This window comes from Oryctolagus cuniculus, chromosome 8 (assembly GCF_051225735.1).
Source record: "Oryctolagus cuniculus isolate XC-2025 breed Fujian yellow rabbit chromosome 8, ASM5122573v1, whole genome shotgun sequence".
NCBI lineage: Eukaryota > Metazoa > Chordata > Mammalia > Lagomorpha > Leporidae > Oryctolagus > Oryctolagus cuniculus.
In genome coordinates, this window is record NC_142874.1 from 52,562,955 (window position 1) to 52,851,312 (window position 288,358).

The window sequence follows — 288,358 nt, forward strand, 5'->3', positions numbered from 1 at the left end:
GAGCCCAGCCAATATGGGGAGAGCGAAATTCCCAATTCCAGCTCCAGCTCTCCTTTACTTTCCTATATCCCAATCAAAGGATTGATGCAATCCAAAAGGCATTGTGATAGTTACAGCCCAGAGGATCATGGTTTCTGAAGAACTGAGACCTAATCATAGGAATATAGAATATTTCTCCTACACCTTACCACCACTTCAGTAGAACTTGAGTGTAAATAACAGAAGATTATAGTGGAAAGAACTGCAAAGTGCAGACACTTACAAGGAATATTTAGGAAAATTCAAAGTCACAAGGGACACAAATATGGACAAAGGAGGAAATTTAGATGGACACCTAGAGCTGCAGTAGACGATAAACACAATCCAACTCCTAGCCAGATAAATATAAGACCTCTGATTAAATGCTTATCTAGTTCAGCTCCTTTTGCAAATTTTTGTTGGCTTTCAACAACAGTAGTAACAAGAACAATAATTGCAAAGCTTGCCAAAAAGGCCAAACCAACAGTGTGAAAAAACAAAGCAAGGATCAGAACCCGACTCCAGTATGAGAACTATCTTGGTGTTATAAATCTGGAAATGTATAATAACAATTTAATATGTTAAGGGCTCTGTCTTATTCTGTTTCCTGATGCTATAACAAAATACTTGAGGCTGCATAATATATAAAGAAAATAAACTTAATTAGTTCACTCTTGTGGATGCTGAAAGTACAAGAGCAAGTTGTCCCACCAGTTCGGCTATGGGTAAGAGTTTCATCATGCATGGCCTCAAATAATGGCAACACACAGGAAGAGATAGTGTCAAGACAGAAAGTCACAGAGACTCAATGGCCAGGCCTACTCTGTTGAAACAACTCACTCTCATTAGAACTAACTTACTCTAAAAGACTAACACCAATACCTTCCATGACAAATGCTCCCACAATCTAATAAATTTGCATGAGGCCCCACCTTTTAAAGATTCTATCACCTCTCAACATCACCACACTAGGGACCAAACTTCCAGCATATGAACCTTTGAGTGACAAACCACATCCAAACATAACCGGCTGTAGTAGGAAAAGTAGACAACTTCTGATAATGGATGAGTAATATAATCAGAATTGTGGAATTCCTGGAATCAAAATGAAACAGTACAAAGGAAAAGCAGTATAAAACAAAATGAAGTATTCCTTTGATGAAATTCCTTTCAGTAGACTTGATACAAAGAAATAATCAGTGATCTTGAAGATGTGGTAATAAAAACTTATCAAAATAAAAATAAGTAGGGGAATTGATAAAGATGGAACTAAACATAAAAGAGCTATGGGACAATTATAAAAATATTATTCATGTTAAAAATTGTAAAAACTGAGGCTCAAGTTGTTATGTAATGTATTAAGCCACTGCTTGGAATAGTAGTAACGCACGTCAGACTGTTGGTTTGAGTCCCAGCTGATCTCTTTCCAATCCAACTCTTTGCTTATATGCCTGGGAAAGCATTAGAAGATGGTCCTTGTACTTGAGCTCCTGCTATCACATGGAAGACCAGAATGAAGATCCTGGCTCCTGGCTTCTGCCTGTCCCAGCCTGACTGTTGCAGTCATTTAAGGGTGAACTAGCAGAGAGAAGATATCTGTCTGCCTCTCCTTCTCTCTCTAAGTCTGCCTTTCAAATAAATAAATCTTAAAAAAGAAAAGTGAAAATAGTGATAAGTTGGAGTTCATGGAACTTAAAAATTCTATTCCACGAAAGACACTGTTAATAAAATAAGATAAATCAGAAATCGGAGAAAATATTTGCAAAAACACATATCTAATAAAAGATTATAATAATAAAGTACTCTTAAAATCACATAATATAACTCAATTTAAAAATAGTCAAAAGATTTAAATATTCTCTTCCCAAAAAGGATATATAGATGACACAGCAGGTTACAAACATGCTTAATATCCTTTATCACTGGGGAACATAAAATTAAGACAATCATGAGATGGCATTGTATATGTATTAGATTACCTAAAGTCTAAAACATTGATAGGATCAAATGTTGACAAGGATGAAGAGCAGCAGGAACACTCAGTCATTGCTAAGATGCAGAGCAAGGATGTGGAGCTAGGATATGGAACAAAGATGCGGAACAACACAACTCTTACTCATTGCAACATTGCAAGACATTTTTACAGTATCTTGTCTATAAATCTAAACATGCTCTTACCATTCAATCTAGCAATCACACTTCTATGTAATTATTCAAATATGTTGAAAACGTAGGAACACATACAAAAAAAGCCTGCACAGGAATGCTTATAGTAGACATTTTCATAATTCCACAAAATTAGAAATAACCATGGTGAATGATAAAACAAATGAGGATACATTCATACAATGAAGTATTAGTACTAAAACTTAGCTATCTACACATAACAAAACATGGAAGAGCATTAAATCTGTAATGCTAAGTAAAATATCTGGAATTCTGAAAAAGGTAAAGGTGCAAATACAGTTAAGAGATCAGTTAATGCCAGGGATTCAGGAGGAATAAGAGAGTGATGAACAGAAGGAGGACAGGGCATTTTTAGGGCAATGAAATATTCTGTATGATACTATGATGTTAGGTATGTAACACTGCATTTGTATCGAAAAACCATAGAATTTTACATCACAAAAGAGGATGTTAATGTAAACTATGGACTTCAGTTAGTAACATCAGTATTGATTCTTCAATTTTAATGAATACACATTAATGCAAGGTATTAATAAAGGGATAACTGAGCCATGAGGTGAAAGTGGAGGGCAGTAGTGGGTATGTGGGACTCTGTATTTCTTCTGTAACCCCAAAAATTGCTCTAAACTAAGGCAATCTGTAGTTCTGGTTGCCTAAAACAAAAGGATAAGACCTGTAAGGAATTGTCCCCAACTCATGGGCCATTATTTTCATGCCATATTGGGTCCTGGTATAATTTCCCATTAGCATGCTATTTATTGGCCATTCTGATTAATCTGACCAACAGTGGCTAGAACAAAATATGCTTGTCTCACACAGCATTTAAGTAAGACTGCTGTTAGCAAAACTCCAAATATCAAGATGAAGTAAACACTAGCATTGATCTCAAACATACCCACTGCTTCATGTTTTCATCCCAGCCATCTGAAAAGATTTTATTAGCCATACACCTTGAAAGTCTAGGTGCTTTTTGACTTGTTTTATTGACTTTTCTACTTGGCCCAGGTGTATTTTGAAGTATTAGTAATTATACAAATTCTGTCTTGGCCTATAAGGAGGAAGTCTAGGGAAACTTTGTCATCCATAATTACCTTTGTGAATTGAGGCTTGTGCTTGTGAATTGAGGCTGACCTCAATCCCTTTGTGGTCTGAAGCAGTGCCATAGATTACTTCAACTAAAATCAGGAACATATATCATGCAACATCAAATCAAATGACTCCTGTGATAGGGAAAATTAACTCATCAGTTTTCCTTTTGGCAAGCTCCCACAAATAATCAAGGATAGTTTCATTTTTTGGCATCTCTGCAGTCATCTGAGAGGAAGTTGAGGTCTGGCTTCCATATACAGAATGCCATTTCAGGCGGCACATGTATTATCTAGAAAGAAAGTGTTAATTATAGTTGGGGGGCCCTTCAAGTGGGACATATGCAAGTTGAGGAGGTTGATAGGACCACCAATGTGGTCACTAGCTGACCAGTACAAGTTCAAATAATTGAGTTTAATCCTTGTTTTTGGAAGACCGCTTGAAGCAGTTGTTCGTGCACACCACCAGCTGGATAACATTTTTCTACCCCATAGAATAATAGGAAAGACAGTGGGAAGGGAAGGATATCCATGTGTGATGACAAGTGTTTTTGCATGGTGGGTGAAGGTTCAAGGACAGCTCCCTGGTGTTTCTGATATACTTTAATTTGAGGTTAAGGGGATTGGTAAGCAATGATCAGAGCTATCAGACAGGGGCTATAGATTCTGTAGTCCAACAACAGTTGCATTAGTTTGGTAGAGTTGCGACATAGCATTTGATTTCATGAAGAAAATTCCAGTAGTTCTGAAAGATAAGCCTCATACCATCATATTTCTAAGGCATACCATTCCCATGCTAATACTGTTACTTTGGCTCAGTCATCAAAACTACAGTGTCCAGTTTTGGTAGCTATAATTTCATATTTCTCCCACTCCCTGAATCATGCTATATTCTCACCCATATTTTCCATAGAGAAAGGTCAGGTAAAAAAAGAAGAAGACATCTTAATACAAATTTTAAAAGCCTACTATATTACTCATTTGGCCTTCATGAACATCACAGTAGAGAAATTTAAAAAGAAAGTGACTTAGACACTGGATCATTATATATTTTTTAAAGATTTATTTTTTTTTTATTTATTTGAAAGACAGGGTTACAGAGAGAGGTGGAGACAGAGAGAGAAGTCTTCCATCCGCTGGTTCACTCCCCAGATGTCACAACGGCTGGAGATGCGCTGATCTGAAGCCAGGAGCTAGGAGTTCTTCTGGGTCTCTCATGTGGGTGCAGGGGCCCAAGGACTTGGACCATCTTCTACAGCTTTCCCAGGCCATAGCAGAGAGCTGGATCGGAAGAGGAGCAGCTGGGACTAGAATCGGCTCCCATATGGGATGCTGGTGCTGCAGGCCAGGGCATTAACCCGCTGCACCAGAGTGCCAGCCCCTAGATCATAATCTTTATGATATAGGACATTGTCAATTCAACAATCCAGTGCAAGTAGGTGAGCAAGATTTAAGTCTGAATCTGCTAGGTTTCTTTTTCTTTTTCTTTTTCTTTTTTTTATATCTACCCAAATGACACAGCAATTGGGCTGGCATGGATTTTCTGTAAGGAAACTAAGGAAGTATTATATCCAAGAATTATCAGGGAAAAATATCAAATATTCAAAATGAATCTATATAATTCCCCAGCTGTTTCATCCTGATCATTACTCAGGAGGCAAATTAATGGGAATAATGCCCATCAAATAACATTGTTATTTTCCATTTTATGTTGTTTTTGTGACCAAAAATTAAACAGTTTTAATGAAAATGGTTCAGAAAGTCAAAAGCATGATGTAGGATAATTTCAATAGATGTAATGTTAGTATCAGAGTTGGCTGATCAGACCGAAAGGGCAATGCTAAATCTGAAAAATTTATCAGGAGTGAGGCACCACTGATAACCCCAAGAAAAAAGAGACTTAAACAGTAAATATCCAAGAAACAGAAGAAGAGACAATGTTCTCTGTGCTGTAGTTTCTGTCAGATAAACGGGTCAATTTTGGAAGAGTCATGAGTATGGTAGTGATACCTTTAAATAAAAAAAAATATGGTATGTTTGATTTTGTGCCAAGTTTCTGGAGGTGGATTTGTTATCACGAATTATAACGAATTCCTCTGAAAATATGGCAGTCCAGGTAGAGAAGCCTCCATTATTGGCCTGCGTTCATGCAAATTCATCAGAAAGCAAGCACTTACCATGGGTATCTACATATGTGAGTTAGAATTATCATTATCATAATTGTGATTTGTCTCTCAGTTCATGGCTCCCTAAAATTATGTTTTTAGCCTGCCAATATGTAGTTTTTCGATTAGTAGACCAAACCGCAAGGATAACAACAAAAGCTAAAGAGTAAATTAAAGTATAATGAAGTTCACTGATAGGAGTATTTGCCTCAGCTGTGATAGTAGCCTTGCATTCTGCTGCTAAGTAACCAAGACCACTTTTGGTCCCGCATAGCTGTTACTGGGGATGAAATATGGCTGCAAACTAGTCAACATCATTAGGTTTTGACTATAAGTGAACAAGAGAAAGATATTAACGGGAGTATTCATGAAACCAGAAAATCCAGTGGCTTTGCTTCAGGAAGCAAAGTGGTGCACAATGTTCTTCCTGATGAGACAACTACTATTTTTCTTGCAGTGTCAAGAAGTCATTTGCATTAGGCTAGCTACATTCTTAAATATACCATTTCCATTTAATGAACAAGGCTTTATATATCCTCTTTATCTTATCAATTATACAATACAACTTGAACGATTTTAAAATATGAAGATAGGGTAAAGACAACCACAAAGACTCTGTGAGTCACATGTTCATTTTTGAGAAAAACCTTAAAACTAGCTAATAGCTAGATGTAATTAGGAGTGGATGCATTCAAAATCCATGATTTATCCCTATGTGTTAGCATGTCAAAGTCTCCAATAAAAACATCATCAGACATAGAAACAGTTCAAAGGGGTTATTAGGGTTGTGGGCTGCCAAGGTATTAGTACTTTTGTCTACATCTGATTTTCTTGGTCGACAAAATTCCTGTTAGCAGCTATAGGATTAGAAAGCATGCTTATAAAATGTCAGTTCCTACTACACATTTGGATGTTGAAACAGTAATAATGGTATATTGAAGTGTTCTATAAGGCTCCACCCAAAGCTCCTGTTAGTTTTCTTTACACATTGAGAACTGTCCAAATTTCCTCATTTGAATTTGGGTATCTTCTACCACATGAGACTGGGTAGGATGGTGAATTCAATGTCAATGCCAAACAGAGCTGTAGCAATGTTGATGAATGTCGCTCCCCGACTCGTGGAGGAACAACACCGGACCCTGCACTGTTCTCTTTCCCCGGCCCTTCCCAGGTTAGCTGCCGGCCCCCGCCACCTCCACAGAGGGGTGGCACACCGCTGGCTGGCTCTCTCAGGGGTTGCTCAGATGTTCCTCCTGCATGTTATCTCTCTCCTCCTTTATAGTCCTCTTCCACCAATCCGTGCTCTGCTGCCCACATGCCGAGCACGCTGCTCTCCTCCAATCAGAGGCAGGATCAGCTCCTGCAGCTTGTTAGTTGAATTGGTGAGGCAGCTGTGTGGAAGTTGTTTACTCTCTCTCAGCACCATATGATGGGAGATCAGATGCATAGAATTAGTCTTAGCAGTTCCAGTAATTTAGTCTAGTCTTGGTTGCTCCCCACAGATGAATAGCATGGAGTAGAGACCCTAAAAATGTTTTCCTTCTTAAGACCTGAAAAAAAGAAGAGCACAATAAATCTAAAGCAAGCAGAAGGTAAAAAATAACAAATGGAGTAGAAATTAATTAAACAGAATAGAAAAGTGATAGATAATATCAAATACCAAAACTGTTTCTTAGAAAAGATTAGAAAACTCTTGACAAACCTTTTCCTATATTGACTAAGGATAAGAAATAAATTTAAACTACTGGAATAAGAAACTAAAGAGGATGTATTACTATCAAGCTTTCAGTGAACCTTTAGATGGTTTTTATATCTTGGCTGCTGTGAACAGTGCTGCAACAAATGTTGAAATATATATATATATATGAAATATATTTAAATAAAATAAGAAATATATATATTTCTTTCTTGAGTATAAACTAAAAGGAATTATTGGTATATCAAATAATAGTTCTACTTTAGTTTGTTTGAGGAACTTCCATAATGTCTTCCATTACAGCTGTACCAATTTCCATTCTCACCAACAGTGTCTAAGGCTTTCCATTTATCTATATCTTCACCAACATTTGTTATCACTTGTCTTTCTAATATTTGGTATCATAACATGTGTGATATTAATTTTCATTTCTCTGATGGTTAATGATGTTGAGCACCTTTTTAATACACATTTTGGCCATTTGTATGTCTTCTCTGAAAAAATTGTCTGTTCAAGGTCTTTGATCATTTTGTATTCAGGTTATTTAGTTACTGAGCTGTGGGAGTTCATGCCATTTGTGGCATTATATGTTTACCTGAAAGACATTATGGTGAGTGAAATAAGTCAGATACAGAAAAAAAAAAATACTGAATGGCTGTATGGTCTCATTTGTTAATGAAATTTTAAGAGTCAAATGCAGAGAGTTTCTGCTGTGTCCCAGGAAGCAGTGGAGGATGGCCCAGGTTCTTGGGCCCCTGCATTTGCATGGGAGACTAGGAGGAAGCACCTGGCTCCTGGCTTGGGATCGGTGCGGTGTGCCAGCCATAGCGGCCATTTCGGGGTGAACCAATGGAAAGAAGACTTTTCTTTCTGTCTCTCTCTCACTAACTCTGACTGTCCAAAAAAAAAAAAAAAAAAAAAAAACAAACAAACAAAAAAAACCACAAATGCAGAGAATGGAACAGCAGTTACCAATGGCAAGAAGGTGGGGAAATGGAAAGATGTTTATCAAATGGTACAGACCTAAGTTATATCTGATGAATACTACTAAATATCTAATGCACAAATGATGACTAATAGTTAACTGTAATACTTGCTGAAATTTGTTGCAAGCGTAGGTTTCAGATTCTGCCACCACACACACACAGAGAAGATAACTAAGACAGATGCATTCATTTACATTACAGTAGCAATCATTCACATGTGTGTGTATATATACCAAAACTTTATATTGCACATTGTCAATATAAATAGCTTATGCAAAAACACTCAAAAACAAGGAGTAAAAAGGAGCTTCTACAATTTTATTAAAGGGATCTCCACAAAAATCTACAACCAACATCCTATTTAGTGGTTAAAAAAAGTGGATGCTTTCCCACTAACATCAGGAAAAACACAGAGAGATCACCACTTGGGCCCCTGCACCCACATGGGAGACCAGGAAAAAGCACCTGGCTCCTGGCTTCAGATCAACGCAGCACCAGCCGTAGCGGCCATTTGGGGAGTGAACCAATGGAAGGAAGACCTTTCTCTCTGTCTCTCTCTCTCATTGTTTATAACTCTACCTGTCAAATAAATAAAAATAAAAAAGATTAAAAGAAATATGAAATTTAAATTCAAAAGCTAGAAAATAATAGTGAAATGAATTAGAGAAAAATTTACTAAATAAAAATAAATTCCATTTTTTCTAGCTTAGATGACTTTTAAAGTTGTTAAGGTGGCAATGATTCCCAAAATATTCTACAAATTCAATATATTACTTATAATAAAAATTTCAGTTGACCCTCCTTATAGATCTTAAAAAGCTGATCCTGAAACTCTACCAGAAGACAAATGACTTAAAATAGTCAAAGCAATCTTGAAAATAAGTAAGTTGGAGGAATCAAACTTCCCTGTTACAAAACTTAACTAAAAGTGACAGTAATCAATACAGTGTGGTACCAGAATAAGGTTAAACACTTAAATTAATTGGGTAGAACTGAGTCCAAAAAAATCTTGATAAGGCATCTGCGTTCAATTGATTTTTTTCAAAGTTATTTATTTATTTATTTAATTGTAAAGGCAGAGAGAGATTGCCTAGCCACCGGTTCACTCCCCAAATGCCTACTGCAGCCAGGACTGGAAGCTGAAATTCAAGCTGAAATGAAGCTGAAATTCCAAAAGCCAGAAATTCAATCCAGGTGTCCTGTGTGGATAGCAGGAACTCAACTACATGACCCTTCATCTGCTGCCTACTAGAGTATACATTAGCAGAAAGCTGTAAATGGGAGCAAAGCTGGGTCTCAAACCTTGGCATTCCCTTATGAGTTACAGGCATCCCACCTGGCATCTTAACCACAGCAAAAAAAGCCTGTTACTTGGACAAGTGATAATGGTTCTCAGATTATTCATTGGGGGGAATATAACTTTCTCCACAATTGATTTGGTGACAACCAGGTAGATACATGCAAAAATATATTAGTTCCTTACTTCACAGAACAAAAATGAACACAAAATGGAACAAAGACAAAGGATCTAATATTATAACTCTTAAAAGAAAACACAAAAGTTGTCGCTCCCCCTCTTCGCAGAGGAACGACACAGGACCCTGCGCTGTTCTTTCGTCTGCTCGGCCCTTCCCGGGTTTGCTGCTGGTCCTTCCCAAGTGGGCTGCCGATCCTTCCACCTCTGTGGAAGGGCAACTCCCCCTGCCACTTTCCCCACTTCCACGGGGGAGCGGCACACCGCCGGCCGGCTCTCTCGGGGGCTGCTCAGATGTTATCCGGATGTTCCTCTTAGATGTTCCTGGTGCATGTTGTCTCTCTCCTCCTTTATAGTCCTCTTCCACCAATCCCAACTCTGCTACCCACACGCCGAGTACGCTGCTCTCCTCCAATCAGGAGCAGGATCAGCTCCTGCAGGTTACTGGTCGAACTGGAGGCAGCTGTGTAGAAGTTGTTTACTCCTCTCCCAGCGCCATATTGTGGGAGAGCAGATGCATAGAATAAGTTTTAATTCCAGTAACTTAGTCTAGTCCGAGTTGCTCCCCACAAAAAGTATATCTGCACATTTTGGGGAGGGGATCTGGCTTATTTCACTAAGCATAATGGTCCCCAGTTGCCTCCATTTTGACTTGTAGTAACTAATATATAGCATACAAAACAAAACAAAAGTCTGGATGTATAAGAGTGAAATTGACATCTTATGATTTGATTATCATTTATAGTTCTTGGATATCTTCCTGTGGAACCGTGGTCTTTCTACTTTTGACTTGTTGAATACTATAGTTAGCAGAATATATAGCCTATAATTATAAAGTAAATTTGAAGTTTGTTATTGCAAAAATTAAAAGGTAAAATCAAGGAAGGAAGAGGAATGGATGGAAGTTTCCTTATGCTCTTTGACGTACATGAAATCTGTTCTATTTTTATTAATAAGAGATTCTTAAAAAGCAAATACTAAAAAGAAATAATCATTGTTTTTGTTTGCTGAGGATATCTCCACTGCAATAACAAAACAATTCACAAATCTAACAAGCTGAAAATAAAAAAGGAAATTGTCATATCTCAATACATTGAGGGAATCTTTCTAACATTCTGATGATTAAGCCAATATCATAGAGGGAAGAGAAGAAAGTAAACATAATTCTATTGCTTCATGACAATCAAAGGCCACCTAATCAACTGATTCAGTGTCTGTCCTATATTTGGTCTTCTTTTAATGTGAAATAATAAATGTCATGTTTGTTTAGGCCAAAGGAAGAGATTTGAAATGGACTCTTAGATAATAACAAATCCCGAGCAATAAGGCAAAAAATACATAAATTGGACTTCACTAATATTTTTAAAAATGTGTTCTTCAAAGAATACTAGCAAGAAAATAAAATAATCCCCAAATGAGGAAAAATATTACCAAATCACATATTTAATGAAAAGAGTTGTTTCTAGAATATATAAATAATTCTTAAAATTCAACAACAGGAAGACAAATAGCCTCATTTAAAAATGGGCAAATAGGGGCTGGTGCTGTGGTGTAGTGAGTAAAGCCGCTGCCTGCCATGCTGGCATCCCACGTGAGTGCCAGTTCACGTCCTGGCTGCTCCACTTCCAATCCAGCTCTCTTCTATGGCCTGGAAAAACAGAACAAGATGTCCCAAGTCCTTAGGCCCCCACCTAAGAAGCTCCTGGCTCCTGGCTTTGGATTGGCACAGCTCTGGCCATTGGGGCCATCTGGGGAGTGAACCAGCTGATGGAAGACTTCTCTCTCTCTCTTTCTCTCCTTCTCTCTCTGTGAAACTCTTTCAAATAAAATAAATAAATCTTTAAAAAAATAAAAAAGGGCAAATAGGCAAAGGATATGAATAGACATTTGTCTGAAGAAGATTCACAAGTGGCTAATAAATACATGAAAACCTATTCACTATAATTAGTCATCAGAGAATTGCATGTAAAAGTTACTGTTGCATCACTTTCTACACTAAGATGATCATAATAAAATAGTCAGATAATATATGTATCAAATGAATATGAGCGGTAGAACACTCAATGTAATAAGGTATGGCCAATTTGCAGAACAATATGAAAATTGCTTCAAATGAATAAAAAGAGTTACCATGTGCATTATTATCTTGGGGAATTCCAAAAATAAATGCCACAAACTAGGTGGTTTAAACAGCAGAAATGTACTATCTCACAGTTCTGGGAGCTAGAAGGCCAACTCAAACCTTTTTTATTGGTTCTGAAGTTTGTGAGTGAGACTCTCTTCCATGTTTCCTTCCAGGCCTCTGGTTGTCACACAGATTCCTTGGCTTATAGTGTTTTCCCTGTATCTTCATACAATCTTTCAGCCATGTATGTGTAAGTGTTCAAATGCCCCCTCTTCAAAGAGACACAGGTAGTATCAGTCAGTTTTTTGTTACTTTAATGAAATACTTGAGGCAGTTAACTTATAAAATCAAAGGTTTATTTAGCCCACGTTTTTGGATCAAAATCCAAACATCATTGTGCTGACTTTGTCTCTCTGGCAAGGGGACTATAATGGATGGAAGAGTGTGGACAAAGGAAGGATCACTTGGTGAAGCAGAAAGAGCGTGTGCATCCAAATGCAGGATTTTGAAACAACCCTCTTGTGAGAACTCAAGAAGTCACAAGAGACCAACTTCTGAGGGCTTATCCACAATGACCCAACAGCCTTCCCACCTCCTAAGGATCTACTACCTCCCAATAGCTCCATTCTAGGGACCATATGCATTTAAAGGATGAGCAACTTCCAAGTCATAGCACAAGTCATATTGGATTAGAACTCACTTTAATGATCTAATTAAATTGATCTAATTAAATTGATGATGCTGCTACATCTGAATCAGGTCATAATTCTGAAGTATTGGGGGTTAGAACTCTAAAGCATCTTTTTGGGGGAACATACAAATTTACCCATAATACCATAAAACCTGGCAATTTCCCAAACTCACAGTCATCAAAAAGTTCATGGAAAATGCACAATATTTAAAAAAATATGAGAGAAAAAAATCTGGAAAATTCCAAGATTGTAGAATAGGGAAAAGGTTTGCTGCTCTAGATTAGGGGAAAAATAAAAAAACAAAAAGTGTGGAGAAGTGCATTCTCAGGGGAGAGTTGGAGAGAAAAATGCAGTGCAGATTCTGCAGAAAGAGGAGGGATGCCGTGGATCTTTGTGGAAGGTACAGACATGCAGCAGCGAGTATGGGAACAGTGCATAAACCCAGCAGCTGAAAGCCAGACAGTGTGAGCTTTGGAGAGTCAGGTGAGATCAGCCTGTGCTGCTGCTGATATAGCAGGAGGGAGAGCCTAGAAGACTGCACTGTCTTTGAGTCAAGCTGGAGCCCTGAGGACAGGGAGCCCACTAAACTAGAAAAAAGGAAGGGGGCGTGTTTCTTTCTATTCCACCCAGAATGGCTGAGCAGGGGAGGGTGCCATTTTGGACATAAATAGATAACAGCTAAAGCAGCTCTTGTGTACTCCCAGCAACTGGTAGGGACAAGACACCATCTTGACAGCAGTAGAAGCCTCAGCAGCTCAGATGTGTGCATCCAGCAATGGACATAGAGAATGAGCCATTTGAGATTTGTACAGGCTGCTAAGGCTATTTTACATGCCTGGCAAGCAGCAGGGAGAAGGTGCAATTGTGAAATGAGTATGGGCTGTGGCTGATGGCTCTTGTACATGCATGTGATCCAGGAATGTTACCAGAGGGAAAAATCCAGGTTTCCCATTCATTTTGAGTCTGCCTGAAAGGATGACAGGGGTCTGTGCACCTACCTGTGACTATGAGGTGCCCCAGCCTCTCAACGTATCACTGGCTCTTTGCTCAAACCACCTAGTTGGAGCAACCACAGGTAGCTGGCTCTAGGAATGTCTTGTCCTCTACATGGTTGGGACAGGCTAGCAAGGTAGAATGGATCCTCTGCACCCTGTGATTGTGGGTTCTGAGACTATGAGAATTCTGTGACTTCATGAGAAGGAGCAGGGTTTGTCTGGGTCCCTGGGGAAACACTGTGCTGATCCCCATGCTCTGATTGCCTGAGGTAGGGCATTGCAGCGGGTTACGTGCTCACACTGAGGACTGCTCAGATCCTTTGTGCAGTTATGTGGCAGCATGGATGAGTATTGCACCCTCTGTGGGCTAACACCTGGGCATGGATCACCTTGGAAGAGAGGAGGTGAGGGTGATATTATGCCAACAGAGGTGATCATAAACCAGCTTTTGGTTAAGGAGATTTGCCACACGCAACTTTGGTGTCACCCTGCATACTTTTTTTTAAAGATTTATTTATTTATTTGAAAGTCAGAGTTACGCAGAGAGAGAAGGAGAGGCAAAGAGAGAGAGAGAGAGAGAAAGAGAAAGAGAGAGAGAGAGAGAGAAAGTAGGTCTTCCATCCACGGGTTCACTCCCCAGTTGGCCACAACAGCTGGAGCTGAGCTAATCCAAAGCCAGGAACCAGGAGCTTCTTCTGGGTCTCTCATGAGGGTGCAGGGGCCCCAGGACTTGGGCCATTTTCAGCTGCTTTCCCAGGCCACAGCAGAGAGCTGGATCAGAAGTGGAGTAGCCATGATACTAACCGATGCCCATATGCAATGCCAGCATGGCAAGTGGCAGCTTTATAACTGCTACTCTTCAGTGCCAGCTCCTCACCCTGCATACTTGCCCTACCCTGGAGCACTGACCACAGCTTCCTGGCCAGTCCCAGCACATGCCTATGGGTATTCAGTGAAAGAGCAAACATTCCACTGAGCCACAGAGAAATATTTCAGTGTAAATGCCAACAGAGGAATAAACTAAGAAGTATATCCTCAAAATCATAAAAATAAATTCAGAAATTGAAGAAGCAAGAATAAGAAAGACAACATTACACCCCTAAAAGAACACAACAACATTTCAATATTAGAATTTGAAGATGAAGAGATTGGTGAAATGCCTGATTTGGAATTCAAAAGATTAATCATAGGATTACTCAGAATCAATGAGAAGCACATTCATGAATTAAAGAAATTCAAACATGACATGCATGAAAAATTTTCCATTGAAATTGAGATTTAGAAGAGAAATCAAATGAAATATTAGAAATTAATAATTCAATATTTCAAATAAAAATGTAATGGAAAGTCTTAACAACAGATTGGTGAGGCAGAAGAAAGGATATCCAAGCTAGAAGACAATACTTTGGAAACATCAGACCAAAATAATAATAACAATAATAATAATAATAAAGTAATTATAAAAGTTAAAAATTTTTTTTGAGAGTAATGGGATAATATCAAATAACCCAACAAAAGCGTCTTAGAAGTTCCTGAAGATGTAGAAAGACAGAATGGAGTAGAAGGACTTTTTAGTGAAATAATTACAGAAAAATCCCCAAATTTGGAGAAAGGAAGAGACATCCAAGTAGAGGAAGCACACAGAACTTCTAACAGACATGACCAGAAAAGATCTTCACTACGACACATTGTAGTCAAACTTTCCATAGTAAAACATAGAGAATAGATTCTAAAGTGTGCATGATAGAAATGCCAGATTACTTTTAGAGGCTCTCCAATTAGACACAAAGCTGATTTCTCATCAGAAACTATAGGATAGAAGAGAATGGAGAGACACAGTCAATTTCTTAAGAGTAAAAAGCAGCCAATCCAGAATACTATATCCTGCAAAGCTTTCATTTATGAATGAAGGTGAAATAAGGATTTTCCATAACAGAAACTGAAAGAATTTGTCACCACTCATCCAGCCTTACAAAAGGTGCTTAAGCAGTGCTAAACACGGCAACACAGAAACAAATTTGTCACTGGAAAAAATGTGAAGGCAGAAAATCCACCAGAAAAAGTACAAAGGAAATCCAAAGTAAACAACAGGAATATTCATAGGGAAATGGTAAGGAAAATTCATTACTTATCAATAGTCATCTTAAATGTGATTGGTTTAAATCTTCAGTTAAGAAATACAAAATGGTTGAATGGAATTAAACAAGACAAATCTGGGCAAGATGGCAGAATAGGAAGGGAGCACACTGATAGTCCAGGGAGAGACAGTTTAATAAAAGTGGAGATACTGCAGGTTCAAGGAAGAGTAGGGGAGGAAACAGCAGAAGAAACTCTTCTGGAACTAGGGATTCACAGTGGACCTGCGTGGAGAGCGTGGGAGCCCACAGTTTAGGACACCAGCAGCAGACTCATCACACCAGCACTGGAACACAAGGTGAGCCGAACCTCAATAGCCCGAGACACCTGCAGGCAAGCGGAAAGAGGAGACTAGAGGGAAAGACCCCAGGGGGAAAAGTTCACCAGGCTAACTAGAAGAGAGAGAGAGAGAGAGAAAAAAAAAAGTGAGCGATACGGACACGGGTTTCTCTCTCTCCGCTCACCTCTCAAAGGCGAGCAAGACAAAGAGCAGGCGCCATCTTGGACATATGTCATAAGCAGAGCGACCTCAGGTCTGCACCGGCCCTGAGCCTAGCAGAAAAATTGACTCTGGGCGGGGTGAATTAACAGGAGATTAGGATCTAGTGAATTTGTGGTGCTACTGAACTGAGACTGTGAAAAAAGAGACGGTGGGGGGGAGAACTCACAGAATTCACGTGAGTACTCTCCAGAGACGCTACAATTCTGTAACTTTGGCAACCCAGTGGGAGACTGAAGGAGAATTTGAGCCCACACTGAGGGCAGAACAGATTCCCTGTGTGTTCCTTGGGAAAGAGCTTCCGATCTCTGGCTCCTGTGGGTATATCATTTGCCTGTTAACTACCTCCAACTTTGTTCAGCTGTGCAGAATTACTTCCATTTTGAATCAAAAAAAGAATGAAAGAGAGAGATCTACCCTGCCTAACCTGGGAGTGTCACCTTTGGCACACCAAACAGAGCTCTCAGGCCACACCCATCTCAAGCCTCTAAGGCTCCATCAAAAACAGACAGTCCACTTAATCTACAGTCATAGTATAATAAGAAAAAGCACCACAGTGAAGAAACCGAATATCTCCAATATGCCAAATAAGAAATGCAAAAACCGAGGTAATAAAAACAAGGAAGTCACTATGGCACACCCAAATGAAAAAGACACCCCAATTCAAGATTATGAAGATGATGAGATAGAAGAAATGCAAGAAGCAGATCTCAAAAAATTGATAAGAACATTAAGAAGTTCTCAAAAACAAATTCTTGAACTACACAAATCCTTAATGGACAAGATAGAAAATCTCTCTCATGAAAATGAAATATTAAGGAGGAATCAAAATGAAATGAAACAACTAGTAGAACAGGAAACTGTGATAGTGACGAGAAATCATAATGAAGTGAAGAATTCAATAGATCAAATGAAAAACACATTAGAGAGCCTTAAAAACAGAATGGGTGAAGCAGAAGAGAGAATATCAGACTTAGAAGACAGAGAACAGGAAAGTATACAGTCAAACCAAAGAAAAGAAGAGGAAATTAGAAATCTAAAACATATTGTCGGGAATCTTCAGGATACTATTAAAAAACCCAACATTCAGGTTCTAGGAGTTCCTGAAGGCATGGAGAGGGAGAAAGGATTAGAAGGCCTTTTAGTGAGATATTAGCAGAAAATTTCCCAGGTTTGGAGAAGGACAGAGAAATCCTAGTACAGGAAGCTCACAGAACCCCTAATAAACATGACCAAAAGAGATCCTCACCACGACACGTTGTAGTTAAACTCTCCACAGTGAAACATAAAGAAAAGATCCTAAAATGTGCAAGAGAGAAATGTCAGATTACTCTCAGAGGATCTCCAATCAGACTCACAGCTGACTTCTCATCAGAAACCCTACAAGCTAGGAGGGAATGGCGAGATATAGCCCAGGTACTAAGAGAGAAAAACTGTCAGCCCAGAATATTAAATCCTGCAAAGCTCTCATTTGTGAATGAAGGTGAAATAAAGACTAAACCCAACATTCAGGTTCTAGGAGTTCCTGAAGGCATGGAGAGGGAGAAAGGATTAGAAGGCCTTTTAGTGAGATATTAGCAGAAAATTTCCCAGGTTTGGAGAAGGACAGAGAAATCCTAGTACAGGAAGCTCACAGAACCCCTAATAAACATGACCAAAAGAGATCCTCACCACGACACGTTGTAGTTAAACTCTCCACAGTGAAACATAAAGAAAAGATCCTAAAATGTGCAAGAGAGAAATGTCAGATTACTCTCAGAGGATCTCCAATCAGACTCACAGCTGACTTCTCATCAGAAACCCTACAAGCTAGGAGGGAATGGCGAGATATAGCCCAGGTACTAAGAGAGAAAAACTGTCAGCCCAGAATATTAAATCCTGCAAAGCTCTCATTTGTGAATGAAGGTGAAATAAAGACTTTTCATAGCAAACAGAAATTGAAAGACTTTGTCGCCACTCGTCCAGTCCTGCAAAAGAGGCTTAAAGATGTGTTGCACACAGAAACACAGAAACACGGTCATCAATATGAAAGAAGGTAAAGGAAGGAAACCTCACAGCAAAAGATCACAGGGAATTCAAAGCATATATTAGAACTTATCTTTGTCAAATGGCAGGGCAAAGTTACCACTTATCATTAGTCACATTGAACATTAATGGCCTGAACTGTCCAGTTAAAAGACACCAATTGGCTGATTGGCTAAAGGAACAAAACCCATCTATTTGCTGCTTACAAGAAACACACCTTTCCAACAAAGATCCATACAGACTGAAAGTGAAAGGCTGGATAAAGATATACCATGTCAACAGAAATGAAAAAAGAGCAGGTATAGCCATTTTAATGTCAGACAACATAAACTTTACCACAAAAACTGTTCAGAGAGACAAAGAGGGACACTACATAATGATTAAGGGATCAATTCAACAGGAAGATATAACAATTATCAATGTATATGCACCTAATTACAGGGCACCGGTTTATTTAAAAGATTTGTTAAGGGACTTAAAGGGAGACTTAGACCCCAATACAGTAGTACTGGGGGACTTCAATACTCCACTCTCAGAAATAGACAGATCATCCAGACAGAAGATCAACAAGGATACAGTAGATTTAAACGACACTATAGCCCAAATGGATCTAACATATATCTACAGAACTTTCAATCCTACAGCTAAAGATTTTACATTCTTCTCAGCAGTACATGGAACCTTCTCTAGGATTGACCACATACTAGGCCACAAAGCAAGCCTCAGCAAATTCAAAAGAATTAGAATCATACCATGCAGCTTCTCAGACCATAAAGGAATGAAGTTGGAAATTAGCAACTCAGGAATCCCTAGAGCATATGCAAACACATGGAGATTGAACAACATGCTCCTGAATGAACAGTGGGTCATAGAAGAAATCAAAAGAGAAATCAAAAATTTTCTGGAAGTAAATGAGGATAACAGCACAACATACCAAAACTTATGGGACGCAGCAAAAGCAGTGTTAAGAGGAAAGTTTATATCAATAGGTGCCTACATCAAGAAATTGGAAAGGCACCAAATAGATGAGCTTTCAATTCACCTCAAGGATCTAGAAAATCTACAGCAAACCAGACCCAAGTCTAGTAGGAGAAGAGAAATAATTAAAATCAGAGAAGAAATCAACAGGATTGAATCCAAAAAAAAAACATTACAAAAAATCAGCCAAACGAGGAGCTGGTTTTTTGAAAAAATAAACAAAACTGACACCCCATTGGCCCAACTAACTAAAAAAAGAAGAGAAAAGACCCAAATCAATAAAATCAGAGATGAAAAAGGAAATGTAACAACAGACACCACAGAAATAAAAAGAATCATCAGAAATTACTACAAGGACTTGTATGCCAGCAAACAGGAAAATCTATCAGAAATGGATAGATTCCTGGACACATGCAACCTACCTAAATTGAACCAGGAAGACATAGAAAACCTAAACAGACCCATAACTGAGACAGAAATTGAAACAGTAATAAAGGGCCTCCCAACAAAGAAAAGCCCAGGACCAGATGGATTCACTGCTGAATTCTACCATCATTTAAAGAATAACTGACTCCAATTCTTCTCAAACTATTCAGAACAATTGAAAAAGAGGGAATCCTCCCAAATTCTTTCTATGAAGCCAGCATCACCTTAATTCCTAAGCCGGAAAAAGATGCAGCATTGAAAGAGAATTACAGACCAATATCCCTGATGAACATAGATGCAAAAATCCTCAATAAAATTCTGGCCAATAGAATGCAACAACACATCAGAAAGATCATCCACCCAGACCAAGTGGGATTTATCCCTGGTATGCAGGGATGGTTCAATGTGTGCAAAACAATCAATGTGATACACCACATTAACAGACTGCAGAAGAAAAACCATATGATTATCTCAATAGACGCAGAGAAAGCATTTGATAAAATACAACACCCTTTCATGATGAAAACTCTAAGCAAAATGGGTATGGAAGGAACATTCCTCAATACAATCAAAGCAATCTATGAAAAACCCATAGCCAGCATCCTATTGAATGGGGAAAAGCTGGAAGCATTTCCACTGAGATCTGGTACCAGACAGGGATGCCCACTCTCACCACTGCTATTCAATATAGTTATGGAACTTCTAGCCAGAGCTATTAGACAAGAAAAAGAAATTAAAGGGATACAAATTGGGAAGGAAGATCTCAAACTATCCCTCTTTGCAGATGATATGATTCTTTATTTAGGGGACCCAAAGAACTCTACTAAGAGACTATTGGAACTCATAGAAGATTTTGGCAAAGTAGCAGGGTATACAATCAATGCACAAAAATCAACAGCCTTTGTATTCACAGACAATGCCACGGCTGAGGAAGAACTTCATCAGTGCATGGAAAATTCTTTAAGATAGACCACATACTAAACCATAAAGCAAGTTTTAAGAAATTCATAAATTGAAATCGTACCACACATCTTTTCTGACCACAATGGAATAAAGCTTAAAATTAACAACTCAAGAATCTCTAGAACATTTGCAAACACATGGAGAGTGAACACCATGCTCCTGAATAAATTGCGTGTCATAGAAGTAAACAAAGGCGAATTTTAAAAAAATCTAAAAAAGATTGAAGACCACAATACAATAAAACAAATCACTGGGAAACAGTAAAAGCATTGTTAAGAGGGAAGTATATAGCAATTGGTGCCTACATCATGATATTGGATAGACACCATATAAATGAGCTATCAAAGCATCTCAAGGACCTAGGAAATCAACAAACCAAACACAAAATTTGCAGAAGGAATGAAATAATTAAAATTTGAGAAACAAAAAAAATTGAAACAAAGATGAATACAAAAGATCAATGAAATAAAGAGCTGTTTTTTGAAAGAATAAACCAAATTTGATATATCATTGGCCCAACCAGAATAAAAGAAGTAGAAGACCCAAATCAACAAAAGCATAGGTGAGAAAGGAACTGTAACAATAGATACCAATGAAGCAAAAAGAAGCATCATAAATTACTTCAAAGAGTTGTATGCCAATAAATCAGAAAATCTAGAGGAAATGGATGGATTCTTGGGCACATACAATTTACCAAAACTGAGTCTAAAATAAAAAAGGAAAACTAAACAGACCAAAAATCAAGATGAAGATTGAATCTGTAATAGAACCTCAAAACAAAGAAAAGCCCAGGACTGGGTGGCTTCACTGCTAAATAATACCAGACATTTGAAGAAGAACTAATTCCAATTCTTTTCAAGCTATTCAAAACAGTTTAAAGGGAGGGGATCCTCCCAAAATCAGAAAAAGATACAACAGAGAAAAAGAAATAATAACCAATATCCCTCATGAACATAGATGAAAAAACCTCAACAAAATACTAGCCAATTGAATCAACAAACAACATATCAGAAAGATCATTCACCTTGACCAAATGGGGTTTATCTGTGGTATGCAGGGATGGTTCAACATTCACAAATCAATAAATATGAGACATCCTTTTAACAAACTGAAGAACAAAAAACATATGATTATCTCAATATATGCAGAGAAAATATTCGATAAAATACAACATCCTTTCATGATGGACACCTTTAGAAAATTGGCTATAGAACGAACTTCCTCAACACAATTAAGGCAATTTCTGACCAACCCATGGCTAGCACCTTATTGCATGGGGAGGAGTTTGAAGTATTCCCATTAAGATCCAGAATCAGACCAGGATGCCCACTCTCTCCATTGCTATTCAATATAGTACTTGAAGTTTGGGCCAGAGATATTAAGCAAGAAAAAAAATCCCAAAGGGATATAAATTGGAAAAGAAGAAGGGAAATTATCCCTATTTGCAGATGACATGATTCTATATATAGGAGGACCAACAGACCCCACTAAGAGACTATTGAAACTCATAAAAGAGTTCAATAAAGTGGTAGGATATAAAATTAACACACAAAAATCAATAGCCTTTGTATGCACAGAAAATGCCATGGTTAAGAAGGAACTTATAAGATCAATCCCATTCACAATAGCTACAATAATATTAAATACTTTGAAATAAATTTACCAAGGATGTCAAAAATCTAATGAAATTTAAAAAAGCATTTAATAAAGAAATAAGATAATTCACAATACAATTGAAAAATCTTCTGTGTTAATGGATTAGAAGAATTAATATCCTCCAAATTCCATACTATTGAAAGCAATTTATAGATTCAATGCAATCCCAATCAAAATACCAATAACATTCTTTCAGTTCTGGAAAATATAATGCTAAAAATCATATGAAAGCACAAGAGATCCAAATAGCTAAAGAAAGCTTACACAACAAAACCAAAGCTGGAGGCATCACATTACCAGATTTCAAGACATACTACAGGGCACTTACAATCAAAACAGCCTTGACCTGGCAAAAGAGAAATAGATGTGTGGGGCTGGCATTTTGGCATAGCAGGTAAAGTTGTTGCCTGCAGTGCTGGCATCCCATATGGGCGCTGGTTCAAGGTCCGGCTGCTCCACTTCTGATCCAGCTCTCTGCTGTGGCCTGAGAAAGCATTGAAGATGGCCCAAGACCTTGGGACCCTGCACCTATGTGGGAGACTGGAAGAAGCTCCTGGTTCCTGGCTTAGGATTGGCGGATTGGTGCAGCTCCGGCCACTGCAGCCAACTGGGGAGTGAACCTGTGGATGGAAGACCTCAATCTCTCTCTCTCTCTATCTCTCTCTCTCTCTGCCTCTCTCTCTCTCTGCCTCTCCCTCTCTCTGACTTTCAAATAAATGAATAAATAAATCTTAAAAAAAAAAGATGTGTAAACCAATGGAACAGAACAGAAAATCCCAGAAATAAATCCACATGTCTAAAACTAACTTATCTTTGGCTCAAGAACTAAAATCAATTCTGGGTGAGATGACAGTCTCTTCAATAAATGGTGCTGGGAAAACTGGATTTCCATGTGCAGAAATATGAAACAAAACCTCTACCTTACACCTTACATAAAAATTCACTCAAAAGTTATCAAGGACTTAAATTTACTGCCCAATTTCTACATAACAGTGGAGAAATGCTGCAAGACATTGGCATACAAACAGACTTCTTGGATAAGACCCTAAAAGCACAGGCAATCAGAGCCAAAATTGATAAATGGGATTAAATAAAGCTGATAACCTGCTGTACTACAAAAGGAACACTCAGCAAAATGAAGAGGCCACTGATAGAATGGGAGAAAATATTTGCAAATAATGAATCAGATAAATAATTAATATCCAGAATCTATAAAGAGCTAGAAATCAACAACAAAAGGAACAATCCATTTAAGAAATGGGCAAAAGACTTTAACAGGCATTTTTCAAAAGAGGAAATTCAAATGGCCAACAAACACATGAAAAACTGCTCAAGATCGCTAGCCCTCAGGGAATTGCAAATCAAAACCACAATAAGGTTTTACCTCATTGCAGTTTGAATGGCTTCCATATAGATATCAACAAATAACAAATACTGGCAAGGATGTGGGGAAAAGGGTACCCTAACACACTGTTGGTGGGAATGTAAACTAGTGTAGCCATTATGAAAGTCAATATGGGCCGGCGCCGCGGCTCAGTAGGCTAATCCTCCACCTTGCGGTGCCGGCACACCGGGTTCTAGTACCGGTCGAGGCGCCAGATTCTGTCCCGGTTGCCCCTCTTCCAGGCCAGCTCTCTGCTGTGGCCAGGGAGTGCAGTGGAGGATGGCCCAGGTGCTTGGGCCCTGCACCCCATGGGAGACCAGGAGAAGCACCTGGCTCCTGGTTTCAGATCAGTGCAGTGTGCCGGCCTTGGCGGCCATTGGAGGGTGAACCAACAGCAAAGGAAGACCTTTCTCTCTTTCTCTCTCTCTCACTGTCCACTCTGCCTGTCAAAAAAAAAAAAAGTCAATATGGAGATACCTTAAAAATCTGAATATAGACCTATGATATGATCCAGCCATCCCACTACTGGGAATTTACCCAGAGGGAATGAAATCAGCTTTAGAAAGAATTATCTGTATCCCCATGTTTATTACAGCTTAATTAACAATAGCTAATATATGGAAACAACCCAGATGTCCATCAACTGATGGAATGGATAAATTATGGCATATATACACTGAATAAATGAAATGCTTTCTTTTGCAACAACATGTATGCAACTGGAAACCATTACACTTAGTGAAATAAGCCAGTCCCAAAAGACAAATATGATAAGTCCCAAAAGGCAAATATGATACGTTTTTCCTGATCTGTGATAACTAAGACCATACCTGAAAGGTAATGTATAACAGTAAAATTGACATTTTGAGATTAGATGATTGTTTAAAGCCATTGTCTAGATTATGGAAAATTGTTTTTTTTTTCCTTCATACTCTTTGTTGAGCTCTTTACTTAGTGTAGTGTTAATCTCTTTGAGTATAAAGTAAACTGAAAATAGATATTTATTAAAATTATAGTGGGAATAGGAGAGGGAGGAAGAAGAAAAGTGGGAGCACAGGCAGGAGGTAGGGTAGGGTGGTAAGTATCACTATGTTCCTGAATCTATATATATGAAATATCTGAAATTTGTATATACCTTAAAGAAGATTTTTTTTTAATTAAAAGCTTTTCATCTTTTTGCCTCAAAACTTACTGCTCTTAATATTACTTAATATTAACAATATTAATCAGAGAACATAATAGTTACCTTTTTAACACTTTCACATTCATTGATACATACTTTATGGTTACATATGTGGTCTGCTTTTATTGGTTGCCATTAAAATATTTCTTCATCATTTTATTTTTTAATTTCAGAATTAAGCCATCTCTTTGAAGAATTTCCCAGTGGTAAGCAAAGCAGAAGAATGCATCCTTGGTGGAATTCATGCCTTAACCCCGAAACCTTTAAGAGTATGTTACTTGGCAAGGATGAATCAAGGTTTCTGATGGAAATAAGATTTTGCTAATCAGCTGACTTTGACACAAGGGTAATATCCCAGTTTACCCAAATGTGCCCAATGTAATCACAAGGCTCCCAAAAATTGAAAGATAGAGACCTGATTTTAGCCCTCTCAGTGTTTTTTCAAAACTACAAGGTAATAAACTTATGGTGTTTTAGACCTCTAAATTTGTGATAATTTGTTAAGCAATAGTAGAAAATTAATGTAGTCCATTTATCTCATTTCTATATCTATACATACAATAGCCACTTATCCCCACTAAACTTGCTAAAAATATTTTTCACTTAAATTTTAATATTTTCATATGATAATCCTACTATTTGGTTCATCTCTTGCTGTACCTCTAGTGACTGTTTTTGATGGTTACTCATTAATTGTTGCTTCTTCAAATGTCCCACAATTTTGCTGAATACTGGACGTTGAGTAAATTAACACTAGAGTCACAATTTTCATCAATTGGAATTGATGAAAGTATAGGAATCGGCTGTCATCAGATTCCATTCACTACAGGCTTGAATTTATGCATGAGGACCCTCCTCCTGGAAGGAATTGAATCCTAGGTGCCTGCAGTGTTTGTTTCAATATTCTCGGACTGCTTACTCTCTGCCTTCACAAGACTGCACAAAAGTGCACAAAGGGTATGGTCCCTCTCCATTTTCCCAGTGCTCTTATAGCCTTTGAAGCCACTCCCTCAAAATTAGTATGAATTCCAGAGCATCCAGAGAATTGTGCTCAGTGTTGGTGCCTTGCTGCAACCTTCAGCAGGCTCCGTGTGCCATGCCCTTTCTTTGGGGAAAGGGAGACCATGTCTCTCCAGCTCTCTCCATGGCAATAGTTAGGCAAGAGAACCAACAGGCTTTGTCTCAACTCTATTTATCTGTATTTAGTCTTGTCATGAAGACTCAGTGAAGGCTTACAGAAAAGGGTTAGCAGATATGTAAGGCTCTCCTTGTAACTGGGGATTTTTGGCTTTAAAAACTGCCAACCAAGACCAAATTTAGACCTTCAAAGTTTATTAAGAATGTCCTTGTTTTATTTTTGCCTATGTCTATGGGAGCTTCTTTCTCCTTTCTCTGCTCTGCCGAGGATAAAATGAGCCAAAGATCTGTTTTTTCATAGGAGGAATTGATTTCTTTCCATATTTGATTCACTACTCTATTTTGCAATCTAAGATTTCAGATGGTTTAAATGATAAAGTTAAATTTTTCAGTTACCTAGCTCCTTCTCATTCTAATGCTGAGAATTATATTCTTACGGAATTTTCAGCATCCAAAACAGAAATAAAAAGGTTGCATTTAAATTTTAACTCATGCATTTAGGTCACATTTTTTTCTGTCAACATCCAGAACCAACCAGTTTCTATATGCTGCCAAAATATAAGAATTTTAGAATGATTTTAATTTTTCTTGCTCCACTGTTCATACTTCTCATGATATATCAAAAATATTAGAAAATATCTATGCCTCTGATTTTTTTTTAAACTTTTATTTAATGAATATAAATTTCCAAAGTACGACTTATGGATTACAATGGCTTCCCCCCCATACCGTCCCTCCCACCCACAACCCTCCCCTTTCCCACTCCCTCTCCCCTTCCATTCACATCAAGATTCATTTTTGATTATCTTAATATACAGAAGATCAGCATAGTATACATTAAGTATGGATTTCAACAGTTTGCTCCCACACAGAAACATAAAGTGAAAAATAATAGATGATTTTTTTAAATGATGATGAAATCAGAGCAGACCTATTGTCATGTTTAATCCCAGTGAGAGTCAAGTTGGGAATTGATCATTTCTTTTTTTTTTTTTTTTTTTTTTTTTTTTTTACAGAGGATCAGTTTAGTATGCATTAAGTAAGGATTTCAACAGTTTGCACCCCCATAGAAACACAAAGTGAAATATATTGTTTGAGTACTCGTTATAGCATTAAATCTCAATGCACAGCACATTAAGGATAGAGATCCTACATGAGGAGTAAGTGCACAGTGACTCCTGTTGTTGACTTTACCAATTGACACTCCTGTCTATGGCATCAGTAATCTCCCTATGCTCCAGTCATGAGTTTCCAAGGCTATGGAAGCCCTCTGAGTTCTCCAACTCTTATCTTGTTTAGACAAGGTCATAGTCAAAGTGGAGGTTCTCTCCTCCCTTCAGAGAAAGGTACCTCCTTCTTTGATGACCTGTTCTTTCCACTGGGATCTCACTCACAGAGACCTTTTGCCAGAGTGTCTTGGCTTTCCATGCCTGAAATACTCTCATGGGCTTTTCAGCCAGATCCGAATGCCTTTAGGGCTGATTCTGAGGCCAGAGTGCTATTTAGGACATCTGCCATTCTATGAGTCTGCTGAGTATCTCACTTCCCATGTTGGATCACTCTCCCCTTTATTTACTCCATCGGTTAGCGTTAGCAGGTACTAGACTTGTCTATGTGCTCCCTTTGACTCCCAGTCCCTCCACCATGACCAACTGTGAACTGAGATTGATCACCTGGAACAGTGAGATGGCATTGGTACATGCCACCTCGATGGGATTGAATTGGAATCCCCTGGTATGCTTCCAACTCCACCACTTGGGGCCAGTCAGCCTGAGCATGTCCCAAATTATACATCTCTTCCCTCTCCCATTCCCACTCCCATGTTCAACAGGGATCACATTTCAGTTAATTTTCAACACTTAAGAATAACTGTGCATCAATTACAGAACTAAACCAGTCATAGTAAATAGAACAGACAAAAAAAACTACTAAGAGGGATAATGTATTAAGTTGTTCATTAACAGTCAGGGCTATGCTGATCAAGCCGTTTCCCATAGTGTCCACCTCACTCCAACAGGTTTCCCTCTTGGTGTTCAGTCAGTAAAAGGGAACGCTGAAAATCAATTTCTTGCAGCTTGGCACTCATATGGTCAACAGTTCTTTGGGTATCACTATAAAGTTTACTAATTTACTAGATCTTTACACACTTGTATGTTTTATTTCTCTCTGGCTGACCTAGATTCATTTTTATTAAGACGCACCATTTAAAATTTTTGAGAAACTAAAATTTCTTTTTTTTTTTTGACAGGCAGAGTGGACAGTGAGAGAGAGAGACAGAGAGAAAGGTCTTCCTTTGCCGTTGGTTCACCCTCCAATGGCCGCCGCGGCCAGTGTGCTGCGGCCGGCGCACTGCGCTGATCCGATGGCAGGAGTCAGGTACTTATCCTGGTCTCCCATGGAGTGCAGGGCCCAAGCACTTGGGCCATCCTGCATTGCACTCCCTGGCCACAGCAGAGAGCTGGCCTGGAAGAGGGGCAACCAGGACAGAATCCGGTGCCCGGACCGGGAGTAGAACCCGGTGTGCTGGCGCCGCAAGGTGGAGGATTAGCCTAGTGAGCCGCGGTGCCGGCCAAGACACTAAAATTTCTTGGAATATTTTCAAAAATATCATTTTTGCTGTTTATATAATTTTAGATTTATTATTTTTCCAGAGGTTTTAAAAATATAACCAGAGAAAAAAAGTGCAATGAAAAGGAGTTAAACAATGTTCCCTTTGGTGCATAAATTTTTAAAATTCATGAATTTTTATAGTACACATTTTCATAGTATTTTTGAAGGATTTTCACATAAGTATACAATTTAAAAACACATTGAAAAAACACCAAACAATTTTTAAGTACTAATAAATATTGAACTCTCAAGTTACTTTTACCATCTTGATGTCATTGAAGACAATTATTTTCTTTAATGAGCATTTAATAACGTTTTTATATATGCCTGAGGTACTACACAAACAGCACTGGAGATTGCAAAATGAAGGGATAATACATACCTTGAATTTGTTTGCAAGTACATGGGTGATTTTAATATACTGTCACAAATGTTTTTATAGAGAATATTCAGGATGCAATTTGGAGTAGAAGATACAACAAAATTCCACTAACCTAACATCTTAGGAAATGACTCAATAACTGAGTCTGGAGAAAATATACTCAGTTTTTGAAAAGATGGAGAAATTCATAGAGAGTGGAATTATAAGTTCAAAGATCCGTATGCACAACAGAACATAACGTTCTAGAAAATGCAACTATTGCATTTGGAAGAAATTTTAGTTCCAGTGCCTCTGGTGGTTCAACCTTTATAGGATGACCAAATCATTCGTATAAATGTATGTGTATAAAGGTATGCATATGTATATGTATAGGTACCTGTACGTATACGTGTGTTTATGTGGGTAATAAGGTGTGCTCTGCTAGAAATCATTTTGAAATAGTGAAATAGCTAAAAAATTGGGAACATTAAGACATATTTGTGAGCCCAGTTCAGCAATGGGCCATGAATTTTGCATTTTCTAAAAGTTGTATATGATAAACCTGTAACACTGCGTCAGAAACTTGCAGCTTAGTCATGGGAAGATGGACAGATAGGACAGCTTCTTTGAACTTTAATGACTTCATCTAAGTCACTTCTAGATCTAAACTTCTAAGGATAAATTTATTAAAATAATAAAATCTAAACCTGAAGTTATATTATGTCATGGGGTTACAGGCAGCATCCAAAAATAATAAATATGAACATCAAACCTCACAGCATATTCACCACACTTTCTATAATATTGAGATGACATTTATTTTACTTTACCTGCTACTACACTGTTTTTGTGTCCATCTTATATGGCCAGAAACTAATTTTTCTCATCTTGATAAATCCCACAGCATGTCATCAGCATGACTCATAAAAGATAATCCCAGATAATGGTCAGAGAGATTTTTAAATGGCAAGAGGGAAAAATTTAATTTCTTAGAGACAAAATTGCTTGCCTCTTTAAAAATTCAATTTGAGGAAATATCCTCTTAGTTAATATAACTAAACCAAAACAAAAGTAGCAAGCAAGCAAACAATCATCCAGAAAGAGCAAAAATTGGTTTGCTTTTCTCTTACTCAAATGTGCTAAAATTGGGAAAACATTGATGATGTCTGTCACACAGTTATTATACACCCTAATACTTTCTCTGATTTATGTTATCTTTTGCCATTGAAATAATTCCTCTGCAATTAATGATACTGCAGGGGCATGATTCTTTCCTATGTACCTGTAGGTGAGTTTTCTCTGTGTTTCCATATTGCTTTCCTCATAATGCTATCATGAGCCTAGTTATGTGCAATTGTAGTTGACTCTTTACATATATGTCTCTGCCCTGGGATCATGGACTTTTCTAGGGTAGAAATACATTTTATTCATTTTCATAGATAGGATTTTACCCAGTGCTTGATAAATAGGTTGTAAAATTATTAGTAATCAAAAATAAGTGAAGTTTTCACATCAGATTAAACTACAGATCATTCTTCTCTGGGGTGCCTAGAAATAATAGTGGCATTGTTTCTGGGGGAATCAGTGAGCAGCTGGAACAATCAAGTCATTTCTTAACTTTGAATGGTAAATAGGACATTTGAGTCCTAACTAAAATAATAATTTTAAGGACTCTGCTCAGACCTCAATCATCATTTTAAATTCCTCCTGATCCTTCTTAATACATTGATAAACTGAAGTTCAGCATCTACCTTTTATAAAAAGGCAGAAGACTTTAGCCCAGCCAACATCCAAATGTAATAAAATGAGACCCTGAATGACAAATGCTTTGCTTACTTATTTGCATATTCCTCACTCAAAAAGTCCTAAGCAAAATAGAATGGGTGCATTTTTTATGCCACTAAATTTTGTGGTAATTTGTTATGGCATCAAAGTTTATAGTTAATGATAACATACTTGATAGGAATTATAGGAATTAACCAGCTAATATTTCATTTAGGAGCTCATAAGACCTGGTTATTAGTGAACTAAAAGTTGAATTCTCTTTTTCATTTGTCTCGATCTTAAATAATTTCCTAGACTTTTCTTCATATTTGAATACTCCAGTTGTTTTCATTATAGTATCTATGTGGCAGAACCTTTGCATTAGTGTTTATTGTCATGTAACAATTTATTGTAAATTTAGCAAAAACACATAGTTTTTAGCTCAGTTCCTATGGGTTAGGAGTCCTACTTGAATGCTTGAATCCTTGGGGACTCTCTGAACTAAAAACAGGATCTTGGCTGGGCTCAGTTCTTTGGAAGATTCAGGGAAAATCCACTTGCAAGGCAATTCAGGTTGTTAGCAGAATTTGTTCTTTGTGGCTGTAGCACTGGGGTCCCCCTTTCTTGCTGGATGTTGATTTGGACAATCACATCTCCTAGAAACTCCTTGTTTTCCTTTGTGCCACGTCCCCTTCTTCAGAACACAGCAAATACTTCTTTAAACCCAATAGAAATAGTCTCTGCTCTCTCAAAGCTCTGACTCATTATGTCTCTGACTTCTACACCCAGATGCTGGCTCCTGGGATTAGTCTAGGTCCACCAAGATAATAGCCCTTTCTTAAAGTCAACTGTTCTATCTAATATTATTTTGCTATACAAATAAAATACAATGTATTTACAGGATAGGTTATACAAGTATGTGTGCAAGGCCCAGGGAAATAGCTCATAATTCTCATCACAACTTATCTTTGAACAGCAATTTGGCTAAGTATAAAATTCTATTTACAAAATTATTTTAATTCAATATCTTTGAAGTATTATTACATTATCTTCTTATTTCCATTGTTACTGCTGAGAAACTTGATGCAAGTCTGATTATATTTTTGTAGTTGATGTTTTCTTGAAGCATTTATAATTTATCTTTAATTTCTTCAGTGTCACTCTGCTGTACAGAGGTTTGGAATTTTCCTGGTTTCCTGTTTGATATTTCTTCTATTTCTTCATGAATGCTTTCAAACAGAATCACTCATCTTTAAATTTTTGAAAATGATTTCTGTTATCTGTATGATTAAGTCTTCCTTATATTTTTTTCTTCTTCTGTGAAACCTATTGTTTAATAAGTTTGATTACCATTCCTATCCTACAACTTTTAATTTTCTGTTTATTATTTTGCAGTGTTTTCTGGGATAATTTCTTGATTCAGTGTTCAATACATTTTTTAACTATTACCTATATGAGTGTATATGCAGTACATTTTGGCCTTTATTTCAATAATTTCACACATTTTCACTTAAAAAGTAATTGTGAAGTTTTGTGTCATATTTAATGTCTCCTTTTTAACATTTTTATTAATATAAAGGAGACAAATTTCCTGTATTCCATAGGTACTATTGTAAGGAAACAAACATTTTCCTTCCTCTTTCTCTCCCTCACACAATCCCCCTCCTTCCTTCCATTTTTTAAATTTTTGCAAAAGTTCAATTTCAGTTTACCCTATAATCACAGGCCTAATGCAGCACTAACCATAATATTCATGTCCCTTGTGGAATTTTTCAATATTATCAAGAATTTAGTTAATATATTCCAACATTTCTACTTCATATCTACTGTCCAGTTTGTTTTCTTCTTCAAAGCTGTTGTACTTCTCAGGTATTCATTTGTTTTCGCTGTGACCTCACAGTATGTAGGTGTGTTTGTGTATGTATGTATGTTCTACTACCTTGGTAACATAATTGGGTGGTTCCCTGATATGAGCCCTGGTCTATGTCCTTATCAAAGTTTTAAGGAAAACGGAGGGTGTGTTCTCAGGGCAGGGAAGACTCACACAACATGCATCAAAGAACTCAAATCCTTCTTGGCCTCTTTCATTTTTTTTCCCCAAAAGTTAACAGTCCTATTTTTCAATCATTTGGAAAAAGTATTCATAACCCCTATCCCTTTTTTAAACCTCCATCTCTGAGTTCCCATAGAGAGAACAGAGGGACCTACCGCATGTTAATTATTTCTGCACCTGTTTAGGCTCATATTTTAAAGAGTGATTGCTAGTTTTCTTACTATTCATATGCAAACTAGAAACCAACTCAGTGTGATTCATAACACTACCCTTAAAATTTTGTTGAAGGTAATAGTAACTAAATGAACATGTATTGATATTTTTAATGAATCTTGATGTAAATGGAAGGGGAGAGGGAGTGGGAAAGGGGAGGGTTGTGGGTGGGAGGGACGGTATGGGGGGAAGACATTGTAATCCATAAATCGTACTTTGGAAATTTATATTCATTAAATAAAAGTTAAAAAAAGTCATATTATTCTTCAAGATACTCCAAATTGTTCATGTTAGTAATTTTATTTTCGTAATAAGAATTTTATTAAGGTATTGGTAATATTTTTAATATCTGTGGGTGATACTACTGTGTTAATAGTGTACTCCTACCTGCAAAAAACAGAGTTCCCATCTAAAACTGTTTTAGGCACAGGATGTTTATTATCTAACATATGTTTGATATCCTGAAGCAAGAGTGTCTGGGTTTGTTGGAGTATAGCAATGTCATTATCCTGTCTGCTTGGGTCACTATGAAAAAGGACCAAAAACTAGGTGGCTTATAAACAGCAAAATTTATTTATTATAGTTCTGAGGGTTGGAAGTACAAAATCAGGGGGCCAGTCTGACTATGTTCTTGTGACAGCCCTTTCTGTGTACCAGACTCTCATGTATTCTCACATGCAGAATGACCATTGGTTTCAACTATGGATCCTCATTTAAAGAGTGCCATCCATGAAGTCTCCCCCCTTATAATCCAATTACCTCTCAAAGCCCCAAATCCAGATATTATCACATTTGGATTAGGGCTTCGACAAATGAAACTGGAGGTGGGGGGACAAACACATATTCATTCTGTGATAGTCATCAAAGACTAACAAGTCTTTCTACCTTTGCACTTGCCATGCTCAGGAATTTAGTTGAATTGCATCCTCAACCTTCCATGCATTTTCACAGTTTCAGGGTGGATCTTGTGCCTCAAGATACTACATGCCCAACAGCAATACCCAGACACACACAGTGTTAAAGTTATCCACATGCATTTCCATTTGTCAGGGAAGAGACTCCCAGGACTCCCCCATGGAAGGGTTTGCTGGCCATGATTCAGTAACATCCTCATGTGCAAATTTCAAGATAAGATAGAAAATAATAGATACCCTATTCACTATTTTGGTAAGCAGGTTCTTCTAGCCAACATGTGGAGAGAAAATTAGAGTACGATGAAGAAGATTATTGATTTGTAACCAATAGTGTTTACCAAGCAAAGAAATAGCAATATGATGAAGCATTACTAGCTTCATTTGTGAGATGGAAAATCAAGACTCAGAACAAAATAATATACAATTGCTGCTGAAGAGTTAAAATTGTATATGTACGGGTGTCAAAAGTTAAGCTTAAGCTTACAGGTTTAAACCTTCCTGGTACAGCTGTGAAAATAAGACAGAGTAAAGTAGCACCTTGACAGTAGGGACTCCATTTTGGAGCACTTGAGACTGCATTCTGGGAAAGCAACCCCCCCACCGTGAGACTCTGGTCTGAAACTATGATCTCAAATAGTCGGACAATAGCAGTGCACTACATCACCCTTGGCAACGCACAAAAACCCCCTAGCATGCTTGCTCAAGCTTAAAAGTAGAAAGGTTGCACCTGGGTTACCTGAGCTAATAATGAAGATATGATTTGTCTATGTCTTAAGATCATAATTGCTGATTGTAAGATTTTAGCAACCGCTTAGCAAGAGTGTATTCTCTCCCTCCTCCCGATTTTGCAGTTTTTGCCTTTGTAAACCCTATGCTGTAGTTCCTCACTGCTCCTCTGTCCTTGTCAGAGGGCCCCAACATGTTGGATCAATAAATTTAACCCTTTGCTGGTTGCATGAGAGAAAAAGTCTCTTGGAGTCGTTCCTTGGGCGGCGGGCTTTTTTTAGACCCTAACAGTTGCCACTGAGCAAAATATCAGGCTGGGTAACTCCTATGGGCTCCAACTGTCATTCATTACATTGGTGAGACTGTAGAGATGGATACATCTTTGCATGTCAAGCTCCTACTAATAGTGCACCCCAAAATGATATATTAACAAACTATTTACTTATTTATAACTTAATATGTACTTTTCACATGAACCAAAGTAGCAGTGTTTTTAAGATCCATGCATTCTTTTCTCTGTAAGTAGGCTTAAGAAGGAGAAGCAATCTTAACCAGAAGATTGTTTTATGAGAATAGAATCAATAAAGAGTAGTTTAAAAACCAAATGATTAGAAACAACTCAATATTGAGACCAGGTAACTTAAAGCAGTTAACTAAGATTTCTTCCTCTTTGGGTGCTTCTTGAATGGGCAAAAATTGTGTTTAACTCTCATTCTGGTCGTTTTTTTTTTTTAATTGGGTTTCTACTCCCTCCAACTCCCATAATCAGGCCTCTGCAGAAACATCTTTAAATTTATACATGCTACCAGTAAACAAGCAAACAACATTCTCTTGTCTAAAGAGTGACATATTTTCAGATAACCTCAAGATCTTTGAGTTTGTAGTCGAGTTACCAGGGGATGATGTTATTTCTGTGTCTGTGGTGATGAATGTGCACCCTAGTTTAGCCTCCAGTTTGTGAAAACAAATATAGATATTCTTAAATCTCTTTTTCCTGCTGAAATTTTTGCTAATTGTGTCTTCTACAACTGGCTTTCTCTCTTTGTTTTTGTTTCTCACTTCATTATGAGTGCACAGCATGCTTAAAGAAAATAAAATAACTATTAAACTTTAACTATTTTTGTCTAGAAAAAATGCAATAAGATCTTTATTCTAGTAAACTTTTCTAAAAGTATCCTCTCTACTCTGTTTATTTTAAATACATGCTCTTATTTCAGAAAAAAACTAGATAAAAAGTTTATATTATTATGTATATAGTTATTTTAAATAGACATTTGTAGCTATTTTCAAGTAAGATGAAAGTTTTTTCTTTTTTTGTAATACATTTCTACTTAAACTGATAATTGTATTTCTTTAAACATTTAAATATTATAATAGAAAATTAACTCTAAATATGTTCATTAAAATAAATTCATATTTGTGTTGAAAATGCATGCTTTTTACCTTTGAAAACACTCACCTGATAGTTACACATGAAAAACATCATACACATTTGTTGGCATGATTTGTTGAAGTGAACCCTTTACTGAAATTCTCTAAAAATTACCTCAAAACACCATTTTACTTAGTGGTCCAAAATGTCATGAATTAGATCACCATGAAAAATTACTAGAAAATACTATGCCCCATTGCTTTCCCCACTGACAACAGAAGCCCAGGGGTGTGTCTCCTTCCTGTAGGCAACAAGATTCCGTTAGTTTGGAGGAATGCACAACATGCTTAAAAGAAGAAAGAAAGCTTAGTGACATCTATAACATCGTTAGACTAAAAAGTTTTGACACTTTGATCTTAAGAATTATTTTATTTATCAATAAACTTGTATAGCAGTGAAAACTTTACAAAGGTATAAATTATATGATTACAAATTCCCTTAACAGATTTTATGACGTTTGTTTTTCTCTATAACTGACCTCAATTTTTGTCTATAAGGCACTCTTGCTTTGTTTTTAAATGTTTGTGTCCCCTGTAAAATTCATGTTGAAACTTAACCCACAATACAACCATATTAAGATGTGTGGCCTTTAAAGGGTAGTTAGACCATGAAGTTGTACCTTCATGGATGGGATCAATGCCTTATCAAAGGGCTATAGGTAATTTACTAGGCCTGCTTGCCCTACTGCCTTATGTCATGTGAAGACACTGAACAATTCACCCTCCAAGAAGCACAGACCAAACCTTCATCAGATGCTAAATTTGCCAGCACCTTGATTTAAGTTTCTCAACTTCCAGGACAGTGGGAAATAATGTTCTCTATTTGTAAATTACCCAATTTATGGTGTTTTGCAAGAGTAGCACAAATGGACTATGCTACCCATGAAACTGGGTGGAGGATTTAGAGTGGTGGCGCAGATAAGCAATCCAGCCTCAGATCCTAAACTTCCACCAGCACAAAAATTTAAGCAAAATTTTGAGATACTATTCAGGTTTTGTTATGCCTGCACCTTGTCCCATGTTTGCACATGGGAGTTCAGTATCCCCTCGTGGGTTGACAGGTGAGTAGGTGAATTAGGTGCCAGCTTTAACAGTGTGCAGCATACTCATACATCCCTTGGTCTTTTCAGAATTCCTCCATAATGTCCTCTTCTTGGCCACTATATTTTCTGTTTACCTCTCATTTTAAAGTTTGTGACTACAGATCTTGTACTCTGCTCTTTGACTTTGGCTGCCTATATTAGGAATTGACCATCTCTCTCTTGCTGACTGGGACTCTTGCAGTTCTCATGGTGCCATCCACACCCTCAAAGGCCTGCTATTTAGTTCTATTTGTTCCTGATTAAGCACCACTTGCTTTGCTCTAGGATCAAGGCCTTTCACTGTACTACTACAATGTGTATATCTGGCAAACTGCTAACCAGCCTCTTGAGAAGCCTGTCAAATCCCTCCATGAGTCCTTTAACAATCCTCAAACATGACACTGAATCAAAGGGGAGCCTCTGGAACATAACCTCAAAGCCTCCCACTACCTAAGTACACTTCTGCACATGGATCAGTTATCATGCTCTGGATTAAGGTGTAGCACAACTCCAAGTCAGCTTCCTCTAGAGTATGATAGAAGGGACAGGAGACATCCTTTTAATTTTCTGGTTATTTTTGAAACCACTCTCAACCTCAAGGCTTGACAGGGGAATTCAGAAAGAAATGAGTTTTCCTCCTTTTTCCTAATTGCCTTCTTCCTGTATCTCTTTGGAAACAAAAGTGATTAGCCTCTATTTTGTTACCTCTTGGTCGGTATTTTTGCATGTTGCTAATCATAATATAGAGCATGCCACGATTTAGACTAAATGACTAAAATGAATTTAAATAGAAACATAAATATCAAATTAAATTTAAATAGAAATTTAAATATAAAAATGCATTTTCCAATGGAAGGGTACATGAGTGATACTTCTTTCACATGGGTGGTATGTGTGTATGTATAGTATTTGTAAGGAAAATGCATTTTACTATGATTTGGAGTTGAAAAACTTTGAAAGTCATGACTTTAGATGAAACTTCCTTCCTTCCTAATTTAAAAGTCAGAGACTATGTCAAAGTGGCAGCTTAATCCACCTGTTCCAAGCTGAATCAGAAGCCAGGTGTTGTGGTGCAGTGAACTAAGCTGCTTCCTTCAATGTTGGCATCCCATATTGGACCAGTGGTTCCAGCCCCAGCAGCCAATCCAGCTCCCTAACTAGTATGCCTGGGAAAGCAGCAGAGGACGGTCCAAGTACCTGAAGCCCTGCCACTCATGGGAGATGCAGATGGAGCTCTAGGCTCCTCTCCTTGCTTCAGACTGGATCAGCCTTGGCCAGTACAGCCATTTTAGGAGTGAACCAATGGATGGAAAATTTCTGTCTCTCTGTCCTTCTCTTGTCTCTCTGTCTCTCTCTGTTTCTCACTGTGTGTGTGTGTGTGTGTGTGTGTGTGTGTGTTTGTGTGACCTCCTTGCTTCAAATAGATCGGTTTTCTTTTTTGGAGACTGCATCCAAAGCATCCTGATGTGTGATGTAGGCATCCCAAGTGGGAACTTAACCTGCTTTGAAAGTTTAATAGAAATAATGGAATTTATCAAAAAGCCAGCCCTCTTTCCACAAAACCTGGCTGTGAACAACTAATTCCTTGTTAAAGAAGTTAGGTGCTAGTGTGACAATGCCTTCTACTTTGCCAGGTCAGTCCTGAATGTTTTCTCTTGCATAGACGTCCCAATTCTGCTTAACATTCTTCTCAAAATTTTCCTGTTTTTAGCAAAGTATTATTGTCAACCACGGCATCAGAATAATCCAGGATGAGTTTGGTGCAGATTCTGCCGTGGTCTTCTGTGGAAGTGAGTGATATATGCATTCAGGGAGTGGAGTTCTTACTTTAACTGTGACTGATGACCAGCAAGAGCCAGCCTCTCTCTTCTCAACATTCTTCAGATATGATGTAACAAAAATAATTTCATTATTTGAAACATTTGTATTAGCAATAATTGTATATATATACATATACATATATATAGTGTGATACCTCAATACATATATATGATGTGTATTAAAACAGACTAATCCTGGCTGGCGCTGCAGCTCAATAGGCTAATCCTCCGCTTGCGGCGCCGGCACACGGGGTTCTAGTCCCGGTCAGGGTGCCAGATTCTGTCCCGGTTGCTCCTCTTCCAGTTCAGCTCTCTGCTGTGACCCAGGAGTGCTGTGGAGGATGGACCAAGTCTTGGGGCCCTGCACCCGCATGGGAGACCAGGAGAAGTACCTGGCTCCTGGTTTCAGATCGGTGCAGTGCGCTGGCCACAGCAGCCATTGAGGGGTGAACCAATGGAAAAAGGAAAACCTTTCTCTGTCTCTCTCACTGTCTACTCTGCCTGTCCAAAAAAAAAAAAAAAAAAACCAGACTAATCAACATTTGTTCCTTTTTGACATTATTTTATGTTTGAAGGCTTGAACTTCTTCTATTTGTTCAAACAATATATGCTAGATTGTTGTGAAATGTAGTCTCTCCACTAAGCTGTGGATCGCTGGGAACTTTTTCTTTTGATCTAACTTTGATATGGTCCCGAGATTCCAAATTCCCACTATCACCCCTTACCTCTCTCAGCCTCCATTGTTAAATTTTTTTATTCCACATATGAAGCAGAACATGTGGCATTTGTATGTAGCTTTTTTTCATTAAACATTATGTATGTTAATTTTGTTGCAAATACAGTATTTTGTCAAACTTCGTTTTAAATGATTGTCAAAAAAATTGAAGGAATTATATACTATTCTAGGTTTAATTATTTTGTGACTATTTTAAAATTTACTTTATATGAGGGAGTTTGAACATTTTTCCTTTGATCACTATGTATAGCCCTTGCCTATTTTCCTACTGGACTGTGATATTTTTACTCTTTATTTGTTGAACTCTTTGTTTAGTGAAGCCAATAAACTTTTGGCTGTTAATATAAATTAAAATATTTTATCTCAAAATATAATAACATATTGAAAAAGAGATGTCCTCCAGTTCCATCCATTTTGCTGCAAATTACAAGATTTCATTCTTTTCATGGCTGAATAATACAACATTGCATGTTAATATACTACATTTTTTTAATCCATCCACCTGGTGATGGACACTTTGCTTGATTCCATATTTTGGAAAAGGTGTCAAGAACATACATTAGAGAAATGGTAGGGTTTTTTTTTTTTTTCAGTAAATGATGCTGGTTAAAATTGATACACATATAGAAGGCAAATAGGTCCCTGTCCCCAAATACAAAATGAACTCAAGATAGATTGAAAACTGAAATGTAAGACCTGAAGCTATGAAACTGCTAGTAGGGGTTGGCATTGTGGCATAGTGGGTGAAGCCTGCAAAGCCGGCAACCTACTTGGGTGCTGGTTCAAGTCCCAGTTACTTCACTTTCAATTCAGTCCCCTAACCGGTCTTGGAAAAGCAGCAGAAGATTGCCCAAGAGCTTGGGCCCCTGCTACCCATGTAGGACACTTGGAAGAAGCTCCTTGCTCCTGGCTTTGGTCTGGCCTACCCCTGGGCCTTTGCAGCCTTTGGGAGTGAATCAACAAATGGATGATGTCTCCCTCTGTCTCTCTTTCTCTCTCTGTAACTCTGCCTTTTAAATAAAATAAATAAATCTTTGAAAATTTTTATTTGAAAGGCAGAATCACACACACACACACAGAGAGAGAGAGAGAGAGAATGAGAGAGAGAGAGTCTTCCATCTGCTGGTTCACTTCTCAAATAGCCAAAAGGACCATGGTTGGGCCAGGCCAAAGCCAGGAGCCGGGAGATTCTTTTGGGTCTCCTATTAGGTTGGCAAAGGCTCAAGCACCTGGGCCATCTTACACTGCTTTCTCAGGCCATTAGCAGGGAGTTGGATTGGCAGTGGAGCATCTAGAACATAAGCCAGCACCCATAAGAGATACTGGTGTTGCAGGTGGTGGCTTATCAAAATTGCAGCTCTTGAGAAATACATTTTTTATTTGCCGCCTTATTGCTATTTTATATGTTATTAGTTGATGTTCTCTCTATGTACATGATCTTTCATTTTGCTTTTAATAACTTGACAGATTTAAGTGCCAACAGATAATGTGTCCTTGATTTCTGCCTTAGCAAATATTCTTAGTATCCTTTGTTTAAGGAAACATTAATTCTGTCCTGAATAGAACTGGTATTGCAGTCCCACTGTCAGATTTGAACTGGATTGAAAAGAACCCCTTGCCTCCAAGTATCTACCTTTCCATTTATACAGTGTTCAATTATCCCATTATTACAATTTGAGTCTTGAATATGTTTGGAATTTTTATAAAAATGGAAGGAATTTCTAATTGTCTTTCCTTTACAGGTGAGTTAAGTGCAAACCCAGAAAGGTTAGCCACTTTCTCAAGCTTATACATATCAATTCTAATACCTTCACTATTATAGATAAGAAAATGAAAACCCAGAGATGTGAAGTTACTATCCTTGATATGAACTGTGAAATCAGACAATAAGATCTGCTACTTCAAATAAAATTTGTACCCAGGTTTAGAAGTAAAGTATTATGGGGATGTATTTTCTACATAGTTAACTGATGGCATTTTTCTTTCTCCATTAAGTCATACTCACTGGAAGCTTTAAACTTCCAAAGCCAAGTACAAGATTTATTTGCCTTTTTAACTAATTAATTTATTTGAGGATCAGTGTAATGGAGGGGGAAGAGAAGAGGGAGGGAGATTTCTTATGGCTGGGACTGGGCAGGGCAGTTAGGAGCCCAGAACTCCACCTGGAGTCTCCCAAACTGGTGGCAGACTCAAACACTTGTACCATCTTTTGTAATTTTCCCAGGTGCATTGCAGGGAGCCAAATTGGAAGTCAAGCAGCCAAGACTTGAATTGTTGCTCATAAGGGATGTTGGTGTCACAGGCAGTGGCTGAACCCACTGGACCACAGTGCTGGTTCCACACAGTGTATCCCTTAACAAAGAATTCAATAGTCAGCCTTGAGATTAAAGATGAATTTCTCAGTCTCTATAACAAGGGAATAGTCAGACAAGCCAGATGTAGCCAAAAAGAAAAGGATTTCCTAAATTCTTTTATTTCACTTTCTCGTAGATAAAGAACCTTGATTGGTGGACTTGATTATACAATATTATTCAATGGAGATGCCATTAAGATCATAAGAGGAAGGAGACAGAGAGAGGTCCTTAGAGCCCTGGTTAGTGATTGAGGAATAGGCAGAGGAAGGAGGAGGGAAAGTCAAATACTAAGGCTCTGATTTGCCCTTAGTCAAGTCCAAACATGGTGGATTTCATCAGCGTTACTTTGCCTCTCGTTATATGCATCCCATGTTGCCATGTACGTTTTCAATGCCTGTGCTCCATGGGCAGGGGACTTCCCTTGCCCACCCTTTGACTCTGGACTCAACCACTGACTCAAATTGTCTAAAAGGTATTTATCAATCATGACTGAGAAGTAATTATCAGCGAATCAGTTCTGAGCCTACACATTAAGAGTCCTTCATGCCTCTGCTGTTCTTTGAGCTTCTACCATCACCAGGAAACCATGCCAGGCTAGCCTGTGGGAAGTCAGCAGACAAGTGGAACATAACTGAGTCGATTTGAACCTGTCAAAGCAACCTAAATCTATGAATATCCAATTCTGCACACATGTGAATAAGCACAACATAGATCAATGACGCTAACTGGCTGACCCTCTGCTGACTCCACACATGTGAGCAACAAACACATGTGCATACTTAAGGACATGTACGGAGCACAAAAGTCAACACCATTACAGAAACAAGCTATAAAGCAGAATCAACAATGAGTGAGGTAGACCTTGATGAAGATGATGTTATTTTTATGGAAAAGGCCTGAGATAATCACATTAAGTGCTGACAAAAAAAAGTGGTGATAAAAATTGGGAGAAAACTGAAAAAGGATAATTCAATATAAAGATAGCAGGCATCCCTTAAGGAAAGAATCCAACAAATGAAGCATGGACCATACCTAAGATTAAACACATGAAAAAGTTCTCAAAGTGAAGATAAACAGGATTCCACAGATAGAAAAAACTCAATGGGGAGATATCTGCTAATTAGACTACAAAGATTCAGAATGAAACAAATGAATTTTAATGAAGCCAGGAAGATAAAATAAAATTATTGAAAAAATAGTAAGAAGATAGAGGCAAACAGAAAAGAATTTCCACAAAATCTCAATGTAATATATTCCCACACATATGATCTGCACACAAATAAGTCTCCTGTGATGTGGTTATGGAGCTCCATCTAAGACCACCACTCCAATCAAGCACTGGGTTTCCTGCTCCCCCACTAGGTAAAAACATATCAGTCAGCCATGATCTAATCCCTCTCATGTATCATCAATTTTTTTGTCTTCTCCTGGTGTTTTCTACAATGTATAAAAATAATGAATTTGCATCCAATAACAATATCAACAACAGGTATGTTAACTAAATAACATTAGCAACAACGAAATAGCAAATACATTGGTATTTATCTTTTATATTACTATTCCAATTCATTCCTTTATTCAGTGAAAAAAACATAAAAACTGCACATTATGTACAGGTTCATTAATTTATTTCCTTCCATTCTTTCCTTTTTCTTATATTTATTTTATTGGGATATGTATTTCATTTAGAATATTCACAGATATTTTGTGGAGTTCAATAAGTTTTGGTAAAGGTATATATATTCATGTAACCCTCATTCAAATTAAAATATAGAATATTTATATCACCCAAAAACGTTTTCTCATATTCCTTGCTTCCTTTTAGTAAATCTCCCTCCAAACTGAGGGAACCATTGTTTGGACTTGTATTATCCCAATTTAGTACTTCCTTTTAGAGTTCAATTAAAATAGGCCATTTGAGTATAAAGTCATTAATTTTTTATACATCCCCATGTTGATATCATTTATTTCAAGATTTGAAGTATTATAAATAAAAACTCCAAGGAAACTGTGTTTACATTTTCTTGTGAATTTTTTTTATTTCTCTTCTCTACTTATAAGTAGAATTGATGGCTGACAGGACATAAGCATTTGTACCTTTAAAAGAAACTTCCGAATTGCTTCCTACAGAGGTTGAACTATTTGTTCTCCCATTAGTCACATATACTACTTGGCAATTATTTTGTCCTCACCAACGCTTGACCTGGTCAGTCTTTTACCATTTGTTTGTTTCATTGCCTTAGTGAATTGGTTAGAAAAGAAAATCTTTCTAATATTGAATAAAGTGAACTCCTTGCCCTTTTCCTGAAATGAAAGTAAAATTATTCAATATGTCATAATTAAGTATGATTCTATCTGTATGAGTATTTATTGATATTCTTTGTAAAACTGAGAAATCTGTTTTCTTAGCTTGTAGAGATTTTAATCATAATTGAGTTTTTGAAATATTTTTTCTGCATTTATTGAGATAATCATTTGCCTTTTTTCCTTTTGTTCTGTTAATGTGGTGATGAATTACTGTGATTATTGTTTGAATGTTACATTAAAAACACACATTTTTTAGATAGCCCCTCAACCAACATTTACTATCTGCATATTGATACAATATAGTGTATCAACCACCATTCTGTTTTGCACAGATTTAAATGACTATCCTCAAAAAAGATATTTAATCTCTTCAAGGAATAATAGAAAAATACTTGAACTATAAATTTATAGTAATAGGTTGTCATAAATCAAGCAAGTTTGCATTGTTTCACTTGAGATAAGTCAATGAATCTCTTTACATTTCTTCTTTTTGTCTATAAATTGAGCAATTAAGCCAAATTTTCAGTTAGTGATCATTCTGATCTTTTAATCTTTGAATTCCACAAGAAGTTGAACTAATTTTTTGTGTATTAAACCACAATAGTTTGTTTCTTGTGGATTGGCCAAGTGTAGTTGCTTTTTCCTAGCTGATCCTCAAAGAACCTCCTGTGGTATTATTAGAATCATTTATTAAACATTTCTGCCTAATGAATTTTCACCTGGTTATGTGAAATTATGTGAAAAGGAATTTATCCTTTATAGTCCCATTTGACACTTCTAATTACTTTTTACTCTATAGGATATTCTTCCTGAATGATTTGTTTGTTAGAAATTAGTGAAACACATTGAGTCAGACTACAAATTACTATAATATATCAAATCAATCTAGACCTTTTTGGGAAGCAATCTATTTATTTAATAGAGAATGTTCCTGACTTTGTACCTACGTAATTCATAGCTTTACTCCAAAAGCTGAGAGGTATTGACAGTTCATATGTGAACACAGATACTTTTTATTTAGGTTTTGAAATTTTGCTTAAGAGGTAGAGAAAGGATATATACCTTATATGCAATAAGCACACACACAGACACTCACACTTGATAATTGATTAATGAACTCTTGAAAGAAAAACCTGCATAAAAGTAAATACCCTGAGACATTTGAAAAAAACTGTTGAATTATTCAGTCTTTTATTCCCAAAAGATTCATTTATTTATTCATTCAACACTTTCAGTAAAGTCAATAAACAAAATAGTCAAGAGTCTCTAACATTCTGAGCAAGAATATATAGAATTTATTATATGGACAATAAACAGTAAATAAATAAAAATGTGGTGGCAGAGGAGAGGAGGTACACGTCAGATGAAAAGCAGATGGGGTAGGATATATTGAGAAGATATATCCTATTTTCTCAAAGTCTGAGCAAAGTCAAACTGCATCCTGGTGAAGGGTTTAGGCCTTAGCTAGATTATTTCAGGCAAGAGGAGGGAGTTGCCACATACTGAGAGGTAAGAATATGCCGACTGTACCCAAGAATAGATATGAAGTCAGAGTACTTGGAGCAGAGATAGGATGTGGGAGCACTAGCATGAGATGTGGTAAGCAATGTTGGGCAGGAAGCACCTCAGGCATTCACAGTAGAGGATGTAGAGCCTAGGCCTGGTTTATTACTCAGTGTTCTTCTGGGAAACAGAAGCAGTAAATTATCTGTTTAGTGAGGGATCTAGCTCACGGGATATTGAAGGCTGAGATGTCCCATAATCAGATGTCTTCAAGCTGGAGAAGCAGGACAGCTGGTGGTGTAATTCAGTGCATACAAAAAGGCCTGAATGTTGGCCAGGGGAGACAGTGGTGCAAGTGTCTGTTCAAGCACAAAGACCCAAGAACCAGGATGAGTGATGGCTGAGGGCAAACAACAGGTGCCTCCTTCTTTCACCTGCTTTGCTGTATTCAGGCCCTTACTGCATTGGATGACATCCATCCACACTAGTGAGGACAGATCTTCCTTACTCAGCCTAGTGATTTCAAGTGCTAATCTCTGCTGGAAAGACCCAAGTAAATCTGGGAATAATGTGTTATTAGTGATCTGGGCACCCCTTAGCCCAGTCCAGTTAACCCATAAAATAAACCATTATGTACAGTTTTCAATACACCAGTAAAATGGAATGATAAGTATTTTTAAAATATCTTTCCTCTTTCTATGTTGGGAATGGATGATAGAAAAGCAAGAGTAGAAGCCCAGAGACTTGTTAAGAATCTAGCGAAGCAAACCAGCTAAGAAAGGAAGATGGCTTTGATCAGAATGCGTGAAGAAGGGGTAAGAAATTTTGAATATATATTTTTAAGCTCAAGTCAAGAATTGAAAAAGATATAAGCCAAGAATAAATCCAAGAGGCCAGCATTGTGGCACAATGAGTTAAGCCATAACTTATTAAACCAGCATCCTATGTGAGTACCATTTCCAGTCCCAAATGCTCCACTTCCAATCCAGGTACCTGCTAATGTGCCTGGGAAATCAGCAGAAGATGGCCCAAATTCTTGGTCCTCTGACATCTACATGGACAACCTGGGTGGAGTTCCTGGCTCCTGGCTTCAGCCTGGCCCTGTTGCACCCATTGTGGCCATTTGGGGAGATAACCGGCAGATGGAAGATCTGTTTCTATCTCTCAACTCTGTTTTTCAAATAAATAAATATACATCTTTAAAAATATATGATATATGTAGCTATGTGATGTATATTATATATGTATCTATATATGTATATCAATTATATATGTATCTATATGAATACTTGGATATATACATATACAGATATATATATAATAGATATATTTAGATAAATACATCTGTATGATATAGCATATACATATATTTATATGCATATATCTATGTCTTCATAAAGATACATATATAATATGTTATATATATACATATATATGTGTGTGTGTATATATATCATACATATCTATAGTCTTCTGGCCCTAACAAGTAGGATGGTATTTTTATGATATAAAATAGAGAATACTGTGAATGATTCAGGTTTGTGGGAACGGGGAGAAAACTTTCATTTCACATATGTTGAGATGACCATTGGATATCAAAGTGAAAATGTTAAGTACTTGTTACACGTGTGTATTCGAAATTCAGAAGAGGACAATGTGATGGAGATATGATTTTGTTTAATCATTGGCATAGAGGTAGTCTATTTAATCTGGATAGTCGCTGAAAGAAGAAAGCAAGGACTGACTGACATGCAGCACCCCAAACGTAGAAGTGTGGATAAGTAACAGACTTAAGAAAGAGATTGAGAAGGAGTGATTCAGAAAAAAAACTAAGATATGTTAAGCTAGAATTAACAGTAATTGAGAGTTAATTAGAATTAAGAGTAAGAAAATCTTTCCAGGAAAAGGGTGTGCACAAGTGAGTCAGATCCTACTGAAGGAACAATAAGAAGAAAACAGAATTGACCATTCAGTTTAGTGATGTGGAAGTCACTGGTGACTTAGCTTTGGTTCCCTAGCTGCAGAACCTAATTGAGAATTTGAGAGTAAGAGGCTTATGAAAGAATTACAGGATATATCATCAGTGGATTGGAAAGGCAACCTATGAATATTTATTATTATCCAAAAATGACAACTGAAGCTTAATCCTACCAGAAAACTCTGAGAAACAGCATTTTACAAAGCTCTAAAATAGTTACTCAAGGAGTAAGGGAGTCATGGTATTTTATACACCCAAGAATTTAGTTGACACTCCTGAGAGAGGGTAGAGGTAATGTTAATTACCAGATGTTTCTGACTCCCCTTCATTCAAGTGTGATTCCTGATGACCAAGGAACAGCTCTCAGTGATGCTGACCCTGACAGTTTTCATGTTGAGCTAGAGTACGAAGGTTGTTTAAAATCTGAAGAAGACAGGTGAGTTCTACATCATCTCTGACCAAGAGCACACTTGGTGAATGGGTGATTACTACAAAAGCAAAATTGGAGTGAGTTTGAGAGTGGAAGAAGAGAGATTGATGACATCAGGACAAACAAGTCACTACTGAAAAAGGGGCAAAGTAGCTTACAGCTATGGTGTTGTTGAGAGCAAGTTTAAAAAGTGATAGCGATTGTAATGTTTTAACTGATGGCATTGTCCAGGCAGACAGCAAGAAACTGAGGCTCTGAAGGAGAGTGAGAGAATTACAGGAGTGATGCTTTGAGTAAAACAGGGTGGTTTCTGACCCACAAATGCAGGAATTAGCTTTGGATAAAGGCCGATTGGAAGATCAACATGGAGAGTACAAGTATTTAGAGGGAAGTCCTTGGGTAGAGGAAGTCTGCAGAGTTCCTCTGATTGCCTTACTTTTCTTAGTGAAACAGAGCAAAGTATCAAGTGACAGCAAAAATTTGAAGTTTAAAAAGAAACGAGAAAGTCTAAAATACTTCTTGTTGATTAAGGACCCATTTGAGATTAATGGTCTGAGCTGTAAGGACAGATGAGTCAGCATGATTATGTGTTTATTTATTTCTTATAGCCTTGATCACCTGCCAGAACAAATACACAAATGCAAAAGTTAAAGGCAGTGATGTCCTTGGGTTATGTCATAGCAAAGAGAACTTTAAAAGCTTGAAATGTCCATGATTCAGAATGTTAGACAAGGAAGTCAGGAAATGACACAAGTGTGACAACTTTTCTTTTTTTTCTAGCATACATACAAATCACAGATTAGAGGTTATATGCAAAACCCATTCTGTGTTTTCATTCCATCCATAAAAAGTGATTTCAAGGTTGCTTTTTCATAACAGTCTCAGCATTCTTCCTTGCTTTCCTGAAAACTTTCTCCTTTAAAGAATTAACACTCAGGTGTGGAAATCTGGAAACTTCTTATGTACTGATTGAATTCTATTCAGTTATACACTACTAGAATAATCAAAGATTTTAATTTGTTTCATTTTTCACAGAAAGCTTTTATTTAAGGTATAAAAACTTCATGCATTTCATATATACAAATTTAGGAACATAGTGATTCTTCCCTTCCTTCCCTCCCTCAATGTGCACTCCCACGCTTTTTCCTCCTACCTCTCTTATTCCCATTCTTATTTTTTACTAAGATCTATTTTCAATTAACTTTATAAACATGAGATTATCCTTCACTAACTGAGTTCAATAAATAGTATGAAAAAATGTTTCTCAACAGTCAAGACAAGCACTTTTCAAAGTCATCGCATTTCAAAGTGCCAATGTCACTTCTATAGATAACCTTTGTGGTGCTCTATTTGTTACTACAGATGAGGGAGAACATATGGTATTTCTTCTTTTGGGACTGGCTTATTTCACTATGTATAATGTTTTACAGTTCCATCCATTTTATTGCAAATCATAGGCTTTCAATTTTTTTACTGCTGTATAATACTCCAGGGTATACATATTCCATAATTTCTTTATTCGGTGTTCAGTTGACAGGCATTTAGGTTGATTCCATATCTTAGCCAATGTGAATTGAACTGCAATAAACATGGGGGTACAGATAAACACTTTCATATGCTGATTTCACTTCCTTTGGATAAATTCCCATGAGTAGGATGGTGGGGTCATATGGTAAATCAATATTCAGATTTCTGAAGTATCTCCACACTGTCTTCAACACTAGCTGTACCACTTTACATTCTCACCAATAGTGGATTAGGATACCTTTTCCTCCACATCCCTGCCAGCATTTGTTGTTTGTTGATTTCTGTATGAGAGTCATTCTAACAGAGGAGAGAGGAAACCTCATTGTGGTTTTGCTTTGCATTTCCCTGATGGCTAGGATCCTGATCATGTTTTATGTGTCTGTTGGCTATTTGGATTTCTTCTTGAAAACTACCTGTTCAAGCTCTTTGCTCATTTCTTAACTGGATTTTTTGTTTTGTTGTTGTTGAATTTTTTGCACTCTTGATATATTCAGGATATTAAACCTTTATCAGATACATAGTTTGCAAATAATTTCTCTCATTCTGTTGGTTGCCTCTTTACTTTCCTGAGTGTTCCTTGGCAGTGTAGAAGCTTTTCAATTTGATGGAATCCCAATTTTTGAATTTTGGCTTTGATTGTCTGTGCTTCTGGGGTCTTTTCCCAGAGCTCTTTGCCTATGCCAATGTCTTGCAGGGTTTCTCCTATGTTTTCTAATAATTTGATGGTATCAGGACATAGATCTTTGATCCACTTTCAGTGGATTTTTGTGTAGGGTGTAAGGAAGGGGTCTAGTTTCATACTTCTGCACATGGAGATCTAGTTTTCCCAGCACCATTTTTTTAAAGGACTGTCCTTACTGCAGGGATTGATTTTAGCTCTTTTGTCAAAGATAAATTGGTTTCAGATGCGTGAACTTATTTTTGGAGTTTCTATTCTGTTCCATTGGTCTACACGTCTGTTTTTGTGTCAGTACCAGGCTGTTTTGATTATTACAGCCCTGTATTTCTGGAAATCTGATATTGTGATGCCTCTGGCTTTGTTTTGTTGTATAATATTACTTTAGATATTTGGGGTCTCCCGTGTTTCCATATGAATTTTGAAGAATGTTCTTGGTATTTTGATTGATATTGCATTGAATCTGTAAATTGCTTTCAGTATTATAGACATTTTAATAATATTGGTCTTCCAATCCATGAACATAGAAGATTTTTCCCTTTTATGCAGATTCTTTTATTTTTTTCTTTAATATTTTATAATTTTCATCACAGAGATCTTTGATGTCCTTGATTACATTTATTCCAAGGTATGCACTTTTTTGTAGCTATTGTGAATGGGATTGATCTTAGAAGCTTTTTTTCAGCCATGGCATTGTCTGGGTATACAAAGGCTGTTGGTTTTTGTATGCTGATTTTACATCCAGCCACTTTACCAAACTGTTCTATGAGTTCCAATAGTCTCTCACTGGAATCTTTTAAATCCCCTATTTATACAAACATTTCATTTACAAATAAGGATTTTTTGAGTTCCTCCTTCCCACTTTATATCCCTTTGATTTCTTTCCCTTGTCTAATGGTTCTGGCTAAAACTTCCAGGACTGGATTGGAAGAGGAGTAGCCTGGACTAGAACTGGTGCCCATATGGGATGCCAGTTCCACACGTAGAGGCTTAACCCACCTTGCCACAGTGCTGGCCCCTTGTTCTGCTATTTATATAAGCTAATAAATAATTTTTGATGGACTTATGGATGTCCAATTAACTAAAGCTGAGTAGACTAAATTACTAGAAACAATTAGTCTCATTTGCAAATTTAGAAAATTACATTTTCTAAAATATTTAGACTGTAGGTACAATTTTAATATGGTTGATATTGTTAAAGCATTTAAAAATTTTCCCGACAACTCAAAATCAAAGCCCAGGCAAAATAAACCAGTCCTTGGGTTTATAACAGTCTTGCAAACATGGTAAAGATATGAAGAAAATGCATCTCCATTTTACATTTCTACAAATCTAATCAAATTTGCAGGTATGTTTTTAGTTTAAAAGCACAATTACAGGAGTCAGCATTGTAGTCTAGCTGGTAAATCTGCAGCCTGCAACATAAGTGTATTATTTGTTCTATATGGGCTTTGGTTTGATTCTTGGCTGCCCCACTTCCAATCTAGCTTCCTGCTAATGGCCTAGGAAAAATAGTGGAATATAATCCAAGTACTTTGGCCCCTGCCACCCACATGGGAGACCTGGATGTAGCTCCCAGTGTCACCCTGGCCCAACTCTGGTGTTGTGGCCATCTAGGAAATTAACCAGCAGATGGAAGATCTCTCTCTCTCTCTCTCTCTCTGGTTCTCCGTCTTTCTCTGTTACTGTGACTTTAAAATAAATAAATCTTTTAAAAATATAAATAAGAAAGTATAACTCCAGAATTCCTGATGTATTTTAATCTATGCTCAGATCCTTTAATACATGAGTCTATAAAGTATCATAAATATATTAAAAAACAAATATACTCAACTGCCCCAATAATTTTAAAAACTTTTCTCCAGAACTTCAGCTCAAAATAATTTTTTGATTGTGGGTTAATATGTTTTGTAATTTCTGTACTTAATTTCAGGGAAAGTGAGATTGACAATTTGTGATAACAATGTGGTCACTTAATGGCCAGAGCCCAAGGGCCCTATATATACAGAGTGATCGTGTGACATTCATGTTGGTATGCTTAGTGCTTTAAATTCAATATTTGGCCAGGAGCTTTAAATCCATACTTGCATTCAATTCCATCACTCAATTTGCATAAAGTCTGTGACCTGAATGAAATTTCGCTTAACTTCCTTTAACTAATGTAATTACTGCTGGATTGAATTCTACAATCTCTCAAGCTTTACAGCTGTGTTTAACTCGAGATGTTAAGTTGTAATAATGTTTTTAAATTGTCTTTCTCAGTCCATACATTTCTTTTTCTCAGATATAGAATCCTCAGTATCTCTTATAACTTGGTCTGATAGTTCAAATACACTTTTGTTATTTAAATATCAAAGATCAACTCTGAATATGTATCAGAGAAATAACTCTGTAAACTTCATTCTTATAATTTTAAAACAATTATATTTTTATCATGGAGATGTATTTAACAAAATGTATGATTCTAACCATTTGTAAGTGTATAATTCGGTGTTACCATCACAACTACACATTTCCAGAAATGGTTCATCATCTCAAGCAGAAACTTTGTGCCCATTAAAAAATAACTCCTAGGACAGTTGCTTGGCCAGCAGTACCATATCATAGAGTTCAAGGCCCAGCTCTAGGTCCAATTCCAGCTTTCCGCTAATGTGAGTCCGGGGAGGCAGCAAGTGATGGCTCAAGTACTTGGATTTCTGTCGCCTACATGGGAGATCTGGTTGAGATCCAGGCTCTTGGCTTTGACCTGGCCCTGGCTGCTGCAAGCATTTGTGGAATGAATTGGTACAAGGGAGATCTTTGTCCATTTTTGTGTCTTTCTGCCTTTCAAATAAATAAAAACAATTAGAAATAATTGCCTGTTTCCCCCTTTCTTGGCCCTTGTTAACTTCTATTCTACTTTTTTTTTTCTATGAATTTGTCTATTTTAGGTCACTCATATAAGTAGAAGCAAACAATTCTTATCCTTTTGTCTGGCTTATCTCACTTAATATTTTTTCTCCAGTGTTCATCCATATCATAATGTTATTAATTTTTTAAGCTGAATGATATTGCTTCATGTGTATATATTACATTTTGTTTACCGATTCATCTGTTAATGGACATTTGGGTTGCTTCTACTTTTTGCTCATTGGGATTAATGTTACTATGGAAATTGATATATACCTATATTTCTGTTAAGTGTCTGCTTTTAATTTTTTAAGTATACTTTAAAGTGGAATTTTTGGATCACATGATAATTCTACATTTATTTCTTCAAGGATCTACCATACTCTTTTCCACAGTGCCTGTGCCAGCTTACATTTCTTTCAGCAGTATGCAAGGGTGCCAACTATTCCACATTGCTACCAACTTATTATTTTATGTTTTTCTGAGTTTTATTTCTTTGTTCCTAATGTGAAGTGGTATCTCACTTGGTTTTAATTTGCATTACCATAATGACTACTGAAGCTGAACAGATTTGCATTTGCTTTGACAAATCTTTTTGACATAAAGCTGAGCATCATGGGTGGAAGAGCATGGAAGGTGAATTTAGAGACATTAGGTTAGAATTCCAAATAAAACAATTGCTGCTATATGAACCAGAATAATTTGTTTAAATGCTTTGATCATAAGTGTTTTCATTTAGAAAGTGAGGGAAATAATACTTACTTGTGTGTTTCAGGTGCACACTCAAATGATGCTTGTTATTAAAAATAATATTATAAAATAATAAGCTCCCAGTTTCTGACTTTGGCCGTGGTGCAGTTTCAGCCAATGTGGGCATTTAGAGAGGAAATCAGTGAGATTAACATTTTCTCAGTATCTCTACTGAGCTCCGTTTAGGATTACACTTTATGTAAAATAATAAGTTTAATCAAGATTTGATATCTGGATACTAGATATACTAATACAATTACAGATTAGGTTCTAGTTTTTCTGATCATGAAGAAATTTTCTATTTCTCAAGTTATTTCATGTCACATTAAAGAAAAAAATTAGAAAGACTTATTGAATCAATAAGATGAATAATCTAAGCTTCAGTTTTAATGCATAAAATTTAAAGTGGCATAAAATTTATTTAATGTCTTTTTTTCAAATATCCATTTCCTCCCTTACTCCATCCCAAAACCCTTTTGTAGGTTAAGTTCTCAGTTAAACAACAGAAGAAATTCTAGATTTCTTGTAACAAAGAAGCTTGAATCAACTAATACATCCTAAGCTACCGGCAGACCTTTTTCAGTAACAGACACAAGATTGATGTTTTATTTGTTTAATAGAGAGAGAGAATTAGGTCTGGTAGTGCTGTCTGGGCACAATGATAGATCTAACTCTCCTATCTAAATGAGAACCATTATTTTGAATAAATCCTTGTCCTATGTCAAAGAAAATGGAGACCAAGACCCTATAATATAGATGAAAGGAAGGAAAGACACAGACTGCCCACTCCCTTTCAGACAAGAATCTGTCACAAATGAAGGCAGAGTTGATTAAAACATCCATTTGCTGACTTGCTGCCAAGCTGTATCACTTGTAGATAAAGCGGATGGTCCAAGAGGTAATCCTGCCTGCTGTCATCAGTCACGTATCACTGCTTCGCCTTGGGAATTAAGAACTCCCCTTTTGCAGAAGCAATTGATGACTATACAAAGGTTCATGTTGAGTCTTTTAAAACAAGAAAGCATTAGAAACATTAAGATTTTGTACTCATAACACACTGAGCACACAACTTTCCCTACACTATTCCTTGAAGGGATTAAGAAGAGCTTTTCAGCTTTTCTGGTAGGTGACTATCCCTATGACTCTGGAGAAAAATGGCTGAGTTTTCATGGCTCCCATTGAAATGCTTAAGTTAATGATTATAGTAATCTTTTCCTGAGCCTCCAGAATGGAAGCGCAAAAAATAGACACAAACATTTTTTACAAAAATGGCTCAGATGTGGGATTGGATCCTCATTCTAATTAATATCTGTATGTGGCCTGGGGCAAGATACTTAATCTCAATGAGCTTAAATGTTCTCATTACTAAGATGTGAATAATAATAACAGTGTTATAGGATTGCTGGTAACACAAATACACCAGTGTCGGTGATCATATCTAGCACAGTACCAGACTGGCAGATATTTTAATAAGTGTACTATTGTATTTGTTATCATTATTAATTATAAGCTTTCGACAATGTATGACTCAGCTCTCCAATTTATATATAAGCTCCTCAAGAGGAAAACGAATCATACCTTCTTTTTCTTCTGTATTGATATAGGGCACTGCATATACTTATCAACAGGACATGCCTTCTTTGCTAATTATAAAAGCACAGAGCCACTGTCTGCATAGTAAGTAAAGACGCTGCCTGCAGTGCTGGCATCCCATATCTGTACCGGTTTGTGTCTCAGCTGTTCTACTTCCAGTCTAGCTCTCTGCTAATGGCCTGGAGAAAGCAGCAGAAAATGGCTCAAATGTTTGGACCCTGCACCCATGTGCGAGACCCAGATGAAGCTCCTGGAACTTCGTTTCAGGCTGGCCCAGCCCTGACTGTTGTGCTCACTTGAAGAGTGAACCAGCTGATGAAAATCTCACCCCCCTGCTCGGTGTGTGTTGTGTGTGTGTGTGTGTGTCTCCCCATTTCTCTGTAACTCTTTCAAATAAATAAGTTTTAGAAAATATGCATTTACCTTAGATGATTTAGTTCGTGTTTAGAGTATAAAGAAAAGATGTTTTAATTTCCTGTATTACAGCACCATAAAGACAGTCACTTGTGACTCATTTTGACACATTTCCTACTAGTCCTTTGCTCCATGTATGCTTTTAAAAGTTGGACTCATACCGTATTTAGAGATCTGTGGCCTGTCTCTTCCTTTACATGATAAACATTTCTCTGATAAGTATTTTTCAAAAATGTGAATTCTAAATGCTGCATAGTAGGTTATCAACTGAATATTCAGACTTTATTTTAAGACACCCCTACTTTTGCATTTTTCCAAGTTTCTTATTAAAAATAATAATTCAGTAAACAATGTCATACAAAAATTTTTGTATAAACATTTTATTCCTCTTGAAAAGTTCTTGTGACTAATAATAAAAGAACAGAAGAGAACATATTATCAAGGCTCATTCCTCCCTTTCTTTTAATTAAGGCCATTTTATGATTCTAATAATTATAAATGAGTCATTATGTTATCATAAATATCATTATTCATATGGAAATTATGTGACACTTTTTTAAGATTTATTTATTTATTTATTTATTTATTGGAAAGGCAGAGTTACAGAGAGGCAGAGGCAGAGAGAGAGGTCTTCTATCCTCTGGTTTTACTTCCTAAATGGCCACAACGGCCAAAGCTGTGGTGATCTGAAGCCAGGAGTCTGCAGGGGGCCCAAGGACTTGGGTCATCTTCTACTGCTTTCTCAGGCCATAGCAGAGAGCTGGTTTGGAAGTGGAGCAGCCAGGACTTGAACCAGTGCCCATATGGAATGCCGGTACTGCAGGTGGTAGCTTTACACGCCACAGTGCCTGCCCCAAGTATCACTCTCATTTAGCATTGTGTTTCCAAGGCCTTGCACATATTAGGTGCTAAATAAATATTTGAAAATTTGAGTTAGCTTGAATTACCTTAAAACCTTAGGACTATTGAAATCTTGGGATTGGGAATTGTAGGATGTTTAGCAGTATCCCTAGTTTCTGTCTATTTCATGGCAGTAGCACTCTCCAAATTTTGACAATCAACACTGTGCCTAAGGTTTGCACAATGGCCAGAGAGGGGAGAAAAGTTGCCTTCCATACATACTGTTGAGAAACTCTGCTTTATATTAAATTAAATTCAAAAGCTCCAGCAATTTCACTACATATGAATACATTCTTTAGCTTTTTATTCACATTTTTGTCTATTTATTTAGCCATGCCTAATATTCTTTAAACATATTAACACTGTTTTGGCATTTTTGTACCATGTGTTACTTTTAATTACTTAAAGCGTCAGGCTTCTATCTCTGACAATGAAAAGGATTTATAGCATACTCTTTAGTGATTCCATAGTATTCCATTATGTGGTTGAATCAACTTTTCTATAACCAAAGTCCTATTATATATATTCTGGTTGTTCTGAATTTCTTTACTATTATATATACTAAGTAGGTTAAATAAAACTAATTATTCACACATACACACACATCATATATATGTACACACACACACACACACATTCACACACACATCTATAAATAGCCACCCAGGAGTGAATGTTTTGGCACATTGGTTAAGAAACCACCTCAGGTAGCCTTATCCCATATCAGATTGCCAGGGTTCAAGTCCTAGCTCTGATGCTGTTTCTAGCTTCATGCTAATATGCACCCACAGTTGGTGGCTCAAGTATTTGGGTTCCTGTCACCCATGTTGTAGATATGAACTGAGTCTGGGCTCCTGACTCTGGCCTGCTCCAGCTGCAACTGTTATGGGAATTTGGTAAATGCACCACAAGATGGAGGATCTAATTCCTTTCTCTCTCTCTCTCTCTTTCAAATAAGTAAAAATAAATATGAAAAATAAATACTTATTCAGTTTCTTCTTAAGCTAAATTCCCAAAGGCAGGAGATATTGTCAAGTTTTTTTTTTTTTTCAGAAAGATTGCACCAATTTATAGGTGAAGATTATATTTGCAAATATATAAATTGTACAAATTTTTTGTTTTACTAATTTTATTTGTCAATGTGTAGATTTCCCAACATCCTTATTAAACCTGGTATTACCAATGTTTTTCTTTTACTTAAATTCAAGTGTTTTTATGAAAAAAAATTTTTACTTAAATTTATATTTCCTTGATCACTAATGGAGCTGTGTACCTTTTCAAATATTTGAGGAGAATTAGTATGTATTATTTTGTTTTTTTTTTAATTTTTTAAAAATTTATTTGATAGGTAGAGTTATATACAGTGAGAGAGAGAGACAGAGAGAAAGGTCTTCCTTCCGTTGGTTCACTCCCCAAATGGCCACCATGGCTGGCGCTGCACCCATCCGAGACCAGGAGCCAGGTGCTTCTCCAGGTCTCCCATAGGGTGCAGGGCCCAAGCACTTGCGCTATCCTCCGCTGCCCTCCCGTGCCACAGCAGAGAGCTGGACTGGAAGAGGAGCAACCGGGACTAGAACCTGGCGCCCATATGGGATGCCGGCACTGTAGGCAGAGGATTAACCAAGTAAGCAACAGAGCTGGCCCCAATATGTATTATTTTGTTAACCACTATGTCTTACCCTTTGCCAGTTTTATTTTTGGGGGGTACTAATTTCCTTTCTTAAGTGGTGGTAGGAATTTTTCTTTTGTAAGAGTAAAATAAAATAGATGAAAGAGTAGTAAAGTTGTCAGCTGACAAAGACAATAGAAAATTAGGAAAGTTTAATATAATAGGGAGTGGATGCTTGGTACAGTGGTTACAACCCTACTTGGGAGAACCACATTCCTTATCAGAGTACCTATGTTCAAATCACAGCTCCACTTCTGATCCTAGTTTCCTGCTAATGCATACTCCAGGAGGCAACAAGTGATATTTCCAGTAGTCGGGTGCCTGCCCACAGTTTGGAAACCTAAATTGAGTTTATAGCCCATGCCTTTAGCTTAACACAGACCAAGTTACCGCATGTATTTGGAGAATGAACTATGAACTAGAAGACATGATTTCTCTCTCTCTCTCTCTCTCTCTCTCTCTCTCAATATTTCTGTACTTTTCAAAATACATAAAAAATAAAAACTGTTCAATAAGATAAAATATAGATGAGGTGCATGTTTAACCTAGGTTTATAGCCTTTAAAATAAAATAAAATATAGATAGGGAGCAGGTGTTCAACTTAGCAGTTATGAAGCCCACATCCCACATTGGAGTACCAGAGTTTGATTCTCAGCTCCGACTCCTGATTACAGTTTGTGACAGAGCAGACCCTGGGAGGCAACACTGATGGCTGAAGTCATTGGATTCTTACCATTCACCTGGTGATCCTGGATTGAGCCCCCAGCTTCTGACTTTGGCCCTGGCGCAGTTTCAGCCACTGTGGGCATTTAGAGAGGAAATCAGTGAGATCAACATTTTCTCAGTATCTCTACTGAGCTCCGTTTAGGATTACACTTCATGTAATTTGCTACTTTATTATCATTCAAAATATGATCATTTTGAAATCCAAGGTTTCCTTTATATCTATACAGGAGTCCTGGCCAGAAAAAAGTGTATTTTTTGTTTTTTTTTTAATAGCTTAATTTTTTGAAAAGTTTTCTAGTTTTAAAAAAAATTTCCTACAACTATGAACTAAATAATATCTTTCTTAAACACATGAAATTTGTCCTATCTGCTCCTTATACAGGTGGCTAAATCGTTGGCTGAACAGACAGAGCAGACGACTGTTTCTTATTCCCCAGGTGCAAAGGCGTGACTCAAGATGCTGATAAAGATGAGTTAGAGTTAGGCAGAAATCTACTCCAAGGAAATTAGGTACTATTATAAATTAGAAAAGCTCTTTGACAAAGGCCTTATTTCTTTTAGGGGCAATAAATGCTACTGATTTACCTTATTTGTGCATTATTCAATATAATATTTTCATATAGCATCAAAATGCCAGTTAAGTTGTGGTTTCATTTTGAGACCGATCAGTCAGTGCTTTTGATATAAATAAATGAATCATGTAAATGATTATGTAATTAGTTATTTTTGAAGCTAGGAATCATTACAACCTTTCAAACTCAAAATAAATAAGCTATTGAAGCATCTTACCAGATAGCATAAATTGCAGTGGCTGAAAAAGCACATATAACAGCAGAGAGACTAACAAAGCCTTATTGGGTTTACAATGTTGATTACCTACTGGATAAAATGTTGGTGAAATAAATCATGGCACTACCACTGTCCAAGGACACATTAAAGACTTTGCTTCAAACATGAAGACTGAGTTCACATCCTACCTATAGTGTTGCACTTTGGGCTTGCAAATTGACAAATCTACAGACTTGGCTAGATTTACTCTGTGCTTGTATTCATCTTGGATTAGTCCCAATTAATTCCAGAAGATCTTTTATCTGAGTGATTGATGATAGCTACAAATAGTGACAAGATATTCCATGTGTTTATATCAATCACCTCCTCTTCAATTGTGGATGAGAGAGGATTCCCCACCCTAGGGTCATGGAGATGACCAAACCTGCAGTACCCAGCACTGGACAGATTGACAGCAGCGTATAGGGAAGAAGATGAACAATCTGGGGCTGTAGAAGGCATATTTTGCTCTATCCAGAATGTGAGGTGGCCCCTGATGGCATTGGCTTGCTTAAATAATCCTGTAGATTTGCAGGAGCGGACAGCTATTAAGGATGAGCGGGAGTTGTGTGCTTTTGATTTGATAAAGAGGCTTCCCGGTTAGGCGCCTTATCTCTGGGAGCAGAGTGGGAAAAGGGAGTTGCAGTTAGGCTATTGGTTAAGCACGAGACCAGTAATCGTCGCTGCAGCCTTCACTTCCACGGGCTCACAGGAAAAAAGAAAAAGCAAATTTCACGTCAGAATGCCCTTGACTAAAGAGTAAAATCTTCACTTTATTAAATCTCAACCATCAAGTCCACATTGTTTTCATCTGTTTTGGGTGATAAAATGGGAGGTTCAGGAATAGCACTTCTGTTATATACTGAAGCACAATAGTTGTCTCTAAGAAATTTCTGAATATTGGAGTTTTGAGCCGACATTGCTGCTTTCTTAATGGAACACATTTCACTTGAAACAATGAAATGGACAAGCTAAGATTTTTGGCAGCTCTCAAAAAAAAAAAAGGAAAAGAAAAGCTCATAGTATGTATACAGGAAATGATAAATTTTCAACTTTCCAGTGAAATTTTAAATTTTGGAAAACTTGTACCTGCTGCCATGATCTTGACAGTTTCCCAATACTTAAGAAATCTTCTGATGAGATCAACAATGATACTAAGTGATTTGATTATTTGTTGCTATATAGCAGACTACATCATTACTTGGGAGAATTCCATAACCACTGAATTGATATTTTCCAAATGTACACATTTATGAAATTACGTAAGAGTAAATATCATTTAAAAACGCAAGATAGACATTGGATGTTGGCATAACAAGGTGTAAAACGTTCATGGATCTCGGTCAGAGTCCACACTGTACCTAACTGAAAGAAGCTAACGCTGGCCAAGTTTTAATATAGCATCAGAGAGGACTATTTATAATTTCTTGGAAAGGCTATTAAAGCACCTCCCCCTTTTCCAGTTATATACTCATGTAAGTCTAGATTTTAATTGTAGTCTCAACTAGAACAACACATTAAAACAGATTGAATGCAAGAGCAGACATCAGGATCCAGCACCCTTCTATTAGGTAGACATTATGGAGATTTCCAGAAATATAAAGCAAATTCCAAAAACTTGAGCCAATTCTCATTAACTTTAGTCTTATCGTGTTATAAAACATATATTTAATGAGTTTAATGTTCATATTTTTAAATGAATTAATCTATAGTTTTAAAATATGACATTTTAAATATATGACAAGTATAAATAGATATAACTCATATATATATACATATTCTTGTGGATTCCTGACAACTGTTACAAGTATAAAAGAGTTTTGAGACTGGAAAATTTGAGATTCACTGTTGTTTTTTTTTTAAGGACTTATTTATTTGTTAGAAAATCAGAGCTGCAGAGAGAGGGAGAGACAGAGACCTTCCAGAGAGCATTAATGGCCAGGGCTGAGCCAAGCCAAAGCCAGGAGCTAGCAACTTCATCTGGGTCTCCCACATGAGTTCAGGGGCCCAAGTATTTGTGCCATCCTCTGCTGCTTTCCCAGACCATTCATTAGCAGGGAGCTGGAAGAGAAGTGGTGCAGCTGGGACATGAATGGGTGCCCATATGGGACATCAGCTTCACAGGCAGCAGCTTAACTCGCTGTGCCACAATGCCAGCTCCCAGATTCAGCGTTTTAATGAATATTTTTGTCAAGGAAAATGAAATGTTAGTATATATACTTTCTCTAGTTTCCATATTTTTTATTAGTCTATGTAATTTCTTCTAGAGAAAACCTGTGTGAATCATAAATTTTAAAGCAATTTTTTAAAAGAAATCATGTCAATATATTTAAATATGTTCAATTGTTTTGTTTACTATAAGAATACATCTTCTAGGAACTATGGTAAATAAAAGAGGACAGGGGCCTGCATTGTGGCACAACAGGTTAAGCTTCTGCCTGCATCTCCAGCCTCTCATATGGGTGCCAGTAGGAAACCCTAGCAGCTCAACTTCTGATCCAGCTCCCTGCTAATACCATTGGAAAGAAGCTGATGATGGCCCAAGTGCCTGGGTTCCTGTTACCAACATGAGAGATCCAGATGGAGTTTCAGGCTTCTGGCTTAAGCCTGGCCCAGCTCTGGCCATTGTGGCCATTCAGAGAGTGAACTAGGAGATGGAATATTTCTTTCTCTGTGTCTATCTCTCCCCCTCTCTGTTACTCTGTCTTTCAAATAAATAAATAAAGACATTTAAAAAAAGGAGACAAGAGCAAAACTGAAAAGAAAATTGTTCAAACACACATAGCAATTTAAAACATAGTTTACAAATGGAAAAATACAGAAATGACTTAAATTTCCTTTAATAAATATATACTTCAAACATTTTTCTCTTGATTTCTTTTTTCCTCCATAAATCCAAATAACCATGTTTTGAATGACTTTAAAATGGGTGAATCCTGGTAATATTCTAAATATTTCCAAAACTTGGGAGAATTTTCAACTTGAATGTGGAATGATGTTGAAGATAGTACCAGTATCTCAAATTCTACATTACAAAAATCATAGTTATCTCTTGAAGCATGTGAGAGGCTAGTACTGACTTTTTACAAAAACTATAATTTTACTTAGTTCAACTTAATAAAATGTAACATTTTCCTCTCAAAGCTTCCACTCTTGGATTTGAAATTTCATTTTGTAATTCTCTCATCTGCAGCATATAAAAGTTATAATTGTCCAGCCTACACTGTTTCTACATCTGCTTCTGTTTTATCTCACTTCATACAACTTGTTACACGTGTTTTGGTCATCTTAACCTTCACATGAATTGTAGGTAAAGTTTCCTTATGATTCTCAATGACTCACTCAGAAAAAATGTGTATCTACTTTGTTCAAGATCCTGAACTAAAGGATGGAGCTGCAAAGATGAAAGAGATGTGACAAAAGCACAGCATATCCCTGCTCTAGAATATCCAGAAAAAAATTACAGTGAATCTGGATTTTAAAATAGTGACGCAAAACTTGTGCTTTATTAAAGCCAGACACAGTGAAAGAAGTGAAGTATGGCTTCTGTATACAAAAAGGAAAAAAATTTAAATTATTATTTTCTTTCTTTTTTAATTTGAAAGGCAGAGCTACAGAGAGAGAGAGAGAGAGAGAGAGAGAATTTTCAGTCATTGGTTCACCCCCAAAAAGGCTGCAACAGCCAGGGCTGGGCCAAGCTGAAGCCAGAAGCCAGGAACTCCATCTGGGTCTATCACATGGGTGCAAGGGCCCAAATACTTGGGCCATCTTCTGCTGCTTTCCCAGGCACATTAGCAGGGAGCTGGATAGAAAGAGGAGTAGCCAGGAATTGAACTGTCACCCATAACAGTTGCTGGCATGGCAGGCACAGGCTTATCCTGTTAATCCACATCACTGGTTCCATCTTTCCTTCTTAAAACCAAAAATGTACTTGTTTACCTGTTCCTGTGAGACAGACTTGGTAATATAATGGTGTCCAAACAGTTCAGGAAGGCCTCCTATCACAAATCTTAGGGCATAGAGGAAATCACTCACAGGAACATCACAAACATAACCATGCAATTACAAGTAACAGTTGAGTGTTCTGAAGTTAAAAACCTTTTCCTATAAATTCTGATCGGTGACACAAAAAGATGCCATTGACACCAGGGAAGAATGGAAAATCCATGAGGAAGTGACATTTAAACCAAGACTTGCAGGGTAAGTGGATTTGCAAGTAGAGTACAGCTGAGGTATTCCTGGCAAAAAAAAAAAAAAAAAAAAAAAAAAAAAAAACCACTTGAGCAAACACACTGTATGGGAAAAAAGCTTGGTATATTTATGAGGATATGAATGGGATGGCAGATGACATAATGTATATTAAATTACTTTATAAACCATAAAGCACTAAATTATGTTAATTAATAATGGAAAACTATTCACAAGGACAATAACGATAAACATATATTTACAGGGTGCTTTACGCCTTCCTTATTGATCTCATGAATATTATGTGACTTGATTCCCACAATGACTCAGGAACATTAACATACATATGAATAAGATGCTCTGTCATTTTTCCCCAGAAGCTTCCACAAAAGGAAATTTCAACATCTCTTATGTACAACTTCCTGTCCGCATTACAGAAATGGAAACACAAAGGACTTCTTCATTAAGCAGGAGAAATCAGTCGCCAGGTTCTACTGATTCTGGCACAAACATAGCATTCGCATCTGTCCATCCTTCTCTATCCTCACTCATAGCATGCAGACTCAAGCTGATAATCGCACCACTGGACTTCAGATTCCTGACTGCCTGCCACCAGCCACAGCATACTTGGTTGTGAGCGTTACAGTGAAACACCTTTGATTATATTACTTTCTTGTTTAAAAATCTCCAGGTAAAAGAGCACAGTTGTGTTTCCTGATGCTTTTTATGCCGACACTACAACCACAGATGCATCAAATAAGGAGAAACACTGTAGGCGTTTATTTCACAAGTAAATGAGATAAGGAGAAAGAAGCTGAGGCTCCAGATTAAATATGAATGAGGACAAGTACACAGCACATTAGCCTGAGGCTACCTACTCAGGAGATGTGTCTGAGCATTCAGAGATAATTTAGTGGGTATTTATTTTCATAAAAATATACTATATATTTATTTTTGCATTTATCTATCTTTTAAAAATATATAACACGCACATATTCAGAACATTTGCTTAATGATATATAATCAAGAGGTGTTTTCTTCACATTAGTACCAAATTTGTACATGTTACCTTGGTTAATAGAAAACTTTATCTTTGCCTGGGCTGATTCCTTAACACAAAAGGCCCAAACTCCTCCCTGGGTTTTCTTAAATATCTTAATCTCATTGAGGATTCATGTGACTAACATCTATCAAGGTTTTAGTTGTTTATTTGAGAGGCAGAAAGACACAGATGACAGAAAGATAGACAAACAGCAAGAGAACTCACATTGGCGTGTTTACTCCCCAGATGTCTGCAGTGGCCAGGACTGGTTGTGATCAGAGCCAAGAGCTTGGAATTCAATGCAGGTCTTTCACATGGGTGGCAGTGACCAATAACTTGAGCAATCATTGGCTGCCACCCAGGGTCTGCATTGTTGGGAAGCTAGAATTGGGAGCTGGAATTGGAATCTAACTGGGGCACTGGAGTATGAAATACAGGCATTTGAAATGCTGGGTCAAACACCTGTCCCTCTAAGAAACATTTCAAACCAAAATCTAATCCAGTAGCTAGCTGATTTCATATTGAACTTATTTCCAGACTATTGCATGGATTTGTCTATGGATGGTGACAGACACTTGCCTAGCTCCACTTTGGTGCATTTATTTCAGTTCCTGGAAACAATCACAGGAACCTAAGAGCCTAATTTTTCTCTATCTTCTTTGTTTTTTCTTGCAAGTGTGAACTGACATCCAATGAAACCAACCAAATGACTAATATCACCGCCAAGTTTCTTTTGAAAGATTTGGTGAGCAGGCAGGAGTGTAAAGATGGAGATTTTCACTTGGATTACAGAACCCCCATTCCATCCCCACAAATGTGGACCAGGAGACTTTGCCTGCAGGGCAAGATAAACAGATGTGAGAACTTTCAATCGAAGTGTCACTGGTTAGATGCAGAAAAGAGATGAGGGTACTAAATCCATCTTAACTTAAAGCTGTGTTGAAATTCTCACTTAGGAGCCGGCGCCGCGGCTCACTAGGCTAATCCTCCGCCTTGTGGCGCCAGCACACTGGATTCTGTCCCGGTTGCCCCTCTTCCAGGCCAGCTCTCTGCTGTGGCCAGGGAGTGCAGTGGAGGATGGCCCAAGTACTTGGGCCCTGCACCCCATGGGAGACCAGAAGTACCTGGCTCCTGCCATCGGATCAGCGTGGTGCGCTGGCCGCAGCAGCCATTGGAGGGTGAACCAACGGCAAAAGGAAGATCTTTCTCTCTGTCTCTCCCTCTCACTGTCCACTCTACCTGTCAAAAAAAAAAAAAAAAAAGAAAAGAAATTCTCACTTAGCTTGTACATGAACCAAATAAACTTTATTCATATCCTGGACATGTAAAGCAAGACTGCTGCCAATAACTAATAATGGCCATAATAAATGAGATAGCTGTGTCATGAAATCCACTCCATCTCACTAATAGCTAGCCTTCAAGTGGTTATGTGTCTTATCATATGACTGAGAAGCACTGCTTTTCTTTGCTTTTAAAGATTTTTCAATCAATAATAGATTAGAAATATCTTTTGTAACTCTAGATAGCCCAAGATGGACAGTTAAAGTAGTGTCTATCTGCTATGTACTCCCTATCAATACCTTTCATATCATTTTATCTTTCCTTACAAATCATACTAAGATTGGCCATAAACTGAATGGTAACTTGGGACTCCAGCTATATTTGGTAGGCCCATATATCATCAAGTATCTCAAATAACAGCATGTCTGAACTCAGGGGGCAATTTCGTTGATATATGACACAGAATGGAACACAGTTTATTCTTTTGCTGTTATATTGACTTTGCTATATGGCAGTTGCAAAAGCATAGCATAGCATGTTTTATTTTTTATTTTTTTAAACAGCTAACACTAAGAAAGGACCGAAAGAAGAAAAAATGAAGCAATTTTGCTGACTATATTGTCACTTTAATATACCACCACAAATAAATAAAAATTATAGAAACAGTTCTATTGTTAATTCTTAAAGATTATATTTTTAATTATCGGTGTGTTAGAAAATATCTATGTTAAAGATTTTAATCAAATTTCCAGTAGATACATAAGAAAAGGAATATATAGGATGGGTGTTCGGTATATTGGTTATTACAATCCTTGGGATGCCTGCATCCCTTATCGGAATGCCTCAGTTGGAGTCCCACTTCCTCTTCTATCCCAATTCCAGTTTCTTGGTGATGCACACTCTGGGAGGCAGCACGTGATGGCTCAAGTAGTTGAGTCCCTGCCATCCATGTGAGAGACCCAGATTAACTTCCCATCTCGTGGCTTCTACAAGACATTTGGGAAATGAATTAGTGGATGGGAGATTACTATTTGTGTGTCTGTCTTCTTTTCAAATACATGAAGTAATTGAATAAAAATTATTTTTTTAAAAAAGAAAGTTAATTCATGAAGTTTTATAAGAAGCCTGAGATTGAGAGATGAAAACTGAGAATTCACTATGCTTTAGGTGTTAATGTGCATTCCTTCATTCAGTTTTCCTAATAACTGTACAGGATAAGAGCTGTTGATGCTCTATCTATAACCTCCTACTCTTAGTACTTCAGTGCACCTTGTCCAACTCCAGTTTCCAGTAACTGCATTTCTTTAACCTTTAACCAAGACTTTCCTTGACTACTGAAGCCCAGGGCACTAGCTTGTGTGTAGGCTAGTAGGCTACCAAGGAATTCAAGACATTTAGAGCAGCTTTCTAAATTAACAAGCATTTTATCTGGGCTCTGCTTCCACCCATACCTTATGCAGTAACTACCCTGATTATCCCCAGTGGGATTCAGCTCCAGGACTCACATCTTAACTCCCTCAACACATTTTGATTTTTACCCTCCTCTCCTTGTTTCACTTTTCTCCCTCATACATGTTTGATACTTTTTAAATAAAGTACTTTAACAAAAATTCCTTTATCAAAGTTAATTTCTGGAAAAAAAAATCAAATTAAAAATTTCCATCTAACAGAGGAAGAAATGGAAGCTCAGAAAAGTTAAGGTTCTTAAGTTCATGTAGCCTCTCAAAGAACATAGGCTCAGGATATTGGTTTAAAGTACCAGTACTTAATCATGCAATCTACATTTAATAAACTAAAATATCTTCAACAAGGGTGGGCATTTAGCCTAGAAGCTAAGACACTGGTTAAGACATCTTTGTGGTACATCAGAATACTTGGGTTTGATTTCTGGGTTCAGTTCCTAACTCTAGGTAAGGAGGTAGCAGTGAAGATTCAAATATTTGTTTTCCTTTCATCCACAAGGAAGACCTAGACTGTGATTTTAGTTCCTGGCATTGTCCCTGGTCCAGTGGAAGCATTTTTGGGAGTGAACCAGCACATTTAAGTGCATGCTTTGTTTCTCTCTCAATTTTCTCTATTATTCCCTCTCTTTTTGCCTCTCAAATAAATGTCTTCAACAATATGCTCATAGTCTCTCATAAAATTCTTTCCACTCAGATATCTGATTTGTGAGTAAAATTGAATAACATCACGAGGAAAACAAAACATTGTCAACATAATCCAGAACTGAAGCAAAGTCCAAAAATAATATTCAAAAAGTCTGGAAAAGTCACGGATCAAGTGAACAACTTAATACTATATCCCTTTTAGTATTTTCGTTTGTCCTACTTAATACTATTGGTTGAACTCTGTAATTAACACACAATTATTCTTAGGTGTTTAAATTTAACTGAAAAGTTATCTCTGTTAAATATAAGAGTGGGAATAAGAGAGGGAAGAGATGTGCAATTCGGGACATGTTCAAGCTGACTTACACCAAACGGTAGAGTTAGAAATGTGCCAGGGGATTCCAATTCAATCCCATCAAGGTGGCATGTACCAATGCCATCTCACTAGTCCAAGTGATCAATTTCTGTTCACAATTGATCATAATGATAGGACTAAGAACCAAAGGGATCACATAAACAAGACTAGTATCTGCTAATACTAGCTGATAGAATTAAGAAGGAGAGAATGATCCAACATGGGAAGCGGGATACACAGCAGACTTATAGAAAGGCAGAAGCCCTAAACAGCACTCTGGCCTCAGAATCAGCCCGTAAGGCATTCGGATCTGGATGAAGAGCCCATGAGAGTATTTTAGGCATGGAAAGCCAAGATACTCTGGAAAAAAAAAAAAAGAAACTAAACGAAAGATCTCTGCAATTGAGATCCCAGTAGAAAGAACAGGCCATCAAAGAAGGAGGTACCTTTCTCTGAAGGAAGGAGTGAACTTCCACTTTGACTATGACCTCATCTAAATAAGATCTGAGTCGGTGAACTCAAAAGGTTTCCATAGCCTTGGCAACTCTTAACAAGAGCCTTGGGTGATTACTGACACCATAAACATGAGTGTCAATTTACTAAGTCAACAACAGGAGTCACTGTGCACTTACTCTTCATGTAGGATCTCTGTCCTTAATGTGTTGTACAATGTGAATTAACACTATAACTTGTACTCAAACAGTATTTTACATTTTGCGTTTCAGCGTAGGTGCAAACTTTTGAAATCTTTACTTAATTTATACTAAATTGATCTTCTGTATATAAAGATAATTGAAAATGAATTTGGATGCTAATGGAAAGCGAGAGGGAGTGGTAAATGGGAGGGTTGTGGTTGGGAGGGAAGTTATGGGGGGGGGGAAGCTATTGTAATCCATAAACTGTATTTTGTAAATTTATATTTATTAAGTAAAAGTTAAAAAAAATAAGTCTAGACAAAACAAACTACTTGAATTTGAAATGCAGATTTTTTTAGGAATTAAGAAAAGCACAGATCTGAATCAACATTCTACCATGACCAAATCCTAAGTGAGAAATGGAATAGATTCAATATAGTAATAAATACACAATGTGCTTTCAACAAACCTGAATCGGTTCTTCTTCCTTCTCTTCCCCCAGCTCTGAGATCCTTTTGTAAAGAGGATGTTTTCTCCATAATATACATTAGAATAACAAGGAAGTATTTCAATAGAGGGCTGAACTCCTCTTCATGAGACTTGGACTTCATCCACTCAGATGTATTTAATTGTCGGAAATTTTAACTGACACATAAAAATTCTATGTATTCCTGGGATACCATGTGATGTTTTGATTCATATATACAGTGCATGTCCAATCAGGGTAACCATATCTCTCCAACATTTAATCCTTATTTATTTATTCATTTATTTATTTATTTATTTTGACAGGCAGAGTTAGACAGAGAGAGAGAGACAGAGGGAAAGGTCTTCCTTTTCTGTTGGTTCATTCCCCAAATGGCTGCTATGGCTGGTGTGCTGCGCTGATCCGAAGCCAGGAGCCAGGTGCCCCCTCCTGGCCGCCCATGTGGGTGCAGGGCCCAAGCACTTGGGCCATCCTCCACTGCCTTCCCGGGCCACAGCAGAGAGCCGGACTGGAAGAGCAGCAACCAAGACAGAATCCGGCACCCCAACCGGGACTGGAACCAAGAGTGCCGGCACCGCAGGCGGAGGATTAGCCAAGTGAGCCGATTTATGGTGAAAACATTAAAACCTTTTCTTCTAGATGTTTTCAAAAATAAAAGTAAGTGCATTACTGTTATCTATAGTCCCCATACTGTGTACTAGAACTCCAGAACTTCTATCTCCTATTTATAACCTTCCATCTGTAAACCAACCTTTCCCATCACTTCCTTCTACTCTCCCTAGCCTCTGGCAACCACCATTATCTTCTTAACTGCTATGAGTACAGAGTTTTTTAGACTCAATATGTGAGTGAGATCATGCAGTGTTTTCCATTCTATACTTCTTAAAAGCTGCAATTAGGTTCTAAAATGCATGTACTGGGGCTGGCACTGTGGTGTAGTAGATTAATCCTCTGCCCGTGGTGCTGGCATCCCATATGGGTGGTGGTTCTGGCTGCTCCTCTTCTGATCCAGCTCTCTGCTATGGCCTGGGAAAGCAGTAGAAGATGGTTTAAGCACTTGGGCCCCTCCACCCATGTGGGAGACCCAGAAGAATCTCCTGGCTCCTAGCTTCAGACTGGCCCAGCTCTAACCGTTGCAGGCATTTGGGGAGTAAACCAGATGGAAGACCTCTCTCTGTCTCTCCCTCTCACTGTCTGTAACTCTACCTTTCAAATAAATAAAATCTTAAAAAAAAAAAAAAAAAGAATCCATGCATTGAGTGGTAACCGTATGTCACGGCTAGAGCTAGGGGAGAGTTGCTGCCCCAACATACCCAGTCTGCACTGAATCCAGTAAACGAGTCAGAGGCAAATGCCCCCGTGTAAATCAGTCTACTACCTACCTCATCAAGACTCTCCTTAGATTCTCCCTGGGTAACAGGTTTATCTGCTTCATATCTTTTCTTGTTTTAAATATTCTCCTCTTGGTGAGTTTCAGTCTAACCATTCTATTTCACTTTTACCAATTTGAATAATCTACAATACATTTACATTTTTGTTAGGTACAGTCCAATATCTCAATATTTATGTATAGCTTAATGTTATTGAGTGAGGCAATTAGCATTTACATTTCCTCACTGCCTACCAGCCTCTCTTCCAGTTCCTCATATGGTAGATACTATTTCATTGTGAACTACAGTCACCCCACAGTGATGTGGTACACTAGAACTTGTTACTTCTATTTGTGTTTTGGTACCTGCTATAGAACCTCCTTCTAGCTTCCCTCCCTTACCTTCCCACCCTCTAGCAATAGCTATTCTAAATTCAGGTCAGCATTTTTTTTAATTCCACATATGAGAGAGAACTTATAGCATTTATATTTCTTTAGCTCATTTCACTTGATAAAATATCCTTGTTCTATTCATGTTGATGCATATGTCAAGATGCCATTGTTTTAAATAATTGATTAATATTCCTTTGGGCATTATAGATACTATATTTTCTTTACCCACTCATCCACTTGGGAATTCCTGCATTGACTTAAAACTTTCATTAAGCCTCCTATTTAAAAGCTCACTCTTGGCCTCACTGAGGACCTCTGATCCTTAGTCCTTTATTCTATTCTTTATTTTGTCCATATCACTCACCTGAATCTAATGTGCTATTTATCTTACTCATGCATTACATTTTTTTTTGCATTTTCAATTTTCCTTAAATACAAGAGAACTTGAATTAATAATTGAATGAAGTTAGCTCCTGGAATTTCTCAGAAATCCCAATATGCTCATTCTTCTTTGATTTTCTCATAAAATCTAAATATCTAAGCTATCATTTTGAAATATCATCTTTTCCCTATCCATAAAACATTTTAAAATATGAATTTACTAGCAAAATGTTATTCAATGCAGTGGGTTAAGAGAATCTAGCTTTTATGCTGAAAATGGTTTATTTTCCAAAAGTCACTCTAGGATCATAATAATTGTTTCTTAAAGTTCCCAAATAATTTGTGTTGTAACTAAATGGTGTGGCATTTAGAGAAAATGAGGGGGAATATTGCAGAGTTAAATAAAGGTCAAGAGTTTATAAACTATGATTTCTAAGGCAGAAAAGAGAATCTGAGAATTGTGTTGTGACTACTATAAGAATGATTTATTAAAAGCTCACATCTTGCTATAGCTCAGGCTAAGGTTCAAGGTGAAATCAAGTTTGAGGATGCAGCTAGAGAGCTTGGATTAGATATAAACACTGGAGATTGATGGTTTGGTCTTTGAAGTATTTGCTTTTCTTAGTCAGATGTACCCTGGGGAGATGAACCTCTCTTGGTTCAGCTTCAGAATTCAAGAAGAGCTTAGAACATAGAAATCTAGCTGTCTCTGTTTTCTTTGAGAAGCTTTGAATAGTTTATTTATGAAACTTTGTCTAATGCTAGTGATATAGCATGTTGAAAAAAAACCACACTGACTCTAGGTAACATAATTTCAATGTAGGTGTAAAATAGAGTCTAAATTAGGATCATTTTTAAAGGCTCATCCTGCTGTAAATCTGCTGAAAGCCTGCAAATCAGGTTCCAAGTGTGGATATGCCAATCCTAAAGTATCTCTTCTGATCTCAGAGCAGCTTACAGTCAGGGAGGAGAGAATTAGTGCATTCTCTAATCTGTGACAAAGGTATGATGTAAGGTCACATGGCACAACTGATTTGCTATAAAATCTAGTAATTTCCATTTACAATGCATGAGAAGTCCTAAGAGCCTAGGGTATTGACTGAGTAGAAAAAATAAAATATTTATTCATCTCTTATTTGTTGTGTTTTTCTGATCAGGTGTAAAACTTAGAATATTTGGTGACTATTAAGGCACAGAAATCAACCAATCAGTAGTGAAACCAGCAGTTAATCTGTATTAGTAGACAGCAGTTGAATTCCGTGGCTCCATATGAACTGGCTAAGAAATCAAAATGATAGAATAGGTAGTCTAAAAAAAAAAAAGCTTCAGCCAAAGAGAAGATTTAGAGTGCAGTAAATTGATTTCATCATGTGGACTATAAAAGGAGAGATTTCTAGTTAAACATGGAAGATTGAACACTATACTTTTCTAAACTCACTGTAAGGGCAGTATGTTAATGTTCCATTGCTGTTGTCATATATTACTACAGATTTGGTGGCTTAATAACACATATTTATTCCTTCTTTTTTAAGATTTTTAAAAATTTATTTGAAATGTAGAATTACAGAGAGAAGAGAAGAGTAAGAGGGAGAGAAAGGGAGCGAGAAAGTCTTCCTTTGGCCACAATGGCTGAGGACTTGCCAGGCCAAGGCCAGGATCCTGGAGCTTCTTACAGGTCTCCCACATGGGTACAGGAGTCCAGATATATGGGCTATCTTCCACTGCTTTCCCAGGCGCATTAGCAGGGAGCTAGATCTGAAGTGGAACAGCCAGAACTCAAATTGATGCCCATATGGGATGGTGGCATCGAAGGTGTAGGCTCAGCCTGCTACATCACAATGCCAGCCCCAACAAATTTATTCTTTCTAAAGGACAGTGGTTTTTAAGAGGAATCTCTTTTCTTATCCTTCAAGCTTTGCCAGGGGGTAGAGGCTATCCAATTTCTTCAGCTCATGGCCCTTTACTGTCCCTTCAAAGCCAGCAACAACACTTCTCTTCCAGAGTTCTCTGTTTTTGTGTGCTATTCCACATTTAAGGACTTCTGTGATTACACTGGATCTACTGGATGATATGAGATAGCCTCCTTATCTTAAAGTCATCAGATATGCAACTTTAATTCCCTTTGCCATGTGATCCCACCCATTCACAGACTAAAAGGATAACATAGAATGCTTTGGAGGAGCGTTATTCTGTCTATCTCAGACAAAAAAGGATTAAAAAAACTAAATTCACAAATCCAAAGAGGAAGGAAGAGGAGATAATAGTACCTCATATTTGTAAACTGAAAATGTATGAAAATTGATTGGCAAGCCCAATGATACCAGCATTTTCATCAGCAAGTGAGGAAGTGGAGAAACAAGCTGATGCCTGTCCTGTGGTCCTAAAATGAGGGCAAGCAAATGGGGTTAAAAATGTTTATAACACGAAACTTTCACTCTCACAACCTCTGCTGAGCTGTCAGCAACATGGCAAATGGTTCTTCATAATTCTTTCATTATTAGATTTAAGCTCTTGAGAGAAAGAAACAGGATGTCTCAGAATCCAAGATTCCAAACACAGCTAAACTGAAGCCTCCTGCTGTGCCAGGTGGACAGAGCAGAAGTCTAGATGGTAAATACTGAAGATCCTAGTCTCCTTTCCTACAGCCAAAGAACATGAAATAATTATAAATCCGTTCCTGGGGGAAATGTAGTAAGGTCCAAATAAAGGGCTATAGATATTTTTGGGAGATAAATTAAAATTGCTCATCCCCTTCATTGTATCCTCCTAATAGTGTAATACAACAGCCACTAGTCAAAGTCATACATAATTCATAGATGTCTCATACCCCTTAACACTTTTATTAAAGTATAACTTACCTGTTTACAGTACACAATTCAGTATTTAGTACCGTTAGTATATTCATAGTGCAGTACAACTACCAACACTATATAATTTCAAGTATTTTTTTTGTCCTATAAGGAAGCTGTATACCCATTAACTGTCACTTCCCATTCGCAGCCCCTGAAAAACACTAATCTGCTTTCTGTCTCTACAGATTTTCCTATTCTGGCCTTCTTTCAATAACCAGTTACAGTCTTACCCCTCTCCTCCACTGCTTCAATGGAGGGCAAATGCCCTGAGTCACTGAATTTCCCCAGCGAGATTCAACTCCAGGTTTACATGTTCACTGTGTCAATGGCCTATGTCTGGATGCTTTCACTTATCATAATTTTTTAAAGTTTCTTTCATTGTGTAGCATGTACATTCCTTTTTATAGTTGAATAATACTCTATTTTATAAATGTACTACATTTTGTTAAATCATTCATCAGTTGATAGATATTTGAGTTATTTCCATTTTTTTGGTTATTATGAGGTATGTTCCTATTAACAATATTGTTCCAAGTTTTGAATAAAATAATAAATGGCAGTACAATTTTATGTTCCTACCAACCATGAATGAAGGTTCTAATTTCTCCACAATCTGACTAATATTTGTTATTCTCCATTTTCTCTTGTTCTCCCTTTAAAAAAAATTGAAAAGCGGAGATAGAGAAATCTTCCACTTATTGGTTCCCTTCTGAAATGCCCACAAGGGCCAGGTCTGGGCTAATCTGTATCCAGGATCCCATAACTCATTCTGGGTCTTCCATTTGAATGGCAGTGACCCAACCACTTGAGCCATCACTTGCTGCCCCCACAAGGTGAAAATTAGCTGAGCTGGAATCAGAAGCAGAGACAAGACCCAAACCCAGGAATTTTGATATGAGATGCCAACATCCCAAATGGCGTCTTAACCATGCACCAAATACTTCTCTCCACTTTTTTATGACAGATATCTTACTGGATGTTAAGTGGTATCTCACACTAGTTTATTTTCCTGGAAATTCGCCTGACAGCTAAGCATGTTAGATAACTTTTCATGTGTTTATTGGCCGTTTGTTTATTTTCCTTGTAAAAATGTCTACTCAAATCCTTTGCCAATTTTTAAAATTGAGTGAACTGCTTGTCTCTTTATTGTTCAGTTCAAAGGAATGTTTATGCAATCTGAACACTGGGCATTAGATACCTGATTTGTAAATATTTATCTTAATCTATGAATTGTCTTTCCTCTTTCCTGATAATGTTCTTGGAAACACAAAAGTTTTAATTTTTAAAAAGTATTTATTTGAGAGACAAACAAAGAGATGAAACAGAGACAAAGAGATGGAGAGAGAGAGAAAGAGAAAGAGAGAGAGAGAGGGAGAGTTTCCATACTTGGTTCACTATGCAAATGCTCACAACAGCAGGAACTGAGCTGGGCCTGTAACTGGGAGTTGAGAAATCAGTTGAGGTGTTCCATGTGGGTGACAGGAAACTAATCATTTGAACCATCACTGCTGCCTCTCAGGGTTTGCAGTGGTGGGAAAGAAGGGTCAGGACCCAGAGCCAGGAATTGAAATCAGGTACGCAAATGTGAGACATAGGCATGTCAGTGGCTGGGCTGAACACCTGCTCCCAAAAGCTTTAATTTTGATCATGTCCTACTTATTTATTTTTTTCTTTTGACTGTTTGTGCCCAACTTTTTGAACATCTTTTAAATATAACTTGTCAACCATATATCACTAGAAATTGGAGATATTCTCTAATAAAAATGGCAATAAGATGAATAAACCAAAAAAGAAAAGTAAACCAACAACAAAATCTCAGATTCAACAATTCATAAGAACCGAAGCAATGCAGCGAGTAGATGCACTATAGTTTGTTTATCCATTCACTCACTGAAAGACACTTTGGTTACTTCCAAGTCTGGTGATTATGCTCTGATTTGAATGTCTCCCTTCAAAATTCAGATCTTACATCTGAAAGCCCAGTGTTATATCAAGAGGTGGGGCCTTTCAGAGACACCTGGGCCATGAGGGCTCCTCCCTCTGGAAGAGGGTTAAGGCTTTTATAAAAGGGGCTTCACACATCATTTGAATGTCTTACTCTTTCACTCTCCCACCATGTGCAGATGCAATCTGCCTCCTCTCATACAGCAACAAGGTGCAACTTGGAAGCAGAGAACAGCACTTACCAGACAACCAAGCCTGCCAGGGCATGGGTCTTGGACTTTCCAGCCTCTTGAACTGTTATATAACAAACTATGTTTTTATAAATTGCCCAGTCTCCAGAATTTTTGTCACAGCAGCATAAATGGACTAACACAAACTATGAATACTGCCATTATAAATATAATATACAAGTTTTTGTGCAAATGCGAGTTTTCAGCTCATTTGGGTAAATGCCAAGGAGCATGATGGGTGGATTTCATGGTAAAGGTGTATTTAGTTTTGTAAGAGGCTGCCAAAATGTCTTCCAATGTGGATTACCATTTTGCATTTCCACCATCAATTAATGAGAGTTCCTTTTGCTCACATCCCCACCAGCATTTGATGTTTTAGACATTTTGTAAGGGTGTGGTGGTATCTCGTTACTGTTTTATTTGCTAGTCATTAATAACATATGATGTTGAGCTCCTTTGCATATGCTTATTTGCCATCTGTGACATGAAGTGTCCATCCTGGTTTATTGCTTACTTTTTATTGTATTGTTTGTTTTCTTATTGCTAAGTTCTATGAATTTGTCATATATTTTAGATAACATTGCTTATCAAAAATGTTCCTTAGGAAAATTGTGGATTTTCTTTTCATTTTCTTGACAGTGTCTTTCTCAGAGTAGAAATTTTTCATTTTAATAAGTCTACCTTATCAATTATTTATTTCATACTCTTTTTTTTGAAGATTTATTTATTTATTTATTTGAAGAGCAGAGTTACAGAGAGGCAGAGGCAGAGAGAGAGAGGTCTACCATCTATTGGTTCACTCCCCAGATGGCCACAATGGTTGGAGCTGGGCCGATCCAAAGCCAAGAGCCAGGAGATTCTTCTGGATCTCCCATGTAGGTACAGGTTCCCAAGCACTTGAGCCATCTTCTATTGCTTTCCCAGACCATAGCAGAGAGCTGGATTGGAAATGGAGCCTCCAGGACAAGAACCAGCACCCATATGGGATGCTGACACTGCAGGCAGTGGCTTTACCTGATATGCCACAGTGCCAGCCCCTATTTCATACTCTTGCCTTTGATGTTTTATCTAGTCAGTTACCATGAAATCTAACATCATCTACTTTTTTTTACTATGTTGTCTTCTAGGGATTTTATAGTTTTGTGTTTTACATTTAGATCTATTATCCACTTTGAATTATTTTGGGGAAAAGATTAAGGTCTCTGTTTAGATTCTTTTTCTTTTTATTTGCATATGGATATCTATTTGTTCCAACATTATTTGTTGAAAAGATTTTTCTCTCTGTTGCAGTAATTGTCCTTCACCAAAGACAGTTGGCTATATTTGTGTGAATCTATTTTCTCATGTGCTATTATCCTTTTAAAAATACAAGAGTTAAGAGTTTAATTTTTTAAAATGAAATCATAGGGGCTAGTATTATGGTACAGTAGGATAGCAGCTGTTTGTGACATAGGTAGATCTGTTTGAGACAGCCAGATCAGACCTTAATTGTCCTGTTTCCCATCCAATTTCATGCTAATATTCCCGGGAATGTAGCAGAAGATGGCCCCAACACAGTCCCTGACTCCTGGTTTCAACCTGATCCAGACCTAGCTATTGCAGCCATTTGGGGAGTGAATCAGTGGATGGAAGACCTTTCTCTCTGTTGCTCTGCCATTCAAATAAATAAATAGTTAAAAATTATATAGTTTTTTTTTACCAAGAAATCAAATATTCATAATGTCCCTTAAGTGTTACTATTTCCATCACTAAAAGGCTTATTTTTAATATTTTGTTAAATGAAGAATTATTATGAATTGTAATATTTCTGGAATAGAAGAACTACAAATATGGTAGAGAAAAATACTAGAAATTAGCTCATCTTGCCTTTTCAATATTAATTTTGTATGATAGCTATGAAATGTAGCTTATTTGTCAGTGCTCATGTATTATATTCCTTTTAATGATGATCAGAAAGTAAAAAAAAAAAAAATTCACCTCCTATTATCTAAAATCATTAAAAGTAAGAACCTGATGCATCTCTAAATACTGAACACAAGTATTAACAGCTCCCTCCTTTACATAATAAAACTATCGTTGGTAATAAACTTATGGCAGTGAATAATCATTTTCTTGATTCATTCTGCCATTTGCTCTGGCCAGTTTAAATCAAGTAATGAGAGTCACTGAATTCAGAGTTGGGAAGAGATGTACCCAATCAGCTCTTAAGAGCTAGAAGCTGGTACCAGCCAATCACTATTCCTTTTTCTTTTTCCTGGTTCTACTTTATTCCTTTATTTATCTATCTATTTATTTATTTATTTTCATTTTTGTTTGAAACTCAAAACATATAGAGAACGAGACAGACAGCAAAATTCTTCCAACTGCTAATTAACTCCCCAAATATCTGTAACAGATAGGGTTGGGCCAGGTGGAAGCCATGAGCTTGGAACTCTATTTGGGTTTCCCATGAGGATGGCCGAGACTCAAGTACTTGAGTCATCATGTGCTGTCATCCAGAGTATGCATAGAGCAGCTTCCAGGAAGCTGGAAGTGAAGTAGAGCTGGGACCCCAACACAAGCACTCAGATATGGGATGTGGTATCCCCGTGGTAACTTAACTGCCCTGCTAAATGACCACCACCATGCCCCAATTTATACTTTATTTTACAGGCAGTGAAAAGTTTTTAATGAATTTATAGAAGGAAACAATTATAAATAATCATATATTTTGGAACAGGAATTTTGACAGCAGTTAAAACGGTGTAATAGGGAGGAATTGAATGTAGGAAAAATAGGGTAATTCAGGGGCTAGATGGAAAAAAAAAAGATGGTCTAATCAAGAACTTAAATAGTGGAAGTAGCAAAGAAAAATCATCTAAGAAATGCTGTGGAGGTAAATCTGTAATACTTTGTGACACGTTAGGCAGTGAAAGGGAAATGAGAGTGGGTATAAAACTCATCCTGAGGTCCCTTTGTTGAACACTCAGTGGGAGCCCTTAATAAAACTGATAACATCTAGTGAGGAAAAACAGGATTGTAAGAAAAGAACAAATGAGTTCTGTTTGGCATGCACTAATTTTAAGGGATCTGCAGAGCCTCTGTGTGGACATACTCAAGGGGCATTTAGAAATAGGGGCCTCTGTCTCAGTATGATATGACTCAAGGAAATAGAGTATAAAAGGACCATGAATGAGATCCAGAGAATTGCCAACATTTAGGGAGCAGTAGGTCTAGTGAAGTGAAATGATAAAGAGTGATCATATACACCCATAGAAGAATCATGAAAGATACAGAGAAGCAATCAGATACATCAAATAAAATTTTCAAGAAAAATAAGGTAGGCAATAATTTCAAGGTGTTGTAGAAAGGTCAAGGACTTTTTTTGAAAAGAGAGTTTCATTTGCAGGTATCAGTGATGGGGGGGGCAATTTCATGTGAATGATAATAGTTGAGAACCAAGTTTAGAGTAAGTTCAGAGGAAATGGAAGATTATGCAAAGATTGTATAGATTTACGGATATGGCATTAGCAGAGAAAGGTAAGCAATATGTAATAAGATGGTGAAGCAGAGTGGAAGAACTGGTTGGGTTGGTACTAAGCACATCCTCTAGGACCACGTACAAAGACTAAACTTTGAATCCTCAAGCTTTGAAAATTTAGAGCATACTACTATTGCATGAGTAAAATATGCTGATGTCCTTCTGAGGATGTTGTATACAATAAGGGATGAATTTAGGGGCTTACATCAAATGAGAGTTACTATGAAAATGAGAGTCTGACAGCTCTCCTTGAGCATTTAATGTGCCAGAAAAAAATTCAACTTTCATAGCCATTCAATACCAAGACATTTTCTAGGCTTCTATATATTAACAGTGCTGTCTGGATTCTGGTAGTAAAACTTCAGGGATCTTTTTATTCTTCTGGCTTAAAATAATTGAAAAAAATTCTCCCAAAAGATTGAAAGGAAAGGAGAATTCACTAGAACAAATTCTACTTTTATCAATGTCAATGTAATAAAAGTCATTTTTTTTATCTGATGCTGGAAGTGAGCACTTGAAAACAAGATATGGCCTACCAGGTTAATCTCACTTTGCTCCCAATCTATGTGCAATTTTTCTGTGTGGTAATTCATTGCTGCTGATGTGTGAAACAGGTTGACAAATGGTTTTGGAAATTAAAAAGAAAAAAATGTATCCAGTTTCATTTTGGTATACTTTTTCCCAAGTGTCCGAGTTAAATATTGGGTTCTCCTTTGTTTCACATATTTGCCACATTCTAAAATATGTCTTTATTTTCCCACCATCGATTATGATAGGACATTTGCTATTTGTGAGAATCTGTTTGCCCTAAAAGGTTAATATTTTAAGTTGTATGTTCATATAATGAGAACACAAATGGACATGCCCATTTCTGTATTGTATTTCCCTTTCATTTAAGGACACTTTTATTTTTCTTATAATTATTTTATAATATGCTTTGCTTAAATCCACTGATTTCTGAGATATGAGTTATCAGCTCAGTATTTGAAACAAGACTAGATAGTCAGATTATTGTTGGTACAGAGACAAAAAGCTGGGCTAAAGGGAATATCATTATGTTCTTAGAATTGTATCTATAAATCATATTGAATCTGTTAAAATCTAATTAAAAATTAAAATAAAAAATTAAAAGCTAGTAATAAAGAACCAGAAAGAATTCATTTTCTTTCCTTTTTTTTCCCACTTCCTCATCTCTTAAGAGAGTTCTTCATGAAAACCATGAAAATGGGTCAGTAGATAACTATGCATGTATTTCCAAAATTTCTACACCAAAATGAACTTATCTTTTATTTCAATTTTCCTTGAACTTTTTAAGTAATCTTATAAGACTAGCAGATCCAAGTAAGCATGAAAGGAGAGAATCACTCAAATCAAAATCAAGTTCTTCTTTTAATCCCAAAGATACATAATATAATTTCAATCAGCATAGATTCCAGACACTTTACTCTGTATTCTAAGGGATACTAAAATTAATCTCCTATGCCTCCTGCTTTTACAGAGCTTCTGGTTTTATAAAGGAGTTAAAGCAGGCATTGCAATGATAATTTAAAGTACATCATACATATCAGAGGTAGACAATCAGAAGAAGAATTTTGTGTGGAGAGAATTCATGTAAAAAGTTGGCATTTCACTGAGTCCCACATGATGGCTTGGCTTGAGCATGCAAACATTGAGTGGGAGAAGGTTACCTGGCATCTGAATAAGCAAAGAGATGGGAAAGAAACTGTGGGCAAAGTAACAAGGGAATGTTGGGTGATAGTGGTTTGGCTGGAGCATAAAATGGGAGAGAATATTGGGAATTAAGGAGAGAGTGAGAGTTGAACTATCTGTATAGGCTATTTTCTAAGCAAGTGGAAAACCACTAGTAATGGTGTGCTCTGAGATAGATTTTGGAGGGTGAAGGTAAATTTTGCAACCTTCGGTAAGAGTGTGATTCTGCCCTATCCTTTGTTAACCATCCTTACCATAGAATTGAGACAGTTAAGAATATTGTTGCAGAACTGAAACATGTAATAATCATAAGTTAATATGTAAACCCTTATTAGAGAACAAAAATTACTCGATGGACTCTTAAAATATGAAATACTTGATATTCATTACAGTCTTTAATGAATTTACAATTTATCCTCAAATTGTGGTTTTTATTTTTCATGTATTTTCTATAGAGAGTATTGTGTTTACTTTCAAGGAAAAATAGAAGACAATATGATTTATTGTCACCAACTCTTTGGTTTATGGAGCTCTGTCATGAGAATGATGTATGGCACATTATATTTTGATGGCATTTGTTACAGTATATTTGTGAAATGAATTATAGAGCTTGATTAGAGATATTAGCTTGAGTATATTGTTTGTGATTTTATGTGTTTACCAGTCCTTGAATCTTTGACTTTATATGACTTCATTTTTGTCCATGAACATAATTTCACTTTTTCGTAACTTTTATCTGATTGGTTTTTCATGTCTATTAATAGAAATAGTGACAATCACTGTATTTTATTGAATATTTAAGAGTTTTTAAAATTAAATATTATAAACTATCTTGTTTTTCTAAGGAGGGTAGAGGGCATCCACTGACATCTCTCTTTCATGAAGGCAGTGTTTGTCTTTGAAGTGGCAAGCTAAGTTAATTGATACTGAATAAAATGGCAAAACATTTTATCCATAAATTGCTATGGTTTGGAGCTGGTATAGTAGTTACATAAAATACAGTTTTTTAGCTTAACTCTCATTTAGGAAGTCACTCTGTCTAGCAAAGCACTAGGGTATCACCTTCCTGACCATCCAACAAACATGAGACCCTCTCTTCCCGGGTTGGTGCAAAGGATGGCAGCCTGGAGCAGGCCTAGGGACCCAGCTTATTGGACAGTCTGCATCACCCAGCTTAGTTGACAATAGCTTCATATGTAAATACCATTTTGAAGAATTATAAGTTTATGTACTAAGAATTTTCCACAAGTAGAAATAAGGATCTTGAGGCCGGCGTCGTGGCTTACTTGGTTAATCCTCTGCCTGCAGCACGAGCATCCCATATAGGTGCTGGTTCTAGTCCCAGTTACTCCTCTTCCAGTCCAGCTCTCTGCTGTGGCCCGGGAAGGCAGTGGAGGATGGCCCAAGTGCTTGGGCCCTGCACTAGCGTGGGAAACCAGGGAGAAGCACATGGTTCTTGGCTTTGGATCGGCACAGCACCGGCCTTAGCGGCCATTTGGGTGGTGAACCAACAGAAGGAAGACCTTTCTCTCTGTCTCTCTTTCACTGTCTAACTCTGTCAAATAAATAATAAAAAAAAAGAAAAAAGAAATAAGGATCTTGAAATTAGACAGTAGCATCCCAGAATAAATCAAGACATAAGAAAATAGAAAAAACTTAGACAAGGTCAGAAAAAAAATCCATACTACAGAGTTAAGGTTTTCACTAGCTTTTGGTATGCATGCCATGCTTTTGCAAAGGGATATGTATTGGATGCTGAATAGGGATTTGTAATTCATGGCTAAGTTACTTTGTATTCCATGAGTAGTACATTTTGTAATGAGCCAGTTTTAATCAATGTTTCTTGTTTGAGTAAAAATCCTCTCCTACTACTGGACAGTCTGCCTACTATCACAGTCATTCACACTGTGAATGCACAGCTTCTATGAATCAAGAAACCCATTTTCTTCATGAAATATTGTTTTACCAACTCTTGTTTAAGTTTGATCACTGAAATGGTATAACAGTTTCTGAAAATCTAATGATAAACTTCTATTAACCAGTTTTATTTGCGGGGACATAAAGTTAGCGGTTTTTAAAAGGAGAAATAACTATATTTCATAAAAATTCCTTAGTGAGATACATTTAGAAAGTAAACATTGTAACCTCCAAGCTTACTTAACCATTTCCATGTAACATCTGTTTAACTATGATGGACATCCATAGTTAAGACACTAGGATTATATTCGTAGTAACTACGAACATATACAGTACTTTTAAGATGCCAGACAATATTCTAAGCACATAAAAGTCACTTAGCCCGAACAACGATTCAATGCTCTTATGCACGTATTGTTACCATAACTATTTTACAAGGATGCAGAAAAGTAATTAATTTGTCCACTGTCACATGCATAAGAATTATCAAGTCTGGCATGAAGCCCGGCAGAGTCCACACATTAAAAAGTCACCACATTGCCTTTGGATAAAAGATGACTTTGCTAGAGTGAGCTTATCACAGGAGAGGATGAGCTAATAGGACTTTCTGCATCATCAGCTAGTGTGTGTGGAGTTCTTGCTTGGTGCCAGGTTCCAACTCAGGCACAGAGAATAACAAGGAAAAGCAACTCTGGCCACCTTCAGTATTCAATGTTTCTTGATAAACTCCAAACCATAAATTGTTCTTAGTGCCTGAAACAATAAATTTCAGTTCTATATTTCAGTCATTTTCTGGTAGTTAATCATTAAGTCTGTGTCTAAGAATAGAGTTGTACTGAGTTTATGTTGCACCTCCTTGTTCATTTCCAGAGGATTATACAAGGGGAAAGATTCCTAGTAGTGGAAAATTCAGAGGACAGTAAGATTATTGAAGTGATTATCCTTCCTGGATCTCACCTAATTTTAATAAGTGTATTGAAAGCAACTGCGACTTAGGAATATTACCTCCTGTGCAATGGTCTTTGCTCTGGTAGAGGGGCCCAGGACTTGATATCCAAAGGCTGATATTTCTCAAGAGCTCCTAAGACATGAGTTAATTCTTCTTGTTAAACCTTGGGTTTCTCATTTGTAAAATGACAACATAGGGACAGCAATTTATAAAACACGTTGATACTAAATGTTATGCATGTAACAATTTTGTAACATTGAGCAAATTCTTCTTTTTAAGTGTTTCTGGAGCAATTTGAACTCCTGTAATTGTATCATTGTTTAGGGACGATCTAAAGGTTTTGTGAGGATAATTATACTCAATAAGCAGTGTTATGGAGTCTTGCTTTCATCAGTTCTGGTTGAATGACACTTTGACTGCTATACCCAAACCTCCTGAGAGTCTACTGCTGTAGCTATCAATCAAATGTGTCCAAGGAAAACAAATTGATGTATTACTTTGGGAGGGGGTTCAGGGGGGAGGAAATGAATGGAAAGAAGATATATAGGTATTATATCACAATGTCCTTTCTGAAGTAAGCCAGAGGCATCTCTAAACTTTAGAAGCACTTAATACTCAAATAGGTACATTATGTTTCAACTGTTGAGGAACAGTTTGTGTGTGTGTGCAAACTGTGGAGCTCTTTACTGAGTATAGAGTTGGTCTTCTGTGTATAAAGTTAATCAAACATGGACCTTAGTGGAGAATGGGGCTAGGAATGGGAGAGGGAGGAGAAGGTGTGGGAGTGTGGGTGGGAGGGTGTGTATGGTGGGAAGAATCACTGTATTCCTAAAGTTGTACTTATATAATTTGTACTCATTAAATAAAAGGTTTCTCTGGGAAAAATTTTTAAAGAAATGAATCACAGGCTGCTTTAAAAAAAAACAAACGATAATTGTTTCTTTACCTTTGGATAACTCAAGTTAAAAAAAACTATAATAGTTTCTATATTTCTAATCCCCTTCCTCCTACCAGCTTGGAACATCTACTCAGAATAAAGTATTCTGTTCCTGACAACATCAAATGCTTACCATACTGTGCTTCATGCATTACTTCTTGAGGTCTTCTGACCAAAATACCACTTTATACAATAAGATATCTCTGAACTACATCCTTGAAACACATTGACAACTGTAATTCCATATAATACGCTTTTCCTTTATTTAACTTGTATTGAGGCATAATTCACATGACATAAAGTTAACAGTATTAAAACACAACATACAGTGTAATTTAGGCAATCACAATGTGTTGCAACTATTATTTCTAGCATGTTTCAAAACATTTCATCAGCCGGCGCCGCGGCTCACTAGGCTAATCCTCCGCCTAGCGGCGCCGGCACACCGGGTTCTAGTCCCGGTCGGGGCGCCGGATTCTGTCCCGGTTGCCTCTCTTCCAGGCCAGCCCTCTGCTGTGGCCAGGGAGTGCAGTGGAGGATGGCCCGGGTGCTTGGGCCCTGCACCCCATGGGAGACCAGGAAAAGCACCTGGCTCCTGGCTCCTGCCATCGGATCAGCGCGGTGCGCCGGCCGCAGCGCGCCGGCCGCGGCGGCCATTGGAGGGTGAACCAACGGCAAAGGAAGACCTTTCTCTCTGTCTCTCTCTCTCACTGTCCACTCTGCCTGTCAAAAAATAAAAAAAAAAAAAAAAAAAAAAAAAAACATTTCATCATCCCCAAAGGAACTCTATATCCATTATGCAATCACTTCCCTCTCCCACTTCCTCAGTCCCTGGCAACCACTATTGTGCTTTCTGCCACTACAGATTTACTGATTATGGATATTTCATATAATTTAAATCATAGAATATGGCCTAGGATGATTTTGGGTTCTTTCACTTAGTGTAGTATTTTGAAGTTTATTCACTTTTAAACATATATCAGGGTTTGGTTTTTTTTTTCATTTCTATGGTAGAATATTATTCCATTGCAAGGAAATACTACATTTTGTTTTTTTATCCAATCATTTGATATTGGACATTTGTTTTTTTTTTTCTATCTTTTGACTTTTGTAAACAATGCTATTATGAAATTTCCTATATGAGTATTTGCTTAAGAAACTATTTTCAATTCTTTTGGGTTTATTCCTGGAAGTGGAATTTCTGGGTCCATAAGATAATATTGTACTTTTCTAAAAGTATATTTTATTGCGGCAAAAACATGTAACATGATCAGTACCCTTTTAACTAATCATTAAGTGAATTACATAGCATTGTTGACTATAGGTATAATGTTTTAAAAATAGGTCTCTATAATCTATTCATTTTGTTTAACTGAAATTATTTACAAGTTGATTAGTGACTCCCCATTTGCCTTGCTCCAGCCCCTGACAACCTCAACTAGACCCTCTGACTCTGTGAATTTCACTATTTCATACATATCATATGGATCAAATCATGCAGTATATGTCTTCTGTGATTACTCTACTTAGCATAATTTTTTTTCTTTTTTTGTTTTTTTTTTTTTTTATTTTTTGACAGGCCACAGAGTGGACAGTGAGAAAGAGAGACAGACAGAAAGGTCTTCCTTTGCCGTTGGTTCACCCTCCAATGGCCGGCGCACTGCGCTGATCCGATGGCAGGAGCCAGGTACTTCTCCTGGTCTCCCATGGGGTGCAGGGCCCAAGCACTTGGGCCATCCTCCACTGCACTCCCTGGCCATAGTAGAGAGCTGGCCTGGAAGAGGGGCAACCGGGACAGAATCCGGCGCCCCAACCGGGACTAGAACCCGGTGTGCCAGCACTGCAAGATGGAGGATTAGCCTAGTGAGCCGCGGCGCCGGCCTAGCATAATATTCTTAATATGCACCCATGTTTTCACCTACTGAATGGCCTCATTCATTTGTAAGGCTGAATAATACAACATTGTGTGTATGTACCTTGTTTTCCTTTTCCATCCATTTGTAAATAAACATTTAGATTGTTTCCACATCTTGGCTATCATGAATAGTGAGTGCTGTAACTAACATGAGAGTACTAATACCTTGTCTAGATCCTAATTTCAATTTGCCTAGAAGTGAATTGGTAAATAATATGATAATTCTCTTTTTAATTTTTTTGATGAAGTTGCATATTGTTTTTCATAGTGGTCACATCATTTTCCATTCCTGGCAATAATGCACAAGATTTCCTCTTTCTCTACATTCCTTCCACAACTTTCTGTCTCCTTTTTTCATAATAGCCACCCTGACAGCTGTGAAGTGATATCCCACGGTGGTTTAGGAATTTGGACTTATTTTCTCTCTGAAGACTAATGTTGAGCATTTCTCATAAACCTCTGGGCCACATATCTTCTTTAGAGAAATGCCTATTCAAATCTTTAGCCCCCTTTTAATTATCTTTTGGCTTTTGTTTGTTTTGTCTTGTTTTTCTTATTAAGTTGTAGGAGTTTCTCCTCATCTTGTTGACATCACTCCACAGACACTTAAAATAAGATTGTATCAGGCCAGCGCCCCAGTTCAATAGGCTAATCCTCCGCCTAGCGGCGCTGGCACACCGGGTTCTTGTCCCAGTCAGGGCGCCGGATTCTGTCCCGGTTGCCCCTCTTCCAGGCCAGCTCTCTGCTGTGGCCAGGGAGGGCAGTGGAGGATGGCCTAAGTGCTTGGGCCCTGCACCTGCATGGGAGACCAGGAGAAGCGCCTGGCTTCCTGGCTTCGGATCAGTGTGGTGCGTGGGCCGCAGCGCGCCGGCCACAGTGGCCATTGAGGGGTGAACCAAGGGAAAAGGAAAACCTTTCTCTGTCTCTCTCTCTCTCACTGTCCACTCTGCCTGTCAAAAAAAAAAAAAAAAGATTGTATCAAATCGACATCTATTAGGCAGCTATTCTGTCAGGCACTAGACAGAGACAGTTGTGAATATGAGTTTCCTGATCTCAAAGCTTACAGTGTGTTAGTTAGTTACTGTGAGGGAATAATGGAGCACCATGAGTGATAGGAAAGGGGAGGTAGAGTATTAAAGGACATATGAAGGACAACTAAGTCAGCAAGGACTCCCTAAGGAAACTGGCATTTAAACCAAAAAGGGAAGCACGGGTATAATACATTTCTTATATGATTTTGATTACTACTCTCACTTCATAGACAATGAAACTAAGGCACCAAGAGGTAACACTGTTGGTAATAAGAGTGCTGTCTTGGAGTAAAGGCAGCATTTGGGTGAAGGAGGTAGGTGTGGGGATTAAGGACTATTTTTGATTTTGAGGTAGGATAGACTTGAATATGTTTGGAAGCCTGTGAAAGGGAATCAGTTATTGACTGGCAAAGAGCTCATACTAAGGGATTGGCTTGGGTGTTCCATTCATTGCAGAGCAATATTTATGTTCATATGGCTGAGTGCATATGCATGCCCAGTAACAGTGGTGAGCAAGATGCCAACAGACAGCCAATAGATTCACTTCTAATAAGGCTTTGGGGTGCTGATGTAATTTATCAGAAAAATTTAAGAGGTGAATCATTTATGGGCATCAGATAGATAATGTCAGCTATATAAGCCAGTGCCAACTCTACACAGCCATCAGCCAGTATCTGGGATTTGGAGTGATCATAAAGTCGATTTCCTCAGTACCAGTTTCACTTAGCCTTAAGAAAACATTTGCAGAAAAAATCCTGAAGAGTGACTGGCGTCAGCTTTTGGGAGGCTTCATGAATCCCACTGGATAATCTCCAAATATCCCCAAACTTTCCTCATCTGTTGGGGCTGTGTTCCTGAGACAAGGCATTGACTCAACATGGACCACACTATTAGGAAAAGCCATCAGCTCTAAATATCTTCAGCTTTTACATCTGTCTTAACAGCAATGCCTTTTTATCTAGCACAATCATGTCTCATCATTAGCAAGACTTGAGAACCAATATCAGTGATAAGAGACATAACAACTTCAACCAATTCACACTTACCTTGCATATTAAGATACGATAAACATAGTGTTAGAAATATGAGTGCATATTATGAGTGTATAGATCAGGATATACTCTGTATATAATATGTATATAATATATAATTATTTTATTATAACTAAGTACATAATTATATAACATAACTTTAACATATTGTATAATTATAATAAACTATATAATTATATAATTATACTATATTATATATTAAATAATGATATTATTGTTATGTATAATATGTTTATGTATTGTACTATAATACTATATGATACAATAAAATATATATTATTTTATTTATTTAGAATATATAATATATACCATAACATATAATACATTCATTATATTATTATATCATAATATGCAGTGACTCTTCCTTTTCACCACCAGAGAATTAGGCAGGCTGCCTGCAGCCTGTCTTGGCTGAGGAGGGGAAGTGCGCCACCCACCACTCAGCCTCCCTGAACCCAGGGGACAATCAGATGCTGTGGGGAGTCGAGTTGAAGCAGGATCTCACTTTATTGTAAAAGGGGAAGTGTTTATAAGGCAGCGGTACAGAATGGACTAAGGCAAGGGGTGGGGTGATGTGACACAAAAGGGTTTTAGCCAATCCTATTATACCACCTCAGTGACCATTAGGCAAAAAGTGCTCCAGGGCTGGGTTGTTTACCACCAGGGATTCGAAACTTAAAGACAGGTCTTCAAACTCAAAGCAGGCTTAGGAAGTTCCTCTAGGCCTCTCCAGATTCAGCCTCCCCCACAATAATATACAATATATATTATTATATCATATTACATATCATGTTATATGTAATACACACATATCATATATCATATATTATATATCATGTATTACATATAATATCATGTTATTTATTTTATGTCATATATAATACACAATATAATAGAATATATTATGTGTAATATATATTATATGCAATGTATTATACTTTGTGTAATACATATTATATGTGATATATACCACATGTTATATAATCATACATTATTACATATGATATATGTAATGTATCACATATAATATAAATCACATATGAAATACTGCATATTACATATATATCACATTTCATATACATTACACATATAATGTGTGATAGTATATGAGCATACAATATAGTGTATCATATTACATATAATATATTTTATATATTATATTATAATATACCACTATATACTTCATGATATACAATATATAATATAGTACAGTATATTTTATATGTTATTATATGTAGAATTTATAATATGTTGTTTAATGTGTTATATTATCCATTACATATAAGGTATAGATACACATTAATGTGTATGATGTACACATAATGTAATATAATAATTATATAATACACAACTATATATTTATATATTATACAATATATGTTACATATTATCTATTATATAATTTGTTATAATATAATATAAACACATCATATAACATACAACATAAGTCATATATAAAATGGCATATTGATATATGATGTATGTATCATATATATGATATATATCATATATAATATATCCCATATTATATATTATATGTGTTAGTATATACTTTTTCACATGTATTATATGATATATAATATGTAACACATATATTATGTGCATTATATATTACATATATTACATATTTTATAATTATATATACCACAATGTATGAAGAATGATAATAACATATAAGCCATACAATATATGATATATGATGTGTTGCATATATGATATACAATATATAATAACATTATATACTATCTAATATGTATTATATTACATACATATTATATATTACATATACAACATACCGCATATATTTGCATATTATATAGTATATATGCAATATATACTATAATATATATTATATGCATATTATATACTAAATTATATATTGCATATATGCATAGATATATATTGTTGATAATATGATATGTGATATATATCAGTGTATATTATGAGTGTACATTATGAATGTGTAAAATTAGTGTATATTATTATTATAATGAGTGAAATATATATCAATTAACTTTGCATGTAAGCCCAGCTCCTGTGATATGGTCTCTAGACCCTTCAAATAGACTATTTTATTGAAATTTCTTTGTTTAACTGGAAGTCTTGTGCTGCTGTGGGTAGTCTTGGCCAGCAATTTCTTTTATGATGAGGTCTTGAACTATGCGGCACCCACTGGACCTGTGAAGGGGCTGGAGACTAAGGTAAGCAGTGTGAGTGCTCATCTTTCCCTAGGTGGCTAGTCCCCAGTAAGATCTCTGGACCCCAAGGCTTTGGTGAGTTTCTGGTTAGCGATGCCTATCAATGAATGCCACACATTATTGCTGGGAGAATCAAGCATGGTCCATGGATGCCACTAGGAGAGGCCAGCTGGAAGCTCATTCTTGGAATTCTTCCGGAGCCTGCCCTACATGTCTCCCTACTTTGCTAAGTTTGCTATCAGAAACTTTTGTAAGTTCTACAAGTCTGTCAAGTGAACCTTTGTATAGGAAGGTCCTCTTGAGAAACCTCCTGGCTTTGTGATATCCTCCTATAAATGCCCTTGGTTAATACTGCTAGGACTAGAGGAAAAATCACAGACCTATCTCCATTTACTTCATGAATGTATTAGCAACAGAGTGAGGTGCCCTCTGATGGAGCACACCCAGCAACTATATCCAAATCTGTTCTGATTGATGATGGATAAATCATGGTCTTTTCTCCAGTGCACAGTGCACAATGAGTTTATTAGAAAGAAAAGATATGAAAAAGTAAAAAGAAAAAAAAAACAAAACAGGTAAAATAAGGACTTTTATATTCCTTAATTTTTTATCTCAGTTTTTTATTTGCAAAATGAAAGGAAAATTCATATTCACATATAAAAATAAAGACAGGTTTATACACTTCTTTCATAACCTGAGAGCTAAAGAAAAAAAGAGTCTTTCAGGATATTCTACCAAAAGTTCTTACTTTGTGAAAAAATTGTTTGCTCTGGCATTCCCTTCACCCTGAAACTACGGGTTAAAAACAAATTATTACCATTCTCTGTTTTCAGAGGATTGTATTATACATCAATTAAAGTAAAATGTCATTTATGTTTCATTTTATATCCATGCCTTTAAAGGCCTTTAATGGCCAAATTCCAAACTCATCTATCTTTTTATGATTTCTGGTTATCATGCTAATTCCAAAATGTCTGTGGTATTTGTCTATAAATCATAATGTTACTTAGAAGGCAAGCTTCCAATTAGCCTTAAACGACAATAAAAGACCTAATTTTTTGTCACTTCCTTTTTTATATAATACCTTCCAATTTTAGTTGCCTGTCCTTTTCTCCTAATTAAAATAGCAGCAAAAGTTGTTCTGTGGTTCTTTGATCTCATTTGGTATACTTGCCTTTATGCTGCTAAATTCTGTTGTAGTTTGAAAATCTACATGTGCTATGCATAAAAAAAGGAAAGATTATTTTTAAAAAATTATAAGACCCTAGATGTTTGATAAAGCTGATGTAAATTTAATAACTTGGCAAAAATATGCCTTTTCCTTAAATAAATAATAAATAAATATTAATGAATCCTCTGTGACCTCTTAGCTTGGTTAGTTCACTGATGAAGCCAATGTTACAGGTGTGATAGTAATTTGGTCTACAGTGTTAATGAACTTAATGAGATTTACAAGTGTTAACATATTTGCCTCTCATAATGCCACTGTGGTGTCTTACAAACAAGCATGATTATTGCTGCTTCATGATTAAGTAGCTGATTTCAATTGCTCATTTACGATTGAATAATCAATAAGTATGGAGTAACAACTTGATTCTAAGTTACTTGACATAGATCTTCTTTTCACTCAGCAACACTGCTTCAGTTTAAATTTGTTCATAGCTTCCATGTAAACAATAAAATGACTATGATATTCATTAGCTTATCACACCTGCATTCAGAAAAGTCTGGGTGGAGGTCATGGTGAGCTATTTCTAAACATGAAGATAAATTGCAGGCAGAATTACACAAAAAGACAATCATTAACAATAGCTGAAAAATATAGGATAGTGTCAAATATATACTTTGTCAGGCATTTCCTCCAACTTTAACTGCACAGCCATGGAGTAAAGCATCATTATCTGTGGCCTGCACGCAATCTATCCTTTGAACTAGAATGACACATCTGGAAATTAAATGGATAAGAACTTTGATGCATTTTTACTGCTTGCTTTTCAAACAATAGATACTACATTAATCAGGAAGCTAAGCAGTCACCCTTTTACTGTTTTTCAGAAGGCTGAGATCTTGTCCCTACTTTCTGAGTTACCCTCATTTAATATAGAACTTCTAGTCTGCTAGGGTTCCTAAGCAAACAGAGAGAAGGACATGGGAACTCTTGCTCTGAAGAACGCCACTGACTAGTTCCCAGAGTACCTGTTCTATTGACAAGGATTACATCAGCCATTTGTATATCACATGCGTCTGCTCTAACATTGCTTGTGACGTTACTCGATAATCTTCAGAACATGACTGTCAAGACATTGATGGGGCACCATGTGACTTGGTTTACTAAATAAGTAAGTCTGGAAAGTAGCTTCATGTCTTTATGGGACACAATGTTCCTGTGAGTGTGGGGAGCAACCGGACTAGACTGAGTTACTGGAATTAAGACTTATTCTATGCATCTGCTCTCCCACAATATGGCGCTGGGAGAGAAGTAAACAGCTTCCGCACAGCTGCCTCCAGTTCAACTAATAAACTGTAGGACTTGCTCCTGATTGGAGGAGAGCAGCGTACTCGGCGTGTGGGCAGCCAAGTTAGGATTGGCGGAGGAGGACTATAAAGGAGGAGAGAGACGGCATGCACCAAGAACATCTATGGGGAACATCTAGCTGAAGGAACACCTGTGCAGCCCCCGAGACGAGCCGGCCGGCGGTGTGCCGCTCCCCTGCGGAAGTGGGGAATGTGGCCAGGGGGAACTGCCCTTCCACGGAGGTGGAAGGGATAGTAGCCAACCCGGGAAGAACCAGCAGCAAACCCGGGGAGGGCCGAGCAGACAGAAAGAACAGCGCAGGGTCCTGTGTCGTTCCTCCACGAAGAGGGGGAGTGACATGTGAGAATTCATCTTCTTGATAATAGGTCATTTATGATCTCTGAGCAATCCCGGCGGCCACACCTTATATTCAGGAGGATTGTGTCCTCAACTGAGAACGCCTTGGCAGGAGCTCTTCCCACATTCTGCAGCCACACCTTATAGTCAGGAGAAGTGTGTTCTCAACTGAGAATGCTTTGGCAGAAGCTTTGTTCTCCACACTAGTCTAACAAGCAAGGGATACAGAGGAATGGAGAACATCCCACCCTGGGAAAATGACCTTTCAAGTGGTCAATAAATAAAACCAGACAGGAAGGACCCTAGAAATGGTGCTTAATGGGAAGTGTAATTTGTCATGAACTGCATCTAATTAAACAGCTAAAGGCTGCCTAAGGCTATATATTATCTCTCTTACGGCAAAGAACTGAAAAGAAAAGCATAATGTTCTATTTCAATGCCAGTATGAGAAACTGACGCTGAGCTGTACACGGTTGAGGAATTCTAGCTTTCCCTAGTACACAAGTGACATTGCAGGTGGCCATGGGCAGTTGGCATACCTGCAAAGCCTAGACCTTGATATCACTTCAAACAAAAAGAAAAAAAAACTGCAAAAGGTAAAGAATGAGATGATGCTTTTTAAAAAGAAAATACTTTGAATAACAATTTTAAATTGTAATAACAAAATTAACCTTTTCACTATTTGTGAATCATGTCAGTGATATAAGCAAACAGCTTCAAAATTTCTCAAAGAAAAGAGGGAGAAAATGAATTAAAAAGTGTGATTGTTGGGCCAGCGCTGTGGTGCAGTGGGGAAAGCTGCCACCTGCAGCACCAGCATCCCATATGGGCACCAGTTCAAATCCCAGCTGCTCCACTTCCAATCCAGCTCTCTGTTATAGCCTGGGAAAGCAGTAGAAGGTAGCCAAGTCCTTGGGCCCCTGCACTCACATAGGAGACCCAGAAGACGCTCCTGGCTCTTAGCTATTGGATGGGCACAACTCCAGTTGTTGCAGCCATATGGGGGAATGAACCAGCAGATGGAAGACCTCTCTTTCTGTCTCTCTCTCTCTCTCTCTCTCTCTTTCTTTCTCTCTCTCTCTACCTCTGTCTGTAACTCTGCCTTTCAAATAAAATAATCAAATATTTTTTAAAAAAAGTGTGACTGCTCTGTAGTTGCTTCTGTTTGTTCATGTTCTTTATCTGAATGTGAAAGGCAGATCTTCCATCCTTGTAACCATCACACTGAACAAAGTCTCAGCAAATATTAATAGTGGATAAAGGACATGAATAATATAATTTACGATATTTACAATGATATGATAGGGATGGGCACTAGGTCCCCACTGTGGGGCTATTGTCCATCTGTATAAAAAAAAAACAATATTTGGTGTCCTGTCACTTCAGATAATAAAACTGGTTTAAAGGATGGCTTATCAACACATCTTCAAAGACAAAAGATGAGGCTACTGTCTTGCCTCTTCTCATTACGAGTGTATCTAACTTAGGACTGCTCATCTGAGAGCTCCCATCTACTCAATCTAGCACGGCTGGAGCGCACTTAGTTCCAAACTACCATTTCCCAACTGAGCTCCTGCTTTCATGTCATATACTTTTTCTGACATCACTGGGACAGGCAGCAATAAAAGCCCCATTTGAAAAGAATCTCCATCACTCACAGAGACCTGCCATGAGGCCCCCTCACCCATGACTTCCAGCTCACTTACACAGTTTTAAGCTAGTATCTCCTAATTTCATTATGAGCCTAGACTTATTTCTTCTGGATCAAACCCAAATAGATGTAACTGCTGCCCATCTCAAGTTTTATTTCCCAATTTTCCCCATTCTTCTCTCTGTGTTTCCCAAATCAGGGAGTAGCCTGCCATCATCCCTTGCAGGCACCTCTTAGCAATCCTTCCCATACATCTGCCTTGCCTTGCTGAGGCGAAGATGGCAGAGTGGAGAGGGAAGACTTCCCAGAGTGCACTGTGAAGGGCACATAGTAGGGCTGTGCCGAATAAGGAGGGATAGGGGACTTCAAGGAAGAGTAGGCAGGTACTTAATTGGAATATGTGGAGCACAAATGGCCTTTTAGGTTGGCCCAATACAAAATCTTCATAAGCCACTGCCTAAAAAGTCAGCATCCACATTGAAATGCCACTTAGAATAACAGCTGCTCCACTTCCAATCCAGCTCCCTGTTAATGTACCTGGGAAAGTAGCAGAAGATGGCCCAAGCATGTGATCCCCTGCTATCTACGCAGGGAACTTGAAGGTAGTTCTAAACTTTGGCTTTGGCCTGGCCCAGCCCCAACCATTGTAGCCATTTGAGGAATGAACCAGCAGATGTGGGATCCTCTCTTTCTCAGCCTTTTAAATAAATCTTTTAAAAAATGGGAGGGTGGCAGCATTATGGCACAGGGGGTAAGGCCACTGCCTGCAGTGCCCACATCCCATATGAGTGCCCATTCTAGTCCTGGCTGCTCCACTTCTGATCCAGCTCCTTGCTATGGCCTGGGAAAGCAATAGAAGATGGCCCAAGTCCTCGGGTCCTAACACCCATGTGGGAGACCCAGAAAAAGCTCCTGGTTCCTGGCTTTGGATCAGCCCAGCTCCAGTCATTGTGGCCATTTGGGGAGTGAACCAGCGAATAGAAGACCTCTCTTGTTCTCTCTGCCTCTGCCTCTGCCTCTGCTTCTGCCTCTCTGTAACTGTGCCTTTCAAATAAATAAATAAATCTTTCTCAAAAAGTATGAAAACAGGCATGTAGACTACAGAGAAGTGATCCAATAAATTTATAATGAGAGTCTTAAAAAAGAAAACAAGGCACATAAAAGAAAAACTATAATCTAAGATACAATAGAAGATTACTTTTCCATGGAGCAAAGATTAGAATCTGTAGTATCCCAGGAAAGAACTAACATATCGTTGTGGATTCCAAATAAAAAGAGTGAACTACTCTCTTGCATATTAAATTGAAATAGAAAATAGGACTAAAGCATTTGATAAACTACAACATCCTTTCATGATGAAAACCTTAAGCAACTTGGGTATAGAAGGAACATTCCTTAACACAATTAAGGCAAATTATTAGAAACCCACAGCAAGAATCTTATTGAATGGGGCAAAGTTGGAAACATTCCCACTAAGATCCAGAGCTAGATAAGGATTCCCATTCTCACTATTGCTATTCAATATAGTCCTGAAAGTTTTAGCCAGAGCCAGTTGGCAAAAATTATAAAAGGAATACAAATTGGGAAGGAGGAAGTAAAACTATCCCTATTGGCAGATTAAATGATTCTATATATGGGGGATCAAAAGATTCCACTAAGAGACTGTTGGAACTCATAAAAGAGATTGTTAAAGTGGCAGGATATAAAATTAACACACAAAAGTCAAAAGCCTTTATATACACAGACAATGCTGTAGATGAGAAGGGACTTTTAAGACCAAGCCCATTCACAATACCTACAAAAAATTTAAATACCTTGGAATAAATTTAACCAAGGAATTCAAAGAACTCTACGGTGAAAATTATAAAATATCAAATCAAGAATAGAAGAAGACACAAAAAAATAGAAAAAAGAAACTTTTGTATTTATGGATTAGAAGAATCAATAGCATCAATATGTGTATACAACCAAAAGCAACTTACAGATTCAATGCAATCCCAATCAAAATATCCAGATGGGGCCAGGACTGTGGCACAGCAGAAAAAGCTGCAATCTGTTGTGGAGAGCAACTCGGACTAGACTAAGTTACTCGAATTAAGACTTATTCTATGCATCTGCTCTCCCACAATATGGCGCTGGGAGAGGAGTAAACAGCTTCTACGCAGCTGCCTCTTGCCAACTTGAGTGATGACCTCCAGGAGCTGATCCTGCTCCTGATTGGAGGAGAGCAGCGTACTCGGTGTGTGGGTAGCAGAGTTGGGATTGGTGGAAGAGGACTATAAAGGAGGAAAGAGACAACATGCACCAGGAACATCTAAGGGGAACATCTATCTGAAGGAACACCTGTGCAGCCCCCGAGAGAGCCGGCCAGCGGTGTGCCGCTCCCCCGCGGAAGTGGGGAAAGTGGCAGGGGGAACTGCCCTTCCACGGAGGTGGAAGGGTCGGTAGCCAACCCGGGAAGAACCAGCAGCAAACCCGGGGAGGGCCAAGCAGACAAAAGAACAGCACAGGGTCCTGTGTCGTTCCTCCATGAAGAGGGGGAGCGACATAATGGTGCCGTGACTCGGATATGAAGCCTGGGCAGGGTTTAGTGTCTTTTCTCCGCGAAGAGGGGGAGCGACAATCTGTAGTGCTGGTATCCCATAGGACACTGGTTCAAGTCCCAGCTGCTCCACTTCCTATCCAGCTCTATGCTATGGCCTGGGAAAACAGTAGAAAATGGCCCAAGGGGCCAGCACTGTGGCATAGTGGGTAAAGCTGCCACCTGCAGAACCAGCATCCCATATGGAGGCAGTTCGTGTCCCAGCTGCTCCACTTCTGATCCAGATCTCTATTGTGGCCTGAGAGAGCAGTGGAAGATGGCCCGAGTCCTTGGCCCCTGCACCCACTTGGGAGATCTGGAAAAAGCTCCTAGCTCCTTGCTTCAGATCTGCGCAGCTGTAGCCATGTGGCCAATTGGGGAGTGAACCAGCAGATGGAAGACCTCTCTCTCTGTCTCTGTCTCTGTCTCTGTCTCTCTGTCTCTCCTTCTCTTTGTGTAACTCTGACTTTCAAACAAATAAACAAATCTTTAAAACAAACAAACAGATAAATAAATAGATATCAGGAATATTCTTCTCAGATGTAGAGAAAACCATGCTAAAATTCATATAGATACACAAGAGAATATCCAAATAGCTAAAGCCATCTTATACAAAAATCAAAGCCAGAGATATCACAAAGCCAGATTTCAAACATACTACAGGGCAGTTATCATCAAAACAGCCTGACACTGGCACAAAAAGATGTGTAGACCAATGGAACAGAATAGAAACTCCAGAAATCAACCCATATATCTACAATCAACTTTTCTTTGACAAAGGAGCTGAAATCAATCCCTTGAACAAAACAGTCTCCTCAAGAAATGATGCTGGGAAAATTGGATTTCACATGCAAAAGTATGAAGCAAAACCCCTACCTTATACCTTACACAAAAATTAACTCAAAATGGATCAAAGACCTAAATCTATGACCTGATACCATCAAATTACTAGAGAACACTGGAGAAACTCTGCAAGATTTTGGCATAGACAAAGACTTCTTGGGGAAGACCCCAGAAGCACAGGCAATCAAAGTAAAAAATCACAAATGGGATTACATAAAGCTACACTGCAAAAGAAACAATTAACAAAGTGAAGAGACAACCAACAGAATGGGAGAAATTATTCTCAAACTATGCAACTGATAAAGGATTAATATCCAGAATCTAGAAAGACCTCACAAAACTGAACAACAATAAAAGAAAACAATCCAGTGAAGAAATGAGTAAAGCCCTTGAACAGGCATTTTGTAAGAGAAGGAATTCAAATGATCAGCAGACACATGAAAAAATGTGCAGGACAACTAGCTATCAGGGAAATGCAAGTAAAAAACAACAATGAGGTTTCACCACACCCCTGTTAAATGGCTCTCTACAGAAATCAACAAACAACAAATGCTGATGACGATGTGGGGGAAAGGGTACCCTAACCCAATATTAGTGGGAATGTAAAATGGCACAACCACTATGGAAGACAGTATGGATACATCTCAGAAATCAGAACACAGACCTACCATATGTCCCAGCCATCCCACTCCTGGGAATTTACCCTAATGAAGAGAAATCAGCATGTGAAAGAGTGATCTGTACCACCTGTTGCAGCTCAATTCACAATAGCTAAGATATGGTATCAACCCAGATGTCCATCAACTGTTGACTGGATAAAGAAACTGTGGTATATATACTCTATGAAAACCCACACAGTGGTAAAAAAAAAATGAAATCCTCTCCTTTGCAACAAAATGGATGCAACTGGAAACCATTATGCTTAGTGAAATAAGCCAGTCCCCCCAAAACACATACCATATGTTCTCTCTCTTTTTAAAAAAAATTATTTGAAAGTCAGAGTTACACAGAGAGAGAAAGAGATGCAGAGGGAGAGAGAGGTCTTCCATCGACTGGTTCACTCCCCAATTGGCTGCAATGGCCGGAGCTGCACTGATCCACAGCCAGGAGCCAGGAGCTTCTTCCAGATCTCCCAAGTAGGTGCAGGGACCCAAGCATTTAGGCCATCCTCTATTGGTTTCCCAGGCCACAGCAAAGAGCTGGATTGGAAGTGGAGCAGCTGGGACTCAAACTGGCTCCCATATGGGATGCCTGCACTGCAGGCGGTGGCTTTATCCACTAAGCCACAGTGCCAGCTCCCATATGTTCTCTCTGATCTATGGTAACTAATAGAATACCTAAAAGATAATCTATAGGGGTGAACTTGACACATTGAGATGCGGTGATGTTGAACAGCCCTGTTTTGATTGTTGAGAAATAGTGTTTTTTTTTTTTTCTTCATTCTATTTGTTGAACTCCTTACTTAATGTAGGGTTAATCTTATGAGTATAAAGTTAATTGTGAATAGATCTTTGTAAAAAATAAGAGTTATAATAAGAGAAGGAGGTGAAAGAAGGGTAGCGGTGTGGATGGGAGAGAGGGTAGGGTGGGAAGTATAACCATGTTCATGAAATCTGTATATAAGAAATTTGTATATCTGAAATAAAACTAAGAGAAAAAACAAACTAGACCTCTGTGTATACAAATCCAAGGTAGAAAAAAATAGGGACACAAATGAAACCAAGATATTAACTGTGTGTGTGTTAGAGCCAGAAAATACTCTAATACATATGAAAGCTACAAAAAATGTAAAACCTCAACTCCCACATGAATAAAATCAACAAAACAAAACCTCGCAGATACACTTTACCCAAATGGGAGTTTAATTGTCACCAATTTATCTAAAATGGAAAAAAAAAATACTTGTAAACTGGTTACCATTGAATGCTGCAACTAGTTACAAATCTGCAGTTAAACATTTTTGAAGGGTGTGTTCAAAAATTCTCAAAATTAAAGTGAAAATTAAAAAATCTAACTGTTGTTAAAACTCTAAACCACTGAAAATTCACAAGCAGGATCTATAACCCTAGATACATATACAGAAGAGAAGGGAAGAAATGATAGTCCCTGAAGACCAGATTCTTGCCTTTTGTATTTCTTACTGCATGTCTTGCATCCCAATAGATAAACATGCCATTTATATGAAGGATGTGGTTGTGGACAAGCAGCAAAATTCGGAATAGCTTTGTAACTGGACAGGATAGTGCGCTAACGAAAGACTGAGGAAAACCAGTTATTGAGAAAGGTTTGGGGCCAACTGCGAATGGGAACCAAGCAGTGATTATCATGAATCCATCATGTATTTTTGTGACAGCATGCTATGCTTCTTTTAATTCAAGAGAAGGAAAATTTCAGAGAAACATTATTACGTCTTTGATAACAGCGTGCTTTAACTCCAGGTTTTAAAGGAAAGATCAGATGGGCATCCATCACAACAAGCAAGATTTTCAGGAGGTGTGTGTCACAGTCAAGAACATAGAGAGGGGCCGGCGCTGTGGCATAATTGTAACGGGTAAAGCTGCTTCCTGCAGTGCTGTCATCTCATATGGGCACCGGTTCGAGTCCTGGCTGTTCCACTTCCAATTCAGCTCTTCACAATGGTCTGGGAAAAACAGTAGAAGATGGCCCAAGTTCTTGGGTCCTTGCACCCATGTGGGAGACCTGGAAGAAGCTGCTGGCTCCTGGCTTCATATTGGCACAGCTCCAGCCATTGTGGCCATCTGGGGAGTGAATCAGCAGATGGAAAACTCTCTCTCTCTCTCTCTCTCTCTCTCTCTCTCTCTGCATCTCTTTCTCTCTCTGTGTAACTCTGACTTTCAAATAAATAAATAAATCTTTAACAAAAAAGGTTATAGGGAAAAAGGAAAAGAGGAGTTGTCATAAATATTTATTTAGTGGTCATTCCATCCAGAGTGTTTTCTTTCAAAATATCAGAAGTATATTGTATGTAGAAGGATTTCAAAGAGAGGCATTTATAAAACATATTAGTGAAGTCTCCACTCACATAGATACTATTTTAATGGATACAGTTTAAAAAGTTAAAAATTGCTCTCTATTAGCAAGTCCTCCAGGTTTCATTGTTACAATCTTGATTATGCATTTTTCAAGGTCCACCACATTTTGGGACCTTCTATCTCTAAGGAGGAACAGTCTTGTATTCTTTGTATGGACTGAGAATGAGATTCCAGGACACTATGAAAAATGCATTAGAGGACTTCATCACCTTCCATAGTGCTTAATTTGCAGCCCCGCCTTCCCCTCTTGAGCTGGGAATCCTTGGTTCTCTGACTCCCTGGGTTTCTAAGGTCTCTTAGTGGGAGGAGTGTTTCCCTCACCTCACAGCCTAGGTTCTGCTGCATGAACTAGTTCCAGCAAAAGCAAAAAGGTGTTCTAAGGCTTTTCACTGCTCTCCCTTGGGCAGAAATTGTGGAAGCACCATGAAATTCAGCTGTAATTTTATTTGTTTTATTTCACATACAAATGTGAAAATCTGTTCTTACCTGCTCTCTATAGAAAATGTGGTTTTCTTAAAGGGTTGTCAGACAAGAAATTATTAGATTTTCTCATTTTCCCTTAATGTAAACACTATCTTGCAGGAAGAATATTAAGCACACCTGTTTCCTTTTGTCATCACATAAGAAGAAAATGTCACACATGTGAGCAATGTTCCAGTATGTGGGACATGGCTGCAGGGCACCCCTGAGGCCTATGACAGGGCAAAGGGAAACAACATAGAAGAATGGACAAGCACCTAAGATGTCCACTTAGTGACTCACAAAAGTCACCAAGTACTAGCACATGAGTGAAAAAAGCATGTTGAAGTGAAATGGACACTATGAGAAAGAGTGACTTGATCGGCCCTTGTCCTGACTGTTGATGTACAACTTATTACTTTATCCCTTTTAGTATATTTTTTGTTCTACTTAATACTATTGGTTGAACTCTGTAATTAACACACAATTATTTTTAGGTGTTTAAATTTAACTGAAAAGTTATCTCTGTTAAATTTAAGAGTAGGAATAAGAGAGGGAGGAGATACACAATTTGGGACATGCTCAAGCTGACTTACCCCAAATGATAGAGTTAGAAATGTGCCAGGGGATTCCAATTCAATCCCATCAAGGTGGCATGTACCAATTCCATCTCACTAGTCAAAACGATCAATTTCAGTTCACAATTGATCACTGATAGGTCTAAGAGTCAATGGAATCACATAAACAAGACTAGTGTCTGCTAATACTAACTGAGAGAATCAAAAAGGGAGAGAATGATCCAACATGGGAAGCAGGATACACAGCAGACTCATAGAATGGCAGATGTCCTAAACAGCACTCTGGCCTCAGAATCAGTCCTTAAGGCATTCGGATCTGGCTGAAGAGCCCATGAGAGTATTATAGGCATGGAAAGCCAAGACACTCTGGCAAAAAACAAACAAACAAAAAACCAAAAAACAAACAAACAAACAAAAGCAACTAAACAAAGGATCTCTGTGAGTGAGATCCCAGTAGAAAGAACGGGCCATCAGAGAAGGAGGTACTTTTCTCTGAAGGGAGGAGTGAACTTCCACTTTGACTATGACCTTGTCTAAATAAGATCGATGTCTGCAAACTCAAAAAGCTTCCATAGCCTTGGCAACTCATGACTAGAGCCTAGTGAGATTACTGACGCTATAAACAAGAGTGTCAACTTGTTAAGAAAACAACAGGAGTCACTGTGCACTTACTCTTCATGTAGGATCTCTGTCCTTAATGTGTTGTACAATGTGAATTAACGCTATAACTTGTACTCAAACAGTATTTTACATTTTGTGTTTTGGTGTAGGTGCAAACTGTTGAAATCTTTACTTAATATATACTAAATTGATCTTCTGTATATAAAGATAATTGAAAATGACTCTTGATGTGAATGGAATGGGAGAGGGAGTGGGAGTTGGGAGGTTGTGAATGTGAGGGAAGTTATAGGGGGAAAAGCTATTGTAACCCATAAGCTGTACTTTGGAAATTTATATTTACTAAATAAAAGTTAAAAAAATAAAAATATTTGTCCTTGGAAAAAAAAGTTTGAAGAGGTGGTGGAAGCATTATGTTACTACTAGGGAAATGTAATTGATCATGAATCAATTAATCTTAACATTTTATTAGTGAACATGATATCAAGAATGATCCCCTAAAATTTAAACAAAAAAAGTGGCTCCTTAGGGTTCCCCAGAAGTGCCATCTGGGATGCCACATATGCTACCGGAATTTGGGGTGCCATACGATATCACCATATGCTTATTAATAAATCCCCAATATTAATAAGCCTGAGAGGGTTCTTGACTAATATTTAGAGAAGAATTCTAAATACTGGCACAGATAAACAAGGCAACATGGTACATTGTAAGCCTTTATTTAGTGTGAAAGGTGCATAGGAAAGTGAGGGCTTATTTAACAGAGAGAGGTAAATCTGGGTTCATACCAAGCACCAGGAACCAGCCACGTGGTGGAGCATTTAGGCCAGGAAGCCTCGGAGGCACAGGGCTACAGCAAGCCCCCTCCTGGCAAGTGGACAGGGAAGAAGAGCAGGGTGACACACCATGTCCCAGGCTTTTAACGCACTTCCAAAGGGGAGTGGTTAATTAACCTGATTGGCTGGTGGGCACCCAGGTGTAGCCAGGTAGGGGGAATGAGGTCACACAGGGGCGTGGTGAAGGTATCAGGTAGGGTGTGAGGTCACACAGGGGCGTGGTGAAGGCATGCTCTTCCAGCTCACAAACCCAATCAATTTTAGCCTGTATGCCTGCCTACTTCAAACACACTGTTGATTTTCTACTACTCATATTTTATCTGAAAGTACTTATTATCCACTTAAAGGCTTGTTCTGTCTTGCCTAATCAAGATATGTGTGTAATAACACACTTAAGTATCTAGAAACCAGAAGAGGAACTAGTTACAGAGCCACAGTAAAAGAATAGGGGGCATCATTGAGGTACAAGGTGGGGATGTCTATCTCACAGGCAAAAGCAGAAAGCATTAACATTTGGTATAAGCTAGAGATTCAAGAAGGAATCTAAATCAAGCAAAGACATCTCAAAAGGTCTGGACAGAACAGGAAAACACTGACCATTTATTATGTTCATTTTGACAGTAAAGAAACACATCCAGACAGGTTAAATGTCTTGCTCAAGTTCAAACAAGTAATTAGTAATCAGAACCAGAAATGGAGATTACAAGCCTACCAAACATCCATAGTGTTTGCTCTGCCTCTTTGCCTTCTATTCACTGGATGTTCCTGAGCCAGATGAAGGCAGAAAAGTCATGCTCAGCCGGTGTACCTTCTCAGGGGAGGGAAGATACTCCAGGAGGCAGAGCTGGGCAGGAGCTTAATCTGGCCTCCAGTCAGGCATTGTTATTTTCTCTGCATTGATGGAAATTTTGCCTCTTTAATCAAATCAACACATACACAGTGGGAACCCAGTTTTCCACTAGAGTCAAATCTTCCAATTCAGAATCATCCCTAAGTGTGCTTAGCATTCACCCCTGGACCTCTCTTTTATAATTCATGGTATTCAATTAAATTCAGTTGGGCTATTAATAGGTTTCATTTTAGTGTCTCTGAATATACTAAGTCAATTTTGAATTCATAGTTGTTTTCATTTTACAACTACAGTAAATTTATGAGTACATTTTATTATCAGAGGAGACTTAGTACCACTAATTTAAGGTTTTCTTCTCTTTCACCTAGATTTTAGTGCCTTCATTCCAGGAAAGCATGCAACAACTTATTTTCACAGAAAATGTCATTTGGCCCCACAAACATTTGTTCTGTTTATGATTAAAGATAGCTGAGATTTGATTCTATCTTATAATTACAAAAGGATTCAGAAATCATCACTCTATTGCACTCACTTTGCTTGAAAAGGAATAGTGTGTTAGAGGATTTAAACAGCATTGTCCAGGTCACACTGTGGTAAACAGAACAACTGCCTCAGAATTGTTCAACAATTCATGTGCCACCCTGTAAGATTTATCTTATATTGCAAAAGTAGAATTTATACTATCAGAGAAGCCACTGATACCATACTAATATTAATTAGATTAGTTCTTTAGTCATACTAATATATTATACGTTTAAAAATGTAGAGGAAATACCTGCAAAATATGGAAAAATTTAAAACCACGTTGTATAAAATAAACTAAATGTACTCCACATCAATCATATTCATTAGGGAAAAAATGTCCTCACTATGAACACATGAGGTGTTCTGAAATTGTGCTCTGAGACAGGCTCTCTGCTACTGCGATACTCAACAAGGATGCTCCCTCCCACATAGTGATGAAATGAATATTCTGAATAAGTGTTGCAGGATACTCTGCAGGAATACTCATGAGTATTTTTTTTACAATAATGCAGCAAAACATAATTCCATTTCAGAGCTGAGGAAAGTGAATCCTCAATTCTGTGATAGGTGCAGAGTCACCAAAAGAGTTGAAGGCAGGGAAGCTCCCAAAGGAAGGAACAATGCTGGATAGAAGTTTCCGCCATTTCCTGTGATGTTCCCAGATGGGCATTTCAGTCGAGTCACCTCACCACTCAGGTTTTCCTGAGAGATGCCGTAAAATGAAGGTGTTCACTTAAATCCCAAGTTTCACTCCAGACCAGAAGCTAAGTCTCTTGATGTTTGATCTAGGTATCTACTCAACTAAATGTAGTCAACGTAAGTCAATATAAGTACAAGTCACTCATTCAGAAACTTGGGACTTACTGCTACCTAAAAGCTGTGTGCTATCAAATGTGAACCAAACGGTGGAGAAGATATGAAAGCTGAGGATGATGGTTCACCATCCATGTGCTAAATATAAGGACTTCAAAGGATATCAATTTTCTGGAGATTTAAGACAGTGTATAATATGTATATGTATAGACACACACACGCACACACACACACACATTATTAGCAGCCATAACTGGGATGATGGCAGTGACTGTCAGAATACATGCCTGATAAATATTAGGTAATCACCATACGATTCTTGACATTTTTCCCAAGTCTACTGAAAGTCTATCTTTTTTATTGTCTTTTTTTAATTGAGAGAGCATTTATCATGTACATGTTTTGAAGTATATATTCATTTTAGGATGACTCAGTCTTAGCTATTTAACATGTGCATTTTCTCATTTTTTGTGGTGAGAGCATGTGACATCTACTCCCTTAGCAATATTTAAAAATACAATATATTGTAGTAATAGACATCATGTTATCCAATATAGCCATTGAACTTATTTCTCCTATCTAATTATATTGTGTATCCTTTGACTAACATCTTCCCAACTGCCCCATATCCCAATTCTACTTGCTAGTTCTATGAGATCAACTATTTCAGATTTCATATATAAAATGCATGCAGTATTGGCCTTTCTATGGCTAGAAGACAGGATAAATCTCTTTCTGGATCAACCATGCTTTTCCCAATACTTAAAATATAGTCCAGAGGCCAGCATTGTAATGCAGTGGATTAAGCCACTGCTTGCATTGCTGTCGTCCCCTATCAGAGTGCTTGTTTGATGCCCAGCTACTCTACTTCTAATCCAGCTTCCTGATAAGTGTGCCTAGGAAAGCACTGGAGAATGACCTAAATGCTTGGGCCCCTACCACCCATGGGGAGATCCGTATGGAGTTTCTAGCTCCTGGCTGCAGCCTGGTCCAGACCTTGCTGTTATGTACATTTGGATAGTGAACCGGCAAATGGAAGATCTCATTCTGTCTCGCTCACTTCTTTCTGTCTCTCCATCTCTCCCTCTACCCCCACCCATCTTCTTTCCAAATAAATAAATTAAAAATCTTGAAAAAAAAAAAAGAAGAGAATCAAAGTATGGACTTTAGTTAATAATCACATATCACAAAAAAGGGAACAAAATCTCAGCAAGTCTATCTTCATTACCTGAAAAATATATTAAACTTTAATGGTTGCAATTGCATATGGATGGTTTTCAATTTTAATTGGAGATCAAATGAGGTAAGAGGCCATTCTGCCATTTAATGTAAAGTAGTAAAATTTTCCTATAACTTTTAATTGTATTGGCTGCAACAATTTCCATTTGGCCTCTTTTTTTCTCTCTGCTATTACTCTATCAGCAAGGGTTAGTTGGGTGACAGAGGCGATTGCTACTGGAAGTGTAAAAAGAAGCCCCAAGCTAAAAATACGTTCATTTTTTTCTTCTTTTCCACTTTGATATTAGTAAGCTATAAAAAAAGACAGATGTTCATTCATAACCCTTTAGGTTCAAGAAGTTTTCATTTATTTATACTTTGAAGAAAATATTGTGTCTATGTGTGCATACTGTCCTCTATCAGTTCTACATTTCTCACTGAAGCCCTATGTCCTCATGTCAAATTGTTAAAATCCAAACAATAACAAAACTCCTATAGCTTAAATTCAGCACATATCATCACTTATTGCATGAAGTAAGTTTTGATATTTTATTGTGCACATATATAATTATAATTATGCTCTTAAAAGTTTATCTCACTATGTTTTGGGGATAAATAAAAAATTTAGGGCAGCAATCTTCATCTTTTTTGCCATTCTATTTGCCTATACAGATAGAAAAGGAATAACTGAATAATGGATCCAGAGATCAACTATGCAAGCAGGAAGGAAACAGAAGATGACTTATTGAAGAAGGAGGGGAGGGTTAGAGTTTATGAAGGAGGAACACTTGGCAGACATTGACTGTTGGAAGAATAATGAAAAAGTTTAATGATTGTGAGCAGAAAGAGGGTTGCATGGCTACCAGACCATCTAAATTTGGTCTTTTCTCAGAAAAATAATGTAATTTCTTTTGGTGAAATACAATCAGTTGCTTATCATTTGTAAATATTATTTTGCATAATATACGTCAGGAGAAGCTGATGTGATATTTCCTACAATTAATGTGTAATTCCTTCCATAAATAGTTTCCATTCCAGTACAACTGAACATAGCAAAATATGTCACTGATATAGATAATCTTAGAAGAAAGTAATGTCTGATGTCAACTGTAACATAGGTAATTTTAAAGCAGATGGTCTAAAGAAGAATTATGACCTCATAAGTATGCTCAGGCTCCATAACAAAACACAACAGGCTGAGCAGCTTAAACAATCAATGTTAATTTTCTCTTATTTCTGGAAAAGAGAAGTCTAAGATCAAGGTGCCACAACTGGTTTCTATTGAGGCTGCCTGGCTTATGGACAGCCAGATCCTCACTGTGTGCTCACAGGGCCTTTCCTCTTTACTCCTGGGGAGATAGAATCTGTGCCTACCTCTTATAATGACAACTATTAAATTAAGGTCTTGGCCTTATGACCTCATTGAACCTCCCATATCCGTCTAAAAGCACCATCTCTGAAAAATGCTACACTGTGGTTAGGGCTTCCACTGTAAAAATTTTGGAGTGATTTCCTAATGTGGATCATCCTTACGTTCCTTACCAGCAAGGGTTAGAAAGTCAGACCACATCTCCATACTGTAAACAATGGATTTAGAAGCATTTAGACTAAAGATTTTTGACATCTTAACAATCAAATTAGATTAAGTAGAGAATCAGTCACATTGATTGTACACAAGCAAGTCTTTAAGAAAACAGACAGAAGAGTTTAGTATATCATTTGGTTATTTTTGCAGCACAACCTACTGGCTTCAGGGTCCTTGAGAGAATCAGATGAAGTGAGTATTCATCCACCCCTGTTTTTTCTGGTATCTTGCTACACAGGAGGGGCTACAAAGGCAAGGCAAAAAAAGAGAAAATAACACCATCAAAAATTTACTATATGCCAAAAGCTGTAATAAGCCAAAGAAAATTCAATTTTCACTATGTACGTAGCTCTAGCACTCTAGCACATACTTTTCTTGGTTGTTTAATTGTTCATCTAAGGGACAGAATCTCCTATCTATATCTATATATACCAGTATATCTATCTATCTATCTATCTATCTACTCTTGCTAACTCAGTCATTCAATTTAATATTGCTGTGATATGCTTTGGAATGTACAATTCATGTAAGTGGACTTGGTTTATTTTCATCATTGACATCCAGTTTTCTAAAAAGTGAAGGAGATTAAACATAAAAGAGATCCATTGCTTGTTATGCTGAACATGCTGAGGATGGCCTCTGTGGCAGAGTTCTGAGGCATTTTGTTTGCTCAGTGTCCCAAGACACATATCAAGTCCTTTGTATTTTTGTTGTCATTGCTCATTTATTTGATTTGTTCACATGGACAGTGTTGACATTACTTTTTAAAGTCTTATTTGAAATACCAAGGGCAATAAAATCTGTTAGCATTGATATAGATTGTTAATAAATATCTCCACTGATCTTTAACTTTAGTCTAATTTTGCATACCCACTTGAGATAATACTTTACATAATTTTAATAATAGTAACCAGAATTCTACTAACTACCAAATTTCTTAGGTAAACCTTATAAACAACCTGATGTGGTGGGTGTGCAATTATGTCCATCATACTTTCTTTTGCAAACTGTTGCATCCCCAGTATATTGTGTAGTGCCTCTGGTATTTTTTTTTATAAATGTGTTTCATATTTGAATGAATGACCCATGTGAGTCATGGAGATTCTAAATTTTTCGAAGATTTTTTTTAAAGTTTATAGGTCTGAGAGTAGGAAATCAAGCTGGGATTTGTCAGAATTTAGGATACAAAACTACCTCAAATTATTGTGAACAAATAACAAAATGCCACAACCTGGCTTAGTTTACCATCCCAAAATTATGCAAACCAAATTCTAAGTAACTATTTTCTTTTTCTTTCCATTAAAATTCCTTATGCTACAGTTGAATCACTATTTCCTTTGCTCTGCTTGTAATGGTCATGCAGGAATCTGATTGTCTAGTATTCTCTACTTCATGATATATCTGAGTGTCAGAATACTCAAACTTAAGCTTCATAAGGGTAGCTATTGCACTGCAGGAATTTATTTCCTAATGTACACTTATAGTGAATTATTCCATACACAATAGAATCCAATGGAGAGGGTTTTTGTTTTATAGTGTTTTTACATTCCCGATGCCCAAGTGAAATCCTGGACCAATTAATTCAGTACTACTGTGATGACCAAGGCATTAGTACATTTTTGAAACTTCCCAGGTGATTTCAATGAGGCCAAGTTTGAGTACTATTGCATGAGAGAAAGAAACAACCTGCTGCTATTATATCTTCTCAGATTAATTTTTCCCTCAGCAGCCAATATCCAGTTATTTCTTCAGCTTTTTACCCTGAGTTGTGATTTTTTAAACACTATTTTACTAGCACTGTCATTCTTTGCCAAATTCTTAACATATAGAAATGAATTAAAACTGTAAAAAGTATAACTCAATACTGCTTTCCAGTAGTAACAGTTGGTGATGCTATAAACTTATGAAATCACCATGCTCTGAAATTAAATTAATTCATACAAAATAGCAAGTTTGAATGTTGCAGATTTTCATGAAATCAATATTTAATGAAGGCCTTGTCATGACAGCAAACTTTCCATCACAATGGCAGAGCTCATTAATTACTCAAACCTCAAACATCATTTTTGGAGTTAGAGGTAAAACAGACAATGGCCTCTGGTGATAAAGATCTATTTGTACTCTTACTTATGATTCAGAGCCATATTTAAACATATCAAAGTAGTATATCTCATTTCTAGTCTTCATATTTTAACACTCCTCCTTACCACTCATTAAAACTGCTGAAAAAAATAAGGGAAATTATTAGAAATATAGCTTCATAATCCACACAGCAGACTCATAGAATGTCAATCACTTTAAGTAGCACTCTGACCTCAGAATTAGCCCTTAAGGCTTCCTGGTCTGGCTGAAAAGCCCATAAGATTATTTCAGGCATGGAAAGCCAAGACACTGTGGCAAAAAATGTTCCATATGAAGGATCTCTATGAGTGAGAACCCAGCGGAAAGAACTGGCCATCAAAGAAGGATGTACTTTTCTCTAAAGGGAGGAGAACACTTCCAATTTGCCTAGGGCCTTATCTAGATACTGACAGAGTTTAGGGATTCAAAATCTTCCATAGCCTAGGTAGCTCATGTCAAGAGCCATGGGTGGTCACTGAGGTCATACATAATGTGCTAATTGTTAAATTAACAACAGGAGTCAATGTGCACTAACTCTCCATACAGGACCTCTCTCCTCAATGAATTGTATTGTGAGAGTTAACTGTAAAACTAGTTCTCAGTTTTTTTGTGTATGTGTGCATGTGTGTGCAAATTGTTGAAATCCTTACTTAGTATAGAGTTGATCTTCTGTGTACAAAGTTAATTGAAAGTGAATCTTAATGGATAATAGAACTGGGAAGGGGAGAAGGAGGAGAAGGAGGGGTGGGAGTGTGGGTGGGAGGGTGGGTATGTGGGAAGAATAACTATATTCCTAAAGTTGTACTTATGAAATTTGTATTCTTTAAAAAAGTTTCAGATTAAAATGTAAAATGACAGGGGGAACATGTGATTGCCAACTCTTTGATGCTTAATGAAAAGTTTCAAATATCCCTAAAGTCAAATTTAGCATGTTTAGATTTCTATTGTTTAGTCATATCATGCTAGAATATTACACAGGTACACCAGACTAAAAAAATCAAAAAATGGATAAAACATTTTATGATATTGATAAGCTTACAATGTATTTAAGTTTTATCAACTCAAATCAACTCAAAGTACATGAGAAAATAAGAAACTAAAGCAGGATGTTCAAAACTTGCTTTGATGTAGAAGTCTTTAATTCATCTGGAATAAAATTAACTTGGTATTGACAGAATGTCTGGCTCATTCTAAAGTTCATACGTTGAAACCTAATGCCCAAGTTAAAACCTAATGTGATGGTATTAGGAGGTAAGGCCTTTGTGATGTAACTACATTAGACAAAGCCCTCAAGAATGAGATTAATGCTCTTATGGAAGAGACCATAGAGAAATCTCTGGCCCTTTATAGCATGTGAGGAAACAATGAACAACTTTGTGTGAACCAGGAACACCAAATCTGACAGCATCTTGATCTTGAACTTTCTATCCTCCAGAAGTATGATAAATAAATTGTTGTCATTTATGAATCACTTAGTCTATGATCCTAGGTTATAGTAGCCCTGAAAGATCAAGAGAGAACAGTAAAACTAAACAATGATTTTGATGAACTTGTAGAGCAAGAGGACAGAGATCTTAGCCAAGGAACAGCTAAGGTTAGTGGATTTAATCAGAAACCATGCATTCTAAGCTGGCATCTCAAAAGACTATATGTTTAAGGGTATGGTTAAGTTCCAAATAGCAATATCTTAAGCTTAAGAAGGAACTAGATATAAGCCTATTCCTTCACCATCAAACTACAGGACTTTCCCAAAATCTACTTTGCCATTAAGCATAATATGGAGATCTTATACCTAAAAAAATTATTTTGAGACATTATAACCATGAGTGGTATATATGTAGCCCATATTATTTTTTATTATTATCAAGGTGTTCCAAAGAAATGCAAGCTATAAATTTAAGGTACTATTAAACTAATAGTACTCCTAAACACCAGAGTGAACCAAATGTAAATCATTTCTCAAAGAAGTGCATATTTCCTAAGCCTCAAGCAATATTCATAAATAATTTTTTCAGACAATGTACAACATACAATTAAAGATAATCAAGTGTACAAGGAAATAAGTTGCTTGAAGCAATAAGCAGAAGAAAATGACTACATATACTGTACTTACCAGACATCTTATGAAAAATGGTGTTCACTATGCATAAAAGACATAAAACAGACTTGGGGCTGTTTCATGAGAAAGGGAAACAGAAGAAGTGACAGAAACTTCGGAAAAGAATCAAGAGATCTTTAGAGCTGAAAAATACGTCTCAACTCAATGGGAACCTCAAAGGGTAGGTAAAGCAGTAAATTGCACAAAAGAGAAAAAATAATTACTGGTGAAATAGAAGGTAGATTTGAAGAAAATATTCACAATTTGAAATGGAGGCATCTAAGAAGTTAAAGGAGGACAGGTGAGAAGGGAGAAGATGAAGAAGAAGGAGGAAGAGGAGAAGGAGGAGAAATAAAGCAGAAGAGTTAAGAGGAAAGACAGAGTGAGGAAGCCTTAAGTAGATCTTCTTGTAGTTCCTGCAAAAGAGGAGAAAATGAGTGCCAGCAATATTTAAAGAAATAAGGTAGTGGCTGTGGAAATAGCATGACTTGTATCCACAGAGAAGGTCATTCTATCCACTTAGTTATTAAAATCTGGAGCTGGCATTGTGGTACTGTTTGCCATACTAGCATTCCATATCAGAGTGCCAGTTCATTGGAAGCAGAGCTGGGACTCAAATCCAGGCACTCCAATATGGAATGCAGCTGTTTTAAGCAGTGTCTTACATGCTGTGCCAAACACCCAACCCCACTCATCTTTTAAGTGCAATAACCAACCATATGCACTTCTCAGTGTTCTCACTGAAAGAAATTCTCTTCACCATTCTCTATGGCTGTCCCAGAAAGAGACTGCAGTTTTATGAGCTGGCTCCTTTTGAGTGTTTCTGTACATTGTGCAAAAACATCTATAAAACAGACCTGAGTTTTTTCTTCCTCCATCAATCATTTATAGGAAACTCCTCATGAGGTCATGGGTTCAACTTGGGTGAAAGAAGGTAATAAAGCAGAAGTAGAGACTACAAGAATTTGTGTCACTACTTTGGTTTATTTTTTAACTTTTATTTAATGAATATAAATTTCCAAAGTACGGCTTATGGATTACAATGGCTTCCCCCTCATAACTTCCCTCCCACCCACAACCCTCCCCTTTCCCACTCCCTCTCCCCTTCCATTCACATCAAGATTCATTTTCGATTCTCTTTATATACAGAAGATCAGTTTAGCATACATTAAGTAAAGATTTCAACAGTTTGCTCCCACACAGAAACATAAAGTGAAAAATAATAGATGATTTTTTAAATGATGATGAAATCAGATCAGACCTGTTGTCATGTTTAATCCCAGTGAGAGTCAAGTTGGGAATTGATAATTTCTTTTTTTTTTTTTTACAGAATATCAGTTTAGTATACATTAAGTAAAGATTTTAACAGTTTGCACCCCCATAGAACCACAAAGTGAAATATACTGTTTGAGTACTCGTTATAGCATTAAATCTCAATGTACACATTAAGGACAGAGATCCTACATGAGGAGTAAGTGCACAGTGACTCCTGTTGTTGACTTTACAAATTGACACTCCTGTCTATGGCATCAGTAATCTCCCTATGCACCAGTCATGAGTTTCCAAGGCTATGGAAGCCTTCTGAGTTCTCCGACTCTTATCTTGTTTAGACAAGGTCATATTCAAAGTGGAGGTTCTCTCCTCCCTTCAGAGAAAGGTACCTCCTTCTTTGAAGACCTGTTCTTTCCACTGGGATCTCACACACAGAGATCTTTCATTTAGGTTTTTTTTTTTTTTTTTTTTTTTTTTTTTTTTTTTTTTTTTTTTTTTTTGCCAGAGTGTCTTGGCTTTCCATGCCTGAAATACTCTCATGGGCTTTTCAGCCAGATCTGAGTGCCTTTAGGGATGATTCTGAGGCCAGAGTGCTGTTTAGGACATCTGCCATTCTATGAGTCTGCTGAGTATCTCGCTTCCCATGTTGGATCACTCTCCCCTTTATTTATTCTATCGGTTAGTATTAGCAGGTACTAGGCTTGTTTATGTGCTCCCTTTGACTCTTAGTCCTTTCATTATGATCAATTGTGAACTGAAATTGATCACTTGGACTAGTGAGATGGCATTGGTACATGCCACCTTGATGGGATTGAATTGGAGTCCCCTGGTATGTTTCTAACTCTACCATTTGGGGCAAGTCAGCTTGAGCATGTCCCAAATTGTACATCTCTTCCCTCTCTTATTCCCACTCTTATGCTTAACAGGGATCACATTTCAGTTAAATTTCAACACTTAAGAATAACTGTGTATTAATTACAGAATTAAACCAGTCATATTAAGTCGAACAGACAAAAAAACTACTAAGAGAGATAATGTATTAAGTTGTTCATTAACAGTCAGGGCTATGCTGATCAAGTCACCGTTTCTCATAGTGTCCATTTCACTTCAACAGGTTTCCTTTTTGGTGTTCAGTCAGTTGTCACCGATCAGGGAGAACATATGGTATTTGTCCCTTTGGGACTGGCTTATTTCACTCAGCATGATGTGTTCCAGATTCCTCCATTTTGTTGCAAATGACTGGATTTCGTTGTTTCTTACTGCGGTATAGTATTCTAAAGAGTACATATCCCATAATTTCTTTATCCAGTCTACCGTTGATGGGTATTTAGGTTGGTTCCAGGTCTTGGCTATTGTGAATTGTGCTGCAATAAACATTAATGTGCAGACATCTTGTTTGTTTGCCAATTTAAATTCCTTTGGGTAAATTCCAAGGAGTGGAATGGCTGGGTCGAAGGGTAGGGTTATCTTCAGGTTTCTGAGGAATCTCCAGACTGACTTCCATAGTGGCTTGACCAGTTTGCATTCCCACCAACAGCGGGTTAGTGTCCCTTTTTCCCCACATCCTCGCCAGCATCTGTTGTTGGTAGATTTCTGCATGTGAGCCATTCTAACCGGGGTGAGGTGAAACCTCATTGTGGTTTTGATTTGCATTTCCCTGATTGCTAATGACCTTGAACATTTTTTCATGTGTCTGTTGGCCATTTGGATTTCCTCTTTTGAAAAATGTCTATTGAGGTCCTTGGCCCATCTCTTAAGTGGGTTGTTGGTTTTGTTTTTGTGGAGTTTCTTGATCTCTTTGTAGATTCTGGTTATTAACCCTTTATCTGTTGCATAGTTTGCAAATATTTTTTCCCATTCTGTCGGTTGTCTCTTCACTCTCCTGACTGTTTCTTTTGCAGTACAGAAACTTCTCAATTTGATGCAATCCCAATAGTTGATTTTGGCTTTGACTGCCTGTGCCTCCCAGGTCTTTTCCAGAAACTCTTTGCCTGTGCCAATATCTTGAAGGGTTTCTCCAATGTTCTCTAATAACTTGATGGTGTCAGGTCATAGATTTAGGTCTTTAATCCATGTTGAGTGGATTTTTGTGTAAGGTGTAAGGTAGGGGTCTTGCTTCATGATTCTGCACGTGGAAATACAGTTTTCCCAGCACCATTTATTGAATAGACTGTCCTTGCTCCAGGAATTAGTTTTAGATCCTTGATCGAATATAAGTTGTGTCACTACTTTGTGTAACTTTCCTGTGCCTTCAAACCCTGCTTGATATTAATCTCATACACACCACTTCTATGTCATGATAGAGTGCTATCTCATCATCAAGGCAACTTTATTGCTTAGTGGGTCAGTCATAATCCATCTCAGGATGGGAAGCTCATACTATATGGTAACTTAGTGGCCTATGGTATATTATCTACTACTGAGGCCCACTGGTAGACCAAAAGCTGTTTATGAATATTTATCCACAGATGATGACAGTACTTTGCCCTATAACCTTCCATGGCTGCCTGAACTTGTTGGAGAGCCTTTTCATGTTCTAGGCTTCCTTCAAAGCCAGCAGATTTTCAAGTAACTCAGAAAACAAGCCATTGTGGTGCACTCAAATGAGAACTATACTACCTCCAAGATGCTTCACTAGATTATGTCACTTTCTCTTTGTCTTCCTCTTACTACTCCTTTCCCTTTCCCTCTCCCTAATAGTTTCCATCCTCCTCCACCTCCTCCCCACCCAAGCATTTGAGCCCTGGTCACCCATGTGGGAGACCCAGATAGTGTTCCAGGCTCCTGGTTTTGGCCTGGCCAAACTCTGACTGTTGCAGTCATTTGGAACATGAACTAGTGCATGGAAAATTGATTCTCTCTCTTTCTCACTCTCCCTCCCTCCCTCCCTCTCTCTCTCTCCTTCTTTCCTTCTGTGTTACTCTGTCTTTCAATTAAATAAACTTTTTTAAGAAGGCTAAACAGGTGGTAAGAGTGGGTTCTGAAGAGAATCAATAGCATCCTGCAAGGCAGCTACTTCAGGGAAAGCCATTACAGGTTCCTCATGTAGCAATAGGGTTGTTATTTCTACTCTCAACCATGCATCAGAATTTAGGGATGCAATGCTGCCAGTTTCATCAGAATCTATCTCAATTTCTAGGATCTGTTGCTTTCACACAGTCAATACCCTCACTTTAACAGAGGACACCCTGAGGGCTTGGGAATTTAATGTAGATTGTGATTCAGCCACTCACAGCATGAGACTCTGGGTATTTGATTTTCATTTGTTTTTAAAATCTCAGCTCAAAAATAGAAACTTTTAGATTGTTTATGTAATACTTGAACTGGAAATTTATGAGCATTTAAGTTCAATCTCTTCTTTTCCCACTCTGTCAAGTACAATTAGGAGCAAACAACCAAATCAATGGTGATATTTTGTGAATCTAGTCCTGCATCATGCTATGGGTTATAAGAACTCTCTCTACTACTAGCAGCAGTTATTAGTGCTTCCAGGTCTATTCATATTACAGAACCAATCTGAATACCCCAAACTCCATTTAATAAACTCATACCTTAGAGACTGTTCTTTTTCTTAATTTCATTTTAAGCAGAGTAATACAATTCATTTTTTTTGCCAAAGAAATCTTTTATTTAATGAGTACAGATTTCATAATTACAACTTAAGGAATACAGTGATTCTTCCCACCATATCTATCCTCTCAACCCCACTCCCATCCTACCTCTTCCTCCCTCTCCCATTCCCAGTTCCATTCTTCATTAAGTTTCATTTTCAATTAACACAGAAGACCAACTCTACACTAAGTAAGGATATCAACAATTTTCACACACACACAGACACACACACACAAAACTGTTTGAGAACAAGTTTTACAGTTAATTCTCATAATACAACTCATTGAGAACAAAGTTTTGCATGGGAAGAAAGTGCACAGTGACTCCTGTTGTTAATTTAACATTAATTTAACAATTAATACCTTATCTGTGACATCAGTGATCACCTGAGGCTCTTGACATGAGCTTCTAAGGTTATGGAAGCCTTTTGAATCCACAATATCCATCAGTATTTAGACAAGGCCAAAAAGCAAAGTGTGAGCCTCTCCTCCCTTCAGAGAATAGTACATCTTCCTTTGATAGCCACTTCATTCCACTGGGGTTTCACTCATAGAGTTTCTTCATGTAAGACAATTTTTGCCACAGTGCCTTGGCTTTCCATGCCTGAAATACTCTCATGGGCTTTTCAGCCAGACCAGAATGTCTAAGGGGCTGATTCTAAGCTCAGAGTGCTAATTAAAGTGATTGTCATTCTATGAATCTGCTGTGTGGACTGCTTCCCATGTTGAAGCATTCTCTCCTTTTTAATTCTATTATTACTACCAGAAACTTGATCTTATGTATATGATCCCTTGAACACTTAATCCTATCGATATGATCACTTTAACACTTAAGATGGAATTTTTACCACCTGGCTTTATGGGATTTGCAGTCACATGGCAAGGGAGGTATGCAGAACTATGCAGCTTTACATTTACAAACTTCCTCCTCCCTCACTATTTCCACTCTAATTTTTCACTAAGATATATTTTCAGTTGACTTTATGCACATATGATTAAGTCTGTTAAGAGTTCAGCAAACTGTCTTCCATAGTGGTTTTACCAGTTTACATACCCACCAGCTGTGGATTAGGGTACCTTTTTGCCAACATCCTCACCTGAATTTTCTGTTTGCTTATTTCTGTATGAAAGCCATTCTAACTGGAGTGAGGTGAAACCTCATTATGGTTTTGATTTGCATTTCCCTGATGGCTTGTGATCCTGAGCATTTTTCATGTGTCTGTTGGTCTCTAGTAATTTGATGGTATGGTGTCAGGTCATAGATTTAAGTATTTAATCCATTTTTGAATGGATTTTTGTGTAACGTGTAAGGTAGGGGTCCTGCTTCATATTTATGCATACAGAAATCCAGTTTTCCCAACAACATTTGTTGAACTGTCCTTGCTCCAGGGACTGGTTTTAGCTCCGTGGTCAAATATAAGTTGGTTGTAGATTCTTGGAATGATTTCTGGCATTTCTAGTCTATTCCATTGGTCTATTCATATGATTTTGTGTCAGTACCAGGCTGTTTTGATTATAATTGCCCTGTAGTATGTCTTCAAATCTGGTATTGTGATGCCTCTGGCTTTATTTTCATTGTATAAGATTTCTTTAGGTATTCAAGGTCTCCTGCATCATTTTTCTAGATTGGAGAAGAATGTCTTTGGTATTTTGCTTGGTTTCACATTGAATCTGTAAATTGCTTTCAGAAGAATGGACATTTTGATGATATTTATTCTTCCAATCCATGAACCTAGAAGATTTTTCCTTTTTTTTTTTTTTTGGTATCTTCTATTTTTCTTTAATGTTTTGTAGTCTCATTGTTGTGATTTTTGACATCCTTGGTTAAATTTATTCCAAGGTATATGATTTTTTTGCAGCTATTATGAATGTGATGAACTCAGAAGTTCTTTCTCAGCTATGGTGTGATCTGTGACTACAAATGCTATTGATTTTTGTGTATTGATTTTATATCCTGCTACTTTATCAAACTCTTCTATGAGTTCCGTCTCTTGGTGGAATCTTTTGGATCCCCTATATATAGAATCATGTCATGTGCAAATAGGGATATTTTGACTTTCTCCTTCCCAATTTGTATCCCTTTGATTTTTTTCTTGCCTAATTGCTGTGTATAAAACTTCCAGTATTATATTGAATAGCAATGATCAGAATGGGCATCCATATTTGGTTCTGGATCTCAGTGGGAATGCTTGCAACTTTTCCCCATTCAATATGACAAGTGCCATGTGATCATCATAAATTGCCTTGATTGTGTTGAGGAATGTTCCTTATATACACAATTTGCTTAGAGTTTTCATCATGAAGTGTGTTGTATTTTATCAAATGCTTTCTCTGTATCTATTGAGATAATCATGATTTTTGTTCTTCAATTTGTTAATGTGATGCATCACATTGGTTAATTGGCAAATGTTGAACCATCCCTGCAAACCAGGGATAATTCCTACCTGGTCTGGTTGAATGATCTTTCTGATGTGATTTTATTGGCTAGAATTTTGTTGAGGAAGTTTGCATCTATGTTCATCAGGGAAATTGATCTGTGGTTCTCTTTCTCTGGTGTGTCTTTTCCAAGGTTAGAAATTAAGATGATGCTGGCTTCATAGAATTTGGGAAGATTCCCTCCCTTTCAATTGTCTTGAATAACTTGAGAAGAACTGGAGTAAGTTCTTTAAATGTCTGGTAGAATTCAGCAGTGATGCCATCTAGTCCTGGACTTTTATTTTTGGGAAGGGTCTTTATTACTGATTCAATTTCCATCTTGGTAATGGGTCTGTTTAGGTTTTCTGTGTCTTCATGGTTCAATTTAGGTAGGTTGTGTCTAGGAATGTGTCCAGGAATCTCTCCGTATTTTCTAGGTTTCCCAATTTGTTGGGAAATACAACTCTTAGTAGTAATTCCTGATGATTCTTTTATTTCTGTGGTGCCTGTTGTTAAATTTCCTTTTTCATATCTTTGGGTCATCTCTATTCCCTTTTTTTTTCTGGTTAGTTAAGCCCGTAGTATGTTAATTTTGTTTTTTCTTCAAAAAACAAGCCCTTCATTTTGCTAATCTTTTGTGTTTTCAATTTTGTTGATTTCTTCTCTAATTTTAATTATTTCTTTTCTCCTACAAGTCTTGGTTTTGGTTTGCTGTTGTTTTTCTAGGTCCTTGAGATGCATTGATGCTCATTTATTTGGTTCATTTCCAATTTCTTCATGTAGGCACCAATTGCTATAAACTTTCCTCTTAACACTGCTTTTGCAGTATCCCATAAGTTTTTTTTTTTTTTTGACAGGCAGAGTGGACAGTGAGAGAGAGAGACAGAGAGAAAGGTCTTCCTTTGCCATTGGTTCACCCCACAATGGCAGCCGCAGCTGGCGCGCTGCGGCCGGCGCACCGCGCTGATCCAATGGCAGGAGCCAGGTGCTTCTCCTGGTCTCCCATGGTGTGCAGGGCCCAAGCACTTGGGCCATCCTCTACTGCACTCCCTGGCCACAGCAGAGAGCTGGCCTGGAAGAGGGGCAACTGGGACAGAATTCAGCTCCCCGACCGGGACTAGAACCCGGTGTGCCGCGCTGCAAGATGGAGGATTAGCCTAGTGAGCCACGGCGCTGGCCTCCCATAAGTTTTGATATGCTGTATTGTAATCTTCATTTGTTTCCAGAATTTTTTTTATTTCTGTTTTAATTTCTTCTATTGCACACTGTCTCAATGTATTTGCATATTTTCTAGAGATTCATGAGTTGCTGATTTCCAGGTTTGTTCCATCGTGATCCATGAAGACTTCTGGTATGATTTTTATTTTTTTGAATTTGTTAAGACTTGCTTTAAGGCCTAACATGTGGTCAATCCCATTGAAAGTTCTGCACACTGCTGAGAAGAATGTGTATTCTGCAACAGTAGGATGAAAATTTCTGTAGATATCTGTTAAGTCCAATTGATCTATAGTGTCAATTAACTGTTGTTTCCTTGCTGATTTACTGTGTTATTGATCTATCCATTTCTGAAAGTGGGGTATTGAAATCCCCCATTACTATTGCATTGGAGTCTATATCTCCCTTTAGATCCATTAACATTTCTTTTAAATAAACATGTGCCCTGTTATTAGATGCATGTATGTTTGTAATAGCTACATTTCCCTGTTGAATTGGTCCCTTAATCATGACATAGTGCCCTTTTGTGTCTCTTTTAATGGTTTTTGTGTTTAAGTCTATTTTTTCCGATGGTAGGATGGCTACATCAGCTCTTTCCTGGTTTCTGTTAGCATGGAATAACTTTTTCCACCCTTTCACTTTCGATCTTTGTACATCTTTTTTGGTGAGATGTGTTTTTTGTAGGCAACAAATAGAGGGGTTTTGTTTTTGAATCCATTCAGCCAGTCTTTGTTTTTTAACTGGAGAATTGTGGCCATTTACTTTCAAGGTGACTATTGATAAGTAACGACCTTGCCCTGAAATTTTTCCATAAATATTCCTATTTTTGACTTTGAATTTCCTTCATGATTTTACTGATATTTCCTTCCTTTATCTTCTTTCATAGTGATGACCAATTTCTGTGTTTCTTTGTACCATAAATCCTTGACCATTTTCTCAGGGCTGTATGGGTGGTGACAAATTCTTTCAATTTTTGTTTGTCATGGAAGGTCTTTATTTCACCTTAATTATTAGTGAGAGCTTTGCAGGGTACAATATTCTAGGTTGACAGTTATTTTCTCTTAAGATTTGGAATATATCTTGCCATTCTCTCCTAGTCTGTAAGGCTTCTGATGAGAAGTCTACTGTGAGTCTAATTTGAAATCCTCTGAGTAATCTGAGTAATCTGGATTTTCTCTCATGCACATTTTAGAATCTTTTCTTTATGTTTATACTGTAGAGTGTTTGATTACAATGTGTTGTGGTGAAGAGCATTTCTGGTGATGTCTATTAGGAGTTCTATGTGCTTCCTGTATTTGGATATCTCTTTCTTTCTCCAAATTAGGGAAATTTTTTGTTATTATTTCACTAAAAAGGCCTTCTAATCCTTTTTCTCTTTCCATGTCTTCAGAAACTCCTAGAACCCATATGTTGGGTCATTTGATAGTATCCTGTAGAATACAAACAGTGTTTTTTATTTTTCTAATTTATTCTTGTGTTTGGTCTGACTGTGTAATTTCTGGTGCTTTGTCTTCTAAGTTGGATATTCTTTCTTGTGCTCACCAGTTCTGTTGTTAAGGCTTTCCATTGCATTTTTTATTTGTTCCATTTAATTCTTCATTTCCAAGATTTCATTTTGATTTCTCCTAAAGATCTCAATTTCATAGGAGAAATTTTCTTTCATGCTATGTATGGATATCATTAGTTCATGCATTTGCTTCTGATTACTTCTAAGTAATCCCATGACCAATTTTTGAATTCCATTTCTGACATTTCTTCAGTCTCACCATCTTCACAATCTAATATTCAAGTGTTGTGTTCTTTTGGGCTCATAATGCTGTCTTCCTTACTCTTATTTCTTGAATTGGTGCGTTTGTTATTTGGCATATGTGGAGATACTCATCGGTTTCTTTGTTTTTTCACTGTGGTGGCTTTTATCTTTGGACTATGCCTGTGTGGATTAGTGGAGTGTCTGCTTTCAGGGAATATCTAGAGGCATTTGGTGGGTGTGCCAAGGAGCTCTGTTCAGTGCCCCAGGATGAAGGGTATGTCTGAGGTAACACACCCAGGTTTGGCTTGGTAAATCTTTTTTTTTTTTTTTTTTTTATCAGAGGCGAGATTTGTTGTTGTCAGTTGGTGTAGGCTCAGCTCAGCTTCTCTCCTCAAAGGAGATCAATGCCTGGGCATTAGTCCCAGGGAGTATATTATTCATCCACTCTGCCAAATGAACCAGATAAAGGATCTTGGCAGTGCCTAGTGTAAGCTCAGATTCCCAGCCTTGTCCCTTGTTAGGTAAACAGGGAGCCCTGATTCTGTGGAGCTTCCCACATTGACTGCCCAAAGTCCTAGCCACATCCTGAGTCCTCCCACACAGTCTCAGTGTTTTCACAGTCCTGGCCCATAAGCTTCCCACAGTCATGAGCTCCTATCCCCTTGTCTGTTCTACCCCAATAGACTCAGGAGTCTTCACTTGGCTGGTTGCTGGGTAAGGACATGAGCTTCTGCAGCTGTTATGTATGTCCAAAATGGCACCTGCTCTCTACCAGCTTGTTACAGGATGTAGTTGCAGGGTGATCAGGAAGAGAAAAAAGTGTCCCCCTCTTTGTTTTTTCCCCTTTAGTTTGTCAGGTACACTTTCCCCCATGGCGCTTCAAGCCCGATTCCCTCTAGGCTCTTCCTGCAGCTTTTTTGCCAGTGGCTTGGGTCGCTGCAGTCTGGTCTCACTTTGCTCCCCAACGCTGGTGCAGAGGCTCTTGGCAGCTGTGGTCCTGAGTTGTATGTGTTCTTGCACTCCACCTGGGTCCACTGTGTCCCTTCAATTTGCATAGACTTTCCTCTGCTGTTTTCTCTGTGACTCTTCCCTGAGAATGAACTCTCTCCACTTTTTTAAACTGTCTTCTAGACTAGAGCAGAAAGCTCCTTCTCTACTCCTGCATCTTAATCCAATCTCTCTTCTTGAATCTGCAAGACTATTCTTCAACCACTCTCAGTAACCAAACTCTGTAATCAGAGTTATTCAGGGAAATAGATCCAATAAGATATATACTGTATACAAAGAGACTTACTTTAAAAAGGTGGCTCCTATGATTGTAGGGCTGGCAAGAGTGAAATCTGTGTGCTAGACTAGCAGCCTAGAAACTCAGGAAATCATTGATATTGCAGTATTGTGCCTAAAATCTACAGGACATACTGGAGCCTGGAATATCAGGCAGGATTTCTGTTACAGTATTGAGGCAGAATTCCTTCTCCTCTGGGAAATCTCAGTTATTGATGTTCTTCATAAGGCCTTTATTTGGCCCACCAATATTACCAAGGGAAATCTCTTTCATTTAAGGTCACTGATTATACAAGTTAATCACATCTATAAAACACTTTCACAGCACTGTGTAGACTGGTGTTTGACAAGCAACTGAGGACCATTTCCTAGCCAAGTTGACACATAAAATTAACCATAAAAATACCACATACAAATATTGATTTGTTATCTATTAGAGATCTCCACAATAAAAGGAATGTATTTAGAAAATAATATGGACATGTAAAATAATCTACTATATACCCTTGAGTGGGAATGATTTCTGATATAGGATGCAAAATGCATAACCACAGAGAAATGAATTATACACTTAAAGATGAAAACTAAAATAATCTCTTACTTAAAACATGCCAGTTAAGCAAGTGAGAAGGCAAGGAAGATTCTGAATAGAAAAGACTTTCACAACATATATGTATGAAAAAGGCTTTTTATCAAAAACATATAAACAACTTCTACTAACAAAAAAGAAAAGGCAAATTATCCAATGGAAACTTCAGCTCTGCTCCACTTTCATTCCAGCTCCCTCCTAATGTGCCTGGTAAAGCAGTTCATGATGTTCAAAGTACTTGAGACCTTGTCACCCATGTGGGAGTCTCAGATGCACTTTTAGGACCCCATTTATGGCCTGGTCCAGTCTGGGTGGTTGTGATCATTTGGGGAATGAAGCAGCAGATAGAAAATCTTTCTCTGTCTTTCCCTCTCTCCTTGTCAATCTGCCTTTCAAATAAACAAATCTTGAAAAACAAAAAAAAGGCTTTCAAAATGTGTGAGAGGTATCCAAATGTTCAAAATAAACATGAAAAACTGTTCAGTGTCATTTTTATTAAGAAAATTTCACATTAAAATTACTGTTAGGAATAGCCAGTTCACACAGTGGTTAGGACTCTTATGACACCTGCATCACATACTGGAGTATGTGGTTCAAGTCCTGGCTCCCCAGCTTCCTGAAAATTTGTACCCTGGGAGCCAGCAGCCACACGGGAGACCTGGATTGAGGAGTACACTCCTGACTCTGGACTTGCTCAGCCCCACTTGTTGCAAGCTTTTAAAGATAGAAGATTCCCTCTGTGTGTGTGTGTGTGTGTGCTTTTCAAATAAAATAAATAAATAAATAAACAACATAAAATAATTGTTAGGTGCCTCTCCAGGCTTCTTTGTTGGCAAAAATGACGTAGTACAAATTATACAAATATGAGAGTAAAGGAGAGAGGCATCACAGCAGAGCAGTTAGGAACTTCACTTCTTAAGCAGAACTCAACCTCTTTCAAATATGTGGCCTGAATCTAGTCACTTCATCTCTTTGTGTCTCAATTTTTTATCTGCAAATTAGGAATAATAGTAGTATCTAGTTTTAATTAAATTATAATATTTAAAATTGATGTTGTTAGAATATTACCTATCATGTAGAAAGTACTACTATTTGTTTTATGTAAATATTTATATTTAATTAAATAAAATGTGGTAAAGGAGAAACCCTAATAGTTTGCTAGGAACTGTAATACTTGAAAAACTTATTTTGAAAAACATTTGGTGTGATTTATAATCATTAAAATACATATATTCTGGAGTATATTAATCCACTTCTAAGTATATATAACCTAGAATACATACTATAGACACATTTATAAGAACATTTATAGAAGCATTTCTTAGTATTACAGAAGAGAAGACAACTCTCTACAAAAGAATTGGTAGATAAATGGTAGAAGACATCTATAATAAAATTACACAGAATGAAAAGAAATAAACTACAGCTGTAAACTTAAGCCATATCCAAGAATATAGATAAACTTCATAAAAACATGTGCAGTGAAAGAAACAGACACAAAAAGGAAATTATTATATTTGTATAAAATGTAAAACCAGTAAAGACTAAAGCATATGGTAATATTAGAGAATGGAACAAGATTATTACCATAGAAATAAGGATATTGGATACTTATAGAAGGAGAAGAAATGAGTTTGGATGAGTATCAAAAGGGGAAATAATGCATCTACCATCATTTAGCATATGGTTGTTTGTGTTTTCTATGAGGTTAATAATGTTGCTATACACATTCTTATACATGTGGCCTAGCTTATGTATTCAAGGATATGTATCTAGAACTTGAATTACTGGCCCATAGAGGAATCGATATTGTTTTGTCTCCAGACCGCTGTAGTGCTTATACACCTGCTCCTTAAACTGTATATAAATGATTTTTGTATTTCTTCAGTATTTATGTTACATTTCTTCATAGAAGAACAAACTGCTTTGTGCAATTGGAGAAGCAAGAACAGAAACCTCTTAAGAAATTGGGTTGTGAAGAGAATACAGCAGTAACTAAAGGAAGTTGGAAAGTGGGGAGGAGCTGGTTAATTTACATATTCCTTGTTAAGTAAATATTCAAGAATTTCTAAATATTTTGTTAACAGGGAGAGAACTCAAGTGTACAGGAGAGAGGAGAGTCAATCAGGTGAGGGTAGTTTCTCAAAAGTAGGGAGTGTTGGCAAGCCATTCTCCAGGGACTACTAGTGTTCCTGCATGCCCTGGGAGCGAGCATCAGCTGCCTGCTCCGGACTGTCTTTTCAAGGTTTCTATGGGGAACAACTGTGAAATGTAGAACTAGTGTCTCCCTCTTTAACATAGGATCCAGTTTGCTTACTGTGCTTAATATGATGAAGATATTTCACTTCACAGAAAATGCCAGGTGAGCTCACTGAACATTATAAAGATTCTGGTTCCCTAAACTCAGCATTCTTCTTCTGAATGCAGTGTAGAATCTCCTGGCCCTTTGTAGCATTACTTTGTCTGGAGTGAGGAGCTCAGGACTTGGTACAAATCCCAATATTCTGGCTACTGTTCTTTCTGAGAACACTTAGCTATCCTCTGACCCAAGAGTTCCATGTCTTTTGCCAGTATTCAAAGTATGACAGATTGGCCGGCACCACGGCTAATCCTCCGCCTGTACCGGGTTCTAGTCCCGGTTGGGGAGCCAGATTCTGTTCCGGTTGCCCCTCTTCCAGTCCAGTTCTCTGCTGTGGCCCAGGAGGGCAGTGGAGGATGGCCCAAGTGCTTGGGCCCTGCACCCGCATGGGAGACCAGGAGGAAGCACCTGGCTCCTGGCTTTGGATCAGCAAGGTGCGCAGGCTGCAGCGGCCAGTGGGGGGCGAACCAACGGAAAAAGGAAGACCTTTCTCTGTCTGTCTCTCTCTCTCTCTGTCTAACTCTGCCTGTCAAAAAATAAAAAAAAGAAAGTACGACAGATTAATCTGTTACCTTGGAAGTTGTATAAACTTCACATCCATCACAGTTCTTGACAGAGAGGGTGTAGAATCCAAAGCATGGGTATTTTGGGGTAATCAAACTATTTTAGGTGTTTTTGTTCCAATATCTATCAGCTTGCTGCCATCTGTAAGGGACTATGTAAGTTTTTATATGGGCTATATAATTCCCTTAGAATTCTCACTGTGTAGCTGAGCTATGTGAAAGCAACTTGACCAAGGTCTGGAATTAACAAGTGCTTAAGACCAGGTTCTGCTGTGAATCTTTTGGATCACAAAGTTGCAGCTCCTGCCTTCTCTGCCAGCATTTCCTAAATTGTGTTTTATAAACTGGCCCCTGAGGAGTCTTTACACAATGAAATAAGAGAAGTGTTCATGAAAGAAAACAAGAAAAAGACTACACAGTGAGCCAAATATATACATACAGCTAAATATATTCAATATCTAAGATACTCCTATTTAAATACGCCATGCAATTAAATACATTCAATTTAAATGACTAATTTTATTCTGAGATCTACTCCTTTCTTCATTGGGAAGGATTTTTGTTTTCAAATCCTTTTGTTAAACAAATGAAAGTCATGGTAAATTGTAGTTTTGCTTTGGGATATATGAGAGTACTTCAAAAGGTTTGTGGACTTAGTATTAGAAGCTGAGTTGATTTTGGTGAAGAAAATATTTGAAACCCATGCATATGAGGAGTCTTTAAAATGTTCCATCTGCATGGAATCCAAAATTTTTCGCACCAAAAATTTTCTATTTTTTATGAACTTTCAATTTAATTTCCATGAACTTTCCATTCATTATCTTTCTTTGGCAAAATAAGAAGCTAGCAACTCATGTAAATCCCATTCACTTTTTTTCTCTCCTTTTAGTGAAATCGCAGACCTTTACAAGCACTTGCTATAGCTTCTCTGCTAAGAAAGTGTCACTGTGCAGTATTTATTCTGAGACGGATTTGTGATCCAGTTTACATCACTAATGGGATTACATTAGTATGCTAGTGTGTGGATGTTCTTGGGTTTGTGGAATGCAGGCATATTACATTAAACTGCTTTTGGAAGATTTGACAGAGAGCTTAGATTATTGTCTCTTCTTGTTGGATTTTATGATATGTGGGATTTCAGTAGCTGGCTCAAGGCCTGACACCTGGTAGTCACTAAGTAAATATTGACCATATTAATGAGTCAGTAAATAAATGCATGAATGGAGGCATTGATGAGCTTTGAGATTGTTTATTGTCTAGGAGACACAGTGGGATACATGATGGAACAGCCCTACCTTTTTGTAGAAACATAGTCAGTCCAGAACACCATTCCTCTCTTCAAAAAGAAAATAAGATGGGTTTAATCATTTGACATGGAATCTTAAAAGAAAATTTTAGGAAATTAAGGTGATTTTCTTAGCACTGTACCTGTGAAATATATGAAATCTGTTGTATTCATATTAATAAGTATTTTAAGCATTTTTTTCAAAAATCTTTAGGTATATAATATACCGAGGGCAGTATAAAATATAGTAGCCTGCTGAAAGACTTTCAGACACAGGCCAATACTTGCATTACGAATGAATAAACTAAGGACTGGATTTTGCTTGCCCTGTTAAAGTAAGCAGTGATTGCACATTAATCTATAAGAAAGGACAGAGACTTTTTGAGTTTTGAATTGGCTATCATTGATTTACATTGTTCCTTATACTATTTGTAGCATAGCACTTTAAGTTATTTTCTACTTCTTAGCCATTTAAAAGTAACACAATGCTTATTATTTCTTAAATTCTGCAAACAAGTTGAAATAATAATGTTTTAGCGTGTTGACTAGTAATTGTCAATTTACTGAATTTGAGAATGGATGGTTGTGTTAGCAATGTCTAAAACCTTTGACAAATTTAATCATCAGTATCTCCTTTGCTTAAATTTAGTTCTTAGACTCCTCTTTGGAGTAAGTTTTTACTTTTGTTTAAACTTTTACAGAACTAGTGATAAACAGATTATATTTTGTGTAAGTAGGTTCCCTACTGTTCTCCCACTAGGCTGATTTGGCAAGAGTTTGAAATATCACAGTCCATTTTCATGCAAATAATTACAATTTGACACATATTGGAGTGAGTAAAATGGGAAGAGACTGATTAGAAAATGAAATTTATATCTGGAATCTCAGAGATCAACAATACTTATAATCTTTCACTCCATATTCCAAGTAATTTTCTCTGGAGGGTACTTCTTTCTGCCCCTATAAGTATGCATGATCAGCTTTTTAAGGTCTGCCTAGCCAGCATGTTAAGCAGCCTTTTCAGTTTAGAATGATTGTCATGGTTTCCTCCCTTCATCACCATAGCTGCCTCTTTCTCACATTCCATGATTTTGTTTAATTGCTTCCTTTAATTTAATGATTATGTAATCTATATTCAAAGCAACTATTTGGCACTCATGAACGAAACTGGAAATACATCATACTATGCTAAGTCAATGAGCTAAGTGGGAAGAGAAATAAATGAGAAAATAGGCAGCATGGGTTTTAGTATTGCTTCCACCATTTATAATCCTTACTTTTTAAATCTGTTAAATAGACATAAAAACAATTATCCTGCCTACCTCACAGGGATGTAGCAAGAACTAACAGAGGTAATAATTGAAAAGTAAAGCCATGGTAAACAAAATTCAGAGCAAAATTCTGTATAGCAATCTCAATCCAGAGCCAAAAGTAATTAATCTATATTGTTCTCACTCACATACGTTGGTACAGTGGTCCTTGATGAACCATAATGAACCTGTCCTTTAACTACATTACCATGAAGTATATTGATGGACCAGATTTCCCAGAGATTGTATGACCTTGATGCTTTAAAACTTGAACTATATAAAGTCCTGGAAGGAAATGTGCTAAAATTAATTTGACTTTGGCAGAAAGATGTAATGGATGACCGAACAGGGATTTTTCCATCTTCAATCTCCAAAGTTATAGAAACAATACCATTCCAGCACCCAGCTATCATGTGCCCTATAATGTCTGCTGAACTAATCCACATCAAGAGTGTGCATAGTGTTACTTCTGGCTATGGGTTCTACATATGTGTGGGGAGCAACTGGGAGCAACTCAGACTAGACTAAGTTACTGGAATTAAGACTTATTTTATGCATCTGCTCTCCCACAATATGCCGCTGGGAGAGGAGGAACCAGCTTCTACACAGCTGCCTCCAGTTCAACCAATAAACAGCAGGACCTGCTCCTAATTGGAGGAGAGCAGCGTACTCGGCGTGTGAGCAGTCGAGTTGGGATTGGCGGAAGAGGACTATAAAGGAGGAGAGAGACAACATGCACCAGGAACAGCTAAGGGGAACATCTATCTGAAGGAACACCTGTGCAGCCCCCGAGAGAGCCGGCCGGCGGTGTGCCGCTCCCCCGCGGAAGTGGGGAAAGTGGCAGGGGGAACCACCCTTCCACGGAGGTGGAAGGGACGGTAGCCAACCAGGGAAGAACCAGCAGCAAACCCGGGGAGGGCCGAGCAGACAAAAGAACAGCGCAGGGTCCTGTGTCGTTCCTCCACGAAGACGGGGAGCGACACATATGAAAAAAAAAAAAAATCAATTCTCTTTACATGGAAACAAATGGTCCAAATTAAAAGCTCCTCTAGGTTTAAAACATCAGATGCATCCGATTTTGAAAGGACTCTAAAGACACATTTCTCTTCAATGAGTGGACATGAGATGTAAGTAGTTATTAAACTCGTAAACTAGCTATAATTGGGAACAAAGTTCAGTAGATTCGAGCTCTATTGTCAAGCTGTATCCAGATCTACAATTAGAGCAAGGCACACTCGATACAGTCTGCCAGGGAGAGGGCTGGTTTATGTGAGCTTCCCCAACCCCCTTCCTCTTTCTTGACTTCTTTCCCTTCTTTTACTCAATTTTCCTTTGATGACTCCCTCTCTTTTTCTTGGCCTCCATTACCTAAAGTGGTCATCTGGAATCTTGCAGTCCCAATTATGCAGTCAGGCATGTTACTTTTTTTTCTAACTTTTTAACTTGACCCAAATTCATTAGGTAATTTTGTCTCCCCATTTTACTTTTACTATTTAGTCCTTGTTATGGATTGAATTGTATCCCCTTCCACCCCCCCCCAAAAAAAAAAAACCAACCAACTCCAAGTATCTCAGTATCTGACTTTATTTGGGAACATGGCCTTTGGAGGTATATTCGATAAAGATGAATGCCAAAGATGTAAAGAGGCCCCTCAGCTAATATAACTGATGCCTTTACTTTAAGAAGGGACCAGCCTTGCATAGGGGGAATATGATATGAAGAGACACATGGAGAACACCATATGAAGATGAAGGCAGATGGGACTGGCGCTGTGGTGTAGCAGGTAAAGCCGCCACCTGCAGTTCCGGCATGCCATATTGGCGCCGGTTCAAGTCCCAGCTGCTCCACTTCCAATCTAGCTCTCTGCTATGGACTGAGAAAGCAGTGGGAGGTGGCCCAAGTCCTTGGGCCTCTGCACCGATGTGGGAGACCCGGAAGAAGCTCCTGGCTCTTGGCTTCAGATTGGCACAGCTCTGGCCATTGCAACCAACTGGGGAGTGAACCAGTGGAAGGAAGATCTCTCTCTCTCTCTCTCTCTCTCTCTCTGTCCCCCCTCCTCTTTCCCCCTCTCCTTCTGTCTCTGTGTAACTCAGAATTTCAAATAAATAAATTGTAAAAAAAAGGTGAAGGCAGAGAGTGGAGTGATGCAGTTGTAGAATAAGAGATGCCAAAAATTGCCAGCAAATTGCCAAAGGCTAGTGGAGAGGTGTGGAACCAAGTCTGCTGCACATTCCTCAGAAAGAACTAATTCTGACAAACATCTTGACATCCAACTATCTGCCTTCTGAATTGTGAGATAGTAAATGCTTTTTTTTCTAAGCCATCCAGTTTTTCACACTTTGTTATGACAGTCCTAGGGAACAGCGATCTATACCATCAATTTTATTATTTTATTTGAAAAATGTATTCAGATCATCACTTCCTTCCCTAGGCATGAATGTTTATAGCTCAATCCATAAGTGACTGGAATTTGCCTTAGCCCTTCCTGACTAAGCTATATTCTTATTGCTTTCTTACATGAACACTGAAGCAACTAGAGTTCAAATTCTTTTAAAAGCCCAATTATTTTAGAACAAAAGCAAAACATAGTGTGTACAATTGTAAGTGAAGGGTAATTGTCACCAATGCTATCATTTTAATTCAGAATATACAGTGACTTTCTAGTTCTGATCCTAGAGCATCTCAGATTGAACGCAGAACTGATATTTCGTTAAAGGAGCCACAATAACAACAATTTGGATATCTGACTTGTAAAGACAAATGAGCACTGGTTTGTGAATCAGATGCATTTTTTTCAGTCTTAGCTTACCTTCACACTTAGTGAAAGACTTCTTATCACCTAATCCACTGAGGAGTTTCTAACAGTGTTAGGTTCAAGTGTTTATCTCCCAAAACTTAGGGGTTTATTCCTCAGGAGATTTTTTATATAGTAATAAGAGGTTGGGAAATCTAATTATGTTTTCAGATGGTGCCTTTGGGAGATGGTGACCACATTGGGGTGGATCATCAGAGGGCGGAGGCCTCATGGTTAAATCCTTAAAGTTTTAGAAGCGACTGCATAGACACAGACATGTGTGCAGGCTCCCTGTGTCTGCTACAGGGAGCTGTGTGCCAACTCTCAAGGCTCTGCCAGCAAGAACACCATTGCCAGACAGTGGACCATGAGGACCACATGATCTTGGATTGTGAACCTCAGGACTGTGAGCAAAAATAAATGTCCTTCCTTTATAAAATCAGGCTACCTCCAGTATTTCATTATAGTAACAAAAAGCTGACTAACATACAGAACATCTGGCTTATAGGTCATATTCCTTAAACTTTGGCTATTATTTAACAAAGCTTCACCTTTTCCTGAATACTATGATACTTATATCTAGCAGGGCTGCTGGGTTTTCAGATGAAGAGATGAGACACAGGACCCTCCATCAGAAGAGAACACTGCTGGATAGCTCTCAGCCAGCACTTTTTGTTAGAGGGCACAAACAATTCTACAAGCTAGCAAGCATGTAGGCACAGCAATCCATTAACCAAAGCTCACCATATGACCGTGAAAAACCAAATCCTATGTTCCAGGGAGAGAGGCAGCAAGAAGTTCCATATCATGCAGTCCGTCCTGACCTATGTCATGAGGATCCAGAATCTTATTTACAATCTTGAGTTCTCAAAACCAGTATTCATCATTAGTTACAGATTACCTACCTTGCTGCCTTCTGCCATCGCAGTCCCTTGGGAGGGTTTGCCCTCAATGAGTCTGCATAGGACTGGCCTCTTGCCCTATGTCAGGGGAATGTGCTCCCCTGGGAACATTTGGCAGTATCCTTTGCACAAAGCCTTGCTAAATCCTCTGCCCATCTTGCCAATAGTTTTACAAGAAAAAAAATTTCTATTGATCTGAAAATGTTCTATTTACTTAATAAAAAAAAACACAACTGAAGTACTTAAAAAAAAACCCTCAATTTATTTCATCTTGATGATCCCTGAACTTCCATGTAATTCATAGCTAAATAATGAAGAACACTGGTCAGAACATATGATCTACACTGTGAGGGGTATGTTATAATAATTTAAATCACGGAGTCAGATCTAAAATTAAGCTTTACAAGCCAGCTCTTGAAAATCATTACAAGGTTATATTTTAGAGTTTGGAAAAGATAAATCCAGCTAACACAAGTGGTGAAAGCATAATTTACAATTTCTGGGTTAGATCAAATTTCTATTTTTTTTGTTTAAATTATTCATTAATTAACTTAAAATGTTACCAAAATGGGCTAGTGCTGTGGTGTAGAAGGTTAAGTCTCCACTTTCAGTGTCAGCATCCCATTTGGACACTGGTTTGATTCCCAGCTGCTACACTTTCCATCCAGCTCCCTGCTAATGCATCTGGGAAAGCAACAGAAGATGGCCCAAGCCCCTGTCCCCTGCACCCACATGGGAAACCTGGAAGAACTCTTAGCTCCTGACTAAAGCTTGGCCCAGCCCTGTCCTTTGTGGCCCTTTGAGGAATGAACAAGCTGATAGAATGTCTCTCTCTCTCTCTCTTTCCTCTCTCTGTACTCTGCCTTTCAAACAAATAAATATGTCTTTAAAAAAGTCACCAAGCAGTGTAATTCAAATCTTATTAAACTTCTTTCGGTGTTTACAAAAACCAGTAATTATAGATTAAAATGTTACCCTACAAATGATCAACCACAAAAAGCAAAAGAAAAGCTGAAGAGACCAATTGTTTCTCAGTGTTGTCCTGCAAAGAGCCTTGGAATGATTAGAAATCAGGCTTGCTGGATGTTCCACGCAATGTACAGGGCGTGCGCTGAGACCTCCTCATGAAATCAATCTGTACAATCTCTTATATAGTAGTTCATTGATTCCCATTTGATGGATGAAGAAATGAAGTAATTCTAGGTCATTTGTCAAGATCAAAAACTCAATATGAGATGACTTTGCCCAGAAGGCCATGGACTCCACTAACCATAGCCACAGTTTTGTTTTAAGTATGTACCAGACAAGCTGGGTAATACTGACAATTAACAATTTTTTTTTAAAATTTATTTTGACAGGTAGAGTTATAGACAGTGAGAGAGAGAGACAGAGAGAAAGAAAGGTCTTCCTTCTGTTGGTTCACTCCCCAAATGGCTGCTATGGCAGGCGCAGTGCCGATCTGAAGCCAGGAGCCAGGTGTTTCTTCCTGGTCTCCCACATGGGTGCAGGGGCCCAAGCACTTGACCCATCCTCCACTGCCCTCCCCGGCCACAGCAGAGAGCTGGACTGCTAGAAGAGCAATCGGGACAAGAACCCGTTGCCCATATGGGATGCGGGCACCACAGGTGGAGGATTAACCAAGTGAGCCACAGCACCGGCCCAATAGTGAATAATTTTCTGAAAACATTTGTATCTCAGAATCTTCTTGTGCAAAGCTAGTTTTTTAGAATGGATGCTTTCATGGGTTCCTAGCAGCAACAGAATTTGTATTTGAAAAAAAATAAATGTAAGGCAACCCTGAAGAGCAAAGGACAAATAGGTGAGTGATGTCTCTATTGTGACAGCCTATCAGGATTTCATGATGAGCACTGGATTTTGTGGAGGTATTCAATAAGAACCTGTTACACTGTTGTGTCTTTTAGTGTGAGCTTTGTCTACATAATTCAAAATATTATCTATGTTATTTGAATTAATTTGTTGTTTCAAAATTGTACATGAAGTACATGTACCATATAAGGAAGGGAGGAATGCAACAGTAATGTCCACTTATTTTATTTTAAATGAAGATATTATTTCTTCAGCAAATCCAATAACAGTTCTTACAAGCTATCCCCTAAAACTGCATATGGTCTTTCTATTTTATTTTAAGAAAGATCTGAGACACACAAGGGAGTAATCTGGCTAAAATGTCTTCTACAATCTGCACAAAGCATCACTCTAACAAAGGCAATGTAAATAAATTCATTTGTGGCTTTAGATACAGTAAAGCAAGTTATTGCCATAACCTATTAGAGAAAAACTTACTTCATGACACATTCACATGATATATCAAGAAAAAACAATTCAGATGTACAGAAAGCCCTCTTGCCAAATAATTACAGTGTTTGTCTTTTTGGTTTCTATCAATTTAACCAAGAGATAAAAAATATGTTGCGAAGGCTACAAACAAGTAATTTGCTATTAAACGTTGATTTATAGAAGAATTGATATAGTTCTGTGAGAATATATCTTGATGAAAAAGGGCCCTTCCCAGATGTACTGAAATAGTGCCATAATCACAGGCCAAAAAACCTTGGCCAGCTTTTAAATACTTCCAGTCCTGCCATCCCACACAGTAAAACTGTTGGAAAAACCAGACCAAAACAAACAGACGTGCATATGGCCCTTTGCAGAGAGATCCAAAGTAAATATGGATCTTGAGATGCATCAAAGAGAGTCAATTTGACATAGAAACTGGATAGGTTCCCCATAAATCACCTGGACATGTTGTGGAACTATATATTTACATTGCTTTGACAATAAATATATAAAACAGAACAGGCTGGCACAGAAAATGCTCTGTATCAATCAATAATTGTTCTCTCCCTAACCTGTGCTCATTCATATGGTGTGACTCATGACTAGATCTTTTAGCCAACTCATTTCAGGGGCAGACAGCACCTAAGAAATCATTTGATGTTAGGCACTAAATATTTGTGTTCATCGCCTGCTCAAGTTGTTTAATATGTACATGTCTAAGTTATGAATTGGCCACTGGCCCAGCTATATTCACTCTGATTCAATCTATCATTTATAAACTGAAAATAATAAAACAAATAATGGTAATTATTAAAACATGCAATAAATATGTTAAACTAAATTAATATTCCCTTCAACAATTTATCCAGATATAAGCATTCTTCTCTGAAGTTCCTTGGAATGATTTTTATTTATTCTGATTAGATTTGAGGTTCCTTGCACTATGATTTTATAATCACAGTTAGAAAAAGGTGCCATAAAGGAAAACTACACACTGAGCTTATTTGCTTAATTGACTGGAAGCTTCTCTTCCTTTTTAATAGTGTAATTGAATGCCAAAGAATGATAAATTTGTCTTAGAAGGGTATGGTACATACCACGGAATAATGGAAATAACTCATTTTAATCATCTTAATGGTTATCACGATAATTTCTAAAACAGGTCATGTCTTCAGAACTTTAAATGGAGAGGGTATAAAAAGGATAAAAAAGGACATAAAAGGACTGCTTTAATAACATCGTGTATATTTTGCACATATTAAGAAAGGAATACTCTAGGAACAGTGCATATGCATTCCAAATTAAATCAAGGGAGTGGAGTTAGGACTGGTTTCCCTTCTCTGCCCTCCGCGATGGCATGGCGATGCTTTTCTATTATCTATGTTGTCTGTCTTGGGAATTAATACAGTGACAATAATTCAGGGAGTTTGTCATCTAAGAAAGCTATCTGATGATACTGGACATCAGTCATCCCCAAGGCCAAATACAAATTTTATTTGTGAAATCATCCAAACATGCAGCTTTAAATTTAAACATGAGATAAAAATTGGTTGACATGAACCATTATGAGAGAAATCAAAAATGGAATTTTTTAATTTTTTTCTGAGTAGTTCAGACTGACAATTGAAAAAAAATTTCAGTTTCTGCAATCTGAAATTATTTTGGTGTTGTTCCTTAATTTATTTTTCAGGACCAAAGTTTCTTTGAGATTTAGTATTTACAGGAGGGTTTGTATGAATCATGAGTTCAAAGCTAGACCATCATACTAGCCATAATGAGATCCCTCTGTCTGTCTATCTGTCTCTCTCTCTCTCTCCCTCTCTCCCTCTCTCAAGTTTTTCCAGGTCCCATTATTCTTTATTAGTATTAATAGAATATAGAAAGGCCTTTTCACACACAAAAAATTTTGGAAGTTGTTTTCTTTGCTATTGATTTCTCCCCTTCCTGTAATATAATAACAATTGTTTTTTAAAAAAAAGGAGAGGGGTCCACACTGTGGCATAGCGGGTAAAGCTGCTGCCTGCAGTGCTGGCATCCCATATGGGTGCTGGTTCAAGTCCCAGCTGCTCCACTTTCAATCTAGCTCTCTGATATGGCCTGGGAAAGCAGTAGAAGATGGCCCAAGTGGTTGGGCTCCTGCACCCATGTGGGAGACCTGGAAGAAGCTCCTGGCTCCTGGTTTCAGATTGGCCCAGCTCCAGTCATTGCGGCCAACTGGCGAGTGAACCAGCAGATAGAAGATCTCTCTGTGTCTCTCTGCTTCTCCTTCTCTCTCTGTGTAACTCTGACTTTCAAGTAAATAAAATAAATCTTTAAAAAATAGGAGATAGCTTGCTTTCATAGAATATTTTAAAATTCAGGGAAATTATAAATAGTAAAATACTACATTTCATTTTCTAAAAAAAAAAAAAAAAAACTACAGGTTTTATTCTCCAAAATGTACTCATTTTCTTGTTACCTTTAAAATAGTGGGCATTTCCACATATGACCATTTTATTTTTTGTTAAAATATGCCACTTACTTTCATACCTATACATAAAAAGTTATAACATGCCATGACTATACATGCAAACCGGTATAACTTGCCAGAAGGTTCAGATCATAACAAAACACAATTTTTAAAATTAAAAGTTGTAATGGGGCCGGCGCCACGGTGCGAGTAGGTTAATTCTCTGCCTGTCGTTCTGGCATCCCATATGGGCGCCAGTTCTAGTCCCAGCTGCTCCTCTTCCAGTCCAGTTCTCTGCTATGGCCTGGGAAAGCAGTAGAAGATGACCCGAGTCCTTGGGCCCTTGCACCTGTGTGGGAGACCTGGAAGAAGAAGCTGGCTCCTGGCTTTGGATCAGCTCAGCTCCGGGCATTGTGGCCATTTGGGGAGTGAACCAATGGAAGGAAGATCTTTCTCTCTGTCTCTCCCTCTCACTGTCTGTAACTCTAACTCACAAATAAAATAAATAAAATTAAATTTAAAAAGTAGTACCAAAACACAGATAGAAGTAACAACAAAGAACAATGGTATATCTTACAGTTCAGTCATGCATTATAACTTGTGCAAACAGCTGAAAAAGAAAGCTGGCATACTCAAAACAGAAAGAAAAGGAAATAGAAAAACTGCCTGTTTTGCTTGGTTTACACTGTGTATATGTATTGAGATATTGTAATGAAGCCCATAAAAATCTTTATGAATGACATGTTAATCACAACTTTTTAAATTAAAGCAAATCCATAGTTAAAGTAAGTCAAAAACAATAAAGCTGGCTATTGCATTTTGAAATAATATTATAAAATATTGGGTCTACACAAAAAACACACAGGTAAAGTTGAGGGTATTTGAAGAGAGGTTCCCCTTGATTAGTGTACATGTGTGCACAGAAACACACACTTGCACTTGAACACACTAATGTATCCTGGTGATAGCTACAGTAGCCAGGAAATGAGGAGCTGCAGACCCCACTAACTTCACCTACCCCTGTCCAGCTGTACTCAGTAACTCCACAGAAGTTAATTTGTCACCCACTTGTATGTAAATCTCCTTGCCTTTAAAGATTTCAAACCTTCATGAATTCCTCTCCTCTAAGTGTTTTAAATACATTAGTCTTTCCCCACCGTCTCAGAAAATATATATTGCCTGCTTGTTTTGTACAAAACACTGGGTGCAGTGTTGGAATTCAGCAGAAATGTGAAACAGTCATTCCCTTCAATTTTTTTAATAAATAAAATCCATAAACGTTAATGAGACTCACAAAGGAAATGAGGTAGGACAAAATCAATGGAAACAGAGAAGGAATATGAGATAATCCAACTCATACCACAGAAATACAAAGAATATTTGGAACCAAAATGAACAACTGTATGCCAACATATTGACAAACCTAAAGAAATATGTTACTTAATGAAATTGAACCATGAAGACAAAAAATTTGAACAGATCAATAACCAAGTATGAGACTGAATCAATAACAGAAAAACTTCAAGACAAGATGGTTTCACTCCTGAATTCTTTTTTTTTTTTTTTTTTTTGATATGCAGAGTGGACAGTGAGAGAGAGAGACAGGGAGAGAAAGGTCTTCCTTTACTGTTGGTTCAACCTCCAATGGCCGCTGCGGCCAGCACGCTGAGGCCAGCGCACCACGCTGATCTGAAGGCAGGAGCCAGGCGCTTCTCCTGGTCTCCCATGCGGGGGCAGGGCCCAAGCACCTGGGCCATCCTCCACTGCACTCCCTGGCCACAGCAGAGAGCTGGACTGGAAGAGGGGCAACCAGGACAGAATCCGGCGCCCCGATGGGGACTAGAACCGATGTGCCGGCGCCAGAGGCGGAGGATTAGCCTAGTGAGCTGTGGTGCTGGCCCACTCCTGAATTCTATCAAACTTTACCAAACAAATGAAAGAAAGGGAATTCTTCTAATTCTTTCAATTAGGCCAGCCATATCTTAATTCCAAAGCCAGACATGTATACAACAAAAAAGAGAACCATACACCAATATCCCTGAGGAATATAGGTTCAAAAATTCTTAACAAAATACTAACAAATATAATCCAGGAACATATCAAAAGATCATCCACCCTGACCAAGTGGGTTTTATCTCAGGAATGCAAGGATTGTTTAACATTTGCCAACTGATAAATGCTATACTCTAAATCAACAGAATGAAGAACTTAAAAATTTTAAGATTAAATCAATAGATTCAGAGAAATTATTTGATAAAATACAACACACTTTCATCACAAAATATTTAAACAAAATTGGTATAAGAGGAATATACCTCAACACAATAAAGACTGTATATGGCAAGCCCACAGCCAGCATCATGTTGCATGGGAAGAAGTTGGAAGCATTTCCATTGAGATCTTGAACTAGACGAGGTTGTTCACAATCACTACTCTTACGCAGTATAGTTCTGGCAGTTGCAGCTAATGCCATTAACCAAGAGAAAGAAACAAAATATATAAATCAAAAAGGGGGAAGTTGAGTTATCCCTGTTGTCAGATATGATTATAAATAAAAGAAAATCAAAATAATCCACCAAGAACTCATTGAACTAATAAGAGAATTGAACAAAGTGGAAGGATACAAAATGAACATAAAAAACAGTAGCATTTTATACATTTATATATTTTATTTTATATACTTTTTACATTTTTATAATGGTCTTGCTGAGAAAGAACTAATAACAACAAACCCACTAATAGCTACATTGAAAAATTAGCTATCTTGAGTTAAATTTAGCGAATGATGTGAAAAACCTCTACAATGAAAATTGCAAAAACACAAATGAAAGAAAAAGGAGACATACACAGAAGATGGGAAAATCCCCCATATTCTTGGGTTGGAATAATTAATATTATCAAAATGTTCACACTATCCAATTTAGGGATTGAATGCAATCCCACCAAAATACCAATGACATCTTCACAGAACTAAAAAAAAAAATGTATAAAATACGTATGGAAACAGAAATGTCCCAGAGTAGCCATACTAATCTTGTACAATAAAAACAAAGTTGGCAGCATCACAATAGTAATATACAACTACAGTAACCTGGCGATACTATTTAAAATTGTCTATGAATCAATAATTATGTGTCAGTAACCAAAACAACATGTTACTGGCATCCAAATAAAAAGACCAAAAGAACAGAATAGAAACCCCAGAAATAAATCTAAACATCCACAGTTAACTCATCTTTGACAAATGAACTAAAAGCATTCTCTGGAGAAAGAACAGTCCCTTCAATAAACAGCAAGGGAAAACTGGACTTGCACATGAGAAGTTTGAAACAAGACCCCTACCTCATACTTTAAACAAAAATCAACTCAAAATTTTCCAAGTACCTTAACATAAGATCTGGAATTATCAAATTACTATCAAATCTGAAACTGAAATTATCAAACTATATCGTACTATCAAAACTAGGCAAACATCATCCTAATTCAGACCAGGAGGGCCAGGGCTGGGATCCTGGAAATGTTGATGCATGCCTTCCATTTGAAGCAAGGACTTACATTCACCACTGTAGAGATTTTCATAAAATTCGGTGGGGAAACTCAGGTATCACAAGAACCCAGCAAAATATAAAAAGCAAAGATGACCTTGTTGATACTATAGGGCTCAGAAGAGGAAGACCAGAGTGCAGTTTCATTTCCACTAGTGGACTAAATTCAGCCTCTGTCGATACTATTTAAAATTGTCTATGAATCAATAATTATGTGTCAGACATAGTTAAGTTTCCCTTACCACCATTTCCTAGCATACCTTCAGGTATGAAAGATAAATATGCTTTATCTTTTTAAGATGTATGTATTTTTTGAAAGGCAGAGTTCGGGGGGGAGAGAAAGAGAGAGAGAGAGAGAGAGAGAGAGAGAGAGAATCTTCCATCTGCTAGTTCACTCGCCAAATGTTGGCAATAGTCAGAACTGGGCCTGGCTGAAGCCACAAGCCCAGAATTTCATTCAGGTCTCCCATGTGAGTAGCAGGGACTTAAGAACTTGAACCATCATCTGCTGCTTTCCAGGGACAGTATTAGGGAGCTGGATGGGAAGTGGAGGAACTGGAACTTGAACTGCCACTCCAAAATTTGATGTCAGTACAAGCAGAAGCTTAACCTGCTGTACCATAACTCCAGCCTTGACAAAGACATTTTCACCCCTGAATCCCAGCATTTTTATTTTTCCTTTCTGGCATGTTCTTTTCAGATACTTGTGTGACCCACTCCTGCACTTCCTTTAGAACTTTGCTTCCCAACAGACTTCTCACATCATCCAATCTAGAACGGTTCCCTATTGCTTCTCTATATCCTCTGCCCCCAGTTCATGTCTCTACATAGCACCTACTGCTACTGCAAATTACGTGATCTTGTATTTACTTGGCTATTGCCCTCCTAGACAATATGTAAGTCACAACAAGAGAAATATTTTTATTGTTATTGTCATTATTTTAACTGCAGTGTCCCCAGGGTCTGGTCAGTGTTCAACATATCACATCAAAAGATCATCCTAAATATTGTTGATGGAACACATAACATGTGTTTAATACTTTATACAACTCAAGAAAGTTGAGACAACTGAGGGTGGAGATAGTAAGTAATGGTTTATCATAGGTCTCCCAGGTAATAAAGAGAAGAGAAGGAATTTGGATCCATATCAGTCCATGGATTTAAACACATATTACCTTTGTGTTATGCATATTACACCTAGTGTCTTTGGAAGTGAATGTGAGTAATAAAAACAGAAGCCTCTAGCTGGAAGAAAGCAATAATGCAGAGAGAACTGGAAAAGGCACATCATGCAGGCTATTTTAACAATGGGCTCTGTTAACTTCTGTTAAGAGAAAGTGAAGAAGAAACATCACAAGAGAGTGAGAGGTAAATGACAAACATGCACCTCAATTACCTTAACATTGGGGAAAATAAAACAACATACAGCAAAGACTACAAGTAAAGCTGTCAGTCTTCTAAACTGCACACATCAGAGTTCTTTGCATGTCTTACAAGTTCTGTGACAGATGGAGAGCATGTCGTTGAATCTCTCACACATAACTTGCTAGAAGGATTGCCTGTTAGCATCTAAGGTTGCCATTGTCAGACTGGAATGCAAACCTGCTCTGTCTATCTGAAGACAGAGCCCCAGCTCGTGGTCTGATGTGACCTAAATAAGACGAACTGTCCCTGGCAGGATTCAATCATGCCCTTTCTCCTTGCCCTGAAAAATTGGGCTTCATTTCCAGGGCTTTAAGTAGTTTTCAACTACTTAAACAACTGCCTTTAACAAAAGAGGTATCTCATAGCTTGTAAGTCACCGTGAACATCTTTTTGTTATGCTTGGGCGAAAAACATATCTGATCTACTTCCAAGCTACAGTGAGGAAAATCTCTTTCCTATTAAATGCACATAGCAATCTTCAAGGGCTAAGGTCACAGTCTCCTCAACCATGGTTCCTGGAATATTTTACTGCCACCATCCAGAATCAACAAACCAACAGGTCTTTCCTTAAAATCCTAACTTACAACCAGAGAGAGGAGTGAGCACTGGGGAGAAATGAAGGCCATTAGGTTTCTCCAAGCACAGACTAGATACTTAATCATGTTAAACAAAGGCCATAAAAACAGGCCTTCAGAGAGAAATAGAGATTTCACACCCATCCTCAACTGCCAGAAACAGTGTTATTCAAATAAATTATTGAAGTGTCATTCTATTTTCAATTCTGTCTGTCTTAGCTCCCACCTTTTTTGTCAAAGACTCACTGACTGCTGTTTTAATTTACATTTTCTAAAGGTTGTTACAACATCCATCACACAATACAAATGTGATATTATTGGTGACTGCATCCCAAACAACATTAGAAGGAGACCTCTAAATTTTCAAGTGTGTAAATTATAGAGGGAAGGTAATCTTGTCCTAGAGGTGTTCCCACATTCAATTTCTCACTTTCAAGTTAGGAAAAGTGGCATCATCACCATCACTCCTAAGAGAGTGGTCATAGACCTGAGTCCCAGGCTCAGGGGGTACTGTGATAGATGAGCTGCTGTCACAACATGAAATGAGGAGGAAGCGTTCTGATTGCCAGAACTACAAGGCAATTTGACCCTAGTAGATTTTATTTCACTTCACTTAAACTAGCATTTATTGAGTCTGGCTGCATCAGACATTGTACTAGGCACTTTTATGTGTTTCAGTCATCCCAAATTTTCACTGTAAAGGAGATATTGTTCATATCACTTTATGTAATAAAGCCAAGATTTAGAAATGTTAAATAATTGGCTCAAAGTGAAGAACTAGAACTGAAGTCTGTAATGCCTATTGTCATGTCTGAAAATTTTGCCACAAAAGGGATGCCAATGCTTTGTTACATGTGGGAAAATACAAAACAGTTTCCTTAGATACTTGGAAAGTTTCGTAACTGAACTTCACTCCATAAAAGAATTGTTTGTAATTCAGAACTTACCACATGTTAGAACACAAAACTGCTTCCCAAATTGCTCTTCTTCCCTCTGATAAGTCATTGTTTCCAAATTAGCCTATTTTTCCAGTCTTTAAGCATGGATACCTAGGAGTATCCTTTGGTTCTTAACTTCATTCCATCTCTGTCAATCTAGTAACACAACCTATTTATTTTTTCTTTAGAATTTTTTTCAGTCTCACTCTCCTTATCTTCATTCTATAGTCCCAGTCTAGTCTGCTTTACATATGTCCCAAATTACTGCAATAGCTTTTTACCCACTTTTTTCCTGTGTTTTTTCACCCTTTCAATTGGGCACCCCCAATTGAGAGCCACCCTAGAGGGTGCAGAATCCTGGATGAGTATTTTTTTATGGGATCCACATCTGTATAAACCATTACATTAAAACATATTCTATGGAATTGGTGGACCCTTGTGAGGCATAGTGATTTTATCAATGACAACTTCAAAGAATTGGTAGGGAAGACGTACTTATATTCAGCTTACTGTATTATCAGCACACATGGAATTTTTTATGGTATTTGGGCACCTTCTCTCTCTATTCAAATTGAGGAAACAGCTTTTCAGGTTCCTCATGTTTGTATATGCCGTTCCTAACTGATTTTGTATCTCCCACAATAAGAAAAAGGCAACAATGTGCTTGCTACTTATAGTCTGTGTTCTTCATAAAAGGTATAGATTTTTTTTTAATTGAAGCAGTCTAGATCTTCCTGCCTCTGAATTTCCCTACCATCATCTGTTCAATGCTGGTTATACTAGGACTCATGATGTTCCATCACCCATTTTATAGCCTGTGTGTACTGACTGGTTTCCAATGACTCTCACAGGTTATTACTGTGCTTCATCAATCACACCCACAGATGGAAGTCTTACTTGGAGCATGCTGAAAATACAAATAATAATTATTTTTGCGTTATGTTAATGTGCATTCAGAATTTCATAGAATTAACAACAATAGCACAAAACATCATTTTCCAACCATGTGTTCTCTTGACCATTTTGGCCCAAATACTTATTTATGTTTCTAGAACAGGATCATTTCCAAATTTAACTGAACACCCACATTCAGCAAAGCCCAAAGGTGGTGGGGAGCAGGGAGGCATTGGTCAGAGAGAGAAGAGTATCCAATCACACAAGGAAGGGCTTCCCTTCACTGGATATGCTTACTTCTGGTTCTACAGAGCACAGCATCACTGCACACATAGACAAGAGAGGGCGTGGATCAGAAGAGCCCACTGGCATTCAGAACAGAAATCTCAAACCGCTTTGAAGTTATTGATAGGGGAATCTCCAGGGAGTCTGTATGGCGGGGAGGCGGGGGATGACCACCCTGGTGCCAATTGCAGGCATGCACAGGGAAAAGATTTATTCCACTAACCCTGCTACCTACCCTTGAGAGCAGTAAAGCATAAGTGGAACAAGGACAGGTTGAAATACAGCCCAGGCACACAACTCATAGACCATTGGAAGCCCTGTATCCTGAATTCATCTGGTAGCTAGTATGAGTGAAAGTGACCTATATTCAATAAATTAAGAACATTCTGGCAGCCTAATCTCCAGTGACTATGGAAAAGAAACATTTCACTGGCCAGAGTCATGATCTTCTTTCCAGATGCCCTCCTGAAATTAGGGCATGTCTCTGGGATGACCCATCATCTCAAATCCCAGTTTCCCAAGATATCCGGTTGACTCTGTGCTTGGGTAGGGTGTAGATCTTGCAAGGTACCCTAAAAGCGAAAAACTATAGGAGCACCAGGTTTGGTCTGTCCTTAGAGAAACCTTTATGAGTACCACTGCCAGTTCTGCATGGTCCAAAGGGACCACACAGGAAATGAGCAAAAACTGGGTATAGGTACCCCTTACAATGATACCTAGTCAGGTCTTAACCATGTCTAGGGGTAGTAATACCCTATCTGCCCAATAGAATTTCAGGTAAGCTTCCCCAAACACTGCTTGGCCAAGAATCATAATATCTTGTTACTGCCTATCATAACCCTCATGTCTAGACTCCTTCATATCTGATTTTCCTTGTCCAGAAAATCTAACCGCTAAAATCTCTATGACTCTCCCTCTGTTCTCCAATTCACATCCTTTCTGGTTAGACAAGTTTTGATCATATTTTTAAAAATAATTTGGGATTATTTTCAGACATCTTTTTTTTATAATTTGACAGGTAGAGTTATAGACAGTGAGAGAGAGAGACAGAGAGAAAAGTCTTCGTTCCATTGGTTCACTCCCCAAATGGCCACCACAGCTGGAGCTACGCCAATCTGAAGCCAGGAGCCAGGTGCTTCCTCCTGGTCTCCAATATGGGTGCAGGGGCCCAAGCACTTGGGCCATCCTCCACTGCCCTCCCCGGCCACAGCAGAGAGCTGGACTGGAAGAGGAGCAACTGAAACTAGAACCCGGTGCCCATTATGGGATGCTGGCACCACAGGTGGAGGATTAACCAAGCAAGCCATGGCACCAGCCCCACTGATCATATCTTACAAGTTAATTTCAACCCAAGCATCATTGTTCACATTCTTCATACCTATTTTTCTCATTACAACTATACAAACTGTATCCATTTTTCAGATCCAGTACCTGCTAGTCAGTTCAGGATAATTTTTTTTTTTTAAGATTTATTTTATTTATTTGAAAGAGTTACAGAGAGAGAGAGGACTTCCATTCTCCAGTTTACTCCCCAGGAGGCCGCAATGGCCAGGGCTGAGCTGGTCCAAAGCCAGGAGCTTCTCCTGGGCCTCCCATGTGGGTGCAGGGGCCCAAGGACTTGGACCATCTTCCACTGCCCCCACCCCCAGGCCATAGCAGAGAGCTGAATTGGAAGTGAAGCAGCTGGGACTAGAACCAGCACCCATATGGAATGCCAGTGCTTCAGGCCAGGGCTTTAACCCACTGCGCTACAGCGCCGGACCCTGAAATGGTTTTCTTTCTTTTCCTTGTGTACGTATGAATATTAGTTGTCTATTTTCAATTAAATCATAAATTCTTGATTTCTGGAGGTACAGAATATACTTTCTGGAGTTTTCTCAGTACTGTGAATAATATATATTCATTGAGTAATTCCACAAAGCAATGTATGTCCCACCCAAAGCTGAACTGGGTCACTATTTAGAATAACTTATGTAGTGTTTACGAATCTTGGTAAAACTATTGGATTAAGAAAATGACAAGATAGTAGCCTTGATATAAGGAGAAAGTAAAATTTTAAAGAATGAAAAGAAAATAAAGGAGAAAGAACAATTTTTTTTATGTCCACCTCTTCAAAATACACTTCATGTAAGAAGTCATCCAGGTCCTTATATTTCTCTGGGGAGGTCAGATGATATAAGATATGAAACCACTTAACCATGATTTCCTGGAGACATATAATGCCACAGAGAGCACTTTAAATTGAAGAAAATAAGGTCAGGTCCTTATTAAGTGTGTAAAAAAAAGCGAATGGTAGACCTGCAGGTTGTTGATGGCAAAGCTGAAAGCAAACACAAAAATCCTTACAATTTTTCCATCCATCTTTACTTCAGTGATTGCATTTTAAGGCAAAGGCCAAAAGCTAAAATGCAATCTTTTATTTTAAAAATCATTTATCTCTTCTGCATTTGTAGTCCATTGTTCATGACATTTTTAAAAATATATAAAATAGAAAAGAATAAAGAAATAAACTACATGTACCCCTCACTTAGGTTGCAATTTTCAGCCCATTTTTGAATGACCAATATCTCCTGCCTCTCTAGCCAGGTGATTTTAAAGCAAATTACTGACATAATCTAATTCCATGTAAATATTTCAGTATGTATCTCTAAACGAAAAAGTTTTTCCTACCAAAAAGATCACAGTGTTTAAATTTAACAACACACACACACACACACACATAAATGAACTTTTCCTTAAAATAGCTGATTTTTACATTTCCTAATTGTGATATAATTCTTACATTTTGTACACTTTAAGTAATATCCAAATAAGTCCCATATACTGGACTAGCTAATGCATCACATATATTAATGGATAGATCCCTCATTTTGTTCCATCTTTCCCCTTACTACAACTTACATGTATCCCAGAGTACATTTTGTTGATTTCATCCCTGAGGTACTGATTTTTTAAATATTTAATTATTTATGCATTTATTTATTTGAAAAGCAGAGTAACACAGTTATCATTTTGCTAGTTCACTCCCCAAATGTCTGCATTGCATCCAGGCCAAAGTCAACAGCCAGTGAGTCCATTTGGGTTTCTCTTGTGAATGGCAGGGACCCAAGCACTTGGACCATTTTCTGTTGCCTTCCCAAGGGCATTAGAAGGAAGCTGAATCATCAGCAGAGTCGCCAGGACTCCAACCACTGCTCCAGGACACCCACCCCACATCCCTCTCCACCCCTAACACAGCACACATTCTTGTGATTCTTCTAGTTCCTCTGACTAAATAAGTCTAGGCACTTGAATGGTTTTGTTACTTTCTTTTTTGTTTTTGGCAAAACTGTTTCATTGGTGATATGATAGCTCTAATAGTAACTGTTTACTGATTTACTGATTCTTTCACTGTGAATTTAGCAGACATAAATGATCACTGCCTAGATCGGTTAATTCCTTAGGTGTTGCAAAATAGTCCTTTTCTGATTCTATTCACCTGCACTTGGTTGTTGGAGTATTTTTGAAAAATAGAAATGTCTCATCATCAACTACACCAAAGTGATAGTAGTAATAGTAATGCTAGACAGACACTTGATTCTTTATACATTTTTGCAGCTTTTCTAAATAAAAATGGATATCTGAGTACCTCCTGTCGCTCCCCCTCTTCATGGAGGAATGACACTAAACCCTGCCTAGGTTTCCTATCCGAGTCACGACACCATTATGTCGCTCCCCCTCTTCGTGGAGGAACAACACAGGACCCTGCGCTGTTCTTTCGTCTGCTCGGCCCTCCCCGGGTTTGCTGCTGGTTCTTCCCTGGTTGGCTACCGTCCCTTCCACCTCCGTGGAAGGGCGGTTCCCCCTGCCACATTCCCCACTTCCGCAGGGGAGCGGCACACCGCCGGCCGGCTCTCTCGGGGGCTGCACAGGTGTTCCCTCAGATGTTCCCCTTAGATGTTCCTGGTGCATGTTGTCTCTCTCCTCCTTTATAGTCCTCTTCCGCCAATCCCAACTCGGCTGCCCACACGCCGAGTATGCTGCTCTCCTCCAATCAGGAGCAGGATCAGCTCCTGGAGGTCAGCACTCAAGTTGGCAAGAGGCAGCTGCGTAGAAGCTGTTTTCTCCTCTCCCAGCGCCATATTGTGGGAGAGCAGATGCATAGAATAAGTCTTAATTCCAGTAACTCAGTCCAGTCCGGGTTGCTCCCCACACCTCCTTTGATCAAATAAATTTTTGAAGTGTCATTGTGAATTCATGGATTTAAATGTATTCAATACTGTTCAAGATGCTAAGGTTATTATCCTTATTTTTCCAGTTTTGGTTAATGGGAGCCTATTCATCTGGTTTGTGCTCTTTTGACAGAACTGTAGTAATCTTTAAGACCACCCTTTGTTTGTGGCATAACAAGATATTCTAGACTCATCTTGTGTATTCCTAGCCTCACACCTATGAGCAGGTATTTCACCAGGGAGAACTATTTTTTCTCTGTGTTTTTTTCTCTTTTTTTAGTAGAAAATTATATTTAGAGACCACTATCTGACACTTAGTTATGCCCATTATTATTGGATATGTCCTTTTTCTAGATGTTGGGGAAAAGAACAAGGGAAAAACACATATATATTATAATCTATGTTATATATAATCTTTGGGTAACACATTAATAGTATCATATTATCTTATATAGTATATACATACATACATATTCATTTTAAAGAGAAAAATCATCATGAAAGCATACTGATACTTCTCATTCAAATCCCAGAATATAATTTTATCATCATTAATCTTACATACTTATCTCATTCTTTCACTCTTTCTGTCTTACTATTTGCTTTATCACAAATACACATAAATCCTTTGAGAGTAGCAATGTGAACATTACCTCCTAAAAAATTACTGAAAAACATAGCTTTACAGTGAAATTCTTATATTTTGTAGTCACAGGGATAGTTCCTATATGAATAATTATATTATCATATGGTGATATGAGTACATTTGTTCATTTGTCTCGTTTTGCTTTCCAATTCCTAGAGCTTGTTTTTTCAAGATTTTATTGTAACTACAACTATTTAATTATAAGTGTATATCTCCAAGCCAAACTTATAAGACCAAATGAATTTGTTTAAGAAAGATCATTTCTTTCTATTCTCTCTGACTCAACTATCCCCTCCTGTTACTGGGAGCCTTCTATATTAATGTTGAGACTTACCATCCTGCTTAACGAAAGCACACTGAAGACCATGCCCTTATCCTTCTTCTTCTTTCCTCTTATACTGGGGCCTACTCCAGAGCAATGCCTAGAGTTATGCTGTACAAAACCATAACACCAGAAACATGTGACTATGGTTATTTATATGTAAACTGATAGAGGAAAGGAACACCAGGATGTTCTTAGAATTTTATCTAAAAATCACATTGAATCTGTTAAAACTAATTAAAAATTAAATACAAAAATTTAAGAAGAAAAAATAAACTGTTATGTAAAAATTAAAAATTCCATTCCTCAGACTCACTGTTTCACCATGACTAATCTAGTTACAACTGCTGCAGGAGGCCCACATTGTCCAAGGACAAAAGTTGAAGCCCTTGATGTGCTCATCCTTGAAGAAACCAAGCAACTAATCTCAAACACTTGGTGACAAGGTGACTGGATTCAACCCCTTCACCCAGTAAAAATGTACTCATTCTTTAATTTTACATTGGGACATATCTAGAAATACTGCTAATTTTGATGATAGCATTTTCTGTCATATAATATTAAAGACATCTATCTTTTATATCACAAATAGAAACACAACTAAAATAGTCTTGACATAAAAGATAATTTTAGAAAATAAGAAGTGAGATTTTCTGATTAACATGATTGCTGTCTTCTGAGATCTGATCAAAATATCATTAAGTGAATTAACAAAATGTGAAGCCTCAAGATAAACAACAGTAGAAAAATAGCAGAGACAATAACGAATTTTTCAAAAATAGCAGATAAACAATTCATATTGACTTGGCTGAAAGAAAAAAATAAAATTTAAGCCTCCATGAGGAGGAACAAAGGGAAACCAACCAACTCAAAAACAGAATCAGAATTGTTTAGGAGTGGAAGAATCCTACCTCTGAATGGTAGGAGAAATGAGGCTAAAATCAAGAAAAATAACTGGATGTCTAGTTAAAAAAATTAAAATACATTATCTCAGCTACTCTAGGCCTCACTTCCTGCCTGGCATAACCCAGGTTACCACTTCCCATACCCAGTGTAAGCCCGGAGAGTTGGCCTCCTGAAAAATGGAACCAGAAAGATCCATACTTGATGAAACCAGATTTTAATTGAACTCAGCAAGAGAACTGGATTAATGTGAGCTGCTCCATCGTACAGGGTAACAGAAATTAAATTATTGAATTTTCTTAAATGATATTTATTTATTTGAGAGTTAGAGTTACGGACAGAAAGAGGGAGAGACAAAGATTCTCCATCCACTGGTTTATTCCCCAAATGGCCACAACGGCCAGAGCTGAGCCCATCCAAAGTCAGGAGCCAAGAGCTTCTTCCGAGTCTCCTACAGAAGTGCAGGGACCCAATTGGGCCATCTTCCACTGCTTTCCCAGACCATAAGCAGAGAGTTGGATCAGAAGAGGAGCTGTGGGAACATGAACCAGCACTCATATGAGATGTTAGCACTGCAGGCAGAGGCTTAGCATACTGTGCCACAGCACTGGCCCCAATATATGTTTGAATTTTAACTTGAATTTTAATCCTTTGAAGAATGCTTAAAATGATTTTCAAACTTGGCTATAAAAGCAGGCATCTGGCACAATTAAAATGTTGTTGAGACACCTACATTCCATATTGGAGTGCCTGGGTTTGAGTCTCAGCTCCACTTCCAATTCCAGCTTTCTGCTAATATTTACTCTGGGATACAGCAGGGGATGGTTCAAGTACATGGATTCCTACCACCCATGTGGGAGACCCAGATGGAGTTCTGGGCTCCTGGCCTTGGCGTGCCTCAGCCTTGGCTTTGTAGGGCATTTGGGGAGTAAAATAGCAGATATAAGATCTCTCTCTCCCCCTCTCCCCACTTCCCCTCTCACCCCCCTCTTCCCCTCTCCCTCTCTCATCCTCTTCCTCTCCCTCTCTCACCCTGCCCCCTTCTCCTCCCTCCTTATCCTTCTTCTAAATAAAATTAAAATGAGTACTTTTTTAAAAAAATTGCCGTAGTCAAGAGCTGATATAAAAATTATTAGGTGTGTGGACAGCTGCCTGTCAAACACCCAACAATTCAATTGAAGATGGTAGGAATGCCCATGTGTCTTGGAATAGATCCCAGACATTGCACAGCTAGAGACGTTCTATCAAAAGTCATCAACTTGTTCAACTTTTATCTAATTTCAGTATTTGTTTATACATAACTAGGTAAAAAAAACAATCAAAATCACACACAAGCGTGTTGTTAACTTATAACTACAGCAAAACACATGTAATAGAAATGTGTTTTATTTGAGATTCTTGTGAACATATTTCTAACACGTAAGGATATGGAATATCCTTATTAATATCCGGAATAATAGAATGTGAAAATAATAATAGAGTAATAATAATACAATGTGAAAATAATAATAGAATGTAAAATATCCTCAAAATATTCTGAATAATAGAATATTAAAATAACCTTAGAGATTATAAACCAAGATATCATTTAGCAGAACAAGACTGAAGGTCTTTCTCTTTCTAAGACACCCTGCACAACACCATGGTAGGAAGATATTTCCTCATGGGTTTGAAGGTTGGGTTCTAAAGAGCATTACTTGCTGGAAATCTGTTCCTTCCTTGCTCCAACACAGCAGAATCTCTGATGCTGTTATCACGGCTACTGACTCAGTTCCTGTCTTCCCCTTTGAGTGTGCTGGACAAACATTTTGTTTACTTACTGCTCTGAGGATTGTTAGGATACTATTTAGTGATAAGTTTTATGACTCATGTTTGATACAACAAAGAAGTTACTGTGTTGAAACACACAGATATATACGCCTTTGCCTGAATCTGTCTGTGGCAGCACGGAGTGAGTATAGGGGCTGCTAAATGAGAAGGGAGTCGTTGGTAGAGCCTGGCCAGGGAGCAGCCTTGGAGAGAGTCCCCAGACGAGCTGAGTGAGGGCACCGACCAGAGGGGCAGGAGCTCAGGGTGATGATGTCAAGGCAGTGCAGGAGTGGACAGGAGGAGGCAAGCACACCAGACTTCCTACACTGCAAAGGCAGAAGTGCTTAGGAAACTAAGCTGATTAAAAGTCCTTAAGCTAATACGTGAAATCAAGTGAGCTAATAAGAAGAAAGTCCTTTATAATTGCAAATGTTTTAGGTAAATCATAAATAAATAATTCACAATAAAAAAACAAATTGGCTTTTCATGAATAACACAGTGTTTTCTATGAAGAAGGCTACAGTTGACCAGACTAGAGTGAGGTGTATGATTTCCAATCTAAAATTATGGTGAAAAAATAATTAAAGAAAATAGAGTTGGTCAAGTCAGATCCAAACCCCAGAAATTATGTAAGTAGTGCTTACATTCTTTGCTCTGCAATTCTCACTTGCTCTGTTTCCTGATTTGTAAAATGGAATATTATAATATGCCCCCTAAGATTGCCATCAGTCAAAACAAACAATGCAAGCAGAGCAGAGTCCTGTTTCCCCACACCACCACCTCCCTCCTGCTACAGTGACAGAGTTGAGTCATTTTAGCAGAGATAGATGGCTCACAAAGCCTAAGATATTAATATCTGACCAGCCATGAGAAAAACATTTGTAGACCCCAATCTAGATAAACAATATCGATAGCCTGCATTTAGGAGCTCAATTAGCACTAAAACTTTTAAATTGCCCCTTATTTTAACCATTGCTAGAACATCAGCCTAAAAGCTGAATGAAAGCTTATTGAATTAGAGAACAAGTTGTCTTGGGAAAAAAAGCAATTATAATTTGAAAGGAGTAATCTCAATTTGTGCTATTTCTTACTTTCTTCAGATTCAAGTACAAAAGAAGTTTGAGATCAGAGAGCTGCATCCCTCATGTCCGTGCTGCATCTCTTCAGGGCCATGCCTTACAGAATTGTAGCTTGAAATATTGGCTTTGGCCATATGAAAAGAAATTTGGTATCTGCATCAATTGGGGTTCACCAGAGAAACAGAATCAATAGAGTAGATGATAGATATAGATAGAAGATGTAGATAGATAAGGAGAAGATTTATGATAGGATGAAGTCACATGATTTGGAGACTGAGAAGTTCTGTAATATGCAAACTGCACTTGAGAAACCAGGAATTCCTGTGCTGAAATTCAGTCACAGTGCAGGCCCAAGAAGTGGGAGCTTCTATGTCAAAAGTCAGGAGAAGATGGTTGCACCACCTAAAGGAGAGATGGAGGGCAAATTCTCCCTTCCTTCACCTTTTTGTTCTATTCAGGTCCTCAAGGAACTGGATGAGCCCTCCTACATTGGTGGATGAAAATCTTCCTTACTCAGTCTACTGGTTGAAATGGTAAGCCTTACCGGAAGTACTATCACAGAAATATCCAGAAATGTTTTACTAGCTATTTGACCATTCCTTAACTCAATCAAATTCACACATAAAATTAGATATCACATTGCCTTAAGATTACTGTTAAAGTACTTGTCTGTTGTGTTACAAAATATTCTTTCACAGCCATGTTCTGTGCATTTTAGTTAACTTTACCCATACTGTGACAATTTGAGCATGTTAGCACCATAATGAATATTGTGTTTCCACTTGTAATACAGTTATCCTGCTTCCAATCATAGTTACTTTCTGTAGCGGACTTTTATTTTTAGTGTGAGAAGTGCTGTAAAATTCGTCACACCTCTACTTGATTCACTTGTATAGTGAGAGAGTAGGATGGATGACCTGGAAGCAAGAAGCTGGTGGACCTGAAGCCTCATGCCCACCAATCAGCACCCCTGGAATCAGCCCAAATGCCCAAAAGAAGGTCAAAGGATAGATACCTTAAAACTAATTTTTCTTTACCAGGAAAGCAGCCCTTATATTCTTTCATAAAGAGAAGGGAAGCATCTGGGAGGCAGAGTCTCTTGCCAGAAGCAAAACTCTATGATGTTTTCACCTATATGTCCCCAGACCAAATGCACCACTGCACAAGATTATGACACCACAGGGAACATGCTGACCCTTCTGCCCATGCTCAGCCAGAATTTAGTGATACTGCCTACTCCCTTGAGGTTTTTTATTTGCTTGTTTGTTTGTTTAAGATTTAGTTATTTGAAAGGCAGAGGCAGAGAGAGAGGGGGGTCTTCCACTGCTGGTTCACTCCCCAAATGGCCTCAATAGCTAGAGTTGGGTCGATCCAAAGCCAGTGGTCAGAGGAGCTTCTTCCAGGTCTCCTATCGGGGTGCAGAGACCGAGGACTTGGATGATTTTCTACTGCTTTCCCAGGCCATAGCAGAGAGCTGGATCGGAAGTGGAACAGCCGGGACCTGAAGTGGCACCCACATGGGATGCAGGCACTGCAGGCACTGGCCCCTCCCTTGAGTTCTTTTACTAAGAAAGTCATAGCTAAATTCTGTGATGAAATGCCCTAGGACTTACAATGTAGTCATTCCAATATGCATTATGCTTCTTGTTTTTGCTTTTATAAAAATCACTACTTAATGAGTCTATTTTATCTATTATTACAAGACAGCTCAAATCTTTTTGGGAAGTAAATAGAGTATAAATAATAAATAAGTGAAATAAGTAAATCTGTTCTCTTTGCTCAGCATGTATTATGTACTTGAGAGGACATGAAAAACTATAATTACTCGTCTCAAGGAGATATCACCATCAATTGAAGGATGAGAAATACACTTATTAAACAACTAGAAAATATTTAAGTCCCTAATCTTTACTGATTAATTGTTTAATGCAGATTGCATCTATTATAAAGATTTAGGAAAAAAGGTGGGTTCAGTACAAACGGCATTAGTAGCTTCATTAACAAGATGAAATCCATTTCAATCAACGAACTTCCCTAGCCAAAAGCCCCTCAGTCAGTGTGCCAAGGAGACACTGACCCCCTATCTACAAGGTAGCTGGGCAGGGAATGCGGCTGGCAGCCGTCTGCTCTGAGCTTCTAACTGCCTCCATTTTACCCATGAGTCACATCATAAACGTTATCATTTCCTTGTGCAAAAAGAAGCCTTGCAACTGATTCTAGTGAAAATGGAGCTATTTTACTGCATTCATTTCAGTTCTCATATCCGACTACATGCAGTACATTTTCTCTCAAACAAATTCCAGCTAGTCTGAATCCTGCTGGCTAACTTGTTGGCTTAGCAAGTGGTTTCGAAGAATTTATAGTCTCATAAAATCAGTCACTTGGAAGCCAATCCTGCCAACCAGATAGTCCATTCCCTGTGGGCATTTAATAGTCACTTGTTAGTTACTCCATTAAAAAATTATCTTGCCGGCTCCGTAGCTCAATAGGCTAATCCCCCGCCATGCGGCGCGGGCACACCGGGTTCTAGCCCCAGTCAGGAAGCCGGAAATCTGTCTCAGTTGCCCCTCTTCCAGGCCAGCTCTCTGCTATGGCCCGGGAGTGGAGGATGGCCCAAGTGCTTTGGCCCTGCACCCGCATGGGAGACCAGGAGAAGCACCTGGCTCCTGCCTTCGGATCAGAGCGATGTGCCGGCCACAGTGCACTGGCCTCGGCAGCCATTGGAAGGTGAACCAACGGCAAAAGGAAGACCTTTCTCTCCCTGTCTCTCTCTCTCACTGTCCACTCTGCCTGTCAAAAAAAAATTATCTTTCCTTCCCATTACTATGTAGTCAAACATACTTTCCATAATGATTGACATGAATATTTATTCATATACACACATATATATGTATATATATATATATGTATATATCTCAGAAGAAACACACATATTTATTATAGGCTTCAGCCTTTACACTTGTCCACTGAGTCAAAAGTTTAGGTGCTTTTAGGGGCTGACACTATGCTGCGACAGGTTAAGCCACTGCATAGTGCAGTTTCAAGTTCCAGATGTTCCTCTTTGAAATCAGCTTCCTGCTTATGTGCATGGGAAGGCATCAAATGATTGCCCAATGTTTGAGCCCCTCCCTCCCACGTGGGAGATCCAAATGAAATTCCTGGCTTCTGGATTAATTCTGGCCTTTCCCTGGGTGTTGCAGCCATTTGGGAAGTATCTCTCTCTCTCTCTCTCTCTCTCTCTCTGTCTCTCTCTCTCTCTTCCTCTTCCACCTCCTCTTCCTCACTGTATCTGACATTCTATCTCTCAAATAAATTTTAAAAGTTCAGGTTATTTTGCTGAATAGATTTCTAATCATTTTCCTAGCCCAAATAGTAATCAACTGACACATAATAACATTGATAATAAGTAATAATAATCTAAAATCAAAAGACAGTGAGACCCAAAAATTAACAGAAAAACTCCATAAGTTCATGGTGGGTAATGTAAAGAATGCTTTGTTGCAAATATAAAACATTATAAAAATGCAGATAAAGAAAATGGAGAAATAAGGAAGAAAAACTGAGGAAAATAGTATGTTGTAACACAGTCTGAAAAGCCCGTGAGAGTATTTCAGGCATGGAAAGCCAAGACACTCTGGCAAAAAGATCTCTGTGAGTGAGATCCCAGTGGAAAGAACAGGTCTTCAAAGAAGGAGGTACCTTTCTCTGAATGGAGGAGCGAACCTCCACTTTGACTATGACCTTGTTTAAACAAGATAAGAGTCGGAGAACTCAGAGGGCTTCCATAGCCTTGGAAACTCATGACTGGAGCATAGGGAGATTACTGATGCCATAGACAGGAGTGTCAATTGGTAAAGTCAACAACAGGAGTCACTGTGCACTTACTCCTCATGTAGGATCTCTGTCCTTAATGTGCTGTACATTGAGATTTAATGCTATAACGAGTACTCAAACAATATATTTCACTTTGTGTTTCTATGGGGGTGCAAACTGTTGAAATCCTTACTTAATGCATACTAAACTGATCCTCTGTAAAAAAAAAAAGAAGAAGAAATTATCAATTCCCAACTTGACTCTCACTGGGATTAAACATGACAATAGGTCTGCTCTGATTTCATCATCATTTAAAAAAATCATCTATTATTTTTCACTTTATGTTTCTGTGTGGGAGCAAACTGTTGAAATCCATACTTAATGTATACTAAGCTGATCTTCTGTATATTAAGATAATCGAAAATGAATCTTGATGTGAATGGAAGGGGAGAGGGAGTGGGAAAGGGGAGGGTTGTGGGTGGGAGGGACGGTATGGGGGGAAAGCCATTGTAATCCATAAGTCGTACTTTGGAAATTTATATGCATTAAATAAAAGTTTAAAAAAAAAAGTATTAACTAATAAAATAGAAAGTGTAGAAGTAAATTTATATATATAATATATTATATAATATATAATAATATAATGGTTAATCTTATAAAAATGAAAGCTAATATTTTTAAGAATAAAAATATGTAGGAGATAAAAATTAGAATGAAGCCGGTGCCATGGCTCACTTGGCTAATCCTCCGCCTGCAGCACCAGCACACCGGGTTCTAGTCCCATTTGGGGTGTCAGATTCTGTCCCGGTTGCTCCTCTTCCAATCCAGCTCTCTGCTGTGGCCCTGGAAGGCAGTGCAGGATGGCCCAAGTCCTTGGGCCCTGCACCAGCATGGGAGACCGGGAAGAAGCACCCAGGTCCTGGCTTCGGACTGGCGCAGTGCTGGCCGTAGCGGCCATTAGGGGAGTGAACCAACAGAAGGAAGACCTTTCTCTCTGTCTCTCTCTCACTGTCTATAACTGTACATGTCAAATAAAATAAAATAAAAAAACTAGAATGAAAAGAAAGGAATCAGGAGATGAACATTAAAATGAAGAAATCAAAAGAAAAAAGGAAGACAAGAAGGAAGGGGAAGAAAGGAAGGGGAAACTGCATGTTTAGGGCCCACTGATACATGTGGAAAGTGGTGCCATTTTACCTTTTCAAGTCAGGATTTCTGGAGAACGGATGACAAATGTTATTATCTATAAAAAACTAAAGAAGATTCAAATGCAAGTAATTCTTTAGAAATTTAGCTCCATAAACAATATCTTGCACTTCCCACTAAGATTTCTTTGAAAGATGGGCATTTTGTGCAGAAAAATTCCGACACCACTTGGTCCATGCACATCCCATATTGAAGTGCATAGATCAATCCCACCTCTACTTCAGATCCAGCTTTCTGCTAACGTGCACCCTGTCAGCGGGTGATAGCACAAGTACTTGTGTCTCTGTCACCTATGAGGGAGACCCAATTGTAGTCTCTGGGTCCTGGATTTGGCCTGGCCCAGCCCAAGCTGTTGAAAATATTTGGAGAATGAAACAGTGGATGGAAGATCTCTCTCTGGCTGCCTATGTCTCTCTTTGTGTCTCTGCCTCTCAAATAAATATATAAATAAATTTAAAAGTATATTCCAGGGGTCGGTGCTGTGGCGCAGCAGGTTGAAGCCCTGGCCTGAAGGGCTAGCATCCCATATGGGCGCTGGTTCTAGTCCCGGCTGCTCCTCTTCTGATGCAGCTCTCTGCTATGGCCTGGGAAAGCAGTAGAAAATGGCCCAAGTCCTTGGGCCCCTGCAACCACATGGAAGACCCAGAGGAAGCTCCTGGCTCCTGGCTTTGGATCGGCACACCTCCAGCTGTTGCAGCCAATTGGGGAGTGAACCAGTGGATGGAAGACCTCTCTCTCTCTCTGCCTCTCCTCTCTCTGTGTAACTCTGACTTTCAAATTAATAAATAAGTCTTTAAAAAACAGTAAAAGTATATTCCTGGGGCTGACATTGTGACATAGTGGCTTAAGCTGCTGCTTGCAACACCAACGTCCAATATCTGAGCACCAGCTCAAGTGCTGGTTGATCTACTTCAATCTAACTCTTCCTAATGTGCCTGGGTAGGCAGCAGATGATAGTGCAAGTGTGCTGTCACCCACCACCCACATGGGAGACCAGGACGGAGTTCCTGGCTTTTGGCTTCAGCCTAGCCCAGCTCAGGCCATGGAGGCTATTTGAGGAGTAAACTAGTGGATGGAAGATCTCTCTCTCTCTCCCTCTCTCTCTTTAGTTTCTGTCTCTCTTTCTGTCTCTGTCATTCTGTCATTCAAATAGATAAATAAAGCTTTGAAAATATATATATTTTTCCCTTTGTGTACAAAGCCTCTAGAATGCTTAGGGGAAGAAAGAAAAAATTCTGATTGAAGGAAGGAATTTACCTTAAGGCAAGATGGAGATGGGGGAGATTTGTCATGTTATTTACAAATGATATTTCTAGAAATATGATATAGAGTTGACAAGTAAAACGCTATAAACATTTACCCCCTAGTTTTAGAATATTCTGTTTTAAGTTCATGTTAATTAGTTTAATTAATATTGTTTGTATACGTGCTTTCAATAAACCTGTATTCTTTGCCTTCTCTGTCTTTTTCCCTTCTGTAAATGCATTCACTTTTAGCAGCGAAAATTCCCAACTGTCCCCCACAATACCTATTGTCCCTTTCTTCTGTACCAATGAAAGTTTCACTTAGGGATGGAACCATGGCCAAAGACTTTATACCAGCTTTCCTAGCTACCAGAAATGGCCACATGACAAAGTTCGGGCCAATAGGACGTGAGTGGAAATCACTTCACTCTCTGCGTGCCATCTGGAAAGAGAACGGAGCGTGTTCTCCTCTCTTTTACCCCTGCCAGTATCTTCCTCTTTCTTTAAGGCCACAGGATGGTAGAAGCTGCAAGAACCACGTTCCTACAGCACCTCTATCCCTGTAACTCTACTTTATATATTTCCCCTAGGGCATTTTGGTTTTAATATCATAGCATATATTTGTAACTCATTGTATTAGCTATTCTCTCTTCAGTAATAAAGAGCAGGAATTAGTTTTGTCTGTGTTGCTTCCCAACCACCTAAACCATCACAAGATTCATAGCTGCTCAACAGGTAAATGTTGAATAAGTGAATGTTCATAGGAATAGAATCTAGAAAGCTAGGGGAATTAGAAACATATAGATACTGCTGAACTCTCTGATAGCAACCTGCAGTCTAGATTATTATATTCAAACAGATTGATCTATGGGGGCTAGTATTGTGGTACAGTGGGTTAAGCCACTACCTGAAACACTGGCATCCCATATGGGTTAAGTCCCAACTACTCCACTCCCAATTCAGCTCACTGCTAATGCATCTTGGAAAGCAGCAGAATATGACCCAAGTCTTTGGGGCCCTACCACCCATGAGGGAAATCTAGATGGTGTTCCAGGCTTCTGACTTTGGCCTGGCCTAAACCTAGTAATCGCACAAATTTGGGGAGTGAATCAGCAGATGGAAAATCTCACTCTCCCTGTCTCTCCCTCTCTTATTCTGTCTTCTAAAAAGCTAAGTCCTTTAAAAAAAAAAAAAAGTTTTATATCTCTCTGTACTCCCTTTTACCTATGGCTATTCTGTTTAATTTTCTTCCTGATTTTTTGTTTGCCTATTGTTTATATGTTAAAGTAGCATAAAACAACAACAACAACAAAGAGGAGCTGGGTAGTTAACTTTCCATTAACATGCCAGGTAAGGAACTGACATTCCAGACTGGAGAATCTGGGTTTGATTTCTGGCTCCATTGCCTCACTGCATCTTCCTGATAATGCAGATCTTTGGAGGCAATGGTGATGACTCAAGTAATTGGGTTCTTACTATCCATGTGGGAGACCTGAATTGAATTCCCAGCTCACAGTCTAAACCCTGGCATAGCCCCAGCCCAACTGCACATTTGGGGAGTGTGATCTCTCTCTCTCTCTCTCTCTATCTCTATCTCTTTCTCTCCCTTCCCCTCTCCCTCTCCCTCTCCTTTCCCCTCTCCCTCTGCATCTCCATCTCAAATTAAAACAAAATAAAAACAAGATAAAATGGGTATAAATCAATCGTGGAAATGATTTCCTTTAATAAAAGTTCATAGGAGACAAACTGGGATACCAAATAAATAAAGTATAGGAATTATGTTGTAATTTTTCTTTCTTTGTTCTAGACAAAGAAAGATAAAATATTGAATTCTATCCTTGGAAATTAAGAACAAAACTCTAAACCCATTTTAATAAATGCAATAAGTGATATATTTCCTTCAGGGTACTGAATGATTAAATGTGGGATCTGAACTCAGACATAGAAGTAAAGGGAAAGAAATAAATGTAGAAAAATTGAGGGTGGTGAGGAAAAATATGTTTTGGTTAAGTAAAGAAATAACAATACTAGAAAAATAAATTTACAGTCATATACATAAGAGATACACTTGCTTATATTTACACATTTGTATATATATTCACACAATCTCCTCATTTATTTCAAACTGCTACAAAGTTCTCCACCATATGGTAATTCTGTCATTTCTTTAGTCATGCACTTAAACAAAATTGCCAATACTGCAGTGAAAATCCTTGTGCATTCTCCCCCCTCCCTCTCTTTTATTTTTTGAGCCAGTATTTTTTTCTACAGAAGTCACCAAGTATTGAGGCTATAGAGTCATTGAATATAAGAAATTTAAAAATATATGTGATAGATAACTGTCAAATAATCCTTCACTGTCAGAAATTCAACTAAAAGAACTTAAAACTCTAAGTGTTGAGACATTATAGCCCTCCTGAATGACAGGAACCATATAAAATATAGCTCCACTGGAAAAGTTGGAAGCATTTCCACCAAGATATGGAATGAGACAAGGATGCCCACTTTCACCATTGCTATCCAATATAGTCCTGGGAGTTTTAGCCAGAGACATTAGGAAAGAAAAAAAAAAAATCAGAGGGATACATATCAGGAAGGAGGAAGTCAAATTGTCCCTATTTGCAGATGATTCTATATTCAGAGGAAACCACAAGACTTCCTAATACACTATTGGAACTGATAAAAGTACTTAGTAAAGGTAGTATATAAAATTAAAACACAAAAATCCATAGCCTTTGTATACACAGACAATATCATGACTGAGAAAGAATTGTTAGATCAGTCACATTCAAAATAGCTACAAAAAATTTAAATACCTTGGAAAAAATTTAACCAAGGAATTAAAATATCTCAATGATAAAAATTACAAAACATTAACAAAATAAATAGAAGACACAAAAAGATGGAAAAATCTTCGATGTTCATGGATTAGAAGAATTAATATAATCAAATGTCCATACTATCAAAAGCAATTTACAGATTCATTGAGATCCAAATCAAAATACCAATGACATTCTTCTCAGATCCAAGAAAAAAAAGATGCTAACATGTATATTGAAGCACAAGAGACCCTAAATAGCTAAAGCAATCTTAAGCAACCAAAAACAAAGCTAGAGGAATCACAGTACCAGATTTAAAGACATATTGGCTGGCTGGTGCCGCGGCTCACTAGGCTAATCCTCCGCCTAGTGGCGCCGGCACACGGGGTTCTAGTCCCCGTCGGGGCACCGGATTCTGTTCCGGTTGCCCCTCTTCCAGGCCAGCTCTCTTCTGTGGCCAGGGAGTGCAGTGGAGGATGGCCCAAGCACTTGGGCCCTGCACCCCATGGGAGACCAGGATAAGTACCTGGCTCCTGCCATCAGATCAGCGCGGTGCGCCGGCCGCAGCGGCCATTGGAGGGTGAACCAACGGCAAAGGAAGACCTTTCTCTCTGTCTCTCTCTCTCACTGTCCACTCTGCCTGTCAAAAAAAAAAAAAAAAAAAAAAAAGACATATTGGCCAGCATTGTGGCTCACTTGGTTAATCCTCTGCCTGCCACGCCAGCGTTCCGTATGGGCACCGGGTTCTAGTCCCGGTTGCTCCTCTTCCAGTCCAGCTCTATGCTGTGGCCCGGCAAGGCAAGTGCTTGGGCTCCTGCACCCGCGTGGGAGACCAGGAAGGAGCACCTGATCCCTGGCTTCGGATCGGCGTAGCTCCAGCAGTGACAGCCATTTGGGGAGTGAACCAACGGCAAAGGAAGACCTTTCTCTCTGTCTCTCTCTCTCACTGTCTATCTGTCAAATTTAAAAAAAAGACATATTACAGGACATTTATAATTAAAACAGCTTGGTACTGGCACAAAAACGGACAGGTAACCAATGGAACAGAATAGAAACTCCAGAAATCAATCCATGTATCTACAACCAACTAATCCAACTATTCTTTGACAAAAGAGCTAAATCAATCCCTGGCTCAAGGACAGTCTCTTCAACAGATGGTGCTGGGAAAACTGGTTTCCATGTGCAGAAGTATGAAACAAGACCCTACCTTACATCTTACACAAAAATCAACTCAAGGGGCTGGCACTGTGGCACAGTGGGTTTGGGCCTCTCCACCCCTGTGAGAGACTGGGAAGAAGCACCTGGCTCCTGGATTCGAATTGGTGCAGCTCTAGTCATTGCGGCCATTTGGGGAGTGAACCAACAGAAGGAAGACCTTTCTCTCTGTCTCTCCCTCTCATTGTCTATAACTCTACCTCTCAAATAAATAAAAAATCTCTAAAAAAATTATCTCCATCTCATTAGGATAAATTAAACCAAGGAGAAATAGTTAACGCCACTCTACTATCTAGGTTTAGACACAAGTTGGCTTCAATCAGTCATGAAAAACAACTATTTATTTAGTGCCTATTATTTGCCAAGAGGATAAACTAGTCAATATAACATAGTCCTTTCCTTCAGAGAATTTACATTCTAATTGGAAGGAACAGTTAAAACAAATAAATGAAAGAGTACAAACCATGAAATAGAGGGACAAGTGCTACATGGAAATATACTTCTTGATAAAAGGGGTAGATGTTGCTGGGATGGAGGCCTGGGTATTACATCCAGAGCAGTCCAAGATGGTTTTTCTATTAAGATGGCACTTGGACAAAGACCTTAAGGGGGTGAGAAAATAAGCCAAGTGTATGCCCATGGGAATGATGGTGCAAAGCTAGGGTGCCTGGGGAGTGAATAGGGGCCAGAGGTTCAAGAAGAAGTCAAGGATAGCAAGAGTTTTTCAGTATGGTTTTTGAATTTTACTCTGAGCCACATGGGAGGTTTGGAAGGGAGGAGAGCATGCTTTAGAGGCAGCTGTGTTGAGAATAGAGTCTAGGAGACAAGGGCCTTAAGGAAAGGTTCAACCTCCTAAATACTCCAATAATCATGGCCAGCAGTGGTGCTCCCTGCAGTTATGAAGTATTAGGGAACCTGGTGCAAAAGATCATGTACTTGATTCCAATCAAATTCTCTATGCGCACATAATGTGTAGTGCATATTGTAAATGCACAGGGAATTTTCACACACATAAATGATGCACACCAAAATCTGTGCCATCAACAGACATCAATAAAAACTGATCAAGTGAAATAAAAATTTTCTTGGAGCACATAGGTGCAAAAGTAGGCAACAGAAAACATCTAAGATCAACTTTCTCAACTTATTAGAATTTAACAAGTTTAAAAGGTTGTAAAATTAAGCATTTTTTATTTTATCAGATTTACTAGATTTTTTTCCATTCTTAGCATATAGCCAAGAGCAATGTTTATGAGTGGTAGCTGCTGATGACAAAGTGGGTCTTTAGACAGAGATTTATTAATTCTACAATGCCAACAGTTCCATACATAACATTGGTATGAGCCTAAATATTATTCCAATTTTATTAGAAGCTCTGACCAAGTATCAAAGTATACCCTGGGAAAATTTACAAATATAGTTGAATCCAATGATTCCTTTATCTACAGAGCACTGTAAAAGGAAAATGTATGATGGTAAAAATGAGATACTTGTGTTTTGCTTGTGTGTGTGTGTTTGTGTGTGTGCTTATATAGCTACCAACCAATACTAAGAATATACCCAAAGTGCAAGTTTCAATTAACACTGCTACAATACTCAGACATTTGAAAACCAATTTCTCTTCCATTAATTACAGTACATTCTTTCTTTTTTCAAAGGAGATATATACTGAATAACTGATAGGCTTATTAGACTGAGCCATTAGCAATTTAGATCCCTTTATCTTGGGTATACACAGTGACTTTGAATGGAAAAATATAAAATAGAACAGTGCAAATTCAACAACTCCAGCCAAAGGTTTTTTCTTCCCATTCACTTGTCAGGATGTTTTTTTTCTCTAAACTTTCTTCCTACTGATCATAATAAAAAATGGCTAATGTGTATCAGATATTTATTACATACCTTAGAATATCCTAAGACATCACATAAATTATCTCATTTGATCCCCACAATAATTTTTATTAACCTTATTTTAAATGAAAGATTTGCACCAGAAAGGTTAAGAAACATTCCCAAGTTCACATGAGTGGTAAATGGAAGCATGACTCCAGAGAACTCTCATCCATTGTGACACACTTTCTTCCATTTACATTTAAAAGATTATTAATCAACATTCTTGCCACCTACAACATACCATCCTCTATGGTCTCATGTATGGTCTCATGTATCCTCTATGGTCTCATGTATTTATTTTCTATTCTTTGGTCAACATCCCACTACTCACCTTTCTGCCTTACTAATAAGGATCCTACCATCATTCATTCCCTTAACAGGATGCCATTCAATTTTTCTCAGATTTGTATCATATTAATTCACCTCTAAGAGATCACATTGGTATGATGGGAAGATCACTATGTTCCTAAAGTTGCAGTTATGAAATGCATGAAGTTTGTATCCCTTAAAGAAAAGGTTTCTGGTGAAAAAAAAAAGAAAATGAAATAAAAAACAGCATGCTACTGGCAGGAAATTGTGGGCCTTGAAATGGTTTTGTTTTCCTGTTTTCAATGCCATCTAATTTAATCTGGCAACAAAACTGAACACAACCAACCTCAATTTTATCAATGGCTCTAAAATACCGAAGATGTAAATCATTATGTGTGCAGATATATACACACACATAAAATTTTCCAACTCCCTCGCCATCTTTTTTCCATTCTGACAGTCACTAAGCTTTCCCCATCATGTGTGAGTCATTTTCATTGGGTCTATTCCTTGCTGAGCTTGTCTTTCATGGTTGAGGAACTAATTAGCCTTACATACTGTTATTCTCTTGTCCATGTCAGCTCTAGTGAACTCATGGTGACAAGAGGAAGGCAATTAAGATCACTGGAGACAAAAAGAAAGTAAACAGGAAAAGAAAAACAAAAGTTACTGTGGACCATAGGAAGTTAAAATTCAGAAGATTTAAAGGAATTGTTTTTGCTTAACAGGAAATGACTTCTAGAGTACTTATAAATTTTTGTGTGTGTGTTTCTTATCAGTTCTCATCTATTATTTTTTGAAAGAAAGAAGGGTTAGAAAAGCAGAGAGACATTTTAACCCACGCTCTGTCACTTCTTATTACGTTATTCAAGTCCCAGTTTCTTCAGCTTTGTAATGGAGATCATAACACATACAGATTCCAAAAAGTTAGTGAAAAGCTGAAATTAAATAAGTTTAGGGCTAGTATTTGGGTAAAATTTTAAGACACTGGTTAAGATCCCACATCCCATATCCAACATAAAGAATTCAGAACAGAGCATAGACTATAATATTCCTAACTGCAAAAAGATACTACTTAGCATACATAAACAATAGCTCCCTTCTCAGGTTCAGTTATAGTCACCTGATATTTGATATGCAATTATAATAACATAATATCTAAATTTTGACGTGATGTCTAGAGAAAAGAAATTCTTATTAGCAACAAGTATATAGCCATAGACAGAAGGAAATCATTTGAAGGATTAATTAATTTCTTATTTAATAAAGAGAAATAAGAAAATGAAGCAAGTCAGGAAGTACCAACATTAAAATGAGTAATTCTAATATTAACAGAATAATTCATCAAAATTTGATCATTAACAATATAAATTAATGCACATGAATATCACATCTAATTCCAGGCAAGTTAAAGGACACAACATAAGATCTAACAAAGTTTTCATATCCTGAATTGATTTCCAATAAAAAAAAAGTTTATTAAAACGTATCTTTTATTTCTTTTTCTCATAATTCATTCGCTTTCTTTTGGCAAGAAATACTGCTAATGAATAGTAGAATGCAATGGAAGCACTTCTTGGCTTCAAATATAAGCATCTTCATGTAAATACACCCTTTGTTTGCTTAGAAAAGGTAAGACTATTGGATAACTACACCACATATCAGTGAAAGGCCTCCTTCTATTTCAACAAGAATTATCACCTTCATGCCTTGTAGAAACGAATTACAGCCTCACTATTCCCTGGAGGAGTATGATCATGGGTAAGTTTTGGCTCACACATCTGCCCTGCCATACAAAAAAAAAAGTAACAACTGTCACAGAGCCTCAGTACTCTCATTGAGCACATTGGGCCGTGCCACAAGCTTCTCGCAGGTGAGATCCTGGACTCATCTTGCATCCTCCTACCACTACCACTACCCTTATTCCACCAATGAACTCCTTTGCCAAACAGGGATCATGCTAAGGACAGAACTGTTGCTTTCTGTGACTTTGACCACAGTTTTAAGTATCATCATTAGGTTGTCTGATTCTCCTTTTACTCAAGCTTCCTCGGAGGATATTTTGAATTCTGTTTTTGCTGTCTTCTCTTGTTTCTAATCCCCACTTCCAGCAGTTTAGAGTTGGGAACAGCACTGGCGTTAGGCTGGGCTGCACTTTCTCATTCCTGTTATTCAGGTGATTGTGCAGCTGCAGGTTTAACTTTGCCTCCCTCACTTCTGTAGTTTATGACAACCCTGCTTCCCTTTTCAGTTTCTGGACATCATTTCATGCCACATTTTCAACAATGAAAGAGGAAAGATATTTTTTCAGTTGTACTCTTTAGCTTCTCTAATCTTCAAAGTTGTGTTTAAAAATTAAAATGACTTGTTATTTTTCTGTCACACTGTGCACTCTATTCACAGCTTTAGAGAGGTCAACATTATTTTGCCTTTCTTACTTCCTCTATCTCTGAAGTCTCCTAAATGTCCTTGAAATTTTGTATGGCCACAAAATAAAGGGAAAACTGAAATACAACCATCGTCTTGGTTGATCTTGAGTATTTTTTGTGGCAAAATATCTTAACTCATGGCTATTTTTCACTATTAGGAAAACACTGATTTTTTTTTTTTTTTTTGACAGGCAGAGTGGACAGCGAGAGAGAGAGACAGAGAGAAAGGTCTTCCTTTGCCGTTGGTTCACCCTCCAATGGCTGCCGTGGCCGGCGCGCTGCAGCCGGCGCACCTCGCTGATCCGAAGGCAGGAGCCAGGCGCTTTTCCTGGTCTCCCATGGGGTGCAGGGCCCAATTACTTGGGCCATCCTCCACTGCACTCCCTGGCCACAGCAGAGAGCTGGCCTGGAAGAGGGGCAACTGGGACAGAATCCGGTGCCCCAACCGGGACTAGAGCCCGGTGTGCCGGCGCCGCAAGGTGGAGGATTGGCCTATTGAGCCGCAGCGCCGGCCAGGAAAACACTGATTCTAAAAGCAGAACATAGAACTTTCATGTAAATATTTCAGAGGTCTTTATCATTAAGTTTCATAACAAAAAGCAAACATCCAGCCTCACACTTAAGATGCCTGCATCCCATAATGAAATGCCTGAATTTGATTTCCAGCACCAACTCCTGAATCCAGCTTCCCTCTAAGGAAAATTCCAGCTTAAACAATTGGCTCCTGTCAGCCACATGAGAGACCTGGATTGAGTTTCTGGCTCTGGCCCCAACCCCACTTCAGGCATTGCAGGCATGTGGTGAATGAACCAGTAGATGAGAGCATAGCTTCTCTGTCTCTCTCTCTCTACCTCCCAAACAAATTGATTTCCTCATATATTTTAATTTTTGGCTAATTTATTTAGAATTGTAGTTAATGCATTTTAACAAAACTATGCAACTTCAAAGGCAGAGAAATCAGACTACTGATCACTGTCACAGAAATCTGAGTCTGATTTACATCATCAAACAAAAGCAAATTGCCATATAAACTTCATGTCTAATATGAATTTATGTTTTATAATTTATTTATTTCATTAAAGTTCATACATATATACCAATGCCCTACCTATAGAAATCCTAGTAAGAGAGAACCCTCGCAGAACTCTACAGCTTCCCTAGCAAACACTTTAAAATACAAAGTGAGATCTTCCTTCTTTTCTTCCCTCCTTCCTATCCTTTGTTTGCCTTCCCTCATTCCCCTATTGCTTTATCCTTTATTTCTATTGACTTCTTCCCAAAAAAGTATTTACAGCAGTCTCACCAGGAATTAGTGAAGATTGGAACAATGTCTCTTGAAATTTCTCTGTGCTACTTCCCCCAGACTTGCAGAACTTGACATGGGGTAAATTAACTTTAGGATAAATGCCACACAACCTTTGATTTTGAATCCTGCTCCTTGGCTGGGCCTCTGGATTGTTCTAGGCAGTCAGCAAGTAGACACTTGATCCATGTGCAATTTTCTACATATACATGGTGCTAATCACTCTGATCAGACATGTGAAACACATCGTACCTTCCCCCAAGTGAAAACACTAAAAACAAACAAACACAAAATAGCAAAAAGCAACAAATTCATTCCACTATAAAATAATCTGTGCTTATGTGCTAAAATTGCACAGAGAAGAGCATAAAGATGGGATTTGGCTATGCTGGAAAAAACGGAACAAATAATCCACTGGAATAAAGGCTGAGAATTCTGAAATGAGTGTGGTAGTGTATTTAAATGGCTGCAAAAATGGTCTAATATCTGGATTATGAAAAACAAACTGGATGGAACTCACAGATCAGATTCAAATTTTTGGCATACAAGAAATCTGGGAAGTTTTCATGTTGGGATTACAACTAACAGTAGTGTTTACAGCGAGGGTCAGAGATAGGAGAAGCTGTGAATTTCTCCAGCCCAGATAAGCATCTGAGCTTGGATGGAAAACATCTATGGGGGATGAAGAGACAGATGAAAGGAGGGGGTTGCAAAATGAGTATTGGCAGAACTTCTCTCACTTTTTGTAGTTATTTATTTATTTTTGCAATATGCCTCTTTCTTCTAATCTCTTATTTTATGAACTTCTGATTATCTGACTTCCCATCAACACTTTATCGTCACAGATGAAGGAACAAATAAGTTCCACATTCTTTTTCTTTTAAATTCACTTGCTTGAATTAAAATCAGAGTTAATTTTCAGAATTCCCTTAAAATATAAAACCAAAGCATTCTTTGAAATCTCTTTTAAAATATTTCAGGCCTTAAAAATTCTTTAAGTGTTTTTTATTACAAAGTTAGTTTTGTATTCTACAAAGTTTGAATTTTGAAAGTATATGAGATAGCTAAAAATGTCTCATGTTTTAAATATTTATAAATACATTAGATTTTCAAGGTTACAACAAATAAATGATACTTACTACAACATAATTCTCATCAATTCTCATGACAATTCACTATGAATATGAAGAGAAAAGATTCCATGTAGTTCATAGAAATAATTTTTTAAGATTCATCTATTTATTTGAAAGGCAGAGATACAGAGAGAAAGAAAGGGAGGGAGGGAGAGAGAGAGAAAGAGAGAGAGAGAGACTGACCACTGGGTCACTCCCCATGGCCACAATGTCCAGAGCTGGGCCAGAGTGAAGCCAGGAGCCAGGAGCTTCCTCTGGGTCTCTCACACGAGTGCAGGGTCCCAAGCATTTGGGTCATCTTCCACTCCTTTCCCTGCGCTTTCCCAGGCACATTAGCAGGGAGCTGGATCAGGAGCGGAGCAGCCAGGACTCAAACCAGCACCCATATGGGATACTGTCACTGCAGGCAGATGCTTAACCTGCTAAGTCACAGTGCCAGCCCCTCATAGATATAATTCTAACGACAAAATGACCCTTCCTTCCCTCCCTCTTCTTCCTTCCTTCCTTCCTTCCTTCCTTCCTTCCTTCCTTCCCTCCCTCCCTCCCTCCCTCCCTCTTTCCCTCCCTCCCACCCGAACTTTAGTCATCTCAGAAACTAAGAAGGGTTGAATCTGATTAGTCTTTGGATGGGAAACTCCTCTTTAATTTTGGTGAGATATAGAATATCAAGTTTCAGCCAGTAAAATTCTGTAATGAGTTTGATACTTCTGTACAACACAAATAATTTAAAGAGCCATGCTATAGTATTGAAAATAATGAACCTATTGTACACATTTTCAGGAAAAATTAATTTATAAAATATAGAAATGACCTTTTGTTCTCAGAATCTCCAGAGACAAAGTTGCACCTGAGACTAACAGGGGCCAGAAGACAGTGACTTCTGTGCTTGATCTCTGATCAATCACAAAGGACTGCAGGCTATGCTTTTTCTTTTTCAAATAAAATAGAAGATTTATTTTATTTAATTGAAAGGCAGATTAGAGAGAAAGGAAGGAAGGAAGGGAGGAAGGATGGATGGAGCTTCCATCTACTCATTCATTCCCCAAATGACATGCGCCAGGCTGAAGCCAAGAGCCAAGACCTTCATCCAGGTCTCCCACTGGGTGCAGGGAACCACGTCCTAGGTCCATCTTCTGATGCTCTCCCAGGCACATTATCAGAGAGCTGGATCAGACAGGAGTGGAGCATCTGTACTCAAACAGATGAGATGTTGGTGTAGTAGGCAGCTTAACCCACTATGCCACATTGCTGGCCACTACATGTTAGTCCTGCAAGTTCATCCCAATACTACATGCTCTTTTGTAATGCTCTAAACCTGGAAATTTTCCCTTACTCAGCAAGGGAAATAAGGGCTTCAAGGGAAAACCAGAAACATTCAAATAATCCCAAACAATGCAAGAAAGAGGACCAGAGAAACAAACAACAACAACAAGAAGACAAATAATCAAATTCTAATTTTATCAACAGCTACCTAACATACAAAAGGTGTACACATAGCAATTAAATGACAGAAACTGTCAGATTAGATAAATATTTAAAACCCAACTATATATTCTGTTAAAGAAACTTATGAAATTGCAATGATATAGATAGTTTATCAGAACAAAGAGGGCAAAATATTCCCCATAAAATATTAATTCATGTGTTAATATCAAAATTTTCTTTAGATCAAACAATATTTCCTAAAGAGAGCTATTACATTATTATAAAAGGACCAATTCAACATGCAAACATAAAATTCTAAACATCTATGAACTTGGCAATGGAACTCCAAAATGCATGATATAAAAATGGATAGGTGGCATGTACCAATGCCATCTCACTATTCCAAGTGATCAATTTCAGTTCACAATTGATCATAATGAAAGGACTAAGAGTCAAAGGAAGCACATAAACAAGTCTAGTACCTGCTAATACTAACTGATAGAATAAATAAAGGGGAGAGTGATCCAACATGGGAAGTGAGATACTCAGCAGACTCATAGAATGGTGGATGTCCTAAACAGCACTCTGGACTCAGAATCAGCCCTAAAGGCATTAAGATCCGGCTGAAAAGCCCATGAGAGTATTTCAGGCATGGAAAGACAAGACACTCTGGCGAAAAAAAAAAAAAAAAAAACCCTAAATGAAAGATCTCTGTGAGTGAGATCCCAGTGGAAAGAACAGGTCTTCAAAGAAGGAGGTACCTTTCTCTGAAGGGAGGAGAGAACCTCCACTTTGAATATGACCTTGTCTAAACAAGATAAGAATCGGAGAACTCAAAAGGCTTCCATAGCCTTGGAAACTCATGACTGGTGCATAGGGAGATTACTGATGCCATAAACAGGAGTGTCAATTTGTAAAGTCAACAACAGGAGTCACTGTGCACTTACTCCTCGTGTAGGATCTCTGTCCCTAATGTGCTGTACATTGAACCTTAATGCTATAATGAGTACTCAAAGAGTATATTTCGCTTTGTGTTTCTATGGGGGTGCAAACTGTTGAAATCTTTACTTAATGTATACTAAACTGATCTTCTATAAAAAAAAAAAAAAAAGAAGAAGAAATTATCAATTCCCAACTTGACTCTCACTGGGATTAAACATGACAATAGGTCTGATCTGATTTCATCATCATTTAAAAAATCATCTATTATTTTTCACTTTATGTTTGTGTGGGAGCAAACTGTTGAAATCTTTACTTAATGTATGCTAAACTGATCTTCTGTATATAAGGAGAATCGAAAATGAATCTTGATGTGAATGGAAGGGGAGAGGGAGTGGGAAAGGGGAGGGATGCGGGTGGGAGAGACAATATGGGGGGGAAGCCATTGTAATCCATAAGCTGTACTTTGGAAATTTATATTCATTAAATAAAAGTTAAAAAAAAATGGATAGAAATAGAAAGAAAAAAATAAAATTTTCTCTTTCTATAGAATTTCTAAAACAAATAGACAAAAAAAGCAGCAAGGACATAAAAGACTAGAACAGCACTATCAATCAACTAGACCTATTTGACATCTACAGAACATTCTGTCCAATTGCAACAGCATGCACATTGTGTTTTATTGCAGTTTTAGTCAACAATGACTAGATCCTGACACTAAAATAAGCAACAAAAATACAAAAAATTGAGAAAGTCAAAAGAACTGAAATGATACAAAATATGTTTTCTGAACAAAAATAATTAAACTAAACATCAAAACTAGAAAGATATTTAGAAAGCCCTTCATATATTGGAAACTTAAAAATACCTCTAAATGACTCTTAAACAAAGGCAGAATTATCAAAGGAACGAGAAAATATTCTGAAGCAAACCAAATTGAAAGCAAAATACATCAGAATTTTCAAGATACAGCTAAAATAGCGCTTTGATAAAAATCTGTAGCATTAAAGATTCACATCAGAAAAGACAAGTCTTAAAAAATAATCAAGTTTACACGAAAGTAGAGAAATAATTAGACACAAAATAACAAAAGGAAGAAAGTGTTAACTCTACCTCTGTTGCAGCAACATTCTCCCTAGGTTTCTGATGTTCCTTCCTTCACATCTGGAACTTACTGATACTATCCTAATTGATACATAACAGAAAACTTCATGAGTGGATTATAAAAGATAAGCCTTATTTGAAATAAAAAATCTGTCTCTCAGATTAAGATTTCCAGATATCAAACGTCCAAACGCCCTTGTGTCCAAAAATAATGGATGCCTTACTAACTCTATTAAGAGAAGAATTTTATAATTAATAGTATTTTAAGTCTTCTGTATTTGGCAAATTACAAGATCCAAATTTAAAAAAAGAAGTCTGAGCAACAAAATTTACTTTATCCACATCCAGGAAGACAGAAAATGAATACAGTGCTAATTATGAAATTTTGCTTTCATAGGTTTCGTACTCAAGAAATTTTCCAAACCTCAGCTCCTCAGTATGACATGCTTTGGCCTCATGGCCTCATAACAAAGATCTGAGTAAGTGATCCTATGGGGAAATTACAAAAAATCTATCAGAATTTAAAAATCTCTCTTCATTAAGAGAAACAAAAGGAGTAGGGGTTTGGCGCAGCAGTGGACATCCCTTGGGACATCCATACTGGAGTGCCTGGGTGTGAGTCTATATTCCATCCCAGGTTACAGCTTCTTGTTAATGCCCAGGGAGGCAGCAGATAATGACTCAGGTGCTTATGTTCCTGCCACCCACATGGGAGACTGCGCTCTGGGCTCCTGGCTTCTGCCTGGCCCACCCTGCTGCTATAGCAAAGAAGGAGTGTTAGATTTCTCTCTCTCTCTCTCTCTCTCTCTCTCTCTCTCTCTCCTCCCTTTCAAACAAATGAAAACAAATAAATAATAATTTTTAAAAATGAGGTGCTGCTGCTAATAAAAATATCTTTCTGAAGAATTATAATCTTGAGCTTTGATTCTCATGGTTGAGAATTCTACTTTACTAAATAGCAAAAACGCCCCATAACCAGACTCCGTTTTAAGAAATGATTACATATTATGTATTCATTATTAAATTTCACTTCAGTCTTTTCTATCTCTTATCATGTTTTATTTTATTCATTTATTCATGCATTTATGCAGTAAACATGTCTTGAACAACTATAATAAAGCAAGTCCTTTTTGTTATTGGCAATAAAATGAAGAATAATGTCTTGTCCTAATGAGGAAGAAGTGTGTTATGAAAGCACTTCAAAAGCTCTATGGAGAAAGAAGGAGAGGGAAGGAGGTTGGCAGAGAGAGACAGGGAGGCAAGAGGAAGGAAGGAAAAATTAGTATATTAGAACTGTATCTATGAAGTATATTAAAACTGTTAAAATAATTTTAAAATAGAATAAAATATTTAAAAAAAGAATGGAATATATATTTGAAGTAATAATTGGGAATAAATAATGAATAAATATTTTTTAAAAACCTTCATAGGAAATGGAATTAAAAGATAATTTTAGGGTGAGAGTATTGTGTGACTAAAATGACACTTGGTGCTGACACAGAACATGTCAGAGTTTCACTCTCAATTCTAAATTCCTGCTAATGTTCACCCTGGTAAGTAGCTGGTCATGATACAAATGCTTGGGTCCCTTTGTCTGGCCCAGCCCATGGTATTGGAGGCATTTGAGGAGTAAACCAGTATCTCTGCATGTTTCTCTCTCTCTCTCTCTCTCTCTCTCTCTCTCAAATAAATGATATAAATATTTTAAAAGATAAGTTTACATTGGTGAAAAAATTTGAAACTCATGCATAGAAGGGTCTTTGCAAAGGTTAATGGAAAATGCGTATTGTGAAAAACTGCATAGATTTCAAACAATTTTGAATCAAAATAAAACCTTTCAGTTCAGTTTTTTCATGAAATGTTTGAAGTACCCTCATAAATACTTGAAGTATGATGAGTGCTGTGTTACATGTTGTCAGGAAGGTCTGGAAAGCATAAGGCTTATTTTTTTTTTTTGAAAGGCAGAGTTACAGAGAGGCAGCGGCGCAGAGAGAAGAGAGAGAGAGAGAGAGAGAGAGGTCTTCTATCCCCAAATGTCCACAACAGCCAGAGCTGGACTATCCAAAGCCAGGAGCCAGGAGCTTCTTCCAGGTTTCCCACACGGGGTGCAGGGGCCCAAGGACTTGGCCATCTTTCACCGCTTTCCCAGAACACAGCAGAGAGCTGGATCTGAAGTGGAATAGTCAGGACTTGAACCAGAGCCCATATGGGATGCCAGCACTGCATGCAAGCAGTGGCTTTACTGCTACACCACAAGGCTGGCTCCAGGGAAGACTTCTTAGAAGACATATTTGCTTTGAGATTTTGATGAAAAGGATTTAGGGGAAGAAACTCAAGTCACTCTGTGGACAGGGAATTGCATGCCAAAAGCACCCATGTCTGACAGGAGTGCCTTCAGAAAAATAGCTATATACAATTTAGCAAGGCCAGAGTGCATTGTGAATTGTGGAATTGTAAAAAAAAAAAAAAAAAAAAAAAAAAAAAAAGAGGCTAAGCAGATATTCACAGCCCAGATCAGATCATCAAGATATGAGAAAGACTTGGATTTTATCCTCATGGCCATGTGGTGGGGTGGGTAACAGGGAACAGCCCTAAGCAGAGGGTAATCTGATCAGATCTGTATGATATGGTGTGCTCGTGAGTACAGAAGGAAGAAAAGATAAACCTGGGAGCTGAGTCCGTTGAAAGGAATCATTTTGTTTTCTATTTGAAAGCTATTTCTTAGTGGGGCCAGCATTGTGCAGCAGCAGATAAAGCCACCTCCTGTGACACCAGGATCCCATATGGGTGCTGGTTTGTGTCCTGGCTCCTCCACTTCCAATCCAGTCTCCTACTATGGAATGGCCTAGAAAAGCAGAGGAAGATAGCCCATGTCTTTGGGCCCCTGCCACCTACATGTGAGACCCAGAAGAAGCTCCTGTCTCCTTGCTTTAGCCTGGCCTAGGCACTGGCCATTTGGCCATTGGGCCATCTGGGGAGTAAGCCAGTAGATGGACTCTCTCTCTCTCTCTCTCTCTCTCTCTCTCTCTCTCTCTCTGTATCTGTGAGTGTGTGTGTCTTTCTGTAACTCTGACTTTCAAAATAAACAAGTAAATCTTTAAAAAAAATATTTCTTACTAATCAAGAGGCACTCAGAACATGAAAGCAATAAAAATAAATAGATTTTTTTTGTGCCTGTATTCACTGGAAAAGAGTTAGCAAAGTTTAAAAGATAAAGTAAGATGCTGCCAAATAGAGTTGACCCTTCCAAGGAGTCTCTAATGTGCTTCTCTCACTGCTGAACCCAACTGAGCTCTACACAAAAGCATTTAGAGTTTGAGTTTCAGAACACAGTAACTAGGAAAAACCATGTTTTCCTATCTTTTCAAATGTCAGGATAGGTTGAGTACCGTGACACTTGTCTTTTCAGACTATCAAAAATTAGATGATTTTAAAAGGAATGCATTATATGTATATAGTCACCTAATGTAATTTTGCCCATTACAATTTGTTTATACTTGGTAGCTACCAAGTCTCAAGTGTTTTATAGCCCAAGTTGCATGTAGCAGATTTTAAGTGCTCCAAAGAATTGTGCAGATTTTTCATTCTGTAACAGTCCTTTCTCATTGGATTCAAAATGAAGTGTCTCTGGGTTACAAGATGTCAATCCCCATATGGCACTTTAAAGAAGGACAGACATGCTTCTCATTCTAAAATATACATTATGATTTAGCAATTCCATTTGTATTTTTGCACATTTCTAAAAGTATTTTTAAAGGAAAAGGGTGATTTCCCTTTAAAAATGTGATGATCCAGAACTGGGTGGTATTGCCTCCTCCAAGGACTGTTAAGTTAAACACATAGATCACATTGGACAAGAGAAATACATTCGGTGTGTGGAATGAAAAAGAGTGTAAACTTTTTGGAAAGCATGACCGTGTTTGTCCAACACACAAGGTGTGGTGTTTATTATTTGCAGTGCAGTACGCAGAATATTCCTCATCACTGAGGGAAACAGGTTCATGTTCATTCCATTGGCAACATTATGAGTGGCTACCACATATCAGATTTCTCATCACCTTTCCATGAATTGGAGTGGAGAAATTGATTTTCCCTTTGCAAGTTGCACACAGTTTTATTTATGTATTTAGTCAAAATTAATTGTAGAATCCAGGACACAAATCACATTAGGAGATGCACTTTTAAAATGTAATATATAATGGTGTATTTAGCCCCCTTTAGAAGTCAGTATTTTTTATTTTAAATTTTACTTTCTTAAGGTTTTTCATTTTTCTTAACTTTATTCATTAATATTTATCTATATGCCTTTGTAATAACTAGATTCTGAAAAAATAACGGGTGTTGTAATAATAAAACATTGTTTGAGATGCTCACAGTTGTCTTAAAACTTAAAGTATTTTGGCTCTGGCACTGCGGTTTAGCATGTTAAGCTGACTCCTTCAGTGCCAGCATCCCATATGGGAGCCGGTTCAAGTCCCCACTGCTCCACTTCTAATCCAGCTCCCTGCTAATGTGCCTGGAAAGGCAGCAGAACATGGCCCAAGTGCTTGGGCCACTGAACCCATGTGGGAGACCCAGATAAAGCTCCTGGCTCCTGGCTTCGGATCGCTCCTGGTACAGTCATTGCCACCATTTGGGGAATGAACTAGTGGTTGGAAGATCTCTCTCTCTCTCTCTCTCTAATTCTGTCTTTCAAATAAATAAATAATTCTTTAAAAAATTAAAATTTTTTGGATTTGTTCCAGAAAAACATATTTATACTATCCATGAAGTTTTTAATCTAATTGTCAATTAAAATCTACTTGACTATGTGTTTTTCACCCATCTCCAAGTGACCATTTTAAATGGCAGCAAAAAAGTGTAAGTATATGTAGTTTATGTAAATCTCATACTTAAAGTATAATTAAATTGTCTGGCTATTTTAAAAAGCTCAATTTTTTTGGGCATAGAATCTTGTAGTGTTTCATATAGGAAAAGATTAAAGTCTAAAGGAAGCCAGCAGCAGTGATCAGAGAAGCAAGGAAATAGTTACTAGAGTGATTTGAGAGGTACAACTAGACCACAGGGACTGGTTACACATGGTTAAAGGAGAGGGAAGAAGAAAGCTGAGGGATGATTTAGGAATAATCTGAATTGAATATCTGATTGATGGTGGTCCCATCTACAGGGAAATTATATGGTAGAGTGATAGAAAATGTGTGTGTGTGTGAATTTGTTTTCCTGTGCAACACACCCATGGAAAATACCCAGAAGGCATTGTTTATAAATGGATGTGCAGATTTGGAAATGAGAAAGAGATATAGCTGGCGCCGCGGCTCAATAGGCCAATCCTCCACCTTGCGGCACCGGCACACCGGGTTCTAGTCCCAGTCGGGGTGCCGGATTCTGTCCTGGTTGCCCCTCTTCCAGGACAGCTCTCTGCTGTGGCCTGGGAGTGCAGTGGAGGATGGCCCAGGTGCTTGGGCCCTGCACCCCATGGGAGACCAGGAGAAGCATCTGGCTCCTGCCTTCAGATCAGTGCGGTGCGCCAGCCATGGCGGCCATTGGAGGGTGAACCAATGGCAAAGGAAGACCTTTCTCTCTGTCTCTCTCGCAGTCCACTCTGCCTGTCAAAAAAAAAAAAAAAAAAGAGAGAGATGTAAACTAACAGAATGGGAGAATATATTCACAAATTCTTTATCTGAAAAAGGTCTAATTTCCAGAATATTTAAAGAACTCAGAAAACCAAACAAAACAGCAACCAATCCAATTAATCAATGGGCAAAGTAACTGAATATACATTTCTCAGAATAAGAAATGCAAATGGACAGCAAACACATTAAAACAAAATGCTCAGTATCACTAGTCATCAGGGAATGCAAATTAAAATCACAGCAAGATGTTATTTCACTCCAGTTAGAATGGATATTACCAATAAGACAAAAAATAGAAATTGCTGGAAAGGTTGTGGATAAAAGTGAACTCTAATATACTGTTAGTGGAAATGCAAATTAGTATGGACATTGTGGGTATATTACACTTATTCTCAATAAATGAAAGTAGATCTATCACTTGATCATCCATCTCCCTTCTGGGTATATATTTGAAGGGAAGGGAAGGAAATCATCACACGAAAGAACTACCTGCACTCCCATGCTCACTTTCACTGTATTCGTAACAGTTAACACACGGAATCAACAGAGATGTCCATCAATGGGTGAATGGATAAAAAATGTTTTCATAGAGGAATATATAGTACATTAATGTAATCTATAGTCATCTTCCTGCCCAATGCCAGCACATCATGAAAAAGAAATTTCAAAGTTTTGAAGTAATATATTTATCCTGATTGGACATTATACGTGTACCAAAATATCACACAGTAATCCATAAATTAATAAAGAATTAAGTGAAAGAATGGGTGGGAAAGAATTGGTGGGGAAGAAGAACTTCTGGATTTGACTAAATTCCTAATATATGAAAGAAATGGAATTCTAGAAACTAAAGAGAGTTTTTTAGGAAGAGAAACTCATCAATATTATCAAATATCATCAAATCTAAAGGACAAGAATTGAGAATGTGTCCATTTGAATCTAAGAGCTATGAAGATATTCTCAGGAACAGAGTTAATGGAGGTATTTAAAAAAAAAAAGTCTTATAACAACAAACCAAGAAGTGTAAGAAAGATATGGTGGAAAAACAGAGTTAAGACTACTATTTCAAAAAACTGTGTGTATGGGGCAGCGTAGGGGTGGGGAAGGGAGAGACTGGTGCTGTGGCTTAGCCCATAAAGACGCCGCCTGCAGTGCCAGCATCCCATATGGGTGCCAGGTCCAGACTCAGCTGCTCCACTTCCAATACGGCTCTCTTCTATGGCCTCGGAAAGCAGTAGAATCCTTGGGCCCCTGCACCCACGTGGGAGACCTGGAAGAAGCTCAGGGCTCCTGGCTTCAGATCCATGCATCTCCAGCCATTGCAGCCATCGGAGAGTAAACCAGCAGATGGGAGATCTCTTTCTTGCTCTTTGCCTCTGCCTCTCTCTAACTCTGCCTTTCAAATAAATAAATAAATCTTAAAAAAAATGTGGGGGCAGGTGCTGTGGCCCAGTAGGTTAATCATCTGCCTGTGGTGCCAGCATCCTATATTGGCACCGGTTCTAGTCCTGGCTGCTCCTCTTCTGATCCAGCTCTCTGTTTATGGGCTAGGAAAGCGGTAGAAGATGGCCCAGGTGCTTGGGCTCCTGCACCTAGGAAGGAGACCTGGAAGAAGCTCCTGGCTGTTGACTTCAGATCAGCCCAGCTCCTGCTTTGGGGGCCAATTTGGGGAGTGAACCACAGGTGGAAGACCTTTCTCTCTGTCTCTCCCTCTCATTGCCTGTAACTCTATCTCTCAAATAAATAAATAAAATCTTTAAAAAAAGGTGAAAATAAACAAACATATAGTTTAGTTAGAGGCTGACAAAAGCTCATGGTTTTATTTTTAAGGTTAGAGAGATTGAATACATTCATAGGCTATAGAGTATAAGAGATACAAAGAGAGAATGCCAGGGAAGGGATACTGATGCAGTGAGAGCTCTAAGAATGTGGAAGGCAGAAGGCAAATACAAGAAGGTTAAGTTTAGGATATTTTCCCTATGAGATGTTAAGTTGAAGATGGGAGGAGAAGAAGAAGGTAAAAATAGGAATGATGCATTGCTTGTCTCTAATTTTTTCCGTGATTTGGGAGATGGCACCAGTAGTGGAGAATGAGAGAAGGACTAGTAGGAGGTCTTATCTTTGAAGGAGAAAGAGTTGATCAAGACAATATATGGGGCCAGCATTGTGGCATAGTGAGAAAAGCAATTGCCTATGACACTGGGCATCCCATATGGTTCCGGTTCTAATCCCAGCTGCTCCATTCCTGATCCAGCTCCCTGATAATGGCCTAGGAAAAGCAGTGAAAAACAACCCAAGTGTTTGGGTCCCTGCCATCCATGTGGGAGACCCAAATGAAATTCTTGGTTCCTGGCTTCAGCCTAGCCAAGCGCTGGCTGTTTCAGCCATCTGGGGAGTGAACCAGTGGATGGGACATCTGTCTGTATGTCTCCCTCTCTCTCTGCAACTCTTGAATTTCAAATAAATAAATCTTTTTAAAAAGGGCAATATTTGAACTGGTAACAGAAGCAGAGATATTTGGCAACTTTTTTTTCTTTTTTTTTTTTTTTTTTTTACTTTTTATTTAATGAATATAAATTTCCAAAGTACAGCTTATGGATTACAATGATTTCCCCCCACATAACTTCCCTCCCACCCACTACCCTCCCCTTTCCCGCTTCCTCCCCCCTTCCATTCACATCAAGATTCATTTTCAATTCTCTTTATATACAGAAGATCAGTTTAGCATATATTAAGTAAAGATTTCAACAGTTTGCACCCACATAGAACCACAAAGTGAAAAATACTGTTTGAATACTAGTTATAGCATTAAATCACAATGTATAGCACATTAAGGAAAGAGATCCTACATGAGGAGTAAGTGCACAGTGACTCCTGTTGTTGACTTAACAAATTGACACTCTTGTTTATGGCATCAGTAATCACCCTAGGCTCTTGTCATGAGCTGCCAAGGCTATGGAAGCCCCCTGAGTTCACCAACTCTGATCATATTTAGACAAGGTCATAGTCACAGTGGAAGTTCTCTCCTCCCTTCGGAGAAAGGTACCTCCTTCTTTGATGACCTGTTCTTTTCACTGGGACCTCACTCACGGAGATCTTTCATTTAGGTTTTTTTGTTTGTTTGTTAGTTTGTTTGTTTGTTTTGCCAGAGTGTTTTGGCTTTCCATGCCTGAAATACTCTCATGGGCTTTTCAGCTGGATCCGCATGCCTTAAGGGCTGATTCTGAGGCCAAAGTGTTGTTTAGGACATCTGCCATTCTATGGGTCTGCTGTGTATCTCGCTTCCCATGTTGGATCGTTCTCTCCCTTTTTTATTCTATCAGCTAGTATTTGCAGACGCTAGTCTTGTTTATGTGATCCCTTCGGCTCTTAGTCCTATCATTATGATCAATTGTGAACAGAAATTGATCACTGGGACTAGTAAGATGGCTTCTGGTATCTTTGTGGTTTTTAAATTTTCTTAGGTTGTCTTGAAGCTCCAGAGTTTTCTTGAAAACTTTTTGAGAATACCATAGAACATAAACATTTTTAGGTATTATAGCTTTTGCTAATAAATGTATGTTTTAGTCATTCTTTTTGTGTGAATAAAATTTTCTACAAAAACTGCAAAAAATCCCATTATATATTATAAAATATCACTATACTTTGTCTCATTTGATCCTTACAATCCTCCTTATCTACCATATGATACTGAAAATGAGAATATTTATTGAAGGCATTATCTCGTTTTATCTTTATCTACTCTTGTTGGAATTTTATGGATGAGGAAACAGACTCATGGTTGACTTTTGGCATTTGGCAAAATATCCTGTGACTGTGTCACTAATGTATAGGTGGATTATAATAATCTGAAAATCCAGAATTTGAAATGCTCCAAGCTTTTTGAGTACTGATATGATGTCACAAGTGGAAAATTCCATACCTGACCTCTTGTGACAGGTCTCAGTCAAAACACAAGTGCACTGAAAATACCATATAAAATTGCCTTCAGGCTATATGTATAAAGTATGTATGAAAATACAAATGAATCTCGTGTAGGCGCCATGGCTTCTGATCAGCGCGGTGCGCCAGCCGCAACGCGCCTGCTGTAGCGGCCACTTGTGGGTTGAACCATCGGAAAAGGAAGACCTTTCTCTCTGTCTCTCTCTCTTTCTCTTTCTCTCTCTCTCTCTCTCATTGTCTATCTCTGCCTGTCAAAAAAAAATAATGAATTTCATATTTAGACTTGGGTCCCACCCCCAATATATTTCATGAAATATTCCAAGATATAAAATAATCCAAACTGCAAAGCACTTCTGGTTCTAAGCATTTCTGATAACAGATACTCAACCTGCAATTGGTTATGAGACTTATTTCTTTTATTTGCAGTTATTATTTTTATTTACTATTTATATTTTAAATATTTATTTGTTTATTTGAAAGACAGTGACAGAGAGGGAGAGATTGAGAGAGAAAGGTAGAGAATCTGCGTCCATTATTTGTCAATTCAGATCTCTGCCTTTTTCTTTTTCTATTCTATTGGTCTGTGATTTGATATGTTCAAGTTTTATTGTATTCATCTGTAAATAGAGATAATACTATTTAATTTACCAGGCTAAGTGAAAACTAAATGTGAACTAAGTGAAACTAAATGTGATAATTTATAGAAGGTACCGAGGTCAGAATAGGAGATTAAAAAACGTTCAACATGTATTTCCATATATTAGAAATGAACAATCTGAAAATGAGATTAAAAATTTCACTTACAAAAGCACCAAAAAGAATAAAATATTTAAAAATAATATAACAAAACAAGTGTACGACTTATACAGTGCAAACAGTAAAACTCTGCTGAAAGAGGTTAAAGAAAACCTAAATAAATGTAAGACATCTTGTTTTCATGGAACAGTTAATAATGTTAAGATGGCAGCCATTCCCAAAGCAGTCTGTGGATTCAGTGTAATCTTAAAATTTCAGCGAGTCTCCTTGCAAAAATGGAAAAGCCAGTTCTAAAAGTCATGAAGAATTATAGGGGGCCTCAAATGGCCAAAACAATCTTGAAAAGAATACATTTGGTATACCCAACTTCTTGATTTCAAAAGTTACTATGAAGCTACAATAATCAAAACAGGGTGATGCTAGCATACAGGTAGACATTTAGATCAACAGAATAGAAAGAAACCAGGAAATAAACCTACCTAACTATAGTGAAATTATTTCAGTAAGGCTGTCATTTGATGGCAGAAAGAATAGTTTCTTCAACAAATGATGCTGAAACAACTGTATTTCCACAATACTTTTTTTTTTGGTCAGTATAAATTTCATTCAATTTTTTTTTCCATTTCTAGTAGAATTTCATTTTGAGGTTTAATGTTTCAAGTGAGTATAGCATTTTACAATTCAGTAATCTTGGATTTCAAGTCATTAAAGATGAAAGTGGAAATGTGAAGTTAAGAAAATCAGTTTTCATCTTCTGTAACATCTAAATCTTCATCATCTGCATCATCATCTTCTGTGTGTTGGTCCTTTCTTAGTCGAGAGGTGGATACCTGTCCTGTTCCAGATACACATTTAGCTGACAGTGATCTCTGAAGAGGCGACTTTGAGAGATTTGGCAACTTTTAAGATGAAGCTGTGCTCAGGGACTAAAAATTTGTAATCACATTAACATGTCATTTTTGTTTGGTTTTAGTCTAGTAGTGCTCACAAAGCTAAATTAATTTGCAGGTGAGGTAAAATGCAAATGCTTTAGGTAAAAATTTTTTCCTGATAGGGTACAATGAAAAGACAGGTAGTCAAGAATGGATAAAGTATTAGTAAGATACCTCCATCAATACATACTTTGTCAACAGATGCCCCATGTAATATATTTCTTGAACTATTGATACTGGTTTATTAGCTACCACCTTTCTTCACAAATCTGAAATGCCTAGCAAGCTTTCTTACCAAAGAACTTCATTAGAGAGTTTAGTTAGCACGGACATAAATTTAACTTTGAGTGAGGACAAGTACTGCACAGAATCAAAACCTCTCTCTCACTTCCAAATGAAAACACATAGACAATTCATTCCAGGGACACATGGTATGTGGGTTTTAATAATGACAACCATTTATGGCCTCTGAAAGGGTTCCAAAAAACATTTTTTATTGTTGTCTTTGAAGAAACATTGGTCCAAGATGAGAGGGACTGGATTTCCAACTATATCCTTCAGGATAGAGCAGCAACATGTCCAAGGATCAGAAGTCCCAAGGCCATCTAAGGACATAGTTCTGACCTGAGTGACCTGGCTCTAGTATATAAACAACAGAATTAATTGGTTGCAGTTTCTCTATCATTACTTCCCTTGTCTTCATGTGTGCCCCATCAAAATGAACAGAGAGTAGCATCTCACACTCTAAGAAGTATCTAAACATTGGGAAATATAAATTCTAGTATTTCATTTAAAAGCCCAAATTATCTGAATTACTATGACCCCAGTATTTGGAATGTGATTTTATGGAGACAGAGCAACCTCACTGGGTCTATTTTGCTGCTTCTTTTCCATCTCAGCTGGCAATAGCCTTCCTCGGAGACCTCTTACTAAACTTGGATGATTTATGACCAACATGACACTCCAACTTATTTCAGAAAACTAAAATGTTGAGCCCATCTTTCAGGCCCCAGACATACCCAAGATGATTTATCTACCAAAAGAAATCCGCAGTTTTTTCTTCTCTGTTGCCAATTGTGTGTGGGTTGGGATTTTTGCTACAAAATTCAGAATTTAGTGGACTTTGGTTTATGTTCGATGCATAGTTGCTTCTTTAATGAAAAGAAAATGAAGCACATAATTCCAAAGAATCTTATCTATCTTTCCTTTCTTTGTACTCTTTCTCTGACCTACATTTTTCCAAATAATCAGTAGAACAGGATAAATCTTCTGAGCTTGAATATATTTTAATTCTCTCTCAAATGCTTGATTTATTTTGCTAAGCCATCCGTTCAGTGACTCTAGACATGAATAGGAGGCTATAAAACAATGCTAATCCACCTAAAATGCCACAGAATGACACCACTGATGAGATTCTCTGCCTCAGGAAAATCCTTTTGTAACCCACAATACCCTCAGAGAGCCAGGTTGTTTTGAGGAGGAAAATTAGAAATGGTAAAAAGTCTGATTTTAAGAAATTTAGTATGAGATATATATATTATTTTAAGAAATTTATTATGAGAAATTTATTATATATATATAATGAACACCTGCTCATCTGTAAAAAGGAATGAAATCCTGTCTTTTGCAACCAAATGGATACAACTGGAAGCCATTGTGGTTAGTTAAATAAGCCAGTCCCAAAAAGAGAAATACCATATGCTTTCCCTGATTTGTGGTAACTGGTAAAGAACAAAAAATGTAATGCATATGAGCAAAATTGACACTTTGAGATTTGATTGTGTACAGCCCTTGCCTGTATTCTTGAGGAACAGTGGTCTTTCCACTTAATACTTGTTGAATTTTTTACTTAGTGGAATGAATTTTAAACTTGTGATTATAAAGTAAATTGAATGTATGTCACTTTGAAAATTAAAAGCAAAATAAGAAAAGAAGGAAGCAGGTGGGAGAGAGGGAGAGAGGGAGGGTGGGGTGGGTAGGATCATGATGCTCTTAAAACTGTACATATGAGGAGAAGAAGTTTAGGAGGGAGAGATGGGGAAGGGAAGACAGTTGGACCGGGAAGGAGGGATGCAGTTCGGCAAGGCAGCCGCCATCACTCCTGCTGCCTCAGCCACCACAGCCCAGGCTCCTAGGGCCAAGGAGGCAGCCACCTCAGTGGGAGAGGAAACTGCTCCAGAACTCCCTGGCACAGCCCTGCACAAGTACTCAGCTGTGTGAGATGCTATTTAAATACTAAAAGACTACAATAAAATGACAATATCTCAGGCACCACCCCCACCTCCACCTGGAGATATGTCCACTGGTCCTATAGCAGAAAGCTAATGTTATACACAAATTAAAGTAGTAAAATTTCCCTACATGTGTACCATCAATAACTTCAGTTTTGGTTGAGAAGAACTTAGTGAAGTGTTAAAAAGTTCACCATTTTCATCTGAGCCAAGTGAAAAAATGAAATGGTGCCTGAGAGTAAACCCAAAGGGATTAGATGATGAAACCAGACTACTTGTCCTTATGTTTGATTTTAGTCAGCTGCCCCAAAAGTGAAGGTCACACAAAAATCAAATTTTCCCTCTGAACGCTAAAAGGGAAGAAACAAAAGCAAGGAAAAGCCAAAGAATATACCAATTTGTGCAAGGAAAGGACTAAGGTTTTTTAAAATTTTAAATTTTTAAATTCATTAGAAGGGAATTTTTGCTTGATGAAGCCAATGATCTTTTATCAGATGACAAGCTTATATTATTTTGTGAGGTGAGTGTGGCCCAAGATTCAGTAAACGTACCAGGACATACTAATACAAATATGTTGAAGGTGCCTGAATGGCGACTAAAAAGATTTAGCTGATCTCTGGGAAAACATGAGATTTACAGATTGCAGTTTTTTTGTGAGAGGGCAAGAATTTAAAGCTCATAACTTTGTACTCGCAGCCTGATCCCTAGCGTTGAATGAAATGTTTGAATATGAAATGGAAGAATGCAAAAAGAATCTAGTAGAAATAAGCGACTTCAACCCTGAGGTTTATAAAGAAATGATAAGATTCATTTATATGGGAAAAGCACCAAATCTTGATAAAATGGCTGAAAACTGTTGGCAGATGCAGACAAATATACACTTTGTGTAGTAACCTCTCAGTAGAAAATGTTGCTGATACCTTGGTCTTACAGATTTGCTCAGTGCAGAACAGTTGAAAACACAAGCCATAAGCTTTATTAATAGGTGCAGTATACTTTGACAACTCGGGTGTTAAGATGGGAAAAACTGGAACAGCAATCTAGCAACTGATATAATGGAAACATCAGGGTGGGAGTCCATGATTCAATCACACTTCCACTTAGTATCAGAAGTCTTCTGAGCACTAGCCTCTGCACAGTGCCACAGTTTGGCATTCCTCTCAAATGGCTAACACAGTCCTGACATCTTCCATGAACAGTAGAAAAATGGAATTGATTTATACTCCTCCAGTCCAGAAGGGTGCTAAAACACAAACCATAAGCAAGAGTTGTATCTGCTTTCTTGTCCATAGAACAGGTAGTGAAAAGCATATGACTTGATTTCAGGTAAATAATTTATGGTATATTCTTCAGCTTTAAATTAGATTGATTTATTCACCTCAAGGCATTAAATTATCTTCAGTGACTTTTCTTGTTTATATAGTACTTCAGTTTTTTTTGTGCCTTGTCATTTTAACCAAGCTGTGCTGTATTGCAGTAACTCAATAATGCAATAATACCGATAACTGAAGATACCAAGTTTCAAAAGGATCTTCCATTATTTTGAGAAAAGAAAAATTAATTTAGATTTTTTTGTCCTATGCTATCTCAAAGTTTAAATGTAGGTTTTCCTTAAAAGCACTTGTATTGGAGATTACCAGTAATGTCTCCAGTCTGAGTTGTATAAACATAGAAGAGCATGCTTACTTGCAAGGTAAGTTATGGCAATACACTGCTTCAGTTCTAATTTATTTTTCATTCAGGGAGAAAACATGCAATGAGTTACCCCAGACTTTTGGTTAAATTTGTGGTGTTTGTATGTTAACTGTTCAACAAACTGCGGGTTTATCCAAATTTGCAATGATTGAGAACTGATTGAGGCTATGATTTCAACAAGAAAGCATGCTTTCTGCTGAATCAATTTTTTTTATTTATGGTGACTTACATTTATATGAGGAATTCTGTACATGCTAAAAGTTAAGGGGGGAGGGGTTCCAAGATGGCAGAATAAAGAGGGTGCTTAGTGCTCTAGTGCAGGTGAAGATTTAAAAAGGTGGAGATAGTGTAGTCTCAGGGAAGAGTTAGGGGGAAAAACAGCAGAGGAAACTGCTGAAATTAGAGGGATATAGTAGACCTACATGGAGGGTGTGGGCACCCACAACTTGAGACTCCAACAGCCGAGAAGCTACACACCAGCGCTGGAAAGTGAGGTGAGATCAGACATCAGAAGACCAATCCACTGGTAAAAAAGTGTCAGGAAGAGCCTAGAGGGAACAAGGCTTGAAGCCCCATGGGGGAAAGTGCATCAGCCAAACTAGAGGTGAAAAAAAAAAAAAAAGATGGGAAGGACACGTTTCTCTCTCTCTGATCACTTTACAAAAGTGTACTGTGACAAGCCAATAATGTGGGCACCATTTTGGACATACTTAACAGCTGTACCAGCTCGTGCATTTGGACATACTTAGCAGCTGCACCCAGCAATCAGCTGAGTGGAGATTTCTGACTCTGGTGAGGAGAAATGACAGGGGGCTAGGAGCTTATAACTGTGTGAAGCTTCTGCACTGGGTCTGTGAAAATACTGTGGGTGTGTGGGAGAACTCATGGTGTGGCTGGGACTTTGAGCAGTCTCAGTGGGAGACGCCACAAGTTCAAGGGTTCCTGTATACCTGGTGAGAGACATTGCTGGGGAATCTGAACTTACATGAGGACTGCATAGATCCTTTGTGTGGTCCTTGTGATAGGGCAAATAAATATTATACTCACTGGAGCTAGCTCTCAGGCACTGGTCTCCATTGAGGAGAAGAGTTCAACTGAGCAGAATATACTTCCCTTTTGGTAAAAAAAAAAAAAGAGAGAGAGAGAAGATTTACCACACCAAAACTGGGTATGTCACCTTAGGCATGCCCTGAACCCTGGAGAACTGAACAGAGCTCTCTGGCCACACCCACTACAAGCTTCTAGAGAGTCACTGAAAGCAGACAATCCACTTATCTGCAGAGTCATAATACAACACTAAAAGCCAACACAGGGGGAGGGGGGAAGAAACCAATGGGTATCTCCACAAATATAGAAAAACAAATGCAACAATCCAAGAAACAAGAATAAGGAAGACAACATGATGCTCCCAAAAGAACATAGCACTTAGATACTAGATTATGAAGACAAAGAGACAGTAGAAATGCAACAAATGAAACTCAAAAAATTGATCTTAAGATTACATAGAACTAATCAACAGCAAACGCATGAACTACTAAAATCCATGCAGGGCATGAAATAAAACCTCTCCCATGAATTTGAGATCCTAAGGAAGAATCAAAATTAAGCCAAGAATTCAATAGATCATGAAATAGAGATCTTAAAGAGAAATCAAAATGAAATGAAGAATTCAATAGAACAAATAAAAAATGTAGTGGATAGCCTTATAAACAGAATCAGTGATGTAGAAGAAAGAGTATCAGGCTTAAAAGACAAAGCACAGGAAAGTACACAGTCAAACCAAGAAAAGAAGAATTTAGAAATCTAAAAAACAAAGTTAGGAATCTACAGGATACTATAAAAAAACATTTGGATTCTAGGAGTTCCTGAAGGCACGGAAAGAGAGAAAGAGAGAGAAAGGATTAGAAGGCATTTTTAGTGAAATACTAGCAGAAAACGTCCCAGGTTTGGAGAAAGAAAGGGACATGCAAGTAAAGGAAGCACACAGAAATCCCAATAGACATGACCAGAAGAGATCCTCACCACAACACATTGTAATCAAACTCACCACAGTGAAACATAAAGAGAAGATTCTAAAATGTGCAAGAGAGAAACGCCAGATTACTTTCAGAGGATCTCCAATTAGACAGAAGACTTCTCATCAGAAACCCTGCAGGCTAGGAAAGAATGAAGAGATATAGCCCAAATCCTAAGAGAAAAAAACTGTCAGCCCAGAATATTATACCCTGAAATGCTCTCATTTGTGAATTAAGGTGAAATAAAAACCTTTCATAACAAACAGAAATTGAAAGAATTTATCACCATCCATCCAGCCCTGCAAAAGATGCTTAAAGGTGTGTTAAACAGATAAACACAGAATCATGGTCATCAATATGAAAGAATGTAAAGGAAGAAAATCTCTCAGTAAAATATCAATGGAAGTTCAAAGTATAAATTGGGAATATCTTTGGAAAAATAGCATGAGAAAGTCATCACTTATCAATAGTCACATTGAATGTAAATGGCCTCAACTCCCCAGTTAAAAGGCACAGACTGGTTGAATGGATTAAAAAACAAAGCCCATCTATTTTGCTATCTACAAGAAACACATCTTCCCAACAAATATGCACACAGACTGAAAGTGAAAGATTGGAAAAAGATATTCCATGCCAACAGAAACCAAAAAAAGAGCTGGCATACCCATCTTAATATCAGACAAAATAAACTTTAACACAAAAACTGTTAAGAGAGACAAAGAGGGGCACTATATAATGATTAAAGGATCAATTCAACAGGAAGATGTAACTATTATAAATGTATATGCACCAAATTACAGGGCAGATGGCAATTTAAAAGAAAGGTTCATGGAATTAAAGGGAGATGTAGACTCCAATACAATAGTATTAGGGGACTTCAATACTCCACTTTCAGCAATGGACAGATCAACCAGACAGAAATTCAACAAAGAAAGCAGATTTAATCAACACTATAGACCAAATGGACCTAACAAATATCTACAGAACTGTTTATCCTACACTTCAAGAATATACATTCTTCTCAGCAGTGCAGGGAACAGGCTCTAGGATTGACCACATACTAGGCCATAAAGCAAGTCTCAGCAAATTAAAAAGAATCTAAATCATACCATGCATCTTCTCAGACCACAATGGAATGAAGCTGGAAATCAGCAACTCAGGAGTCTCTAGAGCATATTAAAAACATGAAGGATCAACAATGTGCTCCTGAATGAACAGTGGGTCCTCAAAGAAATCAAAAGAGAAATCAAAAACTTTCTAGAAACAAATGAAGATGACACACAACAAATCAAAACTTATGGATACAGCAAAAGAAGTGTTAGGGGAAAGTTTATAGCAATAGGTGCCTACATCAAGAAACTGGAAAAGCACCAAATAAATGGGCTATCAATGCATCAAGGATCTAGAAAAACAGCAAAACAAACCAAACTAGTAGGAGAAAAGAAATAATTAAAATTAGAGAAGAAATAAACAAAATCAAATAAAAATACAAATGATCTGCAAAATGAAGAGCTGGTTTTTTGAAAAAAAAATAAGCAAAATTGACATGATTGGCCCAACTAACAGAAAAAAGGAGAGAGAAGACCCAAATCCATAAAGTTAGAGTTGAAAAATGGAATGTAACAACAAACACCACAGAAATAAAAAGAGTCACCAGAAATTACTACAAAGAGCTATATGCCAACAAACTGGGAAATCTAGCAAAAAAGGAGAGATTCCTGGACACATGTAACCTCTCTAAATTGAACCATGAAGACATAGAAAACCTAAACAGACCCATAACCAAGTCAGAAATTGAACCAATAATAAAGACCCTCCCAACAAATAAAAGCCCAGGACAGGATGGATTCACTGCTGAATTCACCAGACTTTTAAAGAACTAACTCCATCTAATTCTTCTCAAGTTATTCAAAATAATTGAAAGAGAAGAATCCTCCCAAATTCTTTTATGAAGCCATCATCACCTTAATTGCTAAACCTGAGAAATATGCAAAAGAGAAAGACAATTACAGATCAATTTCATTGATAAACATAGATGCAAAAATTCTCAATAAAATTCTAGTCAATAGAATCCAACAACACATCAGAAAATCATCCACCCAGACCAATTGGGATTTACTCCTGGTATGCAGGGATGGTTCAAAATCCAAAAATCAATCAACGTGATACATCACAGTAACTGCCAAACAAAAACCAAATGATTATCTCAATAGATACAGAGAAAGTATTTGATAAAAGACAACACCCTTTCATGATGAAAAATCTAAGTAAATTGAGTATAGAAGGAATATTCCTCAACACAATCAAGGCAATTTATAACAAACCCACAGAGGCATCATATTTAATGGGGGAAAGTTGGAAGCATTCCCACTGAGATCCAGTACCAGACAGGGATGCCCACTCTTACCATTGCTGTTAATGTAGTACTGGAAGCTTTACCTAGAGCCATTAGGCAAGAAAAAAATCAAAGGGATACAACTTGGGAAGGAAGAAGTCAAAATATCCCTATTTGCCAACAACATGATTATTTAGGGCATCCAAAGAACTCCACTAAGAGACTGTTGGAACTCATAGAAGAGATTGGTAAAGTAGCAGGATATAAAATCAATACACAAAAATCAACAGCAGTCTTTGTAAACACAGAGAATGCCACTGCTGAGAAAGAACTTCTAAGATCAATCCCATTCACAATACCTACCAAAAAATTCAAATATCTTGGAATAAACTTCTCCAAGGATGTCAAAGAACTATACGACGAGAATTACAAAATTTTAAAGAAAGAAATAGAAGATGATATAAAAAAATGGGAAAAATCTTCCATGTTCATGGATTGGAAGAATCAATATCATCAAAATGTCCATTCTTCCAAAAGCAATTTACAGATTCAATGCAATACCAATCAAAATACCAAAGACATTCTTCTAAGATCTGGAGAACATGATGTTAAAATTCATATGGAGGCACAGGAGACCTTGAATAGCTAAAGCAATCTTATACAACAAAACAGAGCCAGAGGCATCACAATACCAGATTTCAAGACATACTACAGGGCAGTTATAATCAAAACAGCCTGTTACTGGTACAAAAACAGATGGGTAGACCAATGGAACAGAATAGAAATGCCAGAAATCAATCCAAACATCTACAATCAACTTATATTTGATCAAATAACTAAAGCAAATTCCTGGAGCAAGGACAACTTATTCAACAACTGGTGCTGAGAAAACCGGGTTTCTATGTGTAGAAGTATGAAGCAGGACCCCTACCTTACACTTTATGCAAAAAATCTACCCTATATCGATTAAAAATCTAAATCTGTGACCAGACACTATCAAATTATTAGAGAACATCAGAGAAACCCTGCAAGATATAGGCACAGGCAAAGTCTTATTGGAAAATACCCCAGAGGCACAGGCAGTCAAAGCAAAAATTAACAATTGGAATTACATCAGATTGAGAAGTTTCTGTACTGAAAAGAAACAGTCAGGAAATTGAAGAGGCAACCAAAAAAATGTGAGAAATTATTTGCAAATTATGCAATGGATAAAGGTTTAACAACCAGAATCTACAAAGAGATCAAGATCCACAACAAAACAACCCACTTAATAGATGGGCCACAGATATTTTTCAAAAGAGAAAATCCAAATGGCCAACAGACATATGAAAAAGTGTTCAGTATCACTAGCCATTATGGAAAAGCAAATAAAAACCACAATGAGGTTTCACCTCACCCCAGTTAGAATGGCTCACATATAGAAATCAACAAATAGATGCTGGCAAGGATGTGGAGGAAATGGCACACTAATCCACTGTTGGTGGAAATACAAACTGGGAAAGCCACTGTGGAAGACAGTTTGGAGATTCCTCAGAAATCTGAATATAGCCCTACCACACGACCCAGCCATTGCACTCCTCAGAATTTACCCAAAGGAAATTAAATTCGCAAACAAAAGAACTATCTGCACCTCAATGTTTATTGCAGCTCAATTCACAATAGCTAAGATCCAGAGTCAATCTAAATGCTCGTCATCAGAAGACTGTATAAAGGAATTATGGGATATATACTCTATAGAATACTATACAGCAGTAAAAAAAAAATGAAATCCGGTCTTTTACAACAAAATGGAGGAATCTGGAAAACATCATGCTTAGTGAACTAAGCCAGTCCCAAAGGACAAATATCATATGTTCTCCCTTATCTGTGACAACTAACTGAGCACCTAAAAGGAAACCTGTAGAAGTGAAACTGACACTATGAGAAACAATGACTTGATTAGCCTTTGTCCTGACTGTCAAGGAACAGCTTACTATTTTTTTTCTTTTTAGTATTTTCTTTTTCTACTTAATACCATTGGTTGAACACTTTACTTAACACAGAATTATTCTTAGGTGTTTAAATCAAACTGAAAATTGATCCCTGTTAAAAATAAGAGGGGAATAAGAGAGGGAGGCGATGTACAGTTCAGCATATGTTCCCTTGGACTTACCCCTAAGGGTAAAGCTAAAAACTTGCCATGGGACTCCAAATCCCATTAATTTCTCAGGTACCAATGCCATCTTATTAGTTAAAGTGATCAATCTAAGTTCATAACAGATCATAAAGATAGGCATAAATGTCAAAGGGATCACATAAATAAAACCAAGTGTCTGCTAATAATAATAGATAGAATTAAAAAGGAGAGACTAATCCAACCTGGAAAGCAGGCCACACAGTAGACTCATAGAATGACAAATTTCCTGAACAGCACTCTGGCCTCAGAATCAGCCGTAAGGCATTCAGATCTGGCTAAAAAGCCCATCAGAGCATTTCAAGCATGGAAAGCCAAAACACTGTGGCAAAAAAATGACCAAAATGAAAGATCTCTGTGAGTGAGATGCCAGTGGAAAGGACATCAAAAGAGGAGGTATCTTTCTCTGAAGGAAGGATTGATCCTCCACTTTGATTATGGCCCTGTCTAAATAAAGTCAGAGTTTGTGGGCTAAAGAGGCTTCCATAGCCTTGGAAGCTCATGACAAGAGCCTTGGGTGATTACTGAAATCATAAATAAGAGTTCAATTGTTAAATCAACAGCAGTAGTCACTGTGCACTTGCTCCCATGTAGGATCTCTGCCCTTAATGTGTTGTACTATGAGAATTAACAGTAAAACTAGTCTTCAAACAGTACTTCATACTTTGTCTGTGTGGGTCTAAACTGTTGAAATCTTAGCATAGAGTTGATCTTCTGCATATAAAGATAATTGAAAATGAGTCTTAATGAAGAATGGGAGGAAGAGTCAGTAGGAGGAGTGACAGTTTGTGGATGGGAGGGCGGGTATGGGGGTAAGAACCTCTATAATCCAAAAGTTGTACTCATGAAATTTATATTTATTAAATAAAAGCTTTCTACAGAAAAAAGTTAAGGATGACCAAATGTAAATTTAATGAGTGGGCCAACTAAGAAAGATATATATGCTCTTTTAATGTGTAACTTTTGTACGCTGAATGGGACATATATATTTTCCTATTTTTGAGGGAATTAATAACAACTTTTGAAATAATTTTTTAAGACATATGGAAGCAATTGGGATGTTTGTGATAATAGATAATGGGTCTCCTTGATTATAGTTAAATTGGTTTGGCTTTCAGATATTCATTACTGAATTTATTCCTGTTCTTCTAATAAAGGCTCCTGAATAATAAGCAAATCTTGGGCAGTCTACTCCCCTTCAAACAGTGAACTAATACAATTTGCACACAAATACAGTTTTCACACTGATACAAGACACACACAAAGGAGAGAACTCTTGGATTGTTTCAGGTCACACTATGAAGCTTTTCTCCCCTTGTTTTCTCCTTTATGTTTCACTTACTGTACTAACACTGTGGATATTGAAATTCTGCATAATGTGAATAGGATAGACTATTTATAAGCTGCTTTTCACGGGCCAGTTCTTTATTATAAATGAATTTTAGCTTCAACACATATACATGTTAGGTGTTTGTTAGTTGTGTTACTAAAGAAGGTCTGTTTTGGTACATTGTCCCAGAGAGGCAGGAGCAATCAGAGTCAGGCTGTGGGATCTGACTTACTCTAGCAGTGACAGTGTGCTTCTTAGGTAAGATTTATATATTTTTAACTTTTATTTAATAAATATAAATTTCCAAAGTACAACCTTTTATTATAGCGGCTTTTTCCCCCCATAACCACCCTCCCACCCGCAATCATCCCCTCTCTCACTCCTTCTCCCATCCCATTCTTCATCAAGATTCATTTTCAATTCTCTTTATATACAGAAGATCAGTTTAGTATATACTAAGTAATGATTTCAACAGTTTGCACCCACACAGAAACACAAAGTATAAAGTACTGTTTGAGTACTAGTTATACCGCTAATTCACATAGTACACAACACATTAAGGACAGAGATCCTACATGGGGAGTAAGTGCACAGTGACTACTGCTGTTGATTTAACAATTGACACCCTTATTTATGGCGTCAGTAATCACCCTAGGTTCTTGTCATGAGCTGCCAAGGCTATGGAAACCTCTTGAGTTCACCAACTTTGATAAGATTTATTTTTGACCACAAAGAAAAGTGTGTCACTGGGGAAAAATGCATATAGCAATGCATTTGCATATATGACTTTACTCAGAAGATTAGAATTTATATAATTTTTTATTTAGATTCTGAGTTCAGGGCAAAAGGAAAAAAAGGTGAAGCTTGAGGATTTACAATAGATTTTGTGCTTGCTCTCTCTTTACTAGGTGTTACCTGAAGGAATCAAAACATACCGGGACTGATGCATATTTACTCTAAGCAGGCACTATCAAAATGAGCATTTGTTATCCACAACAGACAGCAGTTTGAAAGATCACATTTTCAGGTATCTTAGCTGTTTTCTGTGATATTTAGTTGAGTCTTTGTTGTGGTAACTTAAATTGGAAGAATCTATCAGAATAGTAGAAATACTCTTCCCTGGTAATGGACTTCACCCTAAATAAAAATGATATTGAAAATAGAAATTCACTTCCTTTACTCCATTACTAAGATTGAGCCTATTACGTTTGCATGTGGAATTTACAAAATAAGTGTACACACACACACACACACACACCACTTAAGAGTTTTAACAAGGTTTTACAAGAAAACAAAAATTCCCTCAGTAAGTAATGTCATCTATCAAAAATAATGTTGATATGTCGATTATATCTAAAGCACACCACACTAGTACATTGAGAATCGACTCACTGCTCTATTTTACATTTCTAGCCACAGTGGCTTCAATAATCGTACCATATAGTCAATATTTCAGCTTGTCTTTACCTACTCTAGTGTTAATTGCAAATCCTAAGGATTTCGTAAAAAAAATTTTGAGTTCAGTAGCACATTTTGTACCAAAATTGTCAAATACTGTGCTATAAGAATATTCATGTGTATAGAATTGCCCACATTTCAGGTAATATAATGTCTGTCATTGTACTAACAGAATCTTACGTAGTTGATCTATTTTTTTCATTTATTATGTATATTTTTGGCATCATGGTTTCTTGAGGCAATGATAAAAACTGTTAGTGTTTTCTGAAGTAAGTGCTCTAATAGCCTTTTCCTCTTCCATTTTTAAAACACATTATTTTCAAAACAGGCACAGATCCTTCCCAGAGCCATCTTGCCTTTCAGTTTATAAGCCTGCTCCCACTTCCATTTTGTCACCCAAATGGGCCTTTTGCTTAGAAAGTAGTGAGTGGTTTTAGATATTACATGTCAAAAAGTAACCATTGGATAGCTGTTTTTTAAGATTTAGAAACACTCTATTTGTGCCTTTTTCATTTTTAAATTTCAATGTACATTGGAATTTGCAGCACAAATAGCAAAGTATCATACTATGGCTTGCCAGTGTTACCTCCTTGAATACTCATATGTCATTGTCTTAAAATAGTAATTGGAGAACCTTGCTTGAATTACGTGGTCCTGTGTTTGTACCTGTATTTACTTGGGCTTATGCGTGGTAAGTTAAAAGAGTGAATTTCTGGAAATAGTATTCAGTTAAATGTTGAGAGTTCAAGTTAGCTAAAATATTTCACTTAAATGTGCCTTATTTGGGGGCACAGTTGATTGACAGAGAAGATTATAATTCTCAAAAGAAAGTGTTCAATTTACTGCATAATAAAATGTGAAGATAGAGCCTTTTTAGATCATCAGTTATAACAAAATTAAGTATTTAAATATTATCAAAGATCTCTTACAAAGTTATCATGAACATTTTTTATTTGTTTTTAAGCTATATCTGAGAGCTAAAATTGTCAAAAATATAATTACTACCTAACCTATCCCTTTTAAGTTTTGTGCATAAATTTAAAATCTAAACAGAATTCTTTATAAAATATGGATCATAGAAACTACCTAGTGTTACTAAAATATAAGGAATGTGTTACATTTGTGAATATCTGACAACAATTTTGTTTTGTTCATAGTCAATTGTACTCTCAAAGAGATTAATTCTAACATGGATAGCACATTCTTGATGGGTAAAATAAAAATATTCAATGTATTCTTGCAAAAAAAAAGTGGGTTGATGAGTAGGTCTGTTTTAGTGTTCTCAAGTTATAAAGACAGCACTTTCAGCACACATTAGAATATTTTGCAAACATTTTTAAACAAACAGATAATGAGCTCTCTTTTATTCAAGTGTTGATGGAGTGATGTTGACGCAAAGTCTAGTTGAACAAATATTGGGTAGCTACCATACTCAAAACTGCTTCACTAGGAATGTGATAACACCTTGTCTTTTGTTTACAGTATGTGAACTTTATGTTTGAAAAGGAATTATTATGTTTAAATCTTTTTCTGTTGTTAGAGTTTATCTTTGTATACTATAACCCAGTAAATTTTGCATTCAGTTTTTAGAGTGAAGATATAACTTACCTAAGTCTCATTTTTGAAGAAAAAATTATGCTAAAATTATTTAGAATTAATTATGGTAGAATTGATTTTCAAGATTCAGATGTATAAAAATTTACTTAAGTTTTCAGCCTCATTTTTAATCAGTTGATGTCAATGATGAGAAACACATTTTTTACTGAAAATATTTTTGCATTTTAGCACACTGAGTTAAAATAGTTATTACTTACTCGGAATTTTTTAAAAACTGTATATATAAAATACATGACACTTGTTCACTTTCTATAACTTTAAAAAGTCAATAAGGGGAGGCACTGTGATGCAGAGGGTTAAAGCCCTGGTCTGCGGTGCTGGCATCCCATGAGAGCACCAATTCAGGTCCCAGTTGCTCCACTTCCAATCCAGCTCTCTCTGTGGCCTGGGAAAGCAGTGGAAGATGGCCCAAGTCCTTGGGCCCCTGCACCCACATGGGATACCCAGAGGAAACTCCTGGATCCCAGCTTTGGATCTGCCCACCTCTGGATGTTGTGACCATCTGCGGAGTAAACCAGCAGATGGAAGACCTTTCTCTCTCTGCCTTTGCCTCTGCGTATCTGTAACTCTGCCTTTCAAATAAATAAATAAGTCTTTTTTTAAAAAAAAGTCAATAAGAAAGGAAAAAAAGGATTGTATTAATAAATGCAATTGTATTGCTTTTAAGAGTACAGAATTTTTTTAGGACATCTGCCAACTATTTCTTTGTTATGGGGAATTTTATGAAACTAAGTCATTTATGTCATTAGACAGACTATTTTATACAAATAGATACTACTAAACTTTCAGTTTTTTTTTTCTTTAGCTCAAATGAAACCTGCCCTTTATAATTTAATACCACCATTAATTTTTTGAGAATCAGGACAATTCACAAACTACTTGAGTGCTTTTAGCCAGCATTCTATATATATATATATATATATTTTTTTTTTTTTGACAGGCAGAGTGGACAGTGAGAGAAAGACAGAGAGAAAGGTCTTCCTTTTGTCGTTGGTTCACCCTCCAATGGCCACCACGACCAGCGTGCTGCGGCTGGCACACCGCGCTGATCCGATGGCAGGAGCCAGGTGCTTCTCCTGGTCTCCCATGGGGTGCAGGGCCCAATTACTTGGGCCATCCTCCACTGCACTCCCTGGCCACAGCAGAGAGCTGGCCTAGGAAGAAGGGCAAGCGGGACAGAATCCGGTGCCCCGACCGGGACTAGAACCCGATGTGCCGGCGCCGCAAGGCAGAGGATTAACCTAATGAGCCACGGCGCCGGCCATCCAGCATTCTATATTAATATCCTCCCTCCAGTGTGACAAGATGGATTTAAAGAACCTTAACCCCTTCGTATCACAAGCTTCTGATTCAAGCTCTGGGACAGGCATGACTACTGGAATGTATATGATGGACCATAATAGCAAGGGAGGCTGGAAGAGGCACTTTTAATTTGAAGGTGGATATATTCCACATAAAATACATTTCCTAAACACAGAGGTGTCAAATGCTGACCAAAAATACTGGTTAAAAAAAAATTTAAGTGGCCGGCGCCACGGCTCACTAGGCTAATCCTCCGCCTTGCGGCGCCGGCACACCAGGTTCTAGTCCCGGTCGGGGCGCCGGTTCTGTCCTGGTGCCCCTCTTCCAGGCCAGCTCTCTGCTGTGGCCAGGGAGTGCAGTGGAGGATGGCCCAAGTGCTTGGGCCCTGCACCCCATGGGAGACCAGGAGAAGCACCTGGCTCCTGCCATCGGATCAGCGCGCCGGCTGCGGCGGCCATTGGAGGGTGAACCAATGGAAGGAAGACCTTTCTCTCTGTCTCTCTCTCTCACTGTCCACTCTGCCTGTCAAAAATAAAAATAAAAAATAAAAAATAAAAATTAAGGTGGAACTAATGGCTCGAGCACCACAGTTTTCATGCTTTACTGTGGACAAGAATCACTAGTTTAAACTAGGCAGCTAGTTTAAAATCCAGTAGGGATTGGCTTCAAACAAATGAATTTTGTATTATCAGCCCACATCATTTGTATGACTATTCAAAGTTTTGCAAGTCACTGTTAGAAATCCTGAAGACTGAATCTGCCCAGATCAGTCTATTAAGGTAAACATCCTCAGAAGCGGTTTTTCTTATCATCTGTGAGGCATTCAGGTGTATCAGCTGATGTCTCAGATATCAATATCTTTGATCTTATATCATAGATTAGATAAAGAATAGAATGATGGCCCCTAGGTAAGTGCAAGAACTCTCATATGGAAATAGAAAGGAGCTGAGTCAAGTCATGTCTCATCCATGGTTTTGCTGAAGACTTGTTGTTTCATGTCCTTGTTCCTGCTCCACATCTATGGATGTTCTAGAGAGGGCTGGAAAAGCCAACTGGAGGTAATATTTAAACTTCATGGGACTGTGGGAAGAACAAAGGGAAAATAATCTACTCTACCCTTTACAGAATCAGGAGGAACAGGTAAGTCATAGATCCTAGCACTATTTCCTACTGTTTAGAACAGTTTTCATCTTGATGTGTTGGAAACAACTGCTTTACCATTGGTGTCACTCCACTCAAATTTATCGGATACTAATATCAGAGCTACATTGAGAGAGGTGATTTTTATATCTTTACTGCTGAAAGTGTTCTTACTTTGAAGCCCAGCTCAAAGCCACTTTCAAAAGATGTGCTCAACCAAACTCACCATATTCAAGCACTTCATTATTTAGGTTTTCTCCACACATTCACATAGAACTCAAATTGTACAATATGCTGACATAGGTATGCCAGCAGATTCTTATATGTATTTCTTACAGCACAACTAAAACCAGAAATTGCTCAGTGGAAATTTTCATGTATCTTATATTTACTTGAAAACTTCAATCACATGTTTAAGATATCTGTCCACCAGTTTAGTTTTATAAATACAAAAGAAAGAAAGTGCCAATGAGAGATTCACCCAAAGAACAGCAACTATGGATTCATTGCTGAAAGGTGGATGGTTCGTATGAGTTTGCTTAATCGTTTATTAAATGGTCACTACCCAAAGACTCTGAGTATCTCTATACCACCTGCACTACCAAATCCCACCTCCTGATTCTTCTCTTCTTCCTAATCCAGCTACTCAAAATGAATTCTTCAGCTATAATGGTCCTCCCAGAACTCCAAAACTTGTGCTGATGCTCACGTATATCCCCATAAGCCAAAAATTACATCATAGCATTTCCTACTGTTCTGATTATTACTGCTACACAGACACATGAGGTTATGCCTTCTGTGAGTACAAAGAGTTTCATTTCTTCTTTACTGACCTATATACTTGTCATTTTTTCCCTGCCTTAGTGTACTGGCTACTACCTCCAGTAGGACAATAAAGAGACAAGGTGATAGTGCATATCTTTGCCTTTCACTTCACCTGAGGGACAGGAAATTTTGGAAGTCTTTGACCAGGCAGAGGTCATTTCCTCCTGTTCTGAGTTTATTGGGAGTTTTTTTAATCATACATGAATATTGAATTTTATCACTTTTTTATATAGATGGAGAAGGCTCTAAGGGTTTCCTCCTTAATCTTATACATTGTAATGTGTCGATTTGTCAAGTAGAAATATGTTCCTCTGAAGTACATCCCCTAGGTCTCTAGTTAGAGAGGAAGGGCAGAACATCAGACATTTTTGCATGGTGGGTGGAAGACAGAAGTGAAAGGGTGAAGGGGCAATCATTTTGTTTCTTTACTTACAAGCTGCATTAGGGTTTTCTACAGAACAACACATATACACACAGGATTTGGAGACTGGCTTAAGCAATTATAGAACCAGGAAAGCCAGTGGTATAATTCAGTCCACAGTCAAAGGCCTGAGAACCAGGGGACTTGAATCTGTAACTCTCACACCAAGGCCAAAGGCCGCAGGTGAAACATATGTTAATTTAATCCACTATGGTAACCATTTTGTTAAATATATGTATCTTGAAACATTGTGTGGTTGAATGGTTTGAGTTCCTGGCTCTCAGGTATTTGGGGAATGAACCAGTGGATGGGAATTCTATATGTCTTTGTATTCCTCTCTTTCATTTTCTCCATCACAAATATATAAATAAAATTTGTAAGAACAATAAGGAAACATGAAATCTAAAAATGATAAATATCATTACATTTCTATTTCAATAAGTTTGAAAAAGTCCTGATAAGGGAGGGATTTTTGGAAGGGATGAAGAGTAGGCCCATGGGACCAAGAGCTGGGAACTACCAGGTACAGGAATAGAAGAGGATGGAGGTCCCAGCACCAGACAAAGAGCAAATTTACCCTTCCTCTGCCCTTTTGTTCTTTCTGGCAGGTTCTCAAGGAATGGGATGATGCCCACCCACATTGGTAAGGCAAATTTTTCTCATTTGTTCATACAAATGCTTATCTCTGGGAATACCCTCATAGATACACCCAGAATAATGGTTTGCCAGAATCTGAGTATCCCTTAACCCAAATTGGCACATCAGATTACCAGCACAGAGAGTTAAGATGTGTGCCATTTTCCTTGCACACACTGTGCTTATCTGTGCACTCAGTTCATAAGACAGCAGCGAGGCCTACAGTTCTGTGTATTTCCACCTGGCTTCTCCAGCAGCATCTCTGCCACCTGGGCAGGGGTGTTTAGTCCTTTGATAAAAGACAACAGCTTCTCTTAAAGGATTCCCAAACCTTCGAGGCTGAGGACAGCACGTGCTGACTTGGGTTCCAGCCTCTGGTGGTGGGTTCCAGCCTGTGCTTGCTCTTCTCTGCTTTAGAAACATCACCTCTTCCTGATAACTTCCTATGGCCTGCCCTGCACATTTCAAATTCCAGCTTCAGACAAGAACAAAAGTTTTATGAAGACTGATTAACTCCAAACAATTGTGTAAATACACACATGCACACACACACACACATATTAAATGCATTACATATTATATATGCAATGCATTTATACCTTAATAAATATACATTTTATATATGTATATATTCTGTTTCTTTATCAATCCAATCAATACAAAAATTCAGTGCCAAGAGTGGTTCCAGAGGAACAGACTTAAAAGTGAATTATTTGAATTGGATCACTTTTTATAGACTTCTGGAACTGACTGTTTAATATGATTATATGTAAAGTGTTATGACAGTTTTTCCAGTGTTGAAGAGTATACTGGTATTCCATGTCATGCCATAGCAAAACATTTCTCCAAATTATCATCTGAAGATACTTGTAGTCAAGTGTCTATAGAAGGCAACTCTGTACATGAGCAATTTCCTATCACAAAGCATTTTAATGTGGGCACCAGATTCTAGTCCCGGTTGCATCTCTTCCAGTCCAGCTCTCTGCTGTGGCCCGGGAGGGCAGTGGAGGATTGGCCCAAGTGCTTGCGCTCCTGCACCCACATGGGAGACCAGGTGGAGGCACCTGGCCCCTGGCATCAGATGGGCACAGTGGCTGTTGTAGCGGCCATTTGGGGGGGCGGGCTGATGGAGGAAAGACCTTTCTCTCTGTCTCTCTCTCACTGTCTATAACTCTACATGCCATAATGGGAAAAAAAGATATATTAACGAATATATTCACAACAGCATTATTCAAGCTGTATCTATAGTTGTAATAGTGTAATAAAATATGTGAATGTGAATAAGGGTAAAAATCAAATCAGATAATTGATAGTATTTTCAGAAAATGACCTCAGGGTTTTAAATTGCTTATCTGTGTAAGTGAACTGAAAGCCTCTATGTCTGTCCTAAAATATTATAGCCTACATCCTAATTCTAACTGTTGTAGAAATCTCAGCTTATGGCCAAATTTTCTAAAAGCTAATCCCAAAACTTAATCTGTACATGACTAAATTTCAACAAAAACTGAATTTCTGATATCATTTAGTCCTTTTGGTTAAATTCATGGCATTAATTAGAAATGAATGGTACACTAAAAATTGGGATGGGAACTTCAGGGGGAATGTCAATAAAGCTATATATTTGAACTTTGAAACTCTAGATTTCGCTGAGTCTTTTTCACCAATACAAACAGTACTCCCATCCTTTCTTAAGATAATTATTATCTCCTTGCCTGAACCTACAATGGTCTCCCCTGAAGTAGTCATCTTGATTGTGACTACTGACCCTCCCTATCATCTCTTCCTACTACTTCTCTTGGCTCTGATACCTATAATTAGACTCACATCACAGGAAGTATCAAAGAATGAGATTCAAATTATGACTCATTAGAAGTGCAATGTACAGACAGCAAAATAATTGTATGATTTTTGCCAGTTTATATTGACAGAAGCCTGAGGAACATGTATAGTAATATATTGAGAATGTGGGATCTATATGAAAGGCATATGAAGATGGATGAGTCTGAGATGATTACAATAAGATACAAAACAAAAATTCTATATTCATTTCCTTGTCCTGTGCAGAAGAGAGATGGATCTTAGACATTGACTGTATGTTATTATAAACATTATCAAGTAATTCGAGCCACTGTACCAAATGTGATTTCATTTCAGGAGAAAATCAACACATTCTCAGCTATTGATCTAGTAAATGCTATTTTTTCCATACCTCTTAGTAAAGACCATCAAAAAGTAATTTGTTTTCAGTTGGCATGGCCAGCAATACAATTTCACTCTCCTATCTCGGGGTTATGTCAACTCTCAGCACTATGTCATAATCCAGTCTGCAGGGACCTTGATTGCTTCTCCATGCTGATGGAGTCATGCTGATCCATTACATCGATGAAATTGTGTTGATTGGACCTGATAAGCAGGAGATAGCAACCACTCTATACACATTAGTAAAACACTTGCCTGCCAGGGAGAGGAAAATAAATCCCCAAAGAACTCAGGAATCTGCTACATCACTGAAATGCTTTCCAGAGTGAAGAATAAGTTGGTGCTACTGGCCCATCTGAACATTAAGAGGCACATATGTAATGGACCTATTTGGCTTTTGAAGGCCACATATACTACATGTGGGCATGTTACTTGGATCCATGTGTTGGGAGATTTGGAAGTTACCAGTTGTGGGTGGGACTGAGAAAAAGAGAAGGCTCTTCAACAGGTCCAGGATGCCATAGAGCTATTTTATCACTTGGATTATAGGGTCCAACAGAGCCTACAGGTTTAATGCCAGGTAAGGATGTAGGATGGAATGTTTAAGAGACCCTTACAGGTAAATTGCAATAAAAATCCATGCCATCCTTTGTAGATAAAAGTTCTTTTATTACACAAATTTCTGGCTTCTGTTGGATTTAATGAAGACTGATCACATGACCATTGGCCACCAAGTTACTATGTGACCTAAACTGCCAAATTTGAAGTGGGTATTGTGTAACCCATGAATACATAAAGCTTAGTTTCTACTTCATCATAAAATGGAAGTGATATACTGAGATCGGGAGACCTGAGAAAGAAATATATCGTAGATCTTTATGAATGAGCAGAGAATGGAAAAAATATATGTCTTACATACGTTAACCAAACAATGACATCAACAGAAGAGGATATCAATAATCAGGTAGTTTGAATGATTGCATTCTTCAAGCATCATTTTTTTCCTTCCCCAGCCCTCTCTGCCACTTCCAAGGGGCTCATGGACAAAGCAACAAAGTCAGCAAAGAAGGTAGGATACACATTGGCTCAGTTACTTGTTTCCATTCAATTTAGAAACTGGTCACACTGTAATTTGCCACTCGGAAAACAGAATTTTGGTGAATTCGCTTCTGAAAACTTTCTTTTGACAAAACAGCCATCAGTAAATGGACTCATGGCCAAAAGTAATTCTTATATAACTCACAAAAGTCACAAAAGACCACCAAATTCATTATCACAAGGTCATAATTATTAAACTTATTGGTCTCAGGGTTTTACATCTTAAAGCCAAGGTTTGCTAAAGAAGAATTACCAAAGTTTATCCCGTAACTTATTCCTACAAGTTTTGTCATGAAAAAAGTGAACATTCCATTAAAATAATTGAAAAATTGAAATTTGATACTGTGATGTTAAAATTTTTATAGTGGAGCATTTATGATTGGGGGCAAATAAAAGTTCTGTTCCACTGTTTAAAACCCCTTTTTGTGGCTTTCCAGGTACACAAAAGCAAGAAAATAAAAACATCTCAAACTCCCTACACAATCAATACCTATTTTACTTTTTATTTCACATAACGAAGAGTCTCCTACTAACAAGTATTTATCGAAGGAGTTCATTACTCTCAAGGCAGTGGACTCTATGACAGAATAACAATGTCCCCTCCTGCAGAGAAGTGAGAAAGCTTTTGCTTCAACCTTTCTGGCAATGAAATGAATGGTGCTTCAGTTCTCTAGTCAAGACAAAGTTTTTTATTTTCAGGGGAAGATATGACCCAATACCAATCAAAACACTGTGAATGAGACAGTTGTTTGGCCTAGTGGTTAAAATGACAATTAGCATGCCCAGGTCCCATATTGGAGTACTTAAGATTTCTCCTGGTTTCTTAGTCCAGCTTCCTCCAATACAGACCCTCTGAGGCAGTGGTGATGGCTCCAGTAATTATTGTTCTTTCTCTCTCCCTCTTTCTCTCTCTCTCCCTGTTTCTCTTTCTAAGGGAATGAAACATTGCACTGCAAACATTACTTTCATATAACCGCACCACAAATGCTAATGGTAACAAATTTCATGAGAAGTCTTTTTATTTTTTTATTTTTTTGAGAGGCAGAGTTAGACAGTGAGAGAGAAAGGTCTTCCTTCCATTGGTTCACTCCCCAAATGGCCGCTGCAGCCGGCGCACTGCACCGATCCAAAGCCAGGAGCCAGGTGTCTCCTCCTGGTCTCCCATGCGGGCGCAGGGCCCAAGCAATTGGGCCATCCTCCACTGCCTTCCCGGGCCACAGCAAAGAGCTGGACTGGAAGAGGAGCAACCGGGACAGAATCCGACACCCAAACTGGGTCTAGAACCCAGGGTGCCGGCGCCGCAGGCAGAGGATAAGCCAAGTGAGCCATGGTGCTGGCCTGAGAAGTCTTTTTAGTTTCCATGTGGTAGAGAATAACTCTATATATTATGGTAATTTGCTTTTCCTGTGGCATTTAATGGTAACATTTTTTCCTTAAAAGGGAATAATTTCATTGTTATTTTCTTTCAAAATCTTGGCTTCCGTAAGCTTTTTGTAAATTATATAATCACCTACTTTGTAATCTTCATAGGAAATACCCAAAGCTCAAATAATCAGGCTCCCTTGGTTTATAGAGCACGGTGGAACAAGGCATTTTTATTTTTTGGTTGCTGTAAAAACAGCCACTTGGGAAAATCCGTGCAATTTCATGGCCTATAAATATCTTCAGAATCTGCCTTTCAACTAAAAAGGACAATTTTAAAGCAACATGAGTAATGACTAGGGCAGCCTAACTTTTTGCATTTGCTTAAAACCAATGAGCATTTCTCATTTCTTGACCAACACAAGAGAGTTTCATATTTGTCAGTCTACGTTCAGGAGCAATGAACAATTTTCTATGGTATATCCCTAATTCTGGTCTGGTTCTCTTCAATGGGAAGCCCATATACATTTTTATAAAAGAACTGAGCAGAATTAGGCAATTATGACAATTTTATTTAAATGATCATTAATTATTTCCCTTGCTGCATTCATGACTCAATAATGTGTCACCTGCTCTATGTGATGCTTGAAAAATGATGTTGATGATTTGTCTACAGAAAGAAGTCTGTTTATCCATTCTTTAACTCTAGTTTGGCTGTGAAATTATGTTTGACCTTTAGAACCTAAGTGAATACAACACATAGTGTCTTAGAAGTGATCACACATTCAGGCTTCTCATGGTGCACTTGAAACACTTCAGCCACTGAGTGTACTGCCACAAGCCAACATATTGAAGGGTGACTGATCTCACAGAGGGGTATCTCTGTAGTTGAAGCTGAGGTCCAAGACATGTGAGAATCTAGCCAGGAACAACTGAATGTGGCCTTGATCACAAAAGTTCCTCAAAAAGCCCATTCAAACTGCCAATTCATGGAGTCAAGAACTAAATAAATGTGTTTTTTAAGTCGATTTTTCTTAATATGTACTTATTTACTTGAAAGACAGACTTACAGGGGCTGGCACTGTGGTGTGGCTAGTAAAGCTGCCACTTGCTGTGCCAGCATCTCCTATGTGTGCCAGTTGGGAACCTGGCTGCTGCACTGCCACTGCAGCTTCTTGCTAATGCTCTGGGGAAAGCAGCAGAGGATGGTCCCTGGTATTTGGACCACAGTACTCATATGGGAGACCTGGAGGAAGATCCTGGTTCCTGGCTGCACAATGTCCCAGCTCCTGCCATTGTGACTATTTGGGGAGTAAACCAGTGGATGGAAGAACTACCTTTCTCTCTCTCTCTCACTCTGTCTCTCCCTCTCTCTCCACCCCCACCCAGTGTGACTCTACCTTTCAAATAAGTAAATAAATCTCAAACTAAAAAAGATAGACTCTCAGAGAGAGTGAGAGAGAGAGAGGGGAGAAAGAGAGAACAAGAAAGAGAGAAAGCACTTCCATCTACTAGTTCATTACCCAAATGGCTACAATGGATGGAACTGGGGTAGACCAAAGCCAGTAGCCATGAACTCCATCTGGGTCTGACACCTACTTCCTTCGTAGGTGAATCAGCAAAGAACTAGATTGGAAAAAGTGTAGTTGCAGCCAGGATTCACACCAGCACTCCCATGTGGGATAGCCACATCACAAACAGAAGCTTAACCTGCTGTGCCATGATGTTGGGCCCCAAGTCATAAAGTTTTGAAGTGATCTATTACTGACCAAAAGCCAACTGATTTGGAAAACAACAGATCAGCTCAATCAGAATAAGAACTCTGACATCTCAGTCACTGTTAAGAAGAGTGTCTGTAGGGGAGCAGAAGTCCAGTCCTCCAGAGTGAAGCCCTGTTGAATACTATCTCCATGAAATCAAGCATCATCTTTGACACCAGACAGACCTGGGTCAATAATTACCTAAGACCAGATTCTTCACCTATGACTAAGGAACACATGGGTCTAATACCTATTTCATAGCAAAAGCAAGCAGATTAGACAAAATAACATACATCATCTATTTATATAGCACTTTGTACAAAGTATGTAATTAAGTGACAGCTAGTTCATCACAAAATAAAACAAAATTGAGTGGCCAAGAGAAATAACATCTATTATACATCCGCTCTGTAGGGAAAACAACTTCAAGGTCTATGCTAGGTTCCTTGTAAATTGATAACATCTGTGGCTCTTGCAGAGAATATCACACTTTCATTGGTGGCCATATTAAATGATTATCTCTCAACAAGGCTATCCAGTCTTCGACTTGGTGCCTCACGGTCCTCCGTTTCCCTCTTTTCTCCCCAAGTGTCTAGTGACTTCATGCTGCTTTGAGTTCCCCACTCAGGTGCTTGTCAAAAATACTTTCTCCTAAGCCTATTACCACCCTGTGGGGCAAATTTCCTTCTTCATTCCTGTCTACCAGTCCTCCTATCTTTACGATTGTAACTAACTTTTAGTTTCAAACCTTGAAAGTAAGAAAAGTGTTCTACCATAATACCTGGTAATAAACTTGGGCTGCTCCATTTCCCCTCATAGGTAACATATTCGTGTTATTTAAGGGTGTGAAGGAGACTGTTTTCAGGCTAGGGTTCTGGAGTCTTCCATCAGGCCCATGTAGGGACTCCTTCCATCTTTGGGTATCTGAAAATTTCTTACAGGATCACTTTGATACTGTCTCTCTCACTTGGGCTCTGAGATTTAAGTATGCAAGAAAAGCCATGTGAATAATAGTTTCACTATAAAACAACACACAGCAAATCCTGCCAGGAAAAAAACGTTTTGTGGCTGATTTCCTCTTGACAATGATGAACGTATTTCACATATGGAAATTACATTCAATGATTGTTTTCGTTAAAAACCCAAAGGCCAATTTAACTCTCATGTATCTCTTTCATTTTTTAGAGCATATCAAAAGTATATCTTAAAATCCAAAACAAAGGAAATATAGTCTATAAACAGCAGTAAATCCTTAACTTCTAAAGTTACTTACAGTTACCCTCTCTCCTTTCCTATCTAAAATATTTTAAAATATTTTGCATAGATCTGTATTATGGCAAGTGACCACTGATCAAGAGAACGCAGAGAACATAAAATGTATGTATTAGCACCAAAGCAGAGGATGAGATCCAACTTTCCCCACCATCCCAAGGGACTTTCACAGTGGAATTCACATGAAATATCTAATTGGAAGCAGTACTGATCAAAGGAGAAGTTAAACCACAGGCTTCTTTCTTCTAGAATTCTATTTAAGTTGTACAATTTTCATATATTTCATATACACAGATTTAAGAACATAGTGATACTTGCCCCCCAACCCTCCCTCCCACCTAAGTTCCAACCATTCTTTTTCCTCCTTCTAACATTCCCACTTTTAATTTTTACAAATATCTAGTTTCAGTTAATTTGATGATCATATATTAGCCCTACAATAAGTAAAAGAGCTCAACAAATAGTATGAATAATAAAAAAAAAAAAACACTGTCCCTCAACAGAAGAGACAAGGGCTGTAACAGTCATCAAATCTCAAAATGTCCATTTAACTCCTAACCATTACATATAAGTATTCTATTGGATACCTTGGATCAGGAAAAACATATATGTATATGTATGCATGTGTATATATATATATATGTATATATGTATGTATGTGTGTATATATATATACTGGGGCTGGCGTATTTCACTAAGTATAATTGTTTCCAGTTGTGTCCATCTTGTTGCAAAAGACAGGATTTCTTTCTTTCTTTCTTTCTTTTTTACAGCTGAGTAGCATTCCATAATGTATATATATACTGTAACTTCTTTATGTAGTCAACAGTTGATGGACATCTGGGTTGATTCCATATCTTAGCTATTGTGAATTGAGCTGCAGTGAACATGGGGGTACAGATAATTCTTTCAGATGCTGATTTCTTTTGGTTTGGGTAAATTCCCAGGAATGGGATGGCTGGATCATATCATAGGTCTATATTCAGATTTCTGAGGTATGTCCATACTGTCTTGCACAGTGGCTGTACCAGGTTACATTTCCACCAATAGTTGATTAGGGCACCATTTTCCCCACATCCTCACCAGCATTTGTTTTTTGTTGATTTCTGTATGAGAGACATTCTAATGGAGTGAGGTGAAACCTCATTGTGGTTTAGATTTGCTTTTCCCTGATAAACTGCATGCTTCTAAATTCAGTCTCATGGTACCTGTGTACCCAAGCCCGTCTTTTTGTCACAAAAGCCAAGGCCAGTCCCACACCCATCTGGGCTGCACAGCTTCATAGTACAGAGGTGAACAAGAGTGACAGCCTGTCCTGAAACTCTTGGACCAGTCAGTCTGCCACAAAACTTTGCTACCTGGAGCTCAAACCAGTGCAGTGGAGGATGGCCCAAGTCTTTGGGCCCTGCACCCACATGGGAGACCAGGAAAGGCACCTGGTTCCTGGCTCCTGGCTTCAGATCAGCTTGGTGCGCCGGCCGCGGCAGCCATTGGAGGGTGAAACAATGGTAAAGGAAGACCTTTCTCTCTGGCTCTCTCACTGTCCACTCTGCCTGTCAAAAAAAAATCTACAGTTAAAATACAGAGTCTCAAGAGAGATGCAGTGAAAATGAAACTTTACCGGAAAAATAAACATCATTAGCATAAGATATTAAGTAAGTTCATATATAGTTCTGTACATATTAGTTGGTAGTATGGAGGCTAGAATCCCATAGCAATGAGAGAGATTTTCAAGTTTGTAGCAACAAATCCGAAGCTTGAAACCCAAAACATGAACTGCTGAGAGGAAGGTATCGGGTTCCAGGAAGGGGGGGAATATAAAAAGCAGGCAGGGGGTTAATAGAGAAGGTGAATAATTTTATTAACTGCATAATCTTGAATAACATGTAACAGAGGGAGTATAATTCAATAGGTGTCATAGCTGGTATCTTTGCTGGTGTCTCCAGAGATGGTTAATATTGTGAGATTTTTAACAAGGACAACCTAACTACAATAGTATCTGCTATTGGGAGTTCTGGAACTCCAATGGGATAGAGCTGGGGTACTCCTCTCTGTAACAGCTTCTGCAGTTACTAGCTGCTGTTGCATTTAGAGATTGCTATGAACATGTTAGAAAAAGCATTTAGAATGGCAGGGCCAATGTTGTGGTGCAGTGGATTAAGCCTCCACCTGCCATGCCGACATCCCATATCAGATTACCAATTCAAGTCTCAGCACTCTGCTTCCTATCCAGTCTCTGCTAATGCGCCTAGGAAAGAAGCAGATGATGACCTGAGTACTTGCCAACCACACGGGATTGCCAGACAGAATTCCATGCTTCTTGCGTTGGCCTGGATCATCCCCAGCTTTTGCAACCATCTGAGGAGTGAACCAGTAAAAAGGAAGATCTCTCTCCCCCTGTTTCTCTGTTTTGCTCTCTTTCTCTGTCACTCCACCTTTCAAATAAATGTCTTTTTTTTTAAAAAAAAAGGAAGAATAATATAAAAACCACATTGAATTCCACCATCAAAATCATCTCAACTGTCAACTCAAATATTTAGAGCATGCACATGGTGGAAGGGGCCTTGGCAAGGCAGTACTTGCTGTGAGGGATCAGAGCAGGGTGAGTAAGCATCCACGCATGATCATCTGACCTGAAAGTCAGAGTTGAAGGACAGGAGGAAGGGCTGCAAAGGAGAGGGGCCCAAGCAGTGCAATTAGGGCCTGGGCTGTAAGTAAGACATGGGCTGGGAGGGGTGAAGAGTAAGTCCTGGTTTAGAGGATAGGACAATTTCATCATAGAGAGGGGGGACTGGTCACTTATGGGAAGAGAGATTGAAAGATAAATATGTAAAGAATAGTGGGGACCACATTTCTTAATGCTCGAAAAAGGGGATACAAATGTGGAAAGGAAAAAATGATAATGAATCATGTGCTTTGAGGATGGAATTAGAGGTATTGGAATGAACGCATGGATATCTATATCTATCCATTACCCCTAATTTCCTAAGTCCCTATCTCTGTAACTCTCTAATTCCCTGTTTCCCCAAGAGGTCCACGTAGCTGCAGAAACACACTAATAATAAGAAACAGATCTAGATGACAGACCTTGTTTTTACATAACATTTTCCACATAAAAGAACCAGAATTTTTTGGAGAAATTCCTGATTTTAGAATTAGGACAGGGAAACTGACAAGGTGGCACTGAGATTTTGTGCTAAAAAGCAAGCAAGTGATCATAAAGGATAAATACAAGAAAAAGGGAACCAAAAGACTAGCCAAACAAGCACAAGTTGAATATCAAAATGCAGAATGATGGGGCAGGTGTTGTGGTGCAATGGGTTAGGTTGCCTTTTGGGATATCTGTATCCCTTATCAGAATGCTGGTTCTAGTCCATAATACTCCACTTCTAATCCAGTTTCCTGTTAATACACTAGGAAGGTAGTGGATGAAGGCTCATGTACTTGGGTCTCTGAGGCCAAGTGGGTGAACAGGATGAAGTTCCTGACTCCTGAGTGGAAGCTCTGTGTGTGTGTCTCTCTCCCTCTCTGCCTTTCAAATAAGTGAATCTTAAATATATATATGCAAATTAATAAAATCAAAGTTTGAAAGATAATAACATTCACAGTTTTAAAGAACAAAATACTTTACATTGAGTAACTTTACTGTGGAAGCATCACCTTGTCAAGTGATCAAAGCAAACATTATCAGGGATTGGAGAAACTGAGAATCTGCCAGGAGAAAGCCTAAAGCATCATTTCTGTGCTATTCCTGTCAAAGAAGCTCAACTTAAATCATCAAACAAATCTTGGCAGAAAGATATGCTGAAACACAAACTAAAATTATAAAATCAACTTTGATTTCATAATTTTAACCAGTTTATGTCTCAGGATTATAATGCATGTGAGCAAGATTGACATTTTGCAATTCAATTATTGTTTACAGCCCTAGTCTATACTCTTGAGGAACAGTGGTTTTTTCTACTTAGTGCTTGTTGAATTCCTTATTTGGTGGAGGGTTAAGCTTGTGATTATAAAATAAATGAAAGTATGCTATTGTAAAAATTAAGAGAAAATAAGAAAGGAATGAGGAGGGAGAGTGAGAGGATGCAGGGGAGGAAGCATAGGATGGGAAGTATTACTATGCTCTTAAATCTGTGTACAGGAAATACATGAAATTTGTTCAACTCATATAAACAATTTTTTAAAAAAATAAGTAAATCTTGGAAACTGTCTTAGACTGAAGGAGAGTAAAGATACCTCACAACTAAATGCACAGGTAATTCTGACCATACTGGTCAGTTTGCAAAACTTGAAAAGCATTTGTGAATTAGAGTTGTACTTAAATATAATTAGGTTTCTGCTGTAACAATGCCCAGGAAACTACTAACCATAGAGGAAGCCATATAATAATATGACAAACAGAGCTAGAAAATCATCAATATCACCCAGCAGGCTAATTTCTTCTCCTTAAGTCATGGAATATTAGTCCTTGGGTGGGACATTGTCTGACTTCATTTTACACATGAAAGAAAATCACTTTCTTTTCCTACGTTTGATAGCACATATTAGGGCAAAATATGCTCCCAATGACAGAATCTGGCCCAGTTAAACTTCCACCAGGACCTTCTCAAAGGACTCTTACAGGTGTATTAGATGGGAGAACCATGCCCTGTGTGACTTAACTTTTGACATGTTTCACTGTAACATGTGCCTGCTGAGTTACTGTGGATTGAAGAACTTGGTTTTCTACGCGTTTCCATATCCAGTCTTATTTCACCAACTGGAAGTGTTAAAATGTGAATGACACTGGGAGGAGGCAAGATGGCGGAATAGGAAGGGAGCACACTGATAGTCCGGAGAGAGACAGTTTAATAAAAGTGGAGATACTGCAGATTCAAGGAAGAGTAGGGGAGGAAACAGCAGAAGAAACTCTTCTGGAACGCGTGATTCACAGTGGACCTGCGTGGAGAGCATGGGAGCCCACAGTTCGGGACACCAGCTGCAGAATCAACACACCAGCACCAGCGCTGGAACGCGAGGTCAGCCAAACCTCAATAGCCTGAGACACCAGCAGGCAAGCAGAGAGAGGAGACTAGAGGGAACGACCCCCGGGGGGGAAAAGTTCACCAGGCTAACTGGAAGAGAGAGAGAAAAAAAAAAGGTGACTGGTACAGACACGGGTTTCTCTCTCTCCGCTCACCTCTCAAGGGCGAGCAAGACAAAGAGCAGGCGCCATCTTGGACATACGTCATAAGTAGAGCCACCTCAGGTCTGCACCGGCCCTGAGCCTAGCAGAAAAACCTGACTCTGGGTGGGGCGAATTAACAGGAGATTAGGACCTAGTAAATTGGTGGTGCTACTGAACTGAGATTGTGAAAAAAGAGACGGTGGGGGAGAGAACTCACAGAATTCACATGAGTACTCTCGAGAGACGCTACAATTCCGTAACTTTGGCAACCCAGTGGGAGACTGAAGGAGAATCTGAGCCCACCCTGAGGGCAGAACAGATTCCCTGTGTGGTCCTTGGGAAAGAGCTTCTGATCTCTGGCTCCTGCGGGTATATCATTTGCCTGATAACTACCTCCAACTTTGTTCAGCTGTGCAGAATTACTTCCCTTTTGAATCAAAAAAAGAAACAGAGAGAGATATACCACGCCTAACCTGGGAGTGTCACCTTTGGCACACCAAACAGAGCTCTCAGGCCACACCCATCTCAAGCCTCTAAGGCTCCATCAAAAACAGATAGTCCACTTAATCTAGAGTCATAGTATAACAAGAAAAAGCACCACAGTGAAGAAACCAAATATCTCCAATATGCCAAATAACAAACGCAAAAACCGAGGCAATAAAAACAAGGAAGTCACCAAGATGCCCCCAAACGAAAAAGACAGCCCAATTCAAGATTATGAAGATGATGACAGAAGAAATGCAAGAAGCAGATCTCAAAAAATTGATAAGAACATTAAGAAGTTCTCAAAAACAAATTCTTGAACTACAGAAATTCTTAATGGATGAGATAGAAAATCTCTCTCGTGAAAATGAAATATTAAGGAGGAATCAAAATGAAACAAAACAACTAGTACAACAGGAAACTGTGATAGTGACGAGAAATCATAATGAAGTGAGGAATTCAATAGATCAAATGAAAAACACAATAGAGAGCCTTACGAACAGAATGGGTGAAGCAGAAGAGAGAATATCAGACTTAGAAGACAGAGAACAGGAAAGGATACAGTCAGACCAAAAAAAAAAAAAAAAAGAAGAGGAAATTAGAAATCTAAAACATATTGTCAGGAATCTTCAGGATACTATTAAAAAACCCAACATTCGGGTTCTAGGAGTTCCTGAAGGCATGGAGAGGGAGAAAGGATTAGAAGGCCTTTTTAGTGAGATATTAGCAGAAAATTTCCCAGGTTTGGAGAAGGACAGAGAAATCCTAGTACAGGAAGCTAACAGAATCCCTAATAAACATGACAAAAAGAGATCCTCACCACGACACGTTGTAATTAAACTCTCCACAGTGAAACATAAAGAAAAGATCCTAAAATGTGCAAGAGAGAAACGTCAGATTACTCTCAGAGGATCTCCAATCAGACTCACAGCTGACTTCTCATCAGAAACCCTACAAGCTAGGAGGGAATGGCGAGATATAGCCCAGGTACTAAGAGAGAAAAACTGCCAGCCCACAATATTATATCCTGCAAAGCTATCATTTGTGAATGAAGGTGAAATAAAGACTTTTCATAGCAAACAGAAATTGAAAGAATTTGTCGCCACTCGTCCAGCCCTGCAAAAGATGCTTAAAGATGTGTTACACACAGAAACACAGAAACACAGTCATCAGTTTGAAAGAAGATAAAGGAAGGAAACCTCACAGCAAAAGATCACAGGGAAATCAAAGCATATATTAGAACTTATCTTTGGCAAATGGCAGGGCAAACTTATCACTTATCATTAGTCACATTGAACGTTAATGGCCTGAAGTGTCCAGTTAAAAGACACAGATAGGTTGATTGGGTTAAGGAACAAAACCCATCTATTTGCTGCTTACAAGAAACAGATCTTTCCAACATAGATCCATACAGACTGAAAGTGAAAGGCTGGAAAAAGATATACCATGCCAACAGAAATGAGAAAAGAGCGGGCGTAGCCATCTTAATATCGGACAACATAAACTTTACCACAAAAACTGTTAAGAGAGACAAAGAGGGACACTATATAATGATTAAGGGATCAATACAACAAGAAGATATAACAATTATCAATGTATATGCACCTAACTACAGGGCACTGGTTTATCTAAAAGATTTATTAAGGGAAATAAAGGGAGACTTAGACCCCAATACAATAGTACTGGGGGACTTCAATACTCCACTCTCAGAAATAGACAGATCAACAGGACAGAAGATCAACAAGGATACAGTAGATTTAAACGACACTATAGCCCAAATGGATCTAACAGATATATACAGAACTTTCAATCCTACAGCTAAAGATTTTACATTCTTCTCAGCAGTACCTGGAACCTTCCCTAGGATTGACCACATACTAGGCCATAAAGCAAGTCTCAGCAAATTCAAAAGAATTAGAATCATACCATGCAGCTTCTCAGACCATAAAGGAATGAAGTTGGAAATTAGCAACTCAGGAATCCCTAGAGCATACAGAAACACATGGAGATTGAGCAACATGCTCCTGAATGAACAATGGGTCATAGAAGAAATCAAAAGAGAAATCAAAAACTTTCTGGAAGTAAATGAGGATAACAGCACAACATACCAAAACTTATGGGACGCAGCAAAAGCAGTGTTAAGAGGAAAGTTTATATCAATAGGTGCCTACATCAAGAAATTGGAAAGGCACCAAATAGATGAGCTTTCAATTCACCTCAAGGATCTAGAAAACCTACAGCAAACCAGACCCAAATCTAGTAGGAGAAGAGAAATAATTAAAATCAGAGAAGAAATCAACAGGATTGAATCAAGAAAAACATTCCGAGAAATCAGCCAAACAAGGAGCTGGTTTTTTGAAAAAATAAACAAAATTGACACCCCATTGGCCCAACTAACTAAAAAAAGAAAAGACCCAAATCAATAAAATCAGAGATGAAAAAGGAAACGTAACAACAGACACCACAGAAATAAAAAGAATCATCAGAAATTACTACAAGGACTTGTATGCCAGCAAACAGGGAAACCTATCAGAAATGGATAGATTCCTGGACACATGCAACCTACCTAAATTGAACCAGGAAGACATCGAAAACCTAAACAGACCCATAACTGAGACAGAAATTGAAACAGTAATAAAGGCCCTCCCAACAAAGAAAAGCCCAGGACCAGATGGATTCACTGCTGAATTCTACCAGACATTTAAAGAAGAACTAACTCCAATTCTTCTCAAACTATTCAGAACAATCGAAGAAGAGGGAATCCTCCCAAATTCTTTCTATGAAGCCAGCATCACCTTAATTCCTAAGCCGGAAAAAGATGCAGCACTGAAAGAGAATTACAGACCAATATCCCTGATGAACATAGATGCAAAAATCCTCAATAAAGTTCTCGCCAATAGAATGCAACAACACATCAGAAAGATCATCCACCCAGACCAAGTGGGATTTATAGCTGGTAAGCAGGGATGGTTTAATGTGCACAAGACAATCAATGTGATACACCACATTAACAGACTGCAGAAGAAAAACCATATGATTATCTCAATAGACGCTGAGAAAGCATTTGATAAAATACAACACCCGTTCATGATGAAAACTCTAAGCAAACTGGGTTTGGAAGGAACATTCCTCAATACAATCAAAGCAATCTATGAAAAACCCACAGCCAGCATCCTATTGAATGGGGAAAAGTTGGAAGCATTTCCACTGAGATCTGGTACCAGACAGGGATGCCCACTCTCACCACTGCTATTCAATATAGTTCTGGAGGTTCTAGCCAGAGCTATTAGGCAAGAAAAAGAAATTAAAGGGATACAAATTGGGAAGGAAGAACTCAAACTATCCCTCTTTGCAGATGACATGATTCTGTATTTAGGGGACCCAAAGAACTCTACTAAGAGACTATTGGAACTCATAGAAGAGTTTGGCAAAGTAGCAGGGTATAAAATCAATGCACAAAAATCAACAGCCTTTGTATACACAGACAATGCCATGGCTGAGGAAGAACTTCTAAGATCAATCCCATTCACAATAGCTACAAAAACAATCTAATACCTTGGAATAAACTTAACCAAGGACGTTAAAGATCTCTACGATGAAAATTACAAAAACTTAAAGAAAGAAATAGAAGAGGATACCAAGAAATGGAAAAATCTTCCATGCTCATGGATTGGAAGAATCAATATCATCAAAATGTCCATTCTCCCAAATGCAATTTATAGATTCAATGCAACACCAATCAAGATACCGAAGACCTTCTTCTCAGATCTAGAAAAAATTATGCTGAAATTTATATGGAGACACAGGAGACCTCGAATAGCTAAAGCAATCTTGTACAACAAAAACGAAGCAGGAGGCATCACAATACCAGATTTCAGGACATACTACAGGGCAGTTGTAATCAAACTGCATGGTACTGGTACAGAAACAGATGGATAGACCAATGGAACAGAATTGAAACACCAGAAATCAATCCAAACATCTACAGCCAACTCATATTTGATCAAGGGTCCAAAACCAATCCCTGGAGTAAGGGCAGTCTATTCAATAAATGGTGCTGGGAAAACTGGATTTCCACGTGCAGAATCATGAAGCAAGACCCCTACCTTACACCTTACACAAAAATCCACTCAACATGGATTAAAGACTTAAATCTATGATCTGACACCGTCAAATTATTAGAGAGCATTGGAAAAACCCTGCAAGATATAGGTACCGGCAATGAATTCTTGGAAAACACCCCAGAAGCACAGGCAGTCAAAGCCAAAATTAACATTTGGGATTGCATCAAATTGAGAAGTTTCTGTACTGCAAAAGAAACAGTCAGGAAAGTGAAGAGACAACCGACAGAATGGGAAAATATATTTGCAAACTATGCAACTGAAAAAGGGTTGATAACCAGAATCTACAAAGAAATCAAGAAACTCCACAAGATCAAAACAAACAACCCACTTAAGAGATGGTCCAAGGACCTCAATAGACATTTTTCAAAAGAGGAAATCCAAATGGCCAACAGACACATGAAAAAATGTTCAAGATCACTAGCAATCAGGGAAATGCAAATCAAAACCACAATGAGGTTCCACCTCACCCCAGTTAGAATGGCTCACATTCAGAAATCTACCAACAATAGATGCTAGAGAGGAGGTGGGGAAAAAGGGACACTAACCCACTGTTGGTGGGAATGCAAACTGGTTAAGCAACTATGGAAGTCAGTCTGGAGATTCCTCAGAAACCTGAATATAACCCTACCATACAACCCAGCCATACCACTCCTTGGAATTTACCCAAAGGAATTGAAATTGGCAAACAAAAAAGCAGTCTGCACATTAATGTTTATTGCAGCTCAATTCACAATAGCTAAGACGTGGAACCAACCCAAATGCCCATCAACAGTAGACTGGATAAAGAAATTATGGGACATGTACTCTATAGAATACTATACAGCAGTCAAAAACAATGAAACCCAGTCATTTGCAACAAGATGGAGGAATTTGGAAAACATCATGCTGAGTGAATTAAGCCAGTCCCAAAGGAACAAATATCATATGTTCTCCCTGATCGGTGACAACTGACTGAACACCAAAAAGGAAACCTGTTGAAGTGAAATGGAGACTATGAGAAACAGTGACTTGATCAGCTCTTGTCCTCACGGTTGATGTACAATGTAATACTTTATCCACTTTAGTATTTTTTTTTGTTCTAGTACCATTGGTTGAACTCTGTCATTAACACACAATTATTCTTAGGTGTTTAAATTTTAACTGAAAAGTGATCCCTGTTAGGAATTTGGAAAACATTATGTTGACTGAAATAAGCCAATCCCAAAGGGACAAATACCACTTGTTCTCCTTGATAGGTGACAACTAACTGAGCACCAAAAAGGAAACCTGTTAAAGTGAAATGAACACTACGAGAAACGGTGACTTGATCAGCCCTCACCCTGACTGTTGATGAGCAGCTTAATATGTTATCCCTCTTAGTATTTTCTTTTGTTTGTTCTACTTAATACTTTTGGTTGAATACTGTAATCAATACACAATTATTCTTAAGTGCTGAAACTTAACTGAAAAGTGATCCCTGTTAAATATAAGAGTGGGAATAAGAGAGGGAAGAGATGTGCAATTCGGGACATGCTCAAGCTGACTTACCTCAAACAGTAGAGTTAGAAACATACCAGGGGATTCGAATTCAATCCCATCGAGGTGGCATGTACCAATGCCATCTCACTAGTCCCAGTGATCAATTTCTGTTCACAATTGATTGTAATGATAGGACTAAGAACCAAAGGGATCACATAAACAAGAATAGTGTCTGCAAATACTAGCTGATAGAATCAAAAAGGGAGAGAATGATCCAACATGGGAAGCAGGATACACAGCAGACCCATAGAATGGCAAATCTCCTAACAGCATTCTGGCCTCAGAATCAGCCCTTAAGGCATGCAGATCCGGCTGAAATGCCCATGAGAGTATTTCAGGCATGGAAAGCCAAGACACTCTGGGGAAAAAAAAAAAAACTAAATGAAAGATCTCCACGAGTGAGATCCCAGTGGAAAGAATGGGTCATCAAAGTAGGAGGTTGTCGCTCCCCCTCTTCATGGAGGAATGACACAGGACCCTGCACTGTTCTTTCGTCTGCTCGGCCCTCCCCGGGTTTGCTGCTGGTTCTTCCCGGGTTGGCTACCGACCCTTCCACTTCCGTGGAAGGGCGGTTCCCCCTGCCACGTTCCCCACTTCCGCAGGGGAGCGGCACACCGCCGGCCGGCTCTCTCGGGGGCTGCAGAGGTGTTCCCCTTAGATGTTCCTGGTGCATGTTGTCTCTCTCCTCCTTTATAGTCCTCTTCCGCCAATCCCAACTCGGCTGCCCACACACCGAGTATGCTGCTCTCCTCCAATCAGGAGCAGGATCAGCTCCTGGAGGTCATCACTCAAGTTGGCAAGAGGCAGCTGCGTAGAAGCTGTTTTCTCCTCTCTCAGCGCCATATTGTGGGAGAGCAGATGCATAGAATAAGTCTTAATTCCAGTAACTCAGTCCAGTCCGAGTTGCTCCCCACAGAGGTACCTTTCTCTGAAGGGAGGAGAGAACTTCCACTTTGACTATGGCCTTGTCTAAATATGATCAGAGTCAGTGAACTCAGGGGGCTTCCATAGCCTTGGCAACTCATGACAAGAGCCTAGGGTGATTACTGAGGCCATAAACAAGAGTGTCAATTTGTTAAGTCAACAACAGGAGTCACGGTGCACTTACTCCTCATGTAGGATCTTTATCCTTAGTGTGCTGTACATTGAGATCTAATGCTATAACTAGTACTCAAACAGTATTTTTCACTTTATGTTCCTGTGTGGGAGCAAACTGTTGAAATCTTTACTTAATGTATGCTAAACTGATCTTCTGTATATAAAGAGAATTGAAAATGAATCTTGATGTGAATGGAAGGGGAGAGGGAGTGGATAAGGGGAGGGTTGCGGGTGGGAGGGACGTTATGGGGGGAAGCCATTGTAATCAATATTCTGTACTTTGGAAATTTATATTCATTAAATAAAAGTTTAAAAAAAGAAATATAAAAAAAGTGAATGACACTGTGCAATGCTTGATAGCACTCTTCTTTCCCTCACCCTCTTTTCATCATGAATAAACAACATAATTATGTCATAAATAATACAATTCTTTAAAAGATTTATTTATTTAGAAGTCACAGAAAGATGGAGAGAAAGAGGGTGGGGGGAAAGGGAGAGAGAAAGAGAAAGAGAGAGAGAGAGAGAGAATGAATCTTCCATCCTCTAGTTCCCTCCCCAAATGGCCACAAGGGCCAGAGCTGAGCCAAGCTGAAACCAGGAGCTTGAACTCCGTGGAACTCCATGCAGGTGTCCCATGTGGATGGCAGGGGCCAGATATTTGGGTAATCCTTTGGTACTTTCCCAGAGGCATTATTTGGGAGCTGGATCAGAAGTGGAACAACTGAGACCTGAACCAGTTCCCATATGGCAGTTCACAGGCAGCATCTGAGCCCACTACACCACAATGCTGACCTACTTATATATTTATTTATTTCACAACTCTTTTAGGTTGAATATTTCTGTTGCAGAAAAACAACAGAAATAATTTTCTCTCTGAAGCTCAACATTTGCAAACTTCAGGATGAGGCTTTATGGGAAGCATTGTTCAGATGCAGGGACTTGGAGGTGTCACCGTTCTGCAGCCTCTAGATGATGAGCAAATCCGTCTAAATCAGTGCTATCTTGTCTGAATCAGAACCTGGATCTCTAACACCTAAGCAATATGAGAATAATTTTCTATTTAACCGACCAGGCCATTTCCTCCTCAGCAGGGAAAATATCGTGTTCAGTCAGAATCATCTATTGTAATAGTTGCTTTAATTTTCATTCTTTGTTTATTTGTTTAATGATTATTTACCTGGCAATACTTATTAATTAATAACTATTTACCTGCCCAATACTGTGCTAGGTGCTATGAAGAAGTCTGAGGAGCAGATGTTTGGATGCCCACATCCCATGTTCTGGTGCCTGGCTTGAGTCTCTGCTACTCTTTCTGATTCGCCATCCTATGGATGCCCACTCCAGAAGGCATCTGTTGATGGCTCAAATCCTTAGATCCCTGCCATCCAAGAGACTCTGAGGGAGCTCCAGCCTTCTGAATTCCCTCTGGAGAGTTCCAAATGCTGCAGGCATTTAAGGAGTAATTCAGTAGACAGAAGATCTCTGTCACTTGTCCTTCCAAATAAAGCATAAACAAATTAATTAAACATTTTTAAAAAGAAGTTTAAATTGCAGTTCTCACATTTTAGTCGGAAAATCACACAAGCACACTTGAAATGCAAAGCAAAATCACAAAACTCCAGTGTTCACAGAAAGAATGTAGGGATACAGAGCAGAGAAAATACAGCCAAGAACATAGTTTAGATGAGAGAAAGTGATTAAAGAAAGAGGGAAATTCATGGACAGAAGCTGAAGTATCATAAACTTTCCTGCCAGTGTCAAAATTCTGTGTATCCTCTGTTCTTGTCACTGAGGTTCTTATGGGCATTATATATGTCTCCTGAATTTCTGTAGAGTGAGAAAGGCCATATGGCTACCTTTTTTCTTATAACATTTCTGGATTTAAAATCAAGTGACCTTTCCTTGGATCTCAAAGTAGAATACACATGGTACAAACAGCTTATAATCCCCCGTTAACAAAGCTAATGAAGTTAACATCGGTCTCTTAATTGTGTTTGCTTTTTCATTTTCTCAACATCAAGGAAAAGAAAATTAGATCAAAATTAATGTTTAGGCTCAAGAGACATTGGACTTCAGGCCTACTCTCTTTATTACTCCAAATGTAATTAAGTGTGTTGACTTCAATAAATGTACCTTCTGCTATGCATGCATCGATTTCAACTGTAATGAGTTTGCATTCATTATAATTTATTTTGGCCAGATAATTAATACCATTCTTGTTTATTTCTTTGATCGTGAAAAAGAATGAGTGTTTGCTTATTTGTCTGCAAACGGTGATGATTCAATGGTATTTTGTACACTGCTAAATTGCAGTATAAAATAAGGTGAGAGCTAAATGGGAGCTTCAAATCTTGCATCATTGATCTATTGCCAGACCCAAGAGTACAGAAACCAGTCCTTAGGAGGGCCTAGTGCATCCATTTTTGTTCTAAGCAGCATAATTGGATTCTTAAAATCACTAAACTACCAGGTGGACACATTAAGAATAATCAATCATGTTTTGGGCATACCTAAGATTCACCTTGAATAATAATTGTCAGTCCCAGTCTTATTGCTTTATTTTGCAATTTGGGAATCCGTATTTTATCAAACTTGTAGTTTATTGGATGGCCTTCATGTCTTCCTTTCCTACACATTAAACAGTTGTTTCTGGTGTTTTTATTGCTTTTATCTTCCTTAGCCTGGTCTCTTTGAAGATATCATTTCCCTTCAAGCTTTTGATAACTTAAGAGATAAAAGAAAGAAAATCCAAGGAACAAACTTCTTTTCCGGAAACTTCTTTCCCTTCCTTTATTGGTATATTAGGATTCTCCAAAGAAACAAATCAAATAAGATGTGTGTGTGTGTGTGCATATATAGGTAGATATTTCTGTGCACATAGGAGCATATATGTATGGAGAGAGAGAGGGAGAGATAGAGGTTTGTTACAAGGAATTAACTCATGACTATAGAGGCTGAGAGGTCCTAAGAACTGCAGTTAGCAAGGCTGGAGACCCTGGAGAGCTGACTGTATCAGTTCTAGCCTGAAAAGCCAGCAAGCCTGAGACCGAGGAAGAGCTGGCTCTAAGTCTGTGAAAGGCAGAAAACAGCAATGCCCCAGTTCAGTCAGGCAGGAGTTCCCTTTTACACAGCCTTTTGTTTCTTTCAGGTCTTCCATGAATTGGATGAGGCCCAACCACATAAAAGAGAGCAGCCTTCTTTACTCAGTTCCATTCCAGTGTTCATCTCATCACGAAACACCCTCACAGACCCAGGATAATATTAGGTCCTAAATTTCAATGGCTCTTTTCAACAATGATTTGTTCCATAATATCAACCCTGTTCAATGGACGTTTTTAGAATGAAAGAAAGGCTTGTCACCCTGTCCAATACAACAGCCACATGTGTGAGTGTGTGTGTGTGAGTGAGTGTGTGTGTGTGTAGCTGTTAAGACCTTGACATGTGGCTAGTATAATTGAACGAGTGATTATTTCTATTTGTATCTCAACTAATTTTCATTTAAACAGGCAATGGTGACTAGGGGTTACCATATTGGATATCACAATTCTAAGGATACATTATTGGCAAAAGGAGTTAAATTCTTAAATATTCTTAGATGTGTGAACACTTCCCTCTTATCTTTCTTTGTAGGAAAAAAATATTAAGGAAAATGTGGGTGGTGGATATCTTAAAGATTTCTCTGTTGAGCTTAGGTATGGACCTCAAGGGATTACAAAATATAACTTAAAGTCTCTTTTACACAAGACCACTCTCAAGTAGTCTGAATGGGCCTAATATGTCAATCAAAGAGAAGCTAGACACTGGGTCTCAGATACAAAGATGCCATTCCTTGAGCATCCACTTATTTTAGAATAAAATTTGTATTTGAGTTGTAGTATGCTAAAAGAAATAGCTATATAGTCCTCCTACAGGGGTGAAAGGCCTCTCTGGGAAGATAATCCATTGCTCTCACTGCACTAGAACAAGTTTCATGGCATCTCATCATTCTCTCTTGAACTCAGGGGTTTCCCTCTACATCATGCAAATACCCTCTTCCACATCTAAGACCATCCATTAGAGACAGAAGATAAGCTGGAACACAGTGTATAATCCTCAGAAGAAAGTACAGCATTTATAATACTTGAATGTTGGCAGGCTATAAAAATATAAGATACAACAGAGTTATTACTCTGTCAAAAAGTCATAGTTCAATAATCCATAGCAGATAAGGCCAGCATGCATACTGAAAAAGAACAGATTCCTGGTACTCATTCTTAATATTCTGAATCCATGTATTCTGTTTTTCATTTCAGTGACAGTACATAAATGCTAACTTAAGCCACCAGTGCTGTCAAACAGACTAGTCACCTCCTGATCAGATTTTTACCTTTAGAATAAAGTAATTTTACACATAATATTCAACCCTTGAGAGTTTAAACAAAAATGCAAATAGATAATTTTCAGAGAACTCATTACTGGCCTTAACAAATTTTCCATAAAAAGAAATAGACAAATGACAATACAAAAAGGTTAAAGTAGAATAAATCTGTTGCCAGGAGACCTTTATTTCAAAGTCAGTTTTATTTTAGCAATCTAAGGCAGACAGGTGCAATTTTATGCTTTTTCAAACTACATAAAGAATACTAATGATTGTTGTCTTCACCATAAAATACTGTCAGTATCAGGTAGAAACTGGCCTCTCACACCCTCAAGTAATAAACAAATAAATGTTAAGGAAATGCACATTTCCTTAACAGGGCCAAAATTCTCTAGTAAATCATGCAAATAATGTGTTTCTTGGAGAAATCCATTTTCCTTTTGCATGTTTTCCAAGAGCTAAATAATTTTTCTTCTGAAATTTTCAAAGTGATTCTAATAGTTCTATATTCAAGTGATCTCTAAATCCATATTTGCCCTTTTCATTCCCAGACACATTAAGAGTATGAAAATTATATCAGGCAATCCAAAATCAGCTGTCAGTTTTAGAGACTGGCATGTCTGTTTTACCCACATTCTAAAGCTTCATATAACACAATGAAGTACTCACATGAAATAAAATATGTTGTTTACTCAGCAAAAAGGTCATCTTTTGCCGGAAGAGCACAGGTACAGGCTACTCCAGATGCACCAATATATGCTAGAATGTTCTAAATAAGCTATGGAATAAACACAAATGAATTCATGCAACATTGAGGGTGACTGTCTACTCTGTGGATTCAATGGTTTTATTTGTGGTAGAAGTTTTATCATTCTCAAAAACTATTCTTATTATTTTTTGCTTTATACCATTCCTCACTAGTTTCATTGTTGTTTGTGTTGGGTCAAGGTTTCTCGACTTTAGCACAATTCACCTTTCAGACCAGACAATTCATTGAGGGGGCAGTCTCGTGCACTGTAAGTTGTTTAGCAGCATACCACTAAAAGCCACAGGTACAGCCGTCTCCCTCAAGCTGTGACATCCAAAAATGCTTCCACTTATTTTTGCCAAAATTCCTTAGAAGAGCAAACACTCTGGGGTTGAGAATAAGGGCTTAGGCCTGCCAGGCACAGCCAGGCAGTCACATCTTGATCTGGCAAAGGGTGCATTAGCAACATCCAGCTTGAGCCAACTGGGGTCATTGTAGTAGACTTAAGTGTATGCACATTATAATTGGAGACTTAGACAACAGACACACTGGTTGTTACAACAGGGAAAAGATCCATAACATTAAGGAAAGCCCCTACCATTCTTCACCCTCTTTTGGCCTACACAATGTTTGATAAATGTCTGGTAGTCTTTGTTTTCATTGCAAGAGCTAAAACCTCTTGGGGGTCCTTTAGATATCTTTTCAGGAGAGTTAAGCAATCATGACATCTGAATGACATAAGTAAAATGTTCTATCCCCACTAGGTTAAAAAATCTTCTGTTATTCATACAAGGATGAAAACCTCCATTAATTTACTCGGGTTTCCCTTTCAGTTGTTTTCTACTATTTTAGATGGCCATTTATTCTTTACAAGCTTCAGGTTCGTGACCCCACCTTCCCTAAGAATCTGTGGCTGGAATGTACACTTTTCATGATCTAGGTGGGAGTTGAGGCAAATCAATAATTAATCAATTTCCAATGCTTAAGCATTTTAGATTTGTTGATTACAACATCTAGATGTTGCAGCAAAACTCTGATATCACTATTGGAAATAGAGTTTTGGAAAAATTGCTTCAGGACTCCAGTAGCCACTTCAGCTTCCTGTGTAAGTAAGATAAGCAAACCCATCACACAACATGCTCGTCCTTCTCCAACGGTTCTGCCTCCTTCCTCAAATGGCCACTTGGGCGAGTGATAGATAACTGGTCACTACCTGCAAGTCCTTCAAGAGAGCCCAGCAATTTTTGCATCCAGGTGAGAAAGTTTTCATTAACAGGTGACTACTCCTGTGCCAGAGGTTATAACATCTGGAAATTCAACAGCGTTGGTGAGATATGATGGATTTTTAAGTTGTATGAATGTCAACACACTAAAATTATAGAATTATTTTCCTTGCTTTCTGTCACTTGAATAAAAGAATAAATCTACATTTTTTTCTGTTGGTGTTTATGATTCCTTTGAACATCCTTTAAACTAACAGGATTCCATTAACATGTAACATTTTACAGTCCATAGTTATAAAGCAATTGGTGGTTAAAAAAAGTATTTCCATAAAGAAAGGCCTTTAACCTCCAGTTTCAGTATTCCAAGTAACAAATACCTAGCTCTCACAATTTTAAATAAACAGATGCTCTTATTTTATAAAGTGATCTCTTTTCTGTTCAAATCATTTTTTTCTAAATTTCATTCTTTTACTTAAAAACTATTCAATGTTTAGTTTGAATTGTTTCATAGCATCTTTGAGAATATTTACTACCCTTCAATGTAAAGGATGATGGTATAATCTATTCTCTATGTATTTTTTAAGATTTATTTATTTATTTGAAAGTCAGAGTTGCACAGAGAAGAGAGGCAGAGAGACAGAGGTCTTCCATTTGCTGGTTCACTCCTCAGCTGGCCTCAATGACTGGAGCTGGGCCCATCTGAAGCCAGGAGTCAGGAACTTCTTTCAGGTCTCCCACATGGGTACAGGGGCCCAAGGACATGGGCCATCTTCGACTGCTTTCCCAAGCCACAGGAGAGAGCTGGATGAGAAGTGGCACAGCCAGGGTTTGAACCAGCACCCATATGGGATGCTGGTCCTGCAGGCAGTGGGATTACCCGCCATGCCATAGTACTGGCCCCTCTCTCTATATTTTTGACAAATTAAGAGTTGACCTTATGAAAGACAGAGATTTTTTATAAGACCTTAGTCTTTCCTATTCAGATTTTCAGGAAGCTTCCAAAAAATGTTTACAGCTTCAATATTTGCACTGGTGAGACCCAGGTTTCCCAATTCCAGTTATTCTCATACCTCTCCATGTTCCTACTGTTGATCACCTTATATGCCTAAAGCATTGATATAAATTTGTAAAGTCAAAAAAAGACAATTCTCTCTATTAAAGCAAAGTGCATGAGGGGCTGGCACTGTGGTCTAGCAGGTAAAGCCAATGCCTGCAGTGCTGGCATCCCACATGGGTACCAGTTGGAGTCCTGGCTGCTTCACTTAAAATCCAGCTCTCTGCTATGGCCTTGGAAAGTAGTAGAAGATGGCCGAAGTGCTTGGGCTTCTGCACCAAAGTGGGAGACCCAGAATAAGCTCATGGTTCTTGGCATCTGATCGGCCCAGCTCTGGGTGTTGTGGCCATTTGGGGAGTGAACCAGTGGATGGAAGGCTTTCTTTATTTCTCACTCTCTGCCTCTGCTTCTCTGTGACTCTGACTTTCAAATAAATAAAGAAATCTTTTTTAAAAAGTGCGTGAACACTGAGTCATGTTTTATTAGAAAGTTAAATTAACATTAGAAAGTTAAATTAATATTAGAAAGTTAAATTAATATTAAGTAAATTTTAGGTTCCATTGCTTTTATTTAAAATTTGGAACTATTTTTCTCTAATTTTGAACCTGTGGTAACAGTTTGAGATAGCTTTTAACATTAATCAGTTATACAGAGTGAGTTGTGTTTCCAAAATACATTCTGTTGGATCTGCAATAAAATTTTTTATTTATTATTAAAAATTTTTTATTTATTTTATTTATTTTTTTATTTATTTTATTTTATATATTATTATAATTATATATTATATTATATTTATATTATTTTATTTTTTATTTATTATTAAAAAAATTTTATTTATTATTAAAAATTTTTTTATTTATTTATTTGACAGATAGAGTTGGACAGTGAGAGAGAGAGACAGAGATAAAGGTCTTTCCTCCGTTGCTTCACCCCTCAAATGGCCACTATGGCCGGTGCTGCGCCAATCCGAAGCCAGGAGCCAGGCACCTCTTCCTGGTCTCCCATGCGACTGCAGGTGCCCAAGCACTTGGGCCATCCTCTACTGCCTCCCAGGCCACAGCAGAGAGCTGGACTGGAAGAGGAGCAGCCGGGACTAGAACCCGGCGCCCATATAGGATGCCGGCGCCACAGGCAGAGGATTAACCAAGTGAGCCATGGTGCCGGCCCCTGCAATAAATAATTTCTAAAAGTTGTACAAGTTGAAAATCTGGAGCGCCTTAGAACGCAGGCAGCTGGCAGGGCAGGGTACTGGGGCACCTGAGGTTTTCCTGACAGTATGATGGACTTAGCAAGAAAACTAAAGCCAGTCTTGAAGGGCAGGCAGGCTTTAGAAGAAAAAAAATGATAAATAAATCTACCATAGTACAGCCACAGAATGAGAATGAGGATTTGAATGAGGAACCAGTATGTAGTAGATAGAAGGGATCCTGAGATACTCTAGGGAGACAACCCACTTCTAACTCAGTAAAGCTGGACGCACGTTGGCAAGCTGAATTTATAAACAATAAAACCTCTAGTCTGGCCTCAGGCTCCTCACCAGCATAACACATGTTCATAGAGGTGCTGTGGAATCACACAAAATAACATATGTAAACATTTACCTTAGCATCTGGTCACACAGTAAGTTCTCCCTGTTAATCTTCCTCCCACAGACAAGAAGCAATTGGTCTAAAGGAATCAAAGTCACAGTGCAGGTGGAGGGTTATAAGCATGGTAACACTGTACCTCATATCCCATCATTTCCATGATCCTATAATGTAGAGGACAACTCTAACATGGTTTAAGAAGCCCTACGGCTGAGCAGAAGAAATTGAGAACACTGGCGTAAAAGGATCAAGACAAAACAGCCTGGGGGGTTACAGGAGGTATATCTGGAAAAGAAGATGGACTCTGTGATGGAAAGACCTAAATCATTTGAGCCTTTTTATTCTATCCTCTTTGATCTTTACACAGCTATGAACTCATTAAGGCTCTAGCAATGTACCAGCTAAGCAATCACCTTGAGACCCTCAGAGCAGAAACCAAATTCCTCTGGCTCAGGGCTTCAGCAAAGAGCCACTTCCTGGGGTGTAGGGCGTCAGTAGATTGACAACAAGCTCCTGATGGAAGAACACTTACCAGAGCATGTCAAAAGCAACCTTTATTTTAAAAAAAACACAGAGCCCAAAGACTACTGTGTAGACATGAATTACAATGGGCCAAGGTTACAGTTTCCCAAGAAAGAGATCTACCCTCAACCCTTGCTCATACTAATCTTGTAAGCATGTTTTATTACCCACATCAGGGAGAATGAACTAAGGCATATAGGCCACAGAATTTGTTCAAAGTCACCATCAGTTACAAATCATAGTGACAGCAATCCAACTCTGGTGCGTCTGATCAGTTCTTTCCAAAACAAAAAGAAAATGAGAGAGGGATGAGAAACAGAGGGAGGGGCAGCAGAAAAAAAAAAAAAAACAGTTTTGTCGACACATGCAGTTCCAACAGATTTCACTTCACCTGAGTTAAGAGTGTTATTAGGTACACCTCCTGTAGAACAAACCCTTTACTTGAAGCCTGGGTCTGCAATCTTAACTCTCCTAAACAATGCTTGAGACAAATCGATTTTCCTTATTTCCAAACTGTCTTTTAATGTCCACATCTCTCCAAAAGCTGTTTTTGGGACACAATAGAACAATCAGAGAGCCGTGTAATGCCAGCCAGTGATTATACCAGCAGAATTCCTACTCTCTCCTCAGCAACAAGCTGCCCAAATAATTGGCTTTGTCTCTTGAAAACACTTCATCTGGTGGTGTAACTAGCTCTGGGCATTCAAAAGAAAAAAAAAACACACACAGGAGAAAGCTGGGAGCTGGGATGCTGCATAGCTTTTACAAGTCTCCATGTAGAAAAATACATATTTTACTAATGAGTCTCAAATCAAGTTAGTGACATTTCTAATATCACTTCAAAAATAGGATGCTGCTATACACAAGATATCATACCTTAGTGTATAGAAATCAACAGGTATCCCATTATTCTTTATTTCCAATAGGCTTAGGAAGCTAAAAAATAAACTAATTGATAATATCAATAACATGAATTGTTTATCACACAACACTTCTCACAGCTAATCACGTATTGGGAGAAGTGATATTTTTGGCTCATTCTTAAGCATACATTTCTATTCAATGGCCATTATTGTTTTATCTTTCCACGTCAGGAATGTTGCAACAATCAAGACTGAAACAGTTTGCTTCTTTAGAACACAGGACAGCAGCTTATAGCCTAAGTGGAGGTAAGAAGAGTGCATGGATTTGCTTCATGCACATTTCTTTCACCTGGGCCAACAGCAGTGGGTGCCATGATTTCCAACTCTTTTGCAAAGCCTAGGAACCATGGCACACAGTCAGAAGCCACCAACTCTGACAAACCCAGACATGTCAATCAAGAAAGCACAACCTGTCCTTTGTGTTTTATCTTTTTTTTTTTTTTTTTTTTTTTTTTTTTTTTTTTTTTTTTTTTTTTTGACAGGCAGAGTGGACAGTGAGAGAGAGACAGAGAGAAAGGTCTTCCTTTTCCGTTGGTTCACCCCCCCCAGTGGCCACTGCGGCTGGTGCGCTGCGGCCAGCACATTGCGCTGATCTGAAGCCAGGAGCCAGGTGCTTCTCCTTGTCTCCCATGCGGGTGCAGGGCCCAAGCACTTGGGCCATCCTCCACTGCACTCCCGGGCCACAGCAGAGCTGGACCGGAAGAGGAGCAACCAGAACAGAATCTGGCGCCCCGAACAGGGCTAGAACCCATGGTGCCGGTGCCACAGGTGGAGGATTAGCCTAGTGAGCTGTGGTGCCGGCCTGTGTTCTATCTTAATTTTCCCTGTGGCCTTTTATTTGAAGACCAGGCTCAGACCAGTGATTTTTTTAAGGCTTGCAAAATCTACCAACCTCTGCAAGTTTATTTCATATGAGAAGTATACACCCAGATATGACTATAGGTGCAGGAACCTTGCCTATGGATACATTTGTATACAATGAAAGGGAGAGAGCAAGAGTAGGTAGGAAGAACATTCAGACATCAATGCAAGAATCACTCCTGGTGATGGAGAGAGAAAAAATAAGATTGGTAGGATAAGAACCCAATGAAGCACAGTTCCAGGGTGGTTTCAGGAATCTCAAAGCTAACGCTGAGCATTTGAAGAATCCTGCTATAGCTTTGTCATTATCTGGAGCAGCCTCAGGAAGCATAGCCTGGACCTCATACTCCTTCAATCTCCTCTACCTCTGATGGTAGAAACCACCTTCCATGGTTTCCACACCATCCTGAAAGTTCTAGCTCCACAGTTTATATCTTTAGAAAGTGAGAAATAGGAAATCACTGCTAAAGGCAGGTTTCTGTGTATCTGTGAGTAACTTTTTGGAAGCTGAATACCGTCTTATGGAAGATGGCTAGTTGTGTGAAGTTACCTAAAGAGTCTGACCATCCTCACCTCAAGGGATTCCATTGATTTGGACAAGGGTCAACACAGCAGTGTAAAGAGAAACAGACAGAAGTCTTGACTTTGAGACTTAAAAATAGACACTTGAATTCACAGTAAGGAAAAAGCTTTGTGTAAAAGGAGCTTTCAGAAGTAAAAGAAATAATGGATTTTTTTGTCCTTTAGTCTCTCAAAAGTAAACAATAAAGAACTAATGACAAAAATTTATTCTGTAATTTAAAGATTAAAATAAAAAAAAAAAAAACAAGAGCCAGGCTCTCCCTAGCTCACTCTTGATACTGGATTAATGTGGCTAATCTGGGATAGGAAGGCATTCAAGACAAGAGAGAGCTCAGTTGCTGGAAAATCTTTGATAAGGGTTGGCATCCCCTACAATCCTAGGACACAAAACAAGTGGTTAGCAACCAACATGGGCCCAAAGGTCAGGTTTGACTACAGCAGGGCAGAGAAGGCTCAGGGAGAAGGTGACACTGATGTGTTCTTTCCTGATGCTGTCTAGGGAAGTGACAAATAGGAAGAGGAGTATTTACAAGGGTGGTAAGTGCCCAGGCAGAGGGTGTCTGAGAGTGGATACCAAATTTCTTACAGGAATGGTACAGAAGAATATTCCGAAGATTCACATTCCTCCAAGAGGGGGATGAGGTAGCTAAGTGAGATAATGACATATAAGAAGTCTACAATTTCTGATAAGTGACCACAGAAATCAGTGGCCTCATGCATAAGGAAGAATAGTCCACAAACTGATTATTAAGAGTCTGTGATGAGGGGTGTGCATTTAGCACAGTTTTGAAGACGCCAGTGAAGATGCCCTTCTCCTACATTAGAGTGGTTGGATTTGATTCTCAGCACTAGCTCACGTCTCCAGCTTCTTGACAATGCAGACACTGGAGGCTGCAGGGGACAACTCCTGCCTATAGTGTGGCCCATCTCGCACCCTTCCAGGCATTTGAGGCTAACAGATGGGAATTGTCTGCTCCCAAAGGTAGAGTTGGCGGGGAAGCCCATGACAAAATAAGATCAGAAATAAAGAGCATTTAGAAACTCTTGCAACAATTTGGCATTGTTACCCCTTGTGGAAACATGATTTGTGGATTCTATTTTTGAAAAGGTATAGAACCACAAATCAATAAATGTGATATATCACATTAACAAATTGAAGAATAAAAACCATATGATTATCTCAATAGATGCAGTGAAAGCACTTGATAAAATACAACATCCTTTCATGCCAAAAATGGGGATAGGGAGAAAATTCCTTAACATAAGTCAATTTATGACAAACACACAGGCAATATCATACTGAATGAAGAAAAGTTGAAAGCATTCCCACTAAGATCCAGAACCAGAAAGAATGCCCACTTTCACCACCGCTATTCAGGATAGCCTTGGAAGCTTTAGCCAGAGCCATTAGCAAGAAAAAAATAAAAATGGGTACAAATTGGAAAGGAGGAAATCAAATTATCCCTGTTTGCAGATGACATGATCCTGCATATAGGGAAATCAAAATACCTCACTAAGAGACTATTGCAATTCAATGAGAGTTTGGTAAGTTTATAGGATTTAAAATCAACACACAATACTCAACAATGTTTCTATATACAGAAAATGCCATTGCCGAGAAAGAACTTGTAAGATCAGTATCAACCACAATTGCTACAAAAAATGTGGATACCTTGGAATAAATTTAGCCAAGGATGTGAATGATCTCCACAGTGAAAATTACAAAACAATAAAAAAAAAAGAAATAGAAGAAATAACAAAAAATGGAAAAATCTTCTATATTTGTGGATTAAAAGAATTAACATAATCAATACATTTATAATACCCAAAGCCATTTACAGATTCAGTGCAATTCCAATCAAAATATTAAGGACATTTTCAGATCTAGAAAAAATGCTAAAATTCATATGGATACTGAAGAGACCCCACATAGCTAAAGAGGTTTTAAACAATGAAAACAAAGCCAGCGGCATCACAATGCTAGATTACAAGATATATTATAGGGCAGAAATAATTAAAACAGCCTAGTAGTGGCACAAAAGTAGACATGTAGACCAATGGAACAGAATAGAAACACCAGAATGTAATCCATAAGGTTACAACCAGCTATTCTTTGACAAACAAGCTGACAGTCTCTTCAACAAATGGTGGTAGGAAAATTAGATTTCTGCATGCATGAGTATGAAACAAGACCCTTACCTTACACCTTATACAAAAATCAACTCCAAATGGATCAAGAATCTAAATCAATGACCTCATACTATACTACCAAATCACTAGAGGGAAACATTAGGGAAACTCTGTGAGACATTGACGTAGACAAAGACTTCTTGGAAAAGACCCAGAAGCACACAATAAAAGCAAAAATAAATAAATGGGATTTCATGAAGCTAACAAGCTTCCACACTACAAGGGAAACACTCAACAAAGTGAAAAGGCAACTGATAAAACAGGAGAAAATATTTGCAAACCACACAGCTGATAAATAATTAATATCCAGGATCTATAAAGAGCTCAATAAATTCAATAACAACAAAGCAAACAATCAAGAAATGGTCAAAGTACATAAAAAGGCATTTTTCAAAGGATGAAATTCAAATGCCCAACAGACATGAAACATGCTCAGGATCACTAGCCATCAGGCTAATGCAAATGAAAACCACAGTGAGCTTTCATGTCACCCCAGTTAGAATGGCTATCATCTGAAAATCAAAAAAACAATAAATTCTGGCAAAGATGTGGGGAAAATGGTACCCCCAATACACTGTTGGTAGGAATGTAAACAACCACAATCCTTATAGAAAACAGTATAGATATTCCTCAGAAATATGAAAATATATCTCCCATATAACCCAGGCATTCCACTCCTGAATATTTATCTAAACAAAATGAAATCAGTATATGAAAGAATTATTTGTACCTCTATATTTATTGCAGCTCAATTTCCAATAGCCAATATATGGAATCAACCCAGTGTCCATCAGCTGATTAATGGATAAAGAAAATGTGGTATATATACACTATGGAATACTAATAATCCATAAAAAGAATGAAATCCTGTCTTTTGCAACAAAATGGTTGCAACTGGAAAGATTATGCTTAAATAAGCCAGTCCCAAAAAGATAATATCATATGTTTTCTCTGATATATGGCAGCTAGTATATAATGCAAAGAAAATGTAGATGAATGAAATGGACATCTTGTGATTTGATTGTTGTTCTTAGCCCTTGTTTATACTCTTGTGGAACTGAGGTCTTTATATTTTTACTTGTTGAATATTATGGTTAGTGTTGCATTAAGCCTGGGATTATAGAATGGATTGATATCATGCCTTTTCAAAAATTTTAAAGAGGAAGGCAGGAGGTAGATTGAGGTAGGGAATGAGAAGTAAAGGAAGTATAGTTATCCTCTTAGAAATGTACCTACAAAACACATGAAATCTGTTGTCTTTATATTAATAAAAATTTTTTAAAAATAAATATGTGGACAGAAGTTACATTTAAAAAATAAAAAGCTATTGTCCAATTTGTATAGCAGTTTTACATTTATGTACTTAGTTACATACAAGGATAGATTAATTAAAACTTGGGGAAGGTAAATTCATCTTTTATCTCAGACAAGGGAGAAGCTCATGGATAAAATGGAATTAAAAGATAATGCAAAGTTCCCATGGCACTTTTAAAAATTTATTTTATGTATTTGAAAGCTGGAGAGACAGGCAGAGACAGAAAGACACAGAGGGATCTCCCATCTAGTGGTTCACTCAACAGCTAGGTTTGGGTCAGGCCAAGCTCAGAACCAGGAACTCAGTTTTCAATAGGTGGCAGGATTCGAGTTCTTGAGACATCATGGCTGCTTCCCAAGGTGCATGTTAGCAGGAAGCTGGAACAGAGAGTGGAGCTGGCACTCAAACCCAGGCACTCTGATATGGGATGCAGGTGCCACAAGCATCTTGGAGAAAATACAAAACTGACGGATTTTATAGCATTGGCCAAATTAAAGTTTTTTTTTTAAATTTTTAACTTATTTATTTTTATTCTATTTAAAAGGCAAAAACAGAGAAATAGAATGAGAGAGACAGAGAGAGAAACAGAATTTTCCACCCAGTGGTTCATACCCCAAGTGCTCACATTAGTTATGACTGGGCCAGGCCAAAACCAAGATCCTAGAACTCCATTCAGTTATCTTACATGTGCAAAAGGGACTCAGGTATTAGGGTCTTCATATGCTGCCTCGGAGGGTACATATTAGCAGGAAGCTAGATAGGACGCAGAGTAGCTGAGTCTCAAACCGAACTCATTGATATGGATTGTGGGGTTCCAAAGAGCAACTTAAATGCTGTGCCAAATGCCCACCTTGTATTAAGGTTTCTGATGCTGGCCTTCATAAATCATCATAAAAAACTTTAAAAAGACCTATTTTCAGTCTAATAAATTATATTTTAGGTACTCTGTTAGTTACCTCAAATCAGGGAAAACATATGATATCTTTTTGGGACTGGCTTATTTCACTAAGTATAAGAGAGGGAGGAGGAGGAAGGGTTGGAGAGTGGGTAGAAAGGAAGGTCAGGGGGTGGGTATCACTATGTTCCTAAATCTGTATATATGAAATACATGAAACTTGTGCAACAAATAAAATTAATAAAAAATTAAAAATTAACTTTAAAATAGTAATGTACTTATCAAACCAAGTTTTGTAGCAAGGAGCAACAAGTATGTTGCTATAGTTTTCCCTGATAGAACATTAAAATAAAAGCTTTCCCAAGATCCTGGGTTAGCCAAGATGTTTCCATTTTAAGATACTAAAAAACTGTGAGTAAGAACATAGTTCTGCAGCTGAACTCATTCATGTACAAAATGAAACAAGAGTTTTGCTAAAATAAAACAGAAGTTAGAGAGAACATTTGATAAGACATGTTTTATTTCATTTTCTATTGAAAATATAATGGTGTTTTGAATTTGAGAAACAGAAACTCAACCAATTATCATTAAAGAAAAGCAGGCTTATCAAAAGGAGACCCATGGACAGATATAGGTACTGGGACACCATCAGAAAAAATTTCACCAAGTCAAGGCACAGGGCACTCCTCAGTCTCCTCTACCCTGAACCACGTCTTCTCCAATGCATTAAATGTGAGCATCTTCCTCTGCTGCTCCTTGTGTAGCCATCTGTTTCTCTCTAGGGCTTCTGAGTATTCACAGTTGCTGTCCTTTATGGCTGCATGTGCCAAATCTACATCTACTTTTCAACCTCAAACAGCACTGCTAAAACTTATCCAAGCTCCTGAAGAAGATGATTAGTTTGGCACCCTTTATCCCCCACTTCCCATTAAAGTAGACTACACCAAGAGCATCCCTCATGTCTGTTTAGATATTTTCCTTTTGTACATTTTCTTTCTAAGTTCTAATCATCTTTCTCCCATTAGACTGGGACCCATGGAGGGGTAAGATTCATTAAGAATCATAATGGTAAGAGTTACTAGAGGCACAGGTCTGTTCTTCCTTCAGGCTCCACAAGCAGAAGAACTTGGTCCACAAAAACAGTGGGTTTAGTTTTCTGAGGCTAGGTACATCCATTTCACCTGAGGGCAATGGCTTCCCAGAGACTCACATAATTTTCTATTTGTTCCAAGAATCTTTAGGTGGTGTTAGCAGTGTGGGTGGGCACAATAAACATGCCCTTTTCCCATGTTCTGCACAATGTCTGCACTGGCTTCTCCATTGTTTTCACATTTTCTACTCCCTCTAGCTCCATATTGAAAAGAGGGAAGGGATGATAATAAAAATACATAGTTACCATTTCTAAGGTTGAGTGCGAGATTGGAAACTGTTGTGATATCCACTTGATAACACATTGTGATATCCACTTGGCTGCTTTATACACACAGTGTAATTATGAGCCCAAAATGCCTTCCATGACACTGCAACAATGGGGAAAAAAAAGCCAAAACAACAACAACTCAGTGTCAGCTGTGCCTTAATTTTAGTTTTCAGAATGACAAACACAGTTTGACACTGACCCCTTTCAACACTGCTGAATATTTTAAAGTCTTTGCCACAAAGAAAATATGAGTATGTTACAATCCTTCTACCATCTGCAAACAATTTACCACATGTGCCCATTACTCTCTGAGTCGAGAGTTAGCCCACATTCATTCTGGATTGCCTTTCACCTGTACTAAGCTTCCTAACCATATCACAGGAACCAAGTAGACTTTGCTCACAACAGACCTTCCTTCCAGTTTTGTCTCATATAGCGTAAATCATATTCCATCAGCTTCAGCAGCTCTTTTCTCTTGGATGAAAGGAGGAGCTGAGCTGTGACACATTTCCACACCCAGGAGACAGATTTCCTGGTCTAAGACAACCATTGCCACTCTGATTCCCAGATATCACTTTGTAAGGGAAATAAATGATAGGAAAGAAGTTAGAAAATGAATTTTCACTAAAATTAACTGCAATTTATTGGGTCACAAGGGTTGTAAATGTTACTGTAGCTTTAGGTACTATGAAGTCATAAGATAAAGATGGGCATTTCCTTTGGTATAGAGCATCAAAAAAGATATTTATTTTTGTCAAAAGATATCACAATTTATAAGGCCACTCTGTGATATCAAAAAACCATTTTTAAATAATCTGGATAATAAAATAGAAATCCAAGGCTAGCAAAAATGGTAATATTCAAAAGTACATGTAAGGCATGATTGTGTTCCTTTTGGTGGGTCTTGTGGCACAGAAGGTTAAGCTGCCACTCGGGATGCACACTCTCAGTATTGGAATGCCTGGGATCAAGTCCTACATTTGCTTCCAATTCAGCTTCCTTCTTATGCACCTGGGGACTGGCAGCTGATAGTTCAAGAAGTTGAGTCCCCGCCACCCATATGGGACACCTGGATTGAGTTCTTGGCCCTGGTTTTTGCCTGGCCTATCCCAGTTGTTGGCAAACAAGAAAGCGGTCTGCACCTTAATGTTTATTGCAGCTCAATTCACAATAGCTAAGACCTGGAATCAACCCAAATGCCCATCAACAGTAGACTGGATAAAGAAGTTATGAGACATGTACTCTATAGAATACTATACAGCAGCTAAAAACAATGAAATCCGGTCATTTGCAACAAAATGGAGGAACCTGGAAAACATCATGCTGAGTGAAATAAGCCAGTCCCAAAGGGACAAATATCATATGTTCTCCCTGATCGGTGACAACTAACCAAGCACCAAAAAGGAAACCTGTTGAAGTGAAATGGAGAGTATGAGAAACAGTGACTTGATCGGCCCTTGTCCTGACTGTTGATGTACAACTTAATACTTTATCTCTTTTAGTATTTTTTTGTTCTACTTAATACTATTGGTTGAACTATGTAGTTAACACATAATTATTCTTAGGTGTCTAAATTTAACTGAAAAGTGATCTCTGTTAAATATAAGAGTGGGAATAAGAGAGGCAGAAGATGTACAATTTGGGACAAGCTCAAGTTGACTTGCCCCAAATGGTGGAGCTAGAAACATGCCAGGGGATTCCAATTCAATCCCATCAAGGTGGCATGTACTAATGCCATCTCACTAGTCCAAGTGATCTATTTCAGTTCACAGTTATCATAATGATAGGTCTAAGAGTCAAAGAGATCACATAAACAAGACTAGTGTCTGCTAATACTAACTGATAGAATGAAAAAGGGAGAGAACTATCCAGCATGGGAAGCGGGGTACACAGCAGACTCATAGAATGGCAGATGTCCTAAACAGCACTCTGGCCTCAGAATCAGCCCTTAAGGCATTTGGATCTGGCTGAAGAGCCCATGAGAATATTTTAGGCATGGAAAGCCAAAACACTCTGGCAAAAAAAAAAAAAAAAAAAAAAAAAAAAAAAAAAAAAAATCCTAAGTGAAAGATCTCTGCAAGTGAGATCCCAGTGGAAAGAACAGGCCATCAAAGAAGGAGGTACCTTTCTCGGAAGGGAGGAGAGAACTTCCACTTTGACTATGACCTCAAACAGTATTTTACACTTTGTGTTTCGGTGTGGGTGCAAACTGTTGAAATCTTTACTTAGTATATACTAAATTGATCTTCTGTATATAAAGAGAAATGAAAATGAATCTTGATGTGAATGGAATGGGAGCGGGAGTGGGAGATGGGGGGTTGCAGGTGGGAGGGAAGTTATGGGGGGAGAAGCCATTGTAACCCATAAACTGTACTTTGGAAATTTATATTTATTAAATAAAGTTAAAAAAAAAGAATTTGGGGGATAAACCAGTGGATGGACGATCTCTCTCTCTCTCTCTTTATATACATATATATATTTCAAGTAAATAAACACAATTTAAAGAATAAAACTGTGCTCCTTAGGAAGCCAAGAGTTTGCCACTACATACTACATGGATGAGAAATAACAGAGATGCACAAACATCCTGAAGGAGTTTATCTGGGAGGAAGAGAAGAGGAAAATGAAGAGCAATACTGTCCTACTTCCTCTTCAACTCACCATTAGGTGATTCCTAGGAGGTAAGGAGAGTAAGGGAATGAAGGAACACCAGGGGCAATACCTCAAAGGATGTCTCAGGGATTCCTGAAGAAAACATCAAGGACATGAGTAAATATCTCCCCACAGCACTGAAGTTTTTAAATTGTTAAGTCAAAAAACTCAAATAAGTGATAAATCCTCTCATTTGATGGCATACTGAAGTTGAAGAATTACTTCTAACTTTGCCTGTAGTTGAGAATTAGATCAAACAATCCAAAAAGTATACTTTTTTTTTTAATTTTGATAAAAATCTTCATTCATGGCCCTGAGGTCAGCAGGATAACAGATATTGAAAGTCTTTTTTAAGATTCATTTTTATTTATTTTAAATGTACAGTTACAGGGAAAGAGGGACACAGAGAGAGAGAGAGAGAGAGAGAGAGAGGGAGGGAGGGAGAGGGAGAGGGAGAGGGAGAGGGAGAGGGAGAGGGAGAGGGAGAGGGAGAGGGAGAGGGAGAGGGAGAGGGAGAGGGAGAGGGAGATCTTCCATCCACTAGTTCATTCCCCAAATGGCTGCAACTTACAGGGTTGGGCCAGGCCAAAGCCAAGACCCAAAAGCATCATCCAGATTTCCCATGTTAGTAGCAGAAGCCCAAGTATTTGAGTCATCTGCTGCTTTCTCAGGTGCATTAGCAGGGAGCTGGATTAGAAGTTGAGCAGCCAGGACTTGATCGAGCACCCATTTTGGAAGCAGGTGGCAGTTTAGCCTACAATGCCTCAATATCAGCCCCAGAAATTGTCTAAAAATTAATGCTGGCCCTGAAATTGTCTAAATTATATCTTTTTTTAAATTCTAAGAATAAATTATTCAATTTTAACATGCAGCTAAACAGAAATATAAATACCAAGAACTCAGATTAACATCACTTTCTATTTGTGTGCAGAATTTATTAATGACACCAGAATGAAAAATGGTATTTTGAAAAGAAAATGATTCAGGTACATCTGAAAAATTCAGCAATATGTTTTCATGTCTATACCAAGAAACCCATGATGTAGTTTTGTCTACACTCAAACAAGTATTTGTAATCAGGAGCTTAAAAGTATGTAGAAGTTTAATCTTACTAAGTCCATGTAAGTAAAGGAACAAAGATTTAAAGCAATGTAATTTAGGAAAAAGTGCTATTTCATGAAGAGAAAGGCTTTGTGACTGCTCAACAAGCCTAGATATTATTTGGTTTGCTCTGTTCTAATTTAAAGGTGAGGACCCTAGGCTACAGAGGTTTGCAGTCACACAGTCTTCTTGGTAGAATAGTGACTAGAGTTTGCAAAATATTTAGTTCAACATCCTACTTTAAAAGTTGTTAAAAACTTGTACTAAAATTAATCAATGGCTTAACTCTCATCTGTAGTAGACATTTAATAAAGCTTTGTAAAACAAGTATGTGAAAAAATGCTAAGAGTTCATGATGTTGTTACTATGGGGGAAGAAGTATTAATAGATTTGAATCCACCTTTTAAAGCATTAGCAATGAAAAAATCTAAAACCTTACTGATGTTTCAAAACTTCCTTCAATAGCTTAGGCAACTGAGATAACGATAGCCACTTTCAATTAAGATTCTCTTCGCTTCATAGCTCATATATTCTCAACAAGGGGTATATTAACGAAAGAAAATATGCATGGGTGAATCAAAATCCAGTAATTTTCAGCCTGCTGCAATTTACCATTAAGGACAAATATGGCATTTTATTTTTCAGTGGCCTGAAATAAAGTTGTCCCACTCATAAGTATACACAAAGAAATGCTATTGTTTTAACGCTCAATAGATTAAAGGCAAGCATTGGACTTTTTGAAATCATGGGACAAAAGAATATCAACGTAATGTATATATTGTATTCTGGTTCCTCAGAATCACAAAAATAATACAATCTACTTAATCATACATGGGAAAAGAGCAGAAATTCTGATTAAAAATGGCATAAACCCAAACCAAACAGGCTGAAGCTAGAATGGAAGTTACTGGTTCCCAATGGTAACATTCATGAGGAGGCAAGGCTGGGTGCAGGTGCTCAGATAATATCATCAGAAAGCTATCTCTGCCTATCTTTGGCTCACTTTTCTTTGTATTGTATCTCTGTAAAGTTCCCACTGCATCTCTTTCCTTTGGAGAATTAGACTTGCATCTTCACGCCTCCAAGGCCAGCAGAAAGTTTTTCTTTTCCACCTACCCCAGCAAAGTCCTGGAATTGAGTCTAATGTGTCTCATAGACCCAGTAACCAAAGCACAGGAAAACAGTGGTGTTAATTTGCCAGGGCCAAGTAAATAAAGACAATCACTACACTGGGAGTAAGACCAATTCCATTAGACCAGATGGTCTGGGCATGCAAGAAGGGTGGTTTACAGAGAAAATCTATGTAAGATTAGAAATCAAAGGAAGTATAGATGCTAGGGTAATAAAATAACGGTATCAGTGGGAGTAAGGTTACTCAATTTGAGTGGAAGTTTACAGAGAACAAAGGGGATTGGGCTGGAATGATCCATGGGATGATGGAATAGAGATAGGGACAGAAGTATGAACTTTTGTTTAGCTAATGTAAATACAGAGGGTTATCTAAAGACATGTTTATAGATGTGTTTATCCAAAGGCATTAGTATAATGCCAGGTATTTCCATGTTCTGTCAGCTAAGAGGACAGAGAAGCAACAACACACCCAACATAGATGCCAGCGATCTGTAGAGACATTACTAATGCTTGAGCTAGAACAGGAAATGTACAACATGAACCTGTAGCCTCTTGTACTGCTGGAGAGCAAGGACGTTCTTAGACAAAGCAAACAAACAAGAATTCCACAATGACTGAGGTATGATAAAGGTACACAGCAGTCAACTGAAAGAGCTCCCAGTGACCAAAGGTAGAAACAGCTGAGTAGCAAGACAAATAGTGTTGAATTATTAAACAATGTAAAATAAACTTCCCTAAATTCATAACAATATAAACAGAGGAAATAAGTAAAGTAGAATGGACAAATCCCTCATATAGTAGAATTCCAAGCAATTTATCCAGATATTTCTCTCTCAAGCATGTGGATTAGCTACACTCCCCGCTCCTGAAGTATGAGCTTTCTAAGTAGTATGAAAAGCTGGAAGGAGTAACTTGCAGTGGATAAATCTACAAAACTCAACTCATTCAAGTGAGTAAGGTCATTATCAACAGCAAAGCCACAGTAATGGTATATATTCTTGATATGATGTGATCAGAATGAAAGTTTGCCTCTGTGGTCCTCCTCCAGAAACCCCATAATGCCAGGTTAATCTTGACAAAACATTCGATAAATCCCAATTAATGGACTTTGCATAGAACACCCGTCTAAAAATTCTCAAGGCCATCTAAAAGAAGGAAATTGAGTAATTGTCACAGTCAAGAAGAGTTTAAGGAGATATGATGACTAAATATAATTTGGTATCTTGGATGGGATAATGGAACAAAATAAAATGACACTAGTCAAAAATTGAGGAACTATAAATAAAACATGGGTTTTAATGATGTGCCACAGTAAAGCAAGGCGTTAATAATAAAAAAGTTAAATGCAGGGTATATGGAAACTATACTATTGTCACAATTTTTGTAAAATCTAGAAATGTTTGAAAATTAAAATTTTATTTGTAAAAAATGTTGAACAAGTCAGAAAACTAAATGGACAAGGAGAAGGAGAATACACTAGAAAAGTCAGGGAGATAGAAGACCAATATCCATCCATAAGGATTTTAAGATGAGAGAGTGGAGGAAATAGAGAGGAATTAATTCAGATTCACCCAGGGATATCCATATCTAAATCAGAACCTGTAAATGTATCACCTCATATAACAAAAAAGACTGTGTGGATGTGATAACTGTTAATAACTTTGAGATAGGGAAACTACCCTGAGCATCCACGAAGGACCAATTTAATCACAGAAGTCTAATCACAGTGATTCTTCCCAGCTTACAGAGAACTTAAGAGATGACAACATGAAAAATACTTGATGATACTTTGATGACATTACGGGTGGAAGAAGCGGCCATAAGCCAAGGACTGCAAGTCATCTTCAGGAGACAGATAAGGGAAGGAAATGGATTCCCCTGTCTGCCTTGTCCAGAACTCCAAGAACCAATGCAGCCCATCCAATGTCTTGTTTGTAGCCCAAGATAAGAACTCAGACTTAAAGAACTGTAAGATCATACATTTTTATTGCTTAGGCCATCAAAATGATGATGATGATGATGATGATGATGATGATGATGACACCAATGCAGTCCCCATGTGAGGGATCATTTGATCAGGGTGTCCAGGTCCATCATGAACATGAAAGCAGCAAATGCACTAGTACAGGATTTTGTGACAAAATGTGGGGTGCACACCCTCTCAAGGAACAGAAATTTGAGAAGAGGAATTTTTGATCCCTCATTTTCAGATGTCTCTTCACTCTGACATCTGACAATGCAAGCAGTTAATAGGTTTGGACAACATCATTCATTATGTACACTTTTCCTTGTGCTCCTTGTCCCATAGTTTCATTTCCTTTTATTCATTTGCAGCTTGTTTCTCTATAACATCATAGCCACACTCAGTGTGAACTACACTACTTGGCTTTTCTACCAGATATAAATTACGGTTCCAGTTGTTCCACATCATCCTGGATTCTTGATAGTTTTGGTCTTCTCACTTCCGGCCATTTTATTCTGTTTGCAGTGGCATGTCCTTCTCATTTTAATTTATATTTCAGCAGGTGGAACATATTTTCATGTGTTCATTTGTCATCCATGTATATTCTTACTTTCTCAAATATCTTGCATGTACTTTATTGTGTTGTTTGTTCTGCATATGGGTATTCTAAAAGATTACAGTAATAATTTTGAGGCTATTGCCCAGATTGTCTTGGGATAATTTAGGATAATCAAGTACTTCCTCCACTTCTGTAAACAAGAAGAGATCTACCATACCTTACTTGATGTTATCCTAGATACTTGCCCCACTCAAGAACACTGAGCAGAGCTCACTGGCCACACCCACAACACACTTCTTGGTATTCACTAAAAGTGCAGACATTCCACTAAGCCATGGAGGCATAGCTCCAAGATACAAACTATCAGAGGGAAAAAAAATCAATCAACTCCACAAATGCCTAAAAATAAGTACAGAAATTGAAAAAATAAGAATAAGGAAGATATCATGACCTCCCCCCCCAAAAAAAAAATTTGAATATTAGAATGAGAAGATGAAGAAATTGAGAAAATGCTAGAAATGGAATTTAAAAAATTAATCATAGGATTATTCAAAAGCAATCAGAAACAAATCCATGAACTCAAAAAATACATGACATGAATGAGAATTTTTCCAATGAAACTGAGATTTTAAAGATAAATGAAAATGAAATATTAGAAATGCATAATCAAATAGATAAAATAGAAATATGATAGAAAGCTTTAACAGAAGACTTGGCAAAGCAGAAGAAAGAATATACAGGTTAGAAGACAAAATTTCTGGAAATGCTACAGTAAACCAAAAAAAAAAGGAGAAATTATAAAACATAAAAACAATGTTAGAGATTTAAGGGATGCTATCAAATGACCCAACATACAGGTCTTAGGATTTCCAGAAGGCATAGAAAGTCAGAATAGACTAGAAGGCCTATTTAGTGAAATAATTATTGAAAACGTCCCCAATTTGGAGAAAGCCACAGATATCCAAGTAGAGGAAACACATAGAACTCCTAACAGACATGACCAGAAAAGATCTTAACCACAACATATTGTAGTCAAACTTTCCAAAGTAAAGCATAAAGAAAAGATTCTAAAATGTGCACAGAAAAATGCCAGATTACTTTCAGAGGATTTCCAATTAGACTCACAGCTGACTTCTCATCACACACATCTCTAGCCATTGCATCTACCTGAAGAGTGAACCAGCGCATGGAAGACCTCTCTCTCTCTCTCTCTCTCTCTCTCTCTCACTCTCTCTCTCTCTCTGACTCTGCCTCTCTGTAACTCTGCCTTTCAAATAAAATAAATAAATCTTTAGAATAAATAAACATATCTTTTTTTAAAAAAAGTAAAAAGAAAAGAGATAGAATTAAATGATTTAACTACAAGGGAATAAATATCCAAGTATCTTTATTCTTTTATCTTAAAAAATGAATATGGAAATCAGGAAGCATCTAATGTGTTTATAGGAGTTATTAAGCTTCTAAGAATGCAGTTTCAAACAATTACTCATTTTTTTAATTAACAGTGTCAGATGTATTTATCTGCAATTAACATTTGAGGAAACTGAGATTTCATAAAGAGTTGGGAAGTAGCAATCCTGGCTTTTGATCCTGTCTTTGGAACACAAGACAGTTTCCTGGTGAAGATATGGTGTATACCTTTGATAAACTTTATCAGAACTTTAAAAAAAATTCCAAATTTGAATCTTTAAATAATTTTCATAGGTCTTCAGTTCATCAAGTATTTAATGAGGGCCAGATTTTGTCAAACTCTGGGCAGTACATGAGTAATAGGATGAATAACAGTGGAACATGCCCTAAAAGGAAAGTCCTCTCAAAAACTCATGTTGAAAATCCCCAAATAAAATACTGATAGATTTTGGAGGTGGAGCCTCTGGGAGGTAATTAGATTAGATTTGGTCTTTAGGGTGGAATCCCCATGAAGGATCCTGTAGCTGTGTGAGAAGAAGAGGAGAGACCTGAGTGGACGTGTCCATGTGGTGTTCAATGGGATGCTCTCCTTCTACCATGTTATGATGCAATGTGAGCCCTCACTAATGTGAGGCAGATGCCAGTGTAGGCTCCTGGACTTCCCAGCTTCCAGAATTATGAGCCGAAACAAACTTCTACTCTGTATAAATACAATTACCCATTCTCATATATTTTGTTATAGTGACTGACACCATATCAAGACAAAGGCATATGGCCGGCACCAGCTCACTAGGCTAATCCTCCGCCTGCAGCGCCGGCACACCGAGTTCTAATCCCAGTCGGGGCTCTGGATTCTGTCCCAGTGGCTCCTCTTCCTATCCAGCTCTCTGCTGTGGCCCAGGAGTGCAGTGGAGGATGGCCCAGGTCCTTGGGCCCTGCACCCACATGGGAGACCAGGAGATGCACCTGGCTCCCGGCTTCGGATCAGCGCGGTGCGCCGGCCACATTGCACTGGCCACAGGGGCCATTGGAGGGTGAACCAACAGTTAAGGAAGACCTTTCTCTCTGTCTCTCCCTCTCTGTCCACTCTGCCTTTCAAAAAAAAAAAAAAAGACAAAGGCATATAGACATAACCATCTCATGAGATGTTCATTCTGTCACGGAACCTACCCTCTCATAAGGAAGTTTGGTTCATTATAGAAAATAAATGAAAGTGTATAATCAATGGTTTATAGCCACATAGAACCCAATAGTTCTTAAGTTAAAGGAATGAATATTTCTTTTCATAAGACAGATTACATGCATCTGAACATTATTAGCATTAGCTTGCAATTTACCTCATCTAGGTCTTCCATGAAATTATAAAATTGGAGGAAGTTAATGAACAATTTTACCCACCAAAAATAAAACAAGAGATACAATTCTTTTCTTATATATGGTAGAGAACCAATGCCAACCCAGACACCTACAAGTGCTCATACAATTTTTAGATATAATGCAGAAATTATGCATGCATTAAATCTAAAATTTTTTCAGATCTGCTTGGTACTCTGAGACGGGGTCCGTGACCACTGATGAATTGTTAAGGGGCTGTATAGAAAGATAGAGACCTTAAACAATAAAACAACTTAGCAACAGCTAGGAAAATAAGTAATTGCAGCAGGGGTGTGGATAAGAAGTGAGTTTTATTAAAATTCATATCTTTTTGAAATAGCAGAACTGGAGGCAAATTCTACTGAATGGTACTGATATCATAATGAAGCAAATCAGGACAATTAAACACAGTGGTCAGTGGCTTTAAAATTATCTGAGACAGCTAGGGTTTGAAGAAAAGTTGGAAATAGGCAAACAAGAGAGTCACTAAGAGACTTCAACAAAGACAGTGGAGAAGCCTGCTAGAAAAGCAAAAAATAAGAAAGAAAAAGCAATTTGATTAGAACCAAGAGAATAACCTCAGATTTAAACCAAAAAGAACAAAGACTGAGCAGAAGCCAAAACAAGGCCAAAGGCCATAGCTCATCCTGAGGCACTAAAGAACTAGTGGCCTTTTTAAAGTACCATGGAGTACTTTGTACTTGGAATATGTCAAAGTGTCCAGGGAAACATAGAAGAGCAGAGGAAGGAGTGATGCCAGAGGTGTCTACAAAAAGTTGTTTAATGACTTAAATCTGCAGGGGAACTGAGTCACGTGAGGCTGAACTCCTTTTGGCTCATGCAGCAGGAGTCCTATGCAGCATTAGTGTAAACGTGCACCAGGACACTAGAATAGAGAGTGAGGATAGATAAGACAGGTCTAACCATGGGTGGTATTAGGGATGAGACAACAGAAGCTCAGTGAGCAGGCGGGACAAGTTTTTTTTTTATTTCATAACAGTTGCCATAAGTGTGAGAACTGCAGAGAGCTACGCTTGCTAAGTCTCTCAGAGATGATCCAGGGCACAATGAGAAAGCTAACCGAGAGCTCCACCAGTTCCCACCAGCCCTGATAACACAAGACCTGGCAGATTTAAAACAGGCTTAATAAAAATAGAAAATTAAATGAGTAAATGATAGGGTATAGAAAACCAGCGAGAAGGAAGAGGAAACTGGGTAGAAAAAGAGGGAAAGGAGTGTAATTAGCAGAGCAGGAATGTATACCATTTCTTCCTTCAGTTCCCAGAGCCTGTGCACTAAGGTGTTCAGTTAGGTGAAAAATTCCAGATCAGAAGGTGTTCCAAAAATAATTTTAGCAATAAACAAAGTATGAGGGACTGGCCAATACATCAATTTTTTGTGACTTTCTTTCCTCTAAATAATTTTGTTTTAGAGTTAGCATGTGACTAGCAAAGAAAACACTCGTTAATATCAACCAAGAGTTCTCAGAGATGTTTATGTATTCAATCTAGACAAATGCAATATTTCGATGGGTCCTACTAGAAGACACAAATATAATTTTACTTCTTAGATTATGATTGTGCATTAAGTCTAATTTTAACAAATATTTAAAACAGTAAACAACCAAATAACCATAACTATCTTCAAGACAATCACCGGGGCCAGTCTTATTGCACAGCAGGTTAAAGCCCCAGACCGAAGTACCACCATCCCATCTGGGCACCGATTCTAGTCCCAGCTGCTCCACTTCCAATCCAGCTCTCTGCTGTGGCCTGGGAAAGCAGTGGAGGATGGCCCAGGTCCTCGGGCCCCTGAAACCATGTGGGAGACCTGGAGAAAGCTCCTGGCTCCTGGCTTCGGATCAGCTCAGCTCCTGCAGTGTGGCCTTTTGGGGAATGAACCAGTAGATAAAAGACCACTCTCTTCTAGCTGTGCATAAAAAGGAACTCAGCAAAGGTGAACTTACCAACATAAGTGAGGAAATTTTCTGCAGTGAAAGAGTGAAAATGTCCCAGAAAAAGTGGCACAAGCAGCAAGTCTCCCATAAAAATTTGGGGAATATCTTATAGCATTAGAAGCCTATAAGATAAAGTGTTAGAAACTGCTCAATATTAAAGAAGAACTTTAATGAGTCATCAAGAGAAAAGAAAAGATGCTCACTGCATAAAGTAAGCTACATGTTCAGAAGGAGATTACTATGTGCAGATTACTATCCATCAATCTTTACTAGGGATTGCAGCGTCTTAATTCTCAGTGTATGTAAGGTTTTAAATCGCAGTACACTAAATAAATTCTAGTATTACTAGCTTTATTTCCCTCTGCAGTTATAAGCAAGAATAAAAGGATTTTTAGTGCTTTGATAAACATGTTTAAAGGTCACAGAACAACTGTTATTCTCCCCATTGATTAAGACCTCCTTGCACATGCATTTTATAAGCCCACACTACTCTGCAAAGAAAAGACTGCCTGTAAGCATAAAGCTGAATGTTTCCATCACATTTACCACAACTTACATTCACTTCTCAGAAATCTGTGGCAAGCACTGTCAGTATTTTCTGGATTAAACATAGAGCAATAATATTTTTCAGTAATTTTTTTTATTTGGAAACTCAGAAAACTGGTAATTTGCTATTTTGCCTCAAACTTCTCTCTTCCACCGCTTATAATCTTTTGTGCCCAGAAATAATTATATAAGAAAGATGGATGCATCTACATATACCTAGGAATATATGTTTATTATTTTAATTAATGTTTTGATGTCTATCATTTAGGGAAGGACAGTTGGCTTCATAGTACTTATGATTTTATTATTTTCAAAGTGTAGAAAAATTTGAAAGTGATGAGTCGTATGTAGTTAAGTAAAGGTGATTCAAGGAACTGTTTTACCAAGAATTTATAACATTTAATCATTAAAAATTTTTATCTTATGGTCTATTTTAATATTAAGGTAACTTCTCCTGTGTATTTTTTATTCGCATTTAATGAAGTATTTTTCAATCTTTTGACTTCCAGTCTGTGTGCATCTTTGCTTGTGAGGTATATTTATTGTAGGCAGGTGGGTATTACTTTTTAATCCATTAGTTTGTATTTTTTAATTAGAGAGTTTAGTCCACTTACATTCAAGGTTATTATTTATAAATGATGACTTGGTCCTGCCATTTTTCCATAAATATTCCTATTGTTTGTTTAGTATCAATTTGGTACTATTATTAGCAGGCTTTCTTCCATTACATTATTTCACAATGATGGTTATGCTTCCCTATTTCTGTGTGTAGTCCATCCTTAAGTATCATTTGGATGGCTGGCCTGGTGATGACACATTCTTTCAATTTTTGTTTGTTTTGGAAAGTCTTTATATCACCTTCATTTACAAATGAGATCTTCAATGGGTATAATATTCTGAGTTGACAGTTTTTCTCTTTAAAGTATTGGATTATATTTCTTCATGTGCTCTTAGCCTGTAGGGTTTCTGATGACAAATCTGCTGTCAATCTAATTGGAAATCATTTAGAGGTAATCTGATGTTTCTGTCTCCAGGTGGTCATTAAGTAATGATTAAGGTATCAACTCAACAGGAAAATGTGACTATATTAAATGTACATGGACCCAGTGCTAAAGCATCCATCTATTTAAAACAAAAATTAATGGATCTAAAGGGATCCAATACAATAATAATGGAAGACTTCAACACCTCATTTTCATCAATGGGCAGATCAACTGACAAAAAAAAATCAATACAGAAGCAACAGAGGTAATCTTCACTATCAACCAAATAGATGTAATTGATATCTACAGAATTTTTCATCCCACAGCTCTCAACAAATTCAAATAAAAAAATGAAATCATACCATGTATCTTTTCTGACCACAATGGAATGAAGCTGGAAATAAACAACATAAGATATTTTAGAAACAATACAAACACATAGCAACTGAACAACATGCTCTTGAATGAACAGTGGGTCATAGAATAAACCAAAGGAAAATTAAAAAGCATGGAAACAAATTAAGAAGACAATATAACATATCAAAATTTGTGGGATAAAACAAAAGCACTGTGAACAGGAAAGTTTATAGTAATTAGTGCCTAAATCAAGAAATTGGAAAGATATCAAGTAAATTATATAAAAATACATCTCAGGGACCTAGAAAAACAAGAACAAACCAAACCCCAAGTTAGTAGGAGACAAAGGAAGTAATAAAAATTAAAGAAGAAATAAACAAAAATGGAATTAAAAATAGAAAAGATCAGGGAAACAAGTTTAAAAAAAAATAACTAAAATTGATGCAAAATCAATCCAATTTAACTAAAAAAAAAAGAGACAAATTAATTAAATCATAGATGAAGGGGCCAGTATTGTGGCATAGCAGGTAAAGCCACCAATTGTAATGCCAGTATCCCATTTGGGAACCCGTTCATTTCCTGGCTGCTCCACTTCTGATACAATTTCTTGTTAATGTCCTGGGAAAGCATTAGAGGATATCCCATTGCAACCCTGATACACATGCGGAAGACCTGGTGAAGCTCTTGGCTTCTGCCTAGTTTAGTCCTGGATGCTGCAGCCATGTTGGGAACACATCAGCAGATGGATGATCTCTATATACATCATGACCTCTCTCTGTGTGTGAGTGTAACTCTGACTTGCAAATAAATATTATTTTAGGGCCTGGCACTGTGGTTCACTTGTCTAATCCTCTGCCTGCAGTGCTGGCATCCCATATGGGCACTGGGTTCTAGTCCCAGTTGCTCCTCTTCCAGTCCAGCTCTCTGCTGTGGCCCGGGAGAGCAGTGGAGGATGGCCCAAGTGCTTGGGCCCCTGCACCTGCATGGGAGACCAGGAGGAAGCACCTGGCTCCTGGCTTCGGATCCGCACAACACACCAGCCGTGGCGGCCACTTGGGGGGTGAACCCACGGAAGGAAGACCTTTCTCTCTCTCTCACTGTCTGTAATGTAACTCTACCTGTCAAATAAATAAATAATATTTTAAAAAAATAAATATTATTTTAAAAAATCAGAAATGAAAAAGGAGATGTTACAAGTCATGCTACTGAAATAAAAAGAATATTAGGAATTACAACTTTGTGCCAAAAAAATAGGAAAACCTAAAAGACCTCAATAGATTTCTGGACACATGTAATTTATAAAAATTGAGGCTAGAAAACCTACATAGACTAGTAACCAAAACAGGGATTGAGTCATTAATAAAGACTCTCCCAACAAAGAAAAGCCCAGTGCTGGAGCTTCACTGTTGAATTCTACCGAATTTTTAAAGAAGATCTAATCCTAATTTTTAAACTGTTCAAAACAATTGAAAGGCAGGTAATCTTCTTTAACTCCTTTTATGAGGTTGACATCACCTTAAATCTCAAACCATAAAAAGACAAAAACAGAAAAAGAACTATAGACTAATATCACTCATTAATGTTGGTGCAAAAATCCTCAAAAATACACTAGCTAATCAAATCCAACAACACATCAAAAGATTGCAACCTGGACCAGTTGGATTGTTCCAGGGATGCAGGGATGGTTCAACATAGACAAAACAATGTTATAGATCACATTAACAAATTTATGACTAAAAACCACTTGATTATCTTAATAGATGTAGAGAAAATATTTGATAAAATACAACATCCTTTGATGATAAAAAAGGTATAGGAGGAACATAGTTCAACATATTCCAGGCACTATATGAGAAACCACAGCTGGCAACAAGCTGAATATAGAAAAGCTGGAAACATTTTTCACTAAGATCTGGAATCAGACAAGAATATTCATTCTCACATTTACTGTTCAATATAATTTGGGAAGTTTTAACTAGAGAAGTTAGCCAAGAAAAAGAAAGTAAAGGGATACAAATTGGACAGAAAGAAGTCAAATTATCCTCGGTTGCAGATGGCATGACCCTATGTATAGTGGAACCAAAATACTTCACTAAGAGACTATTGGAATTCATAAGAGACTTTGGAAGAATTGCAGGTTATAAAATCAGCACACAAAACTCAATAGTATTCATATACACAATGTCATAGCTGAGAAAGTACTTGTAATATCAGCACTATGCCTAGCTACAAAAAATTAAATACTTTGGAATACATTTAATCAAGGAGGTGAAAGATCTCTACAACGAAAATTATAAGATGTTAAGGGCAGAACCAGAAGAAGACAAAAAAAATGGGAGAATCTTCCATGCCCAAGGTTTGGAATAATTAATTTAACTAAAATGTCCAAGCTACCAAGAGAAATTTTCATTTTCCATAAGATACCAATAAATATACCATAGACATTCTTCTCAGATCTAGGGAAAAAATGGTAAAACTCACATGGGAATGCAAGAGACCCCAAATTGCTAAAGGAATCTTAAACAACATAAATAAAGGAAAGCGTCACAGTACCAGATTTCAAGACATACTTCAGGGCAGTTATAATTAAAACAGTCTGGTACTTTCAAAACAAATAGACGTGTAGACCAATGGAACAGAACAGAAACACCAGAAAGAAATTCACACTTCTGCAGCCATCTGATCTTGGGCATATCAGTCCCTGGAGAAAGGACAGCCCCTTCAACAAATTGTTTTGGGAAAATTGGATCCCCATGGGGACAAGTATGAAATGAGATCTCTGCAGTGTATACAAAAATCAACTCACAATGGATAAAGGATCCAAATCTACTACCTGATGCCACCAAATTACTACAGGAACACATGGAACACATTGGGGAAACTTTGAAAGACATTGGCATAGGCAAAGACTTCTTGGATAAGACCCCATAAACACAGACAATAAAAACAAAAATAGGCAAACGGGATTACAACAAGCTAAAAAACTTCTGCACAGATAAGGAAACACTCAACAAAGTGAAGATGAAACCTATAGATTGGGAAAAAAAATTTGCAAACTATGCATTTGATAAAATGTTCATATCTAGGATATATATGGAGCTCAATACTAAACAACATCAAAACAAAGAATTCAGTTAAGAAACAAGCAACAGATGTGAACATCATAGGCTGAATACAAATGGCCAACTGACATGAAAAATGCTCAGGATCACTAGCCACAAATAAAAACCACAATAAATGTCCACTCTTCCTCAGTTCTCTAATACAGATATAAAAATAAATAAATAAATATATATATATAAATAAATAAATGCCAGCAAGGATGTAGAGAAAAAGGACACATTGAGATACTGTTTGTAGGAATGTAAACTAGTATGACCATTATGGAAGACAGCATAGATTTTCCCCAGAGATCTGAAAATAGATTTATCATAAGACCCAGCCATCCTACTCCTGGAAATTTACCCAAAGGAAGTGAAAATAGGATATGAAAGAATTATGTGTATTCACATGTTTATATCAGCTCAATTCACAATAGCTAAGATATGGAATCAACCCAGATGTCCAACAACTGATGACTTAAGAAAGAAAATGTGGTATATAGATATTATGGAATAACAATGAGCAATAAAAAAGATTGAAAGCTTGTCCCTTGTAACAAAATGGATGCAACTGGAGACCATTATGCTTAATGAAAGAAGCCAATAACCAAAAGACAAATACTACATTTTCTTTGATATGTGGTAGTTAGTATAGAATGCAAAAAAAAAAATCACAGTAAGATTGAAACTGATATCTTATGATTTGATTATTGTTTATAATCCTTGTCTATACTCTTGTGGAACAGTGGTCTTTCCACTTTTTACTTGTTGAACATTATGGCTATTGGTACATTAAGCCTGTGTTTATTAACTAAACTGAAAGTATGTTACTTCAGGGGCAGGCGCTGTGTCGAAGCAGGTTAAAGTCCCAGCCTACAACACTGGAATCCCATATGGGTGCTGGTTAGAGTGCTGGCTGCTCCACTTCTAAACCAGCTCCCTGCTAATATGCCTGGGAAAGCAGTGGAAGATGTTCCAAGTGCTTGGGCTCCTGTACCCATGTGGGAGACCCAGAATAAGCTCCTGGCTTCTGGCTTCAGCTCAGCTCAGCTCCAGACATGTGGCCATTTGGGGAGTGAATCAGCAGATGGAAGACCTCTCTCTGTCTCTACCTCTCTCTGTAACTCTGTCATTCAAATAAATAAAATAAATCTTTTTAAAAAAGAAAGTATGTTACTTTAAAAAATTAAAGGAAGAAAGGATAATGTATTGAGGGAAGGTGGGAACTATGGTTATCTTCTTGGAGCTGTACCTATGAAATACATGAAATTTGTTCCCTGTATATTAATAATTTTAAAAAAGATTTAATAATTTGTACATGCACTAAAATATCTACCTAATCTCCCTAAGGGAGCTGATGCTTCTACTGCAGAGTTTACATTCTAGTTTTCTTAACATTCTCTTGTTTTTTCACAAATATGATGTAATCGGATTTTTTTTTTTTTTACAGGCAGAGTGGACAGTGAGAGAGAGAGACAGAGAGAAAGGTCTTCCTTTTCCGTTGGTTCACCCCCTCAGTAGCCACTGCGGCTGGCGCGCTGTGGCCAGCACATTGTACTGATCTGAAGCCAGGAGCCAGGTGCTTCTCCTGGTCTCCCATGCGGGTGCAGGGCCCAAGGACTTGGGCCATCCTCCACTGCACTCCCGGGCCACAGCAGAGAGCTAGCCTGAAAGAGGGGCAACCAGGACAGAATCCGGCGCCCCAACCGGGACTAGAACCGGTTGTGTTGGCACCGCAGGCAGAGGATTAGCCTATTGAGCCATGGTGCCAGCCATTTTTTTTTTGATTGTTCTAAAGTATATGTGAAAACTGTTTGCTATTTCTCTTCTTGATAAAATATCAATTATGCCGTGTGCTTTCCTTTAAGGTCAGTATCCATGCATTAAATCAGGTTGACCAAATGTTTCAAACAATCTCTAAACTGAGGACTTATAAAAGTTAGGAGATCAGTAGAACTGGAATTAAATAGTTTAGATATTAAGAAAGTATTATTGAACAAGTAGACCAAATCATTGAATTCACAGAGAAATTTTTCCTCCTAAGGCAGAAAATACTTCTAATATGTCATTCTTTTTTATGTTTCTGTTTTTATTATAAAAAAAAATTAAAACCAATTTTTGAGTAACAGTTCAGAATTATAAAAAGAAATATCAAAATAATATGATAATATTTATGTGAAACAGTCTAAGTGGCAGGTTAGGCAGCATATTTTAAATTAGACTTCTGAGAAAATCAGTCTCTGTATATATAGACATAAAAAGGTAGGCTTTGAGAAAAATGATAAATGAAACAAGTGAATAAATTGTTGGCTAGAAATGAAAAAGCTGTCACAAGCATGCTATGTTGTGGTTCAGAAAAAATTGTCAAAGGGTATATGAGAGAAAAAAAATGGCATGATAGAAACAATGATGTTCCTTAACTGGAATCAAGGATATGAGCTGGAAGGGCGGAAACTGACTTGTTAAGTCTGAACAGCAGATGTTAAAATGATGTCCCTGGGAGCAGAGACTAAGTGGTAAAAATAGAAGATGAGAAACACTGAGATATTAATGAGCGAAAATAACTCTCTACACAATAACTTAGAAAATACAGGATGCAGATTTATACAAAAATAATAATGACAATAAAACGAGTTGGAATTTTCAGTATTTATTTCTCTATGTTTCTCCCTTTAACATATATTTTAAGTAAGCCTTTCTAAATAAAACTTAACCAAGGGCATGTATTCTAAGGCCCCATAATAAAGCCCTCTCAGCCCTCTGTAGCCAGTTTCCATATCTGTGGATTCAATCAAATGCAGACTGAAAATCATTTTTTGAATTATGTCTGTTCTGAACATGCCCAGACATTTAGTCTTGCCATTATATCCTAAAAAATAAAGTATAACAAGTGTTTATATAGGATTTACATTGTATAAAGTATTATAGTTTATAAAGAGATGGTTTAAAGTGTATAGGACGTTGGGTGTAGGTTATATGCAAATACTACAGCATTCTTTATGAGAGGCTTGAACATCCATGGATTTTGATATCAATGGTGTTGGAAGGGATGACTCTACTACAGACTGGGATGCTTACATAATTGATTGTCTCACAGGACTGGAGGATATTAGTAGTATTGGCTCCTTCTGAGGGCTGTGAGCAAAAATTCATTTCATGCCTTCTCCTAGCTTTTAAAGTTTTGCTGGAAATGCCTTGGGTTGTAAATGCACCACCTGGCCTCTGCCTTTGTTTTCACATGGCATTCTTCCTGTGAGTGTGCCTGTCTTGGTAGCCAAATTTCCCTTTTTTAAGGATACTATTCATGGTGGATTAAGGCCCATCCTTGCAACTTAATCTGAACTAAGCATAACTACAATAACCTTATTTCCAAGTAAGTTCACACTCTGAAGTACTAAGGGTTAGGACATCAACAAATGAATCTGACCAGGACACAATTCAACCTGTAACACAATGGGGGACTCAGTCTCATCCCAGTCATTACTGGAGATTTTCAAAGCAACTGCTCAATTCAATTATCTTGAAGAGAAATAAAGTAAGGTATAATATACCAGTAACCTATGACTGTGGATATTGTTTGTATACAGAGCCACCAATCACCTGGGATCAACTTAGAGGCAATGAACCTCAATCAGGATTTCTCAATATTGACACCATTGATATTAGGGTCAGATAATTCATAGTGGAGAGGAGCTGTTATCCTGTGTACTGAAGGATATTTAGCAACCTCTTGCCTTTGTCCATGAGATATTAATAGCACCACACCCTCCCCCCAGCTGTGACAACTAAAAATACTTCCAGACATCAATATCCCCTGGAAGTCAGAATAGCAAGCTGTTGAAAGCAAACACCCTAAAGGGAAATGACAAAATTCTCAAAAAGAAAAGTCAGATAACTGAAACTTACAGAATTTTGGTTTAGGAGCCAATTTAAGCAAAGGAGCTAAAGCTGAATAAAGAAGTTACATGTCTAGCTAAGGTGCATAAAGAGAGAAAGATTAAGATTAATTATAATAGAATAAGTTGAGAAAGTTAATGGAACTAGATATTATCTGTGGCAAGTTTCATGTAGGTTGTATTTGGTCTCTGTTATGTTTGTTCATCAATTAATGTATTTTAGTCATTATAGAAGACAAATTTCTTATAATGGCTGGCATTTGTTCTTATGAGTCATATTCACTCTGAACCCATTATTAGAAATTTTAATATTGACTACGTGTCTATGTGTGTGTGTAATTTTCAACAACATATCTTAAATCTAGAGTTCAAGGAAGAAATCATCTTTACTGAAAGTGCATGTCCTCTTGTGATGGACAAGAAAGGGCAATCCAAATTAAGAAGCCCAAAGAACAATAACAGAATTCACCCACATTCTCTGAGGAAACAGAAACTTGCATAACTCTCTATATATTCTGTAGAACCAGGTTGGGCCTAACAAATAAAGGTTCACAAGAGAACATATCATAGAATTCCTTTATATTTTTTTGTGAAGGGGGAGAGGAATCCATAATAGTATATGCAAAATTCCTTGTGGAAATGAAATAATGAGTGACCATATTTTTACCTACTATATTGCATAGTGCTTAGGCTTTTTAAATCTTTACTGCTTTTTTTAAGATTTAATTTATTTATTTGAGAAGTAGAAGTACAGTGAGAGGGAGAGACAGAGAGAAAGGTCTTCCTTCCATTTGTTCACTCCCCAGATGGCTGCAACAGCCGGAGCTGCGCCGATCCGAAGCCAGGAGCCAGGAGCTTCTTCCCGGTCTCCCACATGGGTGCAGGAGCCCAAGCACTTGGGACATCTTCCACTGCTATCCCAGGCCATAGCAGATAGCTGGATTGAAGGAGGAGTAGCTAAGACTAGAACCAGCGCCCATATGGGTTGCTGGTGCCACAGGCAGAGGGTTAACTCACTGCGCCACGAATCTTTATTGCTTTTCAAAGCAGAGGAACAATAATTAAAGGTTAGCAAGAAATATCGCTAGGAAAGCAACAGACAGCTGTTCACAGTGAGAATCCAGGAGATCCAGTGCTAAGAGAAAGGCCAATGGGAACAGAGAAAGTCCTCAGGTAACTTGATGAGCTCATTTAGTGGAGGAACCAAGTAGCAATAGAGCAGTAGCTCTGGTGAAAGGGAAAAAGACATATTGATAAATCTGTCAGAGAGGCATGCTTGAGAACAACAGAGAAAGAAAGTGGTTCAGATGCTTGACCAGGAATGAAGTCAGGAACACCTTGTCAGGAGGCAACCAAAACAAGTCAAATTGACTTTCCTCCATGCCAACAACCTGGGTCACACACTGAGCCCAGACTGTCACAATGAAGTCAATCACAGAGTGAACTATCGCTTGGTCTCAGGAGTTAAACCTGAATTTGAAGCAGGCAATATTTACCTCTGGGGCTCTATATAAATGAATTAGAAACTTCCTTGAATCATGTTCCATACTATCCCCATAACTCTACAACTAACTTTATGAAATTGAATCTAGTAATTTTTTTTCTCTAGGAAAAGGTAAATTTCTCTTTAAAGATTTTTACCCAAGTCCCCTAACCCCATTGCCATATAGAATACTGTCAGCTGTTAGAGAAGGTTTTCCAAAACATATATTTTCAAGCATTTTATGCCTACATGTGAAAATATTTTATTCCTTGAAGGTCATCTCTATTTTGGCCTTGCAGAGATAAAGCAATAACATCACCTGCTAATATTCACAGCATATCTTAGACTTGCCATGACAGCCTAAGGAACGTGAACTCTAACAATGAGTCACAGGTCTATGCAGTAATGCATAATGAAGCCCATCTTGAATTGCATGATTCACTAACGGAGTTGGTCATTTTCACAGGAGATAGAAGACAGTAATTTTTTTCACAATATAGCTACATATACACATATATATTACCTTATATATTTAAATATAGTTTATAAATATATATTCACTAATTTTATACTCTGCCATAAATTTTAAATATATGTTTATAAATATATTAACTATATTTATTAAATATATATATATACATCCTGGACTTATTTTAATGTGTGTCAAGTCATTTTTAACAAAATATACAGGGTAGTATAGTAGTATAACATAGTCAGAAAATATTTTTTCCTAAAATGTTCAGCTGATGGGGCCAGCACCGTGGCTCACTTGGTTAATCATCCACCTGTGGCGCCAGCATCCCATATGGGTGCCGGGTTCTAATCCCGGTTGCTCCTCTTCCAGCCCAGCTCTCTGCTGTGGCCCAGAAGGGCAGTGGAGGATGGCCCAAGTGCTTGGGCCCTGCACCCCATGGGAGACCAGGAAGAGGCACCTGGCTCCTGGCTTTGGATCGGCGCAGCACCGGCTGTAGCGGCCACTTGGGGAGTACTATATCCTATTTCTAAATACCATCACATTTGGATTTAGAGTTTCAACATATACATTTGAAGGGATGTAAATATTAATTTCGTAGCAGATGGAATCCTCAGGAAGATACTCTGAGATGAAGAATAGCAAGCTGAAAGTTCATTCAGAAGTGTTTTTAGAACCTACACCTATCAAGGGAAATGAAAGAACCAGGATTAGCAAAGGAGATATCAGTATACACTCCCAAGGAGAAGCCTCGGTCAATCCTAAAAGTAACTTTGGATAGTCCCTCATAACCATCTCAGTTTAATCTGACTGTTATGCCTTTCTAGCTCTGATCCAGTCAGTGTTTGGATGTAAACTATCATGTGACAGGTGTGTGTTCATGTATGAGATGGTTTTCTCCAGCAGTGCTATTCTTTGAAGGGGGCTGAAGGATGCCTGCTGGCAGCTCTCCTTGCAGCTGTTATGCCTTTCATCCCAAAGGGAGATCTCATTTGCACAGGTCAGCATCTAGACACTGAAGAGTAGGCACCCATGATGGGCTGCCTTTGTAAATCTGCTACCACAGTGACTGGAGCATAATTCTGGGAAATGATGTAAAACACCTTCTGCAAAATTATATTACCTTTGGGACATGCCAGCTAGGGTGTTTTTACAGAGGCTCCCATTTCATAGTTGTCTCAACTCTGTCGATTGTTTTATTTCTTATTCAGAAACATTCTAGTCTGATGCAATTTCATTTGTCTATTTTTGATTTTGTTGCCTATACTTTTGGGATCATAATAAAAAAAACTTGCAAAGAACACTATCATAAAGAAATTCCACTAAGATATTTTCCTAAAAGATTTACAATTTCAGGTCTTATATTTAAGTTTCTAAACCATTTTGAGTTGATTTCTGTATTTAGTAGGAGATGAGTCCTCAGTTTCATTCTTCTGCATGTGGTATTCAGTTATTTCCACAGCATTTATTAAAGAGACTGCTCTGTTCCTATTGTGTGTGTTCTTGTCATTTTTATCAAAGATTAAATGATCATGCATCTGTGGATTTAATTTTATAATATCTAATCTGCTTCATTGGCCCATGTGTCAGTTTTAATTCCAGTAACATACTTTATTTGATTACTACGTCTTTTTTAAATTATTTTGAAGTCAGATGGTATGGTGCCGCCAGCTTTGTACTTTTTATTCATGATTTCTTTGGTTACTTGGGGCCTTATGTCAGTCCATACGAATTTGAAGATATTTTTCTATTGTTATGAAAATTGGCATTTTTAAACCTATTGCATTGAATATGTATATCATTTTGGTGGTATGGACATTTTAACAACATAAATCAATCCATTCCATGGACATTGGATACCTCCACATTTGTTTGTATCATTTTTTCAATTTTTATCAACAGTTTTTATAGTCTTCAGTGTGTAGAATTTTATATCTCTGGTAAAATTTGTTCCCAAGTATGTTACTTCATTTTATTTTGCTATTAAAAGTGGGGATTGTTTTCTTGAATTCTTTTGTGGAGATTTCATTATTAATATAAATACACACTAATTATATTTGTCTATTGATTTTGTAAACTGAAAAATTATTGAATTTATTTATTAGTTTTAACTAGTTGCTATTAATTAGCTGTTTAGGGACAGTCTGTAGGGTTTCCTATGTATAAGATTTTGTTGTTTGGATCTGGTTCTGTGGTATAGCAGGTTAAGCCACCATCTGTAGTGCCAAAATCCCATATGGACCTCAGTTCAAATCCTGGGTGTTCCACTTCTCATCCACTTCTTTCTTAATGTGCTTGGGAAAGCAGCAGATATGGCCTAAATGCTTGGGACCTTTCACCTAAGTAGGAGAACCAGATGAAGCTCCTGGCTTCCGGCTTCGGCCTGGCCCAGCCCTGGCATTGCAACCATTTGGGGAGTGAGCCAACTGATGGAAGATCTCTTTCCTCTCCCTCTTTGTCTTTCCCTCTGTCACTGACTTTCAAAAAATTAATAAGTCTTTAAAAAAGATTATGTTGCCTGTAGAAATAGGCAATTAGACTCTTTTTTTTTGTTTTCCAATTTGGACACTATAATTTCTTTATGTTCCTTGATTGCTCTTACTAGGACTTGCAGTACATACTGAATAGACATGCTTACCATACTTGTTTCTGGTGTTAGAGGAAAACCTTTCTATTTTAAACCATTGAGTTTGATATTAGCTGGTGTTTGTCTTATATGGTCATTACTGTGCTACGGCACATTCCTTCTAGCACATTTAATTTGTCAAAGGTTTATTGTAAAGAGATTTAGGATTTTGTCAAATGCTGTTACTGCATTTATTGAGATAACCAGGTAATTTTTATTCTTTATTAATATTTTATATCATACTAATTTATTTTTGTATATTGAACCATCCTTGCCTCCCAGGAATAAATTTCACCTGATCATGGAGAATTTTTTTCAATGTGCTATTGAATTTGACTTACCAGTATTTTGTTGATGATTTTGCATTCCATGCTCATCAAGAATAATAGTCTTTTATTCTCTTGTAATGTCTGTGAAATCAGAGTGATCCTGACTCCACAAAGTAAGTATGGAATTTTTCTCATTCATTCAATCTTTTAGAAGATTTTGAGATGAACTAAGTTACTTCTTCCAGTGTTTGGTAGAATTCACCAATGAAAGCGTCTGGTCTTAGGCTTTTCATTCCTGGTGGGGGGAGAGGGGAGAATGTTAGTTTCTGATTCAATTTCCTCACTCATTACTGATCTGTTCACATCTTCTTTTTCTTCAATTTACTCTTGGTAGGATGCATGTTTCTAGTAATAAGGAGTTAATATCTAAAATATAGAAAGAACACTGAAACACTCAGGAACAACAAAATAAATAGTCCAATTTAAAAATTGACAACAGATCTAAATAGAAATTTCTCAAAAAATGACATACAATAGCCAGCCAGCAAGTACGTGAAAAAAAGTTTAACATCCCTAATTATCAGTGAAATACAAATTAAAGCCATAATGCATGTATTATAAAACCTCCTACCTTTTAAAGTGATCATCAAAAAGATAAAAGTTAATAACTATCGGTGAAGATATGGAGAAAGGGAATAATTGCACTCTTGGTGATAATGTAAATTAGTACAGGCATTACAAAAAACAATATAGATGTTCCTCATAATAACAAAAAATAGAACTATCAAATGATTCCAGCAGTCCCATTACTGGGGATATATACCAAGGAAATAAAATTAGTACATCCAAGAGATATCTGCATTTCCTTACATTTCAGCATTATTCACAAAAGCCAAAGATATGAATTCCTAAGTGTCTATCAGTGGATAAAGAAAACCATATATATATCTGATAGAATACCATTCAGCCTTAAGAAAGAAGTAAATCTTTTCACTTGCAACAATATTGATAAATTTGCAGGACACATGCACAGAAAAACAAATACCACATAATCTCACTTACAATGAAATATATAAAAGTCAAACTTATGAAAGAAGAGAGTAGGATGGTGGTTACCAGGGGATGAGGATGGAGGAGTTGGGAATGGTTAGATGTTGTTGGAAGCGTACAAAGTTTCATTTAAAGAGGACAGATAAATTCTGAGGATCTATCATACAGAATGGCAATTCCAGTTACTAATTATGTACTGGGTCCTTGAATATTACCAAGAGTATACTTTAAATGTTCTCACCACACAAAAACATATGTGTATAATAGATATATTAATTAGTTCAATCTAATCATTCTGGCATATATACATATATTAAAGTATCATGCTCTACCCCATAAATAAATGCCATAAAATATAAATTATGGGGGAGTAGTGTGGTTCAGTGGGTTAACTCACTGTTGCAATGCTCACTTCCCATATCAGAATGACAGTCAGAGTCCTGACTGCTCCATTTCTGATCCAGCTTCTACTAATGCATCCTGGAAGGCAGTGGATGATGGCTCAGTACTTGGTTTCTTACCACATTTGTGGGTGACCAGGATGGGATCCCAGGACCCTGGCTTAGCCTTGACCCAGTCCTGGATGTTGTGGGAATTTGCAGTTCTATTAGGATTGAGCAGGACTTGCCTTTGCAAATCTTCTGAAGGATGTTTAAACTCTGATGTCTTAAAATTAATGGTTGATTGATTAAGTAGGGACTTGATATAATTATGGTATGAAATGTCTGATGAGAATTATTTAGGTTGTAGGGGGTACTTTCAGAGCATGATACTCATGAGAAGATTGAGTTGCAGTTCTTCCTAACTTCTCTCTCTCTCTCTTTCTCTCTCTCCCCCACACACACTCTTTCTCTCTCTCAGCTGCATAGCTCCCTTTGTGACCATTCCTCCCCAACCCCCATGCCCATGACCAGCTTCCCCAGATGCCAGACTTTGGGACTACATGATTCTGAACTGTAACCTACAAAGTATAAGCTGAAATAAACTTTTCTTTCCCAAGAAGCTACTCTCAGGTGTGTTAGTTATGGTAGCAAAAAGTCATTATTATTAACCATGCTTGAAGATGCGAAAGGGCCTTTGAAATTGGTTTACTGGGAAAAGTTGAAACAGTTTAGACTAGCAGGCCAGAGAAAGCACAGCACATTGTTAGATGAGCTTTAAGGGGGACTCTGTTGAGGGCTCAGAAAACAGAAAGCTGGTAGAAATGTGGACAGTAAAGTCCATACTGATGAGGATTCCTTTGGGAACTGAACTACAGGGCATTCCTGTCACCTTGTAGCAAGAAACTTGGCTGTAGTGTGTCCCTGTCCTGATGAGGCAGGAGACTGCTAAAAGTTAACTGAGGAACCAAAAAGAAAGAAGATTCGAGCGTTATAAGAGTCAAAATTCTGTTTACTTCTCTGCCTGTGTGAGAAGTTACTTAAGATTCTGACCCAACAGAGCAAAAACTAGGTTATATCCTGAGAAACCCCTGTCTCAAAAAGCTACAAAAGTTGAAAATTACCTGCTTTCCTACCAGTTTAACAATTGCTTACATAGGTTTAATCTAGGGAAGCCCCTATAAGTATAAAGACATTTCCCAGGGATTGCCACAAAGATTTCTTACCTGAGGTAAAATTCCTTAAGAACTGACTAACTTAGGTTAAATCATGGGGAACATCTGTTTAAACAAAAAGTTCCTCCAAGGATCAATTTGTCACGAAGGACAAAACTGGAAAGGACAAACATCAAGTGGCACAAATGAGATTAAGAGACAAATGACTCAGTTCCTCCACAGTCCCATCCCAAACATCACAGCCTCCTGGCAGGAGTTTCCATGGTAACCCCTCTCTGACCATCACCCCAGACCAACCTTGTATAAAATCTTATCCCTGAAGGCTTTGGGGCTGTGGAGTCCTCACTGTCATTACTGGCAGCCCACTTCTAAGTTCTTAAAAGTGTACTTTCTCTTTGAATAAGTAAATCTTTGCTGCCCTCTCTTACTGTGTCCAAGTCTTTCAATTCTTTGCTAGAGGCTCCAAATCCCCTACCATCTCCATCGGCACTGAGACTGCGGGGGAAGCTGAACTTCAGGATGGTGAAGAAATTTCAAAGCAGGCAAGTGTTCAGGCTGCAGCATGGGGCTTAATGGCTGCTTTTAGAGAGTTTTACAGTGAGAATCAGAAGCAGAAAGGAGCAGAGCAGAAAGATTTGGAAATGTCCAGCTAGGCCAGAGAAGAGATGAAAAGAAAGCATTGTGTTTGGGACAAGAAAACACTATAGGGAAATTGGTAAGACGAGAAAAGTTCAGGTAAAAGGAATCCATGTGTTAATGAGCAAGACAATGGAGAAAGGGTCAACATTTCAGAGATCCTTGAAGCAGCCCATGCCATAACAGGTGCATCAGACACAAAGAAGTGTAAGGAGCTGCAGTAGCCCTGCTCACCAAGGACCAGCTCCAGATTCTGACTTGCTGGGTCAGGCATGTCTCCTTATGGGGTCGTGGCAACTTCCACTGAGGGCTGTGAGTTTGTAGCCCCTGTGTGGAACAATGTGCAATGAAGCTATGAGAGTGGAGTTGCAGAGGAAACCCCAAGGCAGTAGAACTGCCAGCAACGTGAGACACCTGCAAAGAAAGGCTACTACCGGTGTATCAGGCCTTCTGGGTAAGGTGCAGACATCAGCATGCAGCCTCAGAGACCAGCCCTCATGAGCAAAGCCCAACAAAGCTACGGAGACATGAAGCCGTCCACCTAGATTTCAAAGAGGATTTCATTAGTTCCAGATTCACTGTAAGGAGTTTTAACCAGGGCAATGCATCTTGGAACTACAGAGATGAAACCCCTGTGTCCAAGAGCTGAAACCTGGACTGTGACCAGCAAAGCTATAGGGGTAAAGCTGCTGGAGCTACTGGGAGCCCAGCCCCCAACAGAGTGTGCACATGCCAGTAACAGAAGTTTAGCACTTAATAGTTCCCCTGCTGGGTTTTCTTCCCATTAGGCCCTATTTATCTTTTCTATTTCCTTGTCTCCCATTTAGAATGGAAACACACTCTTTGCTTGCCTCACCATTGTATCTTAGAAGTGAGTATCTTTTATTTTATTTTATTTTATTTTTATTACATAAGTTCATAGCTAAGAGAGTTCGTATTCAGTCTCAGATGAGAATATGGACTGTGGATTTTAAATTAATGCTGCAATGAGTTCAGACATTGGGACAATGTGGATGGAATTGATTGAATGTTGTGTGTGAGAAGGACTTGAGTTTTTGGGAGCCGGGAGCCAAATGTTATAGGTTAAATAAAATTTATCTTCCCAAAACTCATGCAAGATGTTTAAATTCTGGTGTCTTAACATTAATAGTTGCTGGATTAAGGGTGGAAATGTGGTTTAATTATTTCATCTGAGATGTGAGTCCGGTGGGAGTTGTGTAGGTCCTCAGAGTTCAAGTTCTGCCTGGCTGCTCTGTCTCTGCTTTCTGCTCCCTGGATCACCATATGATCCCTTTTCCAAACCCTCTATAATCAGCCTCCACAGATGCAAAAGTGTAGGGTCACCTGTTACTATACTGTAACCTCTAAATTCTATTCAGAAATGAACCCTTTCTCTCTCAGGAAACTCCTCTTGGGTATTTTAGTTAAGGTAAAATAAGCTGACTAATACAGGAAGTGAAGCAGTGGATGAAAGATGTGTGTGTGTGTGTGTGTGTGTGTCTTGTTCTTCCTTTCAAGTAGGTGAGAATAAAGATTCCAAAGATAAAGACAAGAACGCACTCCAATTCCCCACCTGTAAACAATAAAAGCTCCAAGGAGTCATTGGTTGAGATCTACTCCTGGAGGTGAGCAATGCTAATTCTCCAGCAGTGGCACCACTAGCCTATTGTGCACATGGTAGAGTTTGCTTCTATTGTTTTGTAAATGATACTTGGGCACAGAAATGTGGGTATTGGCGTGTGGAAGTGAACTGAGCACCCTGGAATAGTTGTTCCGTAGGATGTGGTGGACAATGCCTGTGCCTGTTACAGTTACACACAAATACTGAAATCAAATCAAGCCAATTTTTATTTAATTTTATTTCACTTTCTTATTTAAAATGTGCTATCATCAAGAGCATATATGGGTCATTCTTTATAATTTCACAGTTAAAATTTATAAAAAAAGATTGATTAATCCAGGAACCTCTCATAACACTTGGGAGGCTATATTAAAAATTAACTTCAATTAAATAAAATTATGTTAAATGATTGGGGAATTGTGGGAGAGTTTTGAGTGGATTAAAAGTTAGAAATAAAACGTTGACTTTTTTCTGGTAATTAAATATACTAGAGATGTGTGATTGTATTTTTATTGAAGAGGGGCAAGTTCTGCAAGGGTTTCTTCCTTCCAGAGCTTAGTTTTAGTTGGCCAGGTTTCGTTTTGTTTTATAAGAGCATTTCAAGTAACATTCACTTCATCTCTGCTAAACTTGTGGAGATAGAACATGCAAATAAGTTCCGTAAAGGAGTCCATACAAAATCCTAACCATGAGAGTAAAAGTAAACTGATTTAGTAAGATAATTCTGATTTACTGGCTTAGGGAAGGCTACTCCAGTTTAACTTCCCAAGCTACTAAATCAGAATTCTCTAAGGCTCAATGTTTAGGGCTTTTCTGCTTTAACTGCCCTCTTAGGAGAGTAAGTACTTGACATCAGCTTACCCTGCAGTACAATTTGTAAGGCTTTCTAGTTAGCAGGTCCTGGAACTGAAATTTCATCACAGCAGAGTGCAAGAGCGAAGTGACCTTGGGCAAAGGCCAAGCAGGCATCCTTGGCTTCACTCAGCTTCCTTGCTTAGACTCGTACTGAGCCTCTGCCTTGTGTCTCCTTTGCTCCTCTGTGTATGTCAATCCTCCTTCCCTCTTCTAGCCTCATAAAGGCTAAGGTCACGACTTCAGTAGGCGAGGACATGAGATATTTTTATTTCTATCACCTCATTAGAGAACATTTACCTTACTGCCCTCTAAGGAAATAAGGACCCTTTGCCCTTCCACATGTGTGAGTCTCTATTTGATTTATATCTATTTGATACCATGGAATGAGAATTGGACTTGAGGTTATTTTACTTAGCTCTTATCCTGACTTGTTCAGAGAAACTGAGAAAACAATTTCCTGGGCTCTCACTTCCCTACCTTAAAGAGAAAATGAAGGTTAAACAAGTTGATCTCTTTAAGTCTAAAACTTTCTGCAAGCTGTAAAAAAGTTTTATTTGTGTTGGTCCACAAAAAGAGCTTTAATTGAGATCTGAGAGAATAAAAAGAGCTTCTTGGGGAAATACTTCCTGAATTCCATATCCCCGCTCCCCACAATATGCCTGACAAAATCACAAGCAACCCATCATGCATTGTTCTCTAAGTTTAAGGCAGTTTCTCAAAGTCACCCAAGACTCCCAGGTCGTGGCTTATTACCAGCCTCATCTCCACATAATTCTGTCCACTCCTTAGTGTAATTCCATCTCCTACCCAAACTCCACAAGTCCTAGCATCTTTACAGTTCATCACCAGTAAAACTGCTTGATTCCCACTGCATTTCTGAGTATTTCATTCATTTTCTAACATATACTCAATACATACATATTAAATATTTATATTAAACATATTAAACAAATAACATTAGATAAATATTAAATAAATAAACTAAGATGACCATTGTGCTGCTGAGATCACAAAGAATCTCAGAACTGAATGTAATACAGTCTGCACAATGTCAGCACCTCACTGTGGGGACTGTAATCCTAAACTTTAAATATTTGATAATAAGTAAGCACAGGTGGTACCATGAATATGCCATAGATGATGAAATAGAGACAGAATCTTTCTAGTTAGTTATTAACTTAAGCTTACCAAACATCATAATTATATCTTACCCAACAATAGTCTTTAATTTTTATGTTATCTATATCTGATAGAGCTCAACTTTCCACTGAGTTTAATGACTCGCATTAGCAAATCAAATAATTTCCTATTTCTAATCGATTCAGTCTTTGATAAGAGAAAGCAGGACAGCAACAGTGATATTGTTGAAGCAGCCACCAGATGCACAATTTGGAGACAAATGTTCAGTATCTTAAAGTGGTGAAACTATCACAAACAGAAGATGTGCAGTGTTGCCTGCTGCATGAACTTCAGATGATTTTGTTCAAGGGGGTAGTTGGTTCTCCTAAGAGACCATAGTTCAATTACCAATGGTAGCTATTTCTATCTTAGATACTAAACTGGAATGTCTTTGATTCATTATAATGACTTTTTTTAAAAAATGTTTATTTGAATAGAGAAACAGACAGGCAGGCAGAGATGTCCGATCTTCTGGCCCTCTCCCTAAATGCCTACAGCAGCTGGGCTGGGCCAGGCTGAAGCCAGGAATCTGGAACTCAATCTTGGTCTCCCACATGAGTGGCAGGAATTCAAGGTACTTGAGTCATCATGTGCTACCTCCCCAAGTACACATTAGCAGGAAACCAGCCTTAGGAGTGAAGCCAGTATTTCAACCCAGGCACTACAATAACCGATGCAGGCATCGAAAGCAGCATTTTAACCATTATGCCAAACACACTCCCCTATTCTAACAATTTCAACCCACTCGTTTATTGAGAAATCAGGTAAAAGGTTGTGACCAGCTAGTAATATAGAGTCTCTACACACAAGGAATTAGTATTCACACACTTTTAAAAAGAAGCCTTTTTCTATAGTGCTTTTGTAACAGGAGTTTATCTAAACACAGTCTACCCATTTCTTAAAGTTATACAAGTAAGATTTTTCCATTTCAATGTACGTCATTTTAATCCAAAAGTATGTATTAAAAAAAATCATTGAGTGAATGTCTTCTGGATTCTAGCCTCCAGACACAATAAATTTAAGTCTTAATAAAAGCAGAAGCTCATATTATAATCAGGAATAAAAGATTCAGTCTTAAAAAAAAATCGAGTGAAAGTAAGTGAGATAAATGAAATAAGAGTGTCAGAAATGGGAGGACACTTAGCATAGTGGTTAAGATGTTACCTGGATGGCCACATCCTGTATTAGAGTGCTTGGTTTTAAGTCTTGGCTCCCCTTTCTGCCAATACTCTGGGAGACAGCAAATGATGGCTCAAATACTTGATCCCTTCCATCCATGTGGGAGATCCAGATTGAATTCCAGAGTCCTGGCTTTGACCTGGCCCAATCCCAGCTTGTTGAGAGCATTTGGGGGGCCAGCACCATGGCTCCCTTGGTTAATCTGCTGCCTGCGGTGCTGGTATCCCATATGGGCACCTGGTTCTAGTCCCAGTTGCTCCTCTTCCAGTCCAGCTCTCTGCTATGGCCCTGGAAGGCAGGGGAGGATGGCCCAAGTGCTTGGGCTACTACACCTGTGTGGGAGACCAAGAGGAAGCACCTGGCTCCTGGCTTCGGATTGGCACAGCGCCAGCCATTGAGGCCATTTGAGGAGTGAACCCACGGAAGGAAGACCTTTCTCTTTGTCTCTCTCTCACTGTCTATAACTCTACCTGTCAAATAGAAAAAGAGAGAGAGAGCATTTGGGGAATGAAACAGCAGATCAAATTTCTCTCTCACTTTATCTCTCTCTGCTTTTTAGATATAAAAATCAGTCGATTAATATATGATTTTTCATATAGCATAAGGTTCTTCATAGTGGATACTGGCTGATAATACATGAGAATTTATTAAGTGCTTGTGAATTCTTTACATATGAGGGTACTTCAAAAAGTTAATGGAAATTCATATTATAAAAATGAGTGGATTTCAATTATTATGCAGCAAATAAAAGCATCTTTTAATTCCATTTTCTTGCAAACTTATTGAAATATCCTCGTTTGTTTGAAATTTATCATAAAAATTTTTTAAATGTAATACTTTATCCATTTTAGTATTTTTGTTTGTTTTGTTCTAGTATATTGGTTGAACTCTGTAATTAACACACAATTATTCTTAGGTGTTTAAATTTAACTGAAAAGTGATCCCTGTTAAATATAAGAGTGGGAATAAGAGAGGGAAGAGATGTACAATTTGGGACATGCTCAATCAGACTTGCCCCAAATAGTGGAGTTAGAAATGTGCCAGGGGATTCCAATTCAATCCCATCAAGGTGGCATGTACCAATGCCATCTCACTAGTCTAAGTGATCAATTTCAGTTCACAATTTATCACACTGATAGGTCTAAGAGTCAAAGGGATCACATAAACAAGACTAGTGTCTACTAATACTAACCGATAGAATCAAAAAGGGAGAGAACGATCCATCATGGGAAGCGGGTACACAGCAGACTCACAGAATGGCAGATGTCCTAAATAGCACTCTGGCCTCAGAATCAGCCCTTAAGGCATTTGTATCTTGCTGAAGAGCCCATGAGAGTATTTTAGGCATGGAAAGACAAGACACTCTTGGGGAAAAAAAAAAGACCTAAATGAAAGATCTCTGCGAGTGAGATCCCAGTGAAAAGAACAGGGCCATCAAAGAAGGAGGTACCTTTCTCTGAAGGGAGGAGAGAACTTCCACTTTGACTATGACCCCGTTGGAATAAGATCGAAGTCGGCGAACTTAAAAGGCTTCCATAGCCTTGGCAACTCATGACTAGAGCCTAGGGAGATTACTGACGCCATAAACAAGAGTGTCAAATTGTTAAGTCAACAACAGGAGTCACTGTGTACTTACTTCTCAAGTGGGATCTGTCCGTAATGTGTTGTCCAACGTGAAGTAATGCTGTAACTAGTACTAAAACAGTATTTTACACTTTGTGTTTCTGTGAGGGTGCAAACTGATGAAATCTTTACTTAATATATACTAAATTGATCTTCTGTATATAGAGGTAATTGAAAATGAATCTTGATGTGAATGGAGTGGGAGATGGGAGGGGTGCAAGTGGGAGGGAAATTATGGGGGGAAGCCATTGTAATCCATAAACTGTACTTTGGAAATTTATATTTACTAAATAAAAAAATAAATAAAATAAAATTTTTAAATGAATTCCTTTCAGCGCCTTATGTTTAATTCTGAGATCAGCAAATTGTAACCCACTGACCAAATTTGGCACACCTTATATTGTTGTCAATAAAGATTTATCAGAAGGTAGCCATGCTATTTGTCTAAGTATTGTCTGTAACTGCTTTTGAGCCTCAACAACACATTTAAATAATTGTGACTAAGACCATATGGCCTAGAAGCCTAAAGGATTTACTATTTATCTCTTTACAGAAGAAATTTTTCAACCCTTGGCAATTAAATAATTCCAACTTATATCTTTGTTGTTCTATTCTATTGACCAAGACACAGGTCTATTCATCCACTCTAGTGTTATCTAGTGCTAGGCATCTGTTCGCCAAAAATGACTTTGTTCTGCTCAGGTATGTCTACCTTGTCTACCATGGCCTTTGGCTCCAATGCTACATGGCTTCCCTGGGTTCTGTACTCAGTATCTCATAGATTAAAGTCAAGGTAGAAGTCCAGGATGTGTTATATTAAATTCAGGCTGAATGGGTGAGGGTATTCCACAATTCATTTAGGTTGAATAGGAAAAAAATCATTCCCTACGGTTGCAATAGTAAGGTTTCCATTTTCCTGCAGACTGTTGGTCAAGAACCTCTCTCAGCTCCTAAAGGTTGCCCATGGTTCTTGGCCATGTGGCCCTCACCAAAGACCCTCATAAAGCTTAAGAACTTACTTCTTCAAAGCCAGGAAGGAAAAAATATTGCTTCAATCTGCTAACATGTAACCTTATATCCTAATCCCACTACATTTACAAATTCTATGAATTAAAATCAAGTCACAGGTTCTACACACACTCAAGAGAAGAAAACTAAACAAAGGCATGGAAACCAGAAGAAAGATACATTAGAGGCCACTTAGGTCTGCTAGCAATAACTACCATTAAGCTTTTTGTCAGAGCTATGTGGATAGTACTTAACCCTATATATAATAATTTTACTATAATTAGATACCTATAATAAAGTTTAATTTATGGAGTATAGTAAATAATTAACAATAAAAATGAAATAGAACAATTATAATTCTACACTGTAATAAAAGTGAGTATGCTATCTATCTCAAAATATCATCTTATACTATACTCACCTTTCTTGTTGTGATGATGTGAGATGATACAATGCCTACGTGGTTAGATAACTGAGGTGAGTTATGAAAGCATTATGATGTAGCCTAATACTATGTAAGATTACTTGAACACAAGCACCGTGACACCATGACAATTAAACTAATAAACAAGATGACTACTAAGTGACTAAGAATAGATAATTCATACAGTATGGATACATTGGACAAACTCATCTTTCAGGCTAGGTGGAACAGGAAACTGAGATTTCATCAAACTATTCAAAAAAGTATGCAATTTAAAGCTTATAAGATGTTTATTTATGGAATTTTCAGAACCATGAATTACTGAACCCACAGAAGGAAAAACCATGGAAAAGAAAGGATTTCTATACAAAGACTAAAAGGATATTGATCCCACGAACTCATTCAGAGCAATCTATTTAGAGCAAAATCTTCAGACAACAAAAATTAGTACAGTTACATTGTTATGATTATTAAATATAGGTTTACTCACGGTCCTAAGATTCAAAGGGCTAAAATGTAGGGAATAGACTTCCAGTTTCCCATAGGCATGAAAAGAGCTTAGCAGTCCTTACTCTGTCCAAACAGCCAGAAAATGCCGAATGCCCTGAAAAGTCAGTAACTTTTCCTGTATCAAAAGGAAGTTCACAGGAAAACTGCTGGTACCCACTTGGAGAGAAAGACAAGTGAATTCAGAGAACAGCAACTTAGTGGAGCAGAAGCCTAGGAATAGACATCTCTGCAGGATTCAGTATCAGGGCAGAGAAACACAGACTGTTGAGGAGCAGCTGCAAAATCAGTGTGTCACGTCTGAGAGTTAAAAATCACAGGGGTATTCATACTTTTGTGAGTTTTACATCAACCAGATTCTTAAAATGAACATTAAGAACATCCTCCTTGTATTTCTGGCAAGGGAGGGAGTATAGGGGTGGGAAGGGAGCCATTTTGAAATATACCAGAGCATTTCTTCTTCTTCTTAACAAGATTCATCCTCAAAAGAAAGTATCTTCCAAATCCTAAACCATTGAGGGTTTATTAGAGTCTTGGCAATCTAGAGGTAAGGAAATGTCTAAGGTCAGTGTACTCCAGCCCTCCTGTACCAACCAAAGGAGCTGTAGACGTGAGGAGCTGAGAAGCACTGGTGTGGTTCACAGTCGGAAGCACAAGCTCACTAAAAGATTGAAACACAGTAACACAATTATTGAATGCTCTCTTTCCCGCTACCCTGATTTACACATCTTACCCATCGATTACTGAAGTCCTGTTTACCACAGTTCCCTTTATCCAGTACATGACTACCAAGAAAACATCACAAGGCACTCTGAAAAGCAAATGAAGTTATTTCTTTTCAGAATAGGATGCTACTGGGAGCTCCAAAAGAACAAGCAGATTATAACTCAAGAGATAGAGCAAACTTTCTGAGCTAGTGATGTCCCACAACCACGCAGTCACTTCTGTTTCTTTTTTCACTTTCCAGTGCTGAGGGCTGTGGCCATGTCCAAGAGGCTTGCAGTTGAGAAGTTCTAATTGGTTCTTTTCCTGTAACAACACCCAAAGATAAACAGAAGTTGACTTTTTGAGAGATTACTGGTGTAATGTTGAAAGTTCTGGGTTGCAGAATGAGGAAGTATGAGGCTCATTGATTTAAATCCATAGCTAGCATTGCGAAGTTTTGTAAAATATGGCAGGCAGCCATCTCTGCCTTTGGAGCTGACAGTAGTCTAAATCAGACAGACAAGTGAGACCCAGAAATCTAATGACACTAAATGACAAATGTGGAATGAGAAACCAAAGTGAAGCTTAGCATTCAATACTGACTTCACAAACAAAAAAAAGTGACCCAGAAAAACCTTCCCTGAAGACCTAGGAAGGTATCTGAGGATTTAAATAAGAGTCTAGTTTCCAAATAGTGCCTTCTTTGCCAGAGAAACAGTAGATGCATTGGCATGTCCTCGGAAGACAGCCCCTGACTTCCAAACTACTCAGTCCCAGTCTTCGGAAGGATTGCTCCAGGCAAGTCTTCAGCCTCACTGATCTCCAACAGTGCTTTTGTGTGTCTTGATGGGAAAGGGGCAAAAGACAGAAACATAAATTTTTTTTGCCCCTTTCCTATATTCTTCTTCCTCTTGTTCCTTTAAAAACAATTTAATGAAGGTAGAAGAACATTGTAAAACATGTGTATCTATGGTCATGTTAAAAACGTTTCTATTCTTATTATTGGCATATTCTAGCTAGGATTTGTCTGCTTTATCCTCATAAGAGATTTATTGCATGAGCAGTACAGATGGCCTCCCTAAACTCATGTCCTTTGCAATATGACTTTGCAGCTCCTCCTTTAAAGAAAGAAATTAATTCCCTGATCCACTCCACCAGTAGCTTGCACCTGGGCTGGACTGACCTTTTAACTCTTTCCTTTCCTTCCCTTTCCCTTCTTCTTCTTCTCCTTTTTTTTTGTTTGGCATTAGAATATGACAAAAGTGACTTTATATGTGCACTGATCCTGCCTCAAGGGGTCTTGCTCACTCCCACCACTGTCTTGGCACCTCACCATCTGTGATCAAGGCGAGGACAGACTGCTGAAGGGTAAAAGATGCCAGGACAGAAAGTCAAGTCATCTCATCTGTCCTAGCCACAACCCTCCAAATCTGCAAGCCCCAAATGCCAGCTGACAAACTATGAATGAGTAAGCTCAGCTGAGATCATTTTAGCCTGGCGTAGACAAGATAAACCACCCATCTGACTCACAGACTCAAGAATTAAATAAATGTTTATTGTCATATGTTGCTGAGGTTTTCTGGCTGTTTACTATGCAGGATTATTATGGCAATAGATAATGAATATACCTCCCTACCACATTAATTCTGGAAGAGTAGGCCTTAATATATGACAGATGAATTCATGAATGAATAATTGAGTGAATGAATGAATACATGAAAAAGTTCCATAAACTGGATATGATTTTTAAATGGATTTACCTCATTAAAATCAAAAGAGTGGTGAATTTTCATCATGAGTTTTCCCAACTGGAATTTATCTTCTGCTCACCACAACTCAGAATTCCTGACCTCTGACGCAATCTGTAGGCCATTCTACTGACACTATGCTATCACTGAGCCAGCAGTGCCCACTCCATCTCTGAGCCAAAGGTCACACAAGAAAGAGATGAGCAGGCATGGACACATACACACAAACACACAAGAGGCAAGGCTGGAGGTTGGTCACCCATATTCATTCTCACCCATATTCATTCCCGACATGGCAAGACAATTAGCACTGGTTGCTAACTGTTGAGTCTTGCAAAGAGCAGAAGGAGAAATGAGTAAACAACATGCTTTGAAATGAGAAGGAAAAAGGGAAAATTTTCTTTCTTTTCCCAGGAGAGAGAGAGAGAGAGAGAGAGAGAGAGAGAGAGAGACTCCCATTCACTGATCCACTGGGTTGGGCCATAGCCAGGAGCCAAGAACTCAATCCAGGACTCTCATAGGGTGACTTAATTAATTACTTGAGCCATCACTGCTGCCTCCCAGGGTATACATTTGCAGGAAGCTGGATTGTGAATCAAACCTAGATACTCTGATGTGAGACACAGACATCTTAACCAGTAGGCTAAATACCTGTACTGAAAGCTACAAATTTAGAGAAAGGGATGATCCATCTGAGCTCAAGGTGGTGATGGAGACTTCTCCCAAATTTCAGACGCCCTGTTCAATGTGGCTAAATCTTGAGGCATCAATGGAAGCCCAGATAAAGACAAACTAAAATGCAAAGACTCAGAGGTGAGACAATAATGGTCAGTTTTCAAAGAAACTATGTGGCCACAAAAGTAGTGATGAGACTGGATCAGATGATGTGGTCCTATCTTGTGGTTCAGAGTAGGGAGGATTACAGGAAAGAAAATGCTGGTATACAACAGATAAGAGGGCCTGAGGCTTTATTCTAAAGTTAAGACCTGTGACGCCTGCAAGGCAAAATGAACTGGAGTGAGTCAAAAATACAGAGTCTTTGGACAAAGGCTACATTGGTCACACTGCACAGGGCTCAGGGAGTATTCCATAAACATGGACTCATAAAAAATATGTTCCTCTTGAGACCTGGGAGTTATGGTGCATTTTACTGTTTTATTAAACTCGTAAGAGTTGGTGAGCCCTTCAAACTAATATTTACAAGGGACTGTACTCCATAACTTTTCAGGTCAGCAGGAGCCAGGCAAGGAGGAGCACTCTTCCTTTATCATCGTGTGCCAGTCCAGTACCTGATGTCACAGTGCAGTAATCTGAGCCAACAGTTGCATTTGGTCTCATATTTCCTTCCTGCACAGTCTCATGATTTAA

At 37.9% G+C, this 288,358-nt stretch overlaps 1 pseudogene; it reads left to right on the top strand.

Moving 5' to 3' along the window:
• The first annotated feature begins 47,970 nt into the window (after positions 1-47,970).
• LOC100345864 (speckle-type POZ protein-like pseudogene) lies at positions 47,971-193,496 on the top strand (annotated as a pseudogene).
• Positions 193,497-288,358: the final 94,862 nt, after the last annotated feature.